Source organism: Drosophila erecta, unplaced genomic scaffold (genome assembly GCF_003286155.1).
Source record: "Drosophila erecta strain 14021-0224.00,06,07 unplaced genomic scaffold, DereRS2 tig00000307-arrow-arrow-pilon, whole genome shotgun sequence".
In the NCBI taxonomy this organism is placed as follows: Eukaryota; Metazoa; Arthropoda; class Insecta; order Diptera; family Drosophilidae; genus Drosophila; species Drosophila erecta.
Genome location: NW_020825221.1, coordinates 299,309 through 587,666, shown reverse-complemented (window position 1 = coordinate 587,666; position 288,358 = coordinate 299,309). Strand labels below are relative to the sequence as shown.

Below are 288,358 nucleotides of genomic sequence, written 5' to 3'. Positions count from 1 at the left end.
AAGAGTTTGGCCATTGCTCGTTGAAAAAAAACGTTATATTTCTGGAATTTTCTTCGAGCTCTATTTGAAGGAAACCTGACATTTAATCTAAACAAGAGAAATATTTAGCTCTTCCTAATTGGTCAAGAATATCATCTATCCTTGGTAATGGAAATTGATCGTATACGATTTTTTTGTTTATTTGGCGATAGTCAATTACTAACCGCCATCTCTACAATCAATACAATCTGGTAAAGCCTTATTGGGTACTATACGTAACTGTGTATTCAGAGACGGATGGTTCTACTATTTTGTCTTTTATTAATTTGTTGACTATGTGGGATTCGGTAGTTTTTTATATAATATATAATATATTCGCTCCGAATCATTTATCCTTCTTTTTTTGTTTATAAAAATTATTAGTTGATATCGGTTCGGTATTAATTCCGAATATATCTACGTACTTGATGCAGATTTCGTTCAGATTTCCTTTGCAATTTTTTCCTTTTGTGGTGGAAAATTTTTGATCAATTGATTTAAAATTTCTGTCTGATTTACTTCTTTTTCAGTTTTTATTATTTTTTAATGTTCTAGAAGTTCTACTATTATCTTATTCAATTCAAACATTACATTTATATTTGTTGTGTAAAGAATTCTGACGAAGGTATTTTTGGAATCCGCAATAGCGTTTCCAAGGAATATTCCATTTTGGATTTCTTGGTTTGGTATAAGAATGAACTTTGTTTGTGTCGGATTGTATTAAAAATTTTTGGGACGACTTCGGATCTTGCTGGTAAAACAGTTAAATTTTTTTGAAGGTTGTGGGATATTAATATTTTAATTGGGTGATGGATATTATCCGGCCTCAGTATGAGCCAGTCGTTTTCTGGATATAAGTCTATTGATAGTTATATTTTTTCATGAAGTCTATGCATATAATGCCATCGCACGGAATAGTGAAATTTAATTCTACTAAGTGAAAATGGTGTTGCATAGTTTAAAGAAAGAAGATCTATTGATACTAATCCTTTTGAACTTGTCCTTCCTTCACCAATGCCTGATATTTGAGTAATTTCTCTGTAATCTATGCACCTGTATCAACTAATAATGTGTATAGTTTTGTAGTATTTTCGAGTAGTATTTTTATCGAAATTAGAAGGTTTGAGCTTAGATTAATCTAAGTAAATGTTTTGTTTTAATTGTTTTATCTTAAGAGGTCTAATTGTTTTCCGGCACAGTTTGTATCTGTCGGAAATTATTATTTTGTCTGTTATTGACATAATTCATGTTGTTATAGTTGCCAACCGGGTTGTTTCCTTTGTAATTTCCTGGACCTCTACTGTAGTTATTGATCTGGGTATTACTTCCTTAGTATCCATTATTTTGGTAGTAGCCGTTGTTGTAGTAGATACTACGATTGTTTCCTCTGCAACGATAATTAGTTTGATAGTTATTACCGCGATAGGGCTGACTCTCCTGGTATTGACTGGGCATTTCCAGTCATGACATTGCTACTTTTTTGTATATATTTTGAGACAGCTTCGTTCATAGTCAAAGAATTTCCAGTCTCCCGGATTCTCTTTAGTCTGCCATGTTCACAATTTTTATTCATCGTGTTAATTAATTTGTGTACTGAATTTTTCAGCATGTTCGGCTGTTAAACCTTCATCGATATACGATGCTTCAGCTGTTTTCTTTAACTTTCTTTTTCAGATGTAAACTTTTCTGCTGTGACTTTCGCCAATTTCGCTTTTTCCACGATGACGGTTGTACAATCTCTACCGAAATTGTAGTGCTGAAATATGTTATTTTTGCGTGCCGCAAGTACAGAACCAGTGGCAATAGTCGCTTCAATAACTTTGTGTCTTTCCACAAAGTTGATCACTTTTAGGATTCAATGTAATTCGTAAAGTTTTTATGTTGCAATGCTCATACGGAGTATATTTAAATTGCACCGAAGGGATTATATATTCCTTTCTTATTACGTGGCTACTATTTGCGCACCATTTCCTTAATTTGAATTCGGACTTAAAAGGGATCTATTTAAGTTCTCGTCAATCATTTCTAAGTACTGAATACTCCAATAGGATACTGCTTCATTTGATTCGAAGACAGATATTACAAGCCTTTTGATGCCAGATATGGCGCTGATTATGTTCCATATGTAACGGTTTTTAGACGGTAAAATATTAAATTTTCTAAAGGGTCGTTTCTCCATATAAGCATTTATCAAAATTTTTGTAAATTTTCTCAATCATTTAGGGATTTTTCCGATGATGTAGCTGCCGTAGCGTAGCCACTCTTAATTTTGTTGTTTGACTGTCGGACCTCGTAATAATTATCTGAGGTAGCTCGTTTTATATGTCCGAGAGTTTCATATTTTTTCATAAACTCCACATATCTTTCTTTTATTGTTTAAGATTTTTGGTATCGCTTTTACAGGGATAAAAACCTGGCAACGTCAGGACCCCCCTAACGCTTAAATAGTTTTCAAAAACGGTGACTTCAATAAATAAAACTTGATTCCTTGGGCCTTCTGAATGTGCTCGCACTCCTTTTCCATTGGAAATACCTTTTTGTTCCAGGTTGAAAATGAAGTTAAATGAAGTTGAAAATAATGAATCAAGTTCCAAAAACTTGGCGAGTTGTTCGTCAACCGTTTCTCCTTCTGTAAGTACTGCGCTTAGTGATATTTTTCCGGCTACAAAAATTGGTATTTTGGATCCTTTGTAAACTTCAGGCACTCAGTTTGCATGAGGCGAAAATAGTGTTCTGCTCCACAACCTCGTTTACCTGAGTTAAAATTGGAAAAATCGGCTGACCAGCGACTATGTGAGGCAACACCATTGCTTCAAGCCTTGAGGTGAAATCTCCATATTTTGATTTAATTAGAACATTTACCCTTGATTGTGAGGTCTGAGCCTTTCCACCAATGCCCTTTATTTTAAGCATCGAATTTGTAATGTATTGTGTGCAACAATGTATTGTGTTTCTTGTTACACTTGATACAATCTCTTTTTGTGCATGTCTTTGGAGAATGATTTTTGCTCAATAAGTTTACGAACAATTTGGCCTTTGCCGAATTAGCCGTTCTCCTTCTCACGTAAAGTTTGTTTTTAAATTCCATATTTTTTGAATAATGGGTAAAGACGATTCATGCATGAATCATTTTTTTTTAAAGATATGAAATTGCAGCCATTTTTAATGGTTGTTTTTTTGTGATTGATGGCATCATCTGCATTGGAGTCTCAATTCAAACAAAGCTGCGGTTCAAAGAAAATGTACAATCTCTACCGAAAATGTAGTGTTGACATATGATATTTTTTTGGTTGCCGCAAGTACAGAACCAGTGCACAATAGTCGCCACGATAAGTACAGGACAAATTGGGCTGCGGAGAAGTGAATACGACAAGATTTCTTTTCATACATATTTTATTGGGTATGACTTCGAGTTTATATACATGAATTTGGGATTCAAGGGTTATTTACTTAGGTCTAGTACAGATAAAAATTTACAATGTTTTATTATGGGTTACTCCTTAATAATCAATGCAGTATCTAACTCAGATGTTTTATTGGTTTAGGTCAAGAGTTATCAGGCAGATAATTCCGGTTTATGACGGTGCTTGCGTTGTAGACAGATTGCAGGCAGATATCAGCAGTAAACAAATTTCCGCTTGGTCAAATTCGTACAACGGTATCTTGCAACTTTCCTATTATTGCATTTATTATAGTTTCTCCTACAAAGGAGGTTACTCCTACAATTTTAGATTTTATTACTTCAACTGCTTTGGCTTCGTATGGTCCTCTTGTTAAATTGACCAGTCTTAGCGAACAAGAGAATAAATATTTTCAAATGGATTGTTTAACCATTGAACTCTGGAATGGAAAGTATGTATCATCTACCATTGTGTCGTGTTTTCTTTCAATTCTACTATTACTGGCATCTGAATCTAAAACAGCGGGAATGATAAGGTCTGCTATTACAGAATCAGATTTTCCTTGCTATTCTGAGTTAATCCTATCTGTTTCCAAAAATTGCCAATGTTAATGGAGTGTTTAGAATGGTCGAAACAGTTTTACCTAAACTGCTGTCCGTGGCCTATTAGCTCAGGCGACACAGGCTGCTTCCATCTAGTATTCCGATACGTAGTGTCTGCACGTATAGTTGCGGTGAACACTGCTTATTGCTCCAGGGCAGTGGACTCGACAATTATTTTTCCGTTGTGGTAGCGTCAGATTGATGCTGCTGGCGCTGCCGCTGAGTTAAGTTTGCAGTGTATGATTTTTCAGTCTCATTCATTACAGGTACCTTTTCATTTAATTTACTAACAACAGTCGTCGGTTTGGTCACGTTCGAATCATCTTCCTCTGAATTATCGGTTGATAGTACTCTTTTTCATCGTTCTTGTAAACTTTCCATTGCTGTTGCGGATGTTTTCATATCTGTCACGGTTGGCATATGATGGTTTCACGATTAAATGGATAATAGTGACACCGAAAGGTTCTTCTTTAGTTAAATAATTGCACTTATATTGTGAATTTTATATAAATTGTGTTTCTTTATTATTCGGAAGCAGAAAAGGTTCTCCTCCTTTCGATTATAAAATATTGAATTAACTAACGTCTAGTGGGTCGCTGTAAATGTATGTAAATGTCTAAGTTAACAACTGATAGAGCGACCAATATAAAAGCAGCTACATAGTTCACGTTTATAATGCCCTAGGAACTAAGTAGCTTCATATAAAAAATGCTGATGCGCCCAAACTGAGATCAGCGCTCCACGCTAAGAACGGTCAGCAGCGGTAATCGGACACCCAGTAGCCGGGGTACCGAACTGCGCTGCATAAATGCTGAGTCGGCTTGCCGACCATGAGCTTATGGCGTGATGCATTGGATCTAGGGTAAATTCATATTTTCCATATTCTTTGTATTCAGTTCTAAGCGAGACCTCTACTAATAAAGAGCTAATTACTCTGGCAACAGCCGTTAAATATCTTCTATCATTTTGAAAGCTGACTGTGTCTCTAGGCCAGCAGTTAAGAAGGGTAGTTCCCCTTCCAACATAATCTTCCTAATCTAACATAGGAACTACAGCCAGCCGGCTAGACGCTCTTAGCGATATCCAACTAGAGCGAGGAACGACCACCCGCTACCTGTGGACTACGCTCATCCGCCAACCGGCCAATGTACAGTGACTGCAGCGGGGGACCGTCCCCTGATCCACTACTTATAAATTAATTCGCACCCAACTATAATTACGAACCTTGAGTATCTTAACAGGGTAGTAAAGAAGAGAAACCATGTAAGTTTTATTAGTGAATTCAATTCGGCAGACTTCAAGAATTGGCTATCCCATTGCATACTTTTACAAAGAGTAAATTCTACAGCATACCTCAAGTTACTGTGAGCTATTGCTGCCCAAAGGAATAAATAATAAATAGTAAATAAAATTATTCCTTTGCGCAAGCCTTTTCTTTTGAAAAAGTTTTTCATCGATTTCTATTTCTCGCGCACGTAAATAGTGCCGCCTCGAGAAAACCGAAACTGTGCTCGGAGAAAATATATGTGCGAAGTGCCAACCATCGGTAAATGAGTTGGGCGGGCGAATACAGAAAAGTGAAGGTAGAATACGATAGTGACGACGGGTGGGATTTTGAAGAACAAGGTTTTCGCTCGACGACTAACAATAGTACAGATAGTATACGCTGCTCAGTTGCAGGCAATCATAGAAGGAGCCGTTACCCAGGCCCTAGCTCAGCGGTGACTTAAAACTCGACATAGTAAAGTCCATTCCTGAGTTTAAGGGGGACCAAGACGATTATGTGGCGTGGCGGCAGTCAGCCATGGACGCCTATGAAATATTCAGGTCGTACAATGAGAGCGAGGCGCACTACCAGGCTGTCGTTGTCGATGCCATCATTGCTCGACTAGACTGCACATACGCGGACAAAACGTCGCTGCGTGTCCTTAGGCAGGGTCTTGAAACGGTTAGGCAAGGCGAGCTTACCTTGATGCAATACTATGACGAGGTAGAAAAGCGACTAACACTAGTGACGAACAAAACCGTTATGACACATGAACCGGATAGCTCCGCTCTATTCAATAATGAGGTTAGAAATGATGCCTTCCACCAGTTCATTTCGGGGCTCAGGAAACCCTTGAGAGCCATAGTGTTGCCAGTTCAACCCAAAGATTTACCCTCAGCCTTGGCTTTGGCTAGGGAATCCGAGGCGAGCATGGAGCCACCGCCTTCGCGGCCACGTATGCAAGGGCGGTGGAAGAAAAGTCATTCACCTATGGGCAGCGAAAGAACCAAAACCGATCGCAGGAAGGTCAAGGAAAAAGTAGCAGGGCCGAGGATGGCCAAGGAAGAAACCCCCATTACTATAAAGAGCAAAATAAGTTCCCGCAAAATGATGGGGCCCATAACACTAAAGCTAAAAAATGTAGTGCCGGTCAAATCCCCTTTCACGGTTAGTTCCATCCATGGTGCTAACAGAGTTGAACAGAAATGTTTAATGAACGTTACTAGCGATGATAAGCCGCTATATTCCAAATTATACCCGCACCCCATGGGTGTATCTGAGTTTGTTAAGCGAGAAATCGCAGACTTACTGCAGAAAGGCATTATTAGAACCTCAAGGTCACCGTACAACAATCCAACATGGATTGTAGACAAAAAAGGCCATGATGAACTGGGGAACAAAAATAAGCGTTTGGTTATAGACTTTAGGAAACTTAACGAAAAAACCATCGCTGATAAGTACCCAATGCCAAACATCCCCATGATACTGGCAAACTTAGGAAAAGCCAAATACTTCACAACGTTAGATTTGAAGTCCGGCTATTACCAGATATACTTGGCCGAACACGACCGTGAAAAGACCTCCTTTTCGGTAAACGGCGGAAAGTATGAATTTTGTCGATTACCGTTCGGGTTGAACAATGCGGGAAGCATCTTCCAAAGAGCGATCGACGACGTCTTACGGGAGCAGATTGGCAAATCGTGCTATGTTTACGTAGATGACGTCATTATTTTTTCTGAAAATGTAAACGACCATGTTAGGCACATAGATTGGGTTTTAAAAAGCCTGTGTGATGCCAACATGAAGGTATCCAACGAGAAGACGCACTTTTTTAAGCAAAGCGTTGAATATCTGGGACTTATTGTCACCACTGGAGGTGCACAAACCGACCCAGAAAAGGTAAAGGCCATAAAGGAATACCCAGAACTTACAAATTTGTATGAGCTAAGGTAATTTTTGGGTCTAGTTAGTTATTACCGTTGCTTCATTAAAGACTTTGCGGCGATCGCGAGGCCTTTGACAGGCTTGATGAAAGGAAAAAAGGGCTCTGTCAGCAAGCACATGTCCAAGAAGACAACTCCTATCGAGTTCAGTGATTTGCAGGGAGATGCATTCGAGAGGCTGAGAAATGTCTTGGCTTCTGAGGATATAATTCTCAGATACCCTCATTTCAGGAATCCATTCGATTTAACGACGGATGCTTCCGCGAACGGGATCGGTGCGGTTCTATCCTAAGATAAAAGAGAGTGAGTCACACTACGCCACGAATGAAAGAGAATTGTTGGCCATAGTGTGGGCTTTAGGCAAGTTACAACACTACCTATACGGCACTCGCGATATTAACATTTATACGGACCATCAACCGTTGACATTCGCGGTGTCCGATCGGAATCCAAATCCGAAAATTAAAAGGTGGAATGCGTATATTGATGATCATAACGCAAAAATCCACTACAAACCGGGTAAAGACAACCATGTGCCTGACGCTCTTTCCAGGCAGAACGTTAATGCCTTACAAAGTGAACCTCCGTCAGACGCTGCGACTGTTCACAGCGAACTGTCACTGACCTACACGGTCGAAGCGACAGACCAACCTGTAAACTGCTTCAGAAATCAAATTGTTATAGAAGAAGCACGTTTCCGACTAAAGCGAAGCTTCGTATTGTTTCGTAGTAAAACTCGCCACTTAATCAATTTCGCCGACAAAAGCACCATTTTGGAAATGCTAAATGAGGTCGTGAACCCCGATGTCGTAAATGCGATACACTGCGACCTACCCAACCTGGCCAGTTTCAACACGACTTAATCACTCATTTTCCGGCTACGCAGTTTCGATACTGTAAGAATATTGTAATAGACGTTACCAATCGAAATGAGCAGTTGGAAATTATCACGACAGAACACAATCGTGCACACAGGGCGGTTCAGGAGAATACCAAGCAAGTCCTCCGCGATTATTATTTCCCCAAAATGAGCAGCCTAGCAAAGGAAGTGGTTGCAAATTGCAAAATATGCACCAAGGCCAAATATGACCGGCACCCTAAGAAACAGGAGCTCGGGGAAACACCCATTCCTAGCTATACCGGCGAAATGTTGCACATTGATATCTTCTCAACCGATAAGAAGCAATTCTTAACATGCGTTGACAAATTCTCAAAGTTTGCAATAGTGCAACCAGTGCTGTCCAGAACAATAGTGGACGTCACAGGGCCCCTGCTTCAACTCGTAAATTTGTTCCCCAAAATCCCAACAATATATTGCGACTATGACGCCGCCTTCAATTCGGAAACTATCACCTCGTTACTTAAAAACAGCTACCACATTGACATTGTGAACGCGGCCCCGCTGCATAGCTCGTCAAACGATTGGAACGATTCCACAGCAGAAATCGCCAGGTGTCTTAAACTAGACAAAAAAAAAAACAGCGATACGACAGAGTTAATCTTAAGGGCAACGATAATAATAAGACTTTGCATTCTGTCACTCAGGAGAAGCCGGTCGAGACCCTCCAATCAGGTTCCGCTGCCTAGGCATTAGAGATAAGCTGATAAAGACCCAGAAGAACAACATCGAAAGATGCAACCCAGCTAGGCAAAACCGTGTTTTTGAGGTAGGAGACGAGGTTTTTGTCAAAAACAATAAAAGGCTAGGAAACAGGCTAACACCATTGTGCACAGAACAAACAGTGCAGGCAGACCTGGGAACGTCTTTTCTTATTAAGGGGAGGGTCGTCCATAAGGACAACCTAAAATAGATTCCACCACTTCCAATTAGCTGTAAGGCATATTTTTTAATAGTAAGCCAGATTTAAGTTAATACACCGTGGTCTCACTCTACGTTTGAATTGCAGGTTCGTCCTCACAACACTCATCGCCCTAGCGGTGACAAATGCTCGGATTACCGACTTTTCTCACGCCAACTGCATTCCCGTCATAGATGGAGATGTGCTGGTGCTTGACCGACGTGATTACTTGAGGCATTCGAGCAACCTTTCAGAATATATTAGTACGGTAGATGAGACAGAGAAATTGTCCGAGTCCTTTCCACGGTCGCATATGCGCAAACTACTAGACGTCGATATAGACCATTTGAGAACCTTGTTGTCCATAACACACCATAGAATCGCGAGAAGTTTAGATTTCTTGGGAACAGCTCTTAAAGTAGTTGCGGGAACTCCAGATGCCTCAGATTTCCTAAAAATCAGAATGACAGAAGCCCAGCTAGTGGACTCAAACTCCAGCCAGATTAACATAAACTCCGAAACTCAGAAACAGATAAACAAACTGACCGACACCATTAACAAAATTATTAAAGCCCGAAGTAACGATTTGGTTGACACCCCGCATCTGTACGAGGCACTACTAGCGAGAAATAGAATGCTGACAACAGAGGTACAAAATTTAATTCTCACTGTAACAGATCATGCCGATCTGAAATCACTAATTGAACAAGACACCCCAGTAGTTAGTTTAGCCTCTAAAATTAGGGTCCTTCAGTCCGATAACATTATCCATATACTAATAGCCTATCCTAGAGTCAAGGTCAGATGTAAAAAAGTCCTCATGTATTCAGTATCACATTATCAAGTAATCCTACGACTCGAAGAACGGTCAGCAGCGGTAATCGGACACCCAGTAGCCGGGGTACCGAACTGCGCTGCATAAATGCTGAGTCGGCTTGCCGACCATGAGCTTATGGCGTGATGCATTGGATCTAGGGTAAATTCATATTTTCCATATTCTTTGTATTCAGTTCTAAGCGAGACCTCTACTAATAAAGAGCTAATTACTCTGGCAACAGCCGTTAAATATCTTCTATCATTTTGAAAGCTGACTGTGTCTCTAGGCCAGCAGTTAAGAAGGGTAGTTCCCCTTCCAACATAATCTTCCTAATCTAACATAGGAACTACAGCCAGCCGGCTAGACGCTCTTAGCGATATCCAACTAGAGCGAGGAACGACCACCCGCTACCTGTGGACTACGCTCATCCGCCAACCGGCCAATGTACAGTGACTGCAGCGGGGGACCGTCCCCTGATCCACTACTTATAAATTAATTCGCACCCAACTATAATTACGAACCTTGAGTATCTTAACAGGGTAGTAAAGAAGAGAAACCATGTAAGTTTTATTAGTGAATTCAATTCGGCAGACTTCAAGAATTGGCTATCCCATTGCATACTTTTACAAAGAGTAAATTCTACAGCATACCTCAAGTTACTGTGAGCTATTGCTGCCCAAAGGAATAAATAATAAATAGTAAATAAAATTATTCCTTTGCGCAAGCCTTTTCTTTTGAAAAAGTTTTTCATCGATTTCTATTTCTCGCGCACGTAAATAGTGCCGCCTCGAGAAAACCGAAACTGTGCTCGGAGAAAATATATGTGCGAAGTGCCAACCATCGGTAAATGAGTTGGGCGGGCGAATACAGAAAAGTGAAGGTAGAATACGATAGTGACGACGGGTGGGATTTTGAAGAACAAGGTTTTCGCTCGACGACTAACAATAGTACAGATAGTATACGCTGCTCAGTTGCAGGCAATCATAGAAGGAGCCGTTACCCAGGCCCTAGCTCAGCGGTGACTTAAAACTCGACATAGTAAAGTCCATTCCTGAGTTTAAGGGGGACCAAGACGATTATGTGGCGTGGCGGCAGTCAGCCATGGACGCCTATGAAATATTCAGGTCGTACAATGAGAGCGAGGCGCACTACCAGGCTGTCGTTGTCGATGCCATCATTGCTCGACTAGACTGCACATACGCGGACAAAACGTCGCTGCGTGTCCTTAGGCAGGGTCTTGAAACGGTTAGGCAAGGCGAGCTTACCTTGATGCAATACTATGACGAGGTAGAAAAGCGACTAACACTAGTGACGAACAAAATCGTTATGACACATGAACCGGATAGCTCGGCTCAGGAAACCCTTGAGAGCCATAGTGTTGCCAGTTCAACCCAAAGATTTACCCTCAGCCTTGGCTTTGGCTAGGGAATCCGAGGCGAGCATGGAGCCACCGCCTTCGCGGCCACGTATGCAAGGGCGGTGGAAGAAAAGTCATTCACCTATGGGCAGCGAAAGAACCAAAACCGATCGCAGGAAGGTCAAGGAAAAAGTAGCAGGGCCGAGGATGGCCAAGGAAGAAACCCCCATTACTATAAAGAGCAAAATAAGTTCCCGCAAAATGATGCGGCCCATAACACTAAAGCTAAAAAATGTAGTGCCGGTCAAATCCCCTTTCACGGTTAGTTCCATCCATGGTGCTAACAGAGTTGAACAGAAATGTTTAATGAACGTTACTAGCGATGATAAGCCGCTATATTCCAAATTATACCCGCACCCCATGGGTGTATCTGAGTTTGTTAAGCGAGAAATTGCAGACTTACTGCAGAAAGGCATTATTAGAACCTCAAGGTCACCGTACAACAATCCAACATGGATTGTAGACAAAAAAGGCCATGATGAACTGGGGAACAAAAATAAGCGTTTGGTTATAGACTTTAGGAAACTTAACGAAAAAACCATCGGTGATAAGTACCCAATGCCAAACATCCCCATGATACTGGCAAACTTAGGAAAAGCCAAATATTTCACAACGTTAGATTTGAAGTCCGGCTACCACCAGATATACTTGGCCGAACACGACCGTGAAAAGACCTCCTTTTCGGTAAACGGCGGAAAGTATGAATTTTGTCGATTACCGTTCGGGTTGAACAATGCGGGAAGCATCTTCCAAAGAGCGATCGACGACGTCTTACGGGAGCAGATTGGCAAATCGTGCTATGTTTACGTAGATGACGTCATTATTTTTTCTGAAAATGTAAACGACCATGTTAGGCACATAGATTGGGTTTTAAAAAGCCTGTGTGATGCCAACATGAAGGTATCCAACGAGAAGACGCACTTTTTTAAGCAAAGCGTTGAATATCTGGGACTTATTGTCACCACTGGAGGTGCACAAACCGACCCAGAAAAGGTAAAGGCCATAAAGGAATACCCAGAACTTACAAATTTGTATGAGCTAAGGTAATTTTTGGGTCTAGTTAGTTATTACCGTTGCTTCATTAAAGACTTTGCGGCGATCGCGAGGCCTTTGACAGGCTTGATGAAAGGAAAAAAGGGCTCTGTCAGCAAGCACATGTCCAAGAAGACAACTCCTATCGAGTTCAGTGATTTGCAGAGAGATGCATTCGAGAGGCTGAGAAATGTCTTGGCTTCTGAGGATATAATTCTCAGATACCCTCATTTCAGGAAGCCATTCGATTTAACGACGGATGCTTCCGCGAACGGGATCGGTGCGGTTCTATCCTAAGATAAAAGAGAGTGAGTCACACTACGCCACGAATGAAAGAGAATTGTTGGCCATAGTGTGGGCTTTAGGCAAGTTACAACACTACCTATACGGCACTCGCGATATTAACATTTATACGGACCATCAACCGTTGACATTCGCGGTGTCCGATCGGAATCCAAATCCGAAAATTAAAAGGTGGAATGCGTATATTGATGATCATAACGCAAAAATCCACTACAAACCGGGTAAAGACAACCATGTGGCTGACGCTCTTTCCAGGCAGAACGTTAATGCCTTACAAAGTGAGCATTCGTCAGACGCTGCGACTGCTCACAGCGAACCTACACGGTCGAAGCGACAGACCAACCAGTAAACTGCTTCAGAAATAAAATTGTTATATTGTTATTGTCAAATATGACAGGCACCCTAAGAAACAGGAGCTCGGGGAAACACTCATTCCTAGCTATACCGGCGAAATGTTGCACATTGATATCTTCTCAACCGATAAGAAGCAATTCTTAACATGCGTTGACAAATTCTCAAAGTTTGCAATAGTGCAACCAGTGCTGTCCAGAACAATAGTGGACGTCACAGGGCCCCTGCTTCAACTCGTAAATTTGTTCCCCAAAATCCCAACAATATATTGCGACTATGACGCCGCCTCCAATTCGGAATTCGGAAACTATCACCTCGTTACTTAAAAACATCTACCACATTGACATTGTGAACGCGGCCCCGCTGCATAGCTCGTCAAGCGGTCAAGTGGAACGATTCCACAGCAGAAATCGCCAGGTGTTTTAAACTAGACAACAAAACAGCGATACGACAGAGTTAATCTTAAGGGCAACGATAATAATAAGACTTTGCATTCTGTCACTCAGGAGAAGCCGGTCGAGACCCTCCAATCGGGATCCGATAATCGCTGCCTAGGCATTAGAGATAAGCTGATAAAGACCCAGAAGAACAACATCGAAAGATGCAACCCAGCTAGGCAAAACCGTGTTTTTAAGGTAGGAGACGAGGCTTTTATCAAAAACAATAAAAGGCTAGGAAACAGGCTAACACCATTGGCACAGAACAAACAGTGCAGGCAGACCTTGAAACGTCTTTTCTCATTAAGGGGAGGGTCGTCCATATGGACAACCTAAAATAGATTCCCCCACTTCGAATTAGCTGTAAGGCATATTTTTTAATAGTAAGCCAGATTTAAGTTAATACACCGTGGTCTCACTCTACGTTTGAATAGCAGGTTCGTCCTCACAACGCTCATCAACCTAGCGGTGACAAATGCTCGGATTACCGACTTTTCTCACGCCAACTACATTTCCGTCATAGATGGAGATGTGCTGGTGCTTGAACGACGTGATTACTTGAGGCATTCGAGCAACCTTTCAGAATATATTAGTATGGTAGATGAGACAGAGAAATTGTCCGAGTCCTTTCCACGGTCGCATATGCGCAAACTACTAGACGTCGATATAGACCATTTGAGGAGAACCTTGTTGTCCGTTATAAAAACACACCATAGAATCGCGAGAAGTTTAGATTTCTTGAGAACAGCTCTTAAAGTAGTTGCGGGAACTCCCGATGCCTAAGATTTCATAAAAATCAGAATGACAGAAGCCCAGCTAGTGGACTCAAACTCCAGGCAGATTAATATAAACTCCGAAACTCAGAAACAGATAAACAAACTGACCGACACCATTAACAAAATTATTAAAGCCCGAAGTAACGATTTGGTTGACACCCCGCATCTGTACGAGGCACTACTAGCGAGAAATAGAATGCTGACAACAGAGGTACAAAATTTAATTCTCACTCTAACATTGGCTAAAGCTAACATAATAAATCCCACTATATTTGATCATACCGATCTGAAATCACTAATTGAAAAAGACATCCCAGTAGTTGGTTTATTAGAAGCCTCTAAAATTAGGGTCCTTCAGTCCATATACTAATAGCCTATCATAGAGTCAAGGTCAGATGTAAAAAAGTCCTCATGTACCCAGTATCACATTATCAAGTAATCCTACGACTCGACGAAGACACCTTGTCAGAATGTGAAGAAGACACCTTTTCGGTCACCGAGTGCGAGTGTGGTCTCCACACGCACAACACCCCGCCCAAAGTACAGTGACTGCAGCGGGGGACCGTCCCCTGATCCACTACTTTTAAATTAATTTCTATCCTCACTTAAAGGGCTGGTGACAGCGTGTGCGCGAGAGATACCTGCACTTCATGCATACATTTGACTGTAAGGCGTGGTCGGAAGATCATATTTCTTGAGCCAGTCGAATTTTATGGTTAGGCTCTAATGTTTACACACTGTTTATACACTGTAACTAAATGTTGCAGTTGGTACAGTGGGCACTCGCTGCATCAATAATGCATACTACAGATGTAAGATCTGCTGCAGCTATCACGTTTGATTATACGCGGATGTATAAGTTAACAAATAAAAATGGCACTCGATGTATTTGATGCAGCAACTAAGTTATTTTATAATATTATATATTATATAAACAGTACCCTAGCAACTAAGTAGTTTTATGCAAACAATGCTGACGCGCCCAAAATGAGTTCAGCGCTCCGCGCTATGAACGTTCAGCAGCGGTAATCGGGCACTGCATATTTGGAGTGCCGCATTGCAATGCATGAAATGATAAGTCGGCGCGCCGACGAGACTTTATGGCGTGATGCATTGGAGACTTATTTAAATATTTTTGTACTTCAGTTCTGTCCAAGATCGGAACGCTTGCGCTTCACGAATAAAGCATTGCTTCGGCTTAGCAATAATAACTTTGTCTTATCATTGATACAAATTTTGAGCCACAAGTTCAGCGATTAGGGAGTAAAGTAACTCTCAAACGTAATCATCATAAGAAGACTATAACCGAATTGCAGTTCTACTCCAAGATTCCACGGACAGCAGCAAACGCCGCTGAACCACACCTCAACCAACACACCTAACACGCCTCCTACACGTATATCGACGCGGGACAGAAAGGAACTTAGTTTATACATTATGAGTGCATAAAAAATTATTTTACTGGTAAATGCATGGTCAAATTTGATGTATAGTTTTCTGCAGTTATCAAATTTGATTCTCCGCGGACGCATACATATTATGAGGGTCAAGTTTTAAGTGTTCCTTTTCGTTTGGCCTTCATGGACGTGCATTATTATGCCTGGCCTGAGGTACAGTCGTGGCAGTAGTTATCACACGGACATCCGCAATGCACAAGGTTATATTGAGAAGAGTATAGTGTAATGATACCCATATGGGATGTGATATATGTTATCTTTTCGTTTCGACCATTCTTCAAATATTGTTTTTAATTCACTGTGTATACTCAAAAATACCTCTGGAATAATGAAATCGAGGGTTCACACCCTTGCCAGTGGCCGATCGGATTATAATCAGCATCGGCCACATTTCAACGGGAGCCAGACGGACCAATTGGACGCACCCTTGATGAAAATAAAGGAAAACCTCATAGAAATGTTTCGAAGCTTGAAAGAATCAAATCTAAGAATTAAAGCCAAGAAATACTATTCAACAACAGCAATGGAGTGCTTGGCAATGGTTTGGGCGATTCGGAAACTAAAGCCATACCTGAATCTCTACCATTTTAAGGTAGCGACAGACCACTGAAGTGAATAAACGACATTGAAAGCCCTTCAGGAAGAATCGCCAGATGGGCGCTACAGGCACTTCCTTAGAAATCACGGGTTTCGGGCTACTTATCGACGTTTTGTGACAAAAGACAGCGAGCGGAGGCTACAGAACGCGCTTACTATTAAAAAACGCAAGACCAGGAAAGTCATTACAATCTGCGAAGAAAGCAATGGAATCCTAGGATCGGTGACGAGGTTTGGGCCAAAGAGCACCACTTGTCGAAATCGGCAGAAGGGGTTTGTGCTAAACTGGCACCGTGACTCGATGGACCGTACCAGATTATGGATTTCGAATCGCTAGTAAACTGTAGGCAGGGAAATATAGAAAGGTAAGGGAGCAAGACAACTGTTTGTTTCTTCTGGCTACCACCAGAGTCAACCGGTTCTGCCACCTAGGAAATTGTAATGAAGGTGAGAGTTATTATTAAATTATTATTATATTATTAATTAGAGATCGACTCTACTTAAATCGCAGGCCTGCGCTGCTGCTGAGGACAGCATATACAGAGTGCGTTATGAAAGTAATCTGCATGGTTTCATTGTCACGTAACTACCTGTCGTAGCACGCTCGGACCTGTCTGAAAATTTGGGGCGGAGTCTCTCCTTTCCAACGCGCTCGGTCTCAGTTCGCTCTGAGCAATAGAAGTGGTAGGACGTGTCGTAGAGCGAAGTCATTTTTTCTGTTGTGTCACGGTGCGATATAGCGTTCGCTGGAAAAGCGGTACGCCATAAAGTTTTGTGTGCGACTTGGCAAAAATGCATCGGAAACTTATCAAATGCTTCGAGAGGCCTTTAAGGAGGAGTGCATTTCGAGATCTCAGTGTGGAAGGTGGCACAAGGCCAACAATTCTTCACAGCGCAAAACTCGAACGTTTTTCTGCTCCTCCGTCAACACCTTCGGCACAAGCTTCGCACAGACCTTTCGCATTTGCAAATCCTCCGTCACTATTCCATGTACCGCAAATGTTGACAAGTTTAGAATGTCAGCGATTGCCCGGATGCTTAACCGACGGTCTGAACTCAAAGTTTCTCGCACACGGCGAACGTTTTCATCAATTCGTGCTGTTGTTGGACGTCCGGAACGTGGATCGTCGGTGACCTCCTCTCGACCCTCCTTGAAGGCCTTGTGCCACCTTCCACACTGAGATCTCGAAATGCACTCCGACAGGTCCGAGCGTGCTACGACAGGTAGTTACGTGACAATGAAACCATGCGGATTACTTTCATAACGCACCCTGTATTACATATATATTTTTGGATGTACAAAGGAAGGCAGGTTATGTATGAACATGCTTATGCCATTCATATATTCATATACACGCATTGCAGCAAAGTGTTACAATGTTTTTGTTGATACAATTATAACCGTATTGGACTACAGTGGTCCTTAGATAAAGGCGACCGCATGTACTACAGAACAGACGGTACGATATAAAAGATCAGTACGTAGGCAAGAACAGACTAAAACGGAATACAGAGGGCGAGGGAACATAACGGTGCTGTCAGAAGAAGTTGGCAACAAGAGTAACACTTATTGGTGATAATGAAATGCAAAAACCGAGGACAAGGAGCTGAACAACACCTTTTAATGCTCACAGCATACCTAATAAGAATAATAAATTAAGAATCTAAAACAGAGTCACCAACTCCAATAATCAATTTAATTGGCTCCCAATTGGGAAATAACCCAATAAGAACGTATTTTGTGGCTTAAACAAGCAACAAATATAACCAACCGCAGTGAAAAAATAACAAAGCATAAATTAAGTGTCACAAAACTAAAGAATAATAAAAAGTATACTAAGAGAGTTAAAAAAAATTAAGAAATACGAGCGGCCGGCGGAGTTCAACAGAATTTCAACCGCAGCGGCCACCACACCAATTGATTGAAACTCTTTCCATACTTTTAAATGTAAGCAAAATTTTAATATACATATATATAATAATAATAATAATAATAATAATAATAATAATAATAATAATAATAATAATAATAATAATAATAATAATAATAATAATAATAATAATAAGAAGAATAATAATAATAAGAAGAATAATAATAATAAGAATAAGAATAATAATAATAAGAATAATAATAATAATAATAATAATAATAATAATAATAATAATAATAATAATAATAATAATAATAATAATAATAATAATAATAATAATAATAATAATAATAATAATAATAATAATAATAATAATAATAATAATAATAATAATAATAATAATAATAATAATAATAATAATAATAATAATACTAATAATAATAATAATAATAATATTAATAATAATATTAATAATAATAATAATAATAATAATAATAATAATAATAATAATAATAAAAATAATAATTTACTGTGGGTAAAATTTTGCGAGTGCAATAAATTGTTAAGGACACCTTTAATAAAAATTAATTCCCTGACGGTCTGATATTTGTTTATGACAATTGGTGATATTAGTGCTGATTAGTACTGATATTAGTGACCACGAACTGAGCAGCGGTCTTTAGAAACAACAAAAAATTGAATACAGAACAAGTTGCCGGAATAAAGGCAAAGGTTCAGGCAGCCCTGGACCAACAAGCCCTTTTATTTGGAAAAAAATAGCCTCTCTGATAACCCAGCTTGGTATAACTACAGTTTTCCATAGGAAACAATTTTCCGAGAAACTTAAATAGTGTCACAGGCCCGTTGCGAGGAGCACAAATGAGACGTCAAACATGCAAGTTTCGCGAGCCATGATAGGTTTCATGCAGGGCAGGGGAAGGTAAGATTCGGAAGTATGGGGCTTACGTGTTAGCTGGTTCGTCGCTACTCAGGTGTGGGCGTGGCGTAGCCCGATTCTCTATATTGCGGTCGCGAGAACGCTGCGGAACAGGTGTCGAGGTTTGGTTGCTCGCGGCATAGCTCAAAGAAGTGCGTCTACACTCGCTGGCTGACGAAACAAAAGAGGCCAGCTGCCGCTTTGAAAAACTGGCGATCGCACTTCTTACTTCTCCTGAAAATACGTAATGGACTCCGTGTCCTTAACCTAGTTCTCAACATAATATCTCAACAAGAGATATATGTGAGTGAGTGTGAGTAATAATGAGTGAGATGGCGACGGCTTAGGTATATTTGTGCGACCCGGAGCCAGGATCATCACAGCCCCTTCTTACTTCCGGGGACAAAACGAAATGGATCCGCTCCCACCAGGCTTCATCGTGACCTGTTTCGACCCCTCCTCCGTCATGATTCGGAATCGCTGGCGGGTCTGTTGTTCTGCTGGGCGTCTCTCATCGATGGCATGCCCCACCTTTCCTAGTAGGTGTGGAACTGGTCTAGGCGTATGTATCCTACCCCTCTGGCAGGTCATCATCTACCCGCATCATCTCCTTCACGTCTGCTGGGATCTCTCCCATTAACAGATCTAGGGTGTGGGGCGATATAACCATGGCTAGGTCAAGTGGGCTGGGCCGCGCCTGCCTCGGGTGGTGTTGGGCCACGCAGTATCGGGACTAATGGGTGCTTTGGACTGTCTAGGGTGTAGGTGGACACCTCCAGCGGGGTTTCCCTCCTACGGAAACGTTGTCCTTTCCTCGTCGATCGTTTGCCAATGTCCCTTGCTCGTGAGGTGGTGCGAGGCAGGCGTAGAGATGGGACCCGTTGATGGACTCTTCGCGGGTGCAGAAGAGGTCTACTAGGTCATGCAGATGGACCAGTTCCCCAATGGTCCGGTACTCGCTGCGTCGGATGTACATTTGATATTCAGGGGCAGCGTTTTCATAGAGTCTATTCAAATCTTGTTCTCCGTCGTAGCAAAGGTTTCGTCGTACAAAGGTCTAACATGTAGTTCTTGAACGTTTCTCCCTTTAGCTGCCAGCGACGACGAGTCATGTCGTCTAAGCGCTGGAGGTACCTAGGCGGGAGAACAAATTCTAGGAATTCTCTCCGGTAGGTGGTTGAATCGGCACCTTGGAGGTAGCTGCCATGGCCGGGGAAGTAGTCCTAGGTCCGTAGGATAATGCGCAGCTTTCAACTTTCTCGACAAAAGCTAGTAGGTCAGAATACCCATTGAATTGGAGAACCCATTTGCGGACTCTCCGGTACACAGATATACTCACTGTAAGGTCGCTCAGGACCTCTTCGGAAAAATGCATTTGCCGATGAAAGGAAAGCGTTATGCAGACGTGGAGGCCATTTAAAAGGCTTGCACCGTCATACTGGCGGCCATACCGGGCAACGAGCTAAAACACTCGTTCGACATGCTTTTGGACTATTTTGAATAAAATTAATTGATTTTGCCGAGCAGCGCAAGTTTGTTAAATGATGTTGCCACGCCATCTCTACAGCCCAAAACTGCCGCGCTAACACTTTTGAAAAATGTTTTGATATTTCATAATTTTTTTGTTAGTCTTGTAAATTTGTATCGATTTGTCAAAAAACTTTTTGCCACGACCACTCTACCGCCCAAAACTGCCGCGCCCACACTTTTGAAAAATGTTTTGGTATATTACAAATTTTTTGTTAGTCTTGTAAGTTATTATCGATCTGCCAAAAAAAAAACTTTTTGCAACGCAAATTCTATCGATAGTCCAGAAAATTATGAAATTTCTCGTTTGCACTTCCACCAGCTGAGTAACGGGTATCTGATAGTCGGGGAACTCGACTATAGCACTTGTTGTAACTCGGTTTATCTATCGATTGCCATTGTACAATTGGAACTACAGATTTGCGATTTGCTTTCACCAATGTCAGTCATTTTTAGGTAAATATGCAGTGGCAGTGTAATTTTTTATACTTATCGTCAAACAGAATGATCGGGAAATTGACAGGCAGTGACGAAATTAGATTGATAGCAATATCAAAGGACATAAAGACAGTTTTTTGTTTAGTATGTATTAGATTAAATGATTCTACGGATTTTTTAATGGCGATTTGTACATTTGCCAAAACAGAATTTCTAAATATACAAGGATAACTTATATGTTCGGAACGGCTTCTTCTGCCTTATCGAATCTAGCCTAGCGAATCTTAACCTATTACTCTACGAGTAACGGGAAATCGAAAAACAAAATATATTGTTTATTCAAATCTTTTGGACATTGTTTTCATTTATGAATTAAATAGCGAAGCACGACACGAGGGACATCTTCAAACGCTTGCTGGTTTTAGAAACTAAATTTATCAGCCTGAAACAAATCAGCTATATATGTGAACCACCGCTAAAGGGTTTTGCCAAGTTTTTGAACTGATGCGATTCGCGGTGCATACTTTATAATTGATATTGAAACCGACAACAACGTGACAAGCAGAAAATTTAATATTTGATAAAGACCCCATAAATTATAAAAAGAAAGTTCTTAGCAAGTACTTATGCTTCGGTATCCGAAGTAATTATATTACATTATTTTAATTCTAATTAATCATTGCTTATTTTTATTTATTTAACAGTTTTTAATGATGCACTCCCAAAACTTTCAAGAAATATTTTCTACTACAATAAATTTCTTGGAGGTAAGGATCTACAAAAATCAGTCCCTACAAGTGATAGCGCAGAAAGGATCTGGAAAGCAGAAAGGATAGCTTTCTGATCCAAAAAGGGCAGTAGCGATGCAATAGAGATTGAGTTTTTGATAATTCCATTAGGCTGCAACTATTTAATGTCGCCCCATATATGCGCACGCTGGACGAGCCGTATAAGAATTTTAGTTCCGTGCAAAATGTCGGAAACACAAAGCCAAGGATGGCGATTACGGGAAATAAATTTGGAGACATCCAAATATTCATTGAATGGCAGGGAATGATTAGGATAATAATTGATAGTAATATCCAGATACGGGGATTTACTTAGAGTCTGGCGTATATTTTGGACCTTGTGTAAGAAAGGGCGGATCATAAAACCAAAGCTTAGATTGCATCACTTGACTAGGAGTTGCACCTTTTGGTGAAGTTGCACCTTTGGTGCACCAGCTTGTTAGCTGGTGAATAGATCCCTCTTGGTTGCCGACGAATATATTAAAGTTAGAAGCTTCGTTCATGATCCAAGAAAAGTTGCACCCCTCCCTTTGAATCTTCAAGGTCTTACGATCTTATAAGGAGGGCGTACGTAAGACCCGTTTTGTTCTTCATCATGACAATGGGTGAGCTGTCTGACCTGTATATTCCACCCCAACACCAACGAATCCACGACTCCTGCTAGTATCAGGAGGCTCATATGGAAACCTCTGTGAATTCGACTTCTACCTTGAGCTGCGCACTCCCGCTGCACTTTCCATCTGCCAACTTATCTTGCCGTCTTGTCATTGTAATCGTTTCTCGTCCCTGCCTGCCCGCCAGTTCTTCGCCAACGAATCTGTTGCATCGTTGTCAATTGCCCACCAATCGTCACCGTTGCGGACCAATGCTGCTCCTCTTCGATTAACCTGCCAGTTTGTTTGGAAACTCAGCAACTAGCGATCTCCGTTTGTTCACTGCGTCTGAGACGCTGGTTGTTTCCACCTATCTAGCAGCATTCCATGCTTGTAATGCTTACTCTTTCGCACATCCATCAGAACAGCAACCGCTGATTCCGGCAGCGTCTTGCCCAATGGCCATGTCCCCAGCACCTGCGACAGGTTTCTTGAGGATTGGCAACGTGGGTATCGGTTTGGGACAAGTTGTCCCTGGGTGTCGTTCTTTGGTGTCTCTGGGACTCTTAGACTACACCGGACTAGATTGTGCTTCACTGGTTCGGAATCTGTGTCTCTGCTCCTGCGCTTCTTCACACTTTCTTCGCGTGACCTTTGATGCGGCCAGAGCTTTCTTTCGGCTAAACTTGTGCTCCTCCGCGAAAGATTTCCGTTCCATGTGAAGCTCCTTGTACTCGTCTGCCAGGATCTCAACGCTAGTCGTAGGTCTGGCGTGCAGTTCTCCTTGATTATCTCCAGGGTTTCCTTCTTTCCGTATCTCAGGAGGCTTATCAGGGTCTGCATCTCGACCTTGTCTGCGAGTTGCGCAAAGCATTCCCTGGGCAGGAAGTATGTTTGAAAACTCTCTATGAACTCGACCCAAGTCGTCCAGTGTCTGTTTTTAAGAAAAAAACCAATTCAAGGCCTTCCCCTTCCGGCATTGCTCGGGAAGTATATTTTGGGGACCACTCCACTGCTCAACGAATTCGAGGGGTTTCTCCCCCGGCAAAGCGGAAAGACCATTCTTGGACCTGTATTGCGATTTTCGCGAAATTTGGATGGTTGGGCTAGGGTCCCTCTGGACTTGGCTTTCTCTCTTCGCTCGCTTCCCAATTCCTGTGGTTATTTTTCGGCGTAATATTCAGGCAATGCTTTTCGCATGTCTTTTGATCTTCCCGACTGCAATATGCGGACATATGCGGAATCCTCTTTCTTGAGGTGGTAGATCCAACTTCTACCCATACCGTCATTTTTTTTAGTAATGCCGGGACAATAACGTTTTGTGCCCAAGATGTCACGAACGGATTTTGTTTGGTCTGCTCGCTACGAAGGACGTGCGTCTAGCTTACAAGATTTTGTTTGTTCGTCCTACCGGTGCATGGCTCTCACGAACGCTCCGGGCACTCGCACTTTTGCTCCGACCGGTCGCCCCGGTATCACGCCAGCTCGGTTCTCCGAGCATCCGCTCTGGTTACGCACGCAGATACTTATTTGCCGGTTATTTCTGTAAAGCAGTATTTATATTTTTATCACACTGTTCATGGTGTTGAAATTTCCTGCTTCTAGTATGGTATTAAGCTTTTCGCGCTCAAAATTCTTAATCATTGCAAAAATCGCTTCCCTAGTAGTGAATTTATCTGTATTGTTGGAATCTAGACCATCGTTTATGTTGGCTGCCTCAAGCGACCTACGTAGGTCTTCTATTTCCGTGGTATATTGCGCTGCTGTTGTGCCGCGCTATTGTGTATTTAGCAATTTAACGTCTTTAATATACGTCTTCCACTAATTGTCCTTTCATCTTCCACTTTTTATAATATTGGACCAATTATTTTTGTTTTGATTAATTCAAATGCTAATATTTTTGATCTCTTTTTGTGAGTTAGGAAGCTTTTTTAGGTTTACCTTTTTATCGTCAAACTCGGGTATTGTAGACGAAATTCGTCGCACATGTTGCTTGACGTTGCAGCGGTGCAACTGATTCTGATTTCTTTCTGTTCTACTTTGCTTAGATTTCAATAGGACTCTGAACTTTCTTCTTCTCCTAGTTCTATAAGCCCTTATAAAGCTATAGTAGTATTATACGGTCTTTTTCTTTAAAATCTTGTTCAGCTTCATCTATTGATTCATCTATTTCAAAAGGGATTGGACTATCGAAGATGGTTGAAACGGTTACTTTAATGAGTAGCATATTTTTTTAAGTTTATTCAAAAGTTTAGCTGCGACCAATTATTTTTATATAAGGTTTCTCTGTTATTGTGTATCAATTGGCGTGCTTCATTAAAGCATTATACTAATATACTAGCATGCCTATTGATGGTTCCTTGTGCACTTGTCTATTTTTATTAACTGTCAATAAAAACGATATAAATTAACGATGAATTCGGACTAATAGTATCGTGGTTGGTCCTAGATATAAATTGTTCTCAGTGATTTCTTTTATACTCATATATGGTAACGTGGACAAAACTGTCCCCTTCTCAGTCTTTGAGCATTGAAATAAAAGATCTACTGTAGACATTACGCTTTCTCAAATTCGTGAACGCTAATAAACGTACGAAACTTTCTCAAGACTGTAACGAACTGTTTTTCTTCAGTTTTGCTTGCTACGAATTGCAACGGCTAGCTCAGAGAGTTTGTCCCACCGAATTTATGATTTGTGTTATTGCCCGACCAAAGAGAAGACAGAGTTTAGGTTGTAATAGCTTTATTGCAGATTTCCTTAATGACAGATTCCTGGTTCTCGCCGTTCTTCTGCGCGGTGTCGCTCTCCCGTTGTCCTTCCTTTGCGTCACCACCGTGTCGGCTCGAATGGGGCTTAGGATGTTATGGTGGGAAAGTGTATCGTCCGTGAGTCCGGACCACCTTGACCGACCAATGACTCCGCTGACCCTTTTGACCGTGCTAGGTTCCTCCGCGCTGCGGTGTCCTCGACCGCGGTCCCGTGTTTAGGCCTGGGGCTTAGAATGTTATGGTGGGGAGGTGTATCGTCCGTGAGTTCGGACCACCTTGACCGACCAATGACTCCACTGACCCTTCGCCGTCCTGCGGTGTCCTCGACTGCGGTCGCGTGGTTAGGCTTAGGATGTTATTGTGGGGAGGTGTATCGTCCGTGAGTCCGGACCACCTTGACCAACCAATGACTCCACAGACCCTCCTGATCGCGCCTTGTTTCTACTCTCGGGGACCTGCGCCGCTCGCGTTCTCACTGCAAATTCACTTGCAAATTCACTGCAAATTTACTTCATTACAGCTCCTTGCGCACTCTCGCGTATTCTCCCTGACTGATTGTCGATTAACCGCTCGCACCTCCGCGTATGCAGCTGACTGTCTCGTGCTGCGCCTGCGCCGTCCCATTTATAAGCCGCGGGGATCCCGTTATTTCCCCGTTTTGCGCACGGCCCGCTTGGGTACAAGGTCCAACCCAGGTCCCGTTAGTTCACGGTGCGTCCTCTTTGTGCTTGTCTAAAGTCCGCACCGTTACCGTTCGACCTCTGTGCCCTTGGCCGGCTTGAGTCCAAGGTCCAGTGCGGTACCGTTAGTTCACGGTCTCTCCGCTTTGCTCGGATCCAAGGTCCATGATTTCCCGTTTGACATGGTTGCCCTTGACTCCTTCTATATTCTAGCCTTCTTCGCTGTTGCTAGGCAGCTCTCCTGCACCTCGATTTGTGGGGAGTTTTAAGACTCCTCACATTTCCCCCTTCCTTCGGAAGTTTTGAAAAGATGGAGCCTCCGGCGGTCCTCCGCTTTGGTGTCTCCTCGCATAGGCAGTTTCCTCGGCTCTCCTCTCGTCGACCCAGCGGCTTTTGTTCTCAGCCTGGCAGTCTCAGCCTAGTAGACCGCGTCATTTAGCTTCTTGACTTGACATCTCGAACCTCCTCGCGCCCTTCTCCAGCTTCCTTTCGTTGTCCTGTACCTTCCTGATCTCAGCCTTGTCGTCTCAGCCTAGTAGACCCTGTCCTTTAGCGTCTTGACGTGGCGTCTTGATCCTCCACATCGCTCCTGACTCCTCTCGTCGACCAGCGCTTCCTTGATCTCAGCCCGGCAGTCTCAGCCTAGTAGACCCCGTCGTTTAGAATCATGACTCGGCATCTTGATCCTCGCGCCCTCCTCCAGCTTTCTTCATCTGCTGCCGTCTGCTCCTCGTCACCAGCTCTGTTTGTAAACTTCCCGCCTTCTTTTGAATTCCTTTCGTATCCAACAACTCCACCGAACCTTACCATGATCGATTATTGAGTTATCGATATTGGTGGACGGCGTTGCCACTTCCTGTTTACGTCGATATCCTGGTGTTGCCATGTTGTGCCGATTGTTGCCAATAGTGTGGCCGCGTGTCGAAAATCTATGTGTATCCAGTATTTTTTGTTCCAATTTGTGGGGAGGAACAGCTTGGCCCAGCGGTCCTTCCTTCCCCGCGTCGGCGGTGGTGGCGTGTGCGTCGGCAGCGGCGTCTGCGTCCGTGGTGGCGGCGGCGGTGGTGGTGGCGGCGGTGGTGGCGTCTGCGTCGGTGGTGGCGGCGGCGGCGCCGGTGTTTTCGGCGGCAACGGCGGCTGCGGCGGTGGTGCCCACAGCGCCTCCTCCTCCTCCTGCAGCCGGGCCAACCGCTGCCTTTCGTTCCTCCACCAGCTGCTGCAGCCATCGCAGAGTGGCGATCCGCGCCGCCCTAAACGTTTGCACCTCTGCCTGGTCCTCGGTCCGGGGCGCGACACCGGGGCTGATGCGCTACTGGCCTTGCGTCGTCCGCCGTACGCTGCGGTATGCCATCCTGGCACGGTATCCAACACCCCCTCCGCCTCCGTCGTCGGTTCGTCATCCGACAGGCTCACATCCGGAATCTCCTCCGGGTCCTCCAGCGGGGATGGGGATCGCGACACCAGGTAGGGGTGCTCCGGGCTGTTCCCCGATGCCGGTCTCTCGCATCTCCCGGTTGGTCTTGCCGTCACGTGCTGCCATCTCTAGTGCTTGATTTCAAAGAGACGGACTCGAGCCGCCTTCTTCGCGAAGAAACCTCGGTTCTCCCGTCCACTCCTTGTGCCGTTATTCCGCGGGGCTTATACCGGTAACGGGATCTCTCCTCCGTGTACCTGCCTCCCACGGAATTTGCAGCTATGTGGGTTAACCGCTAACGGTGCTTGCAGCTGCATACCCATCCTGTCCCGCTCTCGCGCTCCAACGGGCCTGTGTATGTGTAGAGTGACTTTTGTGCTTTTCGATACCCCGTATCGTCATCCCCCTTCATCACCAAAGGGGTTCTGCTACTATTCTGTTACATTAGCACTCGGTGTCCTCTGGCCCGCCGGCGCCCGCGCTTTCCGGCTTCAAGTCGCCTATGTGTGCTGTTTTCACCTTCTTGGTTGCCGCGTGTTCAAGGATGCAGATAACCGGTGAAGTGAATTTCTTTATCCTGAACGGCCCGTCGGACTTTGGCGCCAACTTCGCTGCAAAGCCTTCGCCTGCCTTCGAAAGATGGTGTTCCTTGGCCCACACTGTGTCCCCCACCTTGGATTCCCACGGCCGGAGATTATAATGGCGCGCCTGGTCCTGCGCCGCCTTCTGTATATTCCTCCACACCAACTCGAAGATCTCCTTCAGCTTTTCCGCTTTTTCTGCAGGCGTCTGTGTACACCGGCCTGTCCCAGTCGTATGCTCGTCAAACAACGCGTTCGGCAGCCTTGGTTCCCTTCCCTGAGTGATAAACGCTGGCGAGTATCCGGTGGACTCCGCCACACTCGTGTTCACTGCCAGTTGCAGCTCCGGCCAGTTCTCGTCCCACTGCCTTTGATCGGCCCCTGTGAACTGCGCGATCATTGTTTTAACGGTCCTGTTAGCCCTTTCCGTGGGGTTTTCGTGCGGGGTATATGGAGCCGTGAGCTTGTGTCGTACCCCCAGCTCCTCCAGAAACCTCTGAATGCCCTGCTGGTGAACTGCACTCCATTATCCGTTATCATGACCTTGACACCCCGTATCTGGCCACAATTCGCTCGCGAACAGCCTTCCGTAACGTTTCGGTGGTTGCCCTCCTCATCGGGACGATCTCGGACCAGGACCAGCAGCAATTCCCGTGCTTTGCCGTGGCAAGGGTCCCACGAAATCCGCACACACGGTGGCCCATGGCTCCTCCGGCACCTGCGTCAGCATTTTCCCGGCCGCTTGTAGTTGGTTCGGCTTATACTTCATGCAGCTTTCGCAGCTCCGCACGTATTTCCGTATGTCCCGGTGCATTCCTGGCCAGTGGTAGCGGGCTGCCACCCTCGCAATCGTCTTTCGACTCCCCAGGTGTCTGGGACGGTACATACAGCTTCCATGAGGCCATGTCCATGTCCGGAATGTGGCGGTACACTCGGCCAGCCTCCTCCAGATAGTCCGGGTATTTCTGTGGCTCCTGCTGCACTTTCCTCCGCATCCCTTCCGTCCACCTGCATTCCTGCTGCGCGCCTGGGTGTCCTTCGTCTTCCGTTCTTACCCACGCTTCCTGTAGCGGTTGCCTTGACAGGGCGTCCGCGACGACGTTCAACTGGCCCTTCCTATACGAGATTTCGAAGTCATATTGTTGAAGTTCCAGTGCCCATCTTGCGATTCTTCCGGAATTTCAATTTCCTAATGGCACATACTATCGCTAAACATTCTTTTTCCGTTGCAGCATAATTTCTTTCCGCTCCGTTCAGCGTTCTACTGGAGTAGGATATCACCCGCTCGCCTTGATCGGAATGTTATGGGAGGATCGCGCCAAGCCCATAGTCGCTAACGTCTGTCTGCAACACGAACGTCTTCGAGAAATCCGGGCATGCAAGGATTGGGTCGGCGACCAGCCTGGCCTTGACGGCCTCAAATGCTTTTTGGTGAGCGTCCGTCCAAGCCCACCTTGCCTGCTTCTTAAGAAGCGCATTCAGTGGTTATACCAGCGTCGCAAAATCGGGTACAAAACGTCTGTACCATGACGCCACTCCCAGGTACTGCCTCAGCTCCTTCACGTTTCCTGGGGGCTTCAGCTGCGCTATTGCCGCCACCTTTTCCGGGTCCGTCCCAATGCCTTGATCCGTCACTCGGTGGCCCAAGTATTGCAGCTCCTTTCTAAAGAATTTACACTTATCCTCATTTACTTTCAGGTTTGCCGCCCGCAGCCTCCGGAAAACTTCCTTCAAATTGCACATATGCTCTTGCAGCGTCCGTCCGATTACTATGATATCGTCCTGATATGCGAAGGCGTGCGACATCATCTCGGGTCCTATCACCTGGTCCAACGCCCGCTGGAACGTTGCCGACACGGAGTGCAGTCCGAGTGGCATTACCTTCCACTGAAACAGTCACTGTAAATGCCGTATATTGCCGGCTTTCCGCCTCCAACGGAATCTGCCAGTACCCGTCATTCAAATCCAGGTTGCTTATGTACTTCGCCTGCGTTAACTGGTCCAGTATGTAGTTTATCATTGGCATTGAGTATGCGTCCTTTACGGACCTTGCGTTTATCTGGCGAAAATCCACACACAACTTCCATTGACCAGTCTTCTTTTTAACCATCACTATTGGTGAGCTGTATGGGCTCCTCGACGGCTCGATGCATCCTTTTTTAACAATTCGTCGACCTTGGCGTTAATTTCTACCTGCATCTTCGGGTAGTACCGCTGATTGACCGGTTGATCGTCTTTCATTGTTATTTTAAGCACCGCTATCGTTGATATGCTTTGTACTCCTGCTAACCTGGCCAACTCCGACCTCAGGAAGTCGTCGACATCATTCTCCGCGATTTCCGCCACCTTCTCCACGAACGCTACTGACAGTCTCTCGTGCGGCCTGCTTTTAGTCGCCGGATCCGCTGGAATCGTAACGCTCAGTCCCGCGCACTCCATCCTTGCTCCCACTCTCATTAGGAAATCCCATCCCAACACTAGAGCGTCGATTATGTTGTGGAGGATTAGCAGCTGCATCCGTACGGTCCTCTCTCCGAGTCCAATATCCACCTCGATCAGCGATGTGACCTCCTCCATCCGCCATCCGCACTTCTCTCCTCGTGGGTTCGACCTCTCCCGCCGCCCGCACCCTGTCCGCCAGCTCTTCGCTGATGAAACTAGCCGTGGCTCCGGTGTCTATCGTGGCCTTAACTTACACTCCATCTATGAGCACTGTGGCGGACAGTTGCCTTTCCTCCGCCTTCAGTTTGCCCATTAATTTTGAGGTGCGGCACCTTGCGAACCCTGGTTGCCCCTCTGAGGCTGGGGTCGCATGGCGTTTCCCGATCTCCGACAGCACTCCACGGTCCTCGGGCCGATCCTCCCGCAAATCCAGCAAAAACTGATCGGAGGGTTCCGACACTCCCGCGTCCAGTGATCCTAGTTTCCGCACCTATGGCAGGCTTGCGCCGGGTTTAGTACAAACCCCCGCCTCACCGAGTCCGGCCCCCGCCCGTTGGTGTCGTGCCTCGACGGACCCGTGGTGTGCTCCTGGCACCTCCTGCACACCGCGTTCTGCTCCCCTCTTGGGAAATCCCGCTGGTGGCGAGGCCTGTGAGTCCGCTCCAACTCGAACCGTTCCCTTTGGCTGTCCAGCTCTTCGAACTCATCGGCCAGGGCCATCAGGGCGTCCAGGTTCCGGCACTCGTACGGACGAACAAACATGCGCAGGGCTGCCAACGGCTTTTCGTGCCCGTCGTACCGGAAACTCCACTCTCGCACCTGTTTCGCCACCTTTGCGTAATCTTGGGGGGCTGCTTTTGTGGTATCCCGACGATCCCGGCTGGCCTCCCGACTCTCTCTCCTCGAACGGCTGTTTTCCCGCCGTTCATGACTGCCCTCCTGCCTTTCGGATCTGCCGCCGCTGGCCTCCATCCATGCTGGTGAAATCGAGGCTCATCACCAGGCCTTCAACGCCAGTGACTTTTACCTCTAAGGCCGGTCGCTTCCCGTACTTCTTTTGTAGAGCCTGCAGGATGTTATGGTGGGGAGGTGTATTGTCCGTGAGTCCGGACCACCTTGACCAACCAATGACTCCACTGACCCTCCTGATCGCGCCTTGTTTCTACTCTCGGGGACCTGCGCCGCTCGCGTTCTCACTGCAAATTCACTTGCAAATTCACTGCAAATTTACTTCACTACAGCTCCTTGCGCACTCTCGCGTATTCTCCCTGACTGATTGTCGATTAACCGCTCGCACCTCCGCGTATGCAGCTGACTGTCTCGTGCTGCGCCTGCGCCGCCCCTTTTATAGGCCGCGGGGATCCCGTTATTTACCCGTTTTTCGCACGGCCCGCTTGGGTACAAGGTCCAACCCAGGTCCCGTTAGTTCACGGTGCGTCCTCTTTGTGCTTGTCCAAAGTCCGCACCGTTACCGTTCGACCTCTGTGCCCCTGGCCGGCTTGAGTCCAAGGTCCGGCGCGGTACCCTTAGTTCACGGTCTCTCCGCTTTGCAAGGTCCATTATTTCCCGTTTGACTTGGTTGCCCTTGACTCCTTCTATATTCTAGCCTTTTCCGCTGTTGCTAAGCAGCTCTCCTGCACCTCGATTTGTGGGGAGTTTTAAGACTCCTCACAAGACTTGTATTTACATATAAACGTAAGGTCATACCTAATAGCTTTCTGCCATGCCTAATGTACCGCCCACAAACCGCCCAAAACTGCCACGCCCAAATTTAAGAAAAATTTTTGTTTTTTTTTTCATATTTGTATTAGTCTTGTAAATTTCTATTGCTGTGTCGAAAATCCACGGCCACTCTACCGCCTAAAACTGTCACGCCCACGTTTTTTAAAAATCTTTTTTCATTTTTTAATTTTATTGCAATTTTTACCGATATTCCAGAATATTATGAAATTTATCGTTCGCACTTCCATTCTTGTTTTGTTTTCATATAATTTATATTACTTATTATTTTATTTACTTATTATTTTGATATGAAAATTTTTTTTCTACCTAATAGTTTGCATGGCTTTACGGTACACGCTAATAATCGGGCAGAGAGGTTTCTGCTCAATTTTTCAATAGTTTTGGCAGTCATTTTTCGTTTTGCTCATATAAATTAAAAGAGGACTCCTTATTATATCGTTAAAGAAGCGAGCCATGAAGCCGTCGCTGCCGCATGTGACAACCTTCCCTGCTAGTTTGAAACGCATCCTTGGGTTTCTTCTTTCACATTCTACGCTGGTTCAATTTCCAGGAGGCGATGAGGACTAGTAATAGGATGAGTGTCAAGCTGCCATATGATCGTAAAGATAAGCCGGATCTAAGATCCCCTATGTGGTGGATCCTCAGATGTTCTCTAAAGAGGGTGACGTTAACCACGGCTGACGTGGATACAGCAGGTTTCTTCTTCAGGATGCCTCGGTGGTTCACGTAACGGGTGCCATTTAGTGATACGTGAAGTTCCTAGGAAAGTTCCCTTGACCATCTGGCTTTTTTCGGTGCTGTTCACTACATTCGCGCTGTTTAATACTGCAATGCCCTCGCCGATTTCTACCACGGGTGCCAGGTGTACGGGGCGGTTGCCGCATTGTGCGACGGGTTCAGATACCAGTTGTTGGGCGCGTTGAGTATTTTGTAAGTCTTCTACAGAAAGTAGTGCACAGTAGCGCTGTCACTTACAGCGAAGGTCTTCGTTCCACAATCGGCCACCGTATTCCATTTTTCTAGATCTAATGTTATGGTATTATGCTGAACAGATATACACTGCGCGACAACCGATTAGCACACTCTCAACCTATCAGTTTGTTTAAAGGAAAATAACTCCCTACTCTGAATATGTTTCATGCGTATTATATTTTTCCTATTATTCTGTATCATTTTCGCTCATTCTAAGTATAACGATGAGCTCTGGAAGTGTACCTTTATTTTGCTTTGCTTTTTTCTTTGAAGTGCGACAAAAATGCATGCATGTTTTTTGCGACAGCCGATTAGCACATTTTCGCTTTCATCTCACTTTTTGCGTGTAAGCTACCTTGATTGGGTGTTTAAGTTTATTATTTATTTATTGGGACTAATTATCAATAAAATAAAGAAATAATGGGCAAAGGAAAACCGATGGACAGGTCTGAAAAAGGCAAAATAAAGGCTTACAGGGAGTGCGGGCACTCTATTCTTCAAATATCAAAAATATTAAGCGCAGCCGAAAAGTTATTACCGCATATTTAAGCAATGAGGATATATATCGGAAGAACATGAAAGGTCGGCCATCATCATTTATAACAGTGCAGGTGGTGTCATGGTATGGGGAACTATAACATACCTTGGCACTATAGAACTGCAGTTTCTTAGCAGCCGTATGAATGCCATTGCGTACAAAGGTTTACTGAATACGGCGTTCCGTGCAATCAAGGATATTTTTGGACCCTTGAAATGCAGGACAACGCAGCTATCCACACAGCCAGGATTGTAAAGTCCTGGATTGATGGTCAAAACGTGGAATTACTGACTTGGCCGCCATACTCTCCCGACCTAAACATTATAGAACATGTTTGGGGTTGGCTGGCACGAAAGGTGTACGAGTCCGGCAGGCAGTATCCTGTGCTAATCGGCTGTTGCAAAAATAATAGTGAATTTTGTATGTTATGTTTGTTTACATTAATTTAAAATGTTATTAATAAAGATAGTATCCTATCTTCTATAAATTTTCGTGTGAAATGATATATTCTTTTAAGGGGAAAAAAATTTATTTGAAAAGCTTTTTTAGTTTTCCTGATATTAAATTTCTAAGACGAGCAGCATAGGGTGTGCTAATCGGTTGTCGCGCAGTGTATCTATTTTTTACAATTTAACAAAGGTTTTTATTATTCAGAATTTTGGAAAGCTTTTATATGAGAGACTTCTAAAAGGTCAGTTATTGGTGAGTTGTTCAATTAATAATTATTTTATAACGATGCTGCCCTTTTAAGAGGGCTGATTAAATTTATTTTTGCAAGAGTAATAGTGACGATTAATTTCTCAAGGCTTGTAATTATCATTTTATTCTTTTCCAAAATTGTTGCATAAAAATGTTCAACGTCAGCATCTGGTTTCAAAATTGCGTTGAGGGTCCTTGAAACGGCATTAAACGGCATTGCTTTCGGAGTCTATTAACTGACTTTGTTTGAATTTTTTTGTTTCCAGTCATCAAAATCTGAGGTTCCTGCAATTGCTACGTTCTTGTCGGTGGAAAACGGTCAAAGAAGCTATTAAGGTGACCTATGTGTTGTACTTCAGTTTTCATTAGCTGTTTCATGTGGTTCTTGGGTAGTTTATTTATAAATTTCCATGTCTCGTCAATGTAAGTTTCAAAAGATGTTAAGTTCTTCTCCGTTAACTATAGAATGTAGTCTATGTAATGAATGTACTCAATGTAACTTAAATCAAGGTCATGGTTCTATTGTTAAACTAAAAAGATATCTTAACCTATAAAAATTTAATTTGTTAAAAAAATTATTGCCATAATTTTTAAAATTTCAAAAGCCTTCCTTAAACTGTCCATATGGATTACCCTCCCTTTAACATGAACCGTCGTCTGCTTCCACTATAGCTTCTGTGAATAGGGATGATAGTTTATTTCTTAAACTTTTATTGTTATACCCGTTACCCGTAAAGTAAAAGCGCATACTAGATCCGTTGAAAAGTATGTAACAGGCAGGAGGAAACGTTTCCGACCATATAAAGTATATATATTCGTGATCAGGGTCAATAGCCGAGTCGATCTTGCTATGTCCGTCTGTCCGTTTGAATGCGTGGATCTCAGGAACTACAAAAGCTATAATGTTGAGATTAAGCATGATGCTTCCAGAGACATAGAGGCAGCGCAAGTTTGTTTCCAATTGTTGCCACGCCCACTCTAACGCCCATAAGCCACACAAAATTGTCACGCCCACACTTTGTGGTATTTTTTCATTTTTGAATATATATATTAAATTTTTGCAGATTTGCCCAACAACTTTTTGCCACGCCCACTTATACGCCCACAAACCGCCCAAAGCTGTCACGCCCACAATTTTGAAAAATGTGATATTTTACCACTTTTAAATAATATATATCTTGTAAAATCTATAGATTGGCTAAAAAACTTTTTGCCACGCCACCTTCAACGCCCACAAACCGCCAAAAACTGTCACACTTTTGAAAAATGTTGCAATACTTTTTTACTTATTTATTTATCTTGTAAATTTCTGTAGATTTGCCAATAAGCTGTTTGCCACGCCTACAAGCCGCCCAAAACAGTCACGCCCACACTTTTAAAAAATGTGATATTTTTTCACGTTTTTATATTTGTATCTTGTAAATTTTTATAAATTTGCCAAAATACTTTTTGCTACGCCCACTCTAATGTCCACAACGTCCACAAAATTCTTACGCCCACAATTTTAAAAAATTGTTAAGTTTTTTTTCATTTTCTACCATTTTTCCAATTTCTAGCGATATTCCAGAAAATTTTGAAATTTCGCGTTTGCACTTCCACTAGCTGAGTGACGGGTATCTAATAGGCGGGAACTCGACTATAGCATTCTATCTTGTTTTATTTCCATATGTTTCAGTGATCAACTTTTTTCGTACTGCCACTTGCAGATTCTGTTTTTTTTTAGCAATTGCGGTCCTTTTAATTGTATAATTTTACTTTTATGTCTTAATATGAACTTCATTTTATTCTTGGAATTGACTTTTGTCTTGCTTGCTATTATGGTAATGCCACTTGATAGCTTCACTTACCAGTGATGAATATGCTAACTTCTCCAAAACCTCCAATCCATCGTGGAATCCTTAGAGTTTGGTATAGCTTTTAATGTTGTATTAAAATGAATTCATCCAGCCCTTCATTCCATTCACCTTCAAATATCGATAGCTTCTTAATAAATAATTTGGCTATGATTGTTGATGGAGCTAAAAAAGATAGAGCTCTTCTTTATGTTATAATTTGTTCTTCTATTATATTTTGAATACTTTTAAAGCTATACTCATTATTTTGTGGTTCCCAAATCAATCCCAGGGCTTTTCATCCATTTTAGTTTCTGGTAATGATGTTAATATTTGTCGCTGTTTTCACTGAATATCTTAGGCACCTGTCATTAAGTCATCCGTGTAAAAATCATTCTGAATAATTTATTTTTTTCTAGTACGCACATTCTTGTTTATTGTTTTTTCTCACCTTAGTGCATACAATTTTTTGATTTTTAAGATCTTATTTCTAAATTCCAAAAATTTGTACAAACATCTTCCCAAAATGTATTAACCATTGGTTAATTGGTTAACTTTGAAGACTTGAATTGGAGACTTTGAAGATTCACACACCGAACAGCCAGAACCTGAAATATATCGTTGAGTCAGACTGAATGCAACAAAGAAAATGCAGAAAAAAAATGCAAAAAACAGTCTAGCGGCCACAATTGTTCACATGGAAGTTCTACTCCAATAATTGGAGAAGTTTATCTGTCGGGCATTAGTATCCCAAAATAGGGGAAATATTGAAATATTACTCCTAGATGAGAAAACTTAGCCCTTACAACCAATTACGGAAGTAGATAAAAAAAAAATCTCTAGTTCGCCCTCAAGCGCTTAGTCATCGTTCAATTTGTATAAAAACTAGCGATGATTTTAACATTGGCATGTCCTAGGAAATCTTCGCTTTGAAAAAATCACAAAAACACCGCTTAAATAGCGCAAATATAATATAAAGCAGCGACATATAATATAAAGCGGCGACATACATATACAAAAATGAATTAAAACAATTTAACTTAAATGGTCCCTTTTGTGAGTTGTATTTGTTTTAACCTTTCAAATGAATCCATTACATGGAATTAATAAATTAAATTCGAAAATTCCAATTAAAAAACTCAGCCTTAATTTGGAAAACGTTATAAATTTTATTTCTTGTGAATTTGCGCTTAGAATAGCGCCGACAACAACAAAGGTATTTAGCTGAGAAAAAGTTCGCCGACAATAGTGTTTAGCTATCAAGAAACGAAGAGTGAGTGACAAAGAAAAAAACGACCGCCGTTGCCGACTGATATGCATTTCATAGAAAAGCCGAGAGAGAGCTGTTAATGCTGCAGCGGCCTTACATTATAATAGGCCTAGAAATAACATTGTTTAGTAACATTGTTTAAGTATCTACGGAATCACTCGAGGTACGCCATCCTTTCCTGGAGTAAGAGCGAATACTCGAGCCAGTGGCCTACGCATTGGAGGAAGATTCTCGTCCTTGACCAGCACCAAATCATCTATGCGAAGAGGTCGACTATATTCCTAACGCCCACGAGCCCAAAACATCTGCTGAAGGTGTGTTACTTTCTGCAATCCGACTAAACGATTGTAGTTCAGAGCAGTCAAGTCAGGCTTCACAAGAGTCTCAGCATGTCCGCAAAGAAGAAAGTGTGCGAGAGTCAAAACATCAAGGTCGCCTGGGTTTTCTGAAATCGAAACTAAAACCCGAGAAAAACGATTGCAAAAATTTGAAGGACGAGGGTACGCAGCTCCTCAAAACTGAGAATCGATATTCCAACGCAGCGATATAGTGCGATATGATGCTTCGCCGTCTTAACTGCTGCTGGTGCGCCAATCGACATTGTCAGCCAGAGAAAATTGGCTAATAGCAGAAGAGTGAGCGTCGCTCAATGCTAAAATACTAATTGTATTAATTCCTTCAATTCATTTTTAGCGCCGACACAGTTTGTGGGTTTGTCACTCCAAATTTGATTAGGTTTGCCTCGAGTGGAAATAAACCGCTTAAGGGCTCCTAAAAATGAGTTCGTTAGCAAGCTGAACAAGCTCCAAATACACGGCCTTGTTGATGAAACAAATTAAGACCGAGATGTAGCACTTTCTGGTAGTAGACTTCTAGTAGAAAGGACCACAATAGTAGACTCCAGTAACTGGAAATCGTCGACTGCAATAGCCCGAGATCCAGCCAATCGTTCCTTCGGAAGGTTGCCCATGAGATGCTCAATAAAAAAAATAAAAAAGATGCTCGAACCACTCCTGAGACAAATTTTAACCCGCCAATAGGCCAGAATTGCAAACTAAAATTTGCCTGCAGTGCGCGTGGGCCTGCGTGCAGCTGTCGTTCATGAAAGCTCCGAATAAAAGACAGAGTTATAGGATGGTGTTTGGGCAAAATCATTGGGTGTCTAGCATCGTATGAAAGTGACGAATTTTTCAAACAGTCTCCAACGCGTAAAGTGTCATACTAATTTAGAAAGGGCAGTAGCGACGCAATAGAGCTTAAGTTTTTGATAATTCCCTTAGACTGCAACTCCTTAATTTCGTCCTATATATGCGCACGCAGGACGAGCCGTAAAAGAATTTTAGTTCCGTGCAAAATGTCGGAAACCCAAAGCCAAGGATGGCGATTACAGGAAATAAATTTGGAGACGTATCCAAATCTTCATTGCATGGCAGGGAATGATTAGGAATAATAAACTTGCAATTGATAGTAATACCCAGATATGGGGATTTACTTACTAGCACGCTCTTTCTGAGCTCAATTAGTGGCCGTTTAATTATACAAGAGGCCGGCCAGTATTTTGAACCTTGTGTAAGAAAGGGCGGACCATAAAACCAAAGCTTAGATGGAATCACTTGATTAGGAGTTGCACTTTTGGAAAGAATATAAGCAGGGTTAAGTTCGGTCTTTACATAATACCAATTCATGCCGCTTGTTAGCTGGTGAATAGCCGCCTCTTCGTTGCCGACGAATACATTAAAGTTAGAAGGTTCGTGCATGATCCAAGGAAAGGCCACTGATGAATCACTACAGCAGAAATATTTCTCATCGAAGCAATCCAATCTGCATTACGGAATTTATAAGTTGAGACAACAATAAGGCCCCCGAAAGCTTCAGCTTCGGTACCGTCAATGTTTTTAGACTTCGAGCACAGTAGATGACTAATAGCCTCCTCGGACTCAGAAACAATGTACACGCAAGCTCCGTACGCTTCCATGCATCATCTTCTACGGTACCAGAAGTGATAGCCGATCCATCAAACACCACGCAAAGCTTAGTCATTGTACTATCCTCCTTCAAAACATAATGATGTTGCAGAAAATACCTGCACAAAGAAATATCCGCAGAGTTAATCAGAGACATGTGATTAAGGATTAGATACTCATGAATAAAGGCCGAATATTGTTCTCTGAGTCGAGGCTCTAGTTTGCGCTCCAGATTTAAAAATCTACGGTGAGCTTTCGCGTAGGACTCACCTAAATTTGTGGACTTGGATTTAAATGGCAAATGCACAGACTACTCACCTGTGGGTAATCGGGTGTACGTGTGAGCAAAATGCCTCCCGCAATCAAGCTCCTCCTTGGTTTTAGCGCAAACTGCCTCATTGCAGCTCTCTACCTCCCAGAGCCGGCGAACAACTTCATCCACACTATAATCACTGTAGAGGTATTAAAATGGCGCTGACCTCCACCAGAAACCACCGAACAAGGCCAGTTTTTTTTTTAAAGTGACATCTTTATCTTCCCGACGCATAACAAATCATAGAACATGCATGCTCCAATCAGCAAGTCTATACGCTGAGGCTTGTTGAAGGCAGGATCCGCTTACCGAATATGGGGTGGAATATTCCAGTCTTCTATGTTCAAGACGATGCAGGGTTGATGGTCTGTTATAGTAGGGGTAATGAATAAACGTGGAATAGCTTGATGTCTGAAATTGTAAGCAAATATCGAAAGTAAATCCTTCAGTTGGCATACTTGCCTCACCGAAACCCGAAACTAGAGACCTGAACGAGTCCTTTTGAGCTGCAACTGCTGCGCAAAACGAGAAGTCACCAGATGCAACTGGGAGCCGGAATCAAGCAATGCCCTGCTGGGTATGAATAACCCCGAACGGCTCTTTACGAGTTCTACAGCTGTGGCTAGCTGAACAACATCGGAGTGGGATCCTGACCCATTTGACAACTATTAGACTGGGAGACTGGAGTTTCGATTTCAGGATAAACGGCAGAAAAGCAAAGGGATAACTTCCTAATTTCAGCATGGTGTAATGTGGGATATGAATTTCCAAACGTACGGCAATATTGAACAGGATGGTCAGTAGCAATGCAGAATGCGCAGGGCGTGCTGTTAGTTTGGGAGGCCACAAACGTTCTTCTATATGAAATCCGCATACTCCGTGTATCCTCCGGAGAACGAAGGCAACTTCAGCTCTGGAACACGGGAACGCTTAGCCGTGATGAATATGAGCACGCAAAGGAAATTTAAGATGTAAAGCCATTTCATCAAATTCATCTCGGCGTTGGCTGCCGATTTCTTTAAAATCGAGAGCTTTTGGCGAATCTTTATGCCGCCTATATGCAGTTTTAATTTGGTCATATCGACTAAATCAATTTTATACATATTAATTGCACTAGCAATAACCTTAAGCCGGTCAAAATAAACGTCGGGTTTGCGCTTAAGAAAGTTATCAGAAAGCGATGAAAAGGTAGGCACATCAGCAATAGACATGTTATTATTGTGTCACTACTGTGACACTGTGTAACTACGTGTCAGCTTCACACAAAAGCAATTTCTAATTATTCGGACGCAAACTTCTTCGCCAGACTGTATATGTAAGCAATAAATGCGCCAACTAAACGCTTGTCTGTATGTTTGTCCGAAGCTATGCGCAGTCAAACAGCGAAGAGAAGAGGCAATGTGCATACAAAATAACGGAATCGACTGCTTAACAATTGTCGGTCTGCAAACCTTTATTCTGTAGGCGATAAACACTAACTTGTTTTTAATTTTTCACTTCAGCCCATAAAATTCCTTTATTTTTTATTGGATTTTTTTTAGATTTTAAATCCACTGCACAACAATATCACGTCGGGATCACCAATGTTTGTGCTGGCAGCTTTTCGGCAGCTTACTTTTCCAATTTTATTCTTTTTATTTCTTGTCAATTTGCGCTTAGAATAGCGGCGACAACAACAATGGTATTTGGCAGCAAAAAAATTTGCCAACAATGCTTAGCGATCAAGAAAAGAAGAGTGAGTGACAAACAATACGAATCCCGCTGCCGGCTGATATGCATTGCATAGAAAAACCGAGAGAGAGAGCTGAGCTGCGGCCTTACATTATAATAGGCATAGAAATAACATTGTTTAGAATTAAGTATCTACGGAATTCGATTTTGCTTTTAAGAAATCATAAGGAGTTGGCTGCTGTCGACAGGCAGAGTTTTGCAGGAATGAGTAGGAGTACCAGGGGCCTGTAGATAGGGAATTTGGTTAATTTTCTTTTGTGTGGCCCTTCGTTTCCTATTAGTGATTTTGTAGTGATCGTCGTCGGTTTGTTAGATGTTCCTTACTGGCTTATACGTGTTTTCTAATTTTCCTTTTTGGAACGGTCCCATTCTGTATCTAGTGTCAACTTCGTATTCTGTTCTGGTTTTTATTATTTCTTTAATTTTGATTTTATTGTTTTGATGAGTATCTAACGTCGGCTGTCCAGAGTAGATAAATATGTGAGCGGAAGTTTGTCTTGTAGTATCGTTTCTATACAATCCTTTATCCTTATCTGTTCGAGGGTAGCGAATTTAGAATACATTTTTTTTATTTTTTTTCTTTTCTTTTTACTATGTTTTGCTATTTCTTCTTTAACATAAGGGATTCCTAAGTCTTTATAGATACTTATGGATCATTAACAATTTGTTTTAATATTTTTGATTCGTAGCGTTGTAGAATTTCAATATTTGAGTTGTTGGCAGTACCCCAGAGCTGTATGCCATAAGTCCATAAGTCGGGCTTAGTATAGCTTTGTATAAACGGACTTTATTTTCCAGAGTGGTTGCAGATTTTCAGAAAAGTAATCAAGTCATCTTCAAAGGTGTTGTGAGGCTTCCTCTTTAGATGAGCTGGTAGCTAATATAGCTGTATCATCCGCGTATGTTGCCACAGTGCAGGTATTTGTTGCCGGCATATCGGCCGTGTACAATATTTAAAAAATGCTGCCAGGTATGCAGGTTGACTACGACATGCCTATAGTTAAATATTATGACTCTTTCTGAAGACCAGGCAAGAGGAACTCCAATTACACATACCATACTTAGAGAAATATTTTCTAAAATACAATGCACTATGGTCCCAAGGACATTACTAAAGCATTGGGCTTTGAAAACATTCCCGGCGGCTACTGACTTTTGGCATTCCCGTAAAATGGTAAGCAATATTACATTTTTATATAAATCTATTTATTTATCACCTGTTTCTGATGACCTAAAACTTTGTGTTGTAAGTACCCAATATATACCTTATTTATATTTGTATATATCAAGCAGGACACTGCTTTTTATACGCCTTACTCATAGAGTAAAAGGGTATACTAGATTCGTTGCAAAATAAATAACAGGCAGAAGGAAGCGTTTCCGACCATATAAAATACAAAATATGTAACAGACAGAAGGAAGCGTTTCCGACCATATAAAGTATATGTCGGAGCATAATTTTGCATGTGTTAGTGTATGGGTATTCTGGTAGTGTATTTCATCATAATGGAAATATTGCATCAGCCTCTATTTGCGCAGTTATTGGTTGCCTGTAGTTTGTAGTTTTGGGAAGAACCGTTTTAGCGCGGCGCCAGCGTGTTGTCGCTGACGCCGAGTGTGGTTCGATGGTAAGCACGGAGAAGAAGAGTGCGACACAAGGCAGTTGTGCGTAGTACTTCAGTGCGATCGGAACTCACTGCGCTAGCATTATGGCAAATAACAACGAAACTGCGACATATATATATTCTTGATCAGGATAAAAAGCCGAGTCGAACTGGCCATGTCCGTCTGTCCAAAAGGCCTCGATCTTAGGAACTACAAAAGCTATAATGTTGAGATTAAGCACGAAGCTTCCGAATACATAGACGCAGCGCAAGTCAAAATGGTGCCACACCTTTTTGCCATGCCCACTCTACCGCCCACAAACCGCCCAAAACTACCCCGCCCATATTTTTAAAAATGTTTGGATATTTTTTCATTTTTTATTAGTCTTGTAAATTTCTACCGATTTGTCAAAAAAAGTTTTGCCACGCCCACTCTACCGCCCACAAACTGCCCAAAACTGTCACACCCACCCTTTTAAACAATTTTTTTTTCATTTCTTAATTTTTTTTCCGATGATCAAGAACATACAATTTTTTTTGGCACTTCCACTAGCGGAGTAACGGGTATCTGATAGTCTTGAACTCGACTATTGCAACTATCTTGTTAGGTTTGGAAAGCAGTAAAGTCTGCAATGCAATAAATCTGGAGTAAAATGACATGCATACTGGCATTGCAAATGGACGTAATCAGCGGGTATCATAGATTGGGAACCTTCTAGTTAGGGGTGACTAGAGTAATAAGGCTATAGGAACTGTGATAGGTAGAGACTGCACTACGATCCATCAATGTTGTCAGGTTTAGCAAGTCCGTTTCTCTAAGGCTGCAGTGTGCTTCTTCGTTTCTTCGTTTCCCAGTTTGTGGATTTAGGGCGAATGGACAAAAACGATTTCAGAAAAGACTATAGTACTATTTTATTAATTGGCACCTTAATTAAACTTTAAACTGTGGTAGTATTGCATATTAGTATAAATGATGCTGGAGCTAGTGAGGATCGCCGTGAAGTAGACAGCCGTCGTTTAACCTGGAATCACGGAAAGTGAAAAGGCTCAAGCATATGGAGTAGAGTTTAAAAGGTTCCACCTCAATTTTTTAAATTAATGAAACAGTATAGACAGTATTAGTTGTGGGAAACGGTTTGTTACATCAATACCAAGCCTGAGCTCAGACCAATGTTTCATTGTGCGGTCTGTGATTTGAACTGCAGAATTATTATTACGATATGACCCAGTGCTCTATACAGCGAATCATAATCACGTAATTTTAATAAAAAATGAAAACCAAAATATTAGGTCAATTGTTTAAAAGAATGCCCACTGGATATGGCAATGAGCAAAATTACACTAAATTTATTGTAAAGTAAACGTTTGGGTTGATCTGCTAAAAAGAAAAAAAAATCCGTAGATCAATTTAAAGCGGGAGAAGAATACAACATTTACTTAGTATGTTGATGTATAGCTTAAGAAAATGAATATTGGAATACGTATACGTAAGGTACCAACGTAACTTTAGCTTTTAGAAGTAGACTTTATTTGTCTTTTCAGAGGGGATATTGGAATACACCAGTTTTATAACAATAATTAATTACGGGTTTAATCTGCTCGAGCCCTGACGACCATATTATATAGCTTTCAAAGGAATAGTCAACAAATTAATTGGGATTTGTACTTATGTCCATCCGTTTCTATTTGTACTCTACTTAAGCTAACCATTGAAAAGTAAAGAATAAAAATCCAACCCGGTTTTATTTATTTGTCAAAAATTTAATTTCTGCGGTCTACTAACTAGACTCAAAAATAAATAAACGTTACTACGCAATGTACGGGAACGGGAAAAATCTGACTACTATATCAATTGGTTCCAAAAATAAATGGAAACAAAACAAGACAGAACGCTTATAGTATGGCAATGCTTATCGGTATGGCAATTTTACGAGTTCGTTCTACTTGACCATTGCCTATAGGTAATTTAAGAGTTTTCAGGTATCTTCTTGGTGCCGAAGTGGCCTTCTTGTGTGCTACGCTGATGATTTCATCTTCCAATTAACAGCGTCCTTGAAAATAAAATTAAATTTTTTAATTTTTTTTTCTTTAAATTTTTTTTTAAATAATTTTTATTTCAACAAAACCTAATATCATGTTCTAACTCCTTTCCAGCTTACCTTGCAGTTAGCTTTGGCGTTCTTATGCGAACACGCTTTAAATCTTACTCGTCTGAATGCGGATATGATGTACCTTCATCAAGACTCAGGACTTATCTTATTTCAAGTTCGATGTGAATGATGATGTGCCAGCTTAATCAACACAGACCTGTACCATTTTGTCTGACTCCGAATGTTGGTGAATTTATAACACACTTTGGAATAACTGGACCGTTATCTGCAGCAATTGTGGCAACAGCTCGGTGCTTTATTCAACCAAATTATAAATTATGCTCAATATTGCAAACTATTTTAAGAGATGAAATAATAGCCCTTAAAAAAAAGGGTTCAGAGAATGCAAACTAATCAAAGGATCTGAAGACCGTTATTCCGAGGGAAATTGTATGGAGCACACAGTAAACATTGTGAATTCAGCGGTGGATATCATAATGACGCGTTTTAATAAAATATCTTATTTTGATAGCATTGAAAATAAGAAGATTTCCATGCTCGTTCAATCAGCAACTAACATTGATAATCTTTGTCGTATGGATCCTGCTTGGCATCCCTGGCTATAATATTCTATTTTATTATCCAAGTGTTGCAGTAAACATTAAATAAATAAAAATATATTTTGTATTGAAAGCCACTAGCAACCCTATAATAAATGATTACATTTGATGGCAAATGACTTATTTACTCGACTAACTGATGCAGAGGGTGTTAAACATTTTTCAAAATATCGACCATAAAATTAAAGGCCGAATAGTAATTTTTCGTAAAAAACATTGAGTAAATAAAAAAACCCGTAATTTAATTCGTAAGATAGATCTCATTTTACAATGTTGATTGTGTCCTGGAAAGAGGACTTGGATCGAGGGAGAGGAATCCGGTGTTCAGGCACCAGTTTGCCAGCATAAGCTCACCGTATTTGAGTCGTGTGATCTTGGCTGTGTTTTGGCCTAATTACCTCCCTGTTAAAACATCCGTGTGCTAAATTGATAGTCGCGGACCGCAATATATTCTCTTTGTCCGTCAAAGTAATGTCATCGTTTTTGACCTACTCCACTAACCCCTACAAACTGTATTTTCCACCTCATTCTGTCGTATTAGGTTTCACATTATAAATTTATTGAATAAAATATATGGGTCGGGGCTTTGACTTGTAAGCAAATAACTGTAATACATTTTTTTTTAATTGATAATTTAATTGACTATTCACGACTACGAACGTAGTCGCCCCTGAGGCTTAGGGCCGGATACTGAGGTTACGTTTTCCTTGTTCTTTCGAAGTATAGGATAACTTCTGCTCCGGAAAACTCGGACTTCTTCGAATTCAGAATATGCAATTTAACTTATGCTCTCTCGGGATCCAGACTAGAATCCCCTCTTCATAGCAAGCCGAGGTTTTTTATACCGGGCTAATTATTTGTCTACCCCTGTAATTTGGTTGGTTTAGGTAAGTGTTCCCATCTATAAGTAATATTTAACTATTTTGCCCTATTTTTGGAGTCAACGGCCGACCGATAGTTTGGCTGTTTCAAGGACATTTCTTTAAGAGGTGGGTATAATTTGTTACTAAAAATAAGTTTCGTATTCTGTACTGTTGAGAATATAATTTGTCGTTTGTAGTGGTTGATGGCATTTTCTAATAAACCTATTAAATTCTTCATCTGCGCTGTGGATTCGCCAAAAAATGTTTGTTCTATTGTTACTCTAGAAAGTGCGTCTGCGACGTGGTTTTCTTTTCCTTTAATGTGTTTTACAACGACGTCATAATCTGAAAGTCCTATTTTCCATATTGTTAGTTTTGCATTGGGCTCTTTAGGCTAGTCTAGCCAGCATAATAGTTGATAGTCAGATGCTATCTCAAAATGTCGTCCTAGTAAATAATTTCTAAAAGCTTTGGATGCCCAGACTATTGCTAGACTTTCCTTTTCTATGGCTGTAGTTAACTTCGTGTTACCGAATACTGATGTTACCGAATGGCCGTCTTGCAAGAGCTACATTGCTGGCATCGGAAATTAGTAATTTTAATTTTTGAAATTCTCCGTTTCGTTGGTATCTCATCTTTTAGCACATTTTTTGTTAACATTTTGGATAAGGGTTTGCGATGTCGGAGAAGATTGGTATGAATTTCATTTAATATCCTGTGAGTAATAGGAATGCTTTAATTTCTTTTAATTTTTTTGGTAATTGGAATTTAAATATGTTTTTATTTTGTCTGGGTTTGCTTTAGTGATAACATGTCTGTCGCGGAACGGATTTATATTGATCGATAGTTAAGCGATTCAAATGTAACGCCACTGGTTTTGTATCGAGGATTATTTTGATAGAATGCGGTAACACAAATAACGCGGTATGTAGACAGTTAACTTTGGATGTGATGCTAGGCTACATCTTGTATTTTATATAGAATAAAACCCGTCAGCCCCTGTTCATCAGTTTGTCGCAGTGTTGTTATTTTCTTGTGTATGATCTGCCATGTTGACACACAAAATTCTCGAGTGAAGCGAATTCCAACCGGCGCGTGCAATCGCCTACATGCAACTGCTCGCATTTTCTACGCGTCGATCTATGCTTTACACACGCTAGCTGGACTACACTTGGCGACAGCGCGACAGTACTTTGGCGCCAGTCATATTCTGCGTCGTAGTCAAATTCTAAGAATGATTTCACAATATACCAAACTCATTGCGCAGTACACACGTACAGTGGTCAGAATACATCAGAATACAAGCGACATGGCCTTCCTTTCCTTACACGTCCTCGTGTGTTGTCTTAAATCTACCACATAAGTGACAATACTTCAGGATTCAAAGACTCTCTGAATATTTCAAAGAATTCTTTTCATTCAATCTATTACCGATTCAAATCAGTTTCAACTTCATTCTTATCATAACATGATTAAATTATTTAAATTTTCATAACATAATTTAAATTTAATAAATCATACCATTCGTGTAATTCCTTTAGGACATTTTTTTTTTAATCTTTTTAAACCAAACAAATTTTGTAGTTCCTTTTACAAATAATTAACTTATCATTCGAGTAGTTCCCTTCACACATAATTAACTTATCATTTGTGTAGGTTCTTTAACACATAATTATCTTATCATTTGTGTAGTTCCTTTAGCACATACTTAACTTATCATTTGTGTAGTTCCTTTAACACATACGTAACTTATAATTTGTGTAGTTCCTTTAACACATACGTAACTTATAATTTGGGTAGTTCCTTTAACACATACGACTTATAATTTGTGTAGTTTCTTTGCCATAACAAGTCTCTTCTGCTATGGTGCGGTCTTCAGTTTCTGTATTGGGCAACAGACACAACTTCTATTGTTCTGCCCCTATCTTTACATAACTCATCGAGTATCTGATTATTTGATATTACTTTTAAACATTCATGAGAATACCTATGTTCGATTACATGTTAAAGATTTTAGCGTATATCTATCTCCATCCAATATTTCAATTATCTTAAATGGCCCTTTAAATTTAGGATCAAGTTTAATTTGATGACGTTCTTCGTTTTTAAGCAAACCGTGAACACCCACTTTGAAATTTACTATTTTAGCTTTATTTTTATCAAACCTATCTTTGTCGTATTTTGCTTGAGTTTCCATGTTCTTTTTAGCCTCCTTTCTCAAATTTGCTTTGTCTACCTTGTCATTGTTATCTTCCTTTAGCGGCAACAAGCCAAAAGGTCGAGCTTCTTTACCAATCAATAATTCCAAAGGGCTAAACTTAGTCACACGATTAATCGTGCAATTCATTGCTAGCTGCACTACAGCCAACACATCCTGCCATGATCTCTGACTAGTTTCGACAGCCGTTAGCATACCTTTCAGGGTACTCATGACCCGTTCTACATGACCGTTTGCTCTACTTGCACCAGTAGCAATTAAATGTAGATTAAATTTTTGAGAAGTGCAAAATTCGCGAAAACTTTTACTTGCGAAACTACGTCCTTGATCTGCTATAATTCGAGTAAACCAAACAAGGACACGGTTGATTTTACAGCTTTCAGAATCTATATTTAGTGTGTGATAAAAATAAACAAACATGGTGAAGGCATCTATAACGACGATGACGTATTCCTTCAAATCATTTTTACCATTCAATTTGCCTGTGATGTCAATATGAATCGTATGCCACGGTAATTCTATTTTAGGAATAGGATGTAGGATGTAGGATGTTCTGGTGAGTATTCGGCCTCTTCCCGACAAAGTACCAAGAACAAAAGGAAATTCTAAGAATTAAAACCGTTTAAAAATGCACTATGCGTGAAGCGAAAACAATGTTCAAGACAACATCACACACTCCGGCTATCACCGCTTCATACTCATCAGTAGCCAAAACAACACATCAACGCAGCGATAACGCAAACCAAAACAAAAATGACAAAATTATTAACGCGTCCATCGACGTAGCCCCGAATAACTCCGCTCTCATTCCCCTTCCACCATTCCACAGTCCCCTATTCCCAGTACCCCCTACCAATCTAAACAATCGAGTCTAAACAAATATAATATAACCTATCCCCTGCATCATTTAAACTATATCAAACAATTCATGAAGAACAGCCCGTCAACATCTTCTATGCAAAATAAATCAACATTGCATAAAAATATTTCAAATACCCAAAAACCGAACAATGAATCTATGAATCTATGAGCGATTCATAATTTCGTAATCCCCAAATTACCTCAAGTCTAACAAAATAATATCCGCCTTATCTTCCCGCTCATACCCATTACACTAGTTCAATGGAATATGAATGGTTACTTTAACAATTACCACGAGCTACAACTCTTGATTAACGATAACAACCCGGATGTTATTTGTCTGCAGGAAACTCATCTTAATGCTTCCCTAACGAATATAGCTTCCCCTAAGCAATTTACTGGATATTTCTATAACTTTATGCCAACCTAAGCAAGGTGTCAGCATACTCGTCCGTAAAGACATTCCACACAGACCTATAACAATAAATGGTAGTACATGCTCTTTAGGTATTGAAATCCTAGCTCTACCCAATATCTGTATTTTTAATACATACATACCTCCATCCCAATTCGTAGCCAGCGAAATTCTTAATATAGTGGATCTCACTACCAAACCAATCGTATATGTTGGTGATTTCATTGCCTGGAGTCCAATGTGGGGGTCCCCCTCATATAACTCTAAAGGGCATCAAATTGAATTCAATCTTAACTGTCCTCAATGACGGCTCCGCCACCCACCATTCCACTCACAACTTTTTCACGTCTATTGATCTTACATTTGCCTCCACATCACTGCTTCCTTTCTGTACGTGGTCCATAAAAGACTCCCTGTATGGGAGTGATCACTATCCCATAATTACAGATATCTATTCAGATAATAAATAGTAAAACCCTACCCCCACCACCAAAATTTAAGATGGATAAAGCCGATTGGGATCTGTACCGTACCCTTTGTAAAGATAGCTTCAATTTTCCTACAACCAACGACTTAAATCTGTTCGCCGCCAAAATAATAAAAGGTATTAAAGCGGCAGCTAATGTAGCAATTCCGCAAACCAAACCATCTCTACGTCCGAGAAGCGTTGCTTGGTGGAGCCAAACGCTCCAAGATCTTAGGCAACAAAAGCAATCCCTTTGGCATGCATACAAACAAACTCGAAGCAGCGCTGCTCTGATCTCCTACAGAAAATCCAATGCCCTATTCAAGTACAGATCAAAATTAGCTAAAAGGGAATCCTTCGAAAAATTCACAAGGAGCATAAGCCCCCAAGCATCTACAAAGAAGACTTGGGCCGACCTGATAGGTAACTCCTCGAATTCCCTCAGAACTATGAAGTATAAAAATGTAGAGCAACATCACTCTGTAGACATTGGCGATGCTTTTGGGGACTTTTGGTCGGACTACAATTTCTCCCACCAATACAAGACCCTTAAAGTAAAATTCCTGTCTCAGGAATACAATCCTACTAAACTGTCCGCTGCAGCTGTAGACCTCGATTGCCATTAGTGAGCTTGAATATACCCTTCAGTGTGCGAAAGGGAAAGCACCCGGTTTTGACCGTATTTCCTATCCAATGCTTAAGCAGCTACCTTCCGAAGCTAAACACCGCTTATTAGAAATGTATAACACAATGCTCGCTCGGGGCTCCTACCCCCATGTGTGGAAATCCGCCATTATTATACCAATTCTAAAACCTAATTAGCCAACACACGAAATTACATCTTTTAGACCTATTTTCCTACTCCCTTGTTTAAGCAAAACACTTGAAAAAATGTTAGCCCAAAGACTTATGTGGTTTATTTCTAAGCATAAACTTATCAGCCCCCACCAAACTGCATTTAAGCAACAGCATAGCACTGTTGATTCGCTTTTGCAGCTCTACCATTATGCATCTGACGCCCTTTCTACCAAAAATCATGTTACCATACAGGCAACTGATTTTGAAAGGGCGTTCGATCGCGTAGGGGCGCATACAGTATTGCTAATGATTGCCTTCCAGTCCTTTAATAACATTATTCTAAGAACTAAACAAATTAAGCTCTCAATATACGCAGACAATGCCATAATTTTTAGAAACTGTAAAAACACTACAACACTAAATAATAAGTTTAAAGAAATGCTGAACGAAATTCCGGTGCAACCCTCGCTATAAACAAATGTAAAATTTTCCATATCTGTAAGAAGCAACGCTGTACATTAGCTTTTAATAACATAGATATAGAACGCGTTCCATCCCTTAAAATCCTCGGCATATTAATCGATAAGAGACACACATTTAAACAACATTGTAATGAACTTAGGATAAATCTCAAAAATTGACTTAACATTATTAAATTCTTAACAACTAAGCGTTCACTCATCCACCCCATAACACTTATTCAAGCGACAAGAGCTTTGTTGCTGTCCAAAATTGATTACGGCCTCCCTATATATGGAGTGTGCGCTCCATCTAATTTAATGAAAATCCTGCCTCCTGCATCCAGCGTGATAGCTGCCGTTAGGCGCAGCATTGGTGCATTTCCAACGACCCCAACTAAATGCTTATTGGCGGAAGCAGGACTACCAAACTTTAAAGACAGAGTCGCCCAGACAACCTTCAAACTTATACCAAAACTCATGTTCAACGAACGCTATCCTTCACAAAGACTTTCGAATTGCCTTGAAACATCGTCGAAAATTCAATATCAAATCTCCGATACGTAGATGCAGACAATTTATGAAGAGTTACAACATTGAAACATCGTTGGAATAAAGTCATCCCGTCGCCCCTTGGAAATTGCGTTCCACGGCCATCGACACTAGACTTCACGATTTTCAAAAATCTGGGACTCCTACTACAGTGTTTAAACAGCTATTTGAAGAAGATACCCATAAATACGCTGATTTGAAAAGGCTGTACGGCTCAAAGTCCGAAGCAACAAGCACATTTGCAGTAGTAGATGAATGCGGATCAATTGTTTCATGGGGTCAGCTACCCCACCACTTCTCGGGTTTTACCGCTGAAGCCGTAGCGATCATGAAGGCAATTAAATTTACCCTCGAAGTCAAGGGAAGACATATTATCTGCAGTGATAGTATGTCCACCCTGGAAGGAGTCCAAAACTTCTACAACAACAACAACCTTTTATGCGAAATTCATCACCTGATCATAAAAAGCCGTTGCAAAATTAAGCTATTATGGGTCCCAGCTCATATAGGAATTAATGGAAATCAGTTAGCCGACAAAGCCGCTAAGCTAGCCAGTCGGGCTCAGTGCCATTCAATTATACCTGGAGTACAACAGTACATCTGGAAAAACATTAAAAAGATATTGCTCGACAACGAGTTAGAAGAATGGTCATCTTTTAACCACTGGTACAAACAATTCAACCCAGACAAAAAAGTTATCAATTTCCCTGCGACGTGCAGCAAAAGGGAATGCGCCATCCTTAGTCGATGAAAAACTGGACACACAAACCTCACACATAGGCACCTCCTCAACGGCGAAAGACGACCGAGCTGCCTTTACTGCGGGGACGAACTATCTGTCAAACACATTCTAGATACATGCCGACAACATCATAACCTCAGAGCAAACCACTTCGGTCTTACGCCGCCATCAAATCTATTAGCAAACCTAACATCAAACCACCCTAACCTTATAATGTATTTCTTAAACAAATGTAAATCTATTTACCTAATCTAACATAACTACCTATCTATTAAGTAGTCGAGTCGATGGCCACAGTAGCTAGTTACTCCGCACTTTAAATTAGTTATTATACTATACATTTTTGTTTATATATAGTAATTAATATTGATTAAAAAAAAAAAAAAAAAAAAAAAATGCTTCATGGACGTTATCGGCAAACATTTGGTCTTACTATTTCGCTGTATTTTTCTATGTAGTATTCCCTTTCGCAATTCATATGTTTTATCCAGATTTCCTGGTAATTTCCTTCTTTCCTATCCAGATTTCCTTCTTTTACTTTAAAAGTATCTCGCTGTTGTTCTGAAACCAACCAGTTATCAGATACCTCGGCCTTTTCTATACTCTATTTCGAAATCAAATGCCTGTAAAAGCGCCTACCATTTATGCACCCTCGGTGTTAAATCTAGTTTTGTGCGGCTGACCTTTAAAAAATTACAGTCAGTATAAACTATAAATTTACGTCCCAGCAAATAATGTCGGAAGTGTTTAATAGCATTTACCACTGCTAACGTCTCTAGATGAATGGTATTTAGATTCGGCGGGAGACGTACACTTACTGTAATACTCTACAACATGATGTTTATTGTAAATTTTATGTAACAGGATCGCTCCATACCCAATACAACTTGCGTCAGTATGCAGCTCTATTGGGTATTGCGGATCGAATATGATTAAAACTGGCGTCTGAGTCAATATAGTTATTATTTTTATTCGTACCTGTTCATGCACTGGAAACCAAACAAAGTTAGTGTTTTTCTTAGATGTGAGAAGATACAGAGGCTTAAGTGTTTAGGAGAAATTTAATACAAATTGACGAAAATATGTGGCTAAACTAATGAATTGTCTTAGTTGTGAGACATTTTGGGGTGGTGGTAATGTTTTTAAAGCTTGAATTTTTCGTGAATTTAACCTGACTTCTCCGTTGCTGATTTCAAATCTGAGATTCTCTATTTTAGTGGTGAGAAAGGAACACTTAGTGACATTAAATGAAAATCCTGCCTTACTTAATGTCTCCAATACTCTTTGCAATCTAACTAGCTCATGGACTGGAATTTGGTAAAAGCAGCTTGCCATATCTATGCACGAAAAATATTTAGTACCCCGAAGCCTAGCAATTTGGTCTGAGATGAGGGGCAATGGAGCCACTGTGTTTTCGTTTAGCATGCGATAGTCCACACACAGTCGATCGGTGCCATTTTTTTTTTTAACTAGCATCATGGGACTAGCGAAAGGTGAACAGGTTGGCCGAATAATCTTAGCTTTTAGTAATTTTCTCTTCTTCACTAAGCCAATTTATCGGCGCCGCTTTCCTTAACCAAGGAACATTCAGCGCCAGAGTCGAAACAAATTGAAACAGAGTCGCCGGTTGAACTTCTTATTGTTCCCGATGGTGGAGCTACAGTACAGATGTCAACACGTTTCTCGGTTACTTGGTCGTTTCCTCGTGATCGTCCTTTTGGACAAGCGGATGCGAAGTGGCCAAGCTCGTCGCATTTGAAACATTTGACTGTTGACCGGTCTTTTGATCCTTGCGTTGAACTTCCGTTGTGGCTTTTTCCTTGATTTTGTGTCCTGTGCCGAGCACGACATTCGGCATATTTATGTTCAGTCTTTCCACAATAATTGCGTTTCACTTGAGAGAGATACTTAGACTTTTTACGCTTCGGGCCTGTTGTAAATGCGTCATCATCAAGGTTCCGTTTTTTAAAAGTGTGCGCTTGTAGTTGTTGTTGCATGTCATTTCGAGTTTTTAATATTGTTTGTAAAAACCCAGCGCGACAATTTGTCATCAATTTGTGCCATGTGGGCCAGAGCAAGTGAAACCGCAATTTCCTCCAGATCAATAGATTTAAAGGTGACGATTCGGCTCTCATATTCGGTGTAACTTTCTCCAGACTTTGGTCGCCCGTTCAAAATTTTCATCAGTGTGGCAGCAGACGTTTCGATGCCAACAAGCATTGAACAAAGAGTTCCTTAAATTGTGGCCGTGTGATGCCAGCAAAGCATATTTGGGACAGCCATTGCGATGCACTTCCCTCTAGCGCCTTACTTAAAGTTATCATCAGGCTGCTACCTTCGGGCATTTTATCAGGAAAAATGAGATCCACTGTTGTACAAATTTTGGGAGAGTTATATGTTTTCTCTTTTCATCAGTTGCCGATGCCTTTGGTGTCTGCATATTTTTGATGATCTCCAAAAGGTTGTTGTTTTGCACTTGTAAAGCTGCCAGGTATGCATCGGTGATATTTGTAGGCAAAGCAGATCGTCTGCATGCAACTGCTCGCATTTTCTACGCGTCGATCTATGCTTTACACACGCTAGCTGGACTACACTTGTCGACAGCGCGACAACGCCGTCGCCTCACTCGTTTCGGTACTTTGGCGCCAGTCATATTCTGCGTCGTCAAATTCTAAGAATGATTTCACAATATACCAAACTCATTGCGCAGCAGCGTCTTGCAAGCGCAGTGGTCAAACTATGTTCATAATGTGATAGACACGTACAGTGGTCAGAATACAAGCGACATGGCCTTCCTGGCATAATACACGTCCTCGTGTGTTGTCTTAAATCTACCACATAAGTGACATTACTTCAGGATTCAAAGACTCTCTGAATATTTCAAAGAATTATTTTCATTCAATCTATTACCGATTCAAATCAGTTTCAACTTCATTCATATCATAACATGATTAAATTATTTAAATTTTCATAACATAATTTAAATTTAATAAATCATACCATTCGTGTAATTCCTTTAGGACATTTTTTTTTTAATCTTTTTAAACCAAACAAATTTTGTAGTTCCTTTTACAAATAATTAACTTATCATTCGAGTAGTTCCCTTCACACATAATTAACTTATCATTTGTGTAGGTTCTTTAATACATAATTATCTTATCATTTGTGTAGTTCCTTTAGCACATACTTAACTTATTATTTGTGTAGTTCCTTTAACACATACGTAACTTATAATTTGTGTAGTTCCTTTAACACATACGTAACTTATAATTTGGGTAGTTCCTTTAACACATACGACTTATAATTTGTGTAGTTTCTTTGCCATAACAAGTCTCTTCTGCTATGGTGCGGTCTTCAGTTTCTGTATTGGGCAACAGACACAACTTCTATTGTGCTGCCCCTATCTTTACATAACTCATCGAGTATCTGATTATTTGGTATTACTTTTAAACATTCATGAGAATACCTATGTTCGATTACATGTTAAAGATTTTAGCGTATATCTATCTCCATCCAATATTTCAATTATCTTAAATGGCCCTTTAAATTTAGGATCAAGTTTAATTTGATGACGTTCTTCGTTTTTAAGCAAACCGTGAACACCCACTTTGAAATTTACTATTTTAGCTTTATTTTTATCAAACCTATCTTTGTCGTATTTTGCTTGAGTTTCCATGTTCTTTTTAGCCTCCTTTCTCAAATTTGCTTTGTCTACCTTGTCATTGTTATCTTCCTTTAGCGGCAACAAGCCAAAAGGTCGAGCTTCTTTACCAATCAATAATTCCAAAGGGCTAAACTTAGTCACACGATTAATCGTGCAATTCATTGCTAGCTGCACTACAGCCAACACATCCTGCCATGATCTCTGACTAGTTTCGACAGCCGTTAGCATACCTTTCAGGGTACTCATGACCCGTTCTACATGACCGTTTGCTCTACTTGCACCAGTAGCAATTAAATGTAGATTAATTTTTTGAGAGGTGCAAAATTCGCGAAAGCTTTTTGTAAAATCCCAAATGAGAAGACTTTACTCGTTGAGTTTTTGTAAGAAACTGATTTTATTTGGAAATATCTTCGGTTTAAATAGGTGACATGAGAATCGCATCTTAGAGTAAATGGCCTACGCAGAGGCCTAAGTAGGTAGTCCCCGCCTTATCGAGGTCCCACGCTCCGGCACATCTGCCTATCTTGAGCGGCGAGGACTTTATCTGTGGTCTCCCACTAAGGGACTATTTTAGGAGGCGGGGAACGATCTCAAGTGACTGACTCAGGTAGTGTGCACTTAGATTACATGTTTTTGAGCACTGCACCCATGTCGCCTTAGATAACAAAATCCTAAATATAAATTATTGCTCTCGATTCATTTACATAAGATATTAACGGAGCCCAAAATTGTAAGTCTTTAAATATATTCGTGTTCATGTGTGAACACTTTTACTTGCGAAACTACGTCCTTGATCTGCTATAATTGGAGTGGGTAAACCAAACAAGGACACGGCTGATTTTACAGCTTTCAGAATCTATATTTAGTGTGTGATAAAAATAAACAAACATGGTGAAGGCATCTATAACGACGATGACGTATTCCTTCAAATCATTTTTACCACTCAATTTGCCTGTGATGTCAATATGAATCGTATGCCACGGTATTTCTATTTTAGGAATGCACTTTTCCTACAAGTGGCTTAGATACTTTACATGTAATGCAATTTTCTATAAATCTACTGAATTTTCATACCTCTACTTTTAAAGTTTTTGCATTGATTTTTCAAAACACTGCGTAAAAAAATACTCAAAGTTATAAAAATCCAGAAGCCCCATTATGGCCCCTGGGCCTCCAAACCTGGGCGACAACCGGTTTACACCGCTTGCCATCAGCCCCCATCGAAAAAAAAGAAGACAACCCCAAAAGCTGGATATTGCATTTCCTGACCTTCCACCAACCTCAGTGTCAATTTCGAACCTCAGAGACGGAAATTTTCTTATGCTAGTTAAAACCCAAGATGACGATACATTCATTAACACCACCGACCTTGCTGGTATATGCAAAATAAAGTGCAACCTTCATGAGGTCCTTAATTTAGTAAAAGGGACTGTTTATGCCCAATATCTCTGCGATATCCCCAAAAATAAAATTGTCAATGAACTTACGTCACAAAAAGGGACTGACGTGTACAAATTTATGAAATCTTACGATGGTGTGTCCAATCCGAGTGGAGTTATCCTATTGACCTTCGAACTATATAACCTCCCATCGAAAATCGAAATCTCTTGGCATTCTGTTAAAGTTCGCGAGTATACACCAAATCCTATGCGTTGCAAGTCTTGCCAATTGCTCGTCCACACGGCCAAGCATTGCAAAAATTCTCCCCGCTGCTCTGATTGCTCCCTTCCACCACACACTCCAATTAAATGCACAAAAATCAACTGTGCCAATTGTTCTGGTGAGCATTCGGCTTCTTCCCGACAATGCCCAAAGTACCAAGAACAAAAGGAAATTCTAAGAATTAAAACCGTTAGAAAATGCACTATTCGTGAAGCGAAAACAATGTTCAAGACAACATCACACACTCCGGCTATCACCGCTTCATTCTCATCAGTAAAAAAAAATATAATGATAAATAAATAAATAAAAAATATAACAACACATCAACGCAGCGATAACGCAAACCAAAACAAAAATGACAAAATTATTAACGCGTCCATCGACGTAGCCCCGAATAACACCCGCTCTCATTCCCCTTCCACCATTCCACAGTCCCCTATTCCCAGTACCCCCTACCAATCTAAACAATCGAATCTAAACAAATATTACCTATCCCCTGCATCATTTGAACTATATCAAAAATTCATTCATAGCTTCCCCTAAGCAATTTACTGGATATTTCTATAACTTTATGCCAACCTAAGCAAGGTGTCAGCATACTCGTCCGTAAAGACATTCCACACAGACCTATAACAATAAATGGTAGTACATGCTCTTTAGGTATTGAAATCCTAGCTCTACCCAATATCTGTATTTTTAATACATACATACCTCCATCCCAATTCGTAGCCAGCGAAATTCTTAATATAGTGGATCTCACTACCAAACCAATCGTATATGTTGGTGATTTCATTGCCTGGAGTCCAATGTGGGGGTCCCCCTCATATAACTCTAAAGGGCATCAAATTGAATTCAATCTTAACTGTCCTCAATGACGGCTCCGCCACCCACCATTCCACTCACAACTTTTTCACGTCTATTGATCTTACATTTGCCTCCACATCACTGCTTCCTTTCTGTACGTGGTCCATAAAAGACTCCCTGTATGGGAGTGATCACTATCCCATAATTACATATATCTATTCGCGAATAAATAGTAAAACCCTACCCCCACCACCAAAATGTAAGATGGATAAAGCCGATTGGGATCTGTACCGTACCCTTTGTAAAAATAGCTTCAATTTTCCTACAACCAACGACTTAAATCTGTTCGCCGCCAAAATAATAAAAGGTATTAAAGCGGCAGCTTATGTAGCAATTCAGCAAACCAAACCATCTCTACGTCCGAGAAGCGTTGCTTGGTGGAGCCAAACGCTCCAAGATCTTAGGCAACAAAAGCAATCCCTTTGGCATGCATACAAACAAACTCGAAGCAGCGCTGCTCTGATCTCCTACAGAAAATCCAATGCCCTATTCAAGTACAGATCAAAATTAGCTAAAAATCCTTCGAAAAATTCACAAGGAGCATAAGCCCCCAAGCATCTACAAAGAAGACTTGGGCCGACCTGATAGGTAACTCCTCGAATTCCCTCAGAACTATGAAGTATAAAAATGTAGAGCTACATCACTCTGTAGACATTGGCGATGCTTTTGGGGACTTTTGGTCGGACTACAATTTCTCCCACCAATACAAGACCCTTAAAGTAAAATTCCTGTCTCAGGAATACAATCCTACTAAACTGTCCGCTGCAGCTGTAGACCTCGATTGCCATTAGTGAGCTTGAATATACCCTTTAGTGTGCGAAAGGGAAAGCACCCGGTTTTGACCGTATTTCCTATCCAATGCTTAAGCAGCTACCTTCCGAAGCTAAACACCGCTTATTAGAAATGTATAACACAATGCTCGCTCGGTGCTCCTACCCCCATGTGTGGAAATCCGCCATTATTATACCAATTCTAAAACCTAATTAGCCAACACACGAAATTACATCTTTTAGACCTATTTTCCTACTCCCTTGTTTAAGCAAAACACTTGAAAAAATGTTAGCCCAAAGACTTATGTGGTTTATTTCTAAGCATAAACTTATCAGCCCCCACCAAACTGCATTTAAGCAACAGCATAGCACTGTTGATTCGCTTTTGCAGCTCTACCATTATGCATCTGACGCCCTTTCTACCAAAAATCATGTTACCATACTGGCAACTGATTTTGAAAGGGCGTTCGATCGCGTAGAGGCGCATACAGTATTGCTAATGATTGCCTTCCAGTCCTTTAATAACATTATTCTAAGAAATAAACAAATTAAGCTCTCAATATACGCAGACAATGCCATAATTTTTAGAAACTGTAAAAACACTACAACACTAAATAATAAGTTTAAAGAAATGCTGAACGAAATTCCGGTGCAACCCTCGCTATAAACAAATGTAAAATTTTCCATATCTGTAAGAAGCAACGCTGTACATTAGCTTTTAATAACATAGATATAGAACGCGTTCCATCCCTTAAAATCCTCGGCATATTAATCGATAAGAGACTCACATTTAAACAACATTGTAATGAACTTAGGATAAATCTCAAAAATTGACTTAACATTATTAAATTCTTAACAACTAAGCGTTCACTCATCCACCCCATAACACTCATTCAAGCGACAAGAGCTTTGTTGCTGTCCAAAATTGATTACGGCCTCCCTATATATGGAGTGTGCGCTCCATCTAATTTAATGAAAATCCTGCCTCCTGCATCCAGCGTGATAGCTGCCGTTAGGCGCAGCATTGGTGCATTTCCAACGACCCCAACTAAATGCTTATTGGCGGAAGCAGGACTACCAAACTTTAAAGACAGAGTCGCCCAGACAACCTTCAAACTTATACCAAAACTCATGTTCAACGAACGCTATCCTTCACAAAGACTTTCGAATTGCCTTGAAACATCGTCGAAAATTCAATATCAAATCTCCGATACGTAGATGCAGACAATTTATGAAGAGTTACAACATTGAATCATCGTTGGAATAAAGTCATCCCGTCGCCCCTTGGAAATTGCGTTCCACGGCCATCGACACTACACTTCACGATTTTCAAAAATCTGGGACTCCTACTACAGTGTTTAAACAGCTATTTGAAGAAGCTACCCATAAATACGCTGATTTGAAAAGGCTGTACGGCTCAAAGTCCGAAGCAACAAGCACATTTGCAGTAGTAGATGAATGCGGATCAATTGTTTCATGGGGTCAGCTACCCCACCACTTCTCGGGTTTTACCGCTGAAGCCGTAGCGATCATGAAGGCAATTAAATTTACCCTCGAAGTCAAGGGAAGACATATTATCTGCAGTGATAGTATGTCCACCCTGGAAGGAGTCCAAAACTTCTACAACAACAACAACCTTTTATGCGAAATTCATCACCTGATCATAAAAAGCCGTTGCAAGCTATTATGGGTCCCAGCTCATATAGGAATTAATGGAAATCAGTTAGCCGACAAAGCCGCTAAGCTAGCCAGTCGGGCTCAGTGCCATTCAATTATACCTGGAGTACAACAGTACATCTGGAAAAACATTAAAAAGATATTGCTCGACAACGAGTTAGAAGAATGGTCATCTTTTAACCACTGGTACAAACAATTCAACCCAGACAAAAAAGTTATCAATTTCCCTGCGACGTGCAACAAAAGGGAATGCGCCATCCTTAGTCGATTAAAAACTGGACACACAAACCTCACACATAGGCACCTCCTCAACGGCGAAAGACGACCGAGCTGCCTTTACTGCGGGGACGAACTATCTGTCAAACACATTCTAGATACATGCCGACAACATCATAACCTCAGAGCAAACCTCTTCGGTCTTACGCCGCCATCAAATCTATTAGCAAACCTAACATCAAACCACCCTAACCTTATAATGTATTTCTTAAACAAATGTAAATCTATTCACCTAATCTAACATAACTACCTATCTATTAAGTAGTCGAGTTGATGGCCACAGTAGCTAGTTACTCCGCACTTTAAATTAGTTATTATACTATACATTTTTGTTTATATATAGTAATTAATATTGATTAAAAAAAAAAAAAAAAAAAAAATGCTTCATGGACGTGATTTATAACGGCCCATCGAAAACCTCTTGGTGTTATCGGCAAACATTTGGTCTTACTATTTCGCTGTATTTTTCTATGTAGTATTCCCTTTCGCAATTCATATGTTTTATCCAGATTTCCTGGTAATTTCCTTCTTTCCTTTCCAGATTTCCTTCTTTAACTTTAAAAGTATCTCGCTGTTGTTCTGAAACCAACCTGATAACTGGTTATACCACGGCCTTTTCTATACTCTATTTCGAAATCAAATGCCTGTAAAAGCGCCTACCATTTATGCACCCTCGATGTTAAATCTAGTTTTGTGCGGTTGACCTTTAAAAAATTACAGTCAGTATAAACTATAAATTTACGTCCCAGCAAATAATGTCGGAAGTGTTTAATAGCATTTACCACTGCTAACGTCTCTAGATGAATGGTATTTAGATTCGGCGGGAGACGTACACTTACTGTAATACTCTACAACATGATGTTTATTGTAAATTTTATGTAACAGGATCGCTCCATACCCAATACAACTTGCGTCAGTATGCAGCTCTATTGGGTATTGCGGATCGAATATGATTAAAACTGGCGTCTGAGTCAATATAGTTATTATTTTTATTCGTACCTGTTCATGCACTGGAAACCAAACAAAGTTAGTGTTTTTCTTAGATGTGAGAAGATACAGAGGTTTAAGTGTTTAGGAGAAATTTAATACAAATTGCCGAAAATATGTGGCTAAACTAATGAATTGTCTTAGTTGTGAGACATTTTGGGGTGGTGGTAATGTTTTTAAAGCTTGAATTTTTCGTGAATTTAACCTGACTTCTCCGTTGCTGATTTCAAATCTGAGATTCTCTATTTTAGTGGTGAGAAAGGAACACTTAGTGACATTAAATGAAAATCCTGCCTTACTTAATGTCTCCAATACTCTTTGCAATCTAACTAGCTCATGGACTGGAATTTGGTAAAAACAGCTTGCCATATCTATGCACGAAAAATATTTAGTACCCCGAAGCCTAGCAATTTGGTCTGAGATGAGGGGCAATGGAGCCACTGTGTTTTCGTTTATCATGCGATAGTCCACACACAGTCGATCGGTGCCATTTTTTTTTTAACTAGCATCATGGGACTAGCGAAAGGTGAACAGGTTGGTCGAATAATCTTAGCTTTTAGTAATTTCTCTTCTTCACTAAGCCAATTTATCGGCGCCGCTTTCCTTAACCAAGGAACATTCAGCGCCAGAGTCGAAACAAATTGAAACAGAGTCGCCGGTTGAACTTCTTATTGTTCCCGATGGTGGAGCTACAGTACAGATGTCAACACGTTTCTCGGTTACTTGGTCGTTTCCTCGTGATCGTCCTTTTGGACAAGCGGATGCGAAGTGGCCAAGCTCGTCGCATTTGAAACATTTGACTGTTGACCGGTCTTTTGATCCTTGCGTTGAACTTCCGTTGTGGCTTTTTCCTTGATTTTGTGTCCTGTGCCGAGCACGACATTCGGCATATTTATGTTCAGTCTTTCCACAATAATTGCGTTTCACTTGAGAGAGATACTTAGACTTTTTACGCTTCGGGCCTGTTGTAAATGCGTCATCATCAAGGTTCCGTTTTTTAAAAGTGTGCGCTTGTAGTTGTTGTTGCATGTCATTTCGAGTTTTTAATATTGTTTGTAAAAACCCAGCGCGACAATTTGTCATCAATTTGTGCCATGTGGGCCAGAGCAAGTGAAACCGCAATTTCCTCCAGATCAATAGATTTAAAGGTGACGATTCGGCTCTCATATTCGGTGTAACTTTCTCCAGACTTTGGTCGCCCGTTCAAAATTTTCATCAGTGTGGCAGCAGACGTTTCGATGCCAACAAGCATTGAACAAAGAGTTCCTTAAATTGTGGCCGTGTGATGCCAGCAAAGCATATTTGGGACAGCCATTGCGATGCACTTCCCTCTAGCGCCTTACTTAAAGTTATCATCAGGCTGCTACCTTCGGGCATTTTATCAGGAAAAATGAGATCCACTGTTGTACACCAAGCTGAGGCATCTGCACCATCTCCCTCAGGATGAAATTTTGGGAGAGTTATATGTTTTCTCTTTTCATCAGTTGCCGATGCCTTTGGTGTCTGCATATTTTTGATGATCTCCAAAAGGTTGTTGTTTTGCACTTGTAAAGCTGCCAGGTATGCATCGGTGATATTTGTAGGCAAAGCAGATCGTCTGCATGCAACTGCTCGCATTTTCTACGCGTCGATCTATGCTTTACACACGCTAGCTGGACTACACTTGTCGACAGCGCGACAACGCCGTCGCCTCACTCGTTTCGGTACTTTGGCGCCAGTCATATTCTGCGTCGTAGTCAAATTCTAAGAATAATTTCACAATATACCAAACTCATTGCGCAGCAGCGTCTTGCAAGCGCAGTGGTCAAACTATGTTCATAATGTGATAGACACGTACAGTGGTCAGAATACATCAGAATACAAGCGACATGGCCTTCCTGGCATAATACACGTCCTCGTGTGTTGTCTTAAATCTACCACATAAGTGACAATACTTCAGGATTCAAAGACTCTCTGAATATTTCAAAGAATTATTTTCATTCAATCTATTACCGATTCAAATCAGTTTCAACTTCATTCATATCATAACATGATTAAATTATTTAAATTTTCATAACATAATTTAAATTTAATAAATCATACCATTCGTGTAATTCCTTTAGGACATTTTTTTTTAATCTTTTTAAACCAAACAAATTTTGTAGTTCCTTTTACAAATAATTATCTTATCATTTGTGTAGTTCCTTTAGCACATACTTAACTTATCATTTGTTTAGTTCCTTTAACACATACGTAACTTATAATTTGTGTAGTTCCTTTAACACATACGTAACTTATAATTTGGGTAGTTCCTTTAACACATACGACTTATAATTTGTGTAGTTTCTTTGCCATAACAAGTCTCTTCTGCTATGGTGCGGTCTTCAGTTTCTGTATTGGGCAACAGACACAACTTCTATTGTGCTGCCCCTATCTTTACATAACTCATCGAGTATCTGATTATTTGGTATTACTTTTAAACATTCATGAGAATACCTATGTTCGATTACATGTTAAAGATTTTAGCGTATATCTATCTCCATCCAATACTTCAATTATCTTAAATGGCCCTTTAAATTTAGGATCAAGTTTTATTTGATGACGTTCTTCGTTTTTGAGCAAACCGTGAACACCCACTTTGAAATTTACTATTTTAGCTTTATTTTTATCAAACCTATCTTTGTCGTATTTTGCTTGAGTTTCCATGTTCTTTTTAGCCTCCTTTTTCAAATTTTCTTTGTCTACCATTGTCTATCATTGTTATCTTCCTTTAGCGGCAACAAGCCAAAAGGTCGAGCTTCTTTACCAATCAATAATTCCAAAGGGCTAAACTTAGTCACACGATTAATCGTGCAATTCATTGCTAGCTGCACTACAGCCAACACATCCTGCCATGATCTCTGACTAGTTTCGACAGCCGTTAGCATACCTTTCAGGGTACTCATGACCCGTTCTACATGACCGTTTGCTCTACTTGCACCAGTAGCAATTAAATGTAGATTAATTTTTTGAGAGGTGCAAAATTCGCGAAAGCTTTTTGTAAAATCCCAAATGAGAAGACTTTACTCGTTGAGTTTTTGTAAGAAACTGATTTTATTTGGAAATATCTTCGGTTTAAATAGGTGACATGAGAATCGCATCTTAGAGTAAATGGCCTACGCAGAGGCCTAAGTAGGTAGTCCCCGCCTTATCGAGGTCCCACGCTCCGGCACATCTGCCTATCTTGAGCGGCGAGGACCTTATCTGTGGTCTCCCACTAAGGGACTATTTTAGGAGGCGGGGAACGATCTCAAGTGACTGACTCAGGTAGTGTGCACTTAGATTACATGTTTTTGAGCACTGCACCCATGTCGCCTTAGATAACAAAATCCTAAATATAAATTATTGCTCTCGATTCATTTACATAAGATATTAACGGAGCCCAAAATTGTAAGTCTTTAAATATATTCGTGTTCATGTGTGAACACTTTTACTTGCGAAACTACGTCCTTGATCTGCTATAATTGGAGTGGGTAAACCAAACAAGGACACGGCTGATTTTACAGCTTTCAGAATCTATATTTAGTGTGTGATAAAAATAAACAAACATGGTGAAGGCATCTATAACGACGATGACGTATTCCTTCAAATCATTTTTACCACTCAATTTGCCTGTGATGTCAATATGAATCGTATGCCACGGTATTTCTATTTTATGAATAGGATGTAGCTCACCCTGCACTTTTCCCACAAGTGGCTTAGATACTTTACATGTAATGCAATTTTCTATAAATCTACTGAATTTTCATACCTCTACTTTTAAAGTTTTTGCATTGATTTTTCAAAACACTGCGTAAAAAAATACTTAAAGTTATAAAAATCCAGAAGCCCCATTATGGCCCCTGGGCCTCCAAACCTGGGCGACAACCGGTTTACACCGCTTGCCATCAGCCCCCCATCGAAAAAAAGAAGACAACCCCAAAAGCTGGATATTGCATTTCCTGACCTTCCACCAACCTCAGTGTCAATTTCGAACCTCAGAGACGGAAATTTTCTTATGCTAGTTAAAACCCAAGATGACGATACATTCATTAACACCACCGACCTTGTATATGCAAAATAAAGTGCAACCTTCATGAGGCCCCTAATTTAGTAAAAGGGACTGTTTATGCCCCATATCTCTGCGATATCCCCAAAAATAAAATTGTCAATGAACTTACGTCACAAAAAGGGACTGACGTGTACAAATTTATGAAATCTTACAATGGTGTGTCCAATCCGAGTGGAGTTATCCTATTGACCTTCGAACAACTTGGCCACACGGCCAAGCATTGCAAAAATTCTCCCCGCTGCTCTGATTGCTCCCTTCCACCACACACACACTCCAATTAAATGCACAAAAATCAACTGTGCCAATTGTTCTGGTGAGCATTCGGCCTCTTCACGACAATGCCCAAAGTACCAAGAACAAAAGGAAATTCTAAGAATTAAAACCGTTAGAAAATGCACTATTCGTGAAGCGAAAACAATGTTCAAGACAACATCACACACTCCGGCTATCACCGCTTCATTCTCATCAGTAAAAAAAATATAATGATAAATAAATAAATAAAAAATATAACAACACATCAACGCAGCGATAACGCAAACCAAAACAAAAATGACAAAATTATTAACGCGTCCATCGACGTAGCCCCGAATAACACCCGCTCTCATTCCCCTTCCACCATTCCACAGTCCCCTATTCCCAGTACCCCCTACCAATCTAAACAATCGAATCTAAACAAATATAACCTATCCCCTGCATCATTTGAACTATATCAAAAAATTCATGCAGAACAGCCCGTCAACATCTTCTATGCAAAATAAATCAACATTGCATAAAAATATTTCAAATACCCAAAAACCGAACAATGAACCTTCCAACGAATCTATGAGCGATTCATAATTTCGTAATCCCCAGATTACCTCAAGTCTAACAAAATAATATCCGCCTTATCTTCCCGCTCATACCCATTACACTAGTTCAATGGAATATGAATGGTTACTTTAACAATTACCACGAGCTACAACTCTTGATTAACGATACCAACCCGGATGTTATTTGTCTGCAGGAAACTCATCTTAATGCTTCCCTAACGAATATAGCTTCCCCTAAGCAATTTACTGGATATTTCTATAACTTTATGCCAACCTAAGCAAGGTGTCAGCATACTCGTCCGTAAAGACATTCCACACAGACCTATAACAATAAATGGTAGTACATGCTCTTTAGGTATTCAAATCCTAGCTCTACCCAATATCTGTATTTTTAATACATACATACCTCCATCCCAATTCGTAGCCAGCGAAATTCTTAATATAGTGGATCTCACTACCAAACCAATCGTATATGTTGGTGATTTCATTGCCTGGAGTCCAATGTGGGGGTCCCCCTCATATAACTCTAAAGGGCATCAAATTGAATTCAATCTTAACTGTCCTCAATGACGGCTCCGCCACCCACCATTCCACTCACAACTTTTTCACGTCTATTGATCTTACATTTGCCTCCACATCACTGCTTCCTTTCTGTACGTGGTCCATAAAAGACTCCCTGTATGGGAGTGATCACTATCCCATAATTACAGATATCTATTCGCGAATAAATAGTAAAACCCTACCCCCACCACCAAAATGTAAGATGGATAAAGCCGATTGGGATCTGTACCGTACCCTTTGTAAAGATAGCTTCAATTTTCCTACAACCAACGACTTAAATCTGTTCGCCGCCAAAATAATAAAAGGTATTAAAGCGGCAGCTAATGTAGCAATTCCGCAAACCAAACCATCTCTACGTCCGAGAAGCGTTGCTTGGTGGAGCCAAACGCTCCAAGATCTTAGGCAACAAAAGCAATCCCTTTGGCATGCATACAAACAAACTCGAAGCAGCGCTGCTCTGATCTCTTACAGAAAATCCAATGCCCTATTCAAGTACAGATCAAAATTAGCTAAAAGGGAATCCTTCGAAAAATTCACAAGGAGCATAAGCCCCCAAGCATCTACAAAGAAGACTTGGGCCGACCTAAGTCGCCTGATAGGTAACTTAACATTATTAAATTCTTAACAACTAAGCGTTCACTCATCCACCCCATAACACTTATTCAAGCGACAAGAGCTTTGTTGCTGTCCAAAATTGATTACGGCCTCCCTATATATGGAGTGTGCGCTCCATCTAATTTAATGAAAATCCTGCTTCCTGCATCCAGCGTGATAGCTGCCGTTAGGCGCAGCATTGGTGCATTTCCAACGACCCCAACTAAATGCTTATTGGCGGAAGCAGGACTACCAAACTTTAAAGACAGAGTCGCCCAGACAACCTTCAAACTTATACCAAAACTCATGTTCAACGAACGCTATCCTTCACAAAGACTTTCGAATTGCCTTGAAACATCGTCGAAAATTCAATATCAAATCTCCGATACGTAGATGCAGACAATTTATGAAGAGTTACAACATTGAATCATCGTTGGAATAAAGTCATCCCGTCGCCCCTTGGAAATTGCGTTCCACGGCCATCGACACTACACTTCACGATTTTCAAAAATCTGGGACTCCTACTACAGTGTTTAAACAGCTATTTGAAGAAGCTACCCATAAATACGCTGATTTGAAAAGGCTGTACGGCTCAAAGTCCGAAGCAACAAGCACATTTGCAGTAGTAGATGAATGCGGATCAATTGTTTCATGGGGTCAGCTACCCCACCACTTCTCGGGTTTTACCGCTGAAGCCGTAGCGATCATGAAGGCAATTAAATTTACCCTCGAAGTCAAGGGAAGACATATTATCTGCAGTGATAGTATGTCCACCCTGGAAGGAGTCCAAAACTTCTACAACAACAACAACCTTTTATGCGAAATTCATCACCTGATCATAAAAAGCCGTTGCAAGCTATTATGGGTCCCAGCTCATATAGGAATTAATGGAAATCAGTTAGCCGACAAAGCCGCTAAGCTAGCCAGTCGGGCTCAGTGCCATTCAATTATACCTGGAGTACAACAGTACATCTGGAAAAACATTAAAAAGATATTGCTCGACAACGAGTTAGAAGAATGGTTATCTTTTAACCACTGGTACAAACAATTCAACCCAGACAAAAAAGTTATCAATTTCCCTGCGACGTGCAACAAAAGGGAATGCGCCATCCTTAGTCGATTAAAAACTGGACACACAAACCTCACACATAGGCACCTCCTCAACGGCGAAAGGCGACCGAGCTGCCTTTACTGCGGGGACGAACTATCTGTCAAACACATTCTAGATACATGCCGACAACATCATAACCTCAGAGCAAACCTCTTCGGTCTTACGCCGCCATCAAATCTATTAGCAAACCTAACATCAAACCACCCTAACCTTATAATGTATTTCTTAAACAAATGTAAATCTATTCACCTAATCTAACATAACTACCTATCTATTAAGTAGTCGAGTCGATGGCCACAGTAGCTAGTTACTCCGCACTTTAAATTAGTTATTATACTATACATTTTTGTTTATATATAGTAATTAATATTGATTAAAAAAAAAAAAAAAAAAAAAATGCTTCATGGACGTGATTTATAACGGCCCATCGAAAACCTCTTGGTGTTATCGGCAAACATTTGGTCTTACTATTTCGCTGTATTTTTCTATGTAGTATTCCCTTTCGCAATTCATATGTTTTATCCAGATTTCCTGGTAATTTCCTTCTTTCCTTTCCAGATTTCCTTCTTTTACTTTAAAAGTATCTCGCTGTTGTTCTGAAACCAACCAGTTATCAGATACCTCGGCCTTTTCTATACTCTATTTCGAAATCAAATGCCTGTAAAAGCGCCTACCATTTATGCACCCTCGGTGTTAAATCTAGTTTTGTGCGGCTGACCTTTAAAAAATTACAGTCAGTATAAACTATAAATTTACGTCCCAGCAAATAATGTCAGAAGTGTTTAATAGCATTTACCACTGCTAACGTCTCTAGATGAATGGTATTTAGATTCGGCGGGAGACGTACACTTACTGTAATACTCTACAACATGATGTTTATTGTAAATTTTATGTAACAGGATCGCTCCATACCCAATACAACTTGCGTCAGTATGCAGCTCTATTGGGTATTGCGGGTCGAATATGATTAAAACTGGCGTCTGAGTCAATATAGTTATTATTTGTATTCGTACCTGTTCATGCACTGGAAACCAAACAAAGTTAGTGTTTTTCTTAGATGTGAGAAGATACAGAGGTTTAAGTGTTTGGGAGAAATATAATACAAATTGCCGAAAATATGTGGCTAAACTAATGAATTGTCTTAGTTGTGAGACATTTTGGGGTGGTGGTAATGTTTTTAAAGCTTGAATTTTTCGTGAATTTAACCTGACTTCTCCGTTGCTGATTTCAAATCTGAGATTCTCTATTTTAGTGGTGAGAAAGGAACACTTAGTGACATTAAATGAAAATCCTGCCTTACTTAATGTCTCCAATACCCTTCGCAATCTAACTAGCTCATGGACTGGAATTTGGTAAAAGCAGCTTGCCATATCTATGCACGAAAAATATTTAGTACCCCGAAGCCTAGCAATTTGGTCTGAGATGAGGGGCAATGGAGCCACTGTGTTTTCGTTTAGCATGCGATAGTCCACACACAGTCGATCGGTGCCATTTTTTTTTTTTAACTAGCATCATGGGACTAGCGAAAGTAATTTTAATTTTAATTTTAATTTAGTAATTTTCTCTTCTTCACTAAGCCAATTTATCGGCGCCGCTTTCCTTAACCAAGGAACATTCAGCGCCAGAGTCGAAACAAATTGAAACAGAGTCGCTTGTTGAATATCTTATTGTTCCCGATAGTGGAGCTACAGTACAGATGTCAACACGTTTCTCGGTTACTTGGTCGTTTCCTCGTGATCGTCCTTTTGTACAAGCGGATGCGAAGTGGCCAATCTCGTCGCATTTGAAACATTTGACTGTTGACCGGTCTTTTGATCCTTGCGTTGAACTTCCATTGTGGCTTTTTCCTTGATTTTGTGTCCTGCGCCGAGCACGACATTCGGCATATTTATGTCCAGTCTTACCACAATAATTGCGTTTCACTTGAGAGAGATACTTATACTTTTTACGCTTCGGGCCTGTTGTAAATGCGTCGTCATTAAGGTTCCGTTTTTTAAAAGTGTGCGCTTGTAGTTGTTGTTCATGTCATTTCGAGTTTTTAATATTGTTTGTAAAAACCCAGCGCGACAATTTGTCATCAATTTGTGCCATGTGGGCCAGAGTAAGTGAAACCGCAATTTCCTCCAGATCAATAGATTTAAAGGTGACGATTCGGCTCTCATATTCGGTGTAACTTTCTCCAGACTTTGGTCGCCCGTTCAAAATTTTCATCAGTGTGGCAGCAGACGTTTCGATGCCAACAAGCGTTGAACGAAGAGTTCCTTAAATTGTGGCCATGTGATGCCAGCAAAGCATATTTGGGACAGCCATTGCGATGCACCTCCCCTTTAGCGCCTTACTTAAAGTTATCATCAGGCTGCTACCTTCGGGCATTTTATCAGGAAAAATGAGATCCACTGTTGTACACCAAGCTGAGGCATCTGCACCATCTCCCTCAGGATGAAATTTTGGGAGAGTTATATGTTTTCTCTTTTCATCAGTTGCCGATGCCTTTGGTGTCTGCATATTTTTGATGATCTCCAAAAGGTTGTTGTTTTGCACTTGTAAAGCTGCCAGGTATGCATCGGTGATATTTGTAGGCAAAGCAGATCGTCTGCATGCAACTGCTCGCATTTTCTACGCGTCGATCTATGCTTTACACACGCTAGCTGGACTACACTTGTCGACAGCGCGACAACGCCGTCGCCTCACTCGTTTCGGTACTTTGGCGCCAGTCATATTCTGCGTAGTAGTCAAATTCTAAGAATGATTTCACAATAACTCAACTTCACAATTTCCAAACTCATTGCGCAACAGCGTCTTGCAAGCGCAGTGGTCAAACTATGTTCATAATGTGATAGACACATACAGTGGTCAGAATACATCAGAATACAAGCGACATGGCCTTCCTGGCATAATAAACGTCCTCGTGTGTTGTCTTAAATCTACCACATAAGTGACAATACTTCAGGATTCAAAGACTCTCTGAATATTTCAAAGAATTATTTTCATTCAATCTATTACCGATTCAAATCAGTTTCAACTTCATTCTTATCATAAAATGATTAAATTATTTAAATTTTCATAACATAATTTAAATTTAATAAATCATACCATTCGTGTAATTCCTTTAGGACATTTTTTTTTTTAAACCAAAAAAATTTTGTAGTTCCTTTTACAAATAATTAACTTATCATTCGTGTAGTTCCCTTCACACATAATTAACTTATCATTTGTGTAGGTTCTTTAACACATAATTATCTTATCATTTCTGTAGTTCCATTAGCACATACTTATCTTATCATTTGTTTAGTTCCTTTAACACATACGTAACTTATAATTTGGGTAGTTCCTTTAACACATACGACTTATAATTTGTGTAGTTTCTTTGCCATAACAAGTCTCTTCTGCTATGGTGCGGTCTTCAGTTTCTGTATTGGGCAACAGACACAACTTCTATTGTGCTGCCCCTATCTTTACATAACTCATCGAGTATCTGATTATTTGGTATTACTTTTAAACATTCATGAGAATACCTATGTTCGATTACATGTTAAAGATTTTAGCGTATATCTATCTCCATCCAATACTTCAATTAAAATATAATTCATAAAAAATATAATGGCCCTTTAATTTTAGGATCAAGTTTAATTTGATGACGTTCTTCGTTTTTGAGCAAACCGTGAACACCCACTTTGAAATTTACTATTTCAGCTTTATTTTTATCAAACCTATCTTTGTCGTATTTTGCTTGAGAAAGGAGGCTAAAAAGAACATGGAAACTCTTTTTAGCCTCCTTTCTCAAATTTTCTTTGTCTACCTCATCATTGTTATCTTCCTTTAGAGGCAACAAGCCAAAAGGTCGAGCTTCTTTACCAATCAATAATTCCAAAGGGCTAAACTTAGTCACACGATTAATCGTGCAATTCATTGCTAGCTGCACCACAGCCAACACATCCTGCCATGATCTCAGACTAGTTTCGACAGCCGTTAGCATACCTTTCAGGGTACTCATGACCCGTTCTACATGACCGTTTGCTCTACTTGCACCAGTAGCCATTAAATGTAGATTAATTTTTTGAGAGGTGCAAAATTCGCGAAAACTTTTACTTGCGAAACTACATGGACGTAGTGCTATAATTGGAGTGGGTAAACCAAACAAGGACACGGCTGATTTTACAGCTTTCAGAATCTATATTTAGTGTGTGATAAAAATAAACAAACATGGTGAAGGCATCTATAACGACGATGACGTATTCCTTCAAATCATTTTTACCACTCAATTTGCCTATGATGTCAATATGAATCGTATGCCACGGTATTTCTATTTTAGGAATAGGATGTAGCTCACCCTGCACTTTTCCCACAAGTGGCTTAGATACTTTACATGTAATGCAATTTTCTATAAATCTACTGAATTTTCATACCTCTACTTTTAAAGTTTTTGCATTGATTTTTCAAAACACTGCGTAAAAAAATACTTAAAGTTATAAAAATCCAGAAGCCCCATTATGGCCCCTGGGCCTCCAAACCTGGGCGACAACCGGTTTACACCGCTTGCCATCAGAGAAAAGAAAAGAAACAACATCACACACTCCGGCTATCACCGCTTCATACTCATCAGTAGCCAAAACAACACATCAACGCAGCGATAACGCAAACCAAAACAAAAATGACAAAATTATTAACGCGTCCATCGACGTAGCCCCGAATAACTCCGCTCTCATTCCCCTTCCACCATTCCACAGTCCCCTATTCCCAGTACCCCCTACCAATCTAAACAATCGAATCTAAACAAATATAACCTATCCCCTGCATCATTTGAACTAATAGGCTGTCAAATATCTCCCTTCCGTTTTTTTTGCTCTTTATTCAATGCTTTATAAAAAGTGTTACAGTGATCGGATTTAGTTCAAATATGCACCGTTTTGTTCGATAATCTGTTTCCATCTAGACGGCAACTTCATAATACCTCCCTCGTAGAAGCCCCCCTCCTTATTTGCGAAGAACTCGGACAGCCACTTTTCACAAGCCTCTTTTGAGTTCAACTTTACACCACCAAGGGCATTCGCCATGGACAGGAACAGGTGGAAATCACTTGGCGCTATGTCCGGGCTATATGGTGGATGCGATAAAACCTCCCATCCGAGCTCCCGTAGCTTCTGACGAGTCATCAACGAAGTGTGTGGTCTGGCGATGTCCTGGTGGAACACTACACCCTTCCTGTTGGCCAATTCTGGACGCTTCTGGTCGATCGCCTGCTTCACGCGGTCCAGTTGTTCGCAGTAGATGGTAGAATTAAGCGTCTGGCCATATGGGAGCAGCTCATAGTGGATGATTCCCTTCCAATCCCACCAAACACACAGCAAAACCTTCCTGGCCGTCAATCCCGGCTTGGCCACTGTTTGGGACGATTCACGTTTTCGTTGTCGTATGTGATCCATTTTTCGTCGCCAGTCACCATCCGCTTCAAGAATGGGTCGAATTCGTTCTGTTTCAGCAGCATATCGCAGGCGTTGATTCGGTCCAGAAGGTTTTTTTGCGTCAAATCATGCGGCACCCAAACATCAAGCTTTTTTTTGTATCCAGCCTTCTGCAGATGGTTTAAAATGGTTTGGTGACTAACTCCCATCTCCTGGGCGATGTCACGTGATGCCACATGCCGGTCTAAATCGTTGTATTCCATGATTTGATCGGTATTTGTCGTCACAGGTCTTCCGCCAGCTGGCTTATCCATGGTGTCGTTTTTACCGACTCTGAATCGTCGAAACCATTCTTCCGCGGTTTGAAGTGATAGAGTACCATCCCCCAAAACACCATTAATCTCACGGAACGTTTCTCTAGCGGATTTGCCTTTAACTTAGTGAACTCCATGTTTACACGTCTATAACTGTTGAACGCAATATCCAAACTAATCATGCATAGCGTCGTTTTGTAGGTTATGTCAAGACCTTTAAAATTATGTATAGTATTGACATACGAGCTCTGTAGCGCTTTGTACATAGCCGCGAAATTTAAAAGATAAAAAGGCGGAATGGAGATATTTGTATTTGTATATATCAAAAAATTCATGCAGAACAGCCCGGCAACATCTTCTATTCAAAATAAATCAACATTGCATAAAAATATTTCAAATACCCAAAAACCGAACAATGAATCTTCCAACGAATCTATGAGCGATTCATAATTTCGTAATCCCCAAATTACCTCAAGTCTAACAAAATAATATCCGCCTTATCTTCCCGCTCATACCCATTACACTAGTTCAATGGAATATGAATGGTTACTTTTACAATTACCACGAGCTACAACTCTTGATTAACGATACCAACCCGGATGTTATTTGTCTGCAGGAAACTCATCTTAATGCTTCCCTAACGAATATAGCTTCCCCTAAGCAATTTACGGGATATTTCTATAACTTTATGCCAACCTAAGCAAGGTGTCAGCATACTCGTCCGTAAAGACATTCCACACAGACCTATAACAATAAATGGTAGTACATGCTCTTTAGGTATTGAAATCCTATCTCTACCCAATATCTGTATTTTTAATACATACATACCTCCATCCCAATTCGTAGCCAACGAAATTCTTAATATAGTGGATCTCACTACCAAGCCAATCGTATATGTTGGTGATTTCATTGCCTGGAGTCCAATGTGGGGGTCCCCCTCATATAACTCTAAAGGGCATCAAATTGAATTCAATCTTAACTGTCCTCAATGACGGCTCCGCCACCCACCATTCCACTCACAACTTTTTCACGTCTATTGATCTTACATTTGCCTCCACATCACTGCTTCCCTTCTGTACGTGGTCCATAAAAGACTCCCTGTATGGGAGTGATCACTATCCCATAATTACAGATATCTATTCGCGAATAAATAGTAAAACCCTACCCCCACCTCCAAAATTTAAGATGGATAAAGCCGATTGGGATCTGTGCCGTACCCTTTGTAAAGATAGCTTCAATTTTCCTACAACCAACGACTTAAATCTGTTCGCCGCCAAAATAATAAAAGGTATTAAAGCGGCAGCTAATGTAGCAATTCCGCAAACCAAACCATCTCTACGTCCGAGAAGCGTTGCTTGGTGGAGCCAAACGCTCCAAGATCTTAGGCAACAAAAGCAATCCCTTTGGCATGCATACAAACAAACTCGAAGCAGCGCTGCTCTGATCTCTTACAGAAAATCCAATGCCCTATTCAAGTACAGATCAAAATTAGCTAAAAGGGAATCCTTCGAAAAATTCACAAGGAGCATAAGCCCCCAAGCATCTACAAAGAAGACTTGGGCCGACCTAAGTCGCCTGATAGGTAACTTAACATTATTAAATTCTTAACAACTAAGCGTTCACTCATCCACCCCATAACACTTATTCAAGCGACAAGAGCTTTGTTGCTGTCCAAAATTGATTACGGCCTCCCTATATATGGAGTGTGCGCTCCATCTAATTTAATGAAAATCCTGCCTCCTGCATCCAGCGTGATAGCTGCCGTTAGGCGCAGCATTGGTGCATTTCCAACGACCCCAACTAAATGCTTATTGGCGGAAGCAGGACTACCAAACATTAAAGACAGAGCCGCCCAGACAACCTTCAAACTTATACCAAAACTCATGTTCAACGAACGCTATCCTTCACAAAGACTTTCAAATTGCCTTGAAACATCGTCGAAAATTCAATATCCAATCTCCGATACGTAGATGCATACAATTTATGAAGAGTTACAACATTGAAACATCGTTGGAATAAAGTCATCCCGTCGCCCCTTGGAAATTACGTTCCACGGCCATCGACACTACACTTCACGATTTTCAAAAATCTGGGACTCCTACTACAGTGTTTAAACAGCTATTTGAAGAAGCTACCCATAAATACGCTGATTTGAAAAGGCTGTACGGCTCAAAGTCCGAAGCAACAAGCACATTTGCAGTAGTAGATGAACCCCACCACTTCTCGGGTTTTACCGCTGAAGCCGTAGCGATCTTGAAGGCAATTAAATTTACCCTCGAAGTCAAGGGAAGACATATTATCTGCAGTGATAGTATGTCCACCCTGGAAGGAGTCCCTAACTTCTACAACAACAACAACCTTTTATGCGAAATTCGTCACCTGATCATAAAAAGCCGTTGCAAAATTAAGCTATTATGGGTCCCAGCTCATATAGGAATTAATGGAAATCAGTTAGCCGACAAAGCCGCTAAGCTAGCCAGTCGGGCTCAGTGCCATTCAATTATACCTGCAGTACAACAGTACATCTGGAAAAACATTAAAAAGATATTGCTCGACAACGAGTTAGAAGAATGGTCATCTTTTAACCACTGGTACAAACAATTCAACCCAGACAAAAAAGTTATCAATTTCCCTGCGACGTGCAACAAAAGGAAATGCGCCATCCTTAGTCGATTAAAAACTGGACACACAAACCTCACACATAGGCACCTCCTCAACGGCGAAAGGCGACCGAGCTGCCTTTACTGCGGGGACGAACTATCTGTCAAACACATTCTAGATACATGCCGACAACATCATAACCTCAGAGCAAACCTCTTCGGTCTTACGCCGCCATCAAATCTATTAGCAAACCTAACATCAAACCACCCTGACCTTATAATGTATTTCTTAAACAAATGTAAATCTATTCACCTAATCTAACACAACTACCTATCTATTAAGTAGTCGAGTCGATGGCCACAGTAGCTAGTTACACCGCACTTTAAATTATTTATTATACTATACATTTTTGTTTATATATAGTAATTAATATTGATTAAAAAAAAAAAAAAAAAAAAATGCTTCATGGACGTGATTTATAACGGCCCATCGAAAACCTCTTGGTGTTATCGGCAAACATTTGGTCTTACTATTTCGCTGTATTTTTCTATGTAGTATTCCCTTTCGCAATTCATATGTTTTATCCAGATTTCCTGGTAATTTCCTTCTTTCCTTTCCAGATTTCCTTCTTTTACTTTAAAAGTATATCGCTGTTGTTCTGAAACCAACCAGTTATCAGATACCTCGGCCTTTTCTATACTCTATTTCGAAATCAAATGCCTGTAAAAGCGCCTACCATTTATGCACCCTCGGTGTTAAATCTAGTTTTGTGCGGCTGACCTTTAAAAAATTACAGTCAGTATAAACTATAAATTTACGTCCCAGCAAATAATGTCAGAAGTGTTTAATAGCATTTACCACTGCTAACGTCTCTAGATGAATGGTATTTAGATTCGGCGGGAGACGTACACTTACTGTAATACTCTACAACATGATGTTTATTGTAAATTTTATGTAACAGGATCGCTCCATACCCAATACAACTTGCGTCAGTATGCAGCTCCATTGGGTATTGCGGATCGAATATGATTAAAACTGGCGTCTGAGTCAATATAGTTATTATTTGTATTCGTACCTGTTCATGCACTGGAAACCAAACAAAGTTAGTGTTTTTCTTAGATGTGAGAAGATACAGAGGTTTAAGTGTTTGGGAGAAATATAATACAAATTGCCGAAAATATGTGGCTAAACTAATGAATTGTCTTAGTTGTGACACATTTTGGGGTGGTGGTAATGTTTTTAAAGCTTGAATTTTTCGTGAATTTAACCTGACTTCTCCGTTGCTGATTTCAAATCTGAGATTCTCTATTTTAGTGGTGAGAAAGGAACACTTAGTGACATTAAATGAAAATCCTGCCTTACTTAATGTCTCCAATACTCTTTGCAATCTAACTAGCTCATGGACTGGAATTTGGTAAAAGCAGCTTGCCATATCTATGCACGAAAAATATTTAGTACCCCGAAGCCTAGCAATTTGGTCTGAGATGAGGGGCAATGGAGCCACTGTGTTTTCGTTTAGCATGCGATAGTCCACACACAGTCGATCGGTGCCATTTTTTTTTTAACTAGCATCATGGGACTAGCGAAAGGTGAACAGGTTGGCCGAATAATCTTAGCTTTTAGTAATTTTCTCTTCTTCACTAAGCCAATTTATCGGCGCCGCTTTCCTTAACCAAGGAACATTCAGCGCCAGAGTCGAAACAAATTGAAACAGAGTCGCCGGTTGAACTTCTTATTGTTCCCGATGGTGGAGCTACAGTACAGATGTCAACACGTTTCTCGGTTACTTGGTCGTTTCCTCGTGATCGTCCTTTTGGACAAGCGGATGCGAAGTGCCCAAGCTCGTCGCATTGGAAACATTTGACTGTTGACCGGTCTTTTGATCCTTGCGTTGAATTTCCGTTGTGGCTTTTTCCTTGATTTTGTGTCCTGTGCCGAGCACGACATTCGGCATATTTATGTCCAGTCTTTCCACAATAATTGCGTTTCACTTGAGAGAGATACTTAGACTTTTTACGCTTCGGGCCTGTTAAAAATGCGTCCTCATCAAGGTTCCGTTTTTTAAAAGTGTGCGCTTGTAGTTGTTGTTGCATGTCATTTCGAGTTTTTAATATTGTTTGTAAAAACCCAGCGCGACAATTTGTCATCAATTTGTGACATGTGGGCCAGAGTAAGTGAAACCGCAATTTCCTCCAGATCAATAGATTTAAAGGTGACGATTCGGCTCTCATATTCGGTGTAACTTTCTCCAGGCTTTGGTCGCCCGTTCAAAATTTTCATCAGTGTGGCAGCAGACGTTTCGATGCCAACAAGCGTTGAACGAAGAGTTCCTTAAATTGTGGCCATGTGATGCCAGCAAAGCATATTTGGGACAGCCGTTGCGATGCACTTCCCTCTAGCGCCTTACTTAAAGTTATCACCAGGCTGCTACCTTCGGGCATTTTATCAGGAAAAATGAGATCCACTGTTGTACACCAAGCTGAGGCATCTGCACCATCTCCCTCAGGATGAAATTTTGGGAGAGTTATATGTTTTCTCTTTTCATCAGTTGCCGATGCCTTTGGTGTCTGCATATTTTTGATGATCTCCAAAAGGTTGTTGTTTTGCACTTGTAAAGCTGCCAGGTATGCATCGGTGATATTTGTAGGCAAAGTAGATCGTCTGCATGCATGTTAAAGGCTTAAACTTCACATGCACCCCAGCGGAACAATCGGCGTATACAGGCGGAGGCTACCGCAGCAGCAATAACTACGACCACATTAGGCGGCACTCCGAGATGTCTGACGAGTGCGGCAGCCGGGTTAAGCGGTATAATGCGCCGCCATATTTGAGTGCCCGTAGGGAATTTTAGTGAAACAGTAGATGAACAGTTGCCGCCGCCATTGAATCGAACATTGCCGTCACAATTGAGTGAAACTGTGGCAGTAGGGTCACGATCGGCACAAGCTGCTAGGCGGCTAAGCTATTCCACACAAGATGAGTCACGGCCACAGCGCATAGCTATGTGAAGGTATTAAATGAGCCTCACAACATAGTGTCCCCACAACCTGCTGGGTCATAATGTTTCACATACCTTCTTCAAGCCAGTCCTACGGAAGGTGAAGCGAACCAGAGCAACGTTCAGGCTGTAATAGACCAGTTACATTTCCGATACGAGCAGTTGATACGTAGCCAGCTGGAATGTGTGCGAGATGCGCAGCCGATCAAGGAACAACACATAAACATATTTACCCTTTGCCATAAGGGTTAGCAATCTCGCTGCGTGTTTATGCTACGTGAGTATTGTGAGGAGTCTTAAAACTTCACACAAATCGAGGTGCAGGGGGAGCTACCTAGCAACAGCGAAGACGGCTGGAACTCGAGAGGAGTCGAACGGTCGAACGGGAAAAAATGGACCTTAGACCCCGGCAAAGCGAAGAGACCGTGAAATAACGATACCGCGCTAGACCATGGACTCAAGCCGGCCAAGGGCACAGAGGTCGAACGGTAACGGTGTGGACTTTCAGGGACGCACCCTGAACTAACGGGACATGGGTTGGACCTTGTACCCGAGAGGGCGCAAGCGACGCTTGAGGTAGTCAGCTATAACACGCGGATAGCGATACCCGGGGCTCGACAAAAGATCCGCGATTGTGAACGGATAGGGAGAAAGTGATAAGCTTGCACCCATCGATAATTTAACCGTCAGGGGGAATGCGCAGGACGCAGTCAGAGAGTGTAAGCCGACACGCAAGGACGATCACTGCAAGTGAAGAACGGAGCGAGCACAAGGACCTGTCGCGGTCAGAAGGGACAGTGTATTCATTGGTCGGCAAAGGTCGCCTCAGATAGCTCCTACCGGATCAATAAGCGCTCTGCTTCGGCACATTTAGCAGCAGAAAGGTCGTATTTATCCAGAACGTCACTCCGTCGAATTTCCATCATCAACAATTTGGAGGCCACCATGTAGCAGCACAAGAACGCTACTGGGAACCCGGTGGTACTGAATTTAAAATCAGTATTTTTTCCTCGGTATCAGTGCACTAAACATTCTTGTTGGACGCATGTGAGTTCAAGGTTTTGATACCTTGAAGCATTTATAGTCTTTTACGTTATACGCGAAACATGGTGAACAAGCTGCTCCGATCGTCATTACCATCATTTCATACAGATCTGACCTCGATGGCTGTCCCCGTTCCTCTACAGGAATCTCTGTGCGCATCTGTCCCCGGGATGTATCAACACCTGATCAAACATCTCCTTTATATCTGCGCAGACCCGAACCGCTCCTTCCCTGAAATGGAAGAGCACGGCTGGCAGAGATTTGTACTGCTGTGGACCTTAAAGAAGCTCTGAATTTAGGGATACGTTGCGGACCTTGGCCGCTGCATCAACTACCAAACGTATCTTTTCAGGTTTATTTGGATTCTCGACCCCGAACTTGTTGCACGTACCAGACCCTGTCGCTGGCTGGGTCGCATTTCTTAACGTTGTCATCTATAATTGCTTTGTTTGCCGTTGCGATACTATAACGAACTGCTTTTCTTGTTTCTGCAACGATTTCTGTACGAATTGCAACGGCTAGCTCAGAGAGTTTGTTTATTCGTCCCACCAAATTTATGATTTGTGTGATTGCCCGACCAAATATGGCGGCGGAGGTGTATCGCCCGTTAGGTAAAGCCGACGCTCTTCCCAGAATCACCTTTGCCGACCAATGAATACACTGTCCCTTCTGACCGCGACAGGTCCTTGTGCTCGCTCCGTTCTTCACTTGCAGTGATCGTCCTTGCGTGTCGGCTTACACTCTCTGACTGCGTCCTGCCCTCCCTGACCTCCCTGACAGTTAACTTATCGACGAGTGCGAGTTTATCACTTTCTCCCTGTCCGTCCACAATCGCGGATCTTTTGTCGAGCCCCGGGTATCGCTCTCCGCGTGTTATAGTTGACTACCTCAAGCTGCGCTTGCGCCAGCTCGGGTACAAGGTCCAACCCATGTCCCGTTAGTTCAGGGTGCGTCCCTGAAAGTCCACACCGTTACCGTTCGACCTCTGTGCCCTTGGCCGGCTTGAGTCCATGGTCTAGCGCGGTATCGTTATTTCACGGTCTCTTCGCTTTGCCGGGGTCCAAGGTCCATTTTTTTCCGTTCGACCGTTCGACTCCTCTCGAGTTCCAGCCGTCTTCGCTGTTGCTAGGTAGCTCCCCTGCACCTCGATTTGTGTGGAGTTTTAAGACTCCTCACAATACACACGTAGCATAAAAGCGCAGCGACATTGCTAACCCTTATGTTTATGTGTTGTTCCTGGATCGGCTGCGCATCTCGCACACATTCCAGCTGGCTACGTATCAACTGCTCGTATCGGAAATGTAACTGGCCTATTACAGCTTCACCTCCCGTAGGACAGGCTTGAAGAAGGTATGTGAAACATTATGACCCAGCAGGTTGTGGGGGCACTATGTTGTGAGGCTCATTTAATACCTTCACATAGCTATGCGCTGTGCCGATCGTGACCCTACTGCCACAGTTTCACTCAATTGTGACGGCAATGTTCGATTCAATGGCGGCGGCAACTGTTCATTCTCGGATTTGGCGCCGGGATTTCACTCAAATTCCCTACGGGCGCTCCGCTTAAATATGGCGGCGTATTATACCGTTTAACCCGGCTGCCGCACTCGTCAGGCATCTCGGAGTGCCGCCTAATGTGGTCGTAGTTGTTGCTGCTGCGGTAGCCTCCGTCTGTATGCGGAGCAATCGCCGCTGGGGTGCATGTGAAGTTGACATAGCACGATAAAGGGGTGCTATGATGATCAACCTGGGAACCGCCTTTAACCCCCTATACCGCACCAAGACAAGAAGTCAGATCTTGTAGATAGGATATATGAACGGATAAAGGGGGGCCGACGGGTTTTATTCTATATAAAATACAAGATGTAGCCTAAGATGTAGCATCACATCCAAAGTTAACTGTCTACATACCGCGTTATTTGTGTTACCGCATTCTATTAAAATAATCCTCGATACAAAACCAGTGGCGTTACATTTGAATCGCTTAACTATCGATCAATATAAATCCGTTCCGCGACAGACATGTTATCACTAAAGCAAACCCAGACAAAATAAAAAAATATTAAAATTCCAATTACCAAAAAAATTAAAGGAAATTAAAGCATTCCTATTACTCACAGGATATTAATTGAAATTCATACCAATCTTCTCCGACATCGCAACCCCTTATCCAAAATGTTAAAAAAAAAATGTCCTAAAAGATGAGATACCAATGAAACGGAGAATTTCAAAAATTAAAATTACTAATTTCCGATGCCAGCAATGTAGCTCTCGCAAGACGGCCATTCGGTAACATCAGTAGTAACACGAAGTTAACTACAGCCATAGAAAAGGAAAGTCTAGCAATAGTCTGGGCATCCAAAGCTTTTAGAAATTATTTACTAGGACGACATTTTGAGATAGCATCTGACTATCAACTATTATGCTGGCTACACTAGCTTAAAGAGCCCAATGCAAAACTAACAATATGGAAAATAGCACTTTTAGATTATGACTTCGTTGTAAAACACATTAAAGGAAAAGAAAACCACGTCGCAGACGCACTTTCTAGAGTAACAATAGAACAAACATTTTTTGGCGAATCCACAGCGCAGATGAAGAATTTAATAGGTTTAATAGAAAATGCCATCAACCACTACAAACGACAAATTATATTCTCAACAGAACAGAATACGAAACTTATTTTTAGTAACAAATTATACCCATCTCTTATAAAGAAATGTCCTTGAAACAGCCAAACTATATTTACTCGACCAGACGTTAACATGATTCAAAGTGCGTACAAGGAAACAAAGTCTTCGAAATCTTCCGAAGTCTCACTTCATTAAAAATTATTCCCACCCAAAGTTCCGAAAGTTTCAAGAGCATTGGTTTTAACCACTCTTACATCCGGGATTTTAGAAAACTACAAAACTTTTCGGTATTTCTTCCGTTAATAGATATTTATTCTTCCAGAGGAAATCACTATTTGAGTTGTATAGACATTTATTCTAAATTCGAAACCCTGGAATAGATAAGAAGATAAGATAAGAAGATTGGATATAATGCAAAAATGCTCATACGGGCCTCCATTAAACGTTATTAATTTAATTCTCCAGTTTCCAGGAAGACCAGGAGCGCTGATATAGTGGTAGCAAATTTTTTTGGCGATTCAAGACAGAAAGGATGGTAAAACTTACCGAAAAACCGACGCTCTAGACTGATCATGGTCGTTTAAGAAATTTAGTTTCTAAAACTATTTTTGTTGGGGACAATTTTAGTTCCTTTGGTCATGACGAGTCCCGAGTCCAGCGCTTGGGAGTTATCGGTCAATTTACCGCGGGTAGTGGAACCCGAGCGTATCGGTCAAACCACCGGTGGTGGTGGATACCGAACGAATATCAGCAGATTGTGGAGTCCTAATGAATCAGTCAATAGAAATAATACTTTTACTACGGTAAAAGTTCCGACTAAGTTCATCGGTCGTCCGTTGACTCCAAAAATAGGGCAAAATAGTTAAATATGACTTATAGATGGGAACACTTACCTAAACCAACCAAATTACAGGGGTAGACAAATAATTAGTCCGGTATAAAAAACCTCGACTTGCTATGAAGAGGGGATTCTAGTCTGGATACCGAGAGAGCATAAGTTAAATTGCATATTCTGAATTCGAAGAAGTCCGAGTTTTCAGGAGCAGAAGTTATCCTATACTTCGAAAGAACAAGGAAAACGTAACCTCATTATCCGGCCCTAAGCCTCAGGGGCGACTAACGTAGTCGTGAATAGTCAATTAAATTATCAATTAAAAAAAAATGTATTACAGTTATTTGCTTACAAGTCAAAGCCCCGACCCATATATTTTATTCAATAAATTTATAATGTGAAACCTAATACGACAGAATGAGGTGGAAAATACAGTTTGTAGGGGTTAGTGGAGTAGGTCAAAAACGATGACATTACTTTGACGGACAAAGAGAATATATTGCGGTCCGCGACGATCAATTTAGCACACGGATGTTTTAACAGGGAGGTAATTAGGCCAAAACACAGCCAAGATTACACGACTCAAATACGGTGAGCTTATGCTGGCAAACTGGTGCCTGAACACCGGATTCCTCTCCCTCGATCCAAGTCCTCTTTCCAGGACACAATCAACATTGTAAAATGAGATCTATCTTACGAATTAAATTACGGGTTTTTTTATTTACTCAATGTTTTTTACGAAAAATTACTATTCGACCTTTAATTTTATGGTCGATATTTTGAAAAATGTTTAACACCCTCTGCATCAGTTAGTCGAGTAAATAAGTCATTTGCCATCAAATGTAATCATTTATTATAGGGTTGCTAGTGGCTTTCAATACAAAATATATTTTTATTTATTTAATGTTTACTGCAACACTTGGATAATAAAATAGAATATTATAGCCAGGGATGCCAAGCAGGATCCATACGACAAAGATTATCAATGTTAGTTGCTGATTGAACGAGCATGGAAATCTTCTTATTTTCAATGCTATCAAAATAAGATATTTTATTAAAACGCGTCATTATGATATCCACCGCTGAATTCACAATGTTTACAGTGTGCTCCATACAATTTCCCTCGGAATAACGGTCTTCAGATCCTTCGATTAGTTTGCATTCTCTGAACCCTTTTTTTTGAAGGGCTATTATTTCATCTCTTAAAATAGTTTGCAATATTGAGCATAATTTATAATTTGGTTGAATAAAGCACCGAGCTGTTGCCACAATTGCTGCAGATAAAGGTCCAGTTATTCCAAAGTGTGTTATAAATTCACCAACATTCGGAGTCAGGCGAAATGGTACAGGTCTGTGTTGATTAAGCTGGCACTTATCATCATTCACATCGAACTTGAAATAAGATATGTTCATAAGTCCTGAGTCTTGATGAAGGTACATCATATCCGCATTCAGACGAGTAAGATTTAAAGCGTGCTCGCATAAGAACGCCAAAGCTAACTGCAAGGTAAGCTGGAAAGGAATTAGAACATGATATTAGGTTTGGTTGAAATAAAAATTATTTAAAAAAAAAAAACATTTTATTCAAGGACGCTGTTAATTAGAAGATGAAATCATCAGCGTAGCACACGAAGGCCACTTCGGCACCAAGAAGACACCTGAAAACTCTTACATTACCTAGAGGCAATGGTCAAGTAGAACGATCTCGTAAAATTGCCATACCGATAAGCAAAATGTGCTAGGATAATTAACTTAAGTGTAACCGCCACGACGACATAGTCCAGAAAATAATTAACAACACTTCACCACTTCACCTAGTATAGTCCCAAATTTTGACTGCATTGAAAATAGGTGAAACTAAATGATAATCGAGAGAAAGTACGAAAAAACGTTCAGGAATGCGACAAAAAAACATACACTTTCGATAAGTATAGAAGGGTAGAAACTGAACTCGGATCAACATCGGACACATTTTTCGACCCATATAAGGAAAACATTCTGATTAGAATGGAGAACTGCATCCGCCGAGTAGAAAAAAAATATCATTTGATTGTAGTACTCCAGGTTTTTATTTTAATGTTTAAATGTAGGATCGCTTTTATATTTAATGATTTTTTTCATTCCGCTCTCTTATTTGCGTCTCGAACGTTTTTCCGCCAAAATCCAAGTGACCGATCGTCCTTAAAAAAGTGCCCGTATCTTTTTTCTTATAAAATCTACTTCATTTTATCGTTTATCGATAGCATTATATAACCTGTTTACACTAAGGCGCGAAATACAAAAATGGGATATTTACATGGTAAGCAAAACGTAACTTTTGATGTGTATTCAGGGGCATATGGATGGTCGATTAACTACAATCGATTTTTTTTATGGGAACAATCTTATTAGAGCAACACAGCCCCTGAACAGCTTTCACCAGCGTTATGATAGGGACATATTGATATTATTAGTGACATATTGTTTGGATCTCATTATCGAACCCAGGGAAATCGACGACACACAGGGAAATCAAACACGTTACGCGTAAAAAAGTGTATACTAGATTCGTTGAAAATTATGAAACAGGAAGCGTTTCCGACCTTATGAAGTATATAAATTCTTCATCATCCGATTCGACCTGGCCATGTCCGTCTGTCCGTCCGTATGAACATGGAAATCTCAGGAACTATTAAAGCAGGAAAGTTGAGACTAAGATTGCAGATTCCGGAGACATAGACGCAAGTTTGCTTACTGATTTCGCCACGTTCACTCTGTCATTCTGTCGATCGGACTTCCACTAGCTGAGTAACGTCTGTGATAGACAGAAAACTCAACAATAGCGTTCTCTCTTGTTTACAGTTTTTTATTTTCCTATATATTTATTTTCCTCATTATTTATAAAAGTATACATAACTCCATTTAGTAAGAAAATATTTAATAAGAAATAGTAAGAAAAACCAAAATTATTTATAGAATGAAAACTCCAAAACCTATCGTTTTGAAAAATCAAAAATAAAATATTTGCTTATCAAATTTTGCTCATCGTATGTATGCAGGCAAGCATTGTGAAATCGTTTGGTCCTTCTCAAAACCATAAATCCGACAACCATGTTGTAGAGCGTTTAGGCTGAATTGGCTGAATTAAAAGCACATGATATTTACGGTGCACCCCTGTATATCTATCACGATATATTACATTTTTAACAATACGTAAAAAGTTTCACTACGAGCGAACGTCGTGAAGCTTAAACACAAAATTTTATTCTAATGTCTTCTTATCTTAATGTAACACATTTAGTAAACTTTACCTGAGAATATCTAACTAAAGTGCCACTCCACCCCGGTTACATAATAGGTTGGCAAATATCTCCCTTCCGCTTTTTTGCTCTTTATTCAATGCTTTATAAAAAGTGTAACAGTGATCGGATTTAGTTCAAATATGCGCCGTTTTGTTCGATAATCTGTTTCCATCTAGACGGCAACTTCATAATACCTCCCTCGTAGAACCCCCCCTCCTTATTTGCGAAGAACTCGGACAGCCACTTTTCACAAGCCTCTTCTGAGTTCAACTTTACACCACCAAGGGCATTCGCCATGGACAGGAACAGGTGGTAATCACTTGGCGCTATGTCCGGGCTATATGGTGGATGCGATAAAACCACCCATCCGAGCTCCCGTAGCTTCTGACGAGTCATCAACGAAGTGTGTGGTCTGGCGTTGTCCTGGTGGAACACTACACCCTTCCTGTTGGCCAATTCTGGACGCTTCTGGTCGATCGCCTGCTTCAAGCGGTCCAGTTGTTCGCAGTAGATGGTAGAATTAAGCGTCTGGCCATATGGGAGCAGCTCATAGTGGATGATTCCCTTCCAATCCCACCAAACACACAGCAAAACCTTCCTGGCCGTCAATCCCGGCTTGGCCACTGTTTGGGATGATTCACCGGCCTTCGACCACGACCGTTTTCGCTTGATATTGTCGTATGTGATCCATTTTTCGTCGCCAGTCACCATCCGCTTCAAGAATGGGTCGAGTTCGTTCCGTTTCAGCAGCATATCGCAGGCGTTGATTCGGTCCAGAAGGTTTTTTTGCGTCAAATCATGCGGCACCCAAACATCAAGCTTTTTTTTGTATCCAGCCTTCTGCAGATGGTTTAAAATGGTTTGGTGACTAACTCCCATCTCCTGGGCGATGTCACGAGATGCCACATGCCGGTCTAACTCGATGTATTCCATGATTTGATCGGTATTTGTCGTCACAGGTCTTCCGCCGGCTGGCTTATCCATGGTGTCGTTTTCACCGGCTCTGAATCCTCGAAACCATTCCTCCGCGGTTCGAAGTGATAGAGTACCATCCCCCAAAACACCATTAATCTCACGGAACGTTTCTCTAGCGGATTTGCCTTTAACGAAGGAAAACTTTAAAATAGCGCGAATTTCGGCGTTATTGAACTCCATGTTTACACGTCTATAACTGTTGAACGCAATATCCAAACTAATCATGCATAGCGTCGTTTTGTAGGTTATGTCAAGACCTTTCAAATTATGTATACGAGCATAATCAGATACGAGCTCTGTAGCGCTTTGTACATAGCCGCGAAGTTCAAAAGACAAAAAGGCGGAAGGTAGATATTTGCCAAACTAATATATTTCCGACCGTAGCGGTCATTGGGTACCATGGATATTTCTTTATATACAAGTTATATAGCTGATATTTTATAAAAAATATTTCATATTAATATTATGTATAGGTCTTGTACTGCCGAAATTTTATTTTTCGACGTATTTCCTTCGCATTGTCATTGCCGCTGATGTTAGCACACATACACATTGTGTATGCAAAAACATCCCTTCAATTCTTGAATATATATGACTTCAATAGATCTCGAAAAAACTACTTTTTCGGGTGTTTCTTATTAACGTTAATGGTACAGTTAAGGAGATAAACTTTATTCCTTGATGACTTCAAATTATATACACACTTCAAAATCGTTTCCAAGTTCCGAATTCTTAAAGCTTTACGACTCCTATGAACTCAATTATATTCCTTTTTTCCCCTGTGTTCAGATCATTCGACTTCGTTTCGTGGCAAACTGTATTCCAATATTCATTTTCTTAAGCTTTACATCAACATTCTAAGTCAATGTTGTATTCTTCTGTATCCTCCCGCTTTAAATTGATCTACGGTTTTTTTTTTTTTTTAGCAGATCAACCCAAACATTTACTTTACAATAAATTTAGTGTAATTTTGCTCATTGCCATATCCAGTGGGCATTCTTTTAAACAATTGACCTAATATTTTGGTTTTCATTTTTTATTAAAATTACGTGAATTTGATTCGCTGTATAGAGCACTGGGTCATATCGTAATAATAATTCTGCAGTTCAAATCACAGATCGCACAATGAAACATTGGTCTGAGCTCAGGCTTGGTATTGATGTAACAAACCGTTACCCACTGTCTATACTGTTTCATCAATTTAAAAAATTGAGGTGTAACCTTTTAAACTCTACTCCATATGCTTGAGCCTTTTCACTTTCCGTGATTCCAGGTTAAACGACGGCTGTCTACTTCACGGCGAGCCTCACTAGCTCCAACATCATTTATACTAATATGCAATACTACCACAGTTTAAAGTTTAATTAAAAAAAAAAAATTTTATGTTCTCGGACACCGGAAAAATTGCACAAAAAAAATTAAGAAATGAAAAAAAAAAAATTGTTTAATAGGGTTGGTGTGACAGTTTTGGGCAGTTTGTGGGCGGTAGAGTGGGCGTGGCAAAACTATTTTTGACAAATCGGTAGAAATTTACAAGAATAATAAAAAAATGAAAAAATATCCAAACATTTTTTAAAAATATGGCCGAGGCAGTTTTGTGCGGTTTGTGATTATTAGAGTGGGCGTGGCAACATTTGGACTTGCGCTGCGTCTATGTGTTTGGAAGCTTCGTGCTTAATCTCAACATTATAGCTTTTGTAGTTCCCAAGATCGAGGCGTTCTTTTGGACAGACGGACGGAGGGACGGACATGGCCAGTTCGACTCAGCTTTTTATCCTGATCAAGAATATATATACTTTATATGGTCGGAAACGCTTCCTTCTGCCTGTTACATATTTTGCAACGAATATAGTATACCCTTTTACTCTACGAGTAAGGGGTATAAAAAGCAGTGTCCTGCTTCATATATACAAATATAAATAAGGTATATATTGGGTACATACAACACAAAGTTTTAGGTCATAAGAAACAGGTGATAATTAAATAGATTTATATAAAAATGTAATAGTGCTTACCATTTTACGGAAATGCCAAAAGTCGGTAGCCGCCGGGAATGTTTTCAAAGCCCAATGTTTTAGTAATGTCCTTGGGACCATAGTACATTGTATTTTAGAAAATATTTCTCTAAGTATGGTATGTGTAGTTGGAGTTCCTCTTGCCTGGTCTTCAGAAAGACGGTCATAATATTTAACTATAGGCATGTCGTAGTCAACCTGCATACCCTGACAGCATTTTTTAAATATTTTTAACAATGAAATACTGTTTGGATTATCTTCTGCTAATCGCATCTGTGGCGATATTGGGACAACCCTTGGTACCGTTATGTTTAGAAATCTTCGACTTGTTTCCTTTTGCTTTTCTAAATAGTAATTCAACATGCGTTTTAATTGCAAAACTCGTTCCTCTCGGCGGGCATCTCCCAAACCTGAATCAAGGACTACAAGGTAAGGATATATTTTCCCGTTAGTTCCTCTTATATATAACCTACGCGCTGCAGTGTTATTTTTTTGTACTATTTCCACACGCGGCATGAATCTTGCAATTCTTACATAATAATGAGATGATAAAGGAATTAACAATTCTCCAGGAAGTTCAACCTCAGCTGTTTTCTGACTAAAATTTGATAAAAACCTACACTTGTCTTCTATTAAAAATGATGTGGGTAACTTTTTAACTTTTGTCTCTAGAACTTTTATCCATGTTTTTAATTTTGATATTAAATTGTGCAATTTCATTGCGCCTGGTTTTGAAAAATCAAAGTCATTAGTGAATTGTTCCTTCATTTTTTGAAATACTGGATCTTGAAAAGTAACTTGCGCGCGTCGAGCAAGAGACTCCGAGGCTGCTGAATTAGAAATTGAGGAGGTTACTGATCCTGGAACATTTTCTATTCCAATGCCAAACGTAGAACCAAGCTTTTTGACGAAATGCAACGTGTGAGGGGTTATAGTTGAATGAATAACAGTATCTCTTTTTTCGAACGCTATGGCATAGCATTTTATTAGGCCTTGGCGTAGTTGTCGAAGAACTTCCTCTGTCCAGCTTTCTCTAAACCAAACCATTTGGTCAACAATTCCTTCCAAGGAACTTAATATTGTGGGATGTACTTCTCTCTGTAATTGCATTACCTTAGAGCAGCGCCACATGGGTGGAGTTGCTTTAATTGGATTTATTGATGAAATGTTTCCGTGACTTGCTCCCCTTCCAAAACCTAACGTTGTTCCATCCATGTTCTAAAAAAAATAAAATGTAACATTACTATATAAAGTAAAATATTTAATTATCGTACAACTTAATATTCAAAAATTTTTTTTTTTTTTGAGAATTTTCGACACATTACATATTTAAACTCTGTTTATAATTTTAGTCAAAAATTAAAATCCGACGTCCACCCTTGCCTTTTTACACAAACTGGTCTTTAATTTTAAATAATTTTGAATGAAAATTGCCCAACGGTCTTTTTTTTACCCAAAGGGAATATAAAAGAAAAGTACGTAATAGGTAGAAGAACACGACCATTATAGCATATAAGTTAACTAAAGTTAACGTCGCTATGTCGAGCGCATGAAATACGACGACGACGGCATTCTGCAATGTAAGCATTATGCCGGACGTCGTTACGTAGCTGGCAAACTTTGTTTATTTGCATGACCGCTACGAATATGAAACCGCAACAATGTGTTTCGTTTTCATTCTAGCTCCTAAATTGAATTTCTGTATTCGTAGCTTTAGTTTGATTTCGTGCTCCAATGCCACAGCTCCGCTTGTCTTGTGAAATAAAGAATTAATAAAAACTCCTTGTCTTTTATTGTCGCGGCCCCGCCCTACACCCAGACTCGAATAGCCGCGCGCGATTACGCCGGCCTAAAATACTTAATTGGCGCCCAACGAGTGGTAATTACACCACGACTCGAAAATAAAAAGAACAGATCTAAAACAAAGTGATCAACTGAGCAGTCTACGGCCACACAGTGACAATACTAAAAGCTTAAAGTACTTGCGCAAAGCAACAAGAACCGTTCAACGATTGCTGACCTAAGCCACTATAGGCAGCGACAGTGACACCAACCTCAATTGTCATAATTGACTGAGGTGCGCAATAGCGCTATTAATTCAAATTACATCGTTCACCGAAGCCGCTGGAGCTCTTCGGGCAGCGACCTATCGCCAGATCAGCGCGCAAGCTATCTGGACAGCAGAGACGGCAGCGCGGGAGGCAGTGACAGCACAACAACAGAACACCACACTACACCATACAACCCAAAAAATGTAAGTGAGCATCTTCTTTTAAGCTGTTTTTAAATCTGCAAACTAGATATAAATATATGAAAGTAGTCTTTTGCAAGTGTCTTTGCCTAAAAGTTTTAACACGCGCAACGATTCATGAGAGTAATGGTGAATTAACTTGACGAGAAGTAGTTGGCTTTTGGCTGCAATGATAACTTAAATAAAAACACATTTATTGAAAGCAGCGTATCAAATGCACGCGCGCATAAATTTTTGCAACTTTGCAACTTCGTTGCCTCTGTCCTCAAGCGTTGTGTTCGAGTTTTCGTTGTTTATATTGGAAGCATAAGACTTCACAATTCCGTCGCTATAGAACTTCCCGCCGTCGGTCTAGTGATTCGGACGCTGATTGCGATAATCTTATTCGTCTTCCAACGCCAAGACATTCAGTTTTAGCGCCCCCCACTCCAGAAAATATGGATCCAGACCAATTGAAAAGCGTAATACAGGCAACCGTCACCGCTGCCTTAGCTCAGCAAGCCGCTGCAAATAGGGCCCTGCTTGACAGAGTCAACGCAATGTCTCAGCAGTTTGCGGCAGCTCATGTTACGCCGCCAGAGGTGCAAGCCTATACACCCATAGAAATAAGCAATGATATCCGCTGCGAGGAGCCATTGGATGCGGTCAAATGCTTGCCCGAGTTTACGGGCGCACGTGAATCGTACGTTTCATGGAGACAGGCGGCCCTCGCAGCCTACCGTATTTTTAGGCCATACAACGGCAGCTCCCGCCACTACCAGGCGGTTATAATTAAAGAAATAAAATCAGGGGTGCCGCGGATGTTGTTCTGGCCTCTTTTGGCACAATACTTAACTTTGACGCGATTATAAGTCGCCTCGACTTCACATACAGCGACAAACGTCCAGTTCATGTAATCGAGCAGGAGTTGGGCACGCTGAGAAAAGGCAGCATGTCTCTACTGCAGTATTATGATGAAGTCGGCAAAAAACTGACATTGTTGACCAATAAAGTCAACATGTCATACGAGCCGGCCCTAGCAAAGGGTCTCTGTGAAAAGTTCCGCGAAGATGCACTACGTGTGTTTGTTTCGGGACTCAAGCGTAGTCTCACAGATGTGCTATTCTCGGCAAAGCCAAGGGACTTGCCGTCGGCTCTGGCGCTCGCGCAAGAGGTAGAATCGAATCATGAAAGATATGCGTTCGCTGCCAGCTTCGCGAGGAGCGTAGAGGAAAAGTAACACAAGGCAAGTGCCCAGCAGTGAGCCAAGCCACCCCAGCAGGCGGAAGTGCAAACAAGTGGGTCAAAGAACCCACATTTTAGTAGGCAGCACAAGCAGCAAGGCCAATCCGGCCAGCGAAATGCTGAGCAGCAAAATCGCGCCAGTGCTTCAGAACCAATGGAGGTGGGCCCTTCGCTATAAAGGTTTAGACGGACAACCCAGGCCTCCGCTGGCATCAGCAAGCGGTCGGCCATGTCCGATCGCACTAACGATAGGAACAAGCAGCAAAGGGTCAATCATGTAACCCAAGACGCTGGTCAGGGGCAGAACTCGTACACCGAAGCCGCCAGCGGCGCTGTGGCACAAATCGAGGACGATGCTGGAAGCGATTCGGACTCCCTCAATTTTTTAGGGGAAGATCCCTGCTACCCGTCATCAGACGAAGAGTAGCAGGGCTGGATATGAGCTTCTTAATCGATACCAGAACTTCAAAGAAATACATCAGACCGCATAAGTGCTTGCTTGGCTTCCGTCCGGTTAACTCGCAATTGAGCTTGCGTTCGATCCATGTCACACAAAAATGCTTTGTTGCGTTGTTCAACGTGAAAGCAACATTCTTCATTCTGGCAGACTTGTCAACCTTTGATGGGATAATTGGTCTAGATTTGTTATCTCAGGCTGGGGCGTCACTCTGGCCTCCTGTCAGCTCAAATGGGGTACGGAAGTCGAAAAAATCTCCTTCCACAAATGCGCTGATGTCAACTTCACCGATGTGGAGTCTTTTCGGAAATTGTTAAAGACCAGAAAAAAGGCCTTTGCAGACCCAAACGAATCACTGCCATACAATACTTCGGTCGTTGCTACCAAGTGATAAGTGAGCAAAGAGCCCATTTATGCCAAGCTATACCCATATCCCATGGGCGTAGCAGACTTCGTCAATAAGGAGATCCAAGATCTTCTAACAAACGACATAATTCAAAAATCGGCACCCCCTACAACAACCCTATATGGGTAGTAGCTAAGAAGGGCACCGATGAGGCGGGCAACCTCAACAAGCGCTTGGTGACTTTCGCGAACAAAATTAGGGAACTATCCCCGACAATTACTTCATGCCGAATATATCGATGATACTAAGCAACTTGGGCAAAGCCCACTATTTTTCGACCCTGGATCTGAAATCCGGATATCATCAGGTTGTGTAAGCGGAACGTGATCGCAAAAAAACTTCTTTCTCCGTGAACGGGGGAAAATATGAGTTCAAGAGACTGCCGTTCGGCCTCAGGAACGCAGCCAGCATCTTCCAGCGAACAATCGATGATATCTTACGGGAACAAATAGGCAAATTTTGTTATGTTTATGTGGATGACGTGATCATCTTCTCGCAAGACGAGGAGACTCACATTAAACATGTAGAGTGGGTGTTAAAAAGCCTAAAAGAAGCGAATATTAAGCTATCGGTCGGTTCATAGTCACCAGTAACGGTGCAAAAACGGACCCAGAAAAAGTCAAGGCCATAAAAGAATTCCCGGAGCCCAAGACAGTATTTGAAGTCAGGTCGTTTCTGGGCCTCGCGAGCTACTATAGATGTTTCATTAAGGACTTCGCTGCTATAGCAAGGCCCATTTCGAACATATTAAAGGGCGAAAATGGAACGGTTAGTAGGCATAGGTCAAGGAACATTCAGGTGCGTTTCGCTGAGTCCCAGCGAGAGGCGTTTCAAAAGCTACGCAATATATTGGCATCAGAAGATGTCATGCTCAGCTACCCTGACTATAAGAAGCCATTTGATCTAACGACAAATGCTTCAGCCAACGGTTGTATACATATACAACACAACGGTGTTGTCCCAAGAGGGCCGCCCTATAACAATGAACGCTTAAGAACGCTTAAAGACAGTGAAGCCAACTACGCGACTAACGAGCGGGAGTTATTGGCCATCATTTGGGCCCTGGCTAAACTGCGGCATTACTTGTATTGAGTGAAAGATATAAACATCTTCACTGACCATCAGCCTTTACCATTTTCTGTGTCGGAATCAAACCCGAACGCCAAAATTAAGAGGTGGAAGAGCCGCATAGACGAGTTCAATGCTGGACTGTTCTACAAGCCCGGTAAAGAGAACCTGGTAGCGGACGCCTTGTCCAGACAGCAGCTTAATGTGCTGGAACAAGAAGAGCGCGAATCTTGTGCAGCAACGATTCACAGCGAGATGTCTCTCACCCACACAATCGAGTCGACAGTCAAGCCGTTGAACTGCTTCCAGAACCAGATAATACTGGAGGAAGCACGTTTCCCGTCTAAGAATACCTTTATTCTATTCGGGAATAAAAGGCGCCACATGGTCAACTTCGTCTGCAGGGAGTCTTTATTAGACGAACTGGTAGACATAATCGTCCCAAGGGGCGTAAACGCTTTCTATTGCGATTTACACGCACTCGCAATGATACAAGATGAGATAGTGCGGAGGTTCCCAGCCACGAAGTTCTGGCATTGCAGGAACCGCGCCGTGGACGTACTCAGAGTTGAAGAACGAAAGGAAATCTTAACTGCTAAACACAATAGGGCGCACAGAGCAGCGCAGGAAATGGCTAAGCTGGCCAACGAGATCGTGCAGAATTGCAGAAGGCTTGTGCGAGGGCCAAGTACGACAGGCACCCGAAGAAACAGGAACTCGGTGAAACGCCGATACCGTCACACACAGGGGAGATGTTGCATATAGACATTTTCTCTACTGACAAAAAGTTTTTCGTCACTTGCGTCGACAAGTTTTTTAAATTTGCCGTCGAACAACCCATCGCCTCGAGAACGATTGAAGACCTGAAGACAGCGCTGCTTCAGCTCATGAACTTTTTCCCAAGGGCAAAGACCATTTATTGCGACAACGAACCATCGTTGAAATCGCAAACGATCGTGTCCATGCTTTGTAACAACTTTGGTGTTAGCATTACAAACGCACCACCACTGCACAGTACCTCGAACGGGTAGGTGGAGCGTTTCCACAGCACGTTGCAGGAGCTAGCCAGATGCATAAAGATAGACAAGGGCATGAGTGATACGGTCGAAATAGTAATGTTGGCCACTACCCAATATAATAAGTCGATTCACTCGGTCGTTAACAGGAGACCGGCTGACATCGCCCTAACACACCCTGATGAGCCAAAGGTAGAGATCCACAATAGGATCCAGAAAGCTCAAACCGCGCAAATGGCCAGAGAAAACGCCTCTCGACAGAATAGGGCATTCGACGTTGGCGAAAAGGTGTTGGTAAAATCCAACCGAAAACTCGGCAACAAGCTCACGCCATTGTGCGAGGAGAAAGCTGTAGAAGCGGACACGGGGACCACGGTACTTATTGAGGGGAGGGTGGTCCATAAGGACAATCTAAAATGATGCGCTCGGTAGCGAGGTCTACGTACCGCTTAATTTGAAATTTTTTAGCCACTCGGCTCAGTTTTAGTAGTTCTAAGCCTAGCGCCATCGACGCGCATTATATTCTTAAGCATTTTACGTTATTGGTGTTGGGTTCCCCCTTGCCTAAAAAACAGAAAAATCAACCATTTAAACATTCACCCACAGGACCAATCTTATCCTTCTCGTATATCTGTCATTGGCATCGGCATACATCACCGATTATTCGTGCGCCAAGAACATTCCCATAGTCGACGGCCAGATCTTGGTGTGCCTATGTGAAGCACCCCGCGAATCTTTCGGAGTACGCACATATGGTAGAGGAGACGGTCGGCTTGCTCGGCCAATTTCCGCAATCACACATGAGAAATCTGCTGAGCGTAGACTCAGCACACCTCCGGGACTTGCTGGATGCGCTGGGTGCGCACCATCGAATGGCCAGAAGCTTGGACTTCCTGGGCTCCATACTAAAGGTCGTAGCCGGCACACCTGATGCTGGTGATTTGGAGAAGAGTAGGGTTTTAGAGGCGCGGTTGGTCGACGCGAACAATAGGCAGATAGAAATCAATATAAAAATCCAGAGTCAAAGTCAACTTAATTCTCAAAACAGCAATAGAGTCGCAAATTGACACCGGTCATTTGTATGAAACATTGCTCGCGAGAAATAGAATGCTCATGATGGAGCTTCAAAATTTAATGTTGGCCGTGACACTTGCAAAAATGAACATTGTTAGCCCAAATATTCTCGATCACGCAGATTTAAAATCAGTTTGGCTGGAGGAGCCCACCAACACCCCTATAGGGGATCTCATGTCCGTATCGTCCGTAAAGGTTCTGCAATCCAGTAACGCATTACACTTTATCATTAAATTTCCGATAATTAAGTTCGCCTGTAAGAAAATTACTATTTTCCCTGTTAGTCACGAAGGAGCCATGCTACGATTAGACGATAGCGTTATCGCAGAGTGTAACAACGAGATTTGCACCGTTAAAGCTTGCACTGCATCAGCCAGCGCCATCTTCTGCCAGCTATCATCAGGCAGCGCATGCGCAAGAGAACTTCATGCCGGAGGCGCGGCCCACTGCGAAATACAACCCAGCAGCCTGGATCCCATCACCTATGTAGATGAGGGGATCGTCATCATCAACGATAGGGCCGCCAGGGTGCAAGTGGTCAACGGCACTGAAATCTGGGTACATGGTACGCACCTTATTACCCTCGCCCGACGTGCCGTCATTAACGGAACCCTGTACGTTAACCAGAACGGAGTCCAGAACAGAGTACCCGGAGTAGCAAAATTCCCTCTGCTGAATGTCACCTCCCACCAAAGCGTGCTCAGTCTCCCGTACCTTCATCGCCTAAATGAACGTAACTTAGAGACAATCCGGAAGTTCAGAGAAGAGGTCGACGCTGAACGCGTTCTGGCGTGCCCAGAAGGCCAGGAGATCCGCCAGACGATTGAACGTGGCGATCACCGAGTTGAGGTCGGCCTAGGGCGGCCTCCATCTTGAGGGGGGAGTAGTTAACTAAAGTTAACGTCGCAAAGTCGAGCGCATGAAATACGACGACGACGGCATTCTGCAATGTAAGCATTATGACGGACGTCGTTACGTAGCTGGCAAACTTTGTTTATTTGCATGGCCGCTACGAATATGAAACCGCAACAATGTGTTTCGTTTTCATTCTAGCTCCTAAATTGAATTTCTGTATTCGTAGCTTTAGTTTGATTTCGTGCTCCAACGCCACAGCTCCGCTTGGCTTGTGAAATAAAGAATTAATATAAACTCCTTGTCTTTTATTGTCGCGGCCCCGCCCGACACCTAGACTCGAATAGCCGCGCGCGATTACGCCGCCCTAAAATACTTAATTTATATACTCCTGATCAAGATCAATAGTCCGTCCGTCTGAACGTCTTAGGTGTCTTCGTCGAGATGTTAGGAACTATTGAACTATAGTTGAGATTATGCATGCATATTCCAGAGACATAAACGCAGCGGAAGTTTGTTAAATGATATTGCCACGCTCACAAACCCTACAAAAGTGTTACGCCCACACTTGAAAAATGTTTAGATAGTTTTACGTTTTAATATTATTTTTGCCAAATCGGAATGCCAAAAACATTTTGCACACGCCCTATCTAACCCCCACAAACCCTTTACAATTGCCACGACCTATAGTCGAGTTCCCCGACTATCAGATACCCGTTACTCAGCTAGTAAAAGTGAAAACGAGAGAGATTACCATTTTCTGGAATATCAGTAAAAATTTAAAAAAAATTTAAAATTTTTTAAGTGTGGCGTGAAAGTTATGTGAAGAGTCGGAAAAGTTATGGTCGGAAACGATTCCTTCTGTCCGTTTTCCAGATACATATGTATATTCAAAAATGAAAAAAATATCAAAACACTTGTAGAGCGTTAGAGCGGGCGTGACAACATTTGGAAACAAGCTTGCGCGGCGTCTGTTTCTGGAAACTACTTAATATCAACATTAATGCTTAATATTAACATTCTGGGTTTTGTAGTTCCTAAGATCGAGTCGGTTATACGGACAGACGGACGGACAGGCGAAGATGGCACACATTTTGTCTTGATGTCCAGAGATAGGCAGTGTCTTCGTTTAAGCCTTCTTCTGGTCATTGGGGTAGCCAAGGAGGCGGCTGCCATTTGGTTGATGTGAGCTGTGACGCGTTCGTAGTATCGGCTCGACAGTTTATCTGATATCTCACAGAGGGAATGTAAAGGTTATTTGCTAGGGCATCGTTTCTGATATATCAATCCGTATTTGCAATCATGCGCTTTGCACTTTTATGACATTCAGTGCATTCATAGAGGTCGATTTGAATAATAACATTTTATTCGTTGGCGGTGTATTTTCTTTGTGTGCTGCTTCCAGGTGAGCCGCTTGTCAGGGATCAAACCCAGGTGCTGCACCTCGGAAGATTGTGGGATGCTGTCGTCGAGAAGCTTAACCCTAGTAAGGGTCTGTCCTCTCAATGAGAAGTTTCAGTAATGCGACTTGCTTCCATTTGTAGAAATGTTCTATCTGTTTCACCACTTGCCATATGTGTCCTGAAATTCCTGGGTGAGCTTTGACGCTTCGATTGGACAGGAAGAGTTCGCGAGGAAGGCAGTGTTATCAGCGTAGGTTTTCAAAGGAATTTAAGATGTACTGAACAGCTCGATGAGCTTGCTTTGGATCCCATGACGGTGCCTAAATCCAAACTGGTGGGCGGGAATGTCATCCTGCATTCTTACTCAAATTATTCCCTAGAATATTTTAGAGAATGTGGGTAGCAAGATACGAAGGTACGTATGGGGGATACGTAGCATTGAGTTGAAAAGGAGAATAAGGAACAGGATTCCATTTTTAGTCGAAGCCTTGACAATTCTACTGTCAATACCGTCGAAGCCCGGCGCTTTCCTGTGATGTAGCTTTGGAATATGATGGCTAACTTTCTCTGAACTTGCATGCTGGATTGGTAATGCAGTTGCTGAAGAATGAGGATTAATGACATTGTTTTTTCCATCTCTTCGTGACTCGCAAGAGCTAGCTAAAGAGATTTCTCAGTCCGCCTGCACCATGTATTGTTGGTTTTCTGTATGGGAATTTCGCGAGAAGGCTGTCGCTTCATATTCCGTGTAAATTTTAACAGGTTGAAGCCGTACGGTTTGGTGGGGTCAGCGTTACGAAGCGTCTCATTATAACGTATAGCGTTTGGTATCTAACAGAAGCTTCTTCTTCTTCAATCATGGCATATCATGTGTATATGCCATTTTCAACCTCCCCAAGTCCATAACCTCAGATTTTAAAAGAGCCTGAGATGGGTTGGAGGAGTTTGGGACGTGTCTACAGGTCCAAAGCAGCAATATGGATGTTCCGTGCAAATGAGAACACCATGTTAATTTTGTGATGTGATGTAATCAGAGTTAAGCTTAAGACTTTCATTTATGGAGAGACACTCATTCCGAATCGCTTTATAGACAACAAAGTCTACGACCATTGGTGTTCTTTGGTTGTGCATTTGGATAATGCGGTCCTGTAGCAAGGACCTGGACATTTGAACTGTGAACGAAGTCTGCGAGTGCTCATCCGCGGGTGGTTGAGTTTCGAGACCCCAGAGACGATGGTGAGCATTCCAATCCCCAGCGACTATGGACTTTGTTCAAAGGATGTCAAAGAATTTTTCGAAGTCGTCAGCAGAACATTGAAAATTTGGTAGACAATAGATATATGCAATGGCTAGTTCACCAAGGTCGGATTTGATTTTAACTGCGACACATTGAACATTTTTGCAGACTATAGAACTGGAAACATTGAAGATATGATTTATTTAAAATTGCACAACCACCGCGTTAGCCATTGGCAGGATGAGTTGCTTCATGGGTATCATACCCATTTAGTTTGTACGACCCAGAGCAATAGTTTTCAGCTAATCAACATGATGTCAATATTATAACTTAGAACAAAGAACTCCTGCTATAATAAATCCGCTTGGCTAGCAAGTCCGTCGGGGTGGGGTTACGTTAACTGGGAGAAGTCCAAAGCAGTACTTGAGCAGGGCCTGAAGAATTTTGGAAACAGTTTTGAAACAATGCCCATCATCGACACCATCAGTTGGGATAGCTTGTTAATATGAGCAACTAGGACCGACAGTCTTTCGTTGGATTGCAAAAACATTTGCTCTTCATTGGTCATTGAACAATTGCTGCGATTTGCGTCGCTGTAGGGAGGACGGCTGCTGGTGATTTGACTGCTGTTGTTGTTGAGATATTTGTTGTTGTTGTGATGACTGCTTCTGAAGCGGTATTTTGCATCTGACTTTGCTTCTTATTGTTGCTACCCAGCGGTGAAAACTGTTCACTTTGCAAGAAAGTCACAGGAAGTTGTTGGTACTGGGGACGACTGATTTTTTTGTGTCCAAATGCTTAGCACCTGTGGCATTGTATGAAATCATCCTTTTTGTAAGGAAGCTCAACCAGGACTTGTAGCCGACAAAGTATTTTAATAACGTGGATTTCCTTCTAGGTCAATTGACAAATCGAACTGTGTGGCCAATCACAAGGAATGGAATGATGGACACCACCGATGACAACACGATAGGTACTTAATCAGACGCATATAGCTGACCTAACGACCCGAAAAGTTAGTAACATGTAGATGGAGTCATTTCGGACACTGTCGTACTATCCGTATTTATTTCCACCTTTGGATTGTGTATTTATTTACCTTTCTTCCTACCTTTCTTCCCATCTATCTTATTTCAGTTACTTGTCAGTCTAAAAAAAATAGTCTATTAAAAAATTAAAAGTGATAAGAACAAGAGAGACAGATACTCTAAAAAAATCAAATAGGTCAAAACAGATTATGAAATAGTAAAAGCAACGTCGTGGCCAAAATGTGATTGGCCAATAAAAAAAAAAATTTCTGGGCGAAAGTTAGCATGACAACCTGACGTTTCCCGACTAACTACTAAACTGCGTACATTTCTAAGGATATAAGGATATTTGATATTGCCGTTCAGGCCCACACATCTAATATATCATCTAATCATCAAATATATCATCTAATAAGCTACAATGATAACATATTTAACTAGGTGTTTCTGTTGTTAATTATGCTGATTTACGAATACATTTTTCAGGTTAAATTATAAATATTTGCTTGGTATTATTAAATTTTAAAGTTCATATATGTCCATTATATATAAAAAAAAAGAGAAAATATAAAATAAATATACTTACCGAGGATGACATTTTTCCAGCTTGTTCAGCGGTTTTATGTTTTTCACGTTGTTCGATTTTTAAAGTCAAATATAAAGTCCGGATCGGGAAATAAACCGCTTGAGGATAAAGGCGTCCAATCTAAATTAATTACAAAAAACTTAAGATTATTTGTATATGTAAACTATATATGCAGTATAGTAGATCCGTAATACAAGACTAATAAAATAATAAAAAAAATCAAAATAAATAGGGTGGGCGGGGCAATATTTAAAAGCAATCTTGCGCTGCGACTATCTCTGGAATATGCATGCTTAACCTCAACTTTCTAGCTTTTATAATTTCTGAGATCAAGGCGTTCATACAGACAGTCGGTCCGACCCGACTTGTGATCCTGATCAATAATATAAGATAGCACAAGCTATAAGCTCCTGTTCACCCCACACATCACATAGCTGCAACTGGTCATCATTCTCCAAGAGGGCCGTTTCCTGCCTCACCGCCACTACCGTCCCCCGCGTCAGCAGCACTGATATTCCACGGTGTCAGCGGAATATCACCAACATTCTACAGAGTGCTGGGCCAGCGCTGTCAGCGCAGCAATAATGAGCAAGGCACCGAGAGTCACGATGTGCCCGATCAGCACTTATGCCGTGTGACCGAGGGCTCAAAGGTTCTTGGCTGAAAAGACAAGAAGCACTCTCGCCTGAGCACCAGAGCCATCCGAATTAGCCAACTAGATCCCAACTTGAAACTTGAGGAAAATAATAAAAAGCAGAACTAACAAATCGAATTGATTGTTGTTATGAAATGTATCGTTAGGTGAAGTTCAATCAAGTGACGACGGTGAGCGATCCCTCCCTGCACCGACACTTAACTTAGATATATACATACTTTATAGTGTTGGAACCGTTTCCTTCTACCTGGTAGAAAGCTCCAACTATCCCAGGGTTCAAGTCTTGGCTAGGACCCTGGTGATCTCTTGCATACTTCCAGGCGGTAAAGAATGAATATAATAAAAAACAAACAGATTCTTGGCGAGGTGCTTAGAAAAGCAGTCAATCTACCCGGCTTTGACCACGACTACTGGGGTTCTTTTTCGAGCGCCAGTGGATCCCCAGCTGTGCTATAAACCCGCTTCCAAACTATTTAGCGCAAGATAACACCAGGCACTTCTCCAAATCTTGAGAGGAAAAACCTAACCCTGGCAAGAAGGGTGACATCTCCCAATCTAGCTACAATGGCCGATCAAATCGTTTCGGACTCCTCGCGGACACGCCAGCTAACTTAGAAGCTGACCTTGGAAGTGACGAGCAGCCCGGCACTAACCGCCAAGCTGCTATTGCTGCGCAGCAGACGGCTGCTATTAGCAAAGCGCAACCAAAACCACCACCAATTGTGCTTGAAGGCGTTAACGACGTCAATTTACAGATGTTGGGCATTAAAACTTTACGCTGCGAATGCAAGCACGTTTCGAAGTATCGTCAGCTGGCTTGAGGACGAGCAATACGAGTTTCATTGCTACCAGCTTAAGGAGGACAGACCGTATAGAGTCTGCATAAAAGTTCTGCACCATAGCACACTGTCCAGCCATATCAAAGAAGAGATTGAAAAATTGGTCACAAGGTGCTTGTGCTCCCACAAATAAACCAGTCAACATATTCTTTATCAATATTGCCGCTGCGGCCAATAACAAGGCGATCCTAGCAATGAAGACTACGCCATCGATTTCAGCAGTTTGGTCACACGGCCAAATACTGCCGCAACGCTCACATCTGTGTGAAGTGCGGTGGAGAGCATCCTGCCAAGGATTGCACTCGACCACGCAGTGAGGAATGCACCTGCTACAACTGTGGTAAACAGCACCCAGCCAACTATTCGGGCTTCACCAAGTACCAGGAGTATCTACAACGATCGAGGCCCAATAGTGGACTTGGAAGCAAAACCGACGGCACTGAGAGAAGTTTGCCGCGCTACACCACCGGAAGCAGGCCGACTGCTACCCTTCTAGGCGGCGTCTAGGCACCAGCAGCAGACCCAACAGCACTTTAACGACCGGAGCCGCAGCCGACAAAGGGAGACGAGAGAGCTACTACAGCATCCGATGGACACCAACAGCAACATCGAAGCCATCCTCCGCTGAATGATAGCTTAAACTTTCTCCGGGCGTTCCAAGAAAAACAGATGGAGATCATGATGATGTTGCTAAAGCAGCAGCAACAACAGACACAGCAGCAGGGGCAGATTCTTAATCTGCTCACTGCCGTCCATGCACAGCAAGCCCCATAACGATGCCGCTGCGCATCCTAATGTGGAACGCCGACGGCGTATCCACGAAGTTGCCTTAAGTGGAGTGCTTCGTACGACGTCACGAAATCGATGTTTTACTGCTCAGTGAGACACACTGCAAGGGGGCAGAGACACCCAAGTTATTTGGCTATGTAGCCTACACTGCCAATGATCCGAGTGCCGGCAACGCCAAAGGCGGGGCAGCCATCATGATCAAATCTAGACTTGCCCACTCCCCGCTAACACCTATAGCAACTAACAAGGTACAGCTTGCGCCGGCAGCTATCGAAACAGCACTTGGCCCTATAAGCTTTGGAACGGTTTACTGCCCCCCGAGAATTACATGGACTACGGACGAGTTCAATGACATTCTGGAAGAGTTTAGGACTAGATTCATCGTTGCGGGCGGAGCAACCAATGAGGCATTGCACTAGCGAATCTCGTCCTAAACTCGGAGGTGAACTCGCTAGCAACAGGAGGACCAACAAGATACCCGTACGGCAGTAGAGGCTCTCTAGGCTACATTTTTTTGCGCTGATAAGGGGTGTGCTGGTCATCCACGCTAGCATAAGCGCGGTTGTTGAGCTAAGCTCCGACCACCTGCCTCTGGTAATTACGCTGGAAGCGGGGGCAATATGCTACCCTAAAATGGAGCGGCTAATCACTAGGCGCACTAAGCTGGAGGTATTCCAATCGCAGCTGGAGTCCACTCTGCCCCTCAACACTTTCTTAAGCTGATGATGTAATTAATCTGTTCACCAACAACATAAAGACAGCAGCTAGATTGGAAACTCGCAGCATATCTCGGCAGCCCGCGGCAGATCGAATCCCAATAACCAGGGAGATCCTGCTACAGCTATAGCTGAGAAGAGGCGCTAACGCACTAGGTGGATGAGGTCTCGCCACCCGCTGGACAAGACGGAATGGAATCGAGCGCTGAGTAGGCTCCGTTTCGCGTTGGTGTTGCACAAATCCGAATGGTTTGACGAAAGGCTTTCCAACACTGGAGTCGAAAGTGAAGCGACGCATTCACTCTGGAAAAAGGCGTTGCACGAGGAAGGCGCCATTAGCCTACAGTAACAGGACATGGTTTCGGACCGACTTGGAACAAGCGGAGGTATTCGCTGCGCACCTCGCCGAGCGGTTTCAACCATTCAATCTAGCCAGCCTGCAACAGGTTGAAGAAACTCAGGGCCAGTTGACCCAAGCGCTTAAAATGGATCCACCAATCACGCCGTTTGACCCTTGTGAGATAGCCGATGTCATTGGAAACCAGAGTAACAACAACACCAGGACAGGACGTTATCTGCAACGCCACATTGAAGGCCCTGCCCAATCATGCTACCCTCTACATAGCGTTGGCTTTTAATGCTATTGTGAGGTTACAATACTTCCCTCATCAGTGGAAGCTCGGGATAATCTCCATGATCTACAAACCTGGCAAGCCAGAAAGGGAGCCCGCCTTCTACCGGCCGATCAGTCTTCTCCCTTCAATTTCGAAGGTGTTTGAGAGACTGATTGCTGCCCGGATTGTAACGATCATGGAAGCCCAGTTAATTACCCCTGAGCATCAGTTCGGTTTTCGTGCTGGCCACTGTACTGTCGAGCAGCTCCATCGGCTCGTCGAGCAAATTCTGACTGCCTACGACATTAAGGAATATTGCAACAGCCTCTTCTTGGACATTCGAGAAGCGTTTGATCGAGTGTGGCACATCGGAGTCCAACTAAAAATCAAACAGACGCTACCTGCTCCATATTTTGGGTTGCTGAAATCGTACCTGGAAGGAAGGCGATTCGCTGTGCGTTTCCATTCAGCACTTTCCACCGAACATAATGTGACAGCTGGAGTTACACAAGGTAGTGTCCTCGGACCCCTGCTTTACTGCCTGTATAGCCACGACATGCCGCATATATATAAGCCTATACAGGAAAACTATGTTGGCCACATTTGTGCGTCACCTACAGGTCCCGATGCGAGCACGACGCAGCCGATGGTATCCAAGACTTTGCAGATCGGTTCTCGGTATGGGCAAAGCGTTGGAACATCGGCATCAATAGCAGTAAATCCACCAACGTCTGCTTTCATATCGAGAAACCCCCCGTACAACAGCCTAATGCAGCAAAGTACCTTGGAGTGCTGCTGGATCGCAGACTCACATTTGCCAAGCATTTGTGACGGCTATCAGAACGCGGTTACGTGAAAAGGTGGCGAAGCACTACTGGCTACTCTGCTCGCGCAGCAATTTGTCACTCTCCAACAAGCTTACAATTTACAAACAGATTATAGCACCAAACTGAAAGTACGGGTGCCAAATCTGGGGCTTGGCATGTGACAGCCAGATCCAAAAGGATCCAGGCTATCCAAAATAAGGTCGCAAGACTCATCACCGGCTGCGAGTGGTTTGTGCATAACACCACCCTGCACAGAGTCCTCAAATCCGCGACGGTATTTGACGAGATAAACCAGCACTCGAGTCGATACCATGACAGGCTGGAGCGCCACAGAAATCGACTTGCCAGCGCTCTGAACAGATCTCGCCCAGCAAAGGGGCTCTATAGAAGGAACCGAAAGGATCTCATTTCCCGATCTCCTTTGACAAGGGCCAGCAGAAGCTGACGCTTATCATAAATTATTTGTTATCTGTGATTCTTTTGTAATATTTAATATTTTGTAAATTTGATATAGCTAACTATACTATAGTTAGCCGGCGCGCCAAATGGGCTGAATTAATAGACAAAAAGGACACAAAGGGGTTCCCAGATTTCCCCGTACGCCTTTATAAACATTAAAAAAAGGAAAAAAAAAAAAAAAGTATACCCAGACTTTCAATAAAATATATTTTTTTTGATTTGTCCAAAATCTGACGACGATGTAGCAGGAAATCATAGTTTCGTTGTTTTTGATCATTAAATTTTCTAATTCGGGTGCGAGAAAGAAATATCTACAATAAAGAATATTCAACTAATTTTTTTTTACCCGTTAGTTGGTAGAGTAATAGAGTATCAAACAAAAAAAAAAAACATCTTAACGAGTGCCGCACCTGCAAAGTTCTGATATCAAATTTTCCAACCAGAAAAGATTTTTTATTAAACTAAAAAAATACTGTATCTAAAATTTATTTTTTGGTACGCTTTCTAAAATAATAAATATAATGAAAATAATGATTGAAGTACATTTTAGAAAACTACATTACACCCCATCAGCCACAATTGTAAAAATTTTAATTTTTACACATTCGCCACTATTGTGATATTGAACGTGATCTCAAGATAACAAAAATAAGAGACCAAATCCAGGAAGTGGTCAAAAATACCAGGAGAGACGGATTTACATCCCAACAGCTTAGCTAGGCGTCTAGCCAACACGGCTCTACGAGTTGCAGATCCCAGAACAAGAACGAGAAGAAGACTCAAACGTCACCACCCTCAACCTCAAGACCTCCCAGACCGCGTTTTGACTTGACGCTTACGAGCAACATTCCCTTTAATTTTATCTCTAGTAGCCCTAATCGTGTAGTTAAATTTGGTTGGTAATAGTAAGCTTTTCCTATAAATAAACATTTCCTTGGAGTTAAAAACTGTTGTTCCTGAAAAATACATTTTTGTAATCTGGGTTTACTTTACCTTTCGATTGGTATATCACTCATAATCGGACAACTACTGCAGATTTTCTTTGTCCGCTTTTCTTCTGCGCTTTGTAACTGCGTGGCCTGCCATCGACAGTATTACTGCATTTGTTGAGATTTATTTAACAGGTAGTAAACGACCCTACGACCCTATAAAGAATAAATATTCACTAGCCGAGTCAATCTGGCCGTATCCGTATATATTATTGTCGACGTCTTGGGAAGTAATCCGGACGCAAGAGTGTTTCAGAAGATTGACAATCCCGCTCTTTGTAAAACGCCCAAAACTATCACCCCCACACTTTAAATATGCTTATCAGGCCTATATTTTTGCCTATCAAGCTATAACACGTACCGAACTTCCACAACTGTCACGCTCACATGCTTAAAATGTTTTTTTTTATTATATGTCTTGCATATTTCTATCGACGTGCCAAAAATATTTTGGTCTCTTAGCTGTAACACTCCCAAAACTTCCACAATTGTCATGCTCACACATATTAAAAATGTTTTTTTTTTACACATGTCTTGCTACTTTCTTTCGATAATAATAATGGTTGTCTGAAGAGACACATTCGAATAAACCTTCCTGGTAATTCCAGTCCTATAACAGCTGGAAACTGGCATGCATATCACTTACAATTGTACGTATGTGGAAGAAGTCCATGACGAAGCTGAATCCGCAAAAGTTGTACCGTACTCCGCTTAACGGTAATATATTTTTTTCAATGATTTTCATTATTTTTCATAGAAGAGAACGCTATATTTTGCATCCAAGCCCTTATCCACTCTTGGTCTTGGACCTCTGCTTTGTAACCAGTCCTGAAAGTGAGTTTCTCTCCAGAGTAGCACTTCTTACTGAACCAGAAGATCCATAACACCATACTATTGCGGTGACGATCGACACAGTTACCGTATTAAAAGAAAAATCAGAGAAGTCAACCAAACAAATACATTGTTGGCAATGACATAAATATTATTTATACGGCTATTAAGTAATTTTTTAATTAATAACAAGTCTTGCAAGTGTGGCTCTGTTATCCAACTTTTGCGGTGACAATCGACACAGATACAGTGCTAACAGATAAATCCGAGAAGTTGTTGCGATGCTATAAATATTATTTATACGGCTATTAAGAAATTTTTTAATTATTGTGCTATCTATCTATCCTATCCGTCTATCCTTCATATCCTTCACCGTATAGCACACCACACCACGACATTATTGACGACTTGCTCGACTTATCGTTGTGGCAAGTTAATTATATTCGAAAATCTTTTCGTCGATTATTGGATCTGTCTTGTAACAAGTCCTGAAAGTGTGTTTCTGTCATACAACTTCACACAGATACAATCACAGATAGATTGACAATCACACACATATAAAATAATAAATAATAATAAAAGAGAAATCAGAGAAGTCAATCAAACAAATTCATTGTTTTTGCAAGGCTAATTTTCTGAGACTAAATAATTTAATATCTGGCTTTAATTGGTCCAATCTTTACTCCTCCAATGCAATAATGGTGGATGTCATAAATATTTTGTATACCGCAATCAAATCATTTTTTAACTCGTGTGTTGCGACTTACTATCCGTCTATCTCCAATAAACCTCCTTGGTTTAATAAAGTAACACACCTAAGAAATGTCCAGACTATATTCAAAATATAAATATACCGTATATCTTATAAAAATATTTAAGTGCTCGGTTAAATTGTACCGTGCTTAATGCTCAGTGTTACAAGAACTATTTAAACCCTTGTAAGTTCACACAGGATCGAAAACAGTTTTCTAATTTCGATAGCCTTAAGCGCAAAACAGTTCCTTATTCTTCCTAGCTATTTGAAAATGCTACGGTAACTACGGATCAAGCAATAGCCCATCTATTTTCCCAGTGTTTCCAAAAAATATTCTACGTTACCTTATTCTGAACAGCCCTATTTTTATGCTGCATATAATTGGAATTTTATATTTTGTCCCACTCTAAACGAAAGCTCACTGCTTTACGGTCTTCAGAGTGTTAAGCCAGTCTCGACAGCGCCCCAAGTTGCATGACCTCTATAGAAAATTATGTTGTACTATATTTAATGGACTTTATATTTTATCTCTAATTCCTACTCTCGCGCTTATTTTCTCGCGTATCGAGCCATACGAAACATGACAACACCACTCGGTCGGTTGGGCGGGAAATGTGGCTCTAAATACAGCGCGATAAAAATACTAATAATACGTGATAAATATAAAAATCATAGTTCAAAACGTAGCAATATTATCAAACAGTCAAACTGCCTTTTTCTCCACCCTAAAAGAAATTAAAAGAAATTTGTTTCTTACGCTGACAACATCTGTTAAATAATAATACATAATAATTGAAAAACCCCCACTTTTATATAAAAAATGTAATATTTAAACCGATGGTGCACTTTCAAAGGTTTCTATTCTCAATTGACAAATGCCAAATCTTTTACAAGATATTTTAACATTTGTTTGGCATATCGAAAGAGATTGGCTGAACAAATAAAAAAAAAAACAAAATACAAAAAAATTTAAGGGAGATCGTGCCAGTTTGGTGCGGTTTGGAAAAAAACTAAACGTTGCTGCATGCTTAATCTCAACTTACTAGCTGTTATAATGCCCAAAATCAGAGTGTTCATAGGGAGAAACATACGGACGGAGAAACGGACATAGCCAAATCGACTCGGCTAGTAATTTTGATCAAGAATATATACATTTTATAGGGTCCTACATACTTTTTAAAGAATTTAGTATACCTATTTTTGTAAAGACATACAAATGTTGTTATACTTACTTGGCTTAAGAGATTTAATATAACATCGCCTTCGAATTGCTCTAAGCAACAGAGTAACTGAGGAATCCATGGTAGCCAATAAGAGGGTGGAATGCCAGGAACATACTTCTCTAAAGTACTTATGAGGATTTTAGTATTATTATCATAAGACATAAACCACAAAACTTTTGCAATATATTTTCGTGTTTTGCTTTCAATTTGATTTCTGCTTGCATGTAAATAACAAATTAAAGCATTGACGGCTAATGCGATTTGCCTTTCTTTTAAAAATATTTGTTCCATATAGTCGCCCCACATCGCCCACGCTTTGGTAAGGCCATCATGAAGCTGTGCAGCAGCACTAAATGATTTTCCAGCCTCCTCTGATCTTCCAATTTGAGCTAGCAAAAGACCTTTTAGAGCATAAAATTCAGCATTCATTTCACCAGTAAAGTATTTTAAATTGGTGGACTCAATAACCTCCAGGGCTTCATTAATTTCATTTTTTCCAGATGTTGAGGGCATTTGCAGGTAGCATTTTACTTGTTGCCGAATTTTCTGCAAATTTAAGGAAATAGAAATCCAATTAGTTAGATATACATACCTGTCAAACAACTAGTAAAATAGCTATAGTCGGGTGCTTCTATCACAGGATATACAAGCAAACTTAGGCGAGAAAAATAGTACAATAAAAATAAACCAAAAGAGATTAAGCATGAGTAAGCATGCTTACTCTTCAAGCAACACGTAACAAAATAATAAAAACAAAAACATTTTTGTGCCACCTAGGCACAATTAAATCTAAATTGCAAACGGCAATTACCATGTAATATAAAACTCCAGAGACCGGACTACACTAAATAATTCAAAACAAAACGCTGTCGGTCTCAAATAATTTTAAATTAAAAAAAAAATACATATTCCACACGCTTGTTAGACGTTTGTTAGAAGTTTGAAAATTTCCATAAAAACATTTTAAATTAAAAAGAAAATTATTATTTATAGCTACATATTTAACAAAAAGAAATAAAAAGAATAAATACTGAGGAGTACTCTCAATGTACTGCCGGGAATCATATCTAATCAATTTGTATACATTAGATATAAATAGCAATAGAAAAAAAACTAGCCTTTGGAAGCCGAAGCTTATATATACCAAATAGAGAATAAGAACAAATAAATTTGTGTTTAGTATCACGAGCCGAGTCGATATACTTCTTAACTAATCTCGTGTGCTCTGTTACCATACCAGTAACGGGAATCACTATAGACTGCAGCTTATTTTAACATTTGTTTGGCATATCGAAAGAGATTGGCTGAACAAATAAAAAAAAAACAAAATACAAAAAAATTTAAAGGGAGATCGTGCCAGTTTGGTGCGGTTTGGAAAAAAAACTAAACGTTTTAGGTCAAAACGACCTAAATTATTGTATTGTATTGTAATATATATTTATACTAAAATAATTTTTGGTGAATATTACAATTTATAGTCAGAAAATTTGATACTACGTATTTGTTAAACAAATTTTATCTCACTTGGCTAGAATATGTTTTTATTTGATTGGACTTAGATACTAGAACGTCGTAAGAACGTATGAACGCTGCCTAAAACGGTAATCGTCGCCGTAATAACCAAAATTAATATAAGTAAACTCAAAATCTTAATTATTATAAAAGCCCAATATTGATCGATTTAATTACCTGAAAACAATCCACAATTGGAACAGAGGGAATCGTATATATCCTTGACAATGTCTCTTGGCAAACACCAGTCAAGTTGTGTTTTCGAGCTATTTTTCCAAAAGAAATTATAGCTTGTGCTGATGCGTGCACTCCTAACATTGTACTTCCTTGATCGGATTGTTGTTCTAGGTGTTGTGTTATTATTTGATAGTGATGTTGTCGCCATGTAAATATGTCACTCCAATGAGATAAGTCATCCGAAATTATAGGTAGTCGATTACGCCAAGTCTTCACGATGGCTTTCATATCGTGGAGTGAATTATTGCGCGATTGAGCTAGTCCCTGGTGGATTTGACTTGCTTCATGAAGCTCCATAATTTGTTGTGAAGCTTGAAGATACGGCAAATGAATATGTGAAACTATGCTAGGCAATCGACGCCACTCACGAATGCATAAGCTGGATGCAATTTCTACATAGCGTTCGATATTGCCTGTTTGCCTTTCTTCTTGGTGAAGAATACTCAAATACCCTTTGTAAAGGTTGATTTTAAAGCCGTAGTTCTTTAAATAGCATTGTTCTGTTTTAGCTAGCGCGGTTTTCATCAAATTCCAATCAGGTACGCGCCATGAACTTTCAAGAATCAAAAACATATTTTTGTCCTTATTAGTTTGGGCATAGTCCAGTAAAATGTCCCATTGGTTCAATTCTTTAGCACATCGCATCCAGTGATTTTCCCACAATAGTAATTCACAATTAACATATGTATTAACAACTCCATTACTTAAATCTTGTTTAAATTTGGTCATTGCTAGATCATAGGCACCTTGGGCTTCTTCAAAAAATCCCATTTGCTCATATGAAACAGCTATATTTGTTTCCGGATAGTGTGCAAATTTAAGCCATAGGCCAGCCCAAAGATCTTCCTCATGCATTGAAGAATACATTTTTGAGAGTGACTCAAATATGTTATTTGATTGTTGTACATCTAAGTCAGATAAGTGAATTTCACCGCCATCAATATCCTTGGATTGCATTGATTGATTAGCGGCCATGTCTTCTAAAACAAGTATGGCTCTATGCCATAGGTTATGAGATTTGCCTAGGTAAGCTAATAAATTTGGTGGAATATATATGGCTGGCGTACATTTCGTTAAACTCTCTACAAAAGTATTTAATGTACTTGGATAGCAGTCTTTTTGGTTAACGTTAGTTCCAGATGATAAAAAGGGAACCAGTTCTTTTGTAATATTATACCTTTGATCTTCAGTGAATATACTCCAAATACGTGGAAACATAGATAGCCATACGCTTTGGGCTAACTGTGTATCAATATGACATAGCTGAGATGTGGCGACAAGCATCTGGTCGGTCCTAATATTTCGGTTTGCTTCTAAAAATTCAGCTTGCTTGTAAACTAGTTCAACCAGAGTAACACGTCGATTTGGTAGTATTTGTTGACAATCTTCCTTGCGATCAGCAGTGAACTCAAGTGTTAAATCGATATCAAACACGTCGTCTTTATCATCAACAGTTTGTATAATATCAAAAGACTCCGACTGAGATGATAAGAAGGATACAAACGAATTTTCCTGTGTTTCTGATGAGTGTACAGGAATGACTGAAGTAATGCTGGGTATTTTAAATTCTTCATTTGAACATTGAATTTGCATCATTGTATTGGCTGTTAAAATAAGCAATTCAATGCATTGTTTTATCCAATAATGGGAACCAATTGTGTCCCAAGCTTGGGAACAAATTATATATAGCAATCGATCGTGAAGTCTACGCCGCATTGATGAGTCTAAAATCTCAAAAAATTTTGAACGTACATTTGGATTTAGAAACCGTAATCCATTTAAAAAGGCTCCCTCCAGTTTGTTTGTTAACTCTGTTTGCTTTAGAATTTCATCTCTATATATAAAATTTATGATTTCCAAGAATTGTATATTAAGTTCAATTTCATCAGTGAATTTCTTGTCAACGTTTTGCATAAGCTTTACCAGCAAGGCGGACTTTTCGCGAATAGAAGGAACTTGGATCATAACATTTGGTTCTTTCGTTTTAATCCATTCATCCAGCATTTTAATTATACATTTTATAATTTTTACATCCGAGCTCTTTTCTATTAAACTGACCAAAATTGTGCCTATGAAAAGTTTTCTGATTTCCACACTCATTACAAAGATCCTATTTTTGATTAATTCCAAGGAGAGAACTAAGAGCTCTAAAGGTAAAGTATTTGAATCAGGAGATTGGCTAATTACAGTATTACCACCAATGGTGTTTATATGATTCTTTGTAAGACGGTGCAGAACCCTTATAAACTGGACTAAGATTCGATCAATATAACTTGCATTATTAGTAGTGCACGCTTTTAAAATCATTAAAGTACCAAAAAGCGACGAAGCATTCGGTTGCGGACTATTTTCGTAAAGTGTTAGGTTCTCAGCAATCATTTTACTAACAGCGCTATATAATAAATCTAGATCATCATGCTTATGCTGTGAGTCTGGTGGAAAAATTCCCATTATTCGAGTTAAAAACATATGCATCAACCGCACAATTCTTGTATTTTGATGAATTATACATAAGGACAGGCCTCGTTGAACCGGTCGTATAATTGACACTAACTGATCTGGACTCAGTATAGTAGTTAAGAATGTTAAAAAATCTATTCCAGTACATATGTTGTTTAAGTTGTGATGAGGAGTTTCTACTGTAGCAAGTACTTTATCAAGCCAATTAAGCTTAATATCAAATGGTTGAGGCCAGATCTCGGGACGCATCGCCATTTTTAATAGCATAACGCACCTGAAAGAAAAATTAATTAATTTAAATATCAAAATTATTTAAAAAAAACCTTGTAAAAATTAAATACAATGAAATCACAAATATCTATATCACAAATATGCCCAGAGAGTATGCATGCTCGTCAGGGTTGTTGTCAGTATATTAAATTATCAATATAAACTTATTTTGTTGTATAAAAATTATGTATTTAAGCACCTTTTTTCTTTCATTTATTAAAGGATATTCTGATCAAAATATAAATCAAATCAAAAATTCATCGAAATATATCCAAAAACTTTTTTAAATTGTATAAGAACATTTTTCAAAAAAGGATTATCATAGAAAAAAAGTGGAAATAATATTTGTTATTGAGCTGTTGGCGCCATGTTCGTCTTTTCCATATGCCGTATGAACGTTTAAATCTCGGATACTAAGGCTAAGATTAGGATTTAGATTTTAGCGATGTAGACGCTGCGCAAGTTGCCACGCCAATTTCTATCGATATGGCACACAAAATGTACAAAGCCCAAAACTAGCTGAGTACAGGGTTCCGATAGTGAGGGAAATCGGCTTAACTGTTCTTTGTTATTACACCCGTTTCTCGTAAAGTGAAAGGGTATACTAGATTCGTTGAAAAGTATGTAACAGGTAGGAGGAAACGTTTTCGACCATATAAAGTATATACATTTTTGATCAGGACCAATAGCCAAGACCATCTGGCCATGTCCGTCCGTCTGTCGAGATCTTAGAACCTATAGAAGCCAGAAAGATTCCCAGATTCCCACCCCCACTCTAACGCCCACAGAGCACAAAACTACCACGCCCACTCTTTTGAAAATTACATTGTTATTTTTTAATTTTTTTTTATTAGTCTTAATCTTTTTTGTCTTTTTGACAAAAACCTTTTTGCCACGCCCACAAACCGCCTAAAACTGTCATGCCCAAACTTAAAAAATTTATTTCATTTTTTTTTTGTCTCCAATTTTGTACTACAGATATTCCATATAACGTTCGCACTTCCACTAGCTGAGTATCTGAGGTATCTGATAGTCGGGGAACTCGACAATAGCACTCTCTTGATTTATTAATAAATTTTTATTAATGTAGCAGTGAATGGAATAATTTTTGTCTGTGTATTTAAAATTAGTACTGAACGTTTTTTCTGTCTATACAAAGATATATAAATGCGTATTGTAACGAACTGATTTTGTTGGAATGCTTAGTACGGTATACGCACGGCTTGCACGGTTAGCTAGGGAAAGTAAATTAATTAACATTAGTCTACTGGAATGAAAAGGCTATATATGGATTGCATCCCAATTAAGGTGCCGTAACGCAAACAGTAAAACGTTTTTTTTACCGATTCAACGCGGTCAGACAAAAAACCCCGTATTGCAAACTCCAAACGGGTGATCCATACTCAAGAATCGGACGGACTAACGAAATGAATAAGGTTTTTGGTCATGTAAGGATCCTTAAATTCCTTCGACCACCTTTTAATAAAACCAAGCACACCCCTGACCTTATAGACAATAGACGAAATATGGCTTGAAAAGTTTAGTTTAAGGTCTAGAAGAACACCAAGATTAACACGTGCTATTCTGTTCAAAGATCACCCATTTAAAAAAAGCGAGGTCGTAACTTTACACTTGAAGCTATTTAAGTTTAGTACGTTATCACGGCACCATAGTTAAAAGCTATCTAGATCGGATTGTAAGTCCGAATGGCAAGAAATGTCCCTATATTGCAGGAAAAATTTAGCATCGTCTGCGTACAGAAGTTTTATGTTTTAATACTAAGGGAAAGTCGTTAATAAATAAGGTAAAAAGGAGCGGGCCTCCTTGTGAGACGCCGGATGTGACTCGGAGAATACAAAACAAAGAACTTTTAAAGAGGACCCGTTGCGTCCTGCCATTAAGAAAACTTAAAATCCTATTAGGAAGATCAACAGGGAACCCTAATAAATCGAGTTTCTTAACCAAAAGTGAATTATTAACAGAGTCAAATGCTTTACTAAAGTCAGTGTAGATGATCTGCGTTTCATAAAACCGTGCTGACACGGTGATAAAATTGACATAGAAAGGTGGTATCGACTTTGATATTAAGAGTAAAGCTGTTCGGAAAGAGGTAACGTAGAATATTTTTTGGGAAAACTGGGCAAATAATTCGGCTATTGCCTGATCTGATGTTGCAGTAGTATTTTCCAAAAAATATCGAGTTGGGGTAATAACTTGTTTTGCGATTAGTGCTAACAATATTACAAAACTGTTTTGGATCCTGTGCGAACTAGAACATACGACAGCATGGTATAATTTAACAGAGCACTTACATTTTTTGAAAAGATATACGGTATATTTATATTTTGAATATAGTCTGGACTTTACATTTCTTAGGTGTGTCAACTCTTTAATAAACCAAGGAGGTTTGCTGGAGATAGACGGATAGTAAGTCGCAACACTCGAGTTAAAAAATGAATTGATTTGAAAATGATTGATTGATCGAGTTAAAAATGAATTGTTTGCGGTATAAAAAATATTTATGGCATCCATCATTGTATTGCATTGTAGGAGTAAAGATCTGACCAATTAAAGCCAGATATAAAATTATTTAGCCTAAGAATGTTTGCCTTTCGAAAACAATGTATTCGTTTGTTTGACTTCTCTGATTTCTCTTTTATTACGCCATCTGTGTGTGATTGTCACCTCAAAAGTAGGATGACAGAAATTTCGGACATGTTACAAGACAGATCCAATAATCGACCAGGAGATTTTCAAATATAATTAAAGTACGACGACGATAAGTCGAGCAAGTCGTCAATAATGTCGTGGTGTAGGGTGTGTAGGTGTGCTATATGAAGGTAAAGGATATTCGTTTTTTTTTTCTGTGGACCACGTAGTGCCTGGTATATTAAAATCACCTAGAACTACCAATCGGTCCCTATCGGAATGATTCTTTGAGAGGGATTGGATAGCGGACAAATGATTTAGAAAATCTTGGAATTCGTAAGACAGGGGAATCTAAAGGCTATCGGAAAATGACAGCTCTACGCATATGGATTCTACGTTATGGGACTCATCAAAAAATACCTCCTCTGATGAGAGGGTACACCTAACCACAATTAAGACTCCATCTTTAGATATAGATGCAGATGTTTCACACAGATTCACACGGGCCCTTTTTCCTATTTTTTATTTTAGCTTTGAACTTTTTCACCACCAGCCAAACTGGTTTTACTAACCAGCCAAAAAATCACCAGAATATATGGTCGAAAAAAGCTCATTGCCATATCATTTTTTTATTCAGACCACTGCACCAAGACACCAAATTTGCAAGAGCGCAGTTAGCACGCTTAGAACTTTTGATTTTATGTGGGAGAGTGAGAGAGCGGGTGCACAGTGCAGTTAATGTGCAAAGAAAAACAACACCAAAGAGCACTACGAACAACGCACAAAAGATAGAGTAAACAGAACCTAAAGACAAAAAAATTAAATGTTTAATTAATGTGTTTAAAATAGTGCACAAATTAAAATAGATTCACCCGCGAAGCAAACGTTATTTTTATAATTATGCGTACAAAATAGAATTATTAAAAAATTAATTAAAAAAACACTGGTTTGGCAAAAGCAATAATAAATTCGGAGCGCAGAAAAAAACACGACCGTTTGCTTTGAAGACAGAAGAAGTTCGAGGCGTCAATATCATTGAAGAAACACAGAGATAGTAATATTGCCACCCAATTATACAGAATATTTATATGTTATTTTTAATCTATTAAAAGACATAACCGACCCACACGAACAAGAAATCGAAATACGAAAATCCCATTTAGCAAATAGATGAAACAGTAGCCCATTTAAGAAGATATATATACAACATACAACCACAAAAGATCAAATAATCAGAATCCGCAATTTCCATTTAACATTCGGAATCCAGAAAAAATCATTTGGGTTCAGGGCAGAATTCGCAAACAAACTTTTCAAAGATTTTTGTGTACATTACACTATAGTAGTGTATTTTACGTCATTACAACAATCTTCGAGTGAGTGATTATTAGATGCTCCTGCTGGTCCTGCCTCAAGAATTAAATTTTGAAAAAAGAGGTTGTATAGCTTTTAACTATTTAGTAAATTTATTAGTACAAATTACTAATATGAAATTAAAAAAAATATGTATACTTATGTAAGTGACCAACATTCAGTATTTGAAATGCAAATAATAGGTTGTCAAATATTTTTTAAAATTTTAAAATGCTTTATAAAAAGTGTTACAGTGATCGGATTTAGTTCAAATATGCGCCGTTTTGTTCGATAATCTGTTTCCATCTAGACGGCAACTTCATAATACCTCCCTCGTAGAAGCCCCCCTCCTTATTTGCGAAGAACTCGGACAGCCACTTTTCACAAGCCTCTTTTGAGTTCAACTTTACACCACCAAGGGCATTCGCCATCACTTGGCGCTATGTCCGGGCTATACGGTGGATGCGATAAAACCTCGCATCCGAGCTCCCGTAGCTTCTGACGAGTCATCAACGAAGTGTGTGGTCTGGCGTTGTCCTGGTGGAACACTACACCCTTCCTGTTGGCCAATTCTGGACGCTTCTGGTCGATCGCCTGCTTCAAGCGGTCCAGTTGTTCGCAGTAGATGGTAGAATTAAGTCCATATGGGAGGCCATATGGGAGCAGCTCATAGTGGATGATTCCCTTCCAATCCCACCAAACACACAGCAAAACCTTCCTGGCCGTCAATCCCGGCTTGGCCACTGTTTGGGACGATTCACGTTTTCGTTTTCGCTTGATATTGTCGTATGTGATCCATTTTTCGTCGCCAGTCACCATCCACTTCAAGAATGGGTCGAGTTCGTTCTGTTTCAGCAGCATATCGCAGGCGTTGATTCGGTCCAGGAGGTTTTTTTGCGTCAAATCATGCGGCACCCAAACATCAAGCTTTTTTTTGTATCCAGCCTTCTGCAGATGGTTTAAAATGGTTTGGTGACTAACTACCATCTCCTGGGCGATGTCACGAGATGCCACATGCCGGTCTAACTCGATGTATTCCATGATTTGATCGGTATTTGTCGTCACAGGTCTTCCGCCGGCTGGCTTATCCATGGTGTCGTTTTCACCGGCTCTGAATCGTCGAAACCATTCCTCCGCGGTTCGAAGTGATAGAGTACCATCCCCCAAAACACCATTAATCTCACGGAACGTTTCTCTAGCGGATTTGCCTTTAACGAAGGAAAACTTTAAAATAGCGTGAATTTCGGCGTTAGTGAACTCCATGTTTACACGTCTATAACTGTTGAACGCAATATCCAAACTAATCATGCATAGCGTCGTTTTGTAGGTTCAAATTATATGTACCTTTCAAATTATGTATAGTATTGCAAGATACGAGCTCTGTAGCGCTTTGTACATAGCCGCGAAATTCAAAAGACAAAAAGGCGGAAAAGGAAAAGGCGGGAGATATTTGACAATCTTATATTATTTTGTTGAATGTTTTTTATATTCTAATTTGATATTTTTAAAAACCGCTCAATTTTGGGTGGGTAAAATGGCGCGCCAAATTTCTTGTTTCTTCTTGTAGTTCCTCTTAACCCGTTTGCTTAAAGCTGACAAATACATAGAGCTCATCGTTTGCTACTCTTTTTCCATATTTTAATAATTTATCCGTAATTACATTCAATAAAAGTTTATATGTAAAGTTCATTTGTAAACGGTAGCTTATTCGAGGGGCGATTTTAACTAATGAATATTAAAATTACTTCTTTAAAAAAAATAAGTCACGGCATTAATTTTTAATAATATTTTATTAGATCATTACATTAAACATTAATTAAATTAAGTAAACATTAATTAAATCGAAAATCGTCTTCTAGCACAACTACGCACACATGCACACTTTTTTGCTTACTGTTTTCACGTACACACACAACCAAGTAAATTATATTTTTAGTTTTTTATGCTCTCAATTTTACGCGATCGGGGAGAGAGCAATTATGGTCGCCACCAAAAAAGTGACTGCATAGTTACGCATCTTATTATTCTAGTGTCTTTGCTTTTACTCTACGAGTAACGGGTATAAAAACAAGTGCAGTGAACAAGTATTTAGAGCATATAGCGGTACCACAGTGCGAGTGTGCTGCAGTAAAACATATCAATTATCATTTATCAATAAAATTGTATATATAAAAAACTAACTAAATATGTACCCTTCCCTTACCCTTTAGAAGGGATAAGTATTCCGTTTTGCGTTACAAATTATTACATGTATTAAAATTGGAATATTTTTTTATAATATTATTTAATATGTATTAGAATTTTACATTGTTCACTTTAATAAAAGTTTTTCTTGACTATTAATTTATGTAATTTCTATGTATAAGAGTTTATTTGCTTATTACTTATGGCACTATCCAATAGATATTACTATTCAATAAATTTATGAGGTGAAATAGAACACGACAGAATGAGTTGGTAACTACAGTTAAAAAGGGTGCAGACGCGAAAAGTGGAGTAGGTCAAAAACGATGATTTAAGTTAGAAGTTAGAAGTTAATCAGTAAGAATTTTCCTTCGATAAGTCGTGGTAGAATATTAGCTCTGCAAACCTCAAGTTTTGCTTTGTTAGGGTTAGGGTTGAAATTAGCATTTCATCATTGCATTTAGCAAATCAGAATTGAAATTAGTAGACCCATACATACTCAAGGGAGAATACCCGAGAATACATCATCCTTAATATGAAGAATACATATGTTTAATAAAAAGTGATTTTCAAATACTAATTACAAAGACTTTTCCATCACGATGAAAAAATCTTTGTGTAATCATCCCCCAGTTTCAAAACAGTTATTTTTAAAGAGAGAGTGTCGGTCAGAGAAATGGATGTGCATCCGTTAAAGTTGGATCAGTTGGCGGTGCCAGTAATGAGCTCTGATCCTTTGTTAGAGACTTCAACTTGGCAATTAATGTTGTCATTTATTAAAACATATAAAAACATACATATTGACATTATCGCTGTGGGTGGTATTCCTAGTATAAAAATAAAAAATAAGTGCATTATCAAACATACCTTCGTGATAGACTTTCTCCTGGGGAAATTATTGGTGCTTGCGGATCATTAACCTGACATGCTAAACGTATCAAGAAATTCAAAACCGTATCACAGTAGGATTTATCAATTGAGCGCAACATGTCATCAGTCTTAGTATATGATCCCACTCCTGTACAAAGATGAATAAAAGAAAATATTTTTGTAATATTATTAGTTAAAGTTAAATTCATGTGTTTTTTATTTCTTTCTATATAGAGCTACATTGTGTGTATTCAATTACCACCTGATACTTTTGGTAAATATATAATGAAATAAATAAGTTTGGTGGTAAGCCAAATTTAAAAAACCTATTCAACTTCATCAACAACCGTTTTTTTTCGTACGTATGTAGTGTATGGTAGTGTATGGTAGCAGCGGTGCCCTCACAATTACAATTACATGTACGACATGCGCAAGAACAGCTAAATATATTAAACTAAAACAATTAGTTAAAAAATATTATTTACATAAAAACAAAAAAGGTTTCCAACCATATCACCCAACATTAATTTTCCAACTCTTCCCACTTGAAACGAAAATGTTTTATGATATTCTTCACTTTCGATTAGTTTCCTGATCGATTTTGCAAACAAAATTATATAATGCTCATGCATTGTCCATAACCCAGTAGTTAACCTTGGCTTTGGACAGATTTGGTAGTGCGAAAAGGGTGGCTATATTGTTTGTGAATACAAGTGATGGATTATCCACCCTCCCACCAGATATCATAGATTAGCAAAATGCTTAACGGACGTACATTGGTTTTTGCACTGTGGCCACTTTTTTGGTGGCGGCAATAATGGCTCCTCTATTTATTAATATTTCATTTTAATTTAATTATGCGTTTATCTTTTTGTTCCTTTTTTCCATTTAATATCCTTCTTCGCCATTAGAATATTTAACATACTGATTTGCAAATAGCTGTGTAACTATGCTGTTTTGTGAGAAGTATAATACAATCAGCAATTAAAAATACATCTGGCGGAGAAGCACTCAAACCCTTATCACAACGGTTAAAGTCATAAATGTTATGAAAGAATACGAAGTTTTTAGTTTTTTTAAACTGTAAGAAGTGGCCCCAGGACCAAATGTCAATCAATACAAAAAAAAGTCCTACCTTCACTTTATAATAATAAAATAAAAAATAAATTAATAAAAAATAATAAAGCTGCTACTTATCTTTAAAGCTACAATTTATATTTTTAACTATTTGTTAATTCCAATTTAAAGAATTTAAATCCCATATTGATATAACTTTTTGATAAGAGCAAGTTACGCGATAAAAAAAATTCCTGGGTCAAATAGGTTTAAAGCAATAGTACTCATAGACAAAATTTTGGGTACGAACTTATTTGTCTTCTGATGTTATATTATGTTGATGTTATATATATATATATATTTCGGGCTCATAATCCAGCAAACAAAAATTGTTTTATACTTTTTGGGTTCAAGAATGCTGTTTTACTTCTTAAGATTTTAACGCCGTTGACTCAAGCCAATATATATTTTGCATTCGATAGAAATTAAAAAAACAAATCATAAAATTGTGTGGACGTGGCAGTTCTGTTTTTTGGCATTTTCTAGAATGCTGTAAGAACTTTACATGACCTATAGGCAATTTTATGTTTCAATAAAAATGCTTGCCTTGGAGGCACAATGATTGACTTTTTAAATTTAAGAATATATTGTGATAATTCTTTTACTTTCCTTGGGCTGTTGTTTCTCTTATTATATCTAATGACTTCTTTCGAGTTTCAATAAAATCGATCCCTGATCGTTTTACTGAACTTTCCTGTATTAAGTCCTCTTCGGCTCCATCTGATTTAGTTTCACGATCATCCTTAATACGATGAAGCTCCCATTTTATAATAACTTCTGCTAAGTCAACAGCAAGTTTCTTATGTTCAATAGAAGCAGTAGGAGGAAACCCAAGGCGCTGCATATAGTTAATCAAGTGTTGCACTAGTTGATGTCGAACCGGAAAATACACCTGTAATAAAAATTATATTATTATAAGATTGTTTTAATGCAACAAATTTTGTCCTTACTTTATAATGACGAATAATGAGTTGCAAAATATGGAATAACTGCTGCATAGCGTGACCTTCTTCAACTATAATTTTTTTTGTCCAGTGTGTTAGCATAGTATTTCCATCTTCCATTCGCAACGGCATAGCTGGCGTTAGTACATCTAGTGCTTGCTTAACAATAGATCTGGCTTCTAATGCATGCCCTTTCAGCAAAGAATGAAATACTTGTAAAACTATTTTCTTGTGAATTGCCAATCTTGCGATTATATGCGAAAGTAATAAGTGACCGTGATATCGTGCAGTAGGGTCCACTGAACTCTTACTAAGCAAACAAGGCCAAGCAAAGGTCATGAGACGTCTAAGCTTATTACCTTGGCGCTTATTATTAGCATCTCCGTCATGTATGTGCTGAGATGCACGTTCTACCAATAAGCATGCTAGTTGCAAGAGAGCTATTCTCACTGCATCGTCATATTGTTTATCTGGGTCAAACACTTTATTAATAAAAACGGATACAATATTTTTTTCATCTTCTTGATACGGGGTCGGAGGAGCCCCAATTAGTTTATTTCCTTCGCCTTTATCGAAACTTACAGCAAAACAAGGTATTATGACAGCTGTAATTATTTTCGCTTTTAGCTCTTCTGAAAAAAAGCTGTTATTAAAATTTTCCACAAAGTAAAAAAATGCGTTTCTTTTCCAGTTAACAGTAAAACTTTGCGCTACTGTGTGTTGCAAGAAGTCTCGCAGAAAATAGACATCCGGTATAAATCGAAAGCATAAAGCCCTTAATAATTGAAAAAGCAGTTCAATGTCATTTGTATTGTTAGAAAAATAATGCAAAAGTATTTTTCCTATCAAATGCCATAAGTCACATAGAACGTCTTCAGAGCTTAATGTACTGAAATAATTCTGCCAACAATTTTTAAGGGCGTCAACAATATCTTGTCGTGTTGGTATCCATTGATCGTCTGATTCCATTAATGTAAAAATTATTAAAACGGCTTGGTGCTGAATTTCGTATTTGGGCGCTTGTGGGAATTCTGTGTTTGTATTTAAATAAAGTATTAAAGTATTATACCGACTACTTTTTATTACTGCACGAAATGATACTCCCGATTCGTGTTTCAACAAGTATATGAAAAGCCGATTCCATTGCGGATCTATCATAAGAGATTCAGTTAAAAATAAATCCACTGTTTCAGTTGGAAATCGTTGAAGAAACTTAATTAGGGCTTCTCGATATGGACTTGATGCCTCAATCATTAAGTTTTTTTCTGTTTTTAAGACAAGTTGGCATAATTTTTCAATGTATTTTACTGATGCTGAGATAAAGTAAAACATTTCGATTAGTATGACAATTTTCTGTTCATATTCTCCACCTTTCGAAGATGCAAAGAAATTAACGTTCGGACTTGTTGATTTGAATTCACCTACAAATATTTCCATAATTTTAGAGCAATGTTGCAATATTTGCTCACTTAATTTCTCATTGAACATTTGAGGAAAGAGCTGGGTAAAGTACGATAAGCGTTTTATTGCTGGTATAGATAAATTTCTATGATCGCCCAATTTTAATAGCAGCGGGCGCATTGCAGACTGTACCTGAAAAAATATAAAAAATATAGTTATTCATATATAAAGAATGTGCGCACCACATGGTTTTTCATTTTTGGACGTGGTCAAAATATTTTGGGCCCTCCGGCAAGGCAAACAAAAAGCTGTTTGTTTTGTTTTTTTTTCTTTTTTCTGCTAATATCTGCAAAATGCCGTCAATGTGCCGAAAACATTGCACGTGGGCAAAATCAAGTTCCCATTTATTGGTACTCAATATTGATGCTTAATGTAAAACCTTCTAGATTTTTAAGTTCCCGATGCGGACTAATATACTAATCATAAATCATAATCATAAATATACATTCCGCACAGATGCATAAATCAGTTTGGAGAAAGAGATTTAAAAAAAAAGTGTTTAGAAGGTGAAGTGAACAAAGTGAGCAAGATGGCAAGAGCGTTTGCCTGCCGATTTCGAGGGAGCAATAATAACGTCAGAATAGGAAATCCGCCAGTGGATATTATTAGAAACATACAATTTTTGCGTAGGAAAACATTTTACTTGGTAACATAAAATACTATCTTTCTCTTTGTTTATCGGTGCCTTAAATTTGAAGATATTTTTAAAATTGTTAATGTAAACGGTTTATTTTGAAATTGATAATAATTTGCGGTAAAGTATCCTTGAAACCATACCTTTTCTTTTTCTAAAGTAACTCCAGTTATAAAATGCTTCATGCATAGAAACGCAGTTGCCTGAAGTTCTGATTTATCACTTTCCATTATTTTAAAAATTATATTTATTATTTTTTCTTTGTATCCGATATCACTTATATAGTGGCATGCTGCTAAAGCTCGCAACGCACTATTCCTAAGTGGTATAAGATTCGGAACGTTTTTGTAACAGTCCAACTTCGCTAATGTGGCATCTTCGGCTTCACTTAGTGTAAGTAATTCGTGAAAAAATAATTTGTGGAAGTTATTCGACAAATCTGAAAGGAATAAAATAAAGTCTCTGATTAAATTTATTTTTAAACTTGGTCTACGTATAATAAAAACAAAAAAAGAAAACTAAGTTCAGCGAACAAACATAGAGTTAATAAGATTTTTTTATTATCTCTTTTTAATAATAAGACGATGATTTAAATTTAGAGATTTTTGAAAAATTGCAGTATTTTTTAGTTGACTAAAGCGAAAATTGACATCGATGCGCATATGCATATGTTACGATAGAAATTGAAATAGAGGAAAGTTTCCAAAAGTGGAAGCGCGTGAGTGCAAGAGAGAAAGAGCGTGAGAGATGCGTGAGAAGATGACCCTGCAGCTTCTCGCATATAATTTTCATTTTAAGAATAATGACAGTCGTAGTGTCCGTGAACAATAACACGTTGTAAATTTTGTAACTATCTATAAGCTATCGATTACGCCATTGTGCAGAGATGGTTCAATCACTTAGAACAACCGATTTGCGTATTGCTACACCAATAATTTTAGTTTCAGAATTTCTTGGCATAGCGATAGAAATTGGCATGGCAAAAAGTAAAATCACAGCACATCAATAATTTCTAACGAGAGGGGGTGACAGTTTTGGGCGATATGGTGGGTGTGGCCGAAATTATATAAGCATACCGAATTTAATTGGTTAGACAAATAATAAAATTAAAAAAAGAGAAAGAAAATTTTAGTCTTTAGTGGTAGAGAAGGGAATATATTCTACAATTTTATGGCATATATCGCTTTGACAGCAATTGGAAAGTCAAATAACAAAGTAGAAAAAATTAAAACTTTTTTAAGAAAACCATTTAGCTTACCAATTGTAAAAAGTCGTGGCTCCAAAGTAGTGCAGAATGTATTGCCATCCATTAGTCCAATTTGCGCATTTGCGGGTTGATGTCTCAATAAATGCTTCTTCGGCGGTATAATGTCAGCGAGAACATCTTTATGCGGATCCATAACTTCAGAAACGGTTTTGGATTGTATTGTTCCAATATGTTTAAGTAGTATCATAGATTCTTCCCTAACAATGGTATTAGGGCTTGTGATGTGTCGCACAAGTTCGTGAATAACTTCATAAGTGGCTTTGACTTGTAAATCTTTTAGATCTATATTTTTATAACAGTCGCTTATTGGAGTTAAACAAATTTCCAACATGCTCTTCATATAATTCTTTGTAATTTCAATAGCACCATTAGAAACATCTCCCTCTAGGTCCATTAGTACAAACATGAACGCTTTTAAAAAATTAAAGAGGTTTTGAAAAAGGGCTCGCAAAGACATATGCTTGCATAAAAACTGAATAGCTTGGCAACCGCCTACTTTTGAGTACCATGGCCGATCATAGCATAAGGATACCATTTTTTCAGCTAGATATTGGATTATCGGCAATTTACAAGCTCTTTCTTTATTACCCATAATATTTGTTGCAGTGTCAAGAATAATACCCATACAAGCTATTCCTGGTTTGCATAACTCTTTTTCTTCATGTCCCATGCAAGAGGCTAAAGCATCTATTAATATCATGGGGTCAATTCCATGTGTGGCTTGGTATCCTTTTTGTGGAAAAGGTCCTGCCTGTTGTGCAATAGCTACCATAGTATAATGTCTGACAACAGCTGCCATAACTGGGCACACTGAATCACGCAAGTCCTTTGTTGCTGATGCAACCAACATTCCTATAAGAGCTGTCTGATGAGTTTCTCGCACAGCTTCGTTTCCGACTTTATGTTGAAATGTAGACCAATTCATAATTTTATTTTCAACAAAATCTACATGTGTAAAAAGTTTCAGCAACATATGTTTTTCATCATCCAAACTAATAAATGCAGCAAGGAAGCACCGGATTACTTCCCAGCTTTGCCTCCTATAAAACTGGTCAGTAGAATTTGATCCCAATGCTCTAAAGGCGGACTTAATCGCCTCATCAACAGGAAAATCTATTGGTGTTTCATATTCCTGAAAATAGGTTACAATCGAAATGGTTGGTTTGTCGTTTCGAATGTACGACAAAGCTTGTGGCTCCACCATCATTTTTCGATTTCCGCCACCAAATTTTCCAAGAACGCGAAAGGCAACCAAAGCGGCGTTGTCCTGATTTCTTAAAGTTTTCCACAAGGCTTGCATCAAAGCAGCTCTTACGGGTTGTATATGATCATACAAAAAGTCAGGCTGCAAATTATCAACGCAAAGCTCCAAGGTTCGCAGGCCCTAAAAAGAAAAAATTCGGTGTAAAATTTCCTTATATATTATAGAATAACCAATAATGTACATAGAAAACACAAAATAAACTAAAACAATATAGAATGCTTTATTTGAGTTCCCCGACTATCAGATACCCGTTACTCAGGTAATGGAAGTGCAAACGAGAAATTTTAACTTTAATATCTGTAGTAATTAGGAAAAAAAGAATAAAATGGAAAAAAAAAAACTAAAAAGTTTTTAAGTGTGGGGTGTGGGAGTGGGGTGTGTGCGAGTGTTTGGTCGGCTTGTGGGCGGTGCAAAAAGTTTTTCGGCAAATCGATAGAAATGTACCAAACTAACAAAAATATTAAAAACAAAATTTTTAAAAGTGTGTTAAAAGTTTTATTTGGTTTCTGGGCGTTAAAGTCGGCGTGGCAAATAGTTTTTCTCCTAATTGTTATAATTTTACCAAACTAACAAAATAATGATAAAATTTCACAACTTTTTTCAAACGTGTGGGCGTAACATTTTTGGACGGTTTGTGGGTGTTAGAGTAGGCGGGGAAACATTTGGAAACAAACTTGAGCTGCGTGTATGTCTCTGCATGCCTAATCTCAACATTATAGCTTTTGTAGTTCCTGAGATCTCGACGTTCTATCGAACGATAGAACTATTCGATAGAACAATGATAAAACGATCTCGACGAACTATATGATCAGGCAAACGTATTGTAGGTAAGATCAGAAATGCAAACAGTTCAAACGTCTTTGTTTTTGATGTATATTAGTTTCGAGCTATAGAACCCGAAAATGAATTCTATATTATATGTAACATACATATCAGGCTGATGCTGTTAATTGATTTTACCACGCTGTATCCTTTTCTTTACTGTACCAAATATAGTTCGTCCGATTTAAACAGTTTAGTTTAAAGGGTTATGGGTCACAAACGTCTATTAGTTTCGGTGATGCATCCATTAGCCGAGAATCTAGAAGCCAAGGAAGGGGTGCCGTTCGCAATTGACGGGTATAGTCAGTCCGACGGAAGTCCAACAATCGTTCCCAAAGTAATTCTTTTCCGGTTATAGGCAAAGTTCGTCAGCAATTGACTCAAAAAAAAGGCCTAGCGACATAGATAGGAACACTTTGCCAATACTCCAACCCATCACGGGAGTAGTCAAAAAGCAGTAGTTCGGTAAATACATCTATATGTCTACTAGTGCGTTAGAATATACCATCCTTTATCGACTTCCTGTAAAAATATCATGACATTTCATCTATTGGATCTTAAGATATTGCGTTTTAAGTGTCAATATGATTTGTCATCGGTGCGAAAATGTGCTTTGAACAAAGAGCCAACATTAAATTTTGTTTTAAAATTGCTAAAACTTTTACCGAAACGTTTCAATTGATGAAACAAGTTTATGGCGATGATTGCCAATTCCGTAGCAGAGTGCACGAGTGGTTTCAAAGTTTTCAAAGTGGTCGTGAGGACATAAATTACGATGTGGGCCTACCAAAATCCGTGATCACCGAAAATTCCATAGAAACTGTGCGTGAATTTATAAAAATCAGATAAAAGCATCATTGATATTCATGGAAATACAATTGAAACATCGATTTATTGCATTTTGATCGAAGCCTTCAGGACAAGAGATTGATTCATGCTGCATTATAAGCTTTGTGTGTTTTGTTTCACAGACTTGAATTAGTTTGTAGTCCTGAGCAATTAATTTGCTTGGTCAGCTTGTAGATTACCCATGATTTGTTGCATGAGTTTTAAATTGTAAATTATGAAATCAATACCTGATAGTCGGGGAAATCGACTATTTATTCTTTCTTGTTTAATTCATTATTTTTTACATAGTTTTGTCACTAGGTTTTTACTCGTTAAAATGCGCTTAAGCTAAATCTCGGTAAAAAATAAACGATCATGACTAAGAATATATATATGTACTTTATACCGTTTCATACCAAATGCTCCTTTATACAAAAGACACTAGAATAATAAGATGCGTAAAGACCATACATTGGTTTTGCACTATGCAGCCACTTTTTTGGTGGCGCTCTTTTTTCAGAGCATAGAAATCTAAAAGTAGAATTCACTTGCTTGTGTGAGTAAAAACAGTAAGCAAAAGTGTACATGTGTGCATAGTTGGGCTAGAAGACGATTTTACGTACGAAATTAATTTTGATCTAAGAAACGAATTTGATTATTGTTTTGGTAAATTTCGTTGTAATATGATCTAATAAAATATTATTAAAAATTGACGTTATCGATGCTATTATCTTTTTTTAAGAAGTTTTTTTATATTTGTTAGTTAAAATCGACGATTGAATTAGCTTCCATTTACAACTGAACTTTACATATAAAGTTTTATTGAATATAAATGCGGATGTTATTAAAATTTGGAAAAATAGTTAACGATAAGCTCTATGTATTTGTCAGCTTTACGCAAATGGATTAGGAGGAACTAAATGAAGAAACAACAAATTTGGCACGCTTTTCTACCCACCCAAAATTAAGCGGTTTTTTAAAATTTCAAATTAGAATACAAAAGAAACATTCAACAATATAATATTGGCATTTCAAATACTGAAAATTGGTCATTTACATAAGTATGCATATTTTTTTACTTGTATACTACTAATTTGTAGTTATAAATATACTAAATAGTTGAATAACTTAAATGCAACCTGTTTATTGCAAAATTGAATTCTTGAGGCAGGACCAACGCGCTACTAAGAATAACTCCATTTAAATATTTTTCCCCGTCGCAAGCTGAATACTCTGACGACAAATTTTCTAGTATAAAGTAATTTATGAAATTAATTAGGTATTATTATGTTCATTTTTTCACCTATTACTATTTCTATGATTTATTGAAATAATTATCATGTTAAGGCAAAATTAGAGTTTTTTACTTGGTGGCAATCGAGTACAAATAATATAGATTGAAAGTCCATAAACTTCTGAGGTGGAGGGTATATTTTGTCAAATTTACAATATATGAGCATACGTGTGCACACATTTGATTGACTGTCGCTGTATGCGTACAAGAGAGCTACTGGCTGTAGAGTGCTCTCTCTTGAACAAAAAATCGAGAGAGCCTGGAACCAGCTCTAGATCCAGCACAAAAAAATCGTGTGCAAAAAAATCGTGTGGCGTTGTACGCATCTTATTATTGTAGTGTCTTTGCTAATACCAAATGAACAAATACAGTATACACTCTTACTCAACAAATAACATGTACAATAAAACTGTCGGCTTAAATATGTAAAATGAATACTCATTAAAAGAAAACGTAACATTATATTAATTGTAAATTTAAAGACAACTGTAATTACCTGACTTATTAATGTAGGAGATCCGTTTAACGCAGAAACTAAAGGGTCCATTAACATTGGTAAATAAGGTAATAAAGATGACAAGCGGACTGGAACTGTAAGGCAGAGTTCCACGAAAAGATCTCGCATGTGCTGTTTATGAAACCCGCTCTGTAAGCGATTTAATCCTTCTAAAAGGTTTGGTAGAAGTGGCAGAAACTCTTGGTATAAAAGGTCATGGCTTCCTCCTCCAATTGACCTAAACAACGCCCTCAGAAGTAAAAAATAGTTATACGGCTCCTCCGATATTAAAGCCAATTCCATAGATCTATTGACTATTTTATGGAGATGCGGGCGCAACATTTGTTCATTTTCAACTGGAAAAAGACTTACACTTCCGAAAACCAACTTAAATAACCGTAGATACAAGTTTGAACGCTCCAAGTTTGATCCCATATCTTCCATTTTGTTCAAAAGATATTCAACCAGCACAGTGGCAAACAGAGGTGAAGTAGTAGGATTTGCTAAAAAGGAGTTCGCTATCACTTGTAAGGACTGATTTTTGTATATCCTTTCCACCAAGAAATTTATTGTAGTAGAAAATATTTCTTGAAAGTTTTGGGAGTGCATCATTAAAAACTGTTAAATAAATAAAAACAAGCAATGATTAATAAGAATTAAAATAATGTAAGATAATTACTTCGGATACCGAAGCATAAAGCCAATTCCATAGATCTATTGACTATTTTTTACGCTTGCTAAGAACTTCCTTTTTATGATTTATGAGGTCTTTATCAAATATTCTGCTTGTCACGTTGTTTCAATATCAAATATAATATATGCACCGCGAATCGCATCAGCCTCAAAAACTTGGCAAGACCACCGCTAGGTTCACATACATAGCTGATTTGTTTCATGCTGTTAAATTTAGTTTCTAAGACCAGCAATTGTTTGAAGGTGTCCCTAGTGGCGTGCTTTGCTATTTAATTCATAAATGAAAACAATGTCAAAAAGATTTGAATAAACAATATCTTTTGTTTTTCGATTTCGAGAATTAAGTAAAAGGCTGAGTTACCGATTCAAACAGGCAACTTATGGTTAGATCGTAGTTTTAACTATATTTTGCAATAAAATTTTAGTTTACAATTTTATAACTTAATTCGATAATACAGTGGCTTATATTAGCACAATAAATTCTTTAAATTAATAGCAATGACATCAAGATTCGCTAGGCTAGATTTGTTAAGAAATATGTAACAGGCAGAAGAAGCCGTTCCGACCATATAAGGTATCCTTGTATATTCAGAAATTCTGTTTTGGCAAATGTACAATCGCCATTAAAAATCCGTAGAATCATTTAATCTAATACATACTAAACAAAAACTGTCTTTATGTGCTTTAATATTGCTATCAATCTAATTTCGTCACTGCCTGTCAACTTCCCGATCATTCTGTTTGACTATAAGTATATAAAATGACACTGACACTGCATATTTACCTAAAAATGACTGACATTGGAGAAGCAAATAGCAAATCTGTAGTTCCAAAAGATTGATCCATTTCTGTACAATTGGGCAATCGATAGATAAACCGAGTTACAACAAGTGCTGTAGTCGAGATACCCGACTATCAGATACCCGTTACTCAGCTGGTGGAAGTGCAAACGAGAAATTTCATAATTTTCTGGACTATGATAGAATTTGCGTTGCAAAAAGTTTTTTTACAAGACAAACAAAAAAATTATGAAATATCAAAACATTTCTAAAAAGTGTGGGCGCGGCAGTTTTGGGCGGTAGAGATGGCATGGCAACATCATTTAATAAACTTGCGCTGCGTCGATGTCTCCTGAATCTGTATGTCTAATCCCAACTTTTAAGCTTTTATAGTTCCTAAAATTACGACGGACAGCCGGACATGGCTATGGATTCTGACCAAAAATATATACAAGGTGCGTTCCAAAGAAAACAGGACTTTTAAAAAAAGACAGAAGAAATGGGTTTATCGGCAAAATCAATTAATTTTATTCAAAATAGTCCAAAAGCATGTCGAACGAGTGTTTTAGCTCGTTGCCCGGTATGGCCGCCAGAATGACGGTGCAAACCTTTTGAATTTCCTCCACGTCTGCATAACGCTTTCCTTTCATCGGCAAATGCATTTTTCCGAAAAGGTAGAAGTCGCACGGTGCCATATCAGGTCAGTAGGGGGAGTGGTTGATTGTTAATATTAGTTTGGCAAATATCTCCCTTCCGCCTTTTTGTCTTTTGAATTTCGCGGCTATGTACAAAGCGCTACAGAGCTCGTATACTATACATAATTTGAAAGGTCTTGACATAACCTACAAAACGACGCTATGCATGATTAGTTTGGATATTGCGTTCAGTTATAGACGTGTAAACATGGAGTTCTCTAACGCCGAAATTCGCGCTATTTTAAAGTTTTCCTTCGTTAAAGGCAAATCCGCTAGAGAAACGTTCCGTGAGATTAATGGTGTTTTGGGGGATGGTACTCTATCACTTCGAACCGCGGAGGAATGGTTTCGACGATTCAGAGCCGGTGAAAACGACACCATGGATAAGCCAGCCGGCGGAAGACCTGTGACGACAAATACCGATCAAATCATGGAATACATCGAGTTAGACCGGCATGTGGCATCTCGTGACATCGCCCAGGAGATGGTAGTTAGTCACCAAACCATTTTAAACCATCTGCAGAAGGCTGGATACAAAAAAAAGCTTGATGTTTGGGTGCCGCATGATTTGACGCAAAAAACCTTCTGGACCGAATCAACGCCTGCGATATGCTCCTGAAACGGAACGAACTCGACCCATTCTTGAAGCGGATGGTGACTGGCGACGAAAAATGGATCACATACGACAATATCAAGCGAAAACGGTCGTGGTCGAAGGCCGGTGAATCGTCCCAAACAGTGGCCAAGCCGGGATTGACGGCCAGGAAGGTGGGATTGGAAGGGAATCATCCACTATGACCTGCTCTCATATGGCCAGACGCTTAATTCTACCATCTACTGCGAACAACTGGACCGCTTGAAGCAGGCGATCGACCAGAAGCGTCCAGAATTGGCCAACAGGAAGGGTGTAGTGTTCCACCAGGATAACGCCAGACCACACACTTCGTTGATGACTCGTCAGAAGCCTTGGGAGCTCGGATGGGAGGTTTTATCGCATCCACCATATAGCCCGGACATAGCGCCGTGATTACCACCTGTTCCTGTCCATGGCGAATGCCCTTGGTGGTGTAAAGTTAAACTCAAAAGAGGCTTGTGAAAAGTGGCTGTCCGAGTTCTTCGCAAATAAGGAGGGGGGCTTCTACGAGGGAAGTATTATGAAGTTGCCGTCTAGATGGAAACAGATTATCAAACAAAACGGCGCATATTTTAACTAACTGTAACACTTTTTATAAAGCATTGAATAAAGAGCAAAAAAGGGGAAGGGAGATATTTGCCAACCTATTATGTGAATTTTGGTAATATAATCGGCCACAAGCGTTGATCGATGAGGCGGCGCATTATCGTGCAACAAACGCCAACTTCCATCATCGCGGTATTCGGGCCGAACACGTCGAATACGGCGCACCAAGCGCTTCAAAACTCCAAGGTACTGCACAAATTCTTTGTGGACAATACCCTTTGAAATCTTAAAAACAAATAAGTATTGCCTTCACTTTTGACTTCTCCAGGCCCGATTTTTTGGGCTTTGGCTCGTCCGGCGCCTTCCATTCAGTACTCTGACGTTTCGTTTCGGGGTCATATTGAAAATTCCACGTTTTGTTACCAGTCATAATCTCGTAAAGAAAGTTCATGTATTATTTTTGCCTCTTTAATGATGTCCTTCGAATGTTGAATTCGGAGGAATTTTGTCGTCAGTCAATTTGTGCGGAACAAATCGTGCACACACATTTTGTAAGCCCAAATGTTCGTTCAAAATTAGATAAATCGATGTTTCAATTCTATTTCCACGAATTTCAATGATGATTTCGGCTGATTTTTAATGAATTTACAGTTTCTATGGAATTTTAGGTGAAAAAGTTGCACATCCACTCGTGCACTCTGCCACGGGATAGGCAATTATCGCCATAAAGATGTTTCATCAATTGAAACGTTTCGGGAAAAGTTTTACCAATTTTAAAAAAAGTTGAGGTACGATCGCTAGCTGCTTTCAGCCGCTCTCTTGCGTTTCCGTCAGCCAGCGAGTGCAGACGTGTTTTCTTGGAGCTCTGGCGCGAGTAGCAAACCCACGTGTTTCGCAGGGTAGCCGCGATAGCGATCGTGAGAATCGGGCTACGCAACGCCACGCCCTGCAGAGCAACAATAAACCAGCCATCAAGTAATGATAATAAAGAAATCCTGTGAACATTATCCACCGCATTTTCTTCATACCGCATTGCCTCCCGTATTCCGAAGTTTCACGTAGTGGCGCCTTACCACCCATCCTCCAAGCGGCGTGCCCGTTAGAAAGTTCGATCGGTTGGCGCAAGTGAAAGATTCGGAGCAAACCCAAAAAGTATGGGCCCGACTCTCTGACCTGGAAAGGCGGTACACGGCCCTAGCGGCCACCTCACCAGCGCAAGCTCCATCTACAATTCGATGGGTATTCTGACCTACTAGCTTTTGTCGAGAAAGTTGAAAACTGCGCATTATCCTACGGTATAGAACTGCTGACGAGCAAAGCCGACAAATGGATCCAAACCAACCGCCTCTAAAGGGCCGATTGTGCCACCTTCCGGGAAGAAATCCACGACTACATGTTAGACCTTCGTTTTCTCATGCGTCGCGCTGGCTACATCGAAGAACAAGAGTTGAATAGATTATGAAAACGCTGCTCTATATTAAGTGTACATCCGGACGCAGCGAGTTTCAGACCATTCGGGAATTCGGGAACTGGTCCATCTGGACACTAAGTTTGAAGCCGTCAAAGAACGGAGCCTAGGGTGCGGTAACAACAAACAATATTATCTTAGCACGCCGGTACATTATTCATTTGCCCAAAGCCAAAGTCAGCCCGCGTTTTCCATGGGAAATAGCCAGGGATATGCCCCACGCGCACCACCCAAAGCTAGACCACCGACGCCGGCTAGGGCTAATAGAGTGATGGCGTCTGGCCACAGAATTGACGTAGGAGATGCGTGCTGAAATTTTGGGGAGCCTGGCCACCTTAACCACGACTGTTGAAACCCTCGACAGTACTACTGCTGGCACTGCGGGCGCGAGGAGTCCGCACAGCCGGCGACCACAAACGGGAAACGAAACGTGTCCCCGCGATCGGCGGAATCCGCCGTGGAACAACTCAGCCGAGCACCACCAGTAATCGCACAATTGAGGATAGAGAGGGAAAGGGTCGGCGTCGAAGTCGACATTGGTGGTCACATGCGTCTAGCCACCATCGACACCGGGGCCTCAAGAAGTTTTAGAAGGGCAACATCATCAGTTTCGTGAAATCCGTACACAGATCAATCTGGCTGTCGCGTCTCGTGTGGAAATCACAAAGCTGTCCATGGCGGACGTAACGCTCGCACGAAAGACGATCCAAGTGTCCCTTCTGGTCTTCTCACCCTCCAATGTGGAACGGCAAGCCTTACCCTGCCTCGACGAAGACCTAGAGATCGCGACCCAGGTGAATACAATGACATGGAACAGAACACCCAAACGGAGCCACAGCCCCGACCACGACAACGAAGGGCAATACAAACACCGACCCCGGAACCAAGGCTAGTTATTACTGATCATGACACAGGATCACGGAACGATCAGGATACAAATACACTCGAAGGACAACGAAGGATGAGGCCAGATGAGCCGGATGGCTTGGGACTACGGAACAGTGGAAGGATACCAGAGCTGAACTTCGTCGAGAGGAACAAAAGGAAAGACACCAGAGAACACCAGGAAACGCCAGAGGAGAATAACAGAGAAGAACCACGGGACGATCCCGACTCAGAGGAAGCCGCTGACCTCCCCCGAGGACAACACACCCAAGAGGTGAAGACCCAGAGACATGGAGTACCAAACCCCGAAAGCCAGGAATACAAGCGTTCCTTAACGAACAGCTGGCACAATTCGAAGGAATGTGCTAGAATAGCAGAGCACCGAATAACCATGAGAGACGACCGACTGATCAAACACGCTACTTCCCGAAGAACTCGGCCAAGCAACGAATTATAGACGAACAGGCCTTACAGGGATGCATAGAGCCTTCACAAAGCCCCCATAGTGCCATAGGGCACATGCGTGTCAACCATATCCTGGAGCGACTGAGGAACGCTATATTCATTTCCACGCTAGACTTACGCTATAGGTGCTGGTGAATACCGACAACCTGGCCTTAAGCCTTAGAGCTCCAGCAAGATCAATACGACGTGAACTACCGCCGCGGGAAGTAAAACGTGGTGGTCGACGCTTTGTCTCGACAATCACTGGAGCACCTACAGAGGCTCACAAAAGGGAGGTATCAGTGCAAATGGTTATAACGGGAGTTACATGAGGTCCGCGAAGAGCCACAGAACTTGACCGACTTACCCTTAAAAATAGATAACTCGATCGACACTTCGGACATCGGACTCGCATTTTTCAGGAGTGTTATGACGCCCCCACGGCCAGCGAATACGTTCTGAGCGAGCGACTTCACCCTCGCAAAGGAGTTAGCCCCACGTGTGGAGGACGCCTCTGCCAACGAGTCGGATTACGGCCAGGCCTACTCCGAGATCGGCCAGGAGGAAGAAGCCCGCTAAGGCTGAGGGGCAATGTACCACACGGCCGGCTGCCAGGGAAGGTATGACGGGTCATCGAAGCGAGACGCTCGGCAGCACAGCGATCCCGCCAACGATTCCGGATTATTACGGAAGAGAAAAATATTAAAGAAAATATTAAGGAAAAATCAAGATAGAATGCTATGGTCGAGCATTCTAGCTTTTGTAGTGAAATCGAGGCGTTCATACGGACAGACGAACATGGGCAGATCGACCCGGCTATTGATCCTGATCAACAATATATATACTTTATATGGTCGGAAACGTTTCCTTCTGTGTGTTACATACTTTTCACAGAATCTAGTATACCCTTTTACTCTACGAGTAACTGGTATAACAATATCATTTGCTACGGTACTTGGAGTTAAGGGATAGATTCGCATGTATGAAAACGGCTTAAAAAATTAATAAACAAAAATATTTTATTGTATTACTTACTATGCCACTGAAATGCTCCAATACTTCTTTTTCTTCTTTACTTCTAGAAATCAACCCAGACGTTCTCTGTTGATTTGGATTAACGTTTATAGTGTATATATCTAAAGCCTCCATCGCATAGTGAACCAAGTCGATGTAAGAACATACGATTTCAGGTCCAAAAATTTTTTCATGATTGGCAAGATTTGTGTTAGTTAGCTGAAACTTTAAAAAAAAAAATAGTAAAAAAAAAAAGGGAACAAAAGCATTATTTATTTACCTTTGAGTTAAAAAAACCCCATGTTATTGTTTTTACTCCTCCCACAAGAGTTTTAACTAAGCTTCGAAATTCGGCTACATTTACGGAATAAACCCATTGTGATCCAGATGCAGATGCTTGGATGTTAGATATGTCCTAAAATAATATAACACGGTAAGAATATGTTTTGCATCAATTTTTTGTAACACGTACGTCTTTTAGATCTGGCGCATTAATGTTTGATAGGGAAACGTTTCCAGATGAATGTACTAATGCTCCAGAGTGTCCTTTGCTTTAACGAAACAAACAAAAATGTATAAATGTATGTAAGTGTAAAAATATATTATATAAGCAATGAACCAATGAATGAAACAATGAAATGAACAGTACGTTATAAGGCTTGATGTTTGGGTGCCGCATGATTTGACGCAAAAAAAACCTTCTGGACCGAATCAACGCCTGCGATATGCTGCTGAAACGGAACGAACTCGACCCATTCTTGAAGCGGATGGTGACTGGCGACAAAAATGGATCACATACGACAATATCAAGCGAAAACGAAAACGTGAATCGTCCCAAACAGTGGCCAAGCCGGGATTGACGGCCAGGAAGGTTTTGCTGTGTGTTTGGTGGGATTGGAAGGGAATCATCCACTATGAGCTGCTCCCATATGGCCAGACACTTAATTCTACCATCTACTGCTAACGACTGGACCGCTTGAAGCAGGCGATCGACCAGAAGCGTCCAGAATTGGCCAACAGGAAGGGTGTAGTGTTCCACCAGGAAAACGCCAGACCACACGGTCTGGGAGCTCGGATAGGAGGTTTTATCGCATCCACCATATAGCCCGGACATAGCGCCAAGTGATTACCACCTGTTCCTGTCCATGGCGAATGCCCTTGGTGGTGTAAAGTTGAACTCAAAAGAGGCTTGTGAAAAGTGGCTGTCCGAGTTCTTCGCAAATAAGGAGGGGGGCTTCTACGAGGGAGGTATTATGAAGTTGCCGACAGATTATCGAACAAAACGGCGCATATTTGAACTAAATCCGATAACTGTAACACTTTTTATAAAGCATTGAATAAAGAGCAAAAAAAGCGGAAGGGAGATATTACCTATATTACCTATTATTATTATACTAGGATACTATGATTGTGCTATGATACTAATATTGTCCTTTTTGCATTGTAATTGTATTGTATTGCAATTATTGCCGCCACCAAAAAAGTGGCTGCATATTGCAAAACCATAGTATGGCCGTTAAGCATCTTATTATTCTAGTGTCTTTAGACGGAGTGTATATTTTGTAAAATAGCTTGTAAAATTGGCCCCCATCAACCCAGCCTAAATTATTTAGGATACACATAATGAGACACTTTATTTGATGTATATCGAGTATGTAAAAGCTGTAATCTACCTGTTACATACCTGTTACATACAACTCTAAAATACCATTTATCTTCAAAGTCGATTGGGACGATTGCGCAGTCCATACATTCATTTCTTAGCTCTCAATGGCTTGTTTTGTATTCCCTCGCTTTGTTTTGAACCCAAATTACAATATTACAATATATACAGTTGCGTCTACTGTGGATATGAAAAACGTGATGTATACTCCTGTCATTCATTATTTTCCAAATCGCATCGTTGAAAGCGCTACCAAATCCAAATCGGATCTTATGTTAAACGTCTTTAAGAAAACTACAATTACAAGTAAAAACCACTGTTGAAGTGATCCAACGTTAGGCAGCAAAATGACTAATTACATTTGGTTTTTAACTTTGAAAATTAAATAGTCCTAACACAATTAAGATTCCTGTATTTAACAACTTACAGTTAGCGAAAACGGTATGTAATAGGCAAAAGGTTTCCGACCCTAGTTGCGCTAGAACGTTGTCTAGCTCAATCAAAACTTTTAAAATGTATTTTTCGAACTCTTCCATGTTGTGTAATCTGATAATCGACGAACTCAAGAATAGCGTTCTACCTTGTTTAATATAAACGAGTGCCAGTCCCCTCAACAAAAACACTTTGTCATGCAACATATTTTCGAAAAACATGTTTTGAATTTTTCATTTTATTATTTTTCTTGCCATATGCTATCGGCACGTACGCTCAAACTAAACTAAACTAATTAAATACAAAATATTGAACTTGACAACAAAAGATCTGGACCACTACAGTTCGAAGTGGTGGACTCGTTTCTGCATGATGGATAGGTAATATTAACCAAACCAGAGCTTAGAACTTTCAGTATTTCATATGCCACTATAAAAATTGTCGGAATATCAACACTCAGTTAAAACTTTTTATGGGGACACTATTGAAATATGGCCTTAAAACAGATTACATCCAACGGAAGCTAAGCGTCTCGCTTACATTAAGGGATACGTGGTGATTACTAAAATATAGACAAAATAAAGTAGGTATAATGGGTAAGACTTCGTGATGTTAAAGGGTCACTAAGGCATATGCCCGTTATTCAGCTAAATACAACTCAGAAGAATACAAAAGGAGTTGCTTTAGTCGTCCATCGACTAATCAATACCCGTACACAGCGATTATCCCCAGGGCACAGAACAAAAATTCACTAAACAAACTATTCCTTCTATCAGATATCCGTTACTACATAGTTAAAGTTAACTTTACGTACCAACTTTAAACCAAAGAATCTCTTAAATTAACTAAATTTCAAGGGAATTTATGTGTCAGGTAGAATATTTTTTTTAAGGTTTGGTAGTGACTGATCTCAACCATGCTCTTAACCTTAGAAAACATTGATCGTGAAACTATGGATTTATCGTTTTTTTTTTAGTTTAAGTTTAAAATATATACACTAACTTACTTACCACTTTTGAATTATTAATGGAAGCTGAATTTTAGCTATAGTTTCAAATTTTTGTACAAACACTTTTAACAGTTTTGAGAGTAAAGCCTTTGATCTTTGAGGTTCTATTTCACTGTGGTGACGTAAGCAATCAACCAGATTTAACAAAAGCTTGCAAGACATGGTTTGTATTCCCACAGCAAGTGATTCATCATGAACATTTTTTGAAAACAGATTCACTGCTTTTATTAAAACGTCTATACTTAGGCTTTGACGAACGTGGTGAGCAAGGTCAGCTAATGTTGAATACGCCAATGGCCGAATAGAATCCAATGTAACTCCTTTTCCAATAAGCAAATCCTCATCAAACAGTTGTTCAATTGATGGAATAAATTCTAAATAACAGAAAACGAAATAGTAAGAATTCGATTGTGTTAAGTAAACATTGGAAAAACATTTAAAACTATGTATTATTTTTATCAGCAATTATAGAATAATAGAAGGTAACAGACGTTTCGTTAAGTTGCTATGTAGCAGATTGAAGAAATCGACTGCGCCTGTCCTCTCTTAATTTCTGGTTGTCCCTGAGGACATTAATGATATTAACAATGCCATCCAGGCCACCATCACTGATCTCTATCAGCAATCAGTTAGGCTACAAAGTGGGAAAGTATTTTACATGTGCCCACAGGGGCTCTCCTAACAGAGCTGTTTCGAGAGTTAGACCTACCTAAAAAAACAAAATGATTTGAACATTCAACATTTTTGTAAAATGATCTAGTAATATATTTTCATATATAGGGGGTACGTGGAGTTTTAAAATTTCAGATACGAGTGCTTTTTAACATTATATAATTAACATGTATGTAAATTCACGTAAATTTTGGAAAAAATATAAAGGTTAAGTGACAGAAGAAATTGTAATTCGTATGAGTTACCATCCAAGAGAAAATATAAAGATTAAGTGACAGAAGTGACGAATTCTAATTCGTATGAGTCATCATCCAAGAAATCTTGATTGGTTTATTATCTTGTAATTGTGCAATGCAGATTTGATAATAATTAAAATAATATGTTTCCAAAAATTGCATTAAAACAATCGTGCGAGTTGCACGATGAGTTTGATCGTGAAATGATAGGTGAGCAGCAATTCAATTCTAATGATATTTAGCAGATACATGCATATGACACAAACCTGCAAGACGCATTATCTGAAACTCCAATGTGATATACATATATTCAGAAATTCTGTTTTGGCAAACGTACAAATCCGTAGATTCATTTAACCTAATACGTAATAATCAAAAAACTGTCGTTATGTACTTTGATATTGTTGTCAGGGTAATTTCTTCACTGCTTGTTATTCTCCGATCAACTCCCCGATCGTTCTCCGATGAACTGCAATAAATGCTTGTTTACGGAAAAAAGCTTTTTGACGATAGTTATAAAAAATTATTCACCTAAAAATTACTGAAATTGGTGATGGCAAAACGTAAATTTGTAGTTCCAACGGATTGAATAATTTCTGTACAATTGCGCAATCGATAGATAAACCAAGTTATATAAATTATGATGGGTCAACGTGTTATTTTAGAATCGATGAACTGTCACGTCATTGCTATTGAATTTCTATACAATAATTTAGTGTGCTATTATAAGCCACTCTATATTCGGATTGAGTTTTAGAATTTAAAACTAAAAAGTTATTGCCAAATTTAATAGAAACTTTGTTGAACGTATGTTGCCTATGTTGCCGCGTCGGTACCGCAGCAATTTATTTAATTCTCAAAATTGAAAAACAAAAATATTGTGTTTTTAAATCTTTATAGATCTTTCAGATTATATTCTCCTAAATCTCCTACCCACTACTTAACTCACAATCTCTGCTGAACTAGTGATCGACGACCTTAATGGTAGCGACCACTTTCCAATATTTAATACAATATTCCCTAGCTCTTCCTTTCCGACCTTCACTTCCAAACCAAAGACGCAAGAATAATAACACGATGTTTTCGTGCTCGCTCTAAAGCTGGCTCCAGGCTCTCTCTAATTTTTGTTCAAGAGCCGCACACAGCGACAGTCAATCACATGTGTGCACACGTATGCTCAAATATTGTAAATTTGACAAAATATACCCGTCACTTCAGAAGTATATGGACTTTCAATCTATATTAATTTTACTTGATTGCCACCAAGTAAAAAACTCTAATTTTGCATTGCTGTAACATGATAATTATTATAGTAATAAATAGTAATAGGTGAAAAAATGAACATAATAATACCTAATTAGTTTCATAAATTACTTTATAATAGAAAATATGTTTTTAGAGTATTCAGCTTGCGACGTGGAAATATATTTGAAGTTCGCGATTTTAAGGTGCGCTGGTCCTGCCTCAAGAATTCAATTTTGCAATAAACAGGCTTAAATCTGACAAATACATAGAGCTCGTCGTTTGCTACTATTTTTCCAAATTTTAATAATAATAGGTTGGCAAATAGCTCCCTTCTGCTTTTTTGCTCTTTATTCAATGCTTTATAAAAAGTGATACAGTGATCGGATTTAGTTAAAATATGCGCCGTTTTGTTCGATAATCTGTTTCCATCTAGACGGCAACTTCATAATACCTCCCTCGTAGAAGCCCCCCTCCTAATTTGCGAAGAACTCGGACAGCCACTTTTCACAAGCCTCTTTTGAGTTCAACTTTACACCACCAAGGGCATTCGCCATGGACAGGAACAGGTGGTAATCACTTGGCGCTATGTCCGGGCTATATGGTGGATGCGATAAAACCTCCCATCCGAGCTTCCGTAGCTTCTGACGAGTCATCAACGAAGTGTGTGGTCTGGCGTTGTCCTGGTGGAACACTACACCCTTCCTGTTGGCCAATTCTGGACGCTTCTGGTCGATCGCCTGCTTCAAGCGGTCCAGTCGTTAGCAGTAGATGGTAGAATTAAGTGTCTGGCCATATGGGAGCAGCTCATAGTGGATGATTCCCTTCCAATCCCACCTTCCTGGCCGTCAATCCCGGCTTGGCCACTGTTTGGGACGATTCACCGGCCTTCGACCACGACCGTTTTCGCTTGATATTGTCGTATGTGATCCATTTTTCGTCGCCAGTCACCATCCGCTTCAAGAATGGGTCGAGTTCGTTCCGTTTCAGGAGCATATCGCAGGCGTTGATTCGGTCCAGAAGGTTTTTTGCGTCAAATCATGCGGCACCCAAACATCAAGCTTTTTTTTGTATCCAGCCTTCTGCAGATGGTTTAAAATGGTTTGGTGACTAACTACCATCTCCTGGGCGATGTCACGAGATGCCACATGCCGGTCTAACTCGATGTATTCCATGATTTGATCGGTATTTGTCGTCACAGGTCTTCCGCCGGCTGGCTTATCCATGGTGTCGTTTTCACCGGCTCTGAATCGTCGAAACCATTCCTCCGCGGTTCGAAGTGATAGAGTACCATCCCCCAAAACACCATTAATCTCACGGAACGTTTCTCTAGCGGATTTGCCTTTAACGAAGGAAAACTTTAAAATAGCGTGAATTTCGGCGTTAGTGAACTCCATGTTTACACGTCTATAACTGTTGAACGCAATATCCAAACTAATCATGCATAGCGTCGTTTTGTAGGTTCAAATTATATGTACCTTTCAAATTATGTATAGTATTGCCAGATACGAGCTCTGTAGCGCTTTGTACATAGCCGCGAAATTCAAAAAGCACAACTCTAGACTACACACAAACGGTTTATATTAATAACAATGTAACAAAATTAGAACCATTAGATCACACTGATACATACAACACATTACAAATTGTTACATTACCTATACTTGGTATTATAATACTTGCACTTATACTATATTTTATTTATAAATAAATTTCCATAATTTCGGCTATAGTTTCATCGCGCTGGCGATCTCTTGCAAATGTCCTCTGACTCTTAACATAAGTCCAGACATTTTCGATAATGTTCAGATCGGGGCTTTGTGCGGGCCATGGAAGTACCGCCTGATTTATGTCTTTCAAGAACTTGGTTGGTACTCGGCCCTTGTGGCATGGAGCATTGTCCTGCTGCAAGATCCAGTCATTCGTGGAGAACAGTCTATTTTCTGAGGTTAATGCGTGCTCATTTAAGATATGGAGATATCCTGTTTGATTTAGTGTACCCTCTATCGGTACCATGTCTCCAAATCCATAGTAGCTTAAACAGCCCCAGAACATCACCATGCCACCACCAAACCGATTGATTGGCTTGACGGCATTACCCTTTAGTTGTTTTGGGAGATGCATAAATTGCTTGCTAAATGATCCCTGAAACTGAAACGCAACTTCATCAGTCCATAAAACATCAAACCAGAACTCGAGAGGCTTCTCTTTATACTCCAAGGCAAATGCGAGACGTTTTTCCTTGTTTCTTGGGGTAATATCAACTACTGCACGAACAACGTAGGTGTTGATGTCAACTTCCTTCATTCTGCGACGCAGTGTACTATCGCTAATATGTTTTCCAATTAAATTTTTCGAAGCTGAAACAATTTTAACGGTACTTATGGTGGGATTACTTAGTACAACTCCTATAATGTGTCTGCAGTCTCTTGGGTTCAATGCAACTTTTCGGGCAGTTCTCTTTTTATTTTCCAAATTTTCCAGTGTGTCCTGTTTTTTAACTAAATTGTACACAGTTTTTCGTGAAATTTTGTACAACTCAGCTAATTTGGATGCAGAAGTACCAGCCTTAAATTTAGTGACAATCTCGGCTCGATGCTCAACTGATAGCTCCTTTGTTTTTCCAATTTTACAAATTAAATGCTTAGTTTAATCTATTAATTTAACTGTTAACAGTTAGTTTAAGTTCCAATTAAGCGATCAACATCAACTAGAACTTCACTTACTCACTGCAAATCAAAGACTAATCTTCAATTTGCACTGTGTAAATAATTTTGACGTGTAAAAATTGTGTGTAAATACTTCTGACAACAGACAAGCATCAGTTCAATGCTTCTATTTTTAGCCCATGAACATTTTTTTTTTTACACTTCTTCTTTCGTTTGCTTCTGTATAGATGTAGAAGCACGACAAATACCGTTATGTTCGTTTCTGAGTACAAAAGCAGCAGCAATAAACGATCAAAGTTGACAATTGAAAAAAAAGCACGTTGTGTAAATACTTTTGACCACCTCTGTATCTACACAACATATACCAGCCACTTTATATATTCTCTTACTTAGCAACAATGGAATGCCTTAGCACATAAGATAAACAATTATTAAATTCCATAAGAACCCCAACTTCTTGGTGACAATAACAAATTCGGCCGATGTAAACAATTTAACATAAACATCCGCAGTCTTATTCGTTATTCCCACTAGAAGGGTGAAAACTGCTTACACAGCTTAAAGGGTCGAAACATTCCACGTAGCTTAAAATCGGCTGATCTGTATACATGCGCAATTCACTCAAGAGAGCGCTTAATTAACGTAAACATAAATGAGAGCCTATGTGCGCTCAATATGAAGAAGTAAATAAGCTAAGCCAAGAGTTTGCTAAGCGTCCGCTTCGCAACTTAGATTTAGATTTCATTCATACTTCAATTGTATAATAATATTATTTTTCTAAACCAACAAACCGCGAAGTTGTAATTATATATATGTTTGGAAACGCTTCCCTATACATGTTACTTACATTCTATCCATTCTATCAATCCATTCTATTCTTCTTTACGACAAACTGGTACCACTTTTCAAGTGGCGTAGATTGGGCTGGAGTAACATAACCAACAAGAAAAGATCGTATAGTCGACTATTAGATTACCGTTACTCAGCTAGTAGAAGTGCAATAAATTACGTTTTTCTTTTAAATTATAATATACATTTGCCTTACCGATAAAAATTGAGAAAGAAAACAGAGGAGAACGCTATAGATCGTCGACTATTACACACCCCCTAAAGTGGAAGTGCGGACAAGAAATTTCACAAAACATATTTTAATAGTATTGGTGGGTCACTGTTTTGCAGTCCTTACAATTAAATTTGAAATGATTGTCTTTTTTTTTTTTGTTTGAACGAGATTTGGCATCGATGCGCATACATATGCATGAGTTAGAAAACGAGAACGCTAAGACAAAAGTGCAAGCACGTAAGTTCAAGAGAGAGGCAGACAGTACAGAAGAGGCGCAGCTTTTCTGCACATATAGCGAAAGATCTCTAAAGTTAGCAATAAATAAAAACATAAATTTAGGAACTGCTGGTGGCTGAGGCACCCGACAAAAACTTTAAAATTAAAACTTACTTTGACGTAAATCTGTAGCAAATATATGACGAGCAGCAATTAAAAGCTCTTTTCTGAGATGAGCGGCTTCTTTGGGACAATTTCTCATCAGGTTGAGCATTCCGCTGGTTACAGATAAAGAACTAGCTATTACCACTTCCTAAAATAAGACAAAATTAGTAAGATATTAAAATAAAGATAGTAAGATATTATCTTATCTACAGGAGAGTGTGTGAAGTTGCCCAAAGCATGAAAGGAAGCTAGCCGAAGCTTATATACCCTTGCAGCAATAAAAGACTTATAATGATGTATACCCTATAGGAATACATTATTTCGTTCTATGATTTTCAATTAATTTTTTTAAATACTTTTTGTTTAATTCCATTTATTTTTCAATTTTTTGTTAGAATACTCCTGTAAAATATATATAAAATTGTGGGTCCGATCCGGCTCTTTTCAACCTATATACAAAATTTTAGTACAGATAACTTTATTACTCAGAAACTAGTTTACGGATGCACGGACGCATAGGTAGTCATATTTATGTTTATATGCTTATATAATTCGTTCTCTCTATATCAATTACAATGAACGGTGTAAAAATGAAAACTGCCGTGATCTCACAATCATAACAAAGAATATACCAATTCAAACGATTAAGTAGAACAAGAGAGTAGGCTATAGTCAAATTGTTAGTCAAATTGAGTGGTTTTGTGACGTTGCGTTGCCGTAAATTAGGATATTGTTTTTAAGGTCAAAACCCTTAAAGGCTCTTACAGTCAAACCAAGTAAAAGAACAGTAATAAAATCTCAATGATTCTCAATCTGTTCAATTACCATGATAATTAGCTGCATATTTAAGAAGAAACCACTAACAAGTTTTGATCATATGCAAACTTTGAGCATTATTATACCCGTTACTAGTAGAGGAATAGTGTATACTAAATTCGTTGAAAAGAATGTTACAGGCAGAAGGAAGCGTTTCCGACCATACAAATTAGTATGGCAAATATCTCTCTTCCGCCTTTTTGTCTTTTAAATTTCGAGGCTATGTACAAAGCGCTTTTTTTACTCTTTATTCAATGCTTTATAAAAAATGTTACAGTGATCGGATTTAGTTCAAATATGCGCCGTTTTGTTCGATAATCTGTTTCCATCTAGACGGCAACTTCATAATACCTCCCTCGTAGAAGCCCCCCTCCTTATTTGCGAAGAACTCGGACAGCCACTTTTCACAAGCCTCTTTTGAGTTCAACTTTACACCACCAAGGGCATTCGCCATGGACAGGAACAGGTGGTAATCACTTGGCGCTATGTCCGGGCTATATGGTGGATGCGATAAAACCTCCCATCCGAGCTCCCGTAGCTTCTGACGAGTCATCAACGAAGTGTGTGGTCTGGCGTTGTCCTGGTGGAACACTACACCCTTCCTGTTGGCCAATTCAGGACGCTTCTGGTCGATCGCCTGCTTCAAACGGTCCAGTTGTTCGCAGTAGATGGTAGAATTAAGCGTCTGGCCATATGGGAGCAGCTCATAGTGGATGATTCCCTTCCAATCCCACCAAACACACAGCAAAACCTTCCTGGCCGTCAATCCCGGCTTGGCCACTGTTTGGGACGATTCACCGTCCTTCGACCACGACCGTTTCCGCTTGATATTCGCTTCAAGAATGGGTCGAATTCGTTCCGTTTCAGCAGCATATCGCAGGCGTTGATTCGGTCCAGGTTTTTTTGCGTCAATTCATGCGGCACCCAAACATCAAGCGTTTTTTTGTATCCAGCCTTCTGCAGATGGTTTAAAATGGTTTGGTGACTAGCTCCCATCTCCTGGGCGATGTCACGAGATGCCACATGCCGGTCTAACTCGATGTATTCCATGATTTGATCGGTATTTGTCGTCACAGGTCTTCCGCCGGCTGGCTTATCCATGGTGTCGTTTTCACCGGCTCTGAATCGTCGAAACCATTCCTCCGCGGTTCGAAGTGATAGAGTACCATCCCCCAAAACACCATTAATCTCACGGAACGTTTCTCTAGCGGATTTGCCTTTAACGAAGGAAAACTTTAAAATAGCGCGAATTTCGGCGTTAGTGAACTCCATGTTTACACGTCTATAACTGTTGAACGCAATATCCAAACTAATCATGCATAGCGTCGTTTTGTAGGTTATGTCAAGACCTTTCAAATTATGTATAGTATTGCCAGATACGAGCTCTGAGCGCTTTGTACATAGCCGCGAAATTCAAGAGACAAAAAGGCGGAAGGGGGATTAATGCCAAACTAATATAAGTTTAAGGAGGAGAGTAAGCCTTCACATAACGAGAGCGCAGTCGCGCATGCTGACATGTCACTCTTGCAGTGCGTAGCTACCGTAATGTCCCGTAATTTCTTTAACATTTTGCAGCGTGCTTGACCTTTAGGATTATTAACCAAAAAATGTAGAGATAATAATAATACATATGTATAAATAAATGATAAATGTAAACTGACCTTAATAATAAAATTTTAAACGCCTTTAACATTTTCGATTTTGATCGACGAAGATAATTGCGACCTCGACATCTCTGTGCAACAGACTCCCTGTATCAACTGATTCCCTGTTTCTTGATCTTGTGAACATCATTATGAGTAAACACATCGATGCCATATTTCCATAATGGGCCCGTTTAGATCAAATTCAAGCGCATTCACATTTTTAAAAAGGAATAATAAGTAGTAGCGAATATTCAGAGCATTTCCGTTCTGGTACGCACACCCACCCAAACCTAAAAGGTAACTCTTCTTCTACCCTCGTACCTTAAAAAATACAGGCTAGAAGCAAATCCGCTGCGAGGAAGTTCGCTTATAGCTTGCTTATTCTTCAGACTAAATACAATTACTGTAGGACTTCTATTGAAGATGTTCACTGATCTGAAAGGATACGAAGATTCCAATTCTCCGCTTAATAAGGATTGTATTTGCTCAGCCTGGGATAAGAAAGTTGGTAACTAAGCTCGCATATAACCGTTGACCGATTTATGAGGCCGCAAAAAGTGTTTTTCTGTTAGGTTTTTGGCTGAGACGAGCTGTTTGAATTTATAATATATAATTAAATATATTTTTCTTTAATTGATAATTTTGATTCTGAATTCTAAAAAGAACATTTTTTATAAAGAAAATTGGTTCGAAATATTAAAAATGTTTAGATTTACAAAAAGTGATATCACAATTTTTCGCATAGAAAAGAAAACCAAATTTTGAAGTACCGTTCGCGTTGACTGTTTCAGTCAGTCGGATGTTAATAAGTATCTCAGTCAGTCGTATAGCCCGTTATTGGTTAAGAGATCATTTATGGTAAATCCCAACTGAAAATGCTAAAAAAAAAAAAAAATCGAAAGGAAAAGGAAAAGAAACGAAGTCTTGTTCTCTGAGAGAGAACTAACTTTTGTTAGGAGGCTCCAATCTGGTATACGTGTTCAGCTCCTTTATCAAAAAAGTAGATCAGCAGATATTTATTACCTCCGTCTTTATGAAATCTCATAGCCAGGAATTAGAAAAGAACCTTTGCGTTACCTTAAAAAAAAAATGTTAAATACTAAAATCATTTCTAGGAACAGTGACAGAATTAACTTGTATAAGCTAACACGTGCGAGCTTGAGTTTGCTGACATCGCTGTTGCACCGGATGCCGTCGCGGCGAAGTTGCAGCCTAAATCGCTCGCGCAAGCAGCCAAGTCGCCCGCCGGAGTCGCCGACTCAGCATTCAGCCGCCATCGGCGGCTTCATAGTTCGATGCAGCCTTCCCTAGACGGCAGTTTAAATGTGGTTCTAACGAACTTGAATTGAAAACAAATTGTAATAACAGATTCTTCTTTATCGACATAATAAGGAGTTCTCTTCTAATTATATAAAAGAAATGTTATTTGTAGCATCTTCCAGGCAAGTAGCAGTTCCAGGGCGATCCATTAGGCGCAAGGACGTGTAAACGGGAGGGAATAGGCCCGACCGTTTTGCAATCAATCGAAAGCTAAGCTTGTGGGGCACAGACTACTGACGAACGGAACAAAATCTAATTATTTTTCAGGCTATTATTCTCAGGCTATTTATTTTCTTTAGGTTGATCTCTGCTGACTCCCGATTTCAAGACATTAAAGAATCTGTAACTGGTTTTATAGCCTTCAGTGGCTCAGCTGGCAGTCTATACCTCCATTATTGGGGTTCCCAGTGGGAAGCTGGTGTCAAAAGCTTAAAGACGCCGTTGAACCGTTTGCAACCAGGTGGAAAAAGACATTCGAAGAGCTGTCAACCCTTTTAACGAAGATTCAAGCATGTAAAATAAATAAATAAAAAAAATCGTTGAGAAACTAATGGTTGATAAGGCCCAACGAGCGCATTCGACCGACTCCGTTTTGGACAATTTTCGGGACCTCGTAAGCATTACCATTGGCCGGCGACCTCTTCCACGCCAACGACTATTCCAAAGTGATGGGTTACTCCTGGCTGAAGGCGGACTACCAGTGGTTCAGAAAGCCGTGTTGTGTGGATCATTCCGTCTGTAGCCCGACAGACTTTTTTATTGCAGCGAATGCGGGCAGAATGTTCAAAACCGACTCTACGTTTTTTCACCACTAGAAGCGGACACTTATTTCTACTGATAAACAGAAAAGTTCAAAATATATTAATATATATCAAATATATCAATATATCAATATATTAATAATATATCAAAATATAGTAATGATCGTATTTTGAAAAAAATTGTTTTTTGATATCCGGCTATGACCGAGTTGTGGTTTGGGGTGATGTAAAACCAATTCATCTTTTTAAATAATACGTATATTCTCTGATTTCCAAACCAAAAAGATTCAAAAACATTTAAGACGCTAGAGCAAATTAGTAGTTTGTCTTTGTGATTATCTTCAATCCTAAATCTTATCTTATTGCTTGCAGTTAATTTGTTTCCTGGTTTTGATGACATGAACTACAAGCTACTCATTCATCATATTGGGGAGCTGTAATGTTTCGAGGGATAAGGTCGGACCATTATATCATTAAATATTCAAACTATGCTTGGGTATAGCACGGAACTCATACCATTAATTAGTTTACTTGTGACCTAAAGCATCGAGGTGGCATTGAAAGACTAAACGACAGGTTTGCAGTAGATCTTATCCGTGTTGAAATCTGGAAATTTGTTTCGCCGATAGGAAACCATTGTTTTTCAACGGCGATTATGCTGTAAGGGTGTACGCCTCACAACAGCTAATCATCCGCGGATATCGGCGTATTATTCATACATATGGAGGACAAAAGGAGCAACAAGCAAAAAATTGAAGCATCCAAAGATCTAAAACCAATTTAAAGCGAGCACCCATACCGACATAAGATTATGAGTAACCACCACGGTAGTTTTATAATTAATAAACAAGATAGAATTCTATAGTCGAGTTCCCCTTCCCTTACTCAGCTAGAGAAAGTGCAAACGTGAAATTAAAAAAAAAATAATCAAATGAAAAAAAAAAACTTAAAATTTTTAAACTTGTGAGTTTTGGGCGGTTTGTGGGCATGGCAAAGAGTTTTTTTGGCAAATCTATAGAAGATATACATATATATAAGATATGTATATTCATAAATAAACTCGCGTTATACAAAGACATGGAATTTCTCCTTATTCAAGTATTACAATTTCTGTGTACCTTAGAAACTGGAAAGCGTTTTTTCATTTAAAATATATTTATCTTACATTTTTATTTTACCTGAAATATTCGAACGATGTACGCCAAAAATGACAGAGTTTTTATTTGTGCACCCATGAATTCTACATAAATTTCTTTCTGTGGAGAATTTCTGAAAATATAGTTTTGAAAAACTGATTAAAGGACGGAAAAATGTTTTTCAATGTTTTGCATATTTAATTCATAAAACATCATATTTGGCCTTAAATGCTAAATTAACTACTTGGTAACTTCGCAAACTTGTATTTCAAATAATAACACAAGAGAACGCTATAGTCGAGTTACCCGACTATCAGATACACGTTACTCGGCTAGTGGAAGTGCAAACAAAATTATCGGTAAAAATTGAGAAAAAAAAAATTTTTTTAATAATTACAAATATTTTCAAAAGTGTGAGCGTGACAGTTTTGGGCGGTTTGTGGCCGTAAATGTGGGCGTGGCAAAACGTTTCTCGGCAAATAGATAGAAATAAAAAAATGGAAAAATATCAAAACGTTTTTCAAAAGTGTTTGCGTGGAGTGGACGTGTCAAACATTTTTTCTGGCAAAGAGATAAAAATTTACAAGACTAATAAAAAAAATGGAAAAATATAAAAACATTTTTCCAAAGTTTGGGCGTGGCAGTTTTGGGCGATTTTTGGTCGTTGAAGTGGGCGTGGCAATTAGTTTCCTTGACGATGCTTTTCAGTCGCTTTAAAGGGGCCTCTCTAAGCCATATATTTATAAACTTATTATTATAAAACCATAGGGTGAACAGTTCAAATTTTAGATTGGTGACTTAGTTTTGTGTTTATATTTATATTTATATTGTCGTCCCAACGTTCTTTTTTATGTTTTTGTTTTGATCGCTGACTTGGTGAGAGCGGCAGCTGTTACCGACGAAATTGAGCGAGCTGTCGATACCATCCCAGTTGTTTTTGTGATTGCAGTTAAAGTTTTTTATAATCGTAACAAACATAACATGGAAACATAACAGGAAGGAAAATTAACAATTTTTATTACAATGGATTTTATATTTTGTTTTTAACTACTGGAAGAGCACCCGCGTTCGTTGCCTCCTTGTTGTCCAAAGGTCTCATGGATGTCGTCTCTTTAGTCTTCGCCTGGACGTCGGGTTAGCCAAAGAAGCTGCTAGGTGGTTCGTGTGGGCCTGAAACCGATCGTTGTAGCGACTTGAATGGTGATTTATCTATTCCCTAACAGTGAGGATGCTGAGGTCGTTTGCAATGTCCACATTTCTTGCATACCAGGGCGCATTTGTGATCGTGCGCAACGCTCTGTTTTGAACTCTTTGCACTCGCATGATGTTAGAATCGGAGGCCGTACCCCATATCTGGACTGCTGCGTGACCACTACGAAGTGACCACTATGGCTCTGTAGAGCAGCACTTTGTACCTTAGGCTTAGCTGGCTCGGTGGCTTCAACAACCAGTTCAGTTTCCTAAGCTTCCCGCGGCAAGTTGCTGCAATTTTATTGGTGTGCTGCCTCCATGTGAGCCGCTTGTCTAGGATCAATCCCAGGTACAGCACTTGGGGTGATTGGGGGATGAGAGTGTCATGGAATTTGACCCTAGGGAGGACTTTATTTATTTCCTAGCAAATTAGCGAAATAATAGTTTTTTGATTTATGCAACATCTTCTTCAGTTCGTCCTCAGCACGACGATAAGCTCTTTTATCGGCCGAATCTCTGGAATGCCTGAACCTGCGACGCAAGGTTTTTTTTTACTTCACCAGATCCAGGACCTCACGTTTTAAAAGAGCATGAGGTGGGTCTGGTGAGTTTATAGTACCTTGTCCGCAGGTCGAGGTCATCGCTGGTGCGCAGAAAGTTTGGAGGGCAATAAATAGATGCAAGTGCTATTTCGCCTTGGTCCGTTTTAACCTTGACTGCAACACATTGAGCACCTTGATGTTCCATAGTTAAAAATTGGTAGTATTTAAGACAGGACTTTATCAGAACTGCAGAGCCTTCACGGTGACGATCTGCAGGATGGTTTGATTGGTGAGCGTCAAATCCATGAAGTTTGTAGTATGACCGGCGTCAGATCTTATAAACATTTGTTCTTCTCGCTGCCATTGCTGTTCTGTATGATGTTTTCGCATTTGATGGGATGAGTTTGGTTGGATGAGGTTGTGGACCTTGATGTTGCTCTGGTCTTGGGTTTGAGTCCAGCACCGGTTGCAGCGTCTGCCTGTTGCGATCCCTTTGTTGGCTTTGTTGGTTCTGCTTCCGGTTCCTACTTCCTAGTTTAGGAAATTGTTGCTGCTCCAGGTGACTAGTCCATTGCTGCGGACTAGCCTGCTGCGTTTGGATAGATCCCCCTGCAACGCTCCCGTATGAAAGCGTAGGATAGCATACAATGCCTCTTCGTGCAGCTGGTGCAATAGCTGGTTGTTGAGGGGGGCTACGATGGGAAGTATCACCTCTACGTTGACTCACTGTCTGCTGGTAGACGAGACAGCCCTTGTAGCTAGCTGCATGATTACCGCCACAGTTGACGCATTTAACTGGATGGACTTCTCGCTGGCAGTCCTCAATGGCATGTTGCTGGCCACATCTTACACAAATAAAATCCTTGTGGCAGTTATTTTTTGTATGGTTAAAGGATTGGCACCAATGGCATTGCACGACGTCGTCCTTTTTGTGAGGAAATTCGACGCGTATTCGTTGGCGACAGAGCGTCTTAAGCTCATGTATTTCCTTGTTGCTGGCAGCGGGTTCTAGTTCAACAAAAACAAGGTTAACGAGCTTTGTTTTGTCGAAACGGCTTCTGGGTCTATTGATAAACCTCACTATATGGCCCAGTGAGGTAAGGCTTTCCTTAATGTCCTCATCTGGGACAGAGTGATGTACACCTCGGATAACAATGCGGTAGGATCTCTCCTCTTAAAGCTACCAGGTATGGAAAGCTACCTTTTTTAAAGTAAGCAATTTCGTTACGGCTCTGTACGTATCTGAGTCTGAAGCCAGGATCGAAACGGAATGATCTGGGTGGCATTTGACGGAATATTTTGTTGGGTAAACGGCCTTATTTATAAATCTGATGAGATGCGCAATTTTTGACTACAATTAGGGGTGGTTTGTGAGACGGTGGAGTTACGTTACTGCCTGAGGTCTGATTTGGGAAAGAGCTGCTGCTGTTTTTGTCTTGGTTGGTGCTGCAAATGGCTTGATTGGATTTGTTGGGGCTGACCTGGTTGCTATTGCAGTTGTTGGAGCTCGTACTGGCGGGGATTGGGTTGTTTTGGCTGGGGTTTTGAGGATCGATAGTCGTCTCGACTTCTGTATCCGTATCCGACAGAACCGCGAACTGATTAGCAGATACAGTTGGTTGTGGGCTTTTTGAGTTCTTTATGCTTTTGGCGATCGAATTGGGCGACCTTGATTCTAAGCGTCGCTTGTTATTCTTGGGACGTTCGGTCGTTGGGTCTTGCTCAGAAAGAGGGTCTTAAACTGCAATGGGTGGAGCATTGTTAGAGGACGGTGCATATAGGGCGCTAAATTCATTCAATGTGCGATTTAGAGCATCTCTCATTCTCTTTTGGCCCGCAGCCACATCCGGTGAAATATCAAAATCACTTTCGAATATGGTGAAGAATTTCTACTTCTTGACACTGCTTTACCGACTTCAGGTTCACGGTGCCCAAGGTGGCCGACTCCCAGTCAAGCGACACTCGGTTCGAGTCCCAGCTGAGCAGACGAATTGTTTTCTTTTTTACTTCAATGATTTCAGGCTGTAATCTTTAGCGTTTGCTGAGATTTGCAACGACAGCAATTTGCAATTGTTTCTAATCTGTTTTTCTTTTACTTGTTATCGCGTAGAGCATAACTAGCGGTGAACGGGATCACTGACACGGCGACTCTAGTCGCCGGGATCACAAAAACAAGATTTTTGCCACGAAAGTGGACTTGTCCATAGACTCAACACAAAGAATTTCGCGATGCAAAAACGCGTCTGCACTCCACGAAGGTATGATAGAGACTGAGCAGTTAAAGTATGTATTTATTGTGTTCCGTCTACTAGTCACCGTAGGTAAGCGTGATCAATTTCGATTTGTGCCAAAGAAAGTGTTGAACGAAAGCAAGAACGCGATCTTACATGAGTTGATTGTAGAGGTAAATTCATCGTGTAAAGAGCAATTTACTGCCCGTTATCTGCATTTGCAATAGCCTTGGCATTGGTGGTTAAAGAGAGAGCCAGCGCTCACTTTGTCGCTGAGCGGGAACTTACTTATAAGTCTTGCCTTTTGCTCACTGGTTTATTTAAATTCAAATACAAAATATGTATTTGTGTGATTATGTGTCGCACAGAGCGTCTTTTTCTCTTTGTTTACATATATATATTTTTTGTTCCCAATTTTTCCAATCCAATTCTAATTGTATACGCCAAAAACATGTCTTACACTTTGCAGAAAGTTTTATTATACATTGGCAATGCCGGTCGCCACATCCCTCTTTTATTAATGAGTTCTAGCTTCAATAGGGCTGGCTGGGTTCCGAGGTTTTCTCCTGTAGGCTGGAGTGCCGTGTCCTGTGGAGTAGGCGATGACTCCGGTAGGCCGGCATCTGACTGAGGTGTTGGGCATGAGACTGGATACGTATGGTTGGCTGGTACCTTTTTTTTTATATTTTCCTCCACCCCCTTCGATTTCTACAATGTTTTTCTGTCTTTCTAATACAGTAAATTCCGTCTTGTCGAAGTTTGATGTAAGTTTGTTCGGGAACACTACGTCTTTCCAAATTACTTTATCGCCCAGTTCGACATCGATTTCCTTTGCCCCTCTTCTTTTGTCGGCTGTTTGCTTTCCCTTACATTTTTCAATTACGTCTCTATCTCTTTCCCCAGAGTCCAAGGTTCTCTTTCAGATCTCCCCAATGCCTGGTAGTTTGTCACGGATAACTCTGTTGAACATAAGCTTTGTGGACGCTGCCCCTGTTGTTCCATGTGGGGTTACATTGTACATGAAGACAAACATTTGGATTTCCTCTTTGTAGTTTTTCCCATTGGCGTATGGAATTTTTAGTCTTTTTACAAGGGCTCTGTTCATGTCTTCAACTTCCCCGTTTGCTTGCGGCCAATACGGTGGGGTTCTAACTTGCTCAATGCCGCACGCCTTGCAGTAGAGAGGTCGTTACGAAACGGGTAGAGGTTTGCTAATGTATCGGGCTTCCAGGAGTCGTTCTCAAGGCAACAGGGACTGCCATAGATCTTGAAGTTCTGCACGAGGCGTAGGATGCTGTTCCTCCACATCTGACAGGGCCTTGCTAGCAGAGGTTCATCTGCTTTGAATTGAAATAAAACGGCCCGGAGGTCAACCAGGCTAGCATCCGCAATCACCCGCGTCCAATGCTTTGGATCGAAATATGATAGCTTGGGTACCTTGGATAACAGATTCTTTAGGGTGTTGAAGGCATTACTCTCGGCTTCGCCCCAGGTCAATTTGTTTTCGGTTTTCAGCAGCTCCACTAAAGGATCTGTTTGACTAGCAAGGTCCGGGATGAGCTTTCCGACTTAGGTTGCCAGACCGAGAAAACTCCGTGTTTCCTCTTTCTTCTTTGGGTCTCTGAAAGATCGTATGACGTCAATTTTCTCGGGATCAACTTCTCAGGAATATCCCGATATCCGAGGAATTTTAATTTGCTTGTCGTCCAGAAGCACTTCTCTCTATTCAGTAGAACATAATTTTCCTGGAAGATGTTGCACACTTCTTTTACGGCGCTGTCGATTTCGAGGTCATATCGGAAAAGTCCTCTTGGGGTCATAAACGTTGTTATTTCTAGGCTTGGTTCATCAAGGGCCACTTCGTGATAAGCGTCCTTGAGGTCTAGGCGTGCGAAGAACTTAGCCTCCTTGAGTCTGGTCATGAAAGAGTCGAAGGTTGGCAATGGATAATTTTCCCGTAGGATTGCTTTGTTTGCCAGTCGCTTGTCGACGCATAAGCGGAGGTCTGCGTTCTGAGATCTCAATGAGAGATATATCTAAGTTCTTGTGCTCGTTACAGGTTCAATTATGTCCCGACACAGGGCTTTGTGTGAGTTTTTCCATGACTTTGTCCTCGAGAGCTGCCGAAGCTCGTCTCACTGGTTGCTGAACGGGTTTTGTCATAATCAATGGAAAGTTTTACTTCGATATTTTTCTATTTCGAGAAAGGCGCCATTTCTTCAATCCGGTTCATGTTTCTTCCCAGTCGGACGACTTTTAACTCGATGGCCAAGAGAAATTTTTTCCCATTTTCCTTCGAGTATTTATTGCAGGTGACATTTCTTGCCGGACATGATGGGTAATTGGAAGCGTGACCAAACTTTCCGCACCTTAAGCATTCCCCACATTGCTTGAAACCGCGATTTGCAATTTTACAGATGGGTTCTGCAACAGGTCTGGATGTCATTGCTTTTAATTCCTTGTTGATCTGTTCTTCAACCTGACACGCTTCGATCACTTCTTCTAGTGATCCATAATTTTATCCTTAAGGCATATGACCTTAATCTCCGCCTTTGAAGATCCGAACGTACATCTTTGCATTTGCTGACGGAGTCGCAGCAAGAAGCTTTCCGCGTCAAAAAGGTGTCAGGCCTCTAAATAGATGTCTCTAAAACGTTCACTTCTGCTTCAGTGATAAGTGTTTATTTAAATGGTCAATGAGTATTTTGTAGATGTTTTCTTTATTTTCGTCGGTGGGCTTAACCAGCGCACCAGGTAAAGAATATACTACTGACTATAGCTGGACGCCTCCCAAGAGTAGTAGCTTACTCCTCTTCTGCTTTTCGGTTTCAATACCCTCGGCCTCGGGGTATATTGTAAACGCCCTTTCTCTCATTCATTTCGGAGAATTGCCCTGTCGATCGCCTCGCACTGAAAAGGTTTTATGACACAGTCAGTCATTTCCAATATGGGACCTAGAGTTGGGGCTTACAATGAAAGTAACTATTAGGTTTATAACTTGACTTGTAAATATTACCCTGCCTCAGTTCAATAACATCCCCAATTTACATTTGGGGTTTAGTTGTTTTCGTTTGTTTGTTTTTCCTTCTTTGGCTTGTGGAGGGCAGCCTGCTCCACCCGACCTTTATATTATTTTTTTTTGTGTTTGCAACTTACATTAATTACCTAGCTCTTCTCTCTCTTCGTTTTTATGTATATATTTGTTTATGCATTATAATTAATTTCATTTTTGTATATGTTTTGACTTGTGCCACTACTCGGCTCCTCTCTGTAGGGCTCGTAATGCGCACACGGCTTAAAAATTCTTTATTTTGCTTTTCTTAATATGCTTCGGCTTGTACCATTACTCAGCTTTTCTCTTTAGAGCTTGCAATGGGTACTTGGCCTTGAAAATCTTTATTTTGTCTGGCTTCCTTTGGTTGCTAGAGAGTGTCTCTCTTACTCAGCAACTCTCAAGATTATGAAGAGTAATTTCTTCACTTAGCCTAGCTAGCGGAGTACGTGTGTGTGTGTGGAACAAGCGAGGGAAAAGAAAGAAAAAAAAAATTTTTTTCACTCATTCCCCTTTGTGGACAAAGGTGGTTTCTGTTGTCGACGTGCAGATTTGCATCCACTCCGTTTACTTCCTCTCTCCTTTTCGCTATTCTATCCGGTTCAAGGAAATATAGAGCAATATTGACAATTCTACTAATTTCTGAGATCTGCTTTTTGTTTATGAAAATAACGACTTTGAATACACTTTACTTAAAGCTAAGATGCGTATCGGCCATACTATGCTGCTACTTTTTTGGTGGTGACTTAAATTCCTTTCTCTCCGCTCGCATAAAGTTGATAGTGTAAAAATATAAAAATATCATCAACTTGCTTGTGTGAGTAAAAACAATAAACCAGAGCACTAAAAATCGTATTCTTCTTGAGATCAGTCGTGTCTTAGTTTCGCCAAGCAAACATAATGCTCATTAGACAATCTACCCAACCCCAAAAACAATTCTTAATATCTACCGTTACAACCAGCGCTAGTGTATTACAGCAACCGAAAAAATACGCGACATATAAACTGTAACACCAACATGTAACTGAAAAAAACAAGATTTAAAAAAAGAAAATAGCAGCCTTGACCCAAATACCACCGAAAAGTGAACAAGACACTCAAAGTGCACAAACTATAGCGAAGAACACAGACCGCAGAACCCCACAACCCATAAACATAAGATGTCCAGCCTTCAAATCACAACAAGAATTGATTGCAATCAAAATCAGGAATAAATGTGACAACAAAACCCATACTCATCAGTTACTAAAATCGGACTACAAACCATCCATAACACTAATCTAAACCAAAGCGATGAGGTTCTCATCATCTCAACGAACCCAAAGGATTAACAATAGTCCACAATATTTTTTCATTTTTTAATATATATTGTAAATTTCTATAAAAAATTCTAAAAAAATTTGCCACGCCCACTCCAAAACTCTCACGTCCTTTTTATTTAATTTTAAGTTTTTTTTTCATTTTATTATTTTTTTAGTTTACAAGGATCTTGTTCTTGTAAACTATAAAAAAAAAAAGGTTTTGAAAAATTAAATAGTAACTGTGGCGACCGGCATTGCCAACAACCAACGCCAACCAACGTTGACGCCTAGCAGACACTCAGGACCGCTGAGCGGATGGGATGGAAGAGCGGCGCGGGGTCCCAACGAAAGACTACCAATGATTCTAATCAAAATGTAGCGATTAAAGGATTCCTTGTAAATTTCTGCGCAAGCTTCGTTTGACGATTCCGTCCTGCATGTGAGGTTGCAGTTCATCAATGAGCTACAACAAACATTTAGGAAAATTCTTAGAGAGCTCAAATAACTGGATTTTGGCGAAAATTAAAGTAATCTTTTAAGGAAAGATTTGATGATATTCTCATAACGCTTAAATCCTCAGTTCGGGAGATTTTAAAGCGCGCCTCGCAAATGCAATCCCACTTAATCTTTGCTGACGCTGACAGAATTTCTACGTGCGATTGTGGCCATCAGAACCGTCCACTCAGTAATAGGGCACCGTCTCTGCCCCCTCTTGAGCACCAAAAATTGGCTGGAGGCTATGCTAATTAGCAAGATTTTTATTATATGTTTACTACTAACATAGATAGCCATCCTGACCTCATAATTATAGGAAGCCACAGCATCTACGATCATGTCTGAGGGACCGCTGGAAACCGTTCGCTCACTGGAAATATCGGATTGCAACTATGCTACAGCGTTGGAATTGTTACAAAACATATTTGCTTTTTTTTCAGGGTCATGTTAGTGAGATTAAGGGGCAGAGTGGTTCCCTTTCATATCTTGGTGAGTTGTCGGATAAATTCAACGCTCATATTTGCGCTCTAAATGGATTGGGAACAACGGAGGAAATCGCTGGATGCATTATCACCCAAGTACTTGTCCAAAAGCTGGATCCGTCGAGTCAAGCGAAATGGGATGAGAATTTGCGTAGGCCCGCCTTGCTTGCCACATGTCTTAGCCCTTTGACCTGCTTCTTTTGCAATGCTTCTGGGCACTCAATATATTATTGACAAAGCTTTTAAATCCTGACCCCGACTAATCTATTTAGAGAAGCCAAAAGGCTCGGCTTTTGTATAAATTGCCTCAAGACTGGTCATCAACTGAGGCGGTAAAACTACGGCAACTGCCGTGTCTGCGTATCTAAGCACCACTTTCTCCTCCATTCGACCTTGCCTTCGACACAAGAAAGATCACAGCTTGGAAAACGTTTGCTTCTGACTCACATCACGCTGTCGAATCCTCTGCACTGCCTGGAACGTCTGCAGCGCTTCTTGATCTTAAGGATGTTGTCCTTCTAGACACTGCCAGTCTACTAGTGAAAATCGTTCAGGAACTTCTGTTTCTTGCCGTGCTCTTCTCGACTTTGGATCTCAACTGCACCTTATAACACCACAGATTCACAAATCACCTTTAACTTAAGGAGACAAAATCATCAGCTTGTGTTATCGGATTAGGCAATACCGGTCATACATTGGTTTTGCACTATGCAGTCACTTCTTTGGTGGCGGCAATAATTCCTCTCTCCCCGCTTGCATAAAATTGAGAGTATAATAATCTAAAAATAGAATTCACTTGCTTGTGTGAGTGAAAACAGTAAGAAAAAAAGTGTGCATGTGTGCGTAGTTGTGCTAGAAGTCGATTTTCGGTCCGAAATCAATTTTGATTCAAGAAACAAATTTAATTATTGTTTTGGCCATTTTCTTTGTAATATGATCTAATAAAATATAAATATATAAATATAAATATATAAATATAAATATATAAATATATATAAAATAATATTTGCATTTCAAATACTGAAAATTGCTCATTTACATAAGTATGCATATTTTTTTTTACTTGTATACAAATAATTTCTACTAATAAATATACTAAATAGTTAAAAAACTTTATATGCAACCCGTTTATAGCAAAATTGAATTCTTGAGGCAGGACCAGCGCACCTAAGAATCACTAACTTCAAATATATTTTCCACCTCGCGAGCTGCATTCTCTAATGACATATTTTCTAGTATAAAGTAAATTTGAAATTAATTAGGTATTATTATGTACATTTATATTTTTATATTATGATTTATTGAAATAATTATCATGTTAAGGCAAAATTAGAATGGTGGCAATCGAGTACAAATAATATAGATTGAAAGTCCATGAAGGGCATATTTTGTCAAATTTACAATATATGAGCATACTTGTGCACACATACAGTGATCGGCTGTCGCTGTATGCGTACAAGAGAGTTGCTGGCTCTAGAACGCTCTCTCTCTGGCTCTTGAACAAAAATTCGAGAGAGCCTGGAGCCAGCTCTAGAGCCAGTACGAAAAAGTCGTGTGCAAAAAAATCTTATGGCGTTACGCATCTTATTATTCTAGTGTCTTTGGCAAAACTAATTATGAGACAGATAGTTCATTAGTAAAGATTTCAATACGATATCGAACGTCTAACAACTCGACTGGTCTTGTTGCCTCCAATATTATCAAAATTCAGTCCGGCTCAAACATTGAAATTTGCAGCTGGAACATTTCCTGATTGACGCCAGTCTCTTCTACGAAATGCTGTGCGTACGTCAAGCTTCTGCCAACATTGCCGCTAATGCAACAGCCTCAGTGAGGCTAGGTTGTTTCTGGAGATTGCTGTCGCTCAGATGTCACGGAGTTAGAATCGTCTATTGTGGCTTTTCCACCCAATAAGAAAGCTTCTTCACCGCTGTCTCGTTGTAGCCCCACAACTGAGTGATGGAAATTCGTCGAAGAGTCTTGCTTGGAAAATCTCCGAGGGATTAGTAAAGCCATCTAGATCACTTGCCTTGGTTGCACCAATAATAATAATATTAATAAATAATAAAACTAAAAATAATAATAATAATAACAAGAGGGGATTAGTCAGCTAGAGGAAGTCGAAAGAGAAAGTTCAACATTCTTCTTTTTGGCATATACAAAATTTCAAATTTGTGAGTTTTCAGCGGTTTGTGGTCGTTGGAGTATGCGTGACCAAAATTTTAATGAATGAAGTACACCATTTTACTATACGTGTACGGGCTATATATAAGTGAAAATTAAATAAAATTGAAATAAAATACATTAAAATTACCTTCGTGTTACTGTTGGTTGCAAATTAATAGTTGTCAATATAAGAGGAATGAATTCAGCCACTTCTTGATGTACTGCGTTTTTATATATTTGATACATTAGTACAACAATTATTGGGAGTTCTTGTAAAACTTTCAAAGATAATATTCCACGAGGAAGAAGATTATACTGAAAATAAAAACGGATAATTAGTAAATATTGCGTATAAGGAATGTAGTCGATGTTAGACAAAACTAGGATGAAATACATATCTTGGAAAATACATTTCTATTAAATTGGTATATTTTGTTAACGGAGATGTATGTAAAATATAAATATAAAATACAAAATTGACAAGGAACAGATTTTTTCCAACTTTAACGTTCTTTGATATCCGACTCCTTAATCACATTTTACACCTAAACAAAAGGTTAAGCCATACACATAGTGTGTACTAAAATAATAGGTTGGCAAATATCTCCCTTCCGCTTTTTTGCTCTTTATTCAATGCTTTATAAAAAGTGTTACAGACGGCAACTTCATAATACCTCCCTCGTAGAAGCCCCCCTCCTTATTTGCGAAGAACTCGGACAGCCACTTTTCACAAGCCTCTTTTGAGTTCAACTTTACACCACCAAGGGCATTCGCCATGGACAGGAACAGGTGATAATCACTTGGCGCTATGTCCGGGCTATATGGTGGATGCGATAAAACCTCCCATCCGAGCTTCCGTAGCTTCTGACGAGTCATCAACGAAGTGTGTGGTCTGGCGTTGTCCTGGTGGAACACTACACCCTTCCTGTTGGCCAATTCTGGACGCTTCTCGTCGATCACCTGCTTCAAGCGGTCCAGTTGTTCGCACTAGATGGTAGAATTAAGCGTCTGGCCATATGGGAGCAGCTCATAGTGGATGATTCCCTTCCAATCCCACCAAACACACAGCAAAACCTTTCTGGCCGTCAATCCCGGCTTGGCCACTGTTTGGGACGATTCACCGGACTTCGACCACGACCGTTTTCGCTTGATATTGTCGTATGTGATCCATTTTTCGTCGCCAGTCACCATCCGCTTCAAGAATGGGTCGAGTTCGTTCCCTTTCAGCAGCATATCGCAGGCGTTGATTCGGTCCAGAAGGTTCTTTTTGCGTCAAATCATGCGGCACCCAATAGACAAAAAGGCAGATATTTGCCAAACTAATATTTTTGCAAAATAAAAATGCAAAAAAAGACTACTTATTTTTCGAACAATACTAAGTTCCTGATCTGTCGATTTCCGATATAGTCGATTTCTTCGAATATGACATTCCCGATACTCATCTAGTGGGAGTGCTGGGGATAAATTTCAACAGTTTGTTAGCATTCCGAAAGAAATAGGCAAGAATTGCGGTCCTTAGAGTGGACTTTGCGAATTTGTTTTGGTATATTGATAGAAATTCGAAAAAAAAATTTCATTTTTCAAAAGAGGAGAAGCAATCTAATCTACCTGCTAATTAACGGATATCTGATAGTCAACGAACACTATTAGCACTTCCAATAGCTGAGTAAGGGATATATTTTACTTTACACTACAAAATACTTATGCAATGTATATTTATTTTGTTTATTCACAGTTATTATCTAATAATACTTACAAGTTGTTGTTGAGAATTTGAATCAAGTGCCTTTTCGACATGTATAGTTCTAACTGAATAGGCTTCGGATAAAAGCACTTCCAAGTTTAAGTCCTTTAAATCGGTAACCCAAATATCATTTGATGTTTCAAATATAGATGTAAGATGATTAGGAAGACTGGTATAGATATCCTTAACAAATCCCAAAAACAGTTGAATCTAAAAAAAAAAATAAGACGTTATAAAATAATGACCAAAAGGCAGTAAACAAGATTCTGCAAGCCGAAGTTGATATAGCGAGAGTTTCAAGGAAGAATAACGAGTTGGTCTATGTTGCAGCTTTTTGTAAAGGGTTGCAAGCTTGGAACATGAGTTACAAGGATCGAGAGCAGGTGAATATGCAGCAACGAGGATCTTCGCTAGAATCGAGTTGATCGGTATTGAGGCGGTGAATGCGTCGCCATGTTTGACTAAAGCATCTGGTGCACACGTCAACCTATTCCACACTAGGTGGAATAGTGTGCAGTCACGGTGTATTTAGCAAATACCTACGGGTATTTGGCACAGTCTGTTCCGTTGATCAGCCCAATCAAGCCCATTCATGTCATGTTGCAAATAGTGTCCAAGTTTCGGACCGTTTCAATTCGTTTCTGGGTTTAGATTCTGGGTCGCAAATCAACATCACTGCCGAGGATAAGCAACGATGCCTAGCAACGGACTGAAAAGTATTATTGACCTTTGCTATACCCTCCCTTAAGTTTTATTTTAAGTTAATTTCAACTAAACGCAAAAGTTAGTTCATCACGTCTTGATTGTTTGATCATGTGCCCGTCCACTTACCAGAGCATAAATCTTACTTCAGAAGCTATTGTAACATCAAAATATATTGGAAGGAAATTCAATAAATTTGCCTACATGCTGACACCGGTTTATGCTTGATATAACCATCTGTCGTCAGATTGACCAATGCATCGAGTGAAGGCCATTAATTACAGAGCTGGAGCTGTGTACATCGCTTCTGATAGCCATGGGCTGAATTAAGTCCCTAACTTAACAAATTTTAGTTTGATAGCTTTAACTTCTGTTCGAATTTTCAAGTAACGTTACATTTTAATCTATCAACAGCAGCAAAATTCGTTCCCAATAGTTTACAAGATCACAGAACCCGCATAGAATGCAGTAAGTCCAATGGCGAGAATCTGGCCGATTGGATGTGACGAGGAAATAACATTGAGTGTTTTAAGTGTACTCTATGGGAAATTGGAACTGAATATTATTCCAAAGTCACGACGAGTGACTGCGCCGTCATTGAGACAAAAGTTTCGATCTTAGTTGCAGTTGCTTGAGAACAAGAAATGCGTGTTTTGCAAGAAAGAGCCATTGCCACGTGATATTCTTAAACATGTTTAAAGCTGTTGTTTAATAAACTTTTTTGGATCATGGAACATATTTAATGAAAGTAACGTTATCGATACATGGTTAATTCGCCAAATGAGATTAAGCTTTTGTTTAATAGGATGGCCGTTATACACTGTGTTCATTGAAATAGCAATGCATAAGAAACTAAGAAATGTAAAGGTATTTTTCCACTTTTCGTGAACTTAATTTTGTATAATGGACTGTCTAGATAGAAAAAAAAGAAAGTCCCGTTATTTTTTCAAGTCATTTTTATTATCTTTACATTCTTGAGAAAACTCAATTTTTAGTCTGTTTATTAGAAAGCAGTCTGATTTTGTCCAACGAAAAGTCCCGAAATTATCAATATTTTGTAAAAGGTGAGTTTGTTTAAGTTGGTTAGTATATTTGAAAGGCCAAACAAATTTGTTATTGGGTAAAGGAAAGCACTGCTCCCAGGAAGCAAGAAAGTTGTTTCTTAAGCTTAGAGAGGAGAGAAAAACAATTACAGAAATTCAAAAAATCCTTCAATGTTCAGCCAAAATGGTATTTAATGCCATTAGATATGACGCACATCATTCACTGCTCGGCTCGTCGATCCTGATGCTGTAAGATCGTTCGGTACTATGATTGGGTATCGGTCATTAATATGCAAGGAAGAATTCTCCACCCGAACAGCTACTTTAAGAAGTCCAATTTTTGTCAAATATGGGTGCAACCAAGGCAAGTGATCTAGATGGTTTTACTAATTCCACTGAGATTTTCCAAGCAAGACTCTTCGACGAATTTCCATCACTCAGTTGTGGGGCTACAACGAGACAGCGGTCCAGAAGCTTTCTTATTGGGTGGAAAAGCCACAATAGACGATTCTAACTCCGTGACATCTGAGCGACAGCAATCTCCAGAAACAACCTAGCCTCACTGAGGCTGTTGCATTAGCGGCAATGTTGGCAGAAGCTTGACGTACGCACAGCAGGTCGTAGAAGAGACTGGCGTCAATCAGGAAATCTATGCGTTGAGAACGATGAAGAGCTGGGTCCGCGAGCTTAGGATTTTGGGGTATGTTCATATTCCAACTGCAAATGTCAATGTTTGAGCAGGTCTGATTTTTAATAATATTGGAGGCAATAACAGCAGTCGAGTAGTTAGACGTTCAATATCGTATTGAAATCTTTGCTAATGCACTATCTGTCTCATAATTACAATAGCCTATTCCGGTAACACAAGCTGATGATTTTGCCTTTATTTACAAGACTAATAAAAATGTAAAAAATAACATTAGGCTGGGCGTGGCAACATTTGGAAATAAACTTCCGTTGCGTCTATGTGGAAGCTGCATGCTTAATCTCAACATTCTAGCATTTGTAGCTCCTGAGATCGAGGCGTTCATACGAACAGTGTGTGAATCGGATCCCTCCAAACTTGTTTTACGTGGCGTGTTCCACATTAAAGGGATTACAACCACGGCACCCTATACATCTACAAAAGAGCATATGATGCACGTGTCTAGATACGCTATGTACATAGTAACCACCCCGGTAGCAATTCGAGTGCTTGCTTGCCGGGCAAGCACTCCCCCTATACTCCATAAAATCTCTACTGTTCTATGGGTCACAGTTCCCAAGTTTTGCGCAACAAGCGCCGTAACTAAAACGTCGAACACGAAGGCTCTACCCGCGATATGGGTACCAACAACAGCCACCACGATATTCCCACAAGGGGGCCGACCTCAATGTAGACCTCAGTCTTTTGGCTCCGACAAGCACGTGCGGAGCGATCTATTGCCGTATTAGTCGCCTCCTACGACAAGCTGCGGGCAAGCTGTGGCTGTGTTCTCGACCGCTAACCACTCGGCGCTGCTTCAATGTCTCTGGAAGCTGCACTCTTAAACTCAACATTCTACCTTTTGTAGTTCCTGAGATATAGGCGTTCATACGGACGGGCATGGCCAGATCGACTCGGCTACTGATCCTGATCAAGAATATATATATATATATAGAATATATATATATATAAGTTATGAACCCTCTTCCCTTCCCCTTTGCCTTACCCCCTCCCACCAGCCTGCCTAACACGCGCTTCCTCCTCTTACGCCACTTGACGGTCACCCAACTCCGCTATGCCCACTTCAAAACGCTGACTCCGCCCCTTCCCTCATCCAGCAACGCAACAGTGTATTCAATGACCCGCCGGTTGCGATGCGCTGCGTCGGCAGGCGACACAGCTACAAGACCGCTACGCCAGGCGACACAGCTACAAGACCGCTACGCCGGCCAGCGACACTTCTTGTTGTTGGCCGTGATCGCGCCGCCGAAAAACTGCTGCATCTGCAATTGTTGTTGCAGAGCGGCAGAACCGTCGGACGTTGGGTAAGCGACCGCCGACTTGGCATGGATCAAATTACGGCCGCTTACCCAAGTGCTTTACGGAGTCGCCCCTCACCCCGCACCGGCCACAAATACTTCCCACGACTCTGGAGCCGCGGCTCTAGTGCTAACCAGGCCCGGCGACAGAAGTCAGTCTTTGATTGACACCAGAACGGAGCCGACTGCAATCCTGCTTTTATTCAAATCGAATCTTCTCGCCTGAATTATTTCAATAAATAGAATTATAACGTTAAATCATCTGACTCGTCTATTTTCTGAGGATCTCTACTTCCATCATCATAGAATGACAACGATTTGGGTTACTCTCACTAGGTGAGCTATTCAGTGACGAGAGGTTGTCACCCCCCCTGCAACTATGAGTTGCATAACTGGCGCCCGAACCAAAAAAATTAAATAAAGCAAAGAAATAAATTGAAACAAGAAAAAGAAGAAAAATGAAATGTGGAAATGTGAAAAATTGGAAAAATTAGAGTGACAGTGATGTGACAGTGAACAATTAAACAATAGAAACGACCACCCGCCGCGGTGAGAATGCCCCTACAGTCTGTAGCGGGAATAACATTCTGCACGGGCGTAAAAAAGTCGCACATAACTAATTAAAAAAGACCACCCGCCACAGCGTTAATACTGTCTCCATCCAGGAGCGATATACGCGGGCGCAAAAGCGTCTTCATAAAAAATAATAGTGAAGGCCTATGTAACGACCCACTGCGGCGATTTGCCTACACTCGTTGTAGCCTATTCGCGAGTGCAATGTACATAGTGCCGAAAAGAAAAAAGGAATAAATAAAAAGAAAAGATGAAATAATCACAATAAACTCTAACTGAAATATGTGGTAATCTGCTGGATAGGCTGAGTGGTGTGGAGGCACCCGAAGAAGCTGCCCAGTAGATTGTGTGGCAACCGTACCATTAGTAGGCCAAGGCCAAAAAGGAAGAATACGGACCACCGCACCCAGTTCACTAAATTCACTCGTCACTGTCTAAACAAAAAAAAAACCAAAACCACATGAAAGATAAAAGAATAAAACATGAAACTTAAACAAATATAAAAAAAAAAAAAAACGAAAAACCGTTGCCCACATTGCTTGAATTTTCTAAAAAGAAACATCTTTATCTTTCCTCAGATTTTAAAAGAAGTACACAACACAACAATACACCTCAACACGCAAACATCGATTGTCAAGGGTGAGTGAAACCGCATTTACATCCAGTTTTCGCTTTCCTATAATAAAAAATAAAAATACGTTCTAAATATCGATTTTCTATAGTAAAAATAAAAATACGTTCTAAATATTGATTTTCTATAATAAAAAATAAAAATACGTTCTAAATATTGATTTTCTATAATAAAAATAAAAATACGTTCTAAATATTAATTTCCTATAATAAAAAATAAAAAAATACGTTCTAGATATTGATTTTCTATAATAAAAAATAGGATACGTTCTAGTTATTGATTTCCAAAAAAAAATAATACAAAATAAAATACGCCCTAAAAATTGACTCTCTAAAATAAAAATTAAAAATACGAACCCTTGGTTGACCGTCCGCCTGTCCGATCCTATCTACTTCCGATACCCCTACGCTCATAGAAATGGAAGAGATTAAAGAATCCCTTAACGCGCTCCTTGCTCAGTTGACCGGGTTACAGGATGATATGAGAAAGATAAATGGTAGACTCAGTACGCTAGAGACCGAAAACGAAAGTCGTAATCCGGTGGTCACGCCTCCGGTGCCATTGGCGCGTGCGCGCAATGAATACGAATTGAAGGAAGTCTTTACGCTTCCAGATTGCGTTAAGGAGCTTCAGACATTCGAAGGTCAGGCCGAGAGATACGTTTCATGGGTTAACCGCGCACAGGCAATTCTAAACGATTACGAGGTTATCAAAGGGAGACCTCTGTACCGCGCCGTAGTCTGCCACATTAGGCAAAAAATAAGAGGCGAGGCTGAGGAAGCTCTTGACTCTTATGGGGTTCAAGACGACGACTGGCCGGAAATCAAGAGAGTTCTGGCACTGCACTACGCGGACAAGCGCGATGTGCGTACGCTAGAATATCAGCTTGGCCAACTGACCCAGGGGAACAAAACTCTAGAGGAGTATTATCTGGAGGTGAATAAGCACCTTTCCCTTATCCTCAACGGATTGAAGGCTATGGGTTATCCAATGGAGGCGGTTAGGGCCCTCTCAGAACACTCGAGGGACAAGGCCCTTGATGTCTTTATCCGGGGAGTCGGCAATGATGCCTCGAGGTTACTGGTCATGCGCAGACCAAAAGATTTACAAGAAGCATACTTCTTTTGCAAGGAGTTACAGGCTGTTGCCCCAAGAGGGGGTCACTTTACCCAGTCCTCCGCGCCGGCGAGTTTTGTGCCAAATACCCGGTTCTACCGGCCGCCAAACGCTCCTCGCTTTTCTTCCCCCTATCAGGGAACCGGTAGACCTTCACCAGGCTCGGGATATGGTGGGCCCCAAAACAACAGCCGCTTCCAGGGCCCGAGGCCAGCCATAAAAATGGAGTCGAACCGGTCGGGCCAATCCCACCGCTCAGACTATAGGTCCCCCCAGAACGAGGGTTCTGGAATAAAGCGAACATCGAACGAATACCAGAACCCGTTCCAAAGGGCAACAAAACTATACCACATGGAGCCCATAACCGACCCTTCTATTACAATTCCTGTTGAGCATGGCGAGGTCCTTCCAGCTGATCGCTACTACGATCAGCTCGGTGCTGAAGACGCTAGGATGCCTCGTCAGGAGGCTGTGGAAGAGAGGGACGACCCTGAAATGGGAACTGAAGGCCCAAATTTTATGACCGAGGCCTCTCCAGCGTCCCATACCTAGAATACGAAGGGAAAGATGGGGCTAAATTACAATTTCTGATCGATACCGGCGCAAACAAAAATTTCATCAGCCCCAGAATCGCCGCCGGGTCGACTGTCCTCCCTATCCCCTTCCGCGTCCAATCGGCTACGGGCTCCGTTACAATAACGCGCTGCGTAGCCGGGAAGTTTTTTAAGAAATTAGGAAATGACCTGACCCTCACCTTCTTTGTCCTCCCCGGTCTGAATACCTTTGATGGTATCATAGGGGACGACACCCTCAAAGATCTAAAGGCTTTAGTAGACAGAAAGAACAACTGCTTGGTCATATCCCCTGGGATAAAGATCCCCCTTCTTGCCAAAAGGTCCCCCAACGTGAATGCCTTAATAGACCCAACACATCCGGATGGTGTAAAACAGACCCTAAAGGCCTTAATTGACGAGTATTCGCAGCTCTTCGACCCCTTGTCACCGGGCGAGGCCGTCGATACTTGTGTAAGGGCAGAAATCCGCACAAACACTTCAGACCCAATTTACGCGAAAAGTTACCCCTACCCAGCGAACTTGAGGTCTGAAGTGGATAAGCAAATCAGGGAACTCTTGACTGAGGGTATCATACGTCCGTCTAAAAGTCCGTATAACTCTCCGGTGTGGATAGTACCGAAAAAGCCGAAACCGGATGGCGAAAAGCAATGGCGACTAGTCATCGACTTTAAACGGCTGAATGCGGTCACGATTTCCGACACCTACCCGATCCCGGACATAAATTCCACACTGGCTAGCCTCGGCGGAGCCAAATATTTTACAACACTTGACCTTACTTCGGGGTTTCACCAAATACACATGAAACCATCCGACACCGTGAAAACGGCATTTTCCACCCTTAACGGGAAATATGAGTTCCTCCGCCTTCCCTTCGGCTTGAAAAACGCCCCGGCTATCTTCCAACGTATGATCGATGATGTCCTTCGGGAACACATCGGCAAAATTTGTTACGTATATATTGACGATATCATCGTCTTTAGTAACGATTATGATAGCCACTGGGAAAACCTTCGCCTGGTCTTTGAATGTCTTAAAAAGGCCCGGCTTCAAGTTAATCTGACCAAAACTCAATTCTTGTCCACCCAGGTCGAGTTTCTCGGCTATATTGTCAGTCATGACGGTATCAGAGCGGACATTAAAAAGGTCGAAGCCATATCAAAAATGAAACCCCCTGGCAATATCAAGGAACTGAAAAGCTTCCTTGGGATGACATCCTATTATAGGAAGTTTATTCGCGATTATGCAAAAATCGCCAAACCTTTGACCAATTTGACCCGCGGGGAATCCGCTCGCGTTAAGGCGAACCAGTCTAAAAGAGTCCCGGTCGAGCTCGATCACACGGCCCTACAGGCTTTTGACGACCTCAAGGCAACCCTATCCTCTTCAGAAGTGCTTGCCTTCCCAGACTTCAGCAAGCCATTCCATTTGACCACAGATGCGTCTAACTATGCTCTGGGAGCTGTATTGTCGCAAGACATTGAGGGAAAAGACCGCCCCATAGCTTACATCTCGCGCACTCTGTCCAAAACTGAAGAAAACTATGCCACTATAGAAAAGGAGATGCTTGCTATAGTATGGGCACTGGACAACCTCAGGTCCTATTTGTATGGCGCTGCATCCGTTAAGGTTTATACAGACCACCAACCTTTGACGTTTGCGCTAGGGAGTAGAAATTTCAATGCCAAATTGAAACGTTGGAAGGCGAGAATTGAGGAGTACAACTGCGTACTCATTTACACGCCTGGTAAATCCAACGTCGTTGCCGACGCCTTGTCTCGTATTCTTCAGATGAACCATTACCTCGATGAGTGCCGTTCAGACACTGCATCGGCTACTGAAGGGGGCTCCACCATTCATAGCGCGGACGAAGACTCGTCTCACCTACTCCCCCACGTAGAAGTCCCCATTAACGTATACCGCAACCAATTGGTTTTCGATCCCAACCGATCGGAATATTTGTGCGAGCAACCGCACAGGGGCTTCGTGCGTCATCTCATTCCGGTTGGAGTTGGTCTTCTATCCGATTTGGTCGTTACCCTGGGAAAATACCTCAAACCATCGGTGATCAACGGGGTTAAGATTCCGGAAATTTACCTGTCATCATTCCAACATCAATGCTTAGAGAATTTTGCCTCGTTCAAAATACGAATAACGCAAAGGTTGGTGACAGATTTGTCGGATCCCGAGGAGGTCTGTGAAGTTATTGAAAAAGAACATCGCAGAGCTCACAGGGGTGCTAAGGAGGTGCGCCTACAAATTTTGGAGAAATTTTATTTCCCTCAGATGGCCAGCACGATCCGCAAGCAACTCTCGTCATGCGAGTGTTGTAAACTCTACAAGTACGAGAGACACCCCAATAAACCGCTCCTTCAACCGACACCTATCCCAAAATATCCGTGCGAAATCCTTCACATCGATATTTTTACCTTAGAAAAGAAAATCTACTTGAGCTGTATAGACAAGTTCACCAAATTTGCCAAACTCTTCCCATTAGAATCAAAATCTTCAATTCATCTACGAGAAAGACTAGTAGAGGTGCTTCATTATTTCACCGTCCCGAAGGTATTGGTCTCAGATAATGAGAGGGGCCTCCTGTGCCCGACGGTACTGAACTATTTGCGTACGCTGGGGATTGCACTCTACAATACTCCGACTCAGAAAAGCGAAGTCAATGGTCAAATCGAGAGGTTTCACTCCACCTTCCTTGAGATTTACCGATGTTTGAAAGGTGAACACCCTGACTTCAAGTTCAACGAATTGGTCGCTATAGCAGTGGACAGATACAACAATTCTGTTCACTCGGTGACTGAGAATAAGCCGGCGGACCTGTTCTTCGACCGCTCAGCCAGGATCAACTACCAGGGTCTGACAAACTTCAGGACAAAGGTCCTAGAGGATGTTAGAGGCTTAATAGAATATAGGCAGAAACTCACTAACGCGACCCACAATAAGACCCGTTCCGAACCCGTGTCTTACGATCAAGGAGACAGGGTATTTGTCGCAAATAAACAAATTAATACCAAAGATAAGCCGCGTTTCAGGGCCGAAGAGGTTGCTGAGGATAGGAACGTGACGGTTAAATCTAAGACAGGCAAAATTTTTCATAAGTCCGATTTGCGGAAATAAACAAGAATCATAGTAATAATAATAAAAAAGCGCTGGACAGTACATGTGTGTTTCACAAACTTTCTTACACACACACAATTGTGCCCCTCCCTTACTACACGTAACCCTAAGCACACAATGAGGAATCAAACACCTACCCCAAAAAATTTAATACTGCAAGCTACATTTTTTAATTGCAAGCATCATCGTGGCCCAAATGGTGGGAGCTGCGGACATCTTCAAATATGAAGCTCCGGTTGTGCCGCTGCAGGAAGGCACAGTTTGGCGGGTCAACGGTCGATTCAAACTGGCACATGTAATCGACTTGGCAAGGCTCGAGGCACTGGTTCAGGAGGTTCAACGTGAGGCTAAGCTATTAATGGATCCCAGGATTGAAGCGCTGGTAACACACTACCTGGAAGAATCGCGGGAAGGCCTGTCAAGACTGATGGGAACGCGGCGCGGACGACGCTCACTGGACTGGATTGGGTCCGCGTGGAAGTGGATTGCGGGTTCTCCGGACGCATCGGATTGGGACGCCATACTTCGCGCGCAGGAAAACGTCGTCAAAACAGCCGACCAGCAAGTAAGGATAAACGCTGGCCTGTTCGACGCCTCACACGAGTCCCTGAGACAACTGAACGAGGTAGCTGCGAGGGTCAATGCCATCGATGGAGATGTACACACGGCAACGACGCTACTGCACAAGGCCCTGATCATCGATAGTCAGGTCGGCGAGCTGACCCAAGCTTGCCAATTGGCTAAGACAGGAATTGTAAACTCCCGCTTACTTGACCACGGAGAGGTACAAACAATTTTGACTGAGGTCAGGAACTTGCCGTACCAGAACACAGTAGAAGCACTGGAATTTTCCCGCCCGTCTGTGCTAACAAATGGAACGGCGCTGCTGTACATTTTGTCTATGCCCAAGGTCGCCCCCAAGGACTACCGCCTTCTTCTTCTTCTTCCGGCAACGCATGGAGGAAAACAAGTCATGGTCAAACATGACAAAGTCGCCGTAACCACCGAAGAGACCTACGCCGTAGTAGACGACTGCCTCTCCATGGGAAACACGACTGTTTGCCCGGAGAAGAGTCTTCTGAAGCTAGACGAGAACGGATGCATCCCCAAGCTGCTAAAGGGCGGCCAGGCTAAATGCGAACTTCTCAGGAGCAATGAGGAGCGCATAGAACTGGTCGAGGATGGGACAATGTTCCTGTCTAATTTCAACGGGACGATGGAGGTCGGATCCAGAACCCACCACTTGGCTGGAACTTACATAGTCCAGTTCGCAAATGAGACGATCAGTGTGGCCGGAAGAACTTACACGAGCTACTCCTCGACGCACTTTACAGTCATGCCGGCAGTACTCACTTCTATAACTGCCACGGGATACGCGCCTTCACTGCACTACGTCAACGCCTTTAATATGGAGAACCTGAAGAGACTCTCCGGTATGTCCGAGAAGGTCTCCTTCTCCTTCCTGGTGGAAGCATTGGTCGCCTTGGTTATCGGAGTGGCCCTATACACCGTATGGAGGAAGTTAACATCGACCAAGGGGATCCCAATCATAAAAGACGGCACATTGGACCTGGAGGTACAAGAAGCTAACAGGGCACCCAAGGCCCAATAATCTGCGGGACGCAGATCTTGAGGGGGGAGGAGTTATGAACCCTCTTCCCTTCCCCTTTGCCTTACCCCCTCCCACCAGCCTGCCTAACACGCGCTTCCTCCTCTTACGCCACTTGACGGTCACCCAACTCCGCTATGCCCACTTCAAAACGCTGACTCCGCCCCCTCCCTCATCCAGCAACGCAACAGTGTATTCAATGACCCGCCGGTTGCGATGCGCTGCGTCGGCAGGCGACACAGCTACAAGACCGCTACGCCAGGCGACACAGCTACAAGACCGCTACGCCGGCCAGCGACACTTCTTGTTGTTGGCCGTGATCGCGCCGCCGAAAAACTGCTGCATCTGCAATTGTTGTTGCAGAGCGGCAGAACCGTCGGACGTTGGGTAAGCGACCGCCGACTTGGCATGGATCAAATTACGGCCGCTTACCCAAGTGCTTTACGGAGTCGCCCCTCACCCCGCACCGGCCACAAATACTTCCCACGACTCTGGAGCCGCGGCTCTAGTTCTAACCAGGCCCGGCGACAGAAGTCAGTCTTTGATTGACACCAGAACGGAGCCGACTGCAATCCTGCTTTTATTCAAATCGAATCTTCTCGCCTGAATTATTTCAATAAATCGAATTATAACGTTAAATCATCTGACTCGTCTATTTTCTGAGGATCTCTTTTTCCATCATCATAGAATGACAACGATTTGGGTTACTCTCACTAGGTGAGCTATTCAGTGACGAGAGGTTGTCACCCCCCGTGCAACTATGAGTTGCATAACTTATATATATAGAATATATATATATATATATATATATATATATATATATATATGTATATATATATATAATATATATATATAGAATATATATATATATATATATATATGTATATATATATATAATATATATATATAGAATATATATATATATATATGTATAGAATATATATATAGTGACATATCCATAAGTCCCTTAGACTTAAGCACATGCCTACTAATTTAAACACACAACAAGCATACCCAATACTACCCTATACCTCACAATTGTAAATCAGCATACCCCATATTACTCTTTATGCACTCAGCCCCTAGATAAGAATAAAACTGTCACCAGAATCCCAGAACCAAAGCCAAGCGGAAAAACCCCAAGTAATACGAATACAGGATGTTATTTAAACAAATCACCCACTGGTAGACTAAACATTCTTTGCCTAATTGACACGTTCCCACGTTCAAAGTTCGGTCTCGCAAACTCGAAAACAAAAGTTTTAAATTTCAAATAAACAAAATCTTAAGAATCTAAGAGCACTTCTATCCAAGAGCGAGCGCACTTGAATCCAAAAGAAATGCAGACAACTCCAAAGCTCTCTCCCCAATCCAAAGTCCATATTTGAAAAGCTCGAACCCGAGGCTTGAACGTTAATCAATCTAGATCAATAAGTTGAGTTCAGTTTGAGACCTAATACTAATCGGTCGGTGTTCTTCAATAAAACCTTTGTAATATTTCGGTCAAATAAAAATATATTTTTTTGACATACGGATGCTATGAACGTGTAATTGGTGCATCAGTAGGATCCAATAGTTAAAAAGAGTCTTTTAATACTGTACTGGGCAATTGAAAGGATCCGCTATACAACTAGCTATCCTAGCCTGGCGAATTAAAATAGTGATTCAAAACTAATTGTGATCCGCAAAGGAATCTACATGCAAGTAGCACTCTAAAAACAAAAACCCGAGTGGTCAGAAACAATCTGTATTAAAACAAAAGCCCGTGCGGTCGGAAACAAGATTTAACTTAAAAAAAAAAACTTTGTAATTCCGTAGGTTTATCAAAACCTAAAAACTACAATTAAAATTTAGTGCAACAAGAACTATGTGAAAACTAAAAATGGCAAATCCTGCACAACTCTCAGAGATTCATTTGAATCAATTCTTGCATCAAATAGAAAAACTAAACTTCTACGATGGTACATCTGGCAAACTATCTGGGTTTATCAACCAAATCGAGTAGCTACTCAGTTTATACCCTACACAAGATGCCCGACAAATTCATATCATCTACGGATCCATAAAACGCCTATTGGTAGACGCAGCGCAAGAAGTCGTCATCCAGGAACGAGCAAATACATGGATGGAAATGAAAGCAGCACTAGGAATGGCATTCAAGGATCGCAGACCCTACATATCACTGATAAGACAACTTGAAGATACAACATACCCTGGAAGCATCAGTAAGTTCATCGAGAAACTCGAAGTACAATATTGGATTATGTATGATAAATTAGAATTAGGAAATGACCCCATAGATAAGGTAAACTACACTGAAATGTTAAAGAGAACAATTAAAACCACTATAGATAGAAAATTGCCAGATAGAATGTACATGTCATTAGCGCGGAAAGACATTGATACTATTGCTAAATTAAAACAAGCCACGATGGAGCTAGGTTTATACGACGGTAACCCCGAAAATCAATATTTTAATAAATTAGACAGGCATAAGCAGAAGAACAGAGGAAATATGAATCAAAGATACTTTAACAGCAGACATAATAGTTATGGCACTCACTACCCTGTAACAAATCAAAATATAAACAGGCAAGCCCCAAATCAATTTATGACCAATCAAAATCAATACATGACTCGTCCTATACCTTCCGATCAGAGGGGAAATTATTATACTTTTAGAAGGGATTTAAATCAAGGCAGACAAAACAATCCTCTCAATTTTCAACCTTCAAATTCAAACGTGAACAATAATAGGCCGGTAAAAAGACAACGAGAAAGTCAGAGTGGGCAAATGATGATGGATGTAAATTTTCATCAGACTGCCTCGGAAACTCAAGAAACGCGGGAAAACGAATCAGTCCCCATGTTCTAATAAGTTATCATAACAATCAGTATAAAGGAATGATCGACACAGGCTCCTCGATCAACCTCCATCATAAAAGAAACTTTTGCAAACCTAAAGGAAGAAGAAGATTTGATAGTATATACCATAAAAGGGACAATAAAATTAAAAAGAACCATTATAATGAAACCCACTCCAGTATGTCCGTCCGTACAAAAATTCTATGTCGAAAATATCTCGAAGAAACAAAAGCAAAAATTGACTACGAAAAAGAAACAGTGACTCTAGGTTCAAGAACCTACAAATTTAGGTACGAAGAAGAAAAAGTCGAAATGCCCGCAAAATGCCTTAAACCCAAGCTAAAGCCCAAGCTTAAGCCCAAGCTTAAACAAAAGGAAGAGACCGCATCAACAAAATGCCTCGCTCCAAAAGTAAACATTGACACAATGGACAATGATGAAAGACAGTTTGATCCAAAATCAGTTGGCGAAGATATAGTCAACTTCGCGATAAATAACGAATTACGCGAATGTAACTAATACAGACTCGAACATTTGAATGTAGAAGAAGTCGAACGTTTAAAGAAGGTCCTTTATGAATATAGAGACATTCAGTACAAAGACGGAGAAAATTTGACCTTCACAAGTACCATTAAACATGTTATCCAAACTCAACACGAAGATCCAGTTTACCGAAAACCTTATAAATACCCCCAAAGTGTTGACCAAGAAGTCAACAAACAAATTAATGAAATGATAGAACAAGGTATAATTCGCAAATCGAAGTCGCCTTATTGTTCTCCCATTTGGGTGGTCCCTAAAAAGGCAGACGCCTCTGGGAAACAGAAATTTAGGTTAGTAGTGGATTATAGAAATCTCAACGAAATAACTGTCAACGACAAATTCCACATTCCTAGAATGGATGAGATATTGGATAAACTCGGACGATGCCAATATTTTACAACGATTGATCTAGCCAAAGGTTTTCACCAAATTCAAATGGATAAGAATTCCATCGCGAAAACCGCCTTTTCAACCAAACACGGACACTACGAATATAAACGCATGCCCTTTGGTTTGAAAAATGCCCCTGCAACTTTTCAGAGATGTATGAACAATCTTCTGGAAGATTTTATCTACAAGGACTGCCTAGTATACCTAGACGATATTATAATTTACTCCACTTCATTGGAGGAACACATTCTATCTCTAAGGAAAGTCTTTGAGAAACTCATGGATGCTAACTTAAAATTACAGCTAGACAAATGTGAGTTCATGAAGAAGGAAACCGAATTCCTGGGACATATTGTAACCACAAACGGCATCAAACCTAATCCAAACAAAACTAATGCAATCACAAACTTTCCATTACCTAAGACACCAAAACAAATAAAATCATTTTTGGGATTATGTGGGTTCTATCGCAAGTTCATCCCTAACTTTGCCAAGGTAGCTAAACCTATGACCCTTAAACTAAAGAAAGGTGCAGTAATCGACACTAAAAATAAAGACTACATTGAATCGTTCGAAAGGCTAAAAGTTCTAATAACTTCAGACCCCATACTGATATATCCAGATTTCTCGAAACCATTCTCGCTGACAACCGATGCAAGTAATTTAGCTATTGGTGCTGTGCTATCTCAGAATCATAAACCCATCTGTTATGCCAGTAGAACACTAAATGAACATGAGATTAATTACGCTACAATCGAGAAAGAACTGTTAGCTATCGTTTGGACATATTTATTCGGTAGACCGACGCCCTTTCCCGCACAAAAATCGAAGAAGCCATTGCTAGGTGAAGTCGCAGATAGCGCAAACGCAACAGTCCACAGCTCGAGTGAAGATAATTTAAATTACATATCAATAACAGAGAGACCACTTAATTATTTTTCTAGACAGTTAGAACTAGAAAAAGGAAATAACGACACGACCAACGTAAGCCATTATTTTCAAAAGCTAAAAATCAAAATAATTTATAAAGAAATGACAGTTGAATTCGCCAAAAACATCATTAAGGAATATTTGTGCACTAAGAACAGCGCTATTTTCTTCCCTAATAACGAAGATTTTTTGATTTTCCAGAGGGCATACACTGAAATCATAAGCCCTAACAGTTTTACTAAATTACTAAGATGTACCAAAAAACTAATAGATATTTTAACCTACGCCGAATTTAAAGATTTAATATTGAAAAGACATAAAGAAGTTCTACACCCAGGAATAGAAAAAACAACCAACTGGTTTAAAGAAGAATACTATTTCCCAGATAGCCAAAAATTAATCCATAATATCATTAATGAATGCGAAATCTGTAATATAGCGAAAACCGAACACAGAAATTGACATTTGAAACAACTCCAGAAATATTCAACGTAAGAGAAAAATACGTAATAGATTTCTATATCACCGGAAACCAAATATTTCTATCATGCATAGACATCTATTCGAAATTTGCATCACTCATTGAGGTAAAAAGTATAGATTGATTAGAAGCAAAGAGGGCTATAACGAAAATATTTAATGACATGGGAAAACCACAAGAAATAAAAGCGGACAAAGACTCAGCATTCATGTGCATAGCTCTGCAGAATTGGTTAAGAACTGAAGGCGTAAACATATCCGTCACTACAAGTAAAAAAGGAGTATCCGATATAGAGAGGTTCCATAAAACAGTAAACGAGAAACTAAGAATCATTGGCAGCGAACAAAATATAGAGGATAGATGTACCAAATTTGAAACAATCCTATTTGTTTACAATCATAAAACTAAACATAACACTACCAAAAGACCTCCGGCAGATATATTTTTGTATGCAGGAAGCCCAGACTTTAATGTCCAGCAAAATAAAATCGACAAAATCAATAAACTTGATGAGAAGAGACATGAGTTTGCAATCAACCCGAGATATAGACAAACCCCACTTGTAAAAAGCAAGGTAACCAACCCATTCAAGAAAACAGGACAAATCGAACAATTAGACGAAAAACATTTCGAAGAGACAAATCGCGGTAGGAAAATCGTACACTATAAGTCAAAATTCAAAAAGCAGAAGAAAATTAATAATAGTAAATACGATAATTCCAGACAACCCGAAGAAAGTTAAGCGATGCCATATACTTCCCATATTACTTATTTGCATGATACCCTTTATCACCATGGTCCAATCCAGTAATATAGAAGTAAACCCACTCAATGCCAAGAATGGATACCTTATATTCCAAACAGGAACAATATAAATTCCGATAAGTTACGGATACCATTATTTAAGCATAAACATAACGAAGACAATGCTAACGTTTGAGAACCTAGTAATAGAAGAGGCAAAAGTTTTTCCAAATGTACCCCAAATTCAATATCTAGTTGAGAAATTAAAACGGGAAATCAATGGATTAAGAATTATTAAACGAAGTAAAAGAGGCCTTTTAAATGTAGTAGGAACAGCGTATAAATATTTATTTGGCACCTTAGACCAGAACGACAGGGATGAGTTGGAAGGAAAAATCAATAACCTTTCAGAAAATTCCGTGAAAACCCATGACTTAAACATGGTTATAGACGAAATCAACAGCGGAATAGACATTATTAACAAGCTCAGAGTAGAGAAAGAAAATAACCAACAGATCGCGAAATTAATATTCAATTTACAACAATTCACAGAAAATATAGAAGATATCGAATTAGGAATGCAGCTAACTAGGTTAGGAATCTTTAACCCGAATCTATTAAAACATGATTACTTGAAACAATTAAACTCAGAAAAAATGTTAAAAATAAGAACATCAACTTGGCTTAAAACAGATACAAACGAAATTTTAATTATTTCTCATGTTCCAAGTGAAGTCACAAAAGTTCCAATCTTTCAAGTAGTTCCGTACCCAGATGAACATAATAATATTCTAACTGAGCAAATATTCGATAAGTTCTATATTTTCAATAATAAAGTATACCATAAGGATACAGAGTTAGTAATATATGACAAATGCATAGTTGGACTAATCAAACAAGAAGAAACTCAGTGTATATATACTAAGACTCATACAAAATTTCAGATCAATTACATAGAACCAAATATACTAATTACATGGAATCTACCAGAAACAATTATCAATCAAGATTGCACTAACAACAAAATTGTAATATCAGGAAAAAATATTGTAAAGATTAAAAATTGTACAATCCAAATTGATGAATTCATAATTTCAAACAATCTAGCAGATTTCACACAAACAATTTACATTACTAATAATGTTACAAAATTAGAACCTATAGAGTATTTACAAACCAAGGAAATAATAAATTCACATGTAAAATACTACAATGTATTCCAAATAATATGTGTGACAACTTTTGTAATTACAACTATAAGCCTAATTCTGTACTCAACATATAAGTTTAAAAATATACCTAAGAAAATAATGATAAAATATTGTAAAACAAAAGAAGAACATCCGCACCCAGTAACTATTGATAATATTCAATCAGAAAACAATTTAATTCAATCACAAATGTTATGTTATACCCAAATTGTCCAAATTTAGTGACCTGAGGACAGGCCAAATTCAAAGGTTGGGGGAGTGACATATCCATAAGTCCCTTAGACTTAAGCACATGCCTACTTATTTAAACACACAACAAGCATACCCAATACTACCCTATACCTCACAATTGTAAATCAGCATACCCCATATAACCCTTTATGCACTCAGCCCCTAGATAAGAATAAAACTGTCACCAGAATCCCAGAACCAAGGCCAAGCGGAAAAACCCCAAGTAATACGAATACAGGATGTTATTTAAACAAATCACCCACTGGTAGACTAAACATTCTTTGCCTAATTGTCACGTTCCCACGTTCAAAGTTCGGACTCGCAAACTCGAAAACAAAAGTTTTAAATTTCAAATAAACAAAATCTTAAGAATCTAAGAGCACTTGTATCCAAGAGCGAGCGAACTTGAATCTAAGAGAAATGCAGATAACTCCAAAGCTCTCTCCCCAATCCAATGTCCATATTTGAAAAGCTCGAACCCGAGGCTTGAACGTTAATCAATCTAGATCAATAAGTTGAGTTCAGTTTGAGACCTAATACTAATCGGTCGGTGTTCTTCAATAAAACCTTTGTAATATTTCGGTCAAATAAAAATATATTTTTTTGACATACGGATGTTATGAACGTGTAATTATATATATATATATTCGGTAAAAACGAATTAAAATCGAATGCCCATGTTTGCTCACCAATTAGTTTTTTTTGCCAACGTTGCAGAAAATTTTTTTGCACATCTATAGAAATTTCCAAGATATTAAATATAAAAACAATTTTTAAGTGTGGGCATGACGGTTTGTGGGCTCTAACAGAGTAAGAGTGGCAAAATCATTTCACAAAATCTCCATGTCTAATCTCAGCTTTCTAGCTTCTGTAGTGCCTAAGATCTCGACGTTCAGACGGATAGACAGATCGACACGGCTATTAATACTGATCAAGAAAATATATACTTTATATAGTCGGAAACGATTCCTTCAACCTGTTACATACATTCATTCAACGAAAATAGTATACCATTTTACTCTACGAGTAACGGATATAATAAAGACAATGAACTTCAAAAATCAGAAATATGAAATAACAACTTCAAAAAATTTAAAAGAATATAAAACTATATTATGTACCACGTATGTTAACTATTGTTAAAAATAAAAAAATTTATTACTTATCACTTAAAACCGAAATATATTTATTCACAGTATTAAAAATTGTAATTTTGCACCGTCAGTTAACACATATTTACCTTTAGGAGCCTAGTAAAGAAAAAAAAGTTGTTAAATTCTAAATATATTTTGAACCTTTAAAAGGAGGGTCCAAATACCAAAATACCCTTGACACCAAACCCAGCCAAAAACTTATATTTCCCGGGTAATGAGTAACCATGAGCCAACTATAGGAGTAATACGAATCAATACGACATAAATATTTCCCTTGCTATCGATCGACAAAACAATATGCTTTGACAAATCTAAATTAATTAAATAACATATAAGATTGTCAAATATCTCTCTTCCGCCTTTTTGTCTTTTGAATTTCGCGGCTATGTACAAAGCGCTATAGAGCTCGTATCTGGCAATACTATACATAATTTGAAAGGTCTTGACATAACATACAAAACGACGCTATGCATGATTAGTTTGGATATTGCTTACAACAGTTATAGACGTGTAAACAAGGCAAATCCGTTAGAGAAACGTTCCGTGACATTTTGGGGGATGGTACTCTATCACTTCGAACCGCGGAGGAATGGTTTCGACGATTCAGAGTCGGTGAAAACGACACCATGGATAAGCCAGCCGACGGAAGACCTGTGACGACAAATACCGATCAAATCATGGAATACATCGAGTTAGACCGGCATGTGGCATCTCGTGACATCGCCCAGGAGATGGGAGTTAGTCACCAAACCATTTTAAACCATCTGCAGAAGGCTGGATACAAAAAAAAGGCTTTATGTTTGGGTGCCGCATGATTTGACGCAAAAAAACCTTCTGGACCGAATCAACGCCTGCGATATGCTGCTGAAACGGAACGAACTCGACCCATTCTTGAAGCGGATGGTGACTGGCGACGAAAAATGGATCACATACGACAATATCAATCGAAAACGGTCGTGGTCGAAGTCCGGTGAATCGTCCCAAACAGTGGCCAAGCCGGGATTGACGGCCAGGAAGGTTTTGCTGTGTGTTTGGTGGGATTGGAAGGGAATCATCCACTATGAGCTGCTCCCATATGGCCAGACGCTTAATTCTACCATCTACTGCGAACAACTGGACCGCTTGAAGCAGGCGATCGACCAGAAGCGTCCAGAATTGGCCAACAGGAAGGGTGTAGTGTTCCACCAGGACAACGCCAGACCACACACTTCGTTGATGACTCGTCAGAAGCTACGGGAGCTCGGATGGGAGGTTTTATCGCATCCACCATATAGCCCGGACATAGCGCCAAGTGATTACCACCTGTTCCTGTCCATGGCGAATGCCCTTGGTGGTGTAAAGTTGAACTCAAAAGAGGCTTGTGAAAAGTGGCTGTCGGAGTTCTTCGCAAATAAGGAGGGGGGCTTCTACGAGGGAGGTATTATGAAGTTTCCGTCTAGATGGAAACAGATTATCGAACAAAACGGCGCCTATTTTAACTAAATCCGATCACTGTAACACTTTTTATAAAGCATTATTGAATAAAGAGCAGAAATGCGGAACGGAGATATTTGACAACCTATTATGTAGACTGGAAACCTATTCATCAGGCCACAGTTTTGACCAACCGAAATCTTCTGATAACTCATTATTTTCTGCCTTAGACGCTATCCCCGATAAAATCCATAGTTATAAGAATAATGAAATTTTAAAATTAGTTTCACACTGGGCATCATACTAAAAATTACTTTTCTACTAAAACACATAAAATATCACTTGTTTTAAATTTTTTTTTTTGTTTCGAAGCAAAAACAAAACTTTTAAATGTTTTCGTATAAGGAGTACTGTACAAAAATGTTACTTACCTCAGGATTAAACGATGGACGAAAATGCTTGTGCAGTTCAATTATAATGCGAAGACTTACTAAAACATTTTCTTCGTTATCAGTTTTAAGTATTTTAAGCATCATTGTTATTATTGTCTTTACATGTTGCCTTAAACTTTCTGTTATAGGCAATCGATGAATCATCTCTAAAATCAGCTTACGGATCTGAAATTAAAAAAGAAAGATTATGACATAACTTTTGTTTAATGTTTAATTTAAATTATTTTCGATGTGAAGCAACCCATTTTTTCAGACTATGTAGCAATGGAATGCTCCGATTGAATACAAGGTGCGTGCCATAGTTTGAAAAAAAGACTGAACAAATGGTTTTATCGTCAAAATGAATTATTTTATTCAAAACAACATGCTTTAATACTGCTTTTTGCACGGTCCAAAAGCATGTCGAACGCGTGTTTTAGATCGTTGCCCGGTGTGGCCGCCACTATGCCTTTGAAAGCCTTTTGATTGGCCTCCACGTCTGCATAACGCTGTCCTTTCATCGGCAAATGCATTTTTTCGAAGACGCAGAAGTCGCACGGTGCCATATCACTTTGCCATATCGGTGCTATATCACTTTATCACGGTGCCAAACGCTTAAAACTTCAATGTAGAATACCGCATTAAGGTTTTGGCCGGGTGGAACAAATACTTTGTGGACAATACCCTTGAAATCTTAAAAAAAAAATCAGCAATGATTTTATCTGATTTTTATGAATTCACGCACAGTTTCTATGGAATTTTCGGTGAGCACGGATTTAGGTAGGCCCACATCGTAATTTATGTCCTCACGACCACTTGAAAACTTTGAAACCACTCGTGCACTCGGAATTGGCAATCATTGCCATAAACTTGTTTCATCAATTGAAACTTTTCGGTAAAAGTTTTACCAATTTTAAAACAAAATTTAATGTTGGCTCTTTTTCGAAGCACATTTTCGCACTGATGACAAATCATATTGACACTTAAAAAACAATATATTCAGTTCCAATAGATGAAATGTCATGGAAGTCGGTAAACGATGACAGATTCTAACGCACTAGTAGACATATAGATTTCTACACTAAAGGACGTTAGATTCAAAAAAGTTCATGTTTACACCTTGTAATCAATATCAGTAGTAGTACCAAACGATTTTTTCGTGAAGCTCTAGAGCTGGCTTCAGGCTTGAATTTTTCTTCAAGAGCCAGAGAGAGAGCCCCCTAGAGCCAGCTGCTCTCTTGTACGCATACAGCGACAGCCGATCATTGTATATGTGCACATGTATGCTCATAATATATATTGTAAATTTGACAAAATATGCCCTTTTGGAATTTCAAAAAAAATGGTGGAAAAAATAATATAAACACGTTGGTTGAATCATTGATTTTAAATTTTGTGCTCAGAACGAAAGTAATTTTTTTTAATCTTTATTTTTTAAAATTCATATATAAGTATATTTCACAATGAGGAACAAAAATATTTTTTTATTATATCTTTATATTAACTAAAAATAATTAACTTCATTTTTGGCGCTTGGAAAAAATAATAGAAACAAAACTCTTAAAACTTAGAAAAACTTCATTTTTATGAATTATCTTATAAAAATAGTTTTAATATTAATATTTAGTGGTATTTACTTTTTTTTTTGGCGCAAATTTCGGGGTTTGGCATACCACAGGATTTTTTTTGGATATTCGAATCGAAAGGTCGTCGAACTTTTGGGATGTGGATCGCTCCCTGGCCCGTTTCTTCTTCGTATCTTTATAATGAATCGCGGAAAACCCATTTTTTTCAGAACAATGCATTAGTTCAGCAATTTCCCTTATTGTTTTTCCTTCGTTTTTTATTTTTTGTATAATTTCTCGTTCTACAGCTGAACAGTGCACTCCACGCCCCATTCTGAATATAAAAGCCGAAACTAACCATTTTTTTTTACAAAATCACTTATCATGAGCTAAACATACCTAAAAGTATTTAATATATTGATTTTCTTACAAAATTAACATGGGAAAACTCAAACAAATCGCAGAAACGTAGTTTGTTTCTACTATTTTTTCCAGCTCAAACACGTGACCACTTCAAATATCGCTATGTACCGCAAATAACAACAGCGAAATCAACTCAAAAAGAAGAGCACAATAAAGTACCGTTATGAGTGTGCTAACGGTTTATCCACACACACTTCGTACATAATTAGTAATTTTGTTTTACATGCAGGAGCGATTCTTGTTTCTATTATTTTTTCTAACACTGTATATTATTTGTACTCGATTGCCACCAAGTAAAAAACTGTAATTTTGCATTGCCTTAACATGATAATTATTTAAATAAATCATAGAAATAGTAATAGGTGAAGAAAAGTACATAATAATACCTAATTAATTTCATAAATTACTTTATACTAGAAAATATGTCGTTAGAGTATGCAGCTCGCGAGGTGGAAAATATATGTGAAGTTAGTGAATCTTAGGTGCGCTGGTTCTGCCTCAAGAATAAAGTTTTTTAACTATTTAGTATATTTATTAGTACAAATTACTAGTATACAAGTAAAAAAAATATGCATATTTATGTAAATGACCAATTTTCAGTATTTGAAATGCAAATATTATTTTGTTGAATTTTTTGTATATTCTAATTTGATATTTTTAAAAACCTCGCAATTTTGGGTGGGTAAAAAGGCGCGCCAAATGTATTTTTTTTCTTTTAGTTCCTTTTTATCCGTTTGCTCAAAGCTGAGAAATACATACATAGAGCCTACCGTTTGCTACTATTTTTCCTAATTTTAATAATAGAAGTTTATATGTAATGTTCAGTTGTAAACGGTAGCTAATTCGAGCGGCGATTTTATTATAGCTTCTTATTATTATAATTATTAAAATAACTTCTTAAAAAAATAATAGTCAAACATTAATTTTTAAATAATAATTAAATTTTTAAATTAAATTTTAAATAATAGATCATATTACAACTAAATTGACCAAAAAAATGGTAAAATATACTCGCACAAGCAAGTGAATTCTATTTTTAGATTTTGATGATCTCAATTTTACGCGAACGGGGAGAGAGCAATTATTGCCGCCACCAAAAAAGTGGCTGCATAGTGCGAAGCCAATGTATGGCCGTTACCCATCTTATTATTCTAGTGGATTTGGTAATAGGGTATACTAGATTCGTTGAAAAGTATGTAACAGAAGGAAACGTTTCCAACCTTATAAGGTATATAATATATAAATATATATTCTTGATCACCGTATGTACATACGCCGTCATCTCAAGAACTACAAAAGCTAGAATGTTAAGTCTAAGCATGCAGCTTCTAGAGACATAGACGCAGCGCAAGTTTATTTCCAAATGTTTCCCCGCCACTCTAACGCCCACAAACCGCACAAAACTGTCACGGCCAAACTTTTGAAAAAAATGTGATATTTTTTGTGCTACATACTTTTCAACGAATCTGGTATACAAGATTTTTTTTACTTAATTTACTTACTATTTCTATTTCATGGGAAATTTAAATTCGTATAAATTTTTCGGCAGTGGATATTATAAATGGGGTGATAAATTCAAAAAGTACACTAAAGTCAGATTATTAGAGAAGCAATTTGAGCACTTATTATGTGCTAGTCGTGTGATAACCCAAACATCATGTTTATATCGTCCTTAAGAACCTCAACACACAACAACATGTGCCAAAGCAAAGGGGACTTATCTAATAAGTAATTATCTAAAATCGACTTTATCGACTTTTCCAATTGGTATTTTATAAGTATCCATTCCATTTTTCGTTCCATTTTCGTATCCATTCCTCTTTGTTCGTTTTCCGAGTATTTCTATGGCAGCTATATAATATTCATTTTAAATTTCATGACACAAAAGAAGATCATAGTTAAATACGCAACCAATTTATCAAACAGCTAGGCAGTAGGAGCATTCAGAACAACACCAACTAACAACCTAATCATCGAATTCCAAGAACAGGCTCAGGTTTGGAGACCCCAGCCTTACCAATGCCCACTCCCCCTCCCTAGCATATGCCATCTTTGCAAAAATCACCACTTAAACGTTAAACTAATTAACTGTTCTTCCCCCTTTCACAACAGTTGCTTTCAGTCAAGCACTTGCTAACCCAATGGACGTTCTCAGTTAACTCATAGTTAAGTTACTCGTAGAGTAAAAGGGTACACTAGATTCGTTGAAAAGAATGTAAAGTATTCTTGATCAGGATCAAAAGCCGAGTCGATCTGGCCATGACCATATATCCGTCCGTATGAAAGTCGAGATCTCAGGAACTATAAAAGGTAGAATGTTGAGATTAGGCATGCAGATTTCAGAGACATAGATGCAGCGTAAGTTTGTTAAATAATATTGCCACGCCCACACTTAAAAAACTTTTAAATGTTTTTTTTTTCACAATTCGAGTTGCCCGAATTACTAGATCCTTGAAAAAATCCGGACATGCCCGGTCACATGGGGGCCGTCAGTCCACTATCGTACAATACGGAAATGCTTTTCTCACATTTGACCAACTGCATGTTGTTGCACACAGAAGTAATAGTAATAGCAAAAACAAGGAAAATGAAATCGTAAACAATCTTGTTCCATTTAAGATTTCGTGTCACAGAATTTATTTGACGAGAAATTTGTACAACATACATAAGAAACGAGTCGCCCAAATACAACGCTTCCACAGGCAAACAATAATATTTGTTAACCCGCATAACCAATTGCTTTGTGAGTGCAATTAAATAATATCCTTGTGCTTGATGTAACTTTATGTTAAGTCCAAACGAATAAGTATACAAGTTGGGTGTCATACTTATTATAACTAATAAGATGATAATACATAAGTATACAAGTTGGCTGTCATACTTATTATAACTAATAACATGATAATACATATAAGATACTGATACTACTAATACTGGCATGGCGTCGGTAAAGCTATTCTCATGGCATAGGAAATTGGCACCAATGTCCAATTAAAATATGAAGATACTTTAAGCCATTCTATTTCTTGTTCACGAATTTTATGGCCATACATTCTCGGCGCCACTAAAAAAATTGCCTCATAAATTGAAATTTAGTCTTTGCTAAATTGAGCACTAAGAGCACTTTAGTTTGCGACCTTTTTTTTTACGATCCTAATTCTTCTTTTTTATTGTATCAGTATGTTAATGTAATCTGCCAATTATGTTGCTGAAAGTAACAAAAAAAAACAATTTGTATTAAATAAGAAAAGAATAAAGTGCATAACTTCATTTGAAACTGTGTTCTTCAGTTTTAACCGATTGTGTCTGGGACAGTTATGGGGCAACCGATCGACAAGCAATTTTAACCTGAGAGCTAAATATCTACAAACATATTAATAATATATACATACACGCTTATGTATGTACATATATGTACATATGTATGAATGCATAAGTTGTGATTATTTGAAAGTACACATGTAAACAAATAACATTGTCAAATTTGCATTTTGAAAGTTAATGTCGAAATTCAGTCATTACAAACATTTTAATCCTGTAGAAAGCTGAATTGTAAAACTTACGTGCTGCATTGTATTTTCTTGAATAAACTGAGGTTCACCATCTTGAAGTATACGCATAAATATTTTTAAAGAATTTTCTAAGAAAGATGGATATGCTGGACTTTGCATTATCATTTCAAAGTGTTCACTTAGTTCTTGTGTAGCTTTCAGCTTAAGTTCGTCTTTAGAAGAGGAATCATTTAGAATATTTAGATAATTCCGGAAGGTATTCACCGGCACATTTTCGACTAGCGACATTGTAGAACGTTAACACTTTCAACCACTAAACCGCGCTAAGCAAAAAGGAATGTGCGGCATTTCAATGTTAAATTCGGATTTAAGTCTATCGGATTTGTTAGCACTTTAATAAAACGCTTCCACAGAGCTGCATCACATATTACGGGTCTTAAAAATTAGATATTCCATGTTCCATTCCTTTGCAATTCAGTATAAATGAGTTTAAAATAAATTCGTGAATATGATTCGTAAAGTGATTATTCTAAAACATGATTTTGATTTTTTTTCAAGGAACAAGCATGTAGGAATTTTGCTGTCTTTTTGGAGGCATAAGATTCTACAAAATGAATTCTTTGCGACCCAAATTTCACTTTAACGCTTCTGTAAAAATTCACTGAAAGGCATCTAGATAGCAATCTAAGATATTTTTATTACGTAATTATAATTCTGTAATCGTGCTTAAGGGATGTTTTACGATTTGTTGCAAAATAAACTATCCAGAATATATTTAAGTTAAGTGCATCTAAATGCGTTTTCTAGTTACTTTAGGATGTAAGTCAAATAAATACTAAGAAACGCTCTTAAGTTTAAAACCAATTACTTTTTTATATTATTTAACTGTAATAATTCTTGATCTGCATTTATTTACATATTGGTAATATCGGTATATAGGAAATTTAATACATATAAAACTACACATATGCTAAAAGGAAAAAGACAAAAATGTGTACATTTTTTAGTACTTTTCTGGGTAAAAGTAACAGAAATACGGATATAAGTCAGAAGTTCTCAACAGAGTTAAATTGACATTTAAGGTACCATATAAAGTAAAATATTCTTGATCAGTATCAACCTCTAAATTGATACAGCCATGTCGGTCGCTCGCTTCGTACATTTCTACGGAATTAAGCCTCCAAGCAAAACAAGCTTTAGCAAAAGTTTTCTCTATTGTCAGTTTTATTAAGATCAGAACGCGCTGGATTGGATCACAATAACATATAATATCATTAAATACATACATATATTCTATATGGCTAGGTACTAATTCAGAATACACCAGTTTTTTTTTATGTATAATATATGTATGTATAAAAATAATATGTATGATTAAATTGGACGACTATATTATATTATATAGCGCCATAGGAATTCTCGGAAAACGAATAAAGAGACTATGAAAAAAAATTCAATCTCTGCTGTTTTCGATCATAGTATGTTTTTTTTTGGGCACATACCACACACTTTTAACAATTTATGATTTGGGTTCAAAATGGAATGGATACTCAAAAGAGTGTAATTGGAAAAGTCGAAAAATTATTTCAAAATATTAGAAAATACATTATAAATTACTTTATTTTACTTTACTTTTTATTATGATTTTTTAACTGTTCTTGTTCGCTATAACCAATCTTTATTAAATAATATATATCAATACTGCAATAGGATATATGGTTTTAATAGACAGTATGAAACTAAGTGTTCTTTTGTATATTAAATCAGTATTTCCAAAAGGTCACATCTGAATAAATTGTAGTAGAATATTAAAATAAATATTTTATTTGTCAATAATCTCGTATGTTACTTTGTAGTATAACAATTTTTTATGGGGCTAAGTGAAAAAATAATCTATTTGGAATTCTTTTATGCAATTAGGAAAGACCGAATTAATGCATTGATAACTAATTCCCTGCATTGTGTGAAATTGAAAAATAAAGGTATTTGATTATGTGCACAAATTTTTGATGTGGTAACTGACAATTCATATTCAAAAAAATCATTAAATTGTAGATTGTGAAAATCGTTTTGCTTAGATCTTCGCATCAATGGCTTGTCTTAAGCACTTTCCACCATATTTTTTTTCATTGATATCAATAATATCCGATATCCGGAAGAACCCGGAAATGGTGGTTCAGACTATCATTCCTGAAATTATTGCGTTTCAATCCAATTTTCCATGAAAATATAATATAAATTAAGTTATTTGTAGTTGGTCAGGGGACGGCTCCCCGCTGCAGACACTGTACTTTGAGCGTAGTCCACAGGTAGTGGGAGGTCGTTCCTCGCTCCAGTTGGAGATCGCTAAGAACGCTTAGCCGACTGGCTGTAGTTCCTATGTAGGAAGATTATGTTGGAAGGGGAACTACCCTTCTTAACTGCTGGCCTAGAGACACAGTCAGATTTCAAAATGATAAAAGATATTTAACGGCTGTTGCCGGAGTAGCTAGCTCTTTAATAATCGAGGTCCCGCTTATAACTGAAACTTAAATTATTACAAAAAAGACTCGCAGCGGCCACGCAAATATGCAGTGTTTTGCCAGCTGCGCACGAGCATCCGGCCCAATGCTGGGTCAGCACGCCGGTATTATGTTTCATGCACTGAGCCAACTATTCTAGAACGTTATCTCGTGTTAACTACTCCCGCTTCAAGACTAAGGCCGCCCTCGGCCACACCCAATTCAGCTATCATTTCATTGATTTGAATCGCGGATCACCGTGCTCCGATGAAGCGTAGACAGACAACACCGACACAAATCACTACGCAACCAACCGCTGCTGTGATTAAAATTATGCGATGCGACTTGTTACTATTCATCTCATTTCCAAACTCCCTAATTAACTCCAAGTTACGTTCACTTAGTCGATGAAGGTAGGGGAGGCTCATAACTTCTCTGCTGGCGGTGATATTTAGAGATGGGGAGCTCGCGACCTCTGGTGCTCGAATCTGGGCCATGTCGTGGTTTATAAAGGTGGTGTCGTTTACCAGGACACGCTCGTTGAAGGTGATGAGGTTGGTACCGTGCAAGTGGACTTCGGCCCCGTTGTCCACTGTGACCCTGGCTGGGCGGTCATTGATAATGATAATGCCCTCATCCACATAGGTAAGCGTGTTTAGGTCACTCGGCTGTGACTCGCAGTGTGTGTCAACGCACCTGCGTGTAATTCTCTGGCGCATGAGCTTTCTGTTGAGAGCCGGCAAAAGGTAGCCCCCGGCGTTGGGATGCAGTTTTTAATTGTGTGTACTTCTCCGCCGCATTTTGCTACCATGTTGTCGCTGATTCTGAGCGTGACTCCCTTGCGGGTGACCGGGAAAATTGTGACCTTACAGGCTAATTTGATTTTAGGAAATTTAATGATAAAGTGTATTATGTTATCGGACTGTAATACTTTCACGGACGATGCGGACATAAGATCCCCTATGGGGGTATCTGTGAGCTCTTTCTGGCAGACCGATTTTAAGTCTGCGTGGTCTAGTATGTTTGGACTAACAATATTGTTTTTTACCAGTGTTACAGCCAGCATTACATTTTGCATCTCCATCAACATCATTCTATTCCTAGCCAGCAGCGTCTCATATAAATAGCCTGCGTCAATTTGCATATTTTTATGTGTTCGTAAAATTTGATTTACTGCTGTTGTTAACTGGTTGATTCGATTCTGAATTTTCGTATTAATTTTAATCTGCCTAGTGTTTGTCTGAGTCAGCTGCCACTCCGTGAACCTGACCTGTTATAAATCTTCGGCATCGGGCGTCCCCGCTACTACCTTTAGCATTTAGCCCAGAAAGTCTAGGCTCCTTGCGATCCTGTGGTGGACTCTTAAGGAATCCAGCGTGTCTCGCAGATGCGAGTTGTCGACCTCCAGCAACTTCCTCATATGTGACTGTGGAAACAATTCACTCATGCTACCAGCTTCCTCTATCACTCGCACATACTCTGAAAGGTTTGCCGAGTGCGTCACATACGCATGTTTTTCCAACACTAGTATGTCTCCATCGATGATGGGAATATACTTTGCTCGTGAATAGTCAGTGATGTGCGCTGACACCGCTGACAGTGAGAGAAGGATAAAAATCCCGCACCTGTGGAAATTTAACTTTTATTCCCATTTTCTTATCCGCTGAGGTTTTATAGCATCACCAATTAAATTTAGGTTAAACTAAAAAAACTTGCCTTTGGCAATAAACTTAATATATACTAAATTGAAGCTTGGCAAACGGCTGCTAAAAGGTAGGAATAATAAAAAACTTAAAAAAAATGCCAAACGGCGGATAAAAAGTAGGATAATAATAATGAAAAAATTTAAAAACGCGTGAAAGAGTCACTTTAAATTGTCCTTGTGGACCACCCTCCCTTCAATGAGGACCGTGGTCCCCAGGTCTGCTTGCACTGTTTTTTCCTCACATAGGGACGTGAGTTTATTACCGAGCCTTCTATTGCTTTTAACAAAGACTTTTTCTCCCTCCTCGAAGACTCTATGACTCCTCAGTGCGTCCTGGGCCTTTTTAAATTTTTTCCGCAATCTGATTTTGAGAGTTATCTGCGTGTTTTCGTATCGCATCAACTGGTCTTTTATCTATTACGGAACGGACAGATTTGTTATACCTGGTAGCGGCCAACAATATTAATTCAACAGTATCATCTATGGCCTTGTCGATTTTGAGGCATCTGGCGAGCTCTAGCAGTGTGCTAGAAAGAGCTGTGAAAGACTACTTGCTCGTTTGATACACTGTGAAGGGGCGGCGCATTAACGACGCCAAAATGGTTGTCAAGCATTGTCGTGATCGTGTGCGATTTCAACGTAGGTTCGTTGTTGCAGTAGATCATTTTGTAACAGGGCCGGTTTTAAATCCTCGATGGTTCTTGACGGCACATGTTGTACAACGGCAAATTTTGAAAACTTGTCAATACACTTGAGGAAATATTTTTTATCTGTCGAGAAAATTTTTATATGTAGCATTTCTCCCGTACGAGAAGGGATCGATGATTCGCCAATCTCCTGTTTTTTTGGGTGCCTATCGTACTTGATCACTGCGCACGTTCTGCAATTTTGAACGATTTCGTTGGCAAGTTTGGCCATTTTCGGGAAGTAGTACTCTGTGAGTACTTGCTTCTTGGCCCGATCGGTGGGCCCTATTGTGCTCAGCTAACACGATCTTTTCCTCGACTCCAAAAATATCTGTAACACGATTTTTGCAGTGCCAGAATTTTGTTGCCGGGAATCTCCGAACTACACCCCTAGTTCCTAGTGTCTGCAAGGTCATTAAGCAAGGACTCTTTGCCGGTGAAGTTAATCGCAAGCCGTTTCTTGTTCTTGAACAGAACGAACGAGCGTTTTAAAGGAAAACGGTGTCAATAAGGAACTTCATTGGTATCCCCGCTACTCTTCGTCTGAAGACGCGTAGCAGGGATTTTCCCCTAAAAAATTAATGACGTCAGAATCAAACTCGTGAATGGCGTCGTCATTTATCTGTGATTCCGCTCTGGCGGCGTTATATGCTCCTGCCTTCTCTTCCGCCATTTAATGCAATTAATTTTCTGCTGCTTCTTTATAGCGCCTGTACGCTCAGAGGTGGCTGGCCTTCTGCTGTGGAAGACATGTGCATGGGTCGGCTGCAGAATCCTAGAAAACGAAGGGTCTACCTCCATAGGTTCTACCGTGCCATTGTTTTTGTATGGCTTAGCATTGCGCGGGTCGGTGTGCACCTGCGCCTTATGCTGCTTGGTAAAATATGGATTTTTGGCATTACTGGGCTAGTCATACTGGTGGTCGCATCTATCAAGCTGCCTACCCTGAATTTTTGCACCCGGTTTACGCTCTTTGTCTTCTTGACTTCTTGCGAAATTGGCTGCAAAAACATACCTCTCATGGTTAGCTTCCACTTCTTGTGCCAATGCAAGAGCTGACGGCATGTACCTTGGCCTAGCCGCGAAAAGCACGTCAGTCGAGTTGCGTTTGAGCCCGAAACGAAGATGCGCAAAGCGTCGTCTCGGAACTTTTCGCACAATATCTTTGCCGTCGACGGCTCGTGAGTCATGTGAACTTTATTTGTGAGTAAGGTGAGCTTTTTTTTTTTTCTCTACCTCATCATAGTATTGCAGCAGGGTCATGTTTCCCTGCCTCAGGGTACTCATGTCTTGCTCGATTCATGTTATCGGTCGTTTATCACAGTACGTGAAATCAAGGCGATTTATAATCGCATCTAAATTAAGCACGGTGCCAAACGAGGACAATACATTATCGGCCGCGCCCCTAATCTTATTTCTAATAATGGTCACCGCTTCGTAATGTCGCGATGTGCCGTTGTAATTCTTAATAATTAATTATACGCAGCTATCGCCGCGTGCCGCCATGAAACGTATGAGTCCTGACATCCTGTAAATTCTGGTAGGTATTTAACCGTGTCAAAGGTTGCGCTACATTGGGTATTATCAGTAATGTCTATGGGCTCGTAAGCCCTTATTTCGGGGGCCACAGTTTCACGAAGTTCATTTTGTATTAGCTGATTTTAAGCCGCCGCCTCTGCTATGGCGATACAACCGCCTGAATTACATTTCTGATTTGCTCCGGGTCTATTGACATTGTTTGAGAATTCGCGGTTACACGTTTACGAGAGAGAGCTAGATTTTCAATATCGGAATCTGAGTCGCTGGATATTGGTGTGCTATTTTTATATGTCGAGAATGCGGGCTTCATGCGCGGTTTAATTTGCCTGCGCTTGTAATAGCTGTCTGCGTGGATAGGCAAACGAATAACAACCAAAAATAAAAGCTACAGTGAACAGCAAACACAAGCGCTGCTGCAAAAATTAATTATTTAATTTTCACTCAGATAAAACTTGCTGTATTATGAGGCCGCGTATTTTTTTTTGGTATTGACCGGCCATTTAGTAAACTTGCTGGAGAATTATTTGATCTTAACTAAAATAATTCAAAAATTTCTGGCTGTAACGTTGACGTTTAATTGTGATTTTTTGTGATACCTATAAGTATATTTCATCTTAATAATTTTAATTTTGCAGACTTAAAATATATCAGGCGTAAATTCCCACTCACATGCTTTTCACCGTGTAGTAATTGATTTATTGATGACTGTGGTGGTGGTGGTCGAACCACTAGTTGAGCGCCAATTAAGTTATTTGTAGCGGGTCAGGGGACGCCGAAGAGCGTAGTCCACAGGTAGAGGGAGATCGTTTCTCGCTCCAGTTGGAGATATCTAAGAACGCTTAGCCGGCTGGCTGTAGTTCCTATGTTGGAATAGGAAGATTATGTTGGAAGGGGAACTACCCTTCTTAACTGCTGGCCTAGAGACACAGTCAGATTTCAAAATGATTAAAGATATTTAACGGCTGTTGCCGGAGAAGCTAGCTCTTTAATAATCGAAGTCCCGCTTATAACTGAAACTTAAATTATTACAAAAAAGACTCGCAGCGGCCACGCAAATATGCATTGTTTTGCCTTTCCAGTGTACGTTGGCTCGTGCTAACTTATATATATGCTATATAATAAAATATATATATAGTGACATATACATAAGTCCCTTAGACTTAAGCACATGCCTACTTATTTACACACACAATTGTAAATCAGCATACCCCATATTACCCTTTATGCACTCAGCCCCTAGATAAGAATAAACTCGTCAGCAGAATACCAGAACCAAGCCCAAGCGGAAAAACCCCAAGTAATACGAATACAGGATGTTATTTAAACAAATCACCCATTGGTACACTAAACATTCTTTGCCTAATTGACAAGTTCCCACGTTCAAAGTTCGGACTCGCAAACTCGAAAACAAAAGTTTTCAATTTCAAATAAACAAAATCTTAAGAATCTAAGAGCTCTTGTATCCAAGAGCAAACGCACTTGAATCCAAGAGAAATGCAGATAACTCCAAAGCTCTCTCCCTAATCCTAAAATCCAAAGTCCATATTTGAAAAGCTCGAACCCGAGGCTTGAACGTTAATCAATCTAGATCAATAAGAAGAGTTCAGTTTAAGACTTAAAATAAGAAGGTCGATGTTCTCCAAAAATAAAGTGTTGTTATTATTCAGTTAATAAAAATTATATTTTTTTGACTTATGGAAATTACCAACATATAATTGGCGCAGTCGGCAGGATCATCATTAAATACGAAGTCCTTTAGTATGGTACTGGTCATTTACAGGATATGCTATACAACTAGCTAACCTGACCAGCGAATTAAAACAGTGATTTCTAAATTAAATGGATCCGCAAAAGAATCTACGTGCGTGTAGATTTCATAATAAAAAAATCCCGTGTGGTCAGATAAACACTGCAAACTAATAAAAAAATCCCGTGCGGTCAGAAACAAAATTCTATACAATTTTTTCTGTGGGTTTAAATAAACCAAATCACAAAAAACTCTGTGCATCAAGAAATCAACAAACAAATTACACTATGGCAGTTCCACAACTTTCCGAAAACCACCTGAATCAACTACTGGGCCAGATCAAAGAACTACACTACTACGATGGCACACCTGGCAAATTATCCGGATTTGTCAACCAGGTCGAGCAACTACTAAACCTATACCCCACCCAAGATGCCAGGCAGGCACACGTAATATATGGAGCAGTAAAACGCCTGATCACGGATTCAGCACTGTCAAGCAAGAGCAACGACATGGATGGAAACCATAGACCATATGTAACCTTAGTGAGACAATTGGAAGAAACAACATACCCTGGTAGCATAAGTAAGTTTATAGAAAAATTAGAATTACAATACTGGAACATTTTTGACAAACTAGAATTAGAAAATGACCCCATAAATAAGCTAAACTACACTGAAATGTTAAAGAGAACAATTAAAACCACTATAGATCGAAAATTGCCAGATAGAATGTACATGTCATTAGCGCGAAAGGTCATTGATACCATTGCTAAATTAAAACAAGCCACGATGGAGTTAGGTCTATACGACGGTAACCCCGAAAATCAATATTTTAATAAATTAGACAGGCATAAGCAGAAGAACAGAGGAAATATGAATCAAAGATACTTTAACAGCAGACATAATAATTATGGCACTCACTACGCCGTAACAAATGAAAATAAAAACATGCAAGCCCCAAATCAATTTACGACCAATCAAAATCAATACATGACTCGTCCTATACCTCCCGATCATAGGGGAAATTATTATACTTTTAGAAGGGATTTAAATCAAGGCAGACAAAACAATCCTCTCAATTTTCAACCTTCAACTTCAAACGTGAACAGTAATAGGCCGATAAAAAGACAACGAGAAAGTCAGAGTCAGAGTAAAGTCAGAAAGTCAGAGTAAATTTTCATCAGCCTGCCTCGGAAACTCAAGAAACGCGGGAAAACGAATCAGTCCCCATGTTCTAATAAGTTATCATAACAATCAGTATAAAGGAATGATCGACTCAGGCTCCTCGATCAACATCATAAAAGAAAATTTTGCAAACCTAAAGGAAGAAGAAGAAGATTTGATAGTATATACCATAAAAGGGCCAATAAAAATAAAAAGAAGCATTATAATGAAACCCACTCCAGTATGTCCGTCCGTACAAAAATTCTATGTCGATGTTACGATTTCCTGTAAGGTCGAAAATATCTCGAAGAAACAAAAGCAAAAATTGACTACGGAAAAGAAACAGTAACTCTAGGTTCAAGAACCTACAAATTTAGGAACGAAGAAGAAAAAGTCGAAACCACACCCGCAAAATGCCTTAAACCCAAGCTTAAGCAAAAGGATGCGGTCTCCCATCAGCAAAATGCCTCGCTCCAAAAGTAAACATGCACAATGGACAATGATGAAAGACACTTTGATCCAAAGTCAGTTGACAAAGGTATAGTCAACTTCGCGTTAAATAACGAATTACGCGAATGTAACGAATACAGACTCGAACATTTAAATGTAGAAGAAGTCGAATGTTTAAAGAAGGTCCTATATGAATATAGAGACATTCAGTACAAAGAAGGAGAACATTTTACCTTCACAAGTACCATTAAACATGTTATCCAAACTCAACACGAAGATCCAGTTTACCGAAAACCTTATAAATACCCCCAAAGTGTTGACCAAGAAGTCAACAAACAAATTAATGAAATGATAGAACAAGGTATAATTCGCAAATCGAAGTCGCCTTATTGTTCTCCCATTTGGGTGGTCCCTAAAAAGGCAGACGCCTCTGGGAAACAGAAATTTAGGTTAGTAGTGGATTATAGAAATCTCAACGAAATAACTGTCAACGACAAATTCCACATTCCTAGAATGGATGAGATATTGGATAAACTCGGACGATGCCAATATTTTACAACGATTGATCTAGCCAAAGGTTTTCACCAAATTCAAATGGATAAGAATTCCATCGCGAAAACAGCCTTTTCAACCAAACACGGGCACTATGAATATACACGCATGCCCTTTGGTTTGAAAAATGCCCCTGCAACTTTTCAGAGATGTATGAACTATCTTCTGGAAGATTTGATCTACAAGGACTGCCTAGTATACCTGGACGATATTATAATTTACTCCACTTCATTGGAGGAACACATTCTATCTCTAAGGAAAGTCTTTGGGAAACTCAGGACGCTAACTTAAATTTTAACAACTCCATAAATATGCAACGTAAGAGAAAAATACGTAATAGATTTCTATCTCACCGGAAACCAAATATTTCTATCATGCATAGACATCTATTCGAAATTTGCATCACCCATTGAGGTGAAAAGTAGAGATTGGTTAGAAGCAAAGAGGGCTATAACGAAAATATTTAATGACATGGGAAAACCACAGGAGATAAAAGCGGACAAAGACTCAGCATTCATGTGCATAGCTCTGCAGAATTGGTTAAGATTTGAAGGCGTAAAAATATCCGTCACTACAAGTAAAAACGGAGTGTCCGATATAGAGAGGTTCCATAAAACAGTAAACGAGAAACTAAGAATCAATGGCAATCGACAAAATCAATAAACTTAATGAGAAAAGACATGAGTTTGCAATCAACACGAGATATAGACAAACCCCACTTGTAAAAAGCGAGGTAACCAACCTACTCAAGAAAACAGGACAAATCGAACAATTAGACGAAAAACATTTCGAAGAGACAAATCGCGGTAGGAAAATCGTACACTATAAGTCAAAATTCAAAAAGCAGAATTCCAGACAACCCGAAGAGAGTTAAGCGATGCCATATACTTCCCATATTACTTATTTGTATGATACCCTTTATCACCATGGTCTAATCCAGTACTATAGAAGTAAACCCACTCAATGCCAAGAATGGATACCTTATATTCCAAGCAAAATTGTAATATCAGGAAATAATATTGTAAAGATTAAAAATTATACAATCCAAATTGATGAATTCATAATTTCAAACAATCTAGCAGATTTTACACAAACAATTTACATTACTAACAATCTTACAAAATTAGAACCCATAGAGTATTTACAAACCAAGGTAATAATAAATTCACATGTAAAATACTACAATGTATTCCAAATACAACTTTTGTTATTACGACTATAAGCCTAATTCTGTACTCAACATATAAGTTTAAAAATATACCTAAGAAAATAATGATATAATATTGTAACCAAAAGAAGAACATCCGCACCCAGTAACTATTGATAATATTCAATCAGAAAACAATTTAATTCAACCACATAATGTTATGTTATACCCAAATCGGGTGTCCGATTTCCGCTGTTGACCGTTCTTAGCGCGGAACGATGAACTCATGAACGATCAGCATTATTTGTATGAAGCTACTTAGTTGCTAGGGCATTATGAAGGTAAACTATGTGGCTATATATTAGTTGTTAACTACTCCCCCCCTCAGATTATGACCGTCCTCTGTTATATTAAGCTTATCGATGGTTTGTTGTATTTCGACGGAGGCTCGCTTTCTCCTTAATGCCAAATAAAGGATGAGTGAACCAATCAGACCAACGTTCAGGATTACTCCAGCCACGAACCAAAGTTTAGGGGAACCCGCGTCGTCAACCTCGTCCTTGAACCCTTGGATAAAGCGCAAGTTGTCGTTGCGGGGTAGCAAGGGCATGCTCAGTACCGGGTCGTGGCCGCCGATGTTCAGTAGTGGTGATCTTGCTATGCCAGGCTGCTTGTCTATTGATTTTCGGAAATTTACGAACTCCGTTCCGTTGATGGTAGCTGATCGTTCGAAGGCTACCAGATGCGTTCCTTTGACGAGCACCTCTGGGCCGCCATCCGTGCTGACGCGGGCTGTTGCCTCGTTAATGATAACGATGCCGTCATCTATAGGCATTACTGCCCTCAGGTGGCTGGATTGAGTATGGCACTGGGCTGTGTTTACCGCATGGAGTGAGCAGGCGCAGGTTTCGCGTCGAGATCGCTCGCAGAAGGTGTTGTGCGTGGTCTCCATGCACGCGGTGATCGAAAAGGTGTCTTCCTCACATTCTGCCAAAGTGTCTTCGTCGAGTCGTAGGATTACTTGACAATGTGATACCGGATACACGAGGACTTTTTTACATTTGACCTTGACTCTAGGATAGGCTATTAGTATATGGATAATGTAATCGGTCTGAAGAACCCTAATATTTGAGACTTCTAATAAACTAACTATTGGAGTGTCTTGTTCAATTAGTGATTTCCGATCGGCATGATCAAGAATAGTGGGATTTACTATGTTAGCTTTAGCCAATGTTACAGTGAGAATTAAATTTTGTATCTCTATTGTCAGCATTCTATTCCTCGTTAGTAGTGCCTCGTACAGATGCGGGGTGTGAACCAAATCGTTATTTCGGGCTTTAATAATTTTGTTAATGGTGTCGGTTAGCTTGTTTATCTGTTTTTGAGTTTCGGAGTTTATGTTAATCTGCCTGGAGTTTGAGTCCACTAGCTGAGCTTCTGTCATTCTGATTTTTAGGAAATCTGAGGCGTCAGGAGTTCTCGCAACTACCTTAAGAGCTTTACCCAAGAAGTCTAAACTTCTCGCAATTCAGTGGTGCATTTTTAGAACGGACAACAAGTTTCTAAGATGATCAGTATCAACATCTAATAATTTGCGCATATGAGAGTGTGGAAAAGATTCAGACAATTTTTCTGTCTCATCTACCATGCTAATAAATTCAGATAGGTTGCTCGAGTGCCGCAGGCAGTCACGATGTTCAAACACCAGTACATCTCCATCTACGACGGGAATGTATTTGGAATGAGAAAAGTCTGTAATCCGTGCACTTGCCACTGCCAGGGTGATGAGCATTATGAAGGCGAACCTGCAATCCAAACGTAGAATGAGACCACGGCGTATTTACTTAAATCTGGCTTACTATTAAAGAATATGGTATTAGCAAATTAAAAGTGGGAATCTTATTTGAGGTTGTCCTTATGGACCACCCCTAATAAGAACAGACGTTCCCAAGGCTGCCTGCACTGTTTGTACTGTGCACAATGGTGTTAGCTTGTTTCCTAGCCTTTTATTGTTTTTGACAAAAACCTCGTCTCCTACCTCAAAAACACGGTTTTTCCTAGCTGGGTTGCATCTTTCGATGTTTTTCTTATGTTGCCTATGTTGCCTTATGTTCGATGTTGCCTAGGCAGCGATTATCGGAACCCGAGTGGAGGATCTCGACCGGCTTCTCCTGAGTGACAGAATTCAGGGTCTTATTCTTATTCTATCGTTGCCCTCAAGATAAAAACTCTGTCGTATCGCTAATTTTTTTTTGTCTAGTTTAAGACACCTGGCGATTTCTGTTAAGGTGCTGTGGAATCGTTCCACTTGACCGTTTGATGAGCTATGCAGCGGGGACGCGTACACAATGATAGTTTTCGAATTGAAGGCGGCTTCATTGTCGCAATATATTGTTTGGATTTTGGGGAACAAATTTACGAGTTGAAGCAGGGGCCCTGTGACGTCCACTATTGTTCTGGACAGCACTGGTTGCACTATTGCAAACTTTGAGAATTTGTCAACGCATGTTAAGAATTGCTTCTTATCGGTTGAGAAAATATCAATGTGCAACATTTCGCCGGTATAGCTAGGAATGGGTGTTTCCCCGAGCTCCTGTTTCTTAAGGTGCCTGTCATATTTGGCCTTGGTGCATATTCTGCAATTTGCAACCACTTCCTTTGCTAGACTGCTCATTTTGGGGAAATAATAATCGGGGAGGACTTGCTTGGTATTCTCCTGAGCCGCCCTGTGTGCACGATTGTGTTCTTTCGTGATAATTTCCAACTGCTCGTTTCTATTGGTAACGTCTATCACAATATTCTTACAGTATCGAAACTGCGTAGCCGGGAAATGAGCAATTAAATCATGTTGAAAACTTGCCAGGGTGGGCAAATCGCAGTGTATCGCATTTACGATTTCGGGGTTCACGACCTCCTTCAGCATTTTCAAAATGGTGCTTTTGTCGGCGAAATTGATTAAGTGGCGAGTTTTACTACGAAACAACACCAAGGTTCGCTTTAGTCGGAAACGTTCGACCGTGTAGGTCATGGCCAGTTCGGTGTGAATAGTCGCATCGTCTGACTGCGAATTGTGGCAACAACAGATGTGTTAATCGGCAGAGCCTCGTTAGAGGTTGAAAATGCCTTAGATCTGTTTACGATCACGTTTCGGAATTGAACTTATACAGGTTCCGGTACGGCGATGTCATTTACGTTAGTATAATTTACATTGTCGCCATTATGATGCTGAAGCTTTTCAGAAACAGAACCATAATTTATTGTACCTTTCTCTGCGTCGAGTTTTGCTCGCACCTGAGCTAAGAAGTCAAATCCTATAATACCATCGAATGGTGTCAGCTCGTCTAAAAGACAGAACGGAGATGTTTTTCCTAAAATATTCATTAAAAATTTCTAATGAACTCTGTTAGAACCATGAATGGAACTAACTGTGAAAGGTAACATATTCGCTGCCATTTATATCGTCAGCCTGTTGCATAGTGTTCTGCAACCTCTGACGCCTTTGACCGGTCATACGTGCGGAGCCAAATCTTTTATGGCCCCGAACAGTTTCGGCCTTGGTAGGCTGACCGCTTCCAAAGGAAGTCGGCTGCCTATGTTGAGCCATGGTAGAGCCTAATTCCATAGGCTCAGGCGACTGATTACGATAGCTGCCCGCATTCTGGGCAGAACTATTTTGTTGGGGCCTATTCTGTTTTTTGTAAGAATGGGGGTTCCTCCCTTGGCCATCTTCGGCCCTGCTATGTTTTCCCTGCGGCTCCCTTGAGCGGTTTGGTTCTTTCGGTGCTCATAGGTGTCCTCCAAAGCCTTTGCATATGTGGCAGCAAAGGTAGTGCGCTCTATGGTAGCCTCGGATTCCCTAGCTAAAGCCAAAGCTGAGGGCAAATCCTTGGGCTGCGCTGGGAAGACTATGGTCTTCAAGGGTTTCCTAAGGCCAGCAATAAATGCATGGAGAGCATCCTCTCTAACTTCATTATTAAACAGAATGGCACTGTCCGGTTCGTGTGTCATAACGATCTAATTTGTTATTAACGTCAATCGCTTTTCTACGTCGTCGTAGTATTCCATTAGGCTAACTTCTTGCCTAACTATTTCAAGTCCCTGCCTAAGGACACGCAACGACGTTTTGTCCGCGTAAGTGCAGTCTAATCGAGCAATAATGGCATCGAAATTTAAGACTGTGTTATGCGCAACCAGTAGTCCTCTTGCTGATCCCCTGATTTTATTTCTGATGATCGACCCTGCCTGGTAGTGTGCCTCGCTACCGTGATACGGTTTGAAGATCTCGTATGCATCTACGGCCGACTGCCGCCATGACACATAGTAATCCTGTTCTCCCGTAAAATCTGGCATGGTCTTAACGATGTCAAGCTTGACTTCACACCGAATGCTTGTTTTCTACGGTTATTTTCTGGTAAGCTTCCTCTTGTGGTGCTTCCACGCGCAAGTTTTGCATTTGTTGTTTCACCTCGTCCAATTGTGACTGGAACGCCTGCTTCAATCTAGCTTCCTGCTCGGCTAAAGCCTGGCTAACAGCTCCAGATATAATTGCCTGTAACTGGGCAGCGTCCATGTCTGTAATTTTATTTTTTTTCTTAATGTTTTATTGAGGCGTACGGGGAAATCTGGGAACCCCTTTATGTCCTTTTTCTCTATTGATTCAGCCCATTTGGGCGCGCCGGCTAACTATAGTCTTGTTAGCTTTATCAATTTAACAAAATTTTAACAATAACAAAACAATCACATATAACAAATAATTTATGATAAGGGTCAGCTTCTGCTGGCGTCATCGGCAAATGTGGCCAACATAGATTTCCTGTATAGGCTTACATCTGGCTGCGGCATATCGTGGCTATACTTGCAGTAAAGCAGGGGGCCGAGGACACTACCTTGTGGAACTCCAGCTGCCACATTATGTTCGGTGGAAAGTGCTGAATGCAAACGCACAGCGAATCGCCTTCCTTCCAGGTACGATTTCAGCAACCCAAAATATGGAGCAGGTAGCGTCTGTTTGATTTTTAGTTGGAGTCCGATGCGCCACACTCGATCAAACGCTTCTCGAATGTCCAAGAAGAGACTGTTGCAATATTCCTTATTGTCGTAGGCAGTCAGAATTTGCTCGACGACCCGATGGAGCTGCTCGACAGTACAGAGGCCAGTACGAAAACCGAACTGGTGCTCAGGGGTAATTCCATGTGCTTCCATGATCGTTACAATCCGGGCAGCAATCAGTCTCTCAAACACCTTCGAAATTGAAGGGAGAAGACTGATCGGCCGGTAGGTGGCGGGCTCCCTTTCTGGCTTGCCAGGTTTGTAGATCATGAAAATTATCCCGATCTTCCACGGATGAGGGAAGTATTGCAGCCTCCCGATAGCATTAAAAGCCAAAGCTATGTAGAGGATAGCATGACTGGGCAGGGCCTTCAATGTGGCGTTGCAGATAACGTCTTGTCCTGGTGTTGTTGTTACTCTGCTTTGCAATGACATCGGCTATCTCGCAAGGGTCAAAGGGTTCCGTCTTGTCCAGCGGGTGGCGAGACCTCATCCACCTAGTGCGTTAGCGCCTCTTCTCAGCTATGAGTAGCAGGATCTCCCTGGCTCTGCCGCGGGCTGCCGAGATATGCTGCGAGTTTCCAATCTAGCTGCTGTCTTTATGTTGTTGGTGAACAGATTAATTGCATCATCAGCTTAAGAAAGTGTTGAGGGGCAGAGTGGACTCCAGCTGCGATTGGAATACCTCCAGCTTAGTGCGTCTAGTGATTAGCCGCTCCATTTTAGGGTAGCATATTGCCCCCGCATCCAGCGTAATTACCAGAGGCAGGTGGTCGGAGCTTAGCTCAACAACCGCGCTTATGCTAGCGTGGATGACCAGCACACCCCTTGTTAGCGCAAAAAAATGTAGCCTAGAAAGCCTCTACTGCCGTACGGGTATCTTGTTGGTCCTCCTGTTGCTAGCGAGTTCACCTCCGAGTTTAGGACGAGATTCGCTAGTCCAATGCCTCATTGGTTGCTCCGCCCGCAACGATGAATCTAGTCCGAGTCTAGTCCATGCATATCTCGGGGGGCAGTAAACCGTTCCAAAGCTTATAGGGCCAAGTGCTGTTTCTATGGCCGCCGGCGCAAGTTGCACCATGTTTGTTGCTATTGGTGTTAGCGGGAAGTGGGCAAGCCTAGATTTGATCATGATGGCTGCTCCGCCTTTGGCGTTGCCGGCACTCGGATCATTGACTGCCCCCTTGCAGTGTGTCTCAAAAAGCAGTAAAACATCGATTTCGTGACATCGTACGAAGCACTCAACTTCAGGCAACTTTGTGGATACGCCGTCGGCGTTCCACACTAGGATGCTGCAGATATGTTCGGCAAAATAAAATTTCAGTTGCAGCTCAGAACAGAAGGCAAAAATGTATTGGTTTCGTACTCAACAAATAATTTTCTGATTACACATATATGTTCCCTTTACGTTGGAAAACTTTTGAAGCATTTTAAGTAATTAAAATAAATCTCATTATTTTCCAAGAGAGTGTAGTGCTGAGTGTTCATATAAAAATATTAATTTGAGTCAGCCATGACCCATTTTTAAGCATATCATGTTTATTTGCTTAATATTCCCAACAGATTGTGCCAGCTGTTGCCAAAAAAGCCAAATCAATAACATTATGCAAAAAATGTACTTTAATATTTGATGAGATAGCGACGACCCCCGCAATTTTCCCTAGCTGCGCTCTTTTTCACAGGAATTGAGTACATGTAGGCCACTTGGCACAAAGCCCGGCTGTGTTTTCAATTAAATTTTCACAATTTTCCGCCCGAAGAGAAATGGCCTATGCGATAAATATCACGACAAATACTTCCGAGAGCGTTAAAGGCCTAGTTAGGGAAAATGGATCTAGGAGAAAGTGAGCAGGGTGAAAGTGAGTTTCCATATCCAACCACGTGCTTTAATGACCAGCAAAATGTACTGCAATACGAAGAATTGAATTGAATTTCAGATTTTAATCTAATTACCTTACCTATTATAATTCAATCGGGCTGGAAAGCCCAATTGCGGAAGCGGTCATCTAAAACTATGCATCATTTGAACTATGGTCAGTTGACTTTAGATGGCTTAAAATGTCTGACGTAAAGTGCCTAATTCTTCAGCAAATCATTGTATTATATTTAGTAGCTGAGGTTAGTGCAAAAAATCTTAAGTATTGAATAATTGGTAAAATAAATTTGCAGATAGCTTCCAGATTCGAGTTTACCAATGTCAAATGCACAAGTTTTGACAAGGAGTTTAGCGACTTTGAATATTGCTACCTGAAGTCGGTAAATCGGAGCTATAAGTACTTATCGGTTAAGTGCAACATGCTCAAAACTCCAGTGACTAAAATAAAAGTAAGTACCACTTTACCAGGTATCTTACGACTATATTGCTTGCCTTTCAGGTGAATGTAGCGTTATTCAAGCGATTCAGTGGCTACAGGCCCTTAATGTACAATGGCACAGTGGACTTCTACAGGTTCTTGAAAAATCCCAGTTCGAGTCCATTCGTTAACTTTTGGTACGGCATTGCTGTAAACTACTCCAATTTGAATCACTCGTGTCCCTATAATGTGAGTATGCCTATTCCATAGTAATGAAGCTCATACCGAACTCTATCCTGGTCCACAGCACGATCTGCGATTGGAAAAGCTTCCTGTCGATTTTGTGAACTACCAGCTGACAGAAGTGCTGCCCTTTCCTGAAGGAGATTATTTGATCGAATCCACTTGGATGGCTAACGACATTAAGGAGGTCCACATCAAATTCTATGGCTCTCTATTTTAAATCTACTTATTCGTTTCTCTGCAATTGGACTTTTATGTATTAAATAAGGAGTTATTCACTGCTCCTCAAGAAGGGATAATTTTCCTCAGTGCTGTCCACCACTTTGTGCTTTGGCTTTAATGCAGCAACATCATCATGATCTCCATCTGTTTTTTTTTGGGACGCTCGGAGGGAGTTGATGCTATCACTCAGCAACTGGAGGATGGCTTCGATGTTGTTGTTGGTGTCCATCGGATGCTGTAGTGGTTCTCTCGTCTCCCTTTGTCGGCTGCGGCTCCGGTCGTTAAAGTGCTGTTGGGTCTGCTGGTGCTACTTTGCTACGGCTGCATATTAGACGCCGCCTAGAAGGGTAGCAGTCGGCCTGCTTCCGGTGGTGTAGCGTAACAAACTTCTCGCATTGCCTTCGGTCCACTCTTGGGCCTCGAGCGTTGTAGATACTCCTGGTACTTGGTGCCCGAATAGTTGGCTGGGTGCTGTTTACCACAGTTGTAGCAGGTGCATTGCGAAGTGGTTCTATTACCACTCTCATATGGCATAGAGTCTTCACTGCTAGGATCGCCTTGTTATTGGCCGCAGCGGCAATATTGATGAAGAATATATTGACTGGCTTATTTGTGGGAGTGCCAGGCTCGCTGCGCTTTAGGGGCGTATGTACATCAAGCACCTTGTGACCAACTTTTTCAATCTCTTCTTTGATCTGGCTGGACAGTATGGCTGCTATGGTGCAGACCTTTTATGCAGACTCCATACGGTCTGTCCTCCTTAAGTTGATAGCAGTGGAACTCGTATTGCTCGTCCTTAAGCCAGCTGACGATACTTCGAAACGTGCTTGCATCCGCAGCGTAAAGTCGCATGACGCCACCCAGAGATGCTCTAGCTTCGACCTTGCTAATAATCTACCACTCTTTTAATGCCCAACATCAGCAAATTAACGTCGTTAACGCCTTCAAGCACAATTGGTGGTGGTTTTGGTTTTGTCCCACTATTTTTGAATTTTCACTACGAAAAGTAATTATATTCTTTTTCGCGTTGATTTGTTGCGTACTGACACACAGTGTGCCCAGCCAAACTCGTATGCAAAGTGAGACGACGAACAACGCAACGCTTCAAAAGCTAGAAGTTGGGCAGCAGTAACTTCGAAATTGAACTCAGAACACGAATGAAGAGTCATAACGGTATAGATAACGCGTTTGCTTGCAACGAATGCTGATCAGAAATTGGATCTAAAACGTATTTAATGATACGGGGACCTAGTGTCCATTCTTGGAGTTGGTTAATAAGGTTATGGATACTTATTTTGTCAAAGGCTTGCGAAAAGTACACCGATTTTATAGAGAGATGGCGATTTCAAAAGAGATAGAGAGAGGGAGAGAGAGAGGGAGAGAGAAAGAGAGAGAGGAAAAGAAAGAGAGAGAGAGAGAGAAAGAGACAGAGAGAGATAGATAATGAGAGAAAGTCCTTGTTGCTAGATGGTCTACGTAAAATAGACGGTCTAGGACAGATTTTCCCCTTTTAAATCCGGTTTGGTTATTATGAATGAGTTTGTTGGCTAAAGCACAACAAACGTTTAGCTATTTATCTAGGACTTTTGCTAGACATGGGTTCAGGGATATGGATGGTCTGTTTATTTACCTTAAATATAGAAAAAACTAACTAACAAGGCAATCTTTTTAGACTTGAGCAATGGAGCAATGGAAATTTAGGATAACAATGAAATGCATTAGGACTTCTGGATCATGGAGTAAAAGATGCACTACATGTAAGATATGTAATTTTTTTGTTGACAGACTGATTGGGATGGTGGGTGGGTTATTGATGTGTTTAGGTGTAGCTTGTTTGTTCTGAAATTGCAGGAAAAGTTATTGTCGACAGCTCCTTGTTGCCCAAGGCTTTAGAAATTTCAAATGGTTGTGTGGGTAAGAGGGTTCTGTATGGTTTGTATTTGCTTGTTGGGATAATGACCGCATAGACGTTTAATGTTTGCCCATATTCCCGATTTAGGGTGTATTTGGGTGGTGAATTGTTGAATGTGTTCTTGGCTTCTTTTTAGTGGTCTTCAGTATTTTGGGTTGGCCTTCTTAAACTCTAAATTGTTTTTAATGATTATATTTTTTTAAAGCATTTTCCATTTCTTGTTTTTTTTTTTACTTGTGTACAAGAATGGGAAAGTGGTCGCTGACATTAAGGTCGTCGATCACTTCCCATTTAGTTTCCGGGACATGTTCGGCAGAGACAAGCGAATGATCTGTATCCGTAAAGGTAGGTAGTTTCTTATATTATAAGATTTGTGTTCGGGGAATTTAATAGTACGTATTGTTGGTGGTAGGATATTGCGGGGCTAAAATTCTGAAGGGCGGGTGGGTCAAACAATTTTATAGTGATTTAAAAAAAAAAATTGAAAAAAAATACTTTTTTTTGATTTTAAAAACTTTAAAAAGATTCGAAATTATATGCCGGTGTGGGCAAAAAAAAACTAATTGGTGGGCAAACGATTCCAGCTTTCAGAATTCAAGAATTCGATTTTACCGAACCCAGCTTCATTGAGCTTCCGAGGCAGAAACCAGGCAAAGGTCTACACAGGCCGGACCTTTACTATTTTGGGTAGCAACTCTCTCGTTTAACGCTGAAAACCTCCCAAAAGTATATATTTCTCAGCAAGTTCAAACTGATGAAGTCACATGATCTGTATGGTCACCGTTTAAGATAATGGTTAACAGTCAAATCTACAATTTGATTAAAATTCATCTGACAATAATAGCAAATAATATTCGGTTGAGCTTTCATATTTTTGGTGACCGATCATGAGAATTCCTAACACGTAATTTTTTAATATGTTTCAACTAAGCAAGTATATCAAACAACAATAGTTATGAGAGTTCACCGACCAATTATAATAAGGTTTAGCCAACAGCGATGTCGAAGTAACAAAGCAAAAACGAATAACCTTGAAGAAGTCAACAAAAGGAGCGGAAGAAATGGTGAAGTGAATAAATGGAGCGATATGTTGTGTTGACAAATTATTCATAAACTAGGGAAATTCAGTTCTTAAAGCATCATAAAGAGGGTAAGTTTATATTTTTAATCAAAATCAAATTAATCTTTTACCTTCCTTCATTGTACACTGAAGAAAACGTAATGATTGTCGAGTATAAGGATGTATGTATGTTTTACGGAGGCACACGTAAGCTTCAATTGCGGGGATACGATCTGATTTTCAAGTTACTTGTATGTATGCAGGCTGAGGCTGCAACGTTGAGATCCACACAGTGAGGGGGATGCAGGAGGAGGCGACAAAGACCTGGCGTGATCAGAGAGGTATGAAGTGTGTGAAGTCTTTGGTTGGTCTCCCCTGACAAGAGCGATTATAACAAAAGTGCGCTTCCGGGTGCGAGCAGAACGTAGAAACAGTTCGTTATAAGAATGACGGATAGTAAGTTGAAACAAAAAAATAAAAAAAGATTTAATAATAAATAATATTCAATGCATCCGTTCACTAAGGGTTCACCTGTGCGATAATCTTTCGTTATCTAAGCATCTAAAGCCTCTCTCGCCTCTCTCTCTTCTCTTGCGCCTTTGGCTTCCTTTTTCTGTTCGTTCTGCAATCAAGTCGGTGAAACATTTACTTTCGTAACCCATGCGCGAATCGATGCTAAATCTCGCTCTAACAATCAAAATAAAGTATTCGTTTGCTAAATACAAATCAAATACAAATTTTTATATCGTAAAATAAGAGGTACCAAAAAAGCTTATTAGCTCAAAGCAAGTGATACAATCAAAACTAGAGAAAAACAAGATAGAATGCTATAGTCGAGTTCCCCGACTTTCAGATACCCGTCACTCAGCTAGTGCGAACGAGAAATTTCTTCATTTTCTTGAATATCGGTAGAAATTACGTAAAAAAAAAATAAGATAATGAAAAAAATTTAAAATTTTTCAATAGTGTGGGCCTGACAGTTTTGGGCATTTTGCGGATGGAAGAGTGGGTGTTGGAATACTAATAATAAAAAAATTAAAAATAATAATATAAGAAAGTATCAAAACACTATTAAGAAGTGCGTGCATAGCAGTTTTCGGCGGTTTGTGGGCGGTACAGTTGGAGTGGCAAAACGGTTTTTTGCAAATCGATAGAAATTTGCAAGACTAAACACACAATAATTTTCAATAGTGTGTGCGTGGCAGTTTTTCAAAGTTTGTGGGCGTGGTAAAATTTCGAAACAAACTTTCGCTGCGTTTATGTCTCTGAAAGCTTAATCTCTATAGTCTAGCTTTTGTAGATCATGGGATCGAGGCGTTCATACAGACAGATGGACAGACGGACGGACAGACAGACGGACCTGGCCAGTTCGACTCGGCTATTGATCCTGATCAAGAATATATATACTTTATATGGTCGGTACCACTTCCTTCTCGTAGAAAGAAGTTCTCTACGAGTAACGGGTATAAAAACGAGAAAGAACACTAAAGTCGAGTCTGATACCCATTACATAGCTAATGAGAGTGCGAACGAAAAAATTCAAGATTCTTTTTGTCATATCGATAGAAATTGGCACACGTGTTGTGGTCCGCATTTATTATTTCTGTAATAAAGGTCAACTCTGCTTAAGTAGGACTATACAAAAATGCCAGCAAAATGGATAATGTGGTTCATTACAAAATGAAATATGGTCAGATTTTACCACCAAACATCAATTATATAAAAGCATTGCATGCTTGATTCTTTCCTGGATCTTGATCATTATGCATGTGATGGCCTTTCTACTAAAACATCCATCTTGATAAACGATTTTGAAAGGGCATTCGATCGTGTAGGCGTGTATACAGTATTTGATCTACTTTCAAGGTGGGTGGTAGGTCAAAGGACCTTCAGATTAAGGCTAAACACTTTCTCTATCCATTCCCTGTGATCTTTATCCCCGGATCTTGGTTGCACTACGCACACAATCACGGGAATTACTATTGCTACTGATGCTAGTATAGATTGGTCGAGTGACGGGTGGTCTCCCTTACTGGTTTATCATAGACTGGTCCCGTGCTGCGCTTGCGGCGTTCTTTTATAGGCCGTGGCGGTACCGGTATCCTTTTTTGCACACGGCACGCTCGGGTCCAAGGTCCAGCAACGTCACGTTAATTCATGTCCTCTTTACGATCGTCCAAGGCCGCACCGTTAACGTTCGACCTATGTGACTGCGGCTGTGAACTCTATGTCAAACGTATCCTGGACTCATCATACGCTACTAAACCCACAATATTTTTCGAAACTACACCACAGTTACAACTCTAACCTAGCCATTAATACAATTTTTTTTTAGCCCTAGTTCGTTCTTATTTATTGTATCCTATATACAACATTTTGTATTTGTGTTAATTTGCCCTAATTTATCGTTTCACTGTAGTCGGGTAAGACTGCATTCTCGAATAACCTTTTGTGCATGTGGATTTGTATGTGTGGCAAGTTTCGATAGATGTTTCACTTGCTTGTTGGTGATTCTTTTTTGACGAATGGTCCCTGTAAATGGTTTCGTGTTGAAGATACCTCGGAGCCCCAGATGAGCTGTGCTCCCTGGATAATTCCTACATTACTTTTAGAAGCGTTTCCTCATAGCTCGGAGCCATATGCTCAGATAAGTTACACCGCAGAGTTATAGAGAAGTACTTTTTATTCCAGGGTAAGAGGAGAGTGGCCATTGATAATGTGCCTTCTTGAATTCTATATGCTGTAACGAACTGAGTTTTGTTGGTCTGCTCGCTACGAGATACGTAGTGTGTAGATTTCGTGTGTTCGTCCCACCAAATTTATGATATATTAAACGTGATTACCCGGTTACCAGTAACAACACTTAACACTTAACTTAACTTTCCTTGATATTTATTTTTATCGTTTTACATTTTGGTTTGATTCTCCGATGGGGGTTTCCCTTCGTCGTGGAAGGGATTGCTCGCCCAGGTACTGCCGCGGTCACGCGTCCATGCAATGCATGCAAGATTCCTAGTGAAAGACGACCGTTCCACACTTACCTTTCCTCAAGCTGGTGCGGACGGGCCTGAAAGGGTCTGCTGGGTGCTTGATACCTGGTCTAGGAATTGCTGTAATATTCGGACTCACGGTAGCCAACGGCAATCGCCGGGTGAAACAACAACCCCACATCTGCTCTGATTTTCTTTGCGCCGGTACCACGTCCGCTCGGTTCTTACGAGCGCTCCAGGAAACCGTTTGGTGTACGTAGAAAGTCGACACAGGTCCTAGAATTGGGTTCGCCTATTCAAACGCTTTCGGACTCGCCGGGCCAACGCCAGGTTCAGGTCTCGATTCACGGAGTTTCAAGGCATTTTGCCTTGTCCAAAGTCCATCTTGATACCGTTGCTTTCTTTAAATCGTCCTGCTCTAGCTCGTGCCGTCTCACTCTCGCTCTCCATATACTCTCTCTCCAAACTCTTTTCTCCAAACTCTCTTCCTACAGATTCCGTTTCTCCAGATTCCAGATTCCAGATTACAGATTCTTTTTCTCCAACGTCAACGTTTCGGAGTGCCTTTACTGCGCTCTGATTTGTTGCGATTTGTAACTGGCAACAAGCAGGCACTCCTTTCGCAGTTGACGCGAAATTCTAGAATTCTAGAAATTTGAAACGGTTGCAGTGTTATTAGCAAACGTAAACGTCATTACCCTGTATTTGGTGGAAATGTAAAGAACAGGACCAACAACGCTGCCCTGGTGGACTCCAGCTTTTATGTCGCATTCGTGTGACACACTTGTGTTGTATCTGATTTTTAAGTTTCTTTTGTAGAGATAGGACCCAAGCAGCTTGTGCGTATTTTTGGGTAACAACTTTGTTATTTTGTTCACAAGTCCGTTCAGCCCGACTCGAGTGAGAAATATTGCCGAGCGTGAAATATTGCCGAGCGGTACACGCGCTGATCAAATGCAGTACGAATTTCTGAAGTAATGTGATTGACCTGTTTAATAGTTTCATAATTCTCTCTAAAGTCAAATTGATGTGATGTGATTACATTTCGACTTGTAAAATATTAGCCGCCTTATATAATTGAAAAATTATACATATAATAAAATCTAACAACAAATTTATATAGCACGCATTATAGAATCAAAAGTCAAGCGTTAAGGACCCATGTGTCAGGTCGATAATCACAGTAGTGTTCTTCTTTCTAAATTAGTTATTATTTTGTGTACACATAATACATTAAATAAATAAAAACAAAAAGGAACCCTGAAGTCTTTAACTATCAGATATCCGTTACTGTGAACGAAAAAATTCAACATTCTTTTTCGAAAAATTGGCAAGAAAAATAATAACATTCAAAATTTCAACACATTTTTTGGCCTTGGCAAAATTTCACTGCGTCTATGTCTCTGGAATCCGCATGTCTAATCTCAACTTCTGAAATGTGGACGTTCATACAGACGGGCGAACATGGCCAGATCGAGTCGCCTCTTTCCTGATCAAGAATAAGTATACTTTTTATTTTCGGAAACGCTTTTTTCTAAATGTTTTATATTTTTTTAACGACTCTAATATAACTTTTTACTCCACGATTAATGGGCTCATTTTAAATATCTTTAATAGCTGGAAAAATATCAAACACATATATTATACACATACAAACGTTTGTACATAAATTTGTATAAACAACTGCAAAAATTGAAAACATCCGAATATAATCTTTACACAATATATCTTTATCACTCCAACAACCGACCGATCTCTTAAAGTTCTCGTTCACAATACTCTTCTTAACACATAGCGTCAGTTTTAAGAACCATTTACATGAAGTTCTCTGAGTATACATATGCAAGAGTATATGCTTTACATTAGCTAATCATTGTTAAAAGCTAGCTTTAGCTAATGCTATACATTCATATGCTTATACAACTACAATTGTGTTTAACATTGATATGCTTATCCTACTACAATATGTATGCAAGGTAACTAAAGTTAACAGAGCCAAAAAATCAAATAAGATATGACTGCAACTGCATTCTGCAATGTAAACATTATGCCGCACGTCGTTGCATAGACGGCAAACACAGCATATTTGGGTGGCCGCTATGAGGATGGATTCGAAACAATACGTTTCGTTTTCATTCTTTGCCTTTAATTTCAGTTCTCTGAATGTCGGGAGCAGAACTAGCGATCTATTTAATTTCTCTAAAACATTTATACTTTTGCCAATTTAAACTTTAACGTAAATCACATTTTCAAATAATCTTTCTTGCCCACTGTAATCGGTCACTTCTTGCACATATTAGCTTTCAATTATCTCACTATTTTATTATCGCTTTCTTCTTTAACGAGCTTTTGCGCATGCTCAGCTTCTTACGCTTTTGCTTTGGACTCTTCAAGTCAGTCGTAAGTCGTTCTTCGTTTGTTCTAATCTGTCTCTCGCGACACTTACATTCTAAGCGCACTTAACTAATGCTGTATGTATAACAAACAAAATCGTTAATAAATTAAATAAGAATTATACAATATCGTTTGTACTAATTTGATATTAATTATTAAAAAGGGCTGTCAAGCCAGTCAGTCCTCGTAATATTGGTGACCCCGACGTGATCCACCACTAATTTTCGGTTCGGTTAATTATTAAAATATCGTTTTTAATAATTATTAAAAAACGCTTTGTACATATTCGGTGTAAAGGCTCTAAACGAACAAAAAAACTCAAACATTTTTAAAAAATTCTTTTGTACACGTGTTTCAAAAGTTAAATACAACATTTTGAGAAGTGCATAGTGGATCACATATGGTTTACATACCATACAGCTAGTTTCAATTGCCGCGCTTTCGGTATATATATAACATACATACATACATATATATACATACATATATATATACATACAAACACATACATTTTCGTTCTTTTCTATCGCGTGATATTTCGAAGTGACCAAATAACTGTTTCAAAGGTTCACTAACCTTTAAGAGTATATACATTCGGACCTTATATACATTTTGTACAGTTTTAGACTTTTCGAAAAATTATAAAAATGAATTCGGAGATTACGGGATCTCCTAACCCTACTGTGGCATCAAGGGACATTGATTAAGGCTAAATCGTCTTCAATATTTCGGCAAATCGTGGCTTTAAACAACTTTTTAACTCAAGAAGAGCTAAATAATTTTGATGAGTCGGATCTTGAGGTGCGCATTGAAATTTCTGCTCGAATGCAATCAGACTTTGACGCATCTCAGACCACTCTAGAGAAGCTCGACTTATTGGAGTTGATTTCTGACGCGCGAACCGAATTTAACCAAGTCTATTGCAGTGTCAGATCAAAATTAAATCGTGAACTCAATCGCTTACAAAAATCCTTAATTGCTAATTCCGCGGTAATTCGAAATGTGATCGAGGATCAAAGTACATTTCGGTGTTCAGCTAGCAGCTCTCGACTCCCTGAATTCAAATTACCGCGTTTCTCCGGTTCTTACATGGATTGGCCAGATTTTTACTCCATGTTCAAGAACGCAGTTGGAAAACTCGAGGATCTGAGCAAAGTGGAGAAATTTCAGCATCTAAGATCTTGCTTAGATGGCGCTGCGTTGGACACTATACGATCCCTGGAGCTGACAAGTGAAAATTATGATATCGCATTGGATTTATTATTGAAACGTTTTGATAACAAATTATTACACTTTCAGGCACACGTACGGTCAATTTTTGGGTTCAAAGGTGTTGAGAGAGGTTCTGCAAGCAGTCTACGTGAATTGAGCGACAAAATTAATTCACATTTACGGGCTTTGAGCACAATAGCATCATCGCAGGAAATTGCTGATGGAATGCTGATTCATCTCATCGCTTCAAAATTGGATCCAGCTACACGCGAAAAATGGGAAGAGTCTTTGCCAACGTACAAGCTTCCGAAATGGACCGAGATGTCAACGTTTTTAGAGAAGAGATGCCGAATGATGGAAAATTTGGAAAACGCTGTGGTAACCCAAACATCCAGCGCTCAGGTGGGAAAATTAAAACCGTATCGAAATGCCCTCATCTCTTCGTCTGGCCCCTCTTGCCCATTGTGCAACGCCAAAGATCATAATTTACTTAAGTGCCCTAAATTCTTGAATTTGATTCCAACGATGCGTTACAAGGAGGCAAATCTTTGCCTAACTGCCTAAACTGCCACCACTCATTGCTTCACATGGATTTGAGCACCAGCACTGTCGTTAGGCAATCTCCTCTTGATTCTCAGCCCAATTCATCTTCTATTCTTGTATCTAAATCTACATCGATTGCATCACCTAAGCCCAAAAATGAAAATCAGACCGAATACGTGATGCTAGCCACAGCTGTAGTTTATCTCAAAAATCGCTCTGGAGTTTTTGTTCCTTGTCGAGCTCTATTAGATAATGCAGCTCAACTAAATTTAATCACCACTCGCCTCGCCAACCAACTTCGGCTGAAATCCCTTCGAACTGGCATACGGATTTCGGGAGTTGGAGAAACTTCTCTCTCATCAAATAGTTCAATCGACGTTGAGCTTAAATCTCGTGATTCATCGTATCACACATCGCTTACTGCTGCCGTACAAAACACAATCACCGGCTATCATCCGCATTTTGACATTAAATCTTCTGATTGGAATATTCCTCTGAACATTCATCTTGCGGATCCACTTTTTAATAAAAGCCAACGAATAGACCTTTTAATTGGAGGTGGTCTATATTATGGATTACTTTGCGCGGGCCAAATTAAAATTGCAGAAAATTTGCCCTATCTTCAAAAGACACGACTCGGTTGGATCGTAGGTGGAATTGTTGCTCCCCCATCAAGAAGCCTTTCAGCATTGGCTGTATCAAACTTAGAAGCATCCCATTCTCCAGAAGTTGAAGATTTACCTAACATTTTGAAAAGATTTTGGGAGGTAGATCATTGCGTTGGATCTGCATCTTCCATATCGGACGATGATTTGCTGTGTGAGCAGCTATTTCAAAAGGGATATTCTCGACTCAGCTCTGGACAATATTCAGTTCGTTTGCCAGCTAAATTTCCTTTGAACTCTCTTGGAGACTCTTATGAGCGTGCATTACTCCGGATAGTACAACAACAAAATTGCGTGTTGTATTTGATGGGTCAGCAAAATCAACCACAAGCCAATCATTGAATGATCTTCTTTTGGCTGGACCATCAATTCAACCCAAGCTATTCACCACGTTACTTCGATTCCGATTTTTCAGGATTGCCTTGTGTGGCGATATTTGCAAGATGTACCGTTGTGTCCGCATGACACATCCTGATTAATATCTGCAGTGCATTTTGTGGCGCGACAATCCTGATGACGAGGTTAAGGTATACACTTTGGATACGGTGACCTACGGAACTAAGCCGGCTGCTTTCTTAGCAATTCGAGCTATGCAGCAATTAGCTCAGGACGAGGAGGCTGATCTACCACTTGCAGCAAATATCATTCGCCGAGACTTTTATGTAGATGACTTAATTTCGGGAGGCGATTCTGTTGAAGAAGTAACGCAAATTCGGATGCAGGTCAAAGAGCTGTTACGACGTGGTCACTTCCCAATAAGAAAATGGTATTCCAATGAAGCTGCCGCTCTCGAAGGCGAATCTGAAGAGGATTTAGAAAAGCTGCTTCAGTTTCACGACGGAACTGACATTACAAAAACTCTTGGTCTTGTTTGGGACCCAAGTCGCGATCATTTGATCTTTAATTTCTCAACAGATCTCGCTGTCGAAAAAGCAACAAAAAGATCCATCCTGTCAACCATCGCTAAATTTGATGATCCTCTTGGATTAATATCTCCCCTAGTTACAAAACTCAAAATATTCATGCAGTTGTTGCATAAAGACAAGCTCGATTGGGATGAAAGCTTGCCTTTAAATCTTCATACATCATGGTTGGAGCATAAATCGCAATTCTCAACTGCCAGATATCTCAAATTTCCTCGTTTCGTCTTGCTTCCTTCTGCGTCTTTGGAAATACATAGATTCTGCGATGCCAGCATATCCGCTTATGGTGCCTGTATATATGTTCGCTCAGAAAGTCAAGGATCTATTACTTCGCATTTACTTTGTGCTAAATAAAGAGTTGCTCCTTTAAAAACACTCACAATCCCCAAATTGGAATTGGCTGCAGCACACCTACTTTCTGACCTCATATACAACATCTTTAAAATCGTTCCATTTTCTTGCAGCTTTTATTGTTGGTCGGATTCAACTATAGCGCTTTCCTGGATTCGTGAAGCCCCATCCAATTTCAACATATTTGTTTCTAACAGGGTGGCTCAAATACAAGATAATACCAAAATCATGACATGGAGACATGTGCCAACGCAGATGAACCCAGCCGACATATTATCACGTGGATGTTCGCCTCTTGAGCTAGTCACATCGAGCCAATGGTGTGAAGGGCCTGCCTTTCTACGCTCAGAGTCAAACAATTGGCCTGCAATCGTGCCACCTATAGCAGAGCTTCCCGAACGTCGTCGTCAAGTTTTAGTTGCAGCTCATCAACTTGATATATCGTTTAGCTGCAAATATCAAAACTCATTTGGCAAACTGCAGCGAGTCTTCGCTTACATTCATCGCTTTTTGGAACTTCGATTCAAAGATCACCCTCGCTCAAAGGGTGAACTTACGGTTCAAGACATTCGAAGTGGCACTTATTTACTCATCAAAGGCATACAATTGATTCATTTTGCTGACGAGTTTAAGGCTTTGCACTCGAAAAAGGAACTCTCATCCAAAAGCGATCTACTTTCCTTGCATCCATTTATCGACGAGACTGGATTAATACGAGTTGGCGGTCGACTGCAAAATTCACCTTTGGACTTCAACGCGCGACATCCCATACTGCTTCCAAAACGACATGCCGTGACTTCATCAATGATTTTGTTCTACCATCACAAGTTCCTACACGCTGGACCACAAAGTCTTCTTGCTACGATTCGGCAAAGATTTTGGCCAATCGGTGGACGAAAAACAGTTGCAGCCATTGTCAGCAAGTGCGTACGATGTTTTCGTCTGAAGCCAAAGTTGTGCGAGCATATCATGGCTCCATTGCCAGCCGATCGTGTGCAGCCAAATCGCCCATTTCTCATCACAGGAGTCGATTTTTGTGGCCCATTTTATTGCAATCTGAAGTGAGAAACAGGCCTGCATCCAAATGCTACATTTCAATTTTTGTTTGCTTCACCACTAAGGCAACACATTTGGAAGTGGTTGAAGACCTCTCTACGTCATCATTCATCGCTGCTCTTAAACGATTCGTTAGAATCAGAGGAAAACCAAATACAATTTGGTCAGACAACGCAACAAACTTTGTTGGTGCAAAGAATGAGCTCAAGGAACTTCGTCAACTCTTCCTCAGTGATCCGCAAACCAAGGATTTCAACAACGCCCTTTCCTCAATCGGTGTAAAATGGCATTTTATCCCACCTCGCTCTCCTCACTTTGGTGGATTATGGGAGGCGGCTGTAAAATCGGCCAAATTTAATTTTTATCGAGTTGTTGGAAAAACGATCCTGACCTTTCATGAACTGCGCACTCTTATTTGTGAAATCTCTGCTATGCTAAACTCACGACCTCTCTGTCCAATTACAGAAAATCCTAGCGACTTAGATGTTTTGACTCCTGGTCACTTTTTGATTGGGTCAACCTTTGCTACCTTCGATGAGCCTGACGTCACGCATTTGGACCTTAATCGTCTTGGTCGATGGCAACGCGTCTGCCAAATTCAGCAAAACTTTTGGCGAAAGTGGAGCTCCAATTACCTCTCTTTTCTTCAAGAGCGTGGCAAGTGGTGCAAGGCCGTTCGAAATCTGGAGCCAAACAACATTGTCGTCATCAAAGAAGACAACCTTCCTCCACTTCAATGGCGATTGGGAAGAATTGAAGAAACCATTCCTGGCGAAGATGGAAGCGTGCGTGTTGCCATAATACGCACTTCTACTGGACTAATCAAGAGAGCCGTCAACAAGATTGCTGTTCTGCCCGTCGATACCACTTCGGTTGAAAGGATGCCTCTTCCAACGGGGGGAGCATGTCGGGAGCAGAACTAGCGATCTATTTAATTTCTCTAAAACATTTATACTTTTGCCAATTTAAACTTTAACGTAAATCACATTTTCAAATAATCTTTCTTGCCCTAGTTTGATTTTGTGCTCCAACGCCACAGCTACGCTTGGCTCGGAATAATAAATAATAAATCTGAACTCCTTGTCTTTTATTGTCACATCACCGCCTGACATTGGACTGGCTGAGCAAGCCAGCGCAAATCAGGCCCTGGTTGACAAAGTCAACTTACTATTACAGCAGGTGGCAGCAACGCAATTTGCTTCACCTCAGGTGCAGACTTACACGGATATTGAAATAACAAATGACACTAAATGTGACGAGCCGTTAGACGCCGTCAAAAGCTTGCCTGAGTCGTATGTTCATGGCGACCGGCAGCACTCGCAGCTTACCGCATATTCAAGCCGTACGTATTTGTTAAGAAATAAGATCAGGGGGCCTGCAGATGTTGTATTAGCCTCATTTGACACAGCGCTTAACATTGATGCGATCATAAGTCGCCTTGATTTTACATATAACGACAAGCGGCCAATACATGTAATTGAAAAGGAGTTAGGAAGGGCAGCATGGCCATGCTAGAATATTATGATGAAGTTACAAAGAAGCTCACATTGATAACTAATAAAGTCAGCATGTCCTATGATGCAACCCTGGCAAGGGTCCTTTGTAAAAAATTTCGTGAAGACGCTCTGCAGGTATTTGTCTCAGGGCTAAGGCGTAGTCTAACAGACTTCCCAGCCAAACCAAGAGACTTACCGTATACCCTGGAACTCGCGCAGGAGGTGGAGGCGAACCACAAGAGATATGCCTTCGCGGCCAACTTCGCGAGAGGCAGCGAAGAAAAAGGGCACAGGGCAAACGCCATACAGCGTACTAGGTCATATCAGCAGGGTGAGGCACAACAAAGTGGGTCAAAGAACCCGCATTTTAACAAACAGCACAAACAACAGGGCCAGTTTGGCCAGCGCGGTGCTGAGCAGCAAAATCGTGGTAGCATGCCAGAACCAATGGAAGTGGTCCCTTCACTTTCAAAGTTTAGGCAGCCCACTCAGACAACAAATGATGATGTCTAGAAGCAAGCACCAAAGGGTAAATCATGTTACCCAGTGGGATGGGCAGGGGACAGAATCAAACTCCAATGCAAAAATTAAGATATGGAAAGCCCGCTCTAAGTCTTACCTATGTGAACGATGGAATCGTCATCACCAACGAAAAGACCGCCAAGGTGCAAATTGACAATGGCACTGAAGTCTGGGTGCACGGTACCCCATTACATTCACCCAGCACGCCACGATAGACGAGACCGGGATGGCGTTCAGAGCCCAACACCGGGGGTAGCAAAATTCCCCCTATTGAATGTTACCGCTAGCCAGAGCGTTCTCAGCCTCCCTTACCTTCCCTTCATCGCCTGAGTGAAGGCAATTTGGAGACAATCCGGAAATTCAAGGAAAAAATCGACGCTGATCTCCTTCAGCAGGTGAAACTTATCATGGCAGCAGTAGACAACATACACATTTGCGTTGGCCTCGTGAACTGGCGTGTTCTAATGGCCAGAAAATCTACAAGGCAATTGAACGTGGCGATCGCCGGAATTAAGTCGGCCGAGGGTGGCCTCCATCTAAGGCCACTAGTTAACTAAAATTAACACAGCCAGAAAATCAAATAAGATACGACGGCAACGGAATTCTGCAATGTAAGCATTATGCCGGACGTCGTTGCATAGACGGCAAACACAGCATATTTGGCCGCTATGAGGATGGACTCGAAACAATACGTTTCGTTTTCATTCTCTGCTTTTAATTTTTGTACTCTGAAGTTTATTTTGATTTTGTGCTCCAACGCCACTGCTACGCTTGGCTCGGAATAATAATTAATAAATCTGAACTCCTTGTCTTTTATTGTCACGGTACCGCCTGAAATTGGACTCGTAGAGCCGCGGAGGACTCAACCCGGAGGCAGAGCAACCAACTAGCAGAGTCATCAACTGTCAGCGGATCGGCTAGCGGAGTCAGGATTCCGAAGAATCCGGGCAAATCCGCCGACGTAGGGGTTTCGCAGCAGCAACCATTTGTACACTATGCAAAGCAAGAAGTATTCTGAAAAATAAAAATCATTCTCAATCAAGCAACCAAAAGATTCAGTCGTATATCTAAAAACCTCCTCGCATTTATTCAAAGGCTTACTCGAAGAGTTACACGAAATTATAAACTCGATACTACACGACTTAACAGCCGGCCAAGTGGCTTTAATAAGTGAGTGCATGTTGCAAAAGGCAAATAAACGAAATTAATAATGCAGTAGTGCAACTAAACAAATTATAAATTCCGTGCGCCTAAAAGTAAAAAACCGACTCCAAAACATACACAAATACTCTTATACACAAGAACAAGTATGAAAAATCGACAAATAAACGGTGTGCGGAACCAGCAATTATAGCTACCGAGCAAAATGGTCATAAACAATTTTGCATTATCCACGCAAATCTAAAGAGGCAGTACGTAAACAAATAATAAAGATGCTAGAACAGTACCCAAGAAAGCCGACGGCAACAAGAAATGGCGACTGGTTATAGATTTTAGGAAACTAAATGAAAAAACCATCGCCGATCGATACCCCATTCCTAACATCAATGAAATTCTCAATAGCCTAGGCCGTGCCAGGTATTTTACTACCCTATCCAAATGAACTCAAAAGATAGGGCTAAGACAGCATTTTCGAGCGAAAACGGCCATTACGAATTTACCAGAATGCCCTTCGGCATGAGGAACGCCCCCGCTACATTTCAGCGCGTCATGGATAACGTCATAGGCACGCTAATATGAGATATCTGTCTAGTCTACCTGGACGATATCATAATATTCTTCGCTTCACTCCAAAAACATTTGGACGAATGTCTTCAAAAAGCTACGTACGCAAACGTCAAAATTCAACTCACCAAATCCAATTTCCTTCGGAAAGAAATAGACTTCCTGGGTCACGTGGTCACCCAGGAGGGTATTAAACCGAACCCGAACAAAATTACCGCTATCAAGGAATTTCCCTGCCAAAAGACCCGCAGACAAATCAAGTCCTTCCTGGGACTCATAGGTTATTACCGGAAATTTATAAGAGACTTCGCCCGAATTACCAAACCACTGACAAAACAATTAAAAAGTGAAAAGTCGGTATTAATACCGTATTAAAACTAGGGATGCTTAGGGAAATACTTCCGACCGTACCTCTACGGTCGTAAATTCAAACTAAATTCACCGATCACAAACCCTTATTGGGCCTCAAAAATTTTAATGGCCGGAACGCAAAACTTATTCGCTGGAGGGATGCCTTGAGCGAATACGCCTACGAATTGGAACACGAAAAGAGTTCCCTGAATGTCGTCGCAGACGCACTGAGCAGAGTGGAACCAAACACCCATGTAAATATCTCATTGCCGAGCGAACCAGGAGACATTCCGGTATCCCAAAGCCCACTCAATGCTTTTAACATACAAACCACCTTTACGGTTTCACCAGACTCGTCATGCATGGTCTGCGTCCCATTCAAAAACAAAATCAGAAGACAGATATCCTCTCTTCACCTTAGAGATAGTTACGGATATCTTTAGAGACACGTTAAAATTCTAACAAAACCTTGGCCGTGTTCGCCACCGACGAAATTTCGAAATAATCGAGAAAGCTTATTCCGAGTATTCCGCGGGAATGAACACCTACAAAATCCTCAGGGGCTTGACGTTCCTTAAGGAACCCTCAAGCAGCAGCGAGTTAGAATCATTCATTAAATCAACCCATATAAGAAAAAACCACCAAGGGGTAGACGAGACGTATGCCCAACTAAAAAGGGAAATCTATGTGCCCCATTTAAAAAATATTATCACACAGGCAATTCAAGACTTCGAGACCTGCCTTACGCTTAAGTACGACAGGTACCCACAGAAACCACCCTACATAATGCCCGAAATTCCGAACGGACCGTTAGACGGATACGATCACGATCAACAAAAACTACAATCTCACAAATACTCTAGATTCGCACAGGCATTTCCACTGCCTAATAGGAATTCCATCAGTGTCACCAATGCATTCAAAATATTCTTCTGCCAATTTGGCATACCCAAAAAGGTCATCTTTGACCAAGGAGCCGAATTCGCGGGAACCGTTTTTACGAATACGACAATACGGTGTAGAAGTGCACGTGACATCCTTTCGACTGTCGAGTTACTACTTAAAGTCTAACCTGCCAACTGAAATTTTAAATGGCCGCTGTATTTTGACTGTGCAAAGGTAGCATAATCATTAGTATTTTAATTGAAAAGAAGAGTAGCATTATCAACTTATCCACTCAACAATAACAGAAATATATCGAATCGTCCTCACAAAGAGGAAAGAGAAAAAACTATACCTGGATCATGAAGTGATCCTGTCAGAAACGGTCATAACATACAACAATGCGATACACTCGAGCACGAACCTAACACCGTTCGAACTCTTCAGTGGCCGCACCCACGTTTTCGGAAAGGCAGTCAAGTTCAACAATGAGCATAACTTCTTAAACAAACTCAATGACATTCGAACTAAAAATCTATCCACTTGGAAGAAATCGCCATAAAACGCACAGCGGACAACGGAATCAAAAAATGCACAAACAAAAAATTAGGAAGATTTCCTTACCACCAACGACTAACTAGAAACATTTAACTGACGTTTATTACAGGGGACGACCAATGCCAAGGATCTGACATTCGAATTATTGACCAACGACCAAGCAATAGTAAAAGTCGAACTAGGAACTGCCAGAACGGTGTCGGCGTTCACAACATATAATACACCTGAGCGAGTACAAGAGTGCAGCCGAAAGGTTGCACAAACTCATAGGGGATCTCCCGAAGAAATCGGAGGCCACAAGCCTCAAGTCCCTGTTACTCGCGAAAATGGACCTAATTAACCAAAGATTAGCCTCACTGCTACCCAGCACCAACAGCGGTAGAACTAGAAAAGGCTTGATTTACGGGTTAGGTACAATAGTGAAAGCAATTAGTGGCAATATGGACGCCACCGACGAGGACAGAATAAACAACCAACTATCACGACTAAATAACAATGCAGAAAGAACAAATAAATTTAAAAACGAAACAATAATCAGATTCAGGGAAATAGCGGCACACATTAATAGAGAACAAGAGGTAATGAATGAGATCATTAACTCAAACCAAAATACAATTTTTAACAACACAGGTTAAATATCAACTTAATTAATTAAAAATATTTCCTAAATATATCCTAACCAATCTCGAAATAATTAAAATCCGAAATTCCTTAACGGAGCAGGGATTACAAATCAAAGCGGACCATGAGGGCTCCGAACTATTGTCACTGCACACTAGCACCAGTAATAAGACTCTAATGTTCGAAATTAGGGTTCCAATTTTGTCTACCACAAATTATAAATTTTATCGAATTATAACAATACCGTTGAACGGTACACAAATTGTAAACCTACCCAATTACATATCAAAAAAATAATGAGGAATTAAACATCGTACAAAATTCATGTATTAAAGTAAACTCCGAATTTGTATGCGAAACCCCCGCCACCCCCGGTACCCAGCCCTTCCTCCGCAACCTACTCAACAGCAAACCAGCGACATGCGATACGGCGGAAGCCGCGAGGAACCTGCAAATCTACAGCCCTATGGAAGGAATACTTATCATTACCAACGCAGTAAATCTTAATATAACATCAAACTGCGCACCAGAAAGAATAGTAAGCGGCTCGTTCATTGCGAGATACGACAATATCTCAGCAAATGAACCGAGATATGCCGATACTCAAACCACGATCATAGAAAAGTTACAGATTAGCTTCATCAAAGCCGATGAGGTAAAAACCATATCCGCAGGAGAGCCACTCAACCTGCGGAAATGGCATCTAAATACGCTAAAAACCGAAGAGGACATCACAGTAAAATACAACAACGCAACGACCCACCTTACGGTCATCTATATTTTGATTTCCGGCTCCCGTTAAGACTGCCGCCTGAACATTAAGGAAACACAAAACGACTTACACCGCCACGAATGTCCTTTCTACCGTAACTCCAGCCATACCTTCGTTATGGCCCTCGTTCCGTCTTGAGGTGGGAGGAGTTATCGGTGACGGCACAGTTATGCCTTCACCTCCCCCGCAACCTATTTACAAAACAATCAACCCGGAGGCAGAGCAACCAACTAGCAGAGTCATCAACCGTCAGCGGATCGGTTAGCGGAGTCAGGATTCCGAAGAACCGGACCGTAATACTGGAGGGGGCATCCGGGCAAATCCGCCGGCGCAGGGGTTTCGCAGCAGCAACCATTTGTACACTAGGCTAAGCAAGAAGTATTCTGAAAAATAAAAATCATTCTCAATCAAGCAACCAAAAGATTCAGTCGTATATCTAATAACCTCCTCGCATTTATTTAAAGGCTTACTCGAAGAGTTACAGGAAATTATACACTCGATACAACACGACTTAACTCGCGCGTTATTCGCCGGCCAAGAACTAATTTAAATATAGAGTAGCATATGTAGCATAGTATAACACTTTGTTACACATACTCACACACACCACACACACACAGTAGATATGTACCACTTGATCACACCCACTCAATCACACCAGTATCAAAAGATACATTTGCCCAGCAACACACTTAAACTTACAACCCTAACACATAAGTCAGACCCCAAGCTCTTGGTGACAATTACAATTTCGGCCGCGTTAACATATACAATTGATTCATAGACATAAACATCCGCCGATGATGAATTCGTTATTCCCGCTAAGCAACCAAATAGCTAACGCAGCACAAATCCTGGTAAATTTCCATGCTCAACTCTCTTAAAGAGCGCAACCCATTTGAACAAAGGAGAGAGTCACTCAAGCTCATTTAACAAAGTCGACTAAGGGTTTGCTAAGCGTTCAACTCACACTCCAGATTTAGATTTAATTCGTTCGATCGATACATAAGACGTGAATTGTCTCAGCTTCCGCATTTGTACATTTATTTGAATAAAGAATTTATATGCATTTCTAAATAAATTACCGTGGATTCGTTATTATATATGTATAAATATATGTGTATATAGCGGGAAATTTTTAAATCGAACTGTAGAACCCACATCATTTATCTTAGGACACTTCATTAAAAATATTTGACTGAAAGACCAAATGTTTTAAAAAATAAATGATAACCAATCATTAAAGAGTGTTCTATCTGAACGATCTATCTATCTGTTCTATCTAACGATATTTATTACATTGACTTCAAAAACCAAACAATAAATTCAAATATTTTAATACTTTATCCTTAGATAGATTCTTACAATCGAAATCAACAAATTAAGTTAAATAAAATAGTTTCTGATGCAGAATTCGGATAAACAGAAACTAAAAGTTTAAAATGACGATATGCCAAATGACAGGGAAAATGGCCCATAATGTCTCTCATCAAAGTTAATTAAGAAAAGAAAATTTAAATAATGGATATCATTAACATGATAACATGATCAGCGAATTTACCAAGCGTTAGGAGACATCGGTAACGAAAAATCACCCAAAACACGTTGCTAACATTACTGCGTTCTGCCAAAAACGCAATCTCAACGTACGTTAAGAAACTAACCGCTAAAATGCGATCGGTGAGATAGGGGTATATACAATATTGTAATTACGTACAGACCTAAAATAATAATTATTTAATATAATTTTCAAAAAAATGTTTATTATCTTTACACACGTTTAAAAATAAAAATAAAAAATATAATTCGATTTTAATTCTCAAAACTAAAAATATTTTCCAATGATATTGGGCTATTATTGTCATCACCATAGTCTTCAAAATCAAGAGCATCATTACCGTTTGGAGGAATAAGCGCGCCGTTAAATACATCTTCCAATTGGTCTTCTAGACCCATATTTGTGGCAATTCCGTAAATTAAGCGCAATAGTACAAGTCCAATAAAATTCGGGGTGCTTACATCGTTTTTTTGGCTTCTCAGCAGCTGCCTTGAATCTTCTAATATCATGTTTTTTTTAACAATTGGCGTCATATTTATATCCTTGCCGTTTATTATATTTTGACTTGAAGTTGAACTACAACAAGTTACAATTGCGACAACGGCAGTAATCCAGAAAATGATGAGCATCATATTAGTTTAAATGTAAAAGTTGCTATGTAGACTGAAACTTAAAGTCAAATGTTCCCATCTTAATTTTGTGGGACGAGCTATATGCATACGATCATATACATATACATATACATATATTTATGTACATATATCATATAAAGAAACCGGTTAAGAAAGGCATGATGGTAACGCAAGCTTCGTCGAAATATAAACAAACCAACAATTTTATTCTTTGCAAGTCCGATAGCTAGTTGAATAGCTAAATATCCTAATTTTTGTGAAGCAACATAATTTCAAAAAAAAATATTGGCAAAGAAAATTAATGCATTTTTATTTATAATAAGACTTACTACAGAGCGATTTATATATTAAATTAATGTAACCCATTTTTTAATATTTTTCTTATTTACATATGTATTTTTCAGAACTTCTTTCCTTTCCGTGAAATTGCTGTGACACACTTTTTTGATAATCTAATGAGAGCGGAACATATAAACGAACACTCTAAGCAGCTTGAGATATGACGAGCACAGCAGCGGTCAGTCCGACCGCAGTTTTCCTTGCTTCCTGACGCTCGCTGTTACTTCCAGTCTACTGGCTGGCTCGGCCCTATTAGCCTTCTAGACCCAATGCAAAAGAATTGGCCATCGCAATGGCTACTGATAATGATTTCACCATTACGCCTAATGCTCGTACAGTAGTGTATTATAGAGTGAGACCCGTTTTGCCACAGCATAATAGTAGCCGTGGAACTACCTACTTCTACCACTTATCTCCGCACACTCTGGGTAAATTGAACATCTAATTGTATTAGGTGACTCTAATCCTCCATCACTATCCTGGTGATCAATATGTTTGTTTCACTAGATTGCCACCTATTACAAAAGCTAGGAAAATGTAGCCGTGCTCCCGTTGTCACTTTGAGCCGGGGCAGACCCAGAACAACAAATCGAAAAAGTTCGTCCTATTTTCTGCTCCTAGTTTTGGCGTATGACCATAGCAATAGTAAAAAATGAAATTCTGGGCTCTTAGTTGTAGCTGGATTAATTAATTGACAGTCAAATGAGCGATGAGCACATTATACTTTTAATGTGCTACGCTACGACTCTCGCTTGCTTTTCTTTAATTTTGATTATATTTGTACTTTGAAATTATACTATAATTATTATTTAAGTTTGAAGTGAGTGAGACTATAATAAATGTTAGCTTACTTTTATAGTATAAAAACACGATTTGTATTTAGCGTTTTTAAACGAATAAATTTTTTGTATTATTAGAGGGAGAATCTGCATCGATGCGCATATGCATAAGTTAAGAAAGCGATTGATTTGAGCGAACAGCAGATCGCTAAGGCAAAGGTACGAGCGCTAGAGTACGAAATAGAGAGAGCGCGAGAGAGACGAACATAGATAAAGAATGATAATCGCACAGCTGAGGTGCCATTGAGATAAATTGTGCAACTATTGTAAATGAATATAAACAAACTTTTAGGCACTGCCGGCGGCTGCCAAGCCCGACAATTTTTTTCCCAGAATTCTATACCATATACAAAAACTTTCATAACCAATCGGTTCTCCCAGCCGCCGACAGTTCCTAAATTTGTTCAGTGTAAACATGCCAACCTTAAAGGCACAACTATGCTCTACTGCACCTCACAGTTGTGCGATAATCTTTCGTTATCTAGGCTCGCCTCACTAACGCATTGTGATGGTCATGAAGCCGCTGTACTGATTTCACGTTGTCTACTGAAACTACAGTATCGCTAGAACCACCAGCACTAGAGCGATGAAATTAAGAGTGTGCTGCACGCCAAAGATCTCGTCCTTGTGATTTATCACCACGGTGTTGATCACATTGGCGGTGTTGTCCGAGGCATGGGATTGCTTGCTTCTATTCTTGAACTTTCTTCTGGACTGGAAATTATCCGTCTCTGGGACACGAAAACTTAAGTCACCGGGAGACTGTACCTCTTCTGAACTTGAACTTTTCTGGTTTTTTAGTGGGCTGAGGTATTTTATACAGTTTTTTTTTGTCTAATCCCGTACTCGGTTGTATGGTCCAAGTATTCCCACCTAGAAGAATATTTCACTATTTCCACTATTTCGAGAGTCAATGCCTAGCTGATGAACATTGCCAATTACCGGAGTAGAATTTCCACGTGAACGATTATGGCCGTTGGACTTCTTATTTGGCACTCTCTAATTGTCGAACTGCATTTTCTTTGTAGCTATCAGTCTTACTCAACGAGCTAGTTTTACCCCTCCCTCTGCTTTAGATTCTTTTTAGTTTGATGTGGGAATCTTCAAAGTCTTGCGATCTTATAAAGAGGTTGTACGTAACAGGCTGCGAAGACGCATGGTGTGACTTTGCAAGAGAACATGCGTACCCCATCCGGACTATCACCTGATCTTGTTTTTTTTCTTCTTTTTTTGCATTAGGAGCTCATAAATGTGTGGCTTCGACCCACATGTGCATTCCCATGTGCATACTAAGTATACTGAACTAATCGTGCTATTGATGTGTGTATTACTGTGGCTTGATAAACTATAGTAAACAATGGGTAAAAACTTGGCTGAAGTCGAAAACATACTATTGTCAATGACAAATTTTTGTTTTTGTGTTTTTTTTTTACACTTTTTTGGTTTTTTTTAATGTTATTATTTTCAAGGAATTACAAGTTACTTGAATTGACGAGGATGTTTTCCCCGCGACAGATCAACCATACTAGCGGATCTCGCCTGTTCAGCGTGCGTATCGAGCGGTGTATCTCACCTTACGCGCGTAAGGAGAGAGCTTCTGGTTGAGAGTTTTCCAGGCGGATATGGTTAAGGTGTTCCCGGGATCAAAACAACAGTTTACGGTTCTTCTTCGCACTCCGCTTCCGTCAGAGAATCTCAGCTCGTAGGTGACGGATACGGCGATCCGCTCGCCACGAAGGTTCAGCTTCATGAGTCGGATATAGCACTCCGTTGTAGCACCCGAACATGCATTTCCTGCTGCACAGCCAAGTAGCATTCATTTTTTATCTGGGTTTTATCTGCGGATTGTATACTGCCGGGTAACACCGAGTATGCAGAGCCGTGGGTGATCATCCGCATTCCAAACATGGTATTGCTCTATATCGATCGACTCATGTTGGGAATCCCAACTTGGCTGTTTAGTTGCAATCGTAGCTCGGAGAATTTGAAGGTTTGAATTTGATCGGTTTACCCTTCTAGCGACATTTGGCTGCGGGGAATAGAAAACGGATTTTATATCTTGTGTGTCTAGCAGTTTATTATGTCAGCAAATTTTCGGGAAACAATGATGGAAAATATTTGTTTCAAGGAATCTGACTACGTGAATACGTGAATTCCCAGCCTTGGTCCGTGGGTACGGCCTTTGGCTGGCTAGTTCCGTTACTCGCTGTTCTGTCATAGGTGAACGGCTAATTCCTTTGATATGGCCAGTTGTAAAACTGATATAACTTTGCTGTTTAAATTGTGTAAAATAAAATATCAATTATAATTATTACTTCCATATACATATATGTTTATATGCATATATATATAGTGACATATCCATAATCTTATGTCATTTCTCAATAATCTATGTCATGTCTCGTGCCACAACCATACATACAAATATAGTATATAAATTAATTTATAAGTAGTGGATCAGGGGACGGTCCCCCGCTGCAGTCACTGTACTTTGGCCGGTTGATGAGCGTAGTCCACAGGTAACGGGCGGTCGTTCCTCGCTCTAGTTGGAGATCGCTAAAAAATCTGTAAAAGTTGAATTTCAAAACATGATCACAAACAGAGCTAAGGCATTTTTAGCCTCTAACGAGGCACTGCCATTTAACACTTCTGTTGTTGCCATAATTCGCAAAAGTGATGATAAGCAGGTATACTCCAAACTATACCCGCATCCCATGGGTGTATCTGAGTTTGTTAGGCGAGAAATCGCAGATTTATTGCAGAAAGTCATTATTAGAACTTCAAGGTCGCCGTACAACAACACAACATGGATTGTGGAGATAAAGGGCCATGATGACCTGGGGAATAAGAATAAGCCTATGGTCAGACTTTAGGAACCTAACGAAAAAACCATCGGTGACAAGTACCCAATGCCGAACATTCCCATGATACTGGCAAATTTAGGAAAAGCCAAATACTTTACAACGTTAGATTAAAAGTCCGGCTATCACCAGATATACTCCTCGGTAAATGGCGGAAAGTATGAGTTTTTTCGATTACCGCTCGGTTTGAAAAATTCGGGAAGCATCTTCCAAATAGCGATCGACGAAGTCTTACGAGAACAAATTGGCAAATCGTGCTATGTTTACGTAGATGACGTCATTATTTTTTCTGAAAATGAAAATTACCATAGACCACATAGATTGGGTATTAAAAAGCCTGCGTGATGCCAACATGAAAGTATCCAACGAAAAATCTCACTTTTTTAAGAAAATTGTTGAATATCTGGGATTTATTGTTACCAATGGGTAAACAATGGGTTAACAATGGGATTTATAAAAGCCACAAAGGAATACCCAGAACCGACAAATCTGTATGAGCTAAGGTCATTTTTGGGTCTAGCTAGTTATTACCGTTGCTTCATTAAAGACTTTGCGGCGATCGCGAGGCCTTTGACAGGCTTGATAATAGGAAAAAACGGCTCTGTCAGCAAGCACATGTCCAAGAAGACTCGTATCGAGTTCGGTGATTTGCAGAGAGATGCATTCGAGAGGCTGAGAAATGTCTTGGCTTCTGAGGATGTAATTCTCAGATACCCTGATTTCAGGAAGCCATTCGATTTAACGACGGATGCTTCCGTATCGGTACGGTTCTATCATAAGATAAAAGACCCATCACTATGATCTCTAGGACCCTCAAAGAGAGTGAGTCACACTACGCTACGAATGAAAGAGAATTGTTGGCCATAGTGTGGGCTTAAGGCAAGTTACAACACTACCTATGCGGCACTCGCGATATTAACATTTATACAGACCATCAACCGTTGACATTCGCGGTGTCCGATCGGAATCCAAATCCGAAAATTAAAAGGTGGAACGCGTATATTGATGATCATAACGCAAAAATCCACTACAAACCGGGTAAAGACAACAATGTGGCTGACGCTCTTTCCCGGCAGAACGTTAATGCCTTAATTCATCACTTTCGCGAATTATGGCAACAACAGAAGTGTTAAATGGCAGTGCCTCGTAAGAGGCTAAAAATGCCTTAGCTCTGTTTGTGATCATGTTTTGAAATTCAACTTTTACAGATTCTGGTGCTGCAGCTTTTCAGAAACAGAACACTAATTTATTGTACCTTTCTCTGCGTCCAGCTGCGCTCCCATTTGAGCTAGAAGGTCAAATCCTATAATACTATCGAAAAGTGTCAGCGCGTCTAAAAAACAGAATGTAGATGTTTTCCCAAAAATATTCATAAAACATTTCTGGACAACCATGAATGGAACTAACTGTGAAAGGGGAGTCGACCGGCACCACATTTTTAAGTTCACTTACGGGCTCGATGTAGTTTTTTGACGCCCCACGTTAAGTATAGGTGCAGGGTGTCGTAACAGGCTGCGTTGTTATCTCACTGCCCTTTTCCCGCGATGCACTACTTCCCTCTTAAGCATAAGTCATAAGTACCCTAGCTCCATTGCATAACGCCATAAAGTCATGGTCGGCAAGCCGACTCAGCATTCCCATGCACCGCAATGCGGCACTCCGGATAGGCAGTGTCCGATTACCGCTGCTGGACCTTCTTAGCGCGGAGCGGTGAACTCATTTTGGGCGCGTCAGCATTGTTCGTGTGAAGCTACTTAGTTGCTAGGGTATTGTTTATGTAAAACTAATTTGCTGAATCAAATATATTGAGTGCTCTCTTCAGTTGTTACCTTACATACCTCCGTGTCAAATACTAGAATCCAATGATATACTTCTTGTCCAATGATTTAATTGCTTTATGTCCAATCAGGGAGTCTTACTCGCATATCTCTTAAGGCATCAAATGGAAAATGTATTAACAGGTCTGCTTAACGTCGGTTTAACCACCCACCATTTTAAGTAACAACTCTTACACAGCAATTGGCCTAACTTTAGATTCCGCAACACTGCTCCCATCTCCCATTCAATTCTTCTGGCAAATTAACACAAGCCGTATGCATTTTTTTTTTTTTTTTCTTTAAGCTTTATTGAGCTGTACGGGGAAATCTGGGAACCCCTTTATGTCCTTTATCTCTATTGATTCAGCCTATTTGGGCGCGCCGGCTAACTATAGTCTAGTTAGCTTTATCAATTTAACAACATTTTAACAATAACAAAACAATCACAGATAACAAATAATTTATGATAAGGATCAGCTTCTGCTGGCCCTAGTCAAATGAGATCGGGAAATGAGATCCCTCGATCTCAAGTCGCTTTCTGTGGCCTGTCATGGTATCGACTCCTGTGCTGGTTTATCTCGTCAAATACCGTCGCGACCTTATTTTGGATAGTCTGGATCCTTTTGATTTGGCTGTCACATGCCAAGCCCTAGATTATCACCCGTACTTTTTCGTCAGCTTGTTGGAGAGCGACAATTTACTGCGCGAGCAGAGTAGCCAGTAGTGCTTCGCCACCTTAGCACGTAAGCGTGTTCTGATGGCAGTTACATGCTTGGCAAATGTGAGTCTGCGATCCAGCAGCACTCCAAGGTACTTTGCTGCGTTCGGCTGTGGTACGGGCTCCCTCGATATGTACGGTCGGTGGCGTTCTCCGCTTTAGAGTAAAGCAGACGTTGGTGGATTTACTGCTATTGATGCCGATGTTCCAACGCTTTGCCCATACCGAGAACCGATCTGCAAAGTCTTGAGTACAATCGGCTGCGTCGTGCTCGCATCGGGACCTGTAGGTGACGCACACGTCATCGGCAAATGTGGCCAACATAGATTTCCTGTATAGGCTTACATCTGGCTGCGGCATATCGTGGCTATACTTGCAGTAAAGCAGGGGGCCGAGGACACTACCTTGTGGAACTCCAGCTGCCACATTATGCTCGGTGGAAAGTGCTGAATGGAAACGCACAGCGAATCGCCTTCCTTCCAGGTACGATTTCAGCAACCCAAAATATGGAGCAGGTAGCGTCTGTTTGATTTTTAGTTGGAGTCCGATGTGCCACACTCGATCAAACGCTTCTCGAATGTCCAAGAAGAGGTTGTTGCAATATTCCTTATTGTCGTAGGCAGTCAGAATTTGCTCGACGACCCGATGGAGCTGCTCGACAGTACAGAGGCCAGTACGAAAACCGAACTGGTGCTCAGGGGTAATTCCATGTGCTTCCATGATCGTTACAATCCGGGCAGCAATCAGTGTCTCAAACACCTTCGAAATTGAAGGGAGAAGACTGATCGGCCGGTAGGTGGCGGGCTCCCTTTCTGGCTTGCCAGGTTTGTAGATCATGAAAATTATCCCGATCTTCCACGGATGAGGGAAGTTTGCAACCTCCCGATAGCATTAACAGCCAAAGCTATGTAGAGGATAGCATGACTGGGCAGGGCCTTCAATGTGGCGTTGCAGATAACGTCCTGTCCTGGTGTTGTTGTTACTCTGGTTTGCAATGACATCGGCTATCTCGCAAGGGTCAAAGGGTTCCGTCTTGTCCAGCGGGTGGCGAGACCTCATCCACCTAGTCCGTTAGCGCCTCTTCTCAGCTATGAGTAGCAGGATCTCCCTGGCTCTGCCGCGGGCTGCCGAGATATGCTGCGAGTTTCCAATCTAGCTGCTGTCTTTATGTTGTTGGTGAACAGATTAATTGCATCATCAGCTTAAGAAAGTGTTGAGGGGCAGAGTGGACTCCAGCTGCGATTGGAATACCTCCAGCTTAGTGCGTCTAGTGATTAGCCGCTCCATTTTAGGGTAGCATATTGCCCCCGCATCCAGCGTAATTACCAGAGGCTGGTGGTCGGAGCTTAGCTCAACAACCGCGCTTATGCTAGCGTGGATGACCAGCACACCGCTTGTCAGCGCAAAAAAATGTAGCCTAGAGAGCCTCTACTGCCGTACGGGTATCTTGTTGGTCCTCCTGTTGCTAGCGAGTTCACCTCCGAGTTTAGGACGAGATTCGCTAGTGCAATGCCTCATTGGTTGCTCCGCCCGCAACGATGAATCTAGTCCGAGTCTAGTCCATGCATATCTCGGGGGGCAGTAAAGCTTATAGGGCCAAGTGCTGTTTCTATGGCCGCCGGCGCAAGTTGCACCATGTTTGTTGCTATTGGTGTTAGCGGGAAGTGGGCAAGTCTAGATTTGATCATGATGGCTGCTCCGCCTTTGGCGTTGCCGGCACTCGGATCATTGACAGTGTATGCTACATAGCGAAATAACTTGTGTGTCTCTGCCCCCTTGCAGTGTGTCTCAAAAAGCAGTAAAACATCGATTTCGTGACATCGTACGAAGCACTCAACTTCAGGCAACTTCGTGGATACGCCGTCGGCGTTCCACACTAGGATGCGCAGCGGCATCATTATGGGGCTTGCTGCACATGGACGGCAGTGAGCAGATAAGAATCTGCCCCTGCTGCTGTTTGTGTCTGTTGTTGCTGCTGCTTTAGCAACATCATCATGATCTCCATCTGTTTTTTTTTTTGGGACGCTCGGAGGGAGTTGATGCTATCACTCAGCAACTGGAGGATGGCTTCGATGTTGTTGTTGGTGTCCATCGGATGCTGTAGTGGCTCTCTCGTCTCCCTTTGTCGGCTGCGGCTCCGGTCGTTAAAGTGCTGTTGGGTCTGCTGGTGCTACTTTGCTACGGCTGCATATTAGACGCCGCCTAGAAGGGTAGCAGTCGGCCTGCTTCCGGTGGTGTAGCGTAACAAACTTCTCGCATTGCCTTCGGTCCACTCTTGGGCCTCGAGCGTTGTAGATACTCCTGGTACTTGGTGCCCGAATAGTTGGCTGGGTGCTGTTTACCACAGTTGTAGCAGGTGCATTGCGAAGTGGTTCTATTACCACTCTCATATGGCATAGAGTCTTCACTGCTAGGATCGCCTTGTTATTGGCCGCAGCGGCAATATTGATGAAGAATATATTGACTGGCTTATTTGTGGGAGTGCCAGGCTCGCTGCGCTTTAGGGGCGTATGTACATCAAGCTCCTTGTGACCAACTTTTTCAATCTCTTCTTTGATCTGGCTGGACAGTGTGCTATGGTGCACACCTTTTATGCAGACTCTATACGGTCTGTCCTCCTTAAGTTGATAGCAGTGGAACTCGTATTGCTCGTGCTCAAGCCAGCTGACGATACTTCGAAATGTGCTTGCATCCGCAGCGTAAAGTCGCATGACGCCACCCAGAGATGCTCTAGCTTCGACCTTGCTAATAATCTACCACTCTTTTAATGCCCAACATCAGCAAATTAACGTCGTTAACGCCTTCAAGCACAATTGGTGGTGGTTTTGGTTGCGCTTTGCTAATAGCAGTCGTCTGCTGCGCAGAAATAGCAGCTTGGTCACTATTCGCAATTTGTGCCACTATTTTTGACTTTTCACTACGAAAAGTAATTATATTATTTTTCGCGTTGATTTGTTGCGTACTGACACACAGTGTGCCCAGCCAAACTCGTATGCAAAGTGAGACGACGAACAACGCAACGCTTCAAAAGCTAGAAGTTGGGCAGCAGTAACTTCGAAATTGAACTCAGAACACGAATGAAGAGTCATAACGGTATAGATAACGCGTTTGCTTGCAACGAATGCTGATCAGAAATTGGATCTAAAACGTATTTAATGATACAGGGACCTAGTGTCCATTCTTGGAGTTGGTTAATAAGGTGATGGATACCTATTTTGTCAAAGGCTTGCGAAAAGTACACCGATTTTATAGAGAGATAGCGATTTAAAAAGAGATAGAGAGAGGGAGAGAGAAAGAGAGAGAGGAAAAGAAAGAGAGAGAAAGAGAGAGAGAGAAAGAGAGAGAGAAAGAGACAGAGACAGAGAGAGATAGATAATGAGAGAAAGTCCTTGTTGCTAGATGGTCTACGTAAAATAGACGGTCTAGAACAGATTTTCCCCTTTTAAATCCGGTTTGGTTATTATGAATGAGTTTGTTGGCTAGAGCACAACAAACGTTTAGCTATTTATCTAGGACTTTTGCTAGACATGGGTTCAGGGATATGGATGGTCTGTTTATTTGCTTTAAATATAGAAAAAACTAACTAACAAGGCAATCTTTTTAGACTTGAGCAATGGAGCAATGGAAATTTAGGATAACAATGAAATGCATTAGGACTTCTGGATCATGGAGTAAAAGATGCGCTACATGTAAGATATCTAATTTTTTTGTTTTTTAGGTGTAGCTTGTTTGTTCTGAAATTGCAGGAAAAGTTATTGTCGACAGCTCCTTGTTGCCCAAGGCTTTAGAAATTTCAAATGGTTGTGTGGGTAAGAGGGTTCTGTATGGTTTGTATTTGCTTGTTGGGATAATGACCGCATAGACGTTTAATGTTTGCCCATATTCCCGACTTAGGGTGTATTTGGGTGGTGAATTGTTGAATGTGTTCTTGGCTTCTTTTTAGTGGTCTTCAGTATTTTGGGTTGGCCTTCTTAAACTCTAAATTGTTTTTTCTGATTATATTTTTTATTAAAGCATTTTCCATTTCTTGTTTTTTTTTACTTGTTTACCAACGGAACTGTACGAGATTGGGGGAAAGTTGTGTTTTGTGGAATAGAAGTGTGTGCGCCTTGTAATGAAATTTTGTTTAATGAGTGCCGCTTCCTTGTTGACGTTAATCTTGCAGAGTCTGCTATTTTAAGGTTGAAGTAGGGCTTGGCAATGAAGTTAGAAGAGGAAGAACATGGGAATATTGAAATAAGAATGGGAAAGTGGTCGCTGACATTAAGGTCGTCGATCACTTTCCATTTAGTTTCCGGGACATGTTCGGCAGAGACAAGCGAATGATCTGTATCCGTAAAGGTAGGTAGTTTCTTATATTATAAGATTTGTGTTCGGGGAATTTAATAGTACGTATTATTGGTGGTAGGATATTGCGGGGCTAAAATTCTGAAGGGCGGGTGGGTCAAACAATTTTATAGTGATTTAAAAAAAAAAAAATTGAAAAAAAATACTTTTTTTGATTTTAAAAAATTTAAAAAGATTCGAAATTATATGCCGGTGTGGGCAAAAAAAAAACTAATTGGTGGGCAAACGATTCCAGCTTTCAGAATTCAAGAATTCGATTTTACCGAACCCAGCTTCATTGAGCTTCCGAGGCAGAAACCAGGCAAAGGTCTACACAGGCCGGACCTTTACTTTTTTGGGTAGCAACTCGATTAACGCTGAAAACATCCCAAAAGTATATATTTCTCAGCAAGTTCAAACTGATGAAGTCACCGTTTAAGATAATGGGTAACAGTCAAATCTACAATTTGATTAAAATTCATCTGACAACAATAGTAATTAGAGTGCACCTAGCAAATAATATTCGGTTGAGCTTTCATATTTTTGGTGACCGATCATGAGAATTCCTAACACATAATTTTTTTAAATGTTTCAACTAAGCAAGTATATCAAACAACAATAGTTATGAGAGTTCACCGACCAATTATAATAAGGTTTGGCCAACAGCGATGTCGAAGTAACAAAGCAAAAACGAATAACCTTGAAGAAGTCAACAAAAGGAGCGGAAGAAATGGTGAAGTGAAGAAATGGAGCGATATGTTGTGTTGACAAATTATTTATAAACTAGGGAAAATCAGTTCTTAAAGCATCATAAAAAGGATAAGTTTATATTTTTAATCAAAATCAAATTAATCTTTTACCTTCCTTCATTGTACACTGAAGAAAACGTAATGATTGTCGAGTATAAGGATGTATGTATGTTTTACGGAGGCACACGTAAGCTTCAATTGCGGGGATACGATCTGATTTTCAAGTTACTTGCGTTTTACTAATTGTATGTATGCAGGCTGAGGCTGCAACGTTGAGATCCACACAGTGAGGGGGATGCAGAAGGAGGCGAAAAAGACCTGGCGTGATCAGAGAGGTATGAAGTGTGTGAAGTCTTTGGTTGGTCTCCCGTGACAAGAGCGATAATAACAAAAGTGCGCTTCCGGGTGCGAGCAGAACGTAGAAACAGTTCGTTATAGGAATGACGGATAGTAAGTTGAAACAAAAAAATAAAAAAAGATTTAATAATAAATAATATTCAATGCATCCGTTCACTAAGGGTTCACCTGTGCGATAATCTTTCGTTATCTAAGCATCTAAAGCCTCTCTCTCCTCTCTCTCTTCTCTTGCGCCTTTGGCTTCCTTTTTTTGTTCGTTCTGCAATCAAGTCGGTGATACATTTACTTTCGTAACCCATGCGCGAATCGATGCTAAATCTCGCTCTAACAATCAGAATAAAATTATTCGTTCGCTAAATACAAATCAAATACAAATTTTTTTTTCGTAAAATAAGAGGTACTAAAAAAGCTTATTAGCTCAAAGCAAGTGATACAATCAAAACTAGAGAAAAACAAGATAGAATGCTATAGTCGAGTTCCCCGACTTTCAGATACCCGTCACTCAGCTAGTGCGAACGAGAAATTTCTTCATTTTCTTGAATATCGGTAGAAATTACGTAAAAAAAAATAAGATAATGAAAAAAATTTTAAATTTTTCAATAGTGTGGGCCTGACAGTTTTGGGCAGTTTGCGGAGGGAAGAGTGGGCGTTGGAATACTAATAATAAAAAAATATAAAAAATAAATAAATAAAAAATAATAAAATAAAATAAAATTATTAATTTGTTTTTGGAGCTTATCTCAATGCATATTGCATCGAAAACAGTGGTGATGGAAATTTCTTTAAACTGGATTGTCTTGTGAATAAGTATTCCGACACCACCATAAGAAGGTGATAGTTTAGTCTCTTGAAAAGTTAATATATGTGGGTGGTGTTCTTTTATTAACGTTTGCAGCTCACTGTAGTCATAGCTATTACGGTTCATTGTGGAATTTTTAGAGACATATGATTGGTTGGGAATTAGAGAAATGCTATCAGAGAAGAAGTTAAGATGATATGCAAATGTCTGGAAGTCTGTGCTCTCCGACATCTATCTACTACAGTGAGTATTGCTTTAATTAAGAGCCGCTCCCCCGCCAAGCGCCAAGGATTGATTTTCCGGCACCGGGAGAAGCGCTCGACGGGGAAACGGGAGCGGTTTCCTTGAACTACAGCAGCTAAATAAGTAACAAAATCTGAGTCGTGTTAACGTCCAAGAAGTTGACATCGTTCTTCTTGTCATAGCGTGTATGTGGAAAAGTGTTTGGTTTCGCTGGTGATATTTTGTGGTTTAATATCGTTGTATGTGATAAGTTTTCGAGCAGCAATAATTGCCGCATCTTTGGATGTGGATGGGCTTAAGTCAGATTTTTCGTTTACTGTTGCGGCATACTTTGGAAATGTGTACGAACCGGAAGCAGTTGTTGCAGCAAAGTGGAGGAGGTATATTCCCACGGACCTTAACTGATTCGGAGCCGCATCTTATATTCTCCGGAGTTGAGACAGAGGCGAATGTAAGAATGAATAATCCAGTATTCTGTTTTTTTTTTTTTTTTATATTTTTGACGTCGCATTTGTTTTGCACTATTAATTCCTTTTTGATTTCATCTTCAGTAAGGAGGCGTAAATCATTTAAGTAAATAACGCATTTTGTGGTATTGAGCGTTAATTGTTCCGAGACTTTACCTGCGAGCACTCCCATGATTTTAAGTCTTAGTAGCTTGAATTCATGGAGTTTTGGTTTTTACCAAAAGATGATGAAATGAGCCGGCGTTAGCACCTCGGGACTTAAGGATGGCAGAAATAAGAAACAGAAATCTTATACGCAACAGTTCCTAATTCGTCGATAGCTAAGATTGATGTAGAAGTGAAATTTAGCGGACTTAACAGCAGACAACCATAAACCACAGAATTGCGGGGCACGCGGAGGGATGAACTTCCAATCGATCCCATCAGATGGAATCATTATGATAGAATGGCCAACAAGATTCCACTCCCGTAGTATGAGCTGCACTCGATTTGCTGGCTTCCCATTACGTACTCCCTAGTCACAGGCTTCAAGTTAAAATATAGGACGCATTTATTGAGGACACTAGCAACGAAGTTGCGGCCTCCAATCGCCCAGATCCTTTGGCGTAATGTGACAAGCAATGCGTGCAAATTAATTTTTAAGTAGTGGATCAGGGGACGGTTCCCCGCTGCAGTCACTGTACTTTGGCCAGTTGGCCGATGAGCGTAGTCCACAGGTAGCGCGTGGTCGTTCCTCGCTCTAGTTGGAGATCGTTAAGAGCGTCTAGCCGGCTGGCTGTAGTTCCTATGTTAGATTAGGAAGATTATGTTGGAAGGGAAACTACCCTTCTTAAGTGCTGGCCTAGAGACACAGTCAGCTTTCAAAATGATAGAAGATATTTAACGGCTGTTGCCGGAGTAATTGGCTCTTTTTTAGTAGAGGTCTCGCTTAGAACTAAATACAAAGAATATGGAAAATATGAATTTACCCTAGCTCAAATGCATCACGCCATAAGCTCATGGTCGGCAAGCCGACTCAGGATTTATGCAGCGCAGTTCGGTACCCCGGCTACTGGGTGGACACCCATTGCCGATTGCCGCTGGTGACCGTTCTTAGCGTGGAGCGCTAAACTCAGTTTGGGCGCATCAGCATTTTTTATATGAAGCTACTTAGTTGCTAGGGCATTATAAACGTGAACTATGTAGCTGCTTTTATATTGGTCGCTCTATCAGTTGTTAACTTGCATGCTAAATTTGTCATGATAATAAACTATGAGTGCCATGTTGACTAGATGATCCTTTGTTAAAGGTATTGTATGTCTCGTATCGTAGTCCAAATTTGCCTTCTGAATGAAGCCTTCTACCGACTCGAAGTAACAGATCGGAACCGAGTATAGGCCTAAACGAAACCAGCTTGCCCTGGCAAAGAAATGTAAAGCAAAGCATGTAAACCTGCTGGTACATCCTCGCGACACGACGTCTGCCGGGCTTTAGTTCCTCGGAACGTGATGCAATGTCATGGTTTCGTCATCTCCAAAAATTTCAGCGATTCTGTTTGATACTAATACGTAAACTCCCTTGAAGGTTGCCGAATCCGTGCCAACACAATAGACGAGTTTAACCAGCAATTAAAAGCGCAATCGAAATTGATAGATCCCCGAACGCTTACTACCGAAAAAATGCTGAATACTGTGCTTTTAGGACTGAGTTTTTATCCAGCTTAGCTTCTAAACTCCTGAAACGACGAGCCAGGCAATAGGAATCACCTAGAGATTCGAATCCTGAAGTAGACAAGAGGCAAACAGACTTTTGACCATTCCCAAGTCGAGTGCAATTTTCATTGAATAGTTGCTCACATCGCAAGTCTTACGGCAACAAAGATGGTTTTGACGAAGAAAAGTCTTCAATTTCCCAAATTCTCTTTACTATTGCGATTAGTGTGTCATCATCAGAATGATCAGAAGGGTCTTTGATTATGACTGCTAAAACCGATTTATAATTTCGACATCCCACCAGATACTATCCAACCAAGTTTGATGTTTTGAAGAGTTGACAATGTCCTTTCCAAATGAATTTGTCCCAGAGAAATTATTTCGAAAAACAGACCAGCGCCAATTAACAGGTCAATTCGTTGTGATTGATTGAAATAAGCGAGGATCAGCGAGAGAAATGTTTTGTGGTTTCCTCCTGTGAGGATACTGTGAGTCACAACAGCTGCGAATGAAGCACGGTAGCTTGCATCCCATGATTGCGTAAGAATACCGACTACCTTATCAAAAGCCATGGAAGATTCTCCGATCCCAGAAATGAATTTCAAATCCAGTTAACTATCTGAGCGAGAAGTTTAGCTTTGAGGCTGAATATAAAATTTCTCGGCAAGCCATAAGTGCTCCAATTCTCTTTCTTAAGTAGATAATAGCAGTTGGAAGCAATACGTAGTCGATCGGCGTAATATTTGAGGTTTTTGGTGGAACTGATGATCAGATTGCGAAGATGAATGAGAGAACATGATACTAATGTTGATGAAGTAGATTGCAATGGCTAAGAGTTGAAGTTTGGGTAACATGACGGAGTTGAAAATTAGGTGGATGGGTCAAAATTCATATGCAATAATGAGTGGTGCTTCATGCGACAATATCTGCAGTGAGTATTTTTTCATTATCATTAACTTTTTAATATCACTTATATCATCATCATTTCCGATGACCGTAGTGAAAGTTGAGAGAAAATCCGTCTAATCAGAATAGCATCCATGAAAACGAGCAATTTCCAGATTTTTTGCAACCGAGGCTTCCTAGTTTGAAAAGAAAGATAAGCATTGTTAGTAATGTCAATAGATGTTCAATTGGCAGCGGTTGAAGCAATTAATCCATTCCAAGCGCGCCAGTAAGTCAGCACTCGGGGGTCAGTCACTCGGGGATTCATATTAAAGCCGAACCGAGTTTTCCGTATCAGACATTTTCCAATAAAATAAAATAAAATGTCCGAACGCGTCAGAAGTAACAAGCGTCGCGGAGATGCAACAGAACCGGTAACTTTGAGGAAGACAATGCCACGCTTAGGTTTATAATTAATAAGAACGCACAAATAGGTTATTTGAGGTTGTCAAATATCTCCCTTCCGCCTTTTTGTCTTTTGAATTTCGCGGCTATGTACAAAGCGCTACAGAGCTCGTATACTGGCAATACTATACATAATTTGAAAGGTCTTGACATAACCTACAAAACGACGCTATGCATGATTAGTTTGGATATTGCGTTCAACAGTTATAGACGTGTAAACATGGAGTTCACTAACGCCGAAATTCGCGCTATTTTAAAGTTTTTCTTCGTCAAAGGCAAATCCGCTAGAGAAACGTTCCGTGAGATTAATGGTGTTTTGGGGGATGGTACTCTATCACTTCGAACCGCGGAGGAATTGTTTCGACGATTCAGAGCCGGTGAAAACGACACCATGGATAAGCAAGCCGGCGGAAGACCTGTGACGACAAATACCGATTAAATTATGGAATACATCGAGTTAGACCGGCATGTGGCATCTCGTGACATCGCCCAGGAGATGGGAGTTAGTCACCAAACCATTTTAAACCATCTGCAGAAGGCTGGATACAAAAAAAAGCTTGATGTTTGGGTGCCGCATGATTTGACGCAAAAAAACCTTCTGGACCGAATCAACGCCTGCGATATGCTGCTGAAACGGAACGAACTCGACCCATTCTTGAAGCGGATGGTGACTGGCGACGAAAAATGGATCACATACGACAATATCAAGCGAAAACGGTCGTGGTCGAAAGCCGGTGAATCGTCCCAAACAGTGGCCAAGCCGGGATTGACGGCCAGGACGGTTTTGCTGTGTGTTTGGTGGGATTGGAAGGGAATCATCCACTATGAGCTGCTCCATATGGCCAGACGCTTAATTCTACCATCTACTGCGTATATTTGAACAAAATCCGATCACTGTAACACTTTTTATAAAGCATTGAATAAAGAGCAAAAAAGGGAGATATTTGACAACATATTATTAATGTATATGTATGCTCTGTTTCATTCGGAGATGCAGACTGCCGAAGCGAAAGCATGCCTTTAAAATATAAACCAATAGGCATAAGCTCACAAAGTAGTTTAGCTAAGTAGATAACGCGGCAGCTTTAGCGAGAGACGAAAGAAGGGCGAAAAGAGAGAAGAGCGCTGCAGGTACAGTGGTACCCCTATACGCGCATGACTAGGCGTTGGCAATCTGCTCCGAATATTAACAAAAAAAAAATTTTTATAGGTTAAGATATCTTTTCAATTTAATAATAGCAACCACGACCTTGATCGAAGCTATATTGAGACTCAATGCTACTTCCACGCGGACTACGACCTAAAGTTAACGGAGTTAGAAGTTAGACCAGTTGGCTCAGTGCACGAAACATAATATCATAACGTTAAAGTGCTGACCCAGCATCGGGCCGGAAACCCGTGCGCAGCCGGCAAACACAGCATATTTGCGTGGCTGCTGCGAGTCTTTTGTTAGCTGTAAGATTCAGTTTTAAGTTCAGTTTATATTTGACATTAATAAAGAGCGGCTGCTCGTCAATTTTATTTCTCCGACTGAACGTCGTAAAATATATTTGTATTAATTACTCTGCCAGACCACAAGGCTGGCAGTTAAAAGAGGAAAGTTCCTCTCAACATAAAATCTGTGACTGCAGCGAGGGATCCCCCCTGCCACCCCCAACATTAATTACTGGCGCCCAACCAGTGGTAAAAACCACCACCCACCACCACCATCACCAACACTGCCCACACAGCCACTAAATTTGCGGCAAAGCAAAAGACAGCGGCGCGGGAAAAGTGAAGGGAATTAGTGACAAGATAACACACACACCAAAAACAAAAAATTATGTGAGTGGAAACCGATGCTAAACGCATTTTAAGTCTGTGAATTTCTAAAAAAAAATATATATATAATAATAAAAGAATTATTAATCCGGCAGATACGCTAAAACATGGTCTCGCATCAATGTAAATGAAAACAGAAATCATATAATTGTTTTTTATAACAGCGCATACGTTCGCTTTTCATTTATTGTTGTTGTTTTGTGTTTCCATTCGATTCAAGCGCGACATTCGACGCTGCAGCCTTTGTCTTTAGTTGTTGTTTGTTTGGCTTTGGTCAACTGCTGCCCACACGGACAGCTTTTTCATACCTAAGCGAATTGGACTGCTCATGCAGCCCAGTTTCTCACAGCATAGGAATAGTACACCATACTCCACGGACTCAGAGTCCGATTGTGAAAATCAACCTTCCCCTCTAAGACGTACAACCGCGAATTCCCCTGCAATGGCGATAGACCCAGAACAACACAGAGCAGGCAGTGGTGGCCAATACTTTGGCGGACGAGGCTGCCAAAAACGAACTCGCACAAAATGAAATGCGTCAGAAAATTCAGGAGCTGGCCAGCCAGTTGGCAGCAACACAGGTCGCGCCCACCTCAGCAGTGGCCCCCGCAATTAGGGCTTACGAACCCATAGACATAACTAGTGGTGTACCATGTAACATGACTTTAGACGCCGTTAAATATTTGCCTGAATTCTCGGGGTCACAGGAATCATATGTTTCGTGGCGACAAGCGGCGGTTGCTGCGTATCGCATATTTAAAGATTACAACGGCACCTCTCGCCATTACGAGGCGGTAACAATTATTAGGAACAAAATTAGGGGGGCGGCCAATAACGTCTTATCCTCGTTTGGCACTGTACTGAATTTCGATGCCATTATAAATCGGCTCGATTTCACTTACAGCGACAAACGCCCAATGCATGTCATTGAACAGGACATGAGCACTTTAAGACAGGGAAGCAACATGACCCTGTTGGAGTATTATGATGAGGTCGAGAAAAAACTCACCTTACTCACAAATAAAGCCCATATGTCTCACGAGCCATCGGCGGCAAATACATTGTGCGAAAAATTCCGAGAGGACGCCTTGCATATTTTCATCTCGGGACTTAAACGCAACCTCACTGACGTACTTTTCGCGGCGAAGCCGAAAGACATGCCGTCAGCCTTGGCCTTAGCGCAAGAAGTGGAATCTAACCACGAGAGGTACGTTTTTGCAGCTAGTTTTGCAAGAAGTCAAGAAGACAAAGATCGCAAACCTACTGCAAAAGCGCAGGGTCGTCAACTTGACAGGTACGACCGCCATGACCCACAGCCTAGTAATACCAAAAACCCGTACTTTAATAGGCAGCATAAGGCACAGGTTCACGCCGAGCCGCAAGGTACCAAAAATTACAAAGACGGCCCACCAGAGCCTATGGAGGTCGATCCCTCAGTTTCTAAATTGATGCAGCCGACCCAGGCAAATGCCTACCGGAACAGAAGACCAGCCACCTCCGAGCGCACAGGCGCCGTGAGGAAACAACAAAAAGTTAACTTCATTACGCAGAATGCGGAAGAAAAGTCAGGAGCGTATGCCGCCGCCGCTTCCAAAGCGGAATCGAAAATAGACGACGATGCCATTACCGGGTATGATTCTGACTACCTAAATTTTTTAGGGGAAAATCCCTGTTACCCGTCATCAGACGAAGAGTAGCAGGGGTACCAATGAAATTCCTTTTAGACACCGGCGCGTCAAAAAATTTCATCCGGCCTCGCAAAGAGCTAAAGGGTGTCCGCCCGGTGGACTCTCCTTTCGAAAGTCATTCAATTCACGGCACCACCATCGTTACAAAAAAATGCTTCGTCTCGATTTTTAATTTGAAAGCGACTTTTTTCATTCTACCAGATTTTACAATATTCGACGGTATAATCGGGGCCGATCTGTTAACACAGGCCGGTGCATCACTTTGCCTCGCTTCCGCCCAACTCAAATGGGGTCAGGAGGTTGAGAAGATCTCATTCCATAAATGCACTGACGTCAACTTCACTAACGTGGAGTGCGCAGATGCACCACCTTTGGTGAAGAAGGCATTTCTAGGGATGATAAGGAGCCGAAAAAACGCCTTCGCAGATCCCAACGAGGCCCTGCCATATAACACATCGGTAGTGGCCACGATTAGGACTACTAGCGAAGAGCCCATTTACGCTAAATTATATCCATACCCCATGGGGGCAGCAGATTTCGTCAACAATGAAATCCAAGACCTGCTTAAAAATGGTATAATTCAAAAGTCGGTGTCACCTTATAACAACCCAATATGGGTGGTTGATAAAAAAGGAACCGACGAGGCCGGCAATCAAAATAGACGAGTAGTCATAGACATTCGTAAGCTAAACGAAAGAACTATCCCAGACAAATACCCTATGCCAGATATCTCCATGATACTGGGCAACTTGGGCAAGGCCAAATTCTTCACGACACTGGACCTCAAGTCCGGGTATCACCAGATCATCTTAGCGGAAAATGACCGCGAAAAAACTTCCTTCTCCGTAAGCGGAGGGAAGTACGAATTCAAGAGGCTTCCCTTTGGCTTGAGAAATGCTGCCAGCATCTTCCAGAGAGCCATTGATGACATTCTCAGAGAGCAAATCGGCAAGACTTGCTATGCCTACGTCGACGATGGAATAATCTTCTCAGAAAACGAGAATGCTCATGTCAAGCACGTGGATTGGGTTTTAAAAACCATTAGCGATGCAAATATGAGAGTCTCAGTGAAAAAGTCAAGTTTTTTTAAAAAAAGCGTAAACTTTCTTGGCTTTATAGTCACCAGTGATGGCACTACCACCGACCCAGAAAAAGTCAGGGCCATAAAGGAGTTCCCTGAACCAAAAACAGTATTTGAGGTTAGATCATTTCTAGGTCTCGCGAGCTATTACAGATGCTTCATTAAGGACTTTGCAGCCATAGCAAGGCCTATTTCGGACATCTTAAAGGGCGAAAACGGAAGTTTAAGCAGACACAGATCGCGACACATCCAAGTACAATTCAATGAAGCGCAAAAAAATTCTTTCGAAAAACTGCGCAACATTTTAGCATCCGAAGATGTTATGCTCCGATACCCGGATTACAAGAAGACATTCCATCTAACGACGGATGCTTCAGCCTACGGTATTGGAGCAGTGCTTTCACAGGAGAACCGTCCTATTACAATGATCTCGAGGACATTAAAGGACAGGGAAATGAACTACGCCACAAATGAAAGGGAATTATTAGCCATCGTTTGGGCTTTGGCCAAACTGAGACACTATTTATATGCGGTGAAAGATATAACCATCTTCACCGACCATCAACCATTGTCATTCTCAGTATCAGACTCTAACCCTAACGCGAAAATTAAAAGGTGGAAGGGTCGCATCGAGGAAACGGGTGCGAAGGTAGTCTATAAACCGGGATGGTTGCTGATGCCCTGTCTAGGCAGCAAATTAATGCCATAGAAGAACAGGACGCAGAATCATGTGGTGAGATTTCCCTCACTCACACCATAGAAACTACGGATAAGCCCCTAAATTGCTTCCAGAACCAACTAATTCTGGAAGAGGCCCGCTTTCCGCTAAAACGCTCTTTCGTTCTCTTTAAAAATAAGAAACGACATACAATCAACTTCACTGACAAGGAATCATTACTCAATGACCTTGCGGACGCAATAGTCCCCAAGGGCGTAAACGCCCTCCATTGCGATTTGCACACGCTAGCAACGGTGCAGGACGACTTAGTCCGGAGATTCCCGACTACAAAATTCTGGCACTACAAAAACCGTGTTACAGACATTTTTGGGGTCGAGGAAAAAAGGGAAATCATATTGGCAGAACACAATAGGGCCCACCGATCGGCCCAAGAAAATGTGAAGCAGGTTCTCACGGAATACTACTTCCCAAAAATGGCCAAACTGGCCAATGGAATTGTCCAAAACTGCAAAACATGCGCTAAAGCTAAATATGATAGGCATCCTAGGAAGCAAGAGATTGGCGAGTCTCCGATTCCCTCTCATGTAGGAGAAATGCTACACATAGACATTTTCTCAACAGACAAAAAATATTTTCTCACTTGCATCGACAAGTTTTCGAAATTCGCCGTCGTACAGCATGTACCGTCAAGAACAATTGAGGACTTGAAACCGGCCTTGTTACAGGTTATGAATTTCTTCCCAAAGGCCAAAGTGATTTTCTGCGATAACGAGCCATCGTTAAAATCGCACACGATCACGGCCATGCTAGACAACCATTTTGGCGTCAGCATCACGAATGCGCCGCCCCTTCACAGTGTCTCAAACGGGCAAGTGGAACGTTTTCACAGCGCCCTACTAGAGCTCGCCAGGTGCCTAAAAATTGACAAGGGCATGAGCGATACCGTGGAGATAATCTTGTTAGCCACGACCAAATATAACAAAACAATCCATTCGGTCATCGATAAGAGGCCAGTCGACGCAATACAAGAATGCACGGACGACACACAAAAACGGATTGCTGACAAAATTAAGAGTGCCCAAGACGCGCTAAGGTCTAGAGAGAATGCTTCTCGGCAAAATAGAGTCTTCGAAGTGGGCGAAAAAGTTTTGGTCAAAACTAATAGAAGACTTGGCAATAAACTCACTCCCTTGTGTGAGGAAAAAGCCATACAAGCAGACCTGGGGACCACGGTCCTCATTGAAGGGAGGGTGGTCCACAAAGACAATTTAAAATGACTCTCTCCCTTAATTTTTAATTTTTTATTATCACTACCTATTATCAGCCGTTTGGCGAACTTCCATTTAATAGACATTAAGTACGTTGCCAAAGGCGCGATGTTTTAGTTTTAATTGGTATTAATATAGTATTAATTGGTGATGGGATAAGCCTTAGCGAACAAGAAAAAGCGACAAAAAAATACATTTCCACAGGTGCAGAATTTTCATCCTCCTCTCACTGGCATTAGTGTCAGCGCACGTCCCTAACTATTCGCAAACAAAGTATATCCCCATCATAGATGGAGAGATCCTGGTATGGGAGGAGCTCGCATATGTGACCCACTCGGCAAATCTCTCGGAATACATGCGCGTAATAGAAGAAACAAGCAGCATGAACGAGATGTTTCCGCAGTCTCATATGAGGAAATTGCTAGAAGTGGATACCTTGCACCTTCGAGACACGCTGGATTCGTTAAAAGTCCACCACAGAATAGCAAGGAGTTTAGATTTTCTAGGCTCAATGCTAAAGGTAGTAGCGGGGACGCCGGATGCCGGCGATCTAGAAAGAATTAGGTTCACAGAGTGGCAGTTGACACAATCAAACAATAGGCAAATCAAAATTAATACTAGGATACAGAGTCGAATCAACCAATTAACAACAACAGTAAATCAAATCCTGCAAACACATAAAAATACCCAAATTGACACCGGTCATTTATACGAGACACTGCTGGCTAGGAATAGAATACTAATGATGGAGTTACAGAATTTAATGTTGGCTGTAACGCTGGCAAAAAACAATATTGTCAGTCCAAATATCCTAGATCATGCAGACTTAAAATCAGTTTGGCTGAAAGAACCCACCGATACCCCCATAGGGGATCTTATGTCCGCATCGTCTGTAAAAATACTGCAATCCTCTAACATGATGCACTTAATTATCAAATTTCCCAAAATAAAATTATCTTGTAAGAAGGTCACTATTTTCCCAGTCGCCTGCAAAGGAGTTATGCTGCGGATAACCGACAACATGGTAGCAAAGTGTGGTGAAGTAGTCCACACAATCAAAAATTGCATCCCAACACCGGGAGCTACCTTTTGCCAACTATCAACGGAAAGCTCAAGCGCCAGGGAACTACACGCAGGCGTCCTAGCGCATTGCGAGTCGCAACCAAGCGACCTACACCCGCTCACCCGCGTGGATGAGGGTATCATCATCATCAATGACCGGCCAGCCAGGGTCACGGTAGACAACGAAACAGAAGTCTACCTACGCGGCACACATCTCATCACCTTCAACGATCGCGTCGTGATAAATGACACCACCTTTGTAAATCATGACAAGGCCCAAACAAGAACTCCAGGGGTAGCGAATTCCCCATCATTGAATATCACCGCCAACAGAGATATTCTGAGCCTCCCCTACCTTCACCAGCTAAGTGAACGTAACTTGGAGTTTATCAAAGAGTTCGGGAGAGAAATTGATACTGATCATTCTCATCGCATAATATTTGTCGCAGCAGCGATTTGTTGTGCATTGGTTTGTATCGGCATCGCCTGTCTACGGTACATCGGAGCGCGGAGATCTGCAATCCAGTTAAACGGGATGATCGCCGAATTAGGACCAACCGAGGACGGCCGTAATCTTGAAGGGGGAGGAGTTAACACGAGCCAACGAGCTAGACCAGTTGGCTCAGTGCACGAAACATAATATCATAATATCTTTGTTTTGTTTTATTTGTTTTTTTTTGTTAATTGAGACATTTTCCTTAAATTGTGTGTATTGTGTAGTTTATATTTAGTAGATTTATATGTAGGATACGTTTTTAATTGCTTAAATATATATTTTTGTTTTTAATACAAGTTTATAAAAGATTAAATTAATATATCTGCAAGATCAATTTTAATTCTAATAATTAATTATTTTATGGAAATTTAGATGTCTGTTAAAGAAATAAAAAAAGAATGAGAGTTTAGTTGAATTATTACTATTTTTTTTTTTTTTTTTGAATGTTAAGTTATTGCAACCGCCTTATTGCGTCTCCAGATAGGTTGTACATTGAATACGTGCTCAAAGCGGCGTTCTAGTTTTATGTATGTCACTATTCTTATTCGTCGGTGCTTATGTACCCGTTCGTTGATATGCACAGAGTAGAGATGAATTCGAGATGAAAGACAATGTTGACGCCGTTATGGTAACTCGTGCTCCAAGATCAGAGATTGTGGAGACAAACGTAGAGTCTGTAGAGTAGGTCCTTTGCGCTCTTTACAGCCGCTTTCCAGAGACCTCCAAAATGAGCAGCTCTCGGAGGAATAAAATAAAACTTGGATTGACCAGTGTCTAAAAGTGGAGAAGAATTGTTTTCCAGAAACTTTCGATGTCGCTCGACATTATTAATTCCATTCCATTCCATTAATTCTTTTTCCAGTTTGGGCTTATACTAAGGACACGACATAGAGGAGCGTACTATTCGACGAGCTAAATCTCTGGCGTTCACGATTCAGAATTCCAGGCGGATGAGAGTGAGTAGAGCCTTGTCCTGCATGACAATTCCGCAGATGCAAATGACGAGCGTAGATACATGCATGATGTGATTTACTAGGCAGTATTATCCGGTGCTTTTCGTATTCACGGATGTCAGCATTGTATAATCGTCGTCCAACCCGGATAAGCAACTATTCGGACAAATTGTCAAGAAATGGATTTAAGAACTTTGAATTTGCGATTTGGACTTCTTTATTAATCGTAGATCTACTGTATACGATTCGTGCTGCACATTCCAAATAATGAACAACGATGTGTGCCGAAGCTCTTCTGGTGACAAAAGTGTGTGTAGAACCAAGCGTGAGGCCAAGAGGCTAGATAAAGTCTTCGAATCAGAGAGGACCCTGAAGGAGCTGTCCTCCAAAGGAATCGAAAGGATCTTTAACTGCCCGCGAACCCGGCTACAGGAGGCGTAAGGAAGAGGATGACCCAATGAGTAAAGAAGGTTCTCGCGCAAACTGTGAAGGAGGTGCTGAAAAGCTTTCTCATCGAGAATGTAGTTAATTCTCGTCCGCTTACCCATCTGCCTCTTACGGGGGACCAAGGGGCTCCACTGACGTCGAACCTGCTGAAAGGAATAGCAAAAGTTCCGGATCTTCCCGAAGACAACGGACATTCGTCAAATAGGTGCGCCACGAGAAAGTAGTGGCGTATCACGCGGATGCTAAGATACCGATTATGGAAGGGAAAGGCACATAAGTATCTACCCACGCTGGTCCGCAGGGAGAAGTGGTGCGAGCACGTCGAGGGAACTTGGTGTACATCACCACGCCGTTCCTCGTAGAGAATGGAAAAAGGGCATCGTGGAGGTAGTGTACCCAGGAGCTAATGAAGTAGCGAGCAGCGGTGCGCATTACCGGGAAAAGACTATGATGTCGTCTAGATATACAACAGTTTTTATTTAGTAGCGGACAGAGTAAAATATAGCGTTGAAATGTAGCTTGGGTGTTTAAAGTCCAAATGGTATTTGTGGTTTGAAAAAGTACTTTTGGATATAGAGTCTGTATCCATTTCTATTTGGTGGAAGCCTTCTGCAAGATATATTGATGTAAATAATTACATTTACCTTATTTTCCTAATATTTCATGCACATTTGGTATAAACTATATCGGTGATTTACTGTGATCTTATTTAATTTTCTGTAGTCAAATACGATACGAAATTTCTGTTGTCCGGAAGAATACAACTTTTTGGGTACGACCCAAACAGGATTACAATATGGTGAATTACTTTCCATGTTCTAGCATATCTTGAATTTGTTTCTCTACTTCTTTTTCATGTGTATGTTGGTAAATATACAATTTTCAATAAATTTGGATGTTGTGTGTAGTATTGATGATATGTTTTTCGTAATTAGTAAAAGTGAGTTTTTAGCCTTCACGATATTGAATGTGTTGGAATTTTTATAGCAAGTTGGTTAATTTATGTTTTTCTTCTGTATTAAGATGGTGTGAAAATTTCTAGAAAAGTGTAGTCTTGTGGAAGTGGGGAATCTACTTGAATATGAATGTGTCGTAAAGGGTTGTAAGTATTCATTACTTTGTATTTTGTGTTAGACAGCGTAGCAATTCCTTTTTGATAGTCAATTACTGCTTTGGCTTTGGACCATAGGTACTGGTCTGAGAAAAGGTGGAACAATTGCGAAAGAGATATTAGTTTGGCAAATATCTCCCTTCCTCCTTTTTGTCTTTTGAATTTCGCAGCTATGTACAAAGCGCTACAGAGCTCGTATCTGGGAATACTATACATAATTTGAAAGGTCTTGACATAACCTACAAAACGACGCTATGCATACTAAGCTATGACACTATGATTAGTTTGGATATTGCGTTCAACAGTTATAGACGTGTAAACATGGAGTTCACTAACGCCGAAATTCGCGCTATTTTAAAGTTTTCCTTCGTTAAAGGCAAATGCATGTGGCATCTCGTGACATCGCCCTGGAGATGGGAGTTAGTCACCAAACCATTTTAAGCCATCTGCAGAAGGCTGGATACAAAAAAAGCTTAATGTTTGGGTGCCGCATGATTTGACGCAAAAAAACCTTCTGGACCGAATCAACGCCTGCGATATGCTGCTGAAACGGAACGAACTCGACCCATTCTTGAAGCGGATGATGACTGGCGACGAAAAATGGATCACATACGACAATATCAAGCGAAAACGGTCGTGGTCGAAGTCCGGTGAATCGTCCCCAGCAGTGGCCAATCCGGGATTGACGGCCAGGAAGGTTTTGCTGTGTGTTTGGTGGGATTGGAAGGGAATCATCCACTATGAGCTGCTCCCATATGGCCAGACGCTTAATTCTACCATCTATTGCGAACAAATGGACCGCTTGAAGCAGGCGATCGACCAGAAGCGTCCAGAATTGGCCAACAGGAAGGGTGTAGTGTTCCACCAGGACAACGCCAGACCACACACTTCGTTGATGATTCGTCAGAAGCTACGGGAGCTCGGATGGGAGGTTTTATCGCATCCACCATATAGCCCGGACATAGCGCCAAGTGATTACCACCTGTTCCTGTCCATGGCGAATGCCCTTGGTGGTGTTGAACTCAAAAGAGGCTTGTGAAAAGTGGCTGTCCGAGTTCTTCGCAAATAAGGAGGGGGGCTTCTACGAGGGAGGTATTATGAAGTTGCCATCTAGATGGAAACAGATTATCGAACAAAACGGCGCATATTTGAACTAAATCACTGTAACACTTTTTATAAAGTATTGAATAAAGATCAAAAAAAGCGGAAGTGAGCATGTTTATTGTAGAGCCAGTATCGATTAAACACTTTAACTCATTATTGTTGTGCCTAATTAGAACATATGGGCTTGATCCGGGGCTGCTAGCCGAAAATTTACTGTCTGTTCTGTATCGACTGGTTCATCATCGGATTTTCTCCTTCTACTGTGTGAGAATTGTCATGATTTTGTAAGTTATTGGATATTGAAGTAAGAAGGTATTGAATTGTTACGGGGTTATAGCAATTTTGGTAAGAATAAGGTTGAATTTGAGAGTAGTCTGCATAATAGCGATAATAGTGACCGTATGAATACTCAAGCTGGCCTGTTTTTGTTTTTAAACATCTTTTTTTTTTTAATTCTTCTCATTTTGGATTGCCCCTTGTCCGATGGTCTTTGTCTTTTAACTGGATTATTGGTCGGTACGTTTCCTATTGAGGGGTTGTTATTCGGTACAACCGCATAACCAATATTACGTCTGTTAAACGGTGGGTTTCGTCTGACTGGTTGTATCATAGGTGTGTAAGGTTAAGTGGGAACTGGTCTATATTGGTATTGTGGATACAGATTAGAGTTAATTTTAGGTACGTAGGAATGTGGTTGCTGATAATGTTGGTAAACGTTGTTATAATATGGTTGAAAGTGTGTGATGGGTGTGCTTGGTTATTTATTTTCTTGTTTTGTGGATTATTTGGTATCTCGACCGTCGCCGTCGGCTACCTTAAGGTACACCAGCACTTCCTTGCCAATCAAAAACAGATACAGAGACAAAAACAGATGAGATAAAAAAGTGGCATATAAAAGGAGAGGACAAGGTTAAAATGAGTATACGAAAAAAATATATCCAGGAGGAAATGTGGAGAGAAATGGGCCTTCGAGTAAGCATGCCGAAGAAGAATGGCAGCGGCAATAGCAATGATGGTAATACGGCAAGAAGAGCTTTCGCAAATCCCAAATTCTCGTCGATAACCAACTTCAACGAAAATCTTTTGGAAAAGTTTCACATTATCTCAATAGCAATATCGTCCAACTATTTTATAAAATATACAAAGTTTCAAGTCTGTAGCTTAATTTTTAGACTTTATGCCAACAAAATCGAATTCTGGACCACAGTGCACTGGGTGACTAGTAGACTACTCCTTCAGAATCTGTTCCGGCTGTCTGGCCGCACGCCCGCGTTCTGACTGCGCGACTAGCGCCCGTACTCTGCTTAACTATCCTCGTGCACGAGCTGCGCTTGCGCCGTCCCTTGCCCCTTGCCACGGTCAAAGCACGTGCCGTTTACAGAGACCGATCAGAGGTCGTGGGTTAAGAACTGATCTGAGCTGCAGCTAGCATTGTATAAGAGTGTGGCTAAGACATTTGGATACTCGCCGGTATTCATCACGCAGGGAAGAAAGCCAAGGCTGTCAAACGCGATATTCGAAGAGCACCCGATGGACAGGATTACACAAACGCAGGCAGAGAAAGCGGAAAAACTGAAGGAGCGCGGAGGAACATGGAAAAGGTGGCGTCGACAGCCACCGACAGCGAAGCCGCAACCCCCCCACCACCCCGTTCGCCACAGTGTGAGAGTCAACAGTCGTGGGAGGTGGACGATGGGCAGGCGGTACGCACCATTAAGATGCGAGGCCGCCGTTGGCACCCGCAGTCGGTGGCGTGGACTTGGCCCGCGTCGATGGAGATAGAGAACGCGGTGGAGGCCCGCGTGTGAGAGGCCCGGAAGAAGCACGATCCGCACTTGCCTGCCCGGGAGAAGAGCCCGAACAGGAAAGAGGAGCCGGAAGGCCACGAAGAGAACACGGAGAAAGGCCCGTTGGTGTGGCCAGCACCGCGAGAGGCGCCGACACCTCCAAAGGTACCTCGGCAAAAGTCGATCTTAAGTGTTGTCGCAGAAAAATCGCCCAAAAACTTGGATCTCCATAACAATCCGGCACAACGAAAAGCATTTCGCCACCAATAAGCTGGAATTCCTAAACTAAATGAAATTTATATACTGACAACTAGCTTTTGATGTAGTATTCAATAAAAATACCAATGCCCTAATAAGCGAAAGAAGCCTCTCTAGCGAAGATGCATACGCATACACCATAAAGTCAGTGGATAAGTGTATAACACTTTTCCGTTATCAAATAATTATGACAGAAAACCTTTAGACGTATTATTCGAGTTTCAGATCTCGAAAGTCTTCTTCAACACTGGTAGACGTTGCGAACAGTCCTTCTGTCCCTATTCATCATAAAATAATCGACACATTCGAGCATAGCAAATTCCTGTTGATAGACATTCTGGATGAACCATAAACCAGAGAAACCTAAGAACAACGGAAATACAACCAATAGCCTCAAAAGCTATTGGTGATATAAAATAGACAATTTTAAGTATTGCTCTTTTTTTGCTAACGCACAAAAAAATTTAATGTGAAATGTGAAAAATTACTAAATATTTAACATTAACATTGACATATTTGACATTAACATTGCGAATGCACCAATCCTTAAATAGCTTATTAAACGGTCTGGTCGAAAGATTCCACAGCACTCTCTCTGAAATTGCGCTGCCTTAAGATAAAAACCCCGAATACACCACCATCGCTTGGTTTGGATTTGACGATAGTTAGACCAAAGACGTTCGAATAAAATGGCTGCATAGTGCAAAAGCAATGCATTGCTGTTACGCATCTTGTAATGTCTTTGGTTAGATTAAGAATAATACTGCTAATGTGGTCCATATTTTAAAAATATTGCGTCTTATAATCGCCATAGCGGGGACATCCCTACATATTGGAATGCTTTGTATCACTAATAATAAGTTAATAAAAAAGTTTACGTAAGGGTAAGGAGAGGAAAAGGGTAAAATAAGGTGAAATAATGAATAAATACAGTAGAATCCGGTTATAACGACTCCGCTTATAGCGTCAGTTCGGTTATTGCGACGGAAACTCGATGGCTTGGTTGGTCCCCATACATAGTTATATGAAAGGACCTCCGGTTAGTACGTCTCCGCTTTTAGCGACAACGCTAAATACTTGTCCGCTTATACCGACAAGATTTTTCATAATTCAACCGGATATTGCGACGTGCCAAAAAAAAAATACAGAAAAATATTTACAATAATTTACAGTAATTATTTAAAATAATAAAAAAAAAATACAAAAAATCACAAAAATGTTTATAGCGTGCGTGTGCTGACCTCATGCCTATATTCCATAAGATGTCCCGATATATTTCTAGTTTTTTCTGCTCTTTTTCAATAAAATTTAATGCGTAAATTCGCCAAATGTGAGTAAAGAAAAAATTAAGTCGAAGAAAAAATGCAAATTATTCGGCGCTTGGAAGCCGGTGAGCCTATGAAAAACCGATGTTATTAAATTAAATTTATTAAACTTTTTGTTGGATTAAAAAATTAATTTGTTTTTTGTTAAAACATATTACGAGCATGGCATGGGTATGATATCCTGGATGCGCCCAAGCTGCCATCTCAACGGTGGAATGTTGTCCTCCTTCAGCAAAACTACGTTTGCAACCTTGATGTTAGACTAATCGAAGCGCCACTTGCTTCTTTCTTGCAGTAGGGACAAATACTCGCAGCTCCATCTCTTCTAGAATGGTCGTTGTATCTGGGTCGCCCGCTGCCATCTGTTGAGGCGGCCTTTGCGAAGATGGGTGACGTCAGGCCCAGAAAATTTTGTGTAGCTTGAACCCTTTAAGAAATGCGTCTGCGTTAGAACCTCAAGACTTCTAGCACTTTCTGAAATTTGGCAGAGTGAACGGGAGTTAAGGATGGCAGAAATTTCATACGCTAATGTTCTTAATTTTTTTTTTTAATTCGATGGCTTAGATGGAATCACCGACGACTCTGTAGAAGTGAAATTTAGCAGACTTAATAGCAGCCTCCCATAAACCACCGATGTGCGTAGCACTCGAAGGGATGAACTTCCTATCGATACCATCGGCTATCGATGCCGTGTGCGGTTCGCTCAAAAATAGATCTCGCAGTTCGGCATTGTCACTCCAAATAGTACGCGGACTGTTTCGAAGGCTAATGAATCTTCTCAGCGCTGCGATAAAAGAATCCATCGTGAGATCCTGGACAACTTCCAAATGAGCTGCCTTCGTGGAAAAGCAAACGAAGACGGCCTCTGGTCTCTGCCTTATAATAGAATGGCCTACAATAATCTATTCTTGTATTCTATTCTTGAAGTTCTGGATTAGGCTGCACTCGATTTGCCAGCAATTCTCTCGGGACATCCTCGCGACACTGCCGGGTATAAGTTTGTCGTGATGACAAACCTTGTCTTTCGTCATTTCTTGAATTTTAGCGATTCTATTTGATACGCATACGTTAAACTCCCTCGGAGGTTGCCGAATCCACACCAACAGAATAGACGAGTCTGACCAGCAATGAAAGGCGCAATCGAGATCTATTCCTTGACGTTTACGATTAGCTCAGCCAATAAAAACGCTGCAGAAAGCTCTAATGCTGGGGCTACTTGGCTACTTTGACTTGGCCCAGAGGAGATGGAGTTTCGATTCTACATTAGTCTTTGATCGCAAATATCGCCGAATCCATGGAACTTCACGAAAGCTCTAGGCTGCATTACGAGTCGTTACAGTCACCCCATAACAAAAGAATTGGCTCTGGCAATGCGTCATCCCAATCCACTTTACCACTACTTTAAGATTGTAGAAAAATCTTAGATTTTGTGACAATTGAGGTTATTAGACCAAGTGGATCATAGAATTTGGCTATTGTTGACAATGCAATCCGCTTGGTGGGTCGATGATTGGACAGTATTTGAGAAAAATTAAATAGAAGTTGATCTGAAGCTGGATCCCAGGCCAATCATAATGCTTTGGCGATATCGGATCGATCGTGAAATTTGATTAACTGCTCCTTGTCGCAGTTAGACTCTTCTTCCAGGACTGCTGATACCATTTACGGATTGGAAAGTGACCTCGCGACGAGTGAAATCACCTCCTGAACTTAGTCCCCTCCAGAGATTAAATCATCCACATTGAAATCTCTACGAAATAACTTTACCTTCAACTGGAAATGATTTCTCCTCATCATTAGAGAAGTGATGCATCGCTCTCATAAACAAGAAGTCAGCTGGCTTGGTTCCATAAGTCACAGTGTTCAATTTAAAAACCCTCAATTCATCCGTGGAGTTCTCTCGCCAACTGCAAAAAGTCATCCGGGTACGAAACACGCACGCAACGGTACATCTTGGAGATATCTCGAAAAAGGGTCATTTTAAAAAATCGAAAGATTTTTTGCTGAATTGTTGGCCCTGCAAGAAGTAAGTTGCTTAGAGAACTACCAGAAGTCGTTTTAGAAGATCCATCAAATACGACACGAAGCTTTGTGCTCGTGCTCTACTCCTTATGTACGCAATGGTAAGGTAAAAATAATTGTGGTTCCGATAGTTTCTTTGTTACGAAAGACATGTGGCCTAGATCGATATACTCCCGTAATAATGATGAATACTGTGCTTTTAGGGATGTGTTGTTATCTAGCTTAGCTTCTATTACGGTGAGACTGATTCTGATTATTTCTATAATTATAAGAGTAAGACTGTTGTTAATTGTCTGATTTATTCTCTATAGGCCTCCACTGGTCATTACTTATATGTGGAGGCCGTGCCACTACCTGTATTTTCAAACTTCCTTTATCGCGATTGTTCCTGATAATAAATGTTTCTTTCCTTGATAGCAGACTCATAGGCATCTATAAGGGAAGTAGGTTTAGCTAACCTAATGAAAAAACACAAAGGTCCTTTTATACCTGTTATAAATATGTTTATTTAAACATATTTGGTTGAATGACTCTTTTTTTGCACTAGCTACTGCACTCGGTAATTCTTGGTTTTCAACCTGATTAAACAGACTTGTCTTGATTTCTGTAATCGTTTCAAAACGTTAGTAACTGTCAAATTTTGAAGAGATAAAGAATGCAGTTCGTACAGTAACGTAGAGTCGTCGCGTTTCAGGGTTTGTTTGATGTCGTGCCATACAAGTGGAGTACCGGACGATAGTAGCGCTTCATTTGCCTTACCCTCAATCTTGTTACGAATAGCTCCTAACAGCATTTTGCCATATGAAGTCATCTCCGTACCCTTTATAAATTACTTGAGTATAAATTCCTTCAGTGCTTCCTTCGTATACTGGTAGAAACCTAATTGAATCCGGTATACGAAGGGAATTGAATACCTCTTGAGGTGTGGCTACCGAAATGGAATCAGTTGTGAGGGATACCGAGTCGGATGTTATATCGTCCGTTCACAAGTCAGGGTCTAGTCTAGTCATATTTCTGGTTAATATTTGTTTTGTTTTATTTAATTGAGACATTTTCCTTAAATTGTGTGTATTGTGTAGTTTATATTTAGTAGATTTATATGTAGGATACGTTTTTAATTGCTTAAATATATATTTTTGTTTTTAATACAAGTTTATAAAAGATTAAATTAATATATCTGCAAGATCAATTTTAATTCTAATAATTAATTATTTTATGGAAATTTAGATGTCTGTTAAAGAAATAAAAAAAGAATGAGAGTTTAGTTGAATTATTACTATTCTTTTTTTTTTTTGAATTTTAAGTTATTGCAACCGCCTTATTGCGTCTCCAGATAGGTTGTACATTGAATACGTGCTCAAAGCGGCGTTCTAGTTTTATGTATGTCACTATTCTTATTCGTCGGTGCTTATGTACCCGTTCTTTGATATGCACAGAGTACAGATGAATTCGAGATGAAAGACAATGTTGACGCCGTTATGGTAACTCGTGCTCCAAGATCAGAGATTGTGGAGACAAACGTAGAGTCTGTAGAGTAGGTCCTTTGCGCTCTTTACAGCCGCTTTCCAGAGACCTCCAAAATGAGCAGCTCTCGGAGGAATAAAATAAAACTTGGATTGACCAGTGTCTAAAAGTGGAGAAGAATTGTTTTCCAGAAACTTTCGATGTCGCTCGACATTATTAATTCCATTCCATTCCATTAATTCTTTTTCCAGTTTGGGCTTATACTAAGGACACGACTTAGAGGAGCGTACTATTCGACGAGCTAAATCTCTGGCGTTCACGATTCAGAATTCCAGGCGGATGAGAGTGAGTAGAGCCTTGTCCTGCATGACAATTCCGCAGATGCAAATGACGAGCGTAGATACATGCATGATGTGATTTACTAGGCAGTATTATCCGGTGCTTTTCGTATTCACGGATGTCAGCATTGTATAATCGTCGTCCAACCCGGATAAGCAACTATTCGGACAAATTGTCAAGAAATGGATTTAAGAACTTTGAATTTGCGATTTGGACTTCTTTATTAATCGTAGATCTACTGTATACGATTCGTGCTGCACATTCCAAATAATGAACAACGATGTGTGCCGAAGCTCTTCTGGTGACAAAAGTGTGTGTAGAACCAAGCGTGAGGCCAAGAGGCTAGATAAAGTCTTCGAATCAGAGAGGACCCTGAAGGAGCTGTCCTCCAAAGGAATCGAAAGAATCTTTAACTGCCCGCGAACCCGGCTACAGGAGGCGTAAGGAAGAGGATGACCCAATGAGTAAAGAAGGTTCTCGCGCAAACTGTGAAGGAGGTGCTGAAAAGCTTTCTCATCGAGAATGTAGTTAATTCTCGTCCGCTTACCCATCTGCCTCTTACGGGGGACCAAGGGGCTCCACTGACGTCGAACCTGCTGAAAGGAATAGCAAAAGTTCCGGATCTTCCCGAAGACAACGGACATTCGTCAAATAGGTGCGCCACGAGAAAGTAGTGGCGTATCACGCGGATGCTAAGATACCGATTATGGAAGGGAAAGGCACATAAGTATCTACCCACGCTGGTCCGCAGGGAGAAGTGGTGCGAGCACGTCGAGGGAACTTGGTGTACATCACCACGCCGTTCCTCGTAGAGAATGGAAAAAGGGCATCGTGGAGGTAGTGTACCCAGGAGCTAATGAAGTAGCGAGCAGCGGTGCGCATTACCGGGAAAAGACTATGATGTCGTCTAGATATACAACAGTTTTTATTTAGTAGCGGACAGAGTAAAATATAGCGTTGAAATGTAGCTTGGGTGTTTAAAGTCCAAATGGTATTTGTGGTTTGAAAAAGTACTTTTGGATATAGAGTCTGTATCCATTTCTATTTGGTGGAAGCCTTCTGCAAGATATATTGATGTAAATAATTACATTTACCTTATTTTCCTAATATTTCATGCACATTTGGTATAAACTATATCGGTGATTTACTGTGATCTTATTTAATTTTCTGTAGTCAAATACGATACGAAATTTCTGTTGTCCGGAAGAATACAACTTTTTGGATACGACCCAAACAGGATTACAATATGGTGAATTACTTTCCATGTTCTAGCATATCTTGAATTTGTTTCTCTACTTCTTTTTCATGTGTATGTTGGTAAATATACAATTTTCAATAAATTTGGATGTTGTGTGTAGTATTGATGATATGTTTTTCGTAATTAGTAAAAGTGAGTTTTTAGCCTTCACGATATTGAATGTGTTGGAATTTTTATAGCAAGTTGGTTAATTTATGTTTTTCTTCTGTATTAAGATGGTGTGAAAATTTCTAGAAAAGTGTAGTCTTGTGGAAGTGGGGAATCTACTTGAATATGAATGTGTCGTAAAGGGTTGTAAGTATTCATTACTTTGTATTTTGTGTTAGACAGCGTAGCAATTCCTTTTTGATAGTCAATTACTGCTTTGGCTTTGGACCATAGGTACTGGTCTGAGAAAAGGTGGAACAATTGCGAAAGAGATATTAGTTTGGCAAATATCTCCCTTCCTCCTTTTTGTCTTTTGAATTTCGCAGCTATGTACAAAGCGCTACAGAGCTCGTATCTGGGAATACTATACATAATTTGAAAGGTCTTGACATAACCTACAAAACGACGCTATGCATACTAAGCTATGACACTATGATTAGTTTGGATATTGCGTTCAACAGTTATAGACGTGTAAACATGGAGTTCACTAACGCCGAAATTCGCGCTATTTTAAAGTTTTCCTTCGTTAAAGGCAAATGCATGTGGCATCTCGTGACATCGCCCTGGAGATGGGAGTTAGTCACCAAACCATTTTAAGCCATCTGCAGAAGGCTGGATACAAAAAAAAGCTTAATGTTTGGGTGCCGCATGATTTGACGCAAAAAAACCTTCTGGACCGAATCAACGCTTGCGATATGCTGCTGAAACGGAACGAACTCGACCCATTCTTGAAGCGGATGATGACTGGCGACGAAAAATGGATCACATACGACAATATCAAGCGAAAACGGTCGTGGTCGAAGTCCGGTGAATCGTCCCCAGCAGTGGCCAATCCGGGATTGACGGCCAGGAAGGTTTTGCTGTGTGTTTGGTGGGATTGGAAGGGAATCATCCACTATGAGCTGCTCCCATATGGCCAGACGCTTAATTCTACCATCTATTGCGAACAAATGGACCGCTTGAAGCAGGCGATCGACCAGAAGCGTCCAGAATTGGCCAACAGGAAGGGTGTAGTGTTCCACCAGGACAACGCCAGACCACACACTTCGTTGATGATTCGTCAGAAGCTACGGGAGCTCGGATGGGAGGTTTTATCGCATCCACCATATAGCCCGGACATAGCGCCAAGTGATTACCACCTGTTCCTGTCCATGGCGAATGCCCTTGGTGGTGTTGAACTCAAAAGAGGCTTGTGAAAAGTGGCTGTCCGAGTTCTTCGCAAATAAGGAGGGGGGCTTCTACGAGGGAGGTATTATGAAGTTGCCATCTAGATGGAAACAGATTATCGAACAAAACGGCGCATATTTGAACTAAATCACTGTAACACTTTTTATAAAGTATTGAATAAAGATCAAAAAAAGCGGAAGTGAGCATGTTTATTGTAGAGCCAGTATCGATTAAACACTTTAACTCATTATTGTTGTGCCTAATTAGAACATATGGGCTTGATCCGGGGCTGCTAGCCGAAAATTTACTGTCTGTTCTGTATCGACTGGTTCATCATCGGATTTTCTCCTTCTACTATGTGAGAATTGTCATGATTTTGTAAGTTATTGGATATTGAAGTAAGAAGGTATTGAATTGTTACGGGGTTATAGCAATTTTGGTAAGAATAAGGTTGAATTTGAGAGTAGTCTGCATAATAGCGATAATAGTGACCGTATGAATACTCAAGCTGGCCTGTTTTTGTTTTTAAATATCTTTTTTTTTTTAATTCTTCTCATTTTGGATTGCCCCTTGTCCGATGGTCTTTGTCTTTTAACTGGATTATTGGTCGGTACGTTTCCTATTGAGGGGTTGTTATTCGGTACAACCGCATAACCAATATTACGTCTGTTAAACGGTGGGTTTCGTCTGACTGGTTGTATCATAGGTGTGTAAGGTTAAGTGGGAACTGGTCTATATTGGTATTGTGGATACAGATTAGAGTTAATTTTAGGTACGTAGGAATGTGGTTGCTGATAATGTTGGTAAACGTTGTTATAATATGGTTGAAAGTGTGTGATGGGTGTGCTTGGTTATTTATTTTCTTGTTTTGTGGATTATTTGGTATCTCGACCGTCGCCGTCGGCTACCTTAAGGTACACCAGCACTTCCTTGCCAATCAAAAACAGATACAGAGACAAAAACAGATGAGATAAAAAAGTGGCATATAAAAGGAGAGGACAAGGTTAAAATGAGTATACGAAAAAAATATATCCAGGAGGAAATGTGGAGAGAAATGGGCCTTCGAGTAAGCATGCCGAAGAAGAATGGCAGCGGCAATAGCAATGATGGTAATACGGCAAGAAGAGCTTTCGCAAATCCCAAATTCTCGTCGATAACCAACTTCAACGAAAATCTTTTGGAAAAGTTTCACATTATCTTAATAGCAATATCGTCCAACTATTTTATAAATTCCGACAAATTTCGTTCTTTTTGCGATATAACTTTTCAATATCCATGGTATCCTATGTCACCAACGATCCATAAAGTACTGGTCCACGGATTTCAAATCAATAATTCGGCGTTGGTTCCACTTGGATGCCTAGGCGAAAATGCGAGTGAAGCCCGAAATAAACATTACAAAAGGGACCGACTATCACATACCAGGAAAAATAGTCGAATTAATACGATGAGTGATATTTTCCACAGAGCGATTGATTCCTCGGACCCACTATTATCAACAATTTGTTTAAAAGAAAGAGAGAGAAAAAGTAAGAAAAAACCACTTCCGAAGGCAGTTATAAGTCTTTTGGAAATACAGTCTAATTTTAAACAGGATCCATCAGACAAAATATTTGATTCACATTCTGATTCTGATTCAAGTTCAGATTCGGAAATTTATAATGTAGAACTAGAAGAAGAAGAGGGCGATTATTCATAAAACAATATATGTACACGAATACACATTTATTATATTTAAAAAACAATACAATTTCGTTGACTCCTGAGTCATACCAGTAGTTAATATGGGAGGCCAGAGAGGGCGTGGTCGCACGGACTCCAAATTGCAAACTATATGTGTATTAACAACAAAATATACAAAGTTTCAAGTCTGTAGCTTAATTTTTAGACTTTATGCCAACAAAATCGAATTCTGGACCACAGTGCACTGGGTGACTAGTAGACTACTCCTTCAGAATCTGTTCCGGCTGTCTGGCCGCACGCCCGCGTTCTGACTGCGCGACTAGCGCCCGTACTCTGCTTAACTATCCTCGTGCACGAGCTGCGCTTGCGCCGTCCCTTGCCCCTTGCCACGGTCAAAGCACGTGCCGTTTACAGAGATCGATCAGAGGTCGTGGGTTAAGAACTGATCTGAGCTGCAGCTAGCATTGTATAAGAGTGTGGCTAAGACATTTGGATACTCGCCGGTATTCATCACGCAGGGAAGAAAGCCAAGGCTGTCAAACGCGATATTCGAAGAGCACCCGATGGACAGGATTACACAAACGCAGGCAGAGAAAGCGGAAAAACTGAAGGAGCGCGGAGGAACATGGAAAAGGTGGCGTCGACAGCCACCGACAGCGAAGCCGCAACCCCCCCACCACCCCGTTCGCCACAGTGTGAGAGTCAACAGTCGTGGGAGGTGGACGATGGGCAGGCGGTACGCACCATTAAGATGCGAGGCCGCCGTTGGCACCCGCAGTCGGTGGCGTGGACTTGGCCCGCGTCGATGGAGATAGAGAACGCGGTGGAGGCCCGCGTGTGAGAGGCCCGGAAGAAGCACGATCCGCACTTGCCTGCCCGGGAGAAGAGCCCGAACAGGAAAGAGGAGCCGGAAGGCCACGAAGAGAACACGGAGAAAGGCCCGTTGGTGTGGCCAGCACCGCGAGAGGCGCCGACACCTCCAAAGGTACCTCGGCAAAAGTCGATCTTAAGTGTTGTCGCAGAAAAATCGCCCAAAAACTTGGATCTCCATAACAATCCGGCACAACGAAAAGCATTTCGCCACCAATAAGCTGGAATTCCTAAACTAAATGAAATTTATATACTGACAACTAGCTTTTGATGTAGTATTCAATAAAAATACCAATGCCCTAATAAGCGAAAGAAGCCTCTCTAGCGAAGATGCATACGCATACACCATAAAGTCAGTGGATAAGTGTATAACACTTTTCCGTTATCAAATAATTATGACAGAAAACCTTTAGACGTATTATTCGAGTTTCAGATCTCGAAAGTCTTCTTCAACACTGGTAGACGTTGCGAACAGTCCTTCTGTCCCTATTCATCATAAAATAATCGACACATTCGAGCATAGCAAATTCCTGTTGATAGACATTCTGGATGAACCATAAACCAGAGAAACCTAAGAACAACGGAAGTACAACCAATAGCCTCAAAAGCTATTGGTGATATAAAATACACAATTTTAAGTATTGCTCTTTTTTTGCTAACGCACAAAAAAATTTAATGTGAAATGTGAAAAATTACTAAATATTTAACATTAACATTGACATATTTGACATTAACATTGCGAATGCACCAATCCTTAAATAGCTCATTAAACGGTCTGGTCGAAAGATTCCACAGCACTCTCTCTGAAATTGCGCTGCCTTAAGATAAAAACCATTATGGAGCTTATCCTACTATTCTCTAATATATAGTCAATACACGTAATAAGCCCTGAGTCTGCGGAATTCAAGAAGGAAGTAAGTACATCAATTTATAAGGCCAAGCACACTACACTTGTGACTGTGTATAAGTTAACTAAGTTAACCGGACTTATTGTCCGTACTACAGCACCGGTCAAATTGGTGATCAAGCATTTGGCCGGAAGCTCTCACATAGCCGGCAGAAGCTCTGCACATTGACAGAGGCCGCAATGAAGCTTTTCCTTTGTTAGCTCTTAAGCAGTTCGTTTTGAATATCAATAAAGAGCACAAGCTCGAAAACTTACTCCGGCCTCCGTCGTTATTTTTTATAACTCATCCCAGCTATCTGAGTCTCTAGGCCAGTAGTTAAAGGAAGACAGTCATCTTCCCACCCTAATCGACATAATTCTTCAAGAGAAGACACCATCCCCCGTTACCATACGAGGGGCTGCGGATTATCTACGGCCAACCGGCTAAACATCAGTGACTGCGGCGAGGGAACCCCGCGGCAGTCACCACTTATACTAATTAGCGCTCAACTACAGGAAACTGAATCCACAAAACTACACACAAATTATGTAAGTGAGCTACTTAACCCAAACTCCAAACTGCATTATTTAAACATTAAAATATTTTTTGCGGTTCAACAAAATAAAACAAAATTTACACTGCATTTCCATAACAATAAAAAATATATGTGTTTTGTGAATTACTTTTATGTGCTAGTATTGCAACATTTAAATATTACAGCCGCTGCGCTGAAGAAGTATTTAATATTAATTGACCTTGCGGATATATTTAATTTCAAATATTGATTGACTGTGCGGGTGATATTATTCCACCCTAGTGTGTTACTTGGACACTGTCGCAAAGATTGATGGACTAACAATTTATATTCTATTGTGTGCATTTCGTTCCACTTTTGCATATGTCTGGACACTGTCGTTTCACTTGAACTTGAATTCTCTGCACTAGCCCCACAGCCGTCTCGGGCCTTCTTATCGCTGCCCCGACACCCGATACAGCAGCGCATGCATTGCTGTAGCAATTTTTTGCATTTTATATATCTATTTGTCTTTGCTGTTACGATTTGTTGTCATTTATATATTGGTTTGGCTTAGCGGATGTAAGCTCCCCGCAAGCCCCTCACCTTATCGTTGCTGGACGAACCTACGGCTTCGCTGAACGGGCCCCCGGCCAATGTTATTAAACGCCGACTCAGCCCCCGCGACCCCTCGCCGTACTAGTGCTCCCTATGGGCAAGACGGCTTGAGTGTTATATACTCAGCTCCTCATGAGCAATTCATTCCGACAGTATAGGAATTCTAAACCGTACGCTAGCGACTCAGAGTCCGAAGGCGACGATTCTACAGAAAACTCTGTATGTAAAAGTATCCCAGCTAACGCATTTATTTCATATAAAATGTCTCTCGAAGCAGAACAGATTAAAACTCTCATAAGGGCGTTACAAGAGCAAGCCTTAGAAAGTCAACGCAGGGAGGCTGACTTGCGTAAAACAATTGAGGAACTTGCCGGCCAAGTCGCGGCTATACAGACTGCCCCTGTGCGGACTGAAACTCCCCCGATTAAAGTTTACAAACCAGTAGATATCACCGGGCGGGTCCGTTGTGAGGAAACATTGGATGCCGTTAAATTTATTCCAGACTTTATGGGGACACAGGAGACATACGTCTCCTGGCGGCAAGCGGCAAATGCCGCCTACCATATGTTCAGAAAATATGAGGATAGTTCGCGACACTATCAGGCTGTAATTATCATCAGCAGCATAGTTAAAGGCCCTGCTGATGCAGTTCTGTCGTCCTTTGGGACCATACTGAATTTCGATGCGATCATAAGTCGTCTCGATTTTACATACAGCGACAAACGCCCGATACACGTTATCGAGCAAGAGCTAGGCACCCTCAGACAGGGAAGCTCTACACTCCTTCAGTATTATGACGAGGTTGAGAAAAAGCTCACCTTGCTCACCAACAAGGCAACCATGTCCTACGAAGCGTCGGCAGCAGCGGTTCTATGTGAGAAGTTCCGGGATGACGCTTTGAGAGTTTTCGTCTCGGGACTCAGGCGCAACCTCACGGATGTGCTATTTGCCGCAAAGCCGAAAGACATGCCGTCAGCACTCGCCTTGGCGCAAGAAGTGGAGTCCAACCACGAGCGGTACACCTTCGCAACTTCGTTTGCACAAAGCCAAGAGAATAGGGACCGTAGGCAGTATCCCAAAATGCAGGAACGGCAGCAGGCCCCCCCACAAACCGGCTCGCAGGGAAGTGCCGGGAAGAACACGCACTTTACTAAGCAGCATAGAGCACAGGTGCACTCCGCTTCACGTAGCGACCGAATGGCTCGAGGGAACACGCCGGAACCCATGGACGTTGACCCCTCATTGTCCAGGATGCAACCATCTCACGCCCCGGCTTACCCGAAATCGAAGCCGGCCACTTCTGGCCGCTCGCTCCCGCCTAAAAGGCAAAGGGTCAATCATGTGGCCCAGAATCCAGAATCACACTTGCCCCGATGTCAATTTTACCAACGTAGATTGCTCGGGCGCACCGCCCTTAATCAAGGGTGCATTTTGAAAATGTTCGGGAATAGGAAAAAAGCTTTTGCTGATCCTAATGAGGCTCTTCCTTACAATACGTCGGTGGTAGCAACCATCCTGACGATTGACGAGGAGCCCATTTATGCCAAGTTATACCCATATCCCATGGGAGCAGCTGACTTCGTCAACTGCGAAATTCAGGAACTGCTGAATAATGGCATAATCCAAAAGTCGAAGTCCCATTACAATAACCCAATATGGGTCGTAGATAAAAGGGCACCGACGAGGCGGGCAACAAAAAAATGCGTTTGGTACTGGACTTACGCAAACTGAACGAAAGGACAGTACCAGACAGATACCCCATGCCAAATATCTCAATGATATTGGGGAATCTCGGCAAGGCCAGGTATTTCACGACACTCGATCTGAAGTCTGACTATCACCAAATCACGCTCGCCGAACGCGACCGTGAGAAAACATCATTCTCAGTGAACGAAGGGAAGTATGAGTTCCGAAGATTGCCATTCGGAGTCAGGAATGCTGCAAGCATCTTCCAGAGGACAATTGACGATATTCTATGAGAGCAGATCGGCAAGTTCTGCTACGTTTACGTCGATGACGTCATCATCTTTTCAGAAGATGAAAATGCCCATGTCAAGCACGTAGATTGGGTGCTGAAGAGCCTGTACGATGCTAACATGAGAATATCGGCAGAAAAATCACGTTTCTTTAAGAAAATCGTGAGCTTCCTGGGGTTCATCGTCACCAACAATGGCGCGGCGACTGACCCAGAAAAGGTTAAGGCCATAAAGGAATTTCCAGAACCCAAAAACGTATTTGAGGTAAGGTCATTCTTGGGCTTAGCCAGCTATTATCGATGCTTCATCGATGACTTCGCATCAATAGCGAGGCCCATTTCAGACATACTGAAGGGCGAGAACGGGAGTGTTAGCCGGCACAGGTCCCGGAGTATCAAGGTAGAATTTTCCGAAGCGCAGCAACGTGCCTTCGAAAAACTACGCAATATTCTGGCGTCTGAGGACGTCATCCTTAGATACCCCGATTACAAAATGGCGTTTGATCTAACGACAGACGCTTCGGCCTACGGCATTGGCGCAGTGCTGTCCCAAGAGGGTCGTCCTATTACAATGATTTTTAGGACACTGTGCGCCAGAGAGGTTAACTACGCTACCAATGAAAGGGAGCTGTTAGCCATAGTCTGGGCGCTAGCCAAATTGCGACACTATCCTTATGCAGTCAAAGAAATAAACATCTTTACCGACCACCAACCCTTGATGTTTGCGGTATCGGAATCCAATCCGAACGCCAAGATCAAGAGGTGGAAAGCACGCATCGATGAGTCCGGCGCACGAATATTTTACAAGCCCGGAAAAAATAACGTCGTTGCAGATGCACTTTCCAGCAACAACTCAACGTTGTTGATGGCCAAGAACCACAGTCGTGTGCGGCCACAATCCACAGCGAACTTTCGCTCACATACACTATCAAATCAACGGACAAACCCGTGAATTGCTTTCAGAACCAGATAATATTAGAAGAGGCGCGCTCCCCTTGGAAACGCACTTTTATATTATTTGGGAATAAGAGGCGATACTCGATCAATTTCTCGAGCAAACAAACTTTGCTAGAGGAAATCGCTAACATCTTTATCCCTAACGGTGTAAACGCCTTCCACTGTGATCTTCACACGTTGGCGCTAATCCAGGACGATGTGGTGCGACAATTTCCAGCCACGAGATTCTGGCATTGCAAAAATAGGGTCACCGACATTTTCGCGGTTCAGGAGAGAAAAGAAATCCTCACCGTCGAGCACAACAGAGCTCACAGGTCGGCCCAAGAAAACGTGAAGCAGGTACTCTCTGAATACTACTTCCCGAAAATGATCAAATTGGCGAGCGAAATAGCAGCCAATTACAAAACATGCGCCAAAGCGAAGTACGACAGGCATCCAAAGAAACAGGAGCTCGGAGAAACTCCAATCCCGGGCCATGTAGGAGAAATTTTACACATCGATATTTTCTCCACGGATAAGAAATACTTCCTCACCTGCGTGGACAAGTTTTCGAAATTCGCCATGGTTCAGCTGATTCCATCTAGAACCGTAGAGGATCTAAAACCACCCCTGCTACAGTTAATGAATATTTTCCCCAAAGCCAAAGCCATCTACTGCGACAATGAACCATCATTGAAATCGCAAACAATAGTGGCTATGCTGGAAAACCATTTCGGCGTCAGCATCTCGAATGCACCGCCCCTACATAGCGTCTCAAACGGACAGGGGAGCAATTCCACAGCACGTTAATCGAGCTCGCTAGATGCCTAAAAATTGATAAAGGCATAAGTGACACGGTGGAATTGATCTTGCTGGCCGCAGCCAGATATAACAAGTCCATCCACTCTGTCATCAACAAGAAACCGGCTGAGGTCATGCGGGCAGATCCGGACGATCCACAAAGTGATGTCCACGAAAAAATCAAAAACGCCCAAAATTTGACAAGAAACCGAGAAAACGCTTCTCGGCGGAACAGAGTGTTTCAGGTCGGTGACAAAGTCCTAGTAAAGTCAAACATACGACTAGGCAACAAACTCACTCCTCTATGTAAGGAGAAGACCATCGAGGCAGACTTGGGGACCACAGTCCTAATTAAAGGGAAGGTGGTCCACAAGGACAACCTCAGGTAACCCGAGCAGAGCCTAGTTGCAGTTCCCTCGGAGGTTTGTTTTCATTCTTTCCATTTGTAGCCACTTGGCAAAAGTTTTCAGTTACATTTTTATTATTTATAGCCAATTGCCATAAGTTTTTTACATTTTTCATTACCCTTAGCCACTCGGCATAGTTTTCACTACGTATAGCCGCTCGGCATTAATTTTTTATATCCATTGGTGGTGGGCAACTCTAAGTCGAACATGTATTAATCAACCACAAATTTTACAGGCCTATATTAGTGATTATTTCCAAGCAAATCGCCGAAGATTTGGAACAGATAAAGTTCACAGAAGCACGACGAGTTGATGCGCACAATAGTCAGATCGAAATTAATACTAGAACACAAGTTCGCATTAACGAACTCTCAACCACCGTCAATCAAATTTTGAAATTTTCTAAAAATGCGCAAGTTGCTTCAGGCCTCCTATTCGAGATGTTATTAACTCGTAATAGGATTATTGTTATGGAACTACAGAATTTGATGCTAACTATCGCACTCGCCAAAATTAACGTAGTCTGTCCAAGCATCTTGGATCATGCAGATCTGGAGCAAGTTTGGGTTGAGGAGCCCACCGACACACCCATAAGAGAAATTTTGTCCGTTGCGTCTGTTAAAGTTTTACAATCTCCTAACATATTGCATTTCATAATTAAGTTCCCCAAGATTAAAACGGCCTGCAACAAAATCACTATCCCGGTGGCACACCACGATACGGTGTTAAGGTTAGAGGATAATGTGGTGACGGAGTGTAACGGAAAAATCCGCACCGTTAAGAACTGCTCCATGTCACCCGGGGCAACGTTCTGTCAGTTATCTTCGGTGAGCTCGTGCGCCCAAGAACTCCACACTGGAGAAGTGGCCCATTGCGATACACAGCAGAGCAATCTTCATCCGATCACCTATGTCGACGAAGGAATTATCGTAATCAATGATAGACCAGCACTTGTGCGCGTGGATAATGGAACGACCATCCACATTAGAGGCACGCACCTGATAACTTTACTGAGAGTGCTATGGTCAATGAGACCGTATTTGTAAATCATGACATGGTCCTGAACAGGGCACCAGGAGTAGCTAACTCCCCTGTTCTTAACATCTCTATGAAACACGAGATCCTGAGTCTCCCATATCTTCACCGCTTGAGTATCGACTGATCCAGATAGCGCTAATTGCAGGAGCACTTTTCTGCGCTCTTATCTGTGTCGGCCTAACCTACCAGCGAGCCACAAGGGCCAAAAGATCCGCGCCCCAACTGAAGGAAATCCTCACCCAAATAGGATCGGCCGAGGGCGACCTTAATCTTGAGGGGGGAGTAGTTAACTAAGTTAACCGGACTTATTGTCCGTACTACAGCACCAGTCAAATTGCTGATCAAGCATTTGGCCGGAAGCTCTCACATAGCCGGCAGAAGCTCTGCACATTGGCAGAGGCCGCTATGAAGCTTTTCCTTTGTTAGCTCTTAAGCAGTTCGTTTTGAATATCAATAAAGAGCACAAGCTCGAAAACTTACTCCGGCCTCCGTCGTTATTTTTTATAACTCACCCCAACTATCTGAGTCTCTAGGCCAGTAGTTAAAGGAAGACAGTCATCTTCCCAACCTAATCGACATAATTCTTCAAGAGAAGACACCATCCCCCGTTACCATACGAGGGGCTGCGGATTATCTACGGCCAACCGGCTAAACATCAGTGACTGCGGCGAGGGATCCCCCCGGCAGCCACCACTTATAATAATTTATATATTGGACGTATCAATTTTTAGTAGGTACCTTAAGTGTTCATAATGGAAGTACGCGTAGAATGAAAATGTTAGGATTCAGCCTTAACAGAAAATAAAGGTAACACAGATATCAATAACGGGAGATCAAATTTAAACTGCACCAATTAGTGTCAAGTTCAACTTCCAAGATCTAATTCGTTTAAATAATTTTATTGAAATAGGAATTAAAATAAGTGATTTTGAAAATTATATATTCCCTACTCAACATCATTAGCGAAACATCTGAACGAAATTGATATCAACTAAATTAATCATGAAAAGCTCACAAATTTTAGCATACCACAATTTTTTTATCATAACCCTATATAAAAGCATTTCAAAATAATAATAAATTATTGTAATATATTGCCTTATAAAATATTCTAGGCTGAATGTAATATGTAAAAATATTTGTATATACCCAAATAACATTGTAACAGGATTTAAGACTACTTAGCAACTTAATTCCTAATTATGATAAAAAGTTATTTGCCAGTGTGTTATCACCAGTGTGCCGCTTATTGAAGCGTTATGAATCACGTTATGTAAAAAATCTGACT

General features: G+C 40.5%; 3 protein-coding genes and 1 long non-coding RNA gene across 10 annotated transcripts; 3 read left to right on the top strand and 1 right to left on the bottom strand.

The window, feature by feature from the left end:
- Positions 1–42,359: 42,359 nt before the first annotated feature.
- LOC26526050 (transcription-associated protein 1) lies at positions 42,360–45,240 on the top strand. The gene is made up of 2 exons (XM_015159954.2): positions 42,360–42,493; positions 45,078–45,240. Exons 1-2 carry the CDS (start codon positions 42,413–42,415, stop codon positions 45,201–45,203), a joined length of 207 nt encoding a protein of 68 aa, XP_015015440.1. The 5' UTR covers positions 42,360–42,412; the 3' UTR covers positions 45,204–45,240.
- Positions 45,241–86,700: 41,460 nt separating this feature from the next.
- Positions 86,701–198,193, bottom strand: LOC6541212 (transcription-associated protein 1). Of its 6 annotated transcripts, XM_026983529.1 has the most exons (21): positions 197,836–198,192; positions 192,285–192,470; positions 170,525–170,722; positions 168,917–169,083; positions 157,351–157,441; positions 151,639–151,777; positions 145,368–145,740; positions 142,735–142,813; positions 142,543–142,677; positions 142,284–142,487; positions 135,105–135,722; positions 130,392–131,784; positions 129,277–129,572; positions 127,045–128,631; positions 126,704–126,986; positions 124,976–125,126; positions 115,133–117,926; positions 113,453–113,989; positions 104,748–104,867; positions 92,146–93,363; positions 86,701–87,386 (listed from the first exon to the last, which is right to left on the bottom strand). In XM_026983529.1, exons 1-21 carry the CDS (start codon positions 198,070–198,072, stop codon positions 86,814–86,816), a joined length of 11,379 nt encoding a protein of 3,792 aa, XP_026839330.1. In that variant the 5' UTR covers positions 198,073–198,192; the 3' UTR covers positions 86,701–86,813. The 6 variants fall into 6 exon arrangements, with proteins under 6 accessions (XP_026839330.1, XP_026839331.1, XP_026839332.1 ...); XM_026983530.1 differs by lacking the exon at positions 170,525–170,722 and having other exon boundaries at positions 197,836–198,193; XM_026983531.1 differs by lacking the exons at positions 86,701–87,386; positions 92,146–93,363; positions 104,748–104,867; ... (7 more) ...; positions 135,105–135,722; positions 142,284–142,487 and having other exon boundaries at positions 142,598–142,677; positions 142,735–142,808; positions 197,836–198,178.
- An 18,191-nt stretch (positions 198,194–216,384) lies between these two features.
- Positions 216,385–217,083, top strand: LOC6542575. Its single transcript, XM_001970814.2, has 4 exons — positions 216,385–216,444; positions 216,496–216,636; positions 216,723–216,869; positions 216,928–217,083. The coding sequence occupies exons 1-4, from the start codon at positions 216,385–216,387 to the stop codon at positions 217,081–217,083; spliced, it is 504 nt and encodes a 167-aa protein (XP_001970850.2).
- Positions 217,084–238,984: 21,901 nt separating this feature from the next.
- On the top strand, positions 238,985–240,198 carry LOC113564684. Of its 2 annotated transcripts, XR_003408241.1 has the most exons (3): positions 238,985–239,472; positions 239,713–240,075; positions 240,155–240,165. It is a non-coding gene; the product is annotated as an uncharacterized LOC113564684 (long non-coding RNA). The 2 variants fall into 2 exon arrangements; XR_003408240.1 differs by having other exon boundaries at positions 239,713–240,198.
- Positions 240,199–288,358: the final 48,160 nt, after the last annotated feature.

What these genes read in the sequence shown, in the direction of transcription:
- LOC26526050 (XM_015159954.2), top strand. Translation starts at nt 42,413, where the DNA reads ATGGTCCCAAGGACATTACTAAAGCATTGGGCTTTGAAAACATTCCCG. An exon ending in TTTGGCATTCCCGTAAAATG is followed by an intron (nt 42,494 to 45,077) that starts GTAAGCAATATT and finishes ACTCCTTTCCAG; the next exon opens with CTTACCTTGCAGTTAGCTTT.
- LOC6541212 (XM_026983529.1), bottom strand. Translation starts at nt 198,072, where the DNA reads ATGTCGCTAGTCGAAAATGTGCCGGTGAATACCTTCCGGAATTATCTA. An exon ending in GCCACGACTTTTTACAATTG is followed by an intron (nt 129,573 to 130,391) that starts GTAAGCTAAATG and finishes TATTCCTTTCAG; the next exon opens with ATTTGTCGAATAACTTCCAC. An exon ending in TTACTTTAGAAAAAGAAAAG is followed by an intron (nt 128,632 to 129,276) that starts GTATGGTTTCAA and finishes ATATTTTTTCAG; the next exon opens with GTACAGTCTGCAATGCGCCC.
- LOC6542575 (XM_001970814.2), top strand. Translation starts at nt 216,385, where the DNA reads ATGTCTGACGTAAAGTGCCTAATTCTTCAGCAAATCATTGTATTATAT. An exon ending in TATTATATTTAGTAGCTGAG is followed by an intron (nt 216,445 to 216,495) that starts GTTAGTGCAAAA and finishes ATAAATTTGCAG; the next exon opens with ATAGCTTCCAGATTCGAGTT. An exon ending in ATCACTCGTGTCCCTATAAT is followed by an intron (nt 216,870 to 216,927) that starts GTGAGTATGCCT and finishes CCTGGTCCACAG; the next exon opens with CACGATCTGCGATTGGAAAA.